The sequence below is a fragment of the Macaca thibetana genome, chromosome 11 (genome assembly GCF_024542745.1).
Source record: "Macaca thibetana thibetana isolate TM-01 chromosome 11, ASM2454274v1, whole genome shotgun sequence".
NCBI lineage: Eukaryota > Metazoa > Chordata > Mammalia > Primates > Cercopithecidae > Macaca > Macaca thibetana.
The window spans coordinates 78,436,578-78,724,935 of record NC_065588.1 but is presented as its reverse complement, the minus strand read 5'-3'; the positions used below and the strand labels follow the sequence as shown (position 1 = coordinate 78,724,935).

The 288,358-nt window shown below is 36.3% G+C and overlaps 1 protein-coding gene across 10 annotated transcripts; it reads right to left on the bottom strand.

The window, feature by feature from the left end:
* Positions 1-75,003: 75,003 nt before the first annotated feature.
* METTL25 (methyltransferase like 25) lies at positions 75,004-201,069 on the bottom strand. Of its 10 annotated transcripts, XR_007717793.1 has the most exons (13): positions 200,421-201,067; positions 165,516-165,680; positions 162,281-162,387; positions 148,670-149,269; positions 145,329-145,476; positions 122,224-122,318; positions 118,240-118,269; positions 114,190-114,263; positions 96,284-96,377; positions 80,370-80,444; positions 79,727-79,798; positions 77,960-78,122; positions 75,004-75,382 (listed from the first exon to the last, which is right to left on the bottom strand). XR_007717793.1 is itself a non-coding variant. In XM_050749248.1 (12 exons), the coding sequence occupies exons 1-12, from the start codon at positions 201,040-201,042 to the stop codon at positions 78,030-78,032; spliced, it is 2,175 nt and encodes a 724-aa protein (XP_050605205.1). In that variant the 5' UTR covers positions 201,043-201,067; the 3' UTR covers positions 77,820-78,029. The 10 variants fall into 10 exon arrangements, 8 of the variants coding, with proteins under 8 accessions (XP_050605205.1, XP_050605207.1, XP_050605208.1 ...); XM_050749248.1 differs by lacking the exon at positions 75,004-75,382 and having other exon boundaries at positions 77,820-78,122; XM_050749251.1 differs by lacking the exons at positions 75,004-75,382; positions 77,960-78,122; positions 79,727-79,798 and adding exons at positions 106,262-106,363; positions 108,088-108,182 and having other exon boundaries at positions 200,421-201,068.
* Between the last annotated feature and the right edge of the window lie 87,289 nt (positions 201,070-288,358).

Here is a 288,358-nt window from a genome sequence, read left to right as displayed (position 1 = left end):
CTGGCCCCTGTTGACCTAGGCTGTAGAACTGCCCTGAGTATCCAGGCTCAAGGACAACTTCTGCAGACTCATGAGCCAGGCATGCCCTCATGGAGTGAGGCAACAGGCCCATCCCATTACCGGGCTAGCTCCCATGTTCTCAGGCTAAAGACCTACCTCAGCACTAGGCTGGCACCTAGACCCTTACTCCAGTTCAGTTACCACAAACACAAGCACCAGACCCATCCCCAGGGACCCAGGCCTCAGGCCCACCCCCATGGACCCAGTCAACAGGTCCACCCCAGTGAACTCCAATACCAGGCTGACCCCCATAAACCCAGGATCCTGGCCCACTGTAGTAGACCTTAAAATCTAGGCTTATTCTAGTGGATCCAGTCTCCATGCCAGGCCCCATGAAACCAGGCTCCTGGCCAGGCACTTTGGACCCAAGTATCAGGTCTGCTCACCTGCTGATCTAAGCACCCACCCAGACTGTCCATGAACTCAAATGTCAAGCCTTCCCATGAACCCAGGCAGTTGACCTGCCCAGAATATGGACTGGCTGACTGGTGAAGGACTTTCTCTACCAAAGCCAGTCGATAAAGACTGGAAATGGTGCTTAATTCTTCAAATGCACATACACCAAGGCATGGCCACATGATACCATGGGTAGAATCAAGGAAATGTGACACCACCAAAGAAATAAAATAAAGCAGTAGTAACTGATCCTAAAGAAACAGAGATTTACAAACTGCTGTACAAAAATTAAAAACAATAATCATAAAGATGCCCAGTGAGCTACAAGAGATACTGATCAGCAACTAAACAAATTCATGAAAACAATATACAAACAAAATTAGAAGTTCAAAAAATATAGAAACCATACAAAAGAACTATATAGAAATTCTGGAGCTAAATAACATAATGACTATACTGAGAAATTTTGTGGAAAGCTTAAGTAGCAAACTCAGTCAAGCAGGAGAAAGAATCAACTAACTTGAAAACAGAGCATTTGAGGTTAACTGGTTGGAGGAACAAAAAGAAAAAAGAAGGAAAAAGAGTAACAAAAGTCTACAGGAATTATGAGACACTATTAAGTGAACTAATATATATATTATGGGAGCAAACCAATATATGGATTATTGGCATAGAGTTTATTTAAAGAAATTATGAATCTTGGTAGCTTTTCTGACCTAATAATAATAATAATAATAATAACAACAATAATAACAGAAAACTCCCTAAATCAGAAAGGGAAATGAACATCCACATCTATGAAGCCCAAACACTGTCAAATGGATTAAAAATAAAAAGATATTCACGAAGACACATTATAATCATATTATCAAAAGTCAGAAACAGAGAATTTTGAAAGCAGCAAGAAAAAAAGCAACTTGCCACATATAAAGCCATGTTTGTAAGTCTACCAGTGGATTTCTTAGTAGGAACTTCGCAGGCAAGATGAGGGTGGGATAATATGTTTTAAATGTTGAAAGAAAAATCTGTCAACTAAGAATACCATATATGGTAAGTCTGTCTTTCAAAGATAATAGAGAGATAAGGGCTTTTCCAGACAAATAAAAGCTGAAGGAGTTCATCACCACTAGACCCGCCTTAAAAAAGGGAATTCTACAAGTGGAAATGAAAGAATGCTAACTAATAGCATGAAAACACGTAAAAATGTGTTATAATGATGAAAATATAGTCAAATTCTGAATACTCAAATACCATAATGGCAGTGCATAAATCACTTTTAACTCTAGTATAAAGGTCAAAAGACAAGCATGTTACAAAGGAATATATCTAAAATAATTTATTAATGGATGCATGATATGTAAAAAATGTAATTTGTGGTAGCAATAACATAAAGTATGGGGAAAGAAGAAGCTAAAATGTAGAGTTTTTGTATGCTATTTAAATTAAGTTTCTATCAGGCTAAAATATACTGCTATAAGAATTTTTCTTTTGTAAATTTCATGGTAACCCCAAAGCAAAAACCAGTAGTAAATACACAAAGATAAAAAGAAATAAAAGAGAGGACCGATTCCAAGAAGATGGCTGAATAGGAGCAGCTCCACTCTGCAGCTCCCAGTGTGATTGACGCAGAAGATGGGTGATTTCTGCATTTCCAACTAAGGGACCTGGTTCATCTCGCTGGGACTGGTTGGACATTGGGGGCAGCTCATGGAGGGTGAGCTGAAGCAGGGTGGTACATCGCCTCACCTGGGAAGCACAAGGGGTCGGGGGATTTCCCTTTCCTAGCCAAGGGACGCTGTGACAGACTGTAGCTGGAAATCGGGACACTGCCACCCAAATACTGTGCTTTTCCAATGGTATTAGCAAACGGCACACCAGGAGATTATATCCCGCGCCTGGATCAGTGGGTCCCATGTCCAGGGAGCCTGGCTCACTTCTAGTGCAGCAGTCTGAAATCAAGCTGCGATTTGGCAGCGTGACTGGAGGAGGGGCATCCGCCATTGCTGAGGCTTGACTAGGTAAACAAAGGAGCCAGGAAGCTTGAACTGGGTGGAGCCCACTGCAGCTCAAGGAGGCCTGCCTGCCTCTGTAGACTCCACCTCTGGGGGCAGGGCATAGCTGAACAAAAGGCAGCAGAAACTTCTGCAGACTTAAACATCCCTGTCTGACAGCTCTGAAGAGAGCAGTGGTTCTCCCAGCATGGTGTTCGAGCTCTGAGAACGACAGACTGCTTCCTCAAGTGGGTCCCTGACTCCCTTGTAGCCTAAGTGGGAGACACCTCCCAGTAGGGGCCAACTGACACCTCATACAGCCGGGTACACCTCTGAGACGAAGCTTCCAGAGGAAGGATCAGGCATCAATAATTGCTGTTCTGAAATATTTGCTATTCTGCAGCCTCCACTGGTGATACCCAGGCAAACAGGGTCTGGAGTGAACCTCCAGCAAACTACAACAGACCTGCAGCTGAGGGACCTTACTGTTAGAAGGAAAACTAACCAACAGAAAGGAATAGCATCAACAACAACAAAAAGGACATCTACACCAAAATCTCATCTGTAGGTCACCAACATCAAAGACCAAAGGTAGATAAAACCACAAAGATGGGGAGAAACCAGAGCAGAAAAGCTGAAAATTCTAAAAATTGGAGCACCTCTTCTCCTCCAAAGGATCAAACCTCCTCCCCAGCAACAGAACAAAGCTGGATAGAGAATGACTTTGATGAGTTGACTGAAGTAGACTTCAGAAGGTCAGTAATAAGAAACTTCTCCGAGCTAAAGGAGGATGTTCAAACCCATGGCAAGGAAGCTAAAAACCTTGAAAAAAGATTAGATGAATGGCTAACTAGAATAAACAGTGTAGAGAAGATCTTAAATGACCTGATAGAACTGAAAACCATGGCACAAGAACTATGTGATGCATGCACAAGCTTCAGTAGCTAATTCTATCAAGTGGAAGAAAGCGAATAAGTGATTGAAGATCAAATTAATGAAATGAAGTGAAAAGAGAAGTTTAGAGAAAAAAGAGTGAAAAGAAACAAACAAAGCCTCCAAGAAATATAGGACTATGTGAAAAGACCAAATCTACGTTTGACTGGTGTACCTGAAAGTGATGGGGAAAATGGAACCAAGCAGGAAAACACTCTTTAGGTTATTATGCAGGAGAACTTCCCCAATCTAGCAAGGCAGGCCAACATTCAAATTCAGGAAATACAGAGAACACCACAAAGATACTCCTAAAAAAGAGCAACCCCAAGACACATAATTGTCAGATTCACCAAGGTTGAAATGAAGTAAAAATTTTAAGGGCAGCCAGAGAGAAAGGTTGGTTTACTCATGAAGGGAAACCCATCAGACTAACAATGGATCTCTCAGCTGAAACTCTACAAGCCAGAAGAGAGTGGGGGCCAATATTCAGCATTCTTAAAGAAAAGAATTTTCAACCCAGAATTTCATATCCAGTCAAACTAAGCTTCATAAGTGAAGGATAAATAAAATCCTTTACAGACAAGCAAATGCTGAGAGACACTGTCACCACCAGACCTGCCTTACAAGAGCTCCTGAAGGAAGCACTAAATATGGAAAGAAATAACTGGTACCAGCCACTGCAAAAACATGCCAAATTGTAAAGACCATCAATGCTAGGAAGAAACTACATCAACTAACGGGCAAAATAACCAGCTAACATCATAATGACAGGATCTAATTCACACATAACAATATTAACCTTAAATGTAAATGGGCTAAATGCCCCAATTAAAAGACACAAACTGGCAAATTGGATAAAGAGTCGAGACCCATCAGTGTGCTGTATTCAGGAGACCCATCTCACATGCAGAGACACACATAGACTCAAAATAAAGGGATGGAGGAAGATCTACCAAGCAAATGGAAAACAAAACAAAACAAAAAGGCAGGGGTTGCAATCCTAGTCTCTGATAAAACAGACTTTAAACCAACAAAGATCAAAAGAGACAAAGAAGGCCGTTACATAATGGTAAAGGATTCAATTCAATAAGAAGAACTAACTATCCTAAATATATATGCACCCAATACAGGAGCACCCAGATTCATAAAGCAAGTCCTTAGAGACCTACAAAGAGACTTAGACTCCCACACAATAATAATGGGAGACTTTAACACCCCACTGTCAATATTAGACAAATCAACAAGACCGAAGGTTAACAAGGATATCCAGGAATTGAACTCATCTCTGCACCAAGCAGACCTAATAGACATCTACAGAACTCTCCACCCCAAATCAACAGAATATACATTTTTCTCAGCACCACATCACACTTATTCCAAAATTGACCACATAGTTGGAAGTAAAGCACCCCTCAGCAAATGTAAAACAACAGAAATCACAACAAACAGTCTCTCAAACCACAGGGCAATCAAATTAGAACTCAGAACTAAGGAACTCACTCAAAACTGCACAACTACATGGAAACTGAACAACCTGCTCCTGAATGATTATTGGGTAAATAACGAAATGAAGGCAGAAATAAAGATGTTCTTTGAAACAAATGAGAACAAAGACACAACATCCCAGAATCTGTGTGACACATTTAAAGCAGTGTGTAGAGGGAAATTTATAGCATTGAATGCCCACAAGTGAAATCAGGAAAGATCTAAAATTGACACTCTAACATCACAGTTAAAAGAACTAGAGAAGAAAGACCAAACAAATTCAAAAGCTAGGAGAAGGCAAGAAATAACTAAGATCAGAGCAGAACTGAAGGAGATAGAGACACAAAAAACCCTTCAAAAAAATCAGTGAATCCAGGAGCCGTGTTTTATGAAAAGATTAGCAAAATTGATAGACCATGAGCAAGACTAATAAAGAAGAAAAGAGAGAATAATCAAATAGATGCAATAAAACATGATAAAGGGGATATCACCACTGATCCCACAGAAATACCAACTACCATCAGAAAATACTATAAACACCTCTATGCAAATAAACTAGAAAATCTAGAAGAAATGGATAAATTCCTGGACATGTACAGCCTCTCAAAACTAAACCAGGAAGAAGTTGAATCCCTGAACAGACTAATAACAGACTCTGAAATTGAGGCAGCAATTAATGGCCTACCAACCAAAAAACGTCCAGGACCAAATGGATTCACAGCCAAATTCTATCAGTGATACAAAGAGGAGCTGGAACCATTCCTTTTGAAACTATTCCAATAAATAGAAAAAGAAGGAATCCTCCCTAACTCATTTTATGAGGGCAGCATCATGCTAATACCAAAGCCTTGCAGAGACACACACACACAAAAAAAAGAGAAAATTTTAGACCAATATCCCTGATGAACATCCATGTGAAAATTCTCAATAAAATACTGGCAAACCAAATCCAGCAGCACATCAGAAAGCTTATCCACCAAGATTAAGTTGGCTTCATCCCTGGGATGCAAGGCTGGTTCAACATACACAAATCAATAAACATAATCCATCCCATAAACAGAACCAACGACAAAAACCATATGACTCTCTCAATAGCTGCAGAAAAGGCCTTTGACAAAATTCAACAGCCCTTCATGCTAAAAACTTTCAAAAAACTAAGTATTGATCGGACATATCTCAAAACAATAAGAGCTATTCATGACAGACCCACAGCCAATATCATACTGAGCAGGCAAAAACTGGAAGCATTCCCTCTGAAAACTGGCACAAGACAGGGATGCCCTCTCTCACCACTCCTATTCAACATAGTGTTGGAAGTTCTGGCCAGGGCAATCAGGCAAGAGAAAGAAATAAAGCGTATTCAGTTAGGAAAAGAGGAAGTCAAATTGTCTCTATTTGCAGATGATATGACTGTATATTTAGAAAACCCCATCATCTCATCCAAAAATCTCCTTCAGCTAATAAACGACTTCAGCAAAGTCTCAGGATACAAAATGAATGTACAAAAATCACAGTCATTTCTATACACCAATAACAGGACAACAGAGAGCCAAATAATGAGTGAACTCCCATTCACAGTTGCTACAAAGAGAATAAAATACCTAGGAATCCAACTTACAAGGGATGTGAAGGACCTCTTCAAGGAGAACTATAAACCACTGCTCAACGAAACAAAAGAGGACACAAACAAACGGAAGAACATTCCATGCCATGGATAGGAAGAATCAATATTGTGAAAATGGCCACATTGGCCAAGGTAATTTATAGATTCAATGCCATCCCCATCAAGCTACCAATGATTTTCTTCACAGAATTGGATAAAACTACTTTAAAGATCATATGGAACCAAAAAAGAGCCCAAGTTGCCCAGACAATCCTAAGCCAAAAGAACAAAGCTGGAGGCATCATGCTACCTGAGTTCAAACTATACTTCAAGCCTACAGTAATCAAAACAGCATGGTACTGGTACCAAAACAGAGATATAGACCAATGGAACAGAACAGAGTCCTCAGAGATAACATCACACATCTACAACCATCTGATCTTTGACAAACCTGACAAAAACAAGAAATGGGGAAAGGATTCCCTATTTAATAAATGGTGCTGGGAAAACTGGCTAGCCATATGTAGAAAGCTGAAACTGGATCTCTTCCTTACACCTTATTAATTCAAGATGGATTAAAGACTTAAATGTTAGACCTAAAACCACAAAATTCCTATACGAAAACCTAGGCAATACCATTCAGGACACAAGCATGAGAAAGGACTTCATGACTAAAACACCAAAAGCAACAGCAACAAAAGCCAAAATAGACAAATGGGATCTAATTAAACTAAAGAGCTTCTGCACAGCAAAAGAAAGTACCATCAGAGTGAACAGGCAACCTACAGAATGGGAGAAAATTTTTGCAATCTACCCGTCTGACAAAGGGCTAATATCCAGTATCTACAAGGAACTTAAACAAATTTACAAGAAAAAAAATCAAACAACACCATGAAAAAGTGGGCAAAGTATATAAACAGACCTTCTCAAAAGAAGACATTTATGCAGCCAACAGACACATGAAAAAATGCTCATCATCACTGGTCATCAGAGAAATGCAAATCAAAACCACAATGAGATATCATCTCACACCAGTTGGAATGGCAATCATTAAAAAGTCAGGAAACAAAAGGTGCTGGAGAGGATGTGGGGAAATAGGAACACTTTTACACTGTTAGCGGGATTGGAAACTAGTTCAACCATTGTGGAAGACAGTGTGGCGATTCCTCAAGGATCTAGAAATAGAAATACCATTTGATCCAGTGATCCCACAACTGGGTATATATCCAAAGGATTATAAATCATGCTACTATAAAGACACATGCACATGTATATTTATTGTGGCACTATTCACAATAGCAAAGACTCGGAATCAACCCAAATGTTGATCAATGATAGACTGGATTAAGAAAATATGGCACATATACACCATAGAATACTATGCAGCCATAAAAAAGGATGAGTTCATGTCCTTTGTAGGGACATGGATGCAGCTGGAAACCATCATTCTGAGCAAACTATTGCAAGGACAGAAAACCAAACACCGCATGTTCTCACTCAGAGGTGGGAATTAAACAATGAGGACACTTGGACACAGGGTGGGGAACACCACACACTGGAGCCTGTCATGGGGTGGGGGGACGGGGGAGGGATAGCATTAGGAGAGATACCTAATGTAAATGACGAGTTAATGCATGCAGCAAATCAACATGGCACATGTTTACATACGTAAGAAACCTGCATGTTGTGTACATGTACCCTAGAACTTAAAGTATAATAATAATAAAAAGAAATAAAAGAATAGCTTTACAGAAAATCATCAAATCACAAAAGACAGCAAAAGTGTAATAAAGAAATAAAAAAACCCAGAAAATAAAAAATAAATTTACATGACAGTAGTCCTATCCTTCTTATAATTACTTTAAATGTAAATGGGCTAAATTCTCTAATCAAAAGCCATATAGCAGAAGAATAGGTAAAATCAGACAAACGAAAACACTATATACTACTTAAGGAGACTTACTTTTACTTTAAGAATACACACACAGGCATGGGAGCTCATGTCTGTAATCCCAGGACTTTGGGAAGCCGGGGGGGAGTGGATTGCTTGAGCCCAGGAGTTCAAGTCCAGGCTGGGCAACATGGCAAAACCCGGTCTCAAAAAAACAAAAACAAACAACAAAAAAAAATTAGCTGGGTGTGGTGGTGCATGCCTGTAGTACCAACTACTCAGGAAGCTGAGGTGGGAGGATCGCTTGAGTCCAGGAGGTTGAGGCTGCAGTGAGTTGTGACTGCATCATTGTCCTCCACCCTGGATGACAGAGGGAGACTCTGTCACAAAAAGGAAGAAAGAAGGAAAGAAATAGACAGAGAGAGAGAGAGAGAGAGATAGAAGGAAGGAAGGAAAGAAAGAAGGAAGGAAGGAAAGAAAGGAAGGAAGGAAGGAAGGCAAGAAAGAAAGAAAGAGAGAGAAAGAAAGAAAGAAAGAGAGAAAAGGAAGGAAACGAAGGAAAGAAAAGAAGGAAAGAAAATGAAGAAAAGGACTACACATAGGCTGAAAGTGAAGGAATGAAAACAGCTATTTTATGCAAATGGTAACCAAAATAGAGCAAGAGTGATTACACTTATCAGATAAAACAGACTTTAAGTAAACAAACTATCACAAGAGACAAAGAAAGTTATTATATGATAATAGAGGAGTGAATATATTAAGAGAATATAACAAAAAAATTTATATGCACCCAACATTGGAACATCTAAATATATAAAGCATATATATATATGTGTGTGTGTGTGTGTGTATATATATATATATAAAATAACTGAAGGGAGAAATAGATAGCAGGAGAATAATAGTAGGGGACTTTAATGTCCCACTTTCAATAATGGCAATATCATCCAGACAGAAAATCAATAAGGAAACAGTAGAATTAAACAATGGTATAGACCAAATGGATGTAATAGACATATACAGAACATTCCATCCAAAATCAGCAGAACACACATTTTTGTTTCAAGTGCACGTGGAACATTCTTCAGAATAGACCATGTGTTAGGCCACAAAACAAATCTTAACAAATTTAAGAAGACTGAAATCATAGTAAGTATATTCTCAAACCACAGTAGTATAAAACTAGAAATAAACAAGAGAAGAAATTTCAGAAAATTTACACACATGTGGAAATTAAAGAACACACTCTTGAACAACCAGTTGGTCAAATAAGAAATCAAGAGGGAAATAAAAATATTTTGAGACAAATAAAGATGGAAAGACAACATACAAAAAGTTATGAGATGCAGCAGAAGCAGTTATAAGAGGGCAGTTTACAATGGTAAATGCCTACATTAAGAAAGAAAGATCTCAAATGAACAATCTAATTCTACGCCTCAAGGAACTAGAAAAAAGCAGAATGTACCAAGCTCATGGTCAGCAAAAGGAAGAAAATGACAATGAGCACAGCAGAAGTAAATGAAACAGAGACTAGAAAAACAATAGAAAATAATTAATAACCAAAAATTGCTTTATTTAAAAGATAAACAATATTGATAAACCTTTAGGTAGACTAAGAAAAAAAAGAGAAGACTCAAATAAAAAAGGTATAAATAAAACAGGAGAAATCACAGCTGATACCACAGAAATACAAAAGATAAGAGACTAAGTGGATAATTCTATGCCAACAAAAAATGGATAACTTAAAAGAAATGCAGAAATTCCTAAAAATATACAGCCTGCTAAGATTGAATCATGAAGAAATATAAAATCTGAACAGATAAATCAGGAGCCCGAATCAATAGCCAAAAACTTCCAACAACAACAAAAAAAAGCTCACAACATGAAGGCTTCACTGGTGAATTCTACCAAATATTTAAAGAAACATTAATGCCAATCCTTTTCAAACTCTTGAAAAATTGAAAAGGAGGCAACACTTCAGAATTCATTTTACAAGTTCAGCATTATCCTAATAAGGATTATGTCTGATCCAAAGACAGCAAAATACTCCACAAGAAGATAAATATATAAGCCAATATCCCTGATGAACACCAATGCAACAATCCTCAACAAAATTTACACACTGAATTCAACAGCACACTAAAAGGATCAGAGCTAGGTGTGGTGGTATGTGCCTATATCTCAGCTACTCAGGGAGGCTGATCAGGAGAATCAATTGAGCCCAGGAGTTCAAGTCAAGCCTTGGCAACATAGCAAATTTCCATCTCTAAAATAATAATTAAATAAACAAACAAAAATAATAGTATCAAACACCATTATCAAATAAGTTATATCCCTGGGATGCCAGGGTGATTCAACACATGCAAATCAATGACACGATACAGCACATTAACAAAGAGAAGGATAAAATTAGATGATCATCTCAACAGATGCAGTAAAAGCATTTGACAAAATTAACATATTTTATAATAAATATTTCAATAAATTATGTATAGAAAGAATGTACCTCAACATAATGAAGTCCATATATGACAATCTCATACTCAATGTGAAAAGCTGAAAGCTTTTCCTCGAAAATCTGGAACAAGACAAGGATACCCACTCTCATTTATTTTCTGAAGAATGAAAAGTACTTCCACTTCTAGTACTAGAAGTCCTAGTCAAAGCAATTAATCAAGAAAAATATATTAAAATGCTTTCAAATTGAAATGGAAGTAGTAAAATGATCTCCGTTTACAGATGGCATGACATATATAGAAAACCTTAAAGACTCCATCAAAAAACAGTAATAATTAATAAACAAATTCACTAAAATTGGAGGATATAAAATTAACATATAAAAATGAGTGGCATTTCTATATAACAATAAACTATCCAAAACAAATAAATCAAAAAACATCTCACAACATCATGAAAAAATGCATAGAAATAAATTTAACCCAGAAGGTGAAACACCTGAACACTGAAAACTATAAAACGTTACTGAAAAATAATTGAAGAGGACACAAATACATAAAATAATAGCAAGTCCATGAACATGGACTGGAAGAATATTATCAACACATTCATACTACACAAGCTATCTATGCATTCAAGCAACTCCTATGAAAAACCAAATGATATTTATCATAGAAATAGAAAAAAATCCTAAAATTTGTACAGAATCATAAGAAATATTGAATTGCTGAAGCAATCTTGAGCAAAAAGAACAACACTAAAGGCATCAAACTCCCTGATTTTAAAGTATACTACATAGCTGTAGTAATTAAACCAGCATGGTATTGGCATAAAAACAGACACACAGAGCAATAGAACAGAATAGAGAGCCCCGGCATAAATCCACACATATACAGTCAAGTGATCTTCCAAAAGGATACCAAGAATATACATACACAATGGGGAAAGAATAGTCTCTTCAATAAATGATGTTGGGAAAACAGGATATATACAACTATAATAATGAAACTGGATCCTGATCTCACATCACAAATAAATAAACTCAAAATGGATTAAAATACTTAAATGTAACACCTGAAACTGAAACCTCAATAATAGGTTTAGGGGACACTAGAACAGAACATAGGAAAAAAGCTTTTTGACAATGGCTTGGGCAATAATTTTTCGAGTATTAACCCAAAAAGGTCAGGCAACAAAAGCAAAAATAGACAAATGGAATTACATCAAACTAAAAAGCTTATGCACAGGAGAGGACACAATTAACAGATTGAAGACACAGCTTATGAAATGGGAGAAAACATTTGCAAACCACACATCTGATAAAAGAGTAATATCCAAATATATAAAGAACTCAATAGCAACAAAAACTATTTAATTAAAAATGGGTAAAGAATATCAATAGACATTTCTCAAAAGAAATGGCCAAGAGGTAAATGAAAAAAAAAGAAAAAGCTCAACATCACTAACCATCAGTAAAATGCAAACTAAAACCAAAATGATTGGGAGGCTGAGGCGGGCAAATCACCTGAGGTTGGGAATTTGAGATCGGCCTGACCAACATGACGAAACCCCATCTCTACTAAAAATACAAAAATTAGCCGGGTGTGGTGTAGCTGTAGTAATCCCAGCTACTTAGGATGATGAGACAGGAGAATCACTTGAACCTGGGAGGCAGAGGTTGCCGTAAGCCGAGATCGCGCTATTGCACTCCAGCCTGGGCAACAAGAGCGAAACTCTGTTTCAAAACCAAACCAAAACAACAAAACAAAACAAAACAAAACAAAAAAACCAAAATGAATATCACTTCACTCCTTTTAGAATAGTTATTATCAAAATGACAAAATACAACAAGTGTTAGTGAGGATATGGAGAAAAGAGAACGCTTATACACGGTCAGTGGGAAGGTAAATTCGTATGGCCATTATGGAAAACAGTATGAAGACTCCTCAAAAAATTAAACATAGAACTACTACGTGATACAGCAATCCCACCTCTGGGTATATATATTTAAAAACTTAAATCAGCATGTCAGGGAGATATCTGCACTCCCACGTTCACTGAAACAGTCACAAAGGCCAAAATATGGAATCCACCTAAATGTCCATAAATGGAAAAATAGATAAGGAAAATGTTATATATATACAGTTGCCCCTTGAACAACATGGTTTGAATGCATGGGTTAACTTATACATGGATTTCCTTCTTATACTGCAACCTCTGAGACAGCAAGACTGCTCCTCTTCGTCCTCCCTCTCAGTCTACTCAATGTGAAGATGATGGGCATGAAGATCTTTATGATAACGTACTTCTACTTAAAATAATAGTAAATTTATTTTCTCTTCTTTATGACCTTCTTAATAACATTTTCTTTACCCTAGCTTACTTTATTGTGAGAATAGAGTATACAATACATACAACACATAACATATATGTTAATCAACTGTTTATGTTGTCAGAAAGGCTTCCAGTCAATAGTAGGATATTAATAGTTAGGTTTTTAGGGAGTTAAAACTTATATGCATATTTTTTATTACATGGGTGTCAGTGGCCCTAACACCTACACTGTTCAAGGACCAACGGTATTCACAATGAAATACTATTCAGTCTTAAAATCTTATCATTTGTGACATTATGAATGAACATGTAGGACATTATGTTAAGTGAAATAAGGCAGGCCCAGAAAGGGAAATTCTGCATGATTTCACCTACAGGTGGGATCTAAAAAAGTCAAAATCATAGAAGCAGGGTAAAATGGTGGTTATCAGCTGAGGGGTGCCTGGGGAGAAAGAGGTTGGGGAAGGAGAGATGTTGGTTAAAAGGTACAAAATTTCACTTACACAGGATGGATAACTTCTAGAGATTTATTGTATAACATGGTCACTGTAATTCATAATAATGACTTGTATACTTGAAATTTGTTTAGACAGTAGGTTTTAAATATTCTCACCATAACAAATAAGAATGTGATGTGATATAGATATTAATTAGCTCAATGTAATTCTTTCACAAAATCTATACATATCAAAACATCATGTTATACATCATAATGCGCGTTATGAGTCCCATCTTGATTACCTGCTATTTGATCTTTACCAAGTCATTTGGTCTCTCTTAAATTCTGTTTATCAACCTATAAAATGATGTTAAGGATTAATAGAAGTATAATAATAATACCTACTTCAAATGGATCTTTTGATGATTAAACCAAGTGATATATGTTGAAGTTCTTTGTAACCTGTGATGCATGATAAACCATCAAGTGGTATATCTATGTAAAATTGGTCATGTTAAACAGTCTCTGGCCATAAGGTTGTCAATTGCCAAATCTCCCACAAATCCTGGATTCACCAGAATAATATGATGATAGAGCAAAGCTGGGTTATTACTAACTGCTATTATTATCTTATTGTATTCTTACTGTTAGAAACAATATCCCTTTAATAGAGTCTTAATAGTGCTTCTGAAGAAAGAAAATCAAGGGTAGATATTGATATGATTTTGGGGGTGGGGTTCTAGTAATTTAATCCTGGTCTTGCTTGCAATGTAGGGATCTGTTCAAGAGTGGGAGAAGCTGTAAACCCAGGACTTTGGGAGGCAAAGGCAGGTGGATCACCTGAGGTCAGGAGTTCGAGACCAGCCTGGCCAACATAGTGAAACCCCACTTCTACTAAAAATACAAAACATTAGCTGGGTGTGGTGGCGGATGCCTGTAGTCCCAGCTATTCGGGAGGCTGAGGTAGCAGAATCACTTGAACCTGGGAGGCAGAGGGTGCAGTGAGCCAAGATTGTGCCACTGCACTCCAGCCTGGACAACAAGAGCTGAATTCCATCTCACAAAGAAAAAAAAAAAAAAATAAAAATAAAATAAAATAAAAAAATAAAAAAGAGTGGGAGAAGTTTGCAACATAAATAATTCTATACTGGTGCTTACAGACAGATGAGGGTCTTGATGTGATTCTTGATAAGTAAACAATTGTTTTATCAGCAAGCAGCTTGCCCAGATGAGTAACCCATTGCCTTGAGAAGGGGATCATTGGTTTATTTTCAGGAAGTTGCTGAAGAAAGCAATCAAGTAATTTACTGGCTTATTGGCTTATCTTCCAAAAAAAAAAAAAAAAAAAAAAAAAGTAAAGTCAAGTTGATGTAGGCAACCTCAGTTCTTAGTTTTGAAAGTAAAGCTGTGTGGCTGCATGTAGTCTTACTCTTCAGGGATATATAAAGATATTTGGTGAGAAAGTCTTGTGCTGTAGACCAAACTAGGACTTTGGAGTTACAGAGTTCTAGATATAATTCTTAGAAAATTACTTTCTTACAATGTCAATTTCTTTATTTTTGAAATTTGAGACCAATGTGACAAAATGACAACTGTTTATTTCAGTGTCTTAGCTCATTTTGGGATTCTATAACAAAATATCCAAGACTGGGTAATTTATAATTAAAATAAATTTATTTCTCACAGTTTTGGATGCTGGGAAGTCCAATATCACTGCACTAGCATCTGGCAATCACCTTCTTGCTGTTTTATTCCATGGCAGAAGGTGGAAGAGTAAAGAGAGCTCGTGCATATGAAACAGGGTGAAAAGATCAAACACTCAAAGCCTCAAGACCTTTTATAATCAGCATCATATTATTCATGAGGGTGGATCTCCCATGACCCGAGCACCTCAAATTAGGCCCCACCTCTCAATATTGTTACACTAGGGACTAAATTTTCAACGTATGCTTTTGTGGGGAATATGTTCAAACCATAGCATTCTGGTAATTTTTGTCTGGGAAGAGAAGAATGTAAACTAATACATAATTTTACTTCTAGCTTGATAAAATTCTTGGAAACTAATTTTTCTGAGCAAACAGTTTGCTCATTTTGGCCAAGAGCACTTCTTTTAGAACAACAGATTACTCATCTGGGAAAACAGCTCACTTACCAGAAAGCTTTACTTATCAAGACTCCTTTAAAACCCTTACCTTGCTGTGTCTTACAACTTTGAATTATTATGTCACGTATTTTCCCAATCCCAGTAAGTTTCCTGCCAGGAAAGACTACATTGACCACTTAATCTCGGATTCCAAGCCCTATAAATATCCTTTTCTGACTCCTTCCCCACGCTCTTCAGATGGCACTAAGACCACATTAAGGTCTTTCTACAGCAAGTCTACTCAATTTACCTTGCTTGATCAATAAGGTTTTATGGAAGTCTTTTTTGACAGTCAATAATAGACATTTTAAGAAAAGGGAATAGAAATAATTACCTTCCAAGATAGTTATAAAGATTAGAATATGTCCACATAAAAGTACCAAGCATTGCTTCTGGCATATGGTAGGGACTTCTTGACTGGTACTCATTATTAGTATAGGTAAGTTTCAGAAAGATTATATTTCATTAAGACATCTAAGACTAGCAAAGGTGTCTTTCCCCAAATACAAGGGTTATATTTAGGAAAACCCCTCTGCTAGAATGAAAGGGTTTAAGAATACAGACATTAATAAAAGGAGGGTGCAGCCTTGGGAGATGACATGTGAACATATGAAGGTCCTTAAAAATGCTTGTTTACATTGCCATGATAAAACAATGATAACATATGATACATGTACTAAATTGAGACAGTAATACTTACATTTGTACATTCCAAACAAAATTAATTTCCAATTACCATTCCCAGCTGACTAGAAGTAAAACCAGATTTTCTGTCTTAGTTTCAAGGAGGTAATATTCACTTTACTTGGTTGGATATAATATGCTATGCAGAATTAGCCAAACTTGAGGTTAAGGGCACAGTCTTTTAGACTGCCAAGTCTGCCCAAGATTTCAGACACCAACTACAAGTTTGGGGGTTTCCCAAACCCACCATCAGTTTTGATAATCCACTAGAATGAGTCACAGAATTCAGGAAAGGGCTATACTTAACGATTATAGTTTGCTTATAGCAAAAGGATAACAATTAGAACGAGCCAAAGAAAAAGATGCATAGAGCAAAATCTGGGACCCTGGGGGCTCTAAACACAAAGCTTCTGTGTCCTCAGGGACACAGTACCCTGTTGGCATCTGCACATGACAATGTATGCATGAAGTATTGCCACCCAGGAAGCTCACCTGAGCTTCAATTTCCAGAGTTTTTATTGAAACTTCATTTCATAGGCATGATTGATTGAGTTGCTGCCCACATGGTTGAACTCAAAGTCCAGCCCCACTCCTCTCCAGAGGTCAGGGTAATATAATGTGACTCAAAGCCCTCTATTCACATAATGATCTTTCTGACATGGCCAGCCCCTATCCTGAGTTATCTTGTTAGCATAAACTATCTAGGGGCTCACCCTGAGTCACCTCATTACCATAAATTACAAATCTAGGGGATCCACTGTGAAAAACAAAGACATTCCTATCACTTAAGAACTTCCAGTTCAGATGTTATCTTTCAAGAGTCAAGTGGAAACAAAGTTTAGCCTTCTCTTTAGGTAAAGTTAATTTATTTACTACTTACATGTATAATGATAGTGTCTATAAATTATTGAGCATCTACAACATGGCCAGTACTTCACATATTATCTCTAATTCTCATTAGAACTGGTATGAAAAATGCTATATATATCATTTTAAGATTAAAAAATAGTGATTTTCCTAAGGCCATAAGGTAGTAAATAGCTGACCTAGAATTAGCACCCTGATCTGTCTAACTTCAAATATTTTATGCTCTTTCTACTATTTTTCGCTTCTTTTTCCATCAACAAATATGAACAAATACTAAATATTCCACCACTATCCCCACTCAGGCACCTCCTATGACTGTTCACTTATCCAAATGTTCAGTATCTTTTTGATTTTTTAAAAGTAAGAATATTTAATTACATTCCTCAGATAAGAACTTAGAGTAACAGTAACATAGGCTGCAAATTTTTGCAAGTGAGGAAAAATAAATATGCAGTAAAGTGCAAGGGATATATATTTTATTGTTCTCTGATTGTAAGGATGGAAAACATTTCCGTTTGCTGGGTGAGGTGTCAGAGCCCCGGTATCAGGAAGTGGTCGACTTGCTGGTTCAGAAGAATTTGAATAGTATAGATTCAAATTGAATAGTGTAGACCAACAATAGTATAGATTTGAAAAAGGAATGTTTAATAGGAAGAAAGAGTGCTGCAAAGGGTGAAGCGGTGTACCTCAGTTACAACCTCACCAACCTACCCCATAAGATGGTCCTGCAGAACAAAGAAGAGGACAAGGGCAAAGGCAAGGACAAGCACCTCTAACTTTATTCCTGAAAAGAAGGAGGGGCAATTTCCTATAGAAAAATCAAAGTGCTGCTATTATAAGAAGGATGAATGTATAACTGATAGAAGAGAAAAGGGGAGAGAGGGAGAGAGACCGAGAGAGATTTCATACCAGCCCATTCACCAAATGGGACAATAACTCAAGATAAAGCACTGGAGTAAGTCATATGTTCCTGTACCTCCTCGCCCCTCTTGCATTCCCTTCATATGAAGTCTCCCTTTTTAAATACTAGAGTTCTGCCCCCAAGTTCGAAATGATTTCTTTAAGGCAGGAAGCCTAGACCATTTCCCCACTGCTAGCTTGGGAAGTAAAGTCACTTTCCTTCTGCCGCATCTCCTCCTCGTTACTCAGTTTTACAAGCAGAGAGTAGTAGAAACTGCATGTGGTCACACAAGGAGGATTAGTAATAGGGGGTGCATATATACAAATAAGACAAATAGGGACATTAATTATAATCTCCATGGAAAACTTGTTTACAATTCCTCGTTTTAATGTACACAGAACAAATCGAAGGGAGGATTTCACGGCATTAGGATAGTGGTAAGTGGAGACACCTACTGAGGTAAATGAAGTTCTAAACCATTAAACTATACCAAAAACTTGAACTGGTTTATCTGATATTTCCACTGTGCTTTATGATACCAGATAGTGTCAACTGTGATAGCACTAAAAAGATAGCATCACAACTCTATTCATATATGTACAATCTAAATAAAAGCAGAGTGCTTGCTGTGCAAAATGCAGCTTTAAGATATAGTCCCCCACAAAGATTGTTTGCCTAAGTTCTATATGGTGGACTGATTGCAAAAATATCCTAATTTCCAACCCTCTCTATATCTACCCACTTTGAGATGTGACATTTCAGTTCCTCCCATTAAGATCTGGAGTGTGTTTCCCAGCCTTTAACTCTCTCTGGGCTACCCTATGACTTGTTTTGAACAAAAGAATATGTCACAAATAAAAGAATTTCAGTTCTGATTCTAGACCTCAAATGGTCTTATGCACTTATAACTTGTTCTCTTGGATTCTTGCCACCACCATGAAAACAAGTCTGGTTAGCCTGTTAAAGAGAAATGAGGAAAACTTGGTGGTGGGCAGAGTTTTCCCTGATGGGACCATCCTAGATCATTTTACTTAGTTGGATGTAATATGCTATGCAGAAGCAGAGCTGACCTTCTATTTGGCTATAGAAGCATAAGTGACCCAGTTGAGATCATCTGAACCCAGCTCAGATCTTCAGAACCAACCAATCTGTGTACTCATAAGTACATGTTTATTATTGTATGTTCCACTGAAGTGCTGTGTTTTTTATGTGGCATTATTGTGACAATGGATAACTGATTTGCCTTCCTTCTGTATAACAGCCAATGAGAGAAAGGAATCAGAGACCTCTTCCTGATACATCTTCCATATATTTATCTTGCAAATATCTATGGGTAAATAAGGAATGAGCATAAATGTACAATATTTGGCCATTCTGTTTTCATGAAGCATTAAGAGGTCTTAGACCAGAACCAGAATTTGCATTCTGGTTTTGTATTTGCAGAGGAAAGTGGTTACAAAACCACAACCAGAACCTAAATTCACTTGATAACCATCAACCTATCGCTTCGCTTTGTGTTTTCCTAGATTCAGACACTATGTTCAGTATAAATACAAATACTCACTGGTAGTTATCTTTACAACATACAGCTATGAACACATTTTTAAAAAGAAGCCTTCGCTAAAAATAATTTGTTTATATGCTAAGTATAAAAATGGCTCCTTTCCAATAGAGACAACAAGCCAAAAGTATCAGCTCAAGCTTGGGAATTACTTTTCCTGAAATCAAGCAACCATATGAAGTACATAACTTGAAATCAGAGTTGAGAATGAACACTTTAAACTTTACAGATGATATTTATTAACACATATTACATGCTAATGGAATATTCAGAACTTCACACACAAAAAAAACCCATGCCCTTATGCCTCATTTTCATAGATCTTGGAGTACTCACCTCCTTTTTCAGACACCTGCTAGAGTAAAAGTTGCTCAACACCTGGGTCTATGGCAGAATCAAATTGCATCCACACTTATAATCCTTTTCTGGTTATATTTGCACAACAAAATCTCAGCAGAGATTTTTAGTCTCTTCCGTTCCCAAATCTCCTCTACCTCTAACTTATTCTTAAATAAGTTAATTCCCAAAGCAAATGAATAATCATTGCTCAAGTAAGTGAAAAGAATACACAGTTTCAAAATGCCTTTTACCTATGTACTTTATAGGATGCTATTTTTTTTCCTCTTTACTCAAAAGAATAGCAATTCTTTACCACGGGTTAATACATAATCATTTGAAATCAGATTATATTCTTGATGTACTGAAATGAAAGAAGTCAGGTTCCTGAAGACAAATAGATGGTGTTTGTCTCTTTGAATACTGTGATAGGAAGCTTCTTAATGATAGGCTTTTTATTGTAGTTTGGCATCCTTATCAAATAATTTTTTTCTACCAATTTCATAAAGCAACATGCCTAGAGGACTGAATTTATTAATCTATATTTTGATGGGGAGCTATTTAGTATTGTCCACTTACTTGTTTTAAAGATGGGAAAGTGGTAGCAAAACACACCCTGTGTCCCAAAACGATGATGAAACTGGGGGGTTACTCCAGGTAAGGAGTGAGAATAAAAGACTGGCATGCTGAAACATAACATTTAGGCAATTTTATAATAGAGCAATGGATACTTTACTTCCAAGAAGAAACTGATCATTGCTCTTTTAAAGGTATAAATATGCTGGGCATGGTGGCTCATGCCTATAATCCTAACACTTTAGGATGCCAAGGGTGGTTGATCACTTGAGGTCAGGAGTTTGAGACCAGCCTGGCCAACATGCTGAAATTCATTTCTACTAAAAATACAAAAATTAGCCAGGCGTGGTGGCACATGCCTGTATTCCCAGCTACTCAGGAGGCTGAGGCAGGAGAATCACTGGAACACAGGAAGTGGAGGCTGCAGTGAGCTGAGACTGCACCACTGCACTCCAGCCTGGGTGACAGATCGAGATTCTGTCATAAAATAAAATAAAAGTATGAATATGACTCATGAGTACATAAATAAAAATCTGGGAAGAAGGCAATAATGAAAAGTAGATACACCCATTCTGTGTTGAAAAGGACCTCTTGGGTTGAGTAAGATTTGCCTTCAGACAACTGGTATCTAAAGGACTAGAATTATTGAATGGTAAAGGATGTTTTTAAGGAAGGCCTAAAAGAATAAAAGGACAAAAAGAATATTTAGGCTAGGTCAAAGAAATCAGAGCCTTGAGAACAGTTGAGAGTTGGACCTTAAAGTGTCAGCCAGAAAGACGAGATAAAGAGAAAAGACTGCACCAGGGCCTGGCCTGGGGGATAATAGTAAAGATAGCCAGGTTTGTGGGCAACTTGAAGAGACAGAGAAGATAAGTCAGGTAAGGATATGTGTGTGGCATTACCTGGGTAAGATGAGGCTTCTATAGAAACCCAAAAGCAGGCTACTAAGTCAATACTTGGACCTAGAACAGGAATTAGAAGTTGCACAGTCTATCCAAAGTCCCTTAATTTTATTTGCAGAGTAAAAGGGAACAGATAAATAAAATATAAAATAATTCAATTGTGTGTCAAAAGACACAGTATTAACCAGTTTTGTAGCCTTGAATAACTGTTTGGGTGTAGTTTTCCTCCTTATAAAATGAAAATAAAAATATAAAATTTTATAAACTAAAAAGTTTGCACAAACTGATTCCTTATGTTCAGCTCTCATCTTCTAGGAATCTGACACTCATGCAAAATCCTAGTTGCATTTAATTTTCCCCATGTTTCTTAATGGAAGAGGGGACAAATGTCACTCTAGGGAATGATCATTGGCAATGTCCAGAGACATTTTTGTTTGCCACAACTGGGACAATGTTACTGGAATCTAGTGGGTACAAGTCAGGGATGCTACTGAATATAAACAGGTAAGACTCACAGCAAGAATTATCTAACCCAAACTTCAATAGTGCTGAGGCTGTGAAACTCTACTACAGGTAAAAATTTCTTTACATTCAATTCTTGTTTACTGATCAGTTCTACAGATCCTTTAGTAGAAAATATTGGGGAAAGTATTTCATTAGCGAGAATAGGCATAAGCAGGTATCAGAGATTTCTGGAGTAAAGCTTACCCTTGAAAATATCCAGTAATGAGGTAAGAGTGTTATGACCATGTTTATCATACAATAGCTATGGAAAAACTGTTATCTCCTTACTTCTCTAATGAGGGCCTATTCAGCAATGGGAGTACATTCTGGAAGTCAGGAGAGATGGATTCCAGTGTGTTTGATCTTGTTCTGTCATTAACCAGTTGTAATTGGGGTAGTAACTTAGCCACTGAGATTTGGTAGTTAGGAATACAGGAATAGAGGAATCTATTTTGCCTTCTATGAAGGTTGCTGTGAAAATCAAGTGAAAGGACATCTGAAAGTGGTTTGAAAAGTTAAAAGTGCTATAAAGACATAAAAATTAATTCATGCTTGTGTTTCACAATATTTACAACATTTTATCTAGCTCAACCTTGCTACATATTAAAATGAACTCAACAAAGTTTGCATTCCAGTATGAGAAAGCATAGCAATATATTTTATGTAGAAAATGAAACCAAGTAAATTTCTGCTAAGAGTTGAGAGTCTAGTTTGGTAAATGTATCAGTTATCTATGACCACAATAAGCCTGCATAATAAACAATTACAAAACCCTAAGTGTCATACAACATTAAGCATTTATTGCTCACATGTCTAGAATCAGCTGGGGTTTAGCCAGGCAGCTCTGTCTTGGCTTAGATCACTCATCTATCTGGAGGTTGGCTGGCTGTCAACTAACCGAGGATGCTTTGGCTGAGGCAACTGGCTCTGCTTCGTGTGTCTTTCATCCTTCTGTAGACTAGACATGGGTATGTTCTCATGTTGAAAGTAGAGGGCAAGCTTCTGCTTACATCTTATCTGCTAATATTCCTTGGATCAAAGCAAGTCACCTGGCTGAGACCAGAGTAAAAGGCTGAGGGAACACTGCTATATGCCTAGGGAGTGGACACTGAGTTACATGGCAAAGAATGTGGATACAAGGAGTGATTAAGATTCCAGCCACTTGGTGCAGTGTACTTTAGGAAATAGTCACAAGATTATAAGGTGTCACACCCAGACCTCATGGAGAGGATATGTATCACCCAGATTTTCTGGACTTTTAGTTGGATCAAGTTACTAAATATAACTGAGTTGACTCCTTTGTAGAGATAACACATATATAAGAAGAAGGATGTGCACACATGTTCAGTTGTCAGAGGGAGGACAGTGGTAAAGACAGCAACTGTGTATTAATATTTGTGCTTTCCTTTCTCTTTGAATCCATGTGGGGTCATCTAACTAGCTTTCTGCAATGGAATATAGGCAGAAGTAAATGTGTTGTTTCCAGTTTAAGAATTAGATGTTCATTCTCTTTTGTTTCTTTCCCTTTCTGCTGGGTGGAAGCAAAGTACTTCAATGGCCTAGGAGATGGCAGAGCCACAAAACCAGGGTCCCTGAATCTCCATATAAAGGAGAGTCATCCACCAACCATTAATAACAGCTAGGAATAGCACATGAGTTTGAAATAAACAGTTGTGTTAATCCACTATAATGTTTAGATGTATTTGTCACATAATGTAGCATTATCCTAATGCAGCATAATTTTATCAATAACACTGTTATCAGTTTAAAACAAAAAAAACCCTAAAAATTACACATGGTCTTTCTTAGAAATTCAGTAAAGCTTCCCCCTCAAACCTGAGTATTCAAATTCCTAACACATTCTTACCAAGATCTCACCACATCTCACTAATTATCCATCCATGCGAACATTTCTAGTGATGGTAAGCTTACCATCTGAACTTCTGAAATAACCATTTCTATTTTTAAAAACATTCTGTTTATTGGAAAAGCCTTCCCTAGTTCCCTAGTTTGAAGTACCGATCCCTATCCATTTGCACATTCTAAATTATCAAGCATACGTTTATTCCCTCTTCTGAAGGGAAGATATTTTCTTATGTCAAGATATCTATAGATTCTACCTCCAAACTATAAAAAAAGAAGTCTTTTCTTAGTTTAATTATGACTTAAAGAAAATAAGTTAAACTTTAAACTTCTTTTGGGAAACCCAATAGCAGTAATTATATACTAAAGCTTCAGTATACTTTGTAAATTGTGATAACCACAGGCCACCTTAACACTATGACAGGTTAATTTTCCCCATGTAGTTGATACAACTAATAAATTAAGAAAAATTAAAACAAAGAATGAAAGTCACAGAATATGTGAGGTCAAAACCAAAAATTTGAGATGCTTAGGTGTTCCAAACATATACTAGTAGAAAGAGACCACAATGCCATTTTACAAATATATGCATTTTATTATGTTCGGATTTGATAACATTTTGAGATTTTCTTTCCAATGTTTTGACATGAAGAATAATTTGTATTAACTAAGTCAACTAGAAGAATTTTTATGTAATTTCTAAGAAATTCTGTTTTTTGAAGTTCTGTAACATCAGCATCTTGGATCCATTATTTTTATTTATTCTTTTTCCCTCTCACTTGAATATTGGTTCAATTATGCAAAGCTTTCAAGAGGAAAGCTTCATATTGAAAACTTCTGACCTCTGTGAGTTTTCACTAACCGAACATTCATCATTTTTTTCCTCTCTGACCTGCTAGAATGTGGTAGGCGGCGACCTCTACTGGTTATCAGATAATGTAGTCAAAGCCACATTGACAATTTCAGCAAATAACTTCTCTAAGATGCGTAGGAGAAAATATCCAGAATGCACTGAAAATTAAATGTTTAAGACAAATAACAGACTGCTGATTTTAATATGGTTTGAAGGTCTATATGTAATAATTTCTTTAGTTCAAGAAATGTGTTTTGGTTTTTACCCTCATCTGTATTTTATTTGTATTTTGAGAATAAAAGCATGGTTGCTATAGAGTCATCAGAACACATATTTCAGATTTCAAAAGCAATGACTGAAGTTGCAGTTATGCAAAATAAATGAATTCTAGAGATCTTCGGTATGTCATGGTGTGTATAGTTAACAATACGGTATTGTGTACTTAAAAATCTAAGAGGTACATCTCATATTAAGTATTCATTTCACAGCAAAATTAAAATAAACAATATTTGGTAGGATTTTACTTATTAAAAAAGAAACACAAGCCCGTTGTAAAACATTCAAATACTCCAGAAGTGATATCAGTTTAAAAAAAAAAAAGTGATTTTCTCCATCAGCACTTCTCCTAGTCTAACTTTCTAGGATTCAGATTAATTTAATCTGGGTAAATTTATTTTGATGTGTGTTTTACCTGCTTTAGGTCCTAGGCTAAGTTCAGGTGGATGGAATTTAAGCATGCATTGAGTTTCAGAGTAACAGGGTAAGGAGTAAAAAAAAATTAAAGACACCTCCTTCCATGCCCTTAAGGAATTGAATGCTGGAGAAGATTGCCTGATAGTTTTGCCAGAGGGAAGACTTAACTGATTCTTTCTCCTAAAAATGTTAGAGTACTAATATTAATTTTCAAAAGGATAGGAAAAAGAACAAAGTGTGCTTGAATGTAGGTATCCTAAGTCTAGGTTTTCCAAGTTCAGTACAGGGAAAAACTCAATTTTCAGCCTTTCATTTTCAGTGGAAAGCTGCTCAACCAGCATAAATAAAATTAAGTTCTTTTTTCATAATAGACCAATCTCTTTTTAAAATATCAAAATCACTGAATAAAAGGATTCTTAAGTGTCTGCTCAATGACCATTTATTATTAGACATTTAACTCAAGGTGATGCCAACAAAACAAGGAATCTTAGTAGTTTCATGGAGTTTATGGTTTGATTTAACCTGTAAAAAAAAATCTGCTACTTAAGAGGTTTTCTTATTCAGGATGAAAAACAGAAAGCTGGAATTAAGAATGTTCTCCATGTGTAAATTAGAAGTCTTGCTAACATTCAAAACATATTAATAGTTACGATACAAACTACTCAAAGCTTGGTTAAAATCCTAGCTATGTCAGGTCTTTGAAAATAGGAAAAAAAATGAAATTTTCTTCCAAGGAATTTATTGAATGGGTACAAAATAAAACACCATTTTCCAACAAATGTAAATATTCACTGAAAGATTTTAATAACTTTGTCCTAAATTACAGGTATTTGCTCTTTAGTTAGACACTGGAAGCTTTTGAGTTAGATTTTAATGGCTGCTTAGGGTAGAGAACTAGCTCATGTTAACAAAGTGAATCAGGCTAGAGGTTTTCAGTTGTGGTTCTGCAGCCCAGCGCTGCTGTGCCACAATATTTTCACTGGTCCACAGTGAAATTAGAACACTATGATAAATGAAGATAATTTTTCATGAAGCTAAATACATTAAATTTAAAGACCTGCACTTTAAACTTCAAACATTTGTACTGTCAATTATCTTTATGAAAAAATAATAGAGTAATATTAAAATTGATTTAAAAATTAAAATTAAAACTGATCTTATTCAGCAAAAGAAAAACTTGACAAGACTTGCAGTCCCACCTCTCATACTTTTGAAATTTTACTTATTTTTAAAATCCTAAAGCCCATAGGCACTGCATTTCAGTCTTCCACTCTTCTTTCAGAACAGAGATCTTACTCTAATATGTAAGGGATGAATCTTCTGATCTCAGCTTACTCAGGCTGTAAGTACAGTTGGCACAGTACTTAGAAAATTCCTCATTTAACCTGAGGAAAACTGCAAAAAGAACATGTGACTTATCATAAATCCAAAATAGTTATAGAACTGCATTTTGTGGAAAGGATTTTTTCCCTATAGTTTTTGAGAAACCCTGTGAAATCCACATGTATATCAGTGGGATTTATCTTTCAGAATTGGGAAGATATGTTTTGTCAGTCATAAATGAACTGTAATCCCCATAGATTCAAGTTTAATTCAAAAACACTCTCTCTAGAGCTGCTAAATTTGGCAACTCACATTCTCCCCTCCATATGCTATCCTTAGAGAATTCTACATACATTGTCCATAATGGTTTCTACTTAGGATGTCTGGAAAAGTAGATATTATGGTCACAGAAGGGCCATTAAAGGGAATTTGAAAACAGATCCATTAAGTTGAAGTATTCAATTGTAAGAGTCTTCAACTTGGATGGACTATGCTAATTGATATTCAAGGAATAGCTCCATCTGCCCGCTGCTTATATCATAGCTTCTAACTACTCATGCTTGTATCAGTTACTAACCTGGTTTGGTATTCTCCCTGGAGAGAGAATTAGCAGAACACGGTGTGCATAAAAAATACAGCAGATAAATAATGAATTGCCCCTAAATGTGGACTTTATTTCCATTCCATTCTGTTGTTCAGAGCCTTCACTATTTCAAATAGCCATCTTTTTTTCATTAATTACATCAGCTCTGCTTTTGTTATGTCTTGTTGGAAAAGAGAAAAGAAAGTTTCCATTATTTCTCTTTTGACTGTGGAATGAAGCAGATGGGGCATTTTGCAAACATTCAATCATATCTTGAAATCTCTGGTCAGTTTTTGAGTGGATTTAAAAAATACTTTTCTGTATTCTTACGCTAGCTTTCCCCAAATTCGTGTTTTTTTCTCTCTCTGCTCATCTGTTGTAGCCTTATCCTTTTTCCCCCACCTGGCTCTCATTTTCAAACCTAACAGTTTTCAAAAGAAACAAAAGTTTCCCAAAGGTTCCCCAAGTTGGCTCTGTCTCAGCAATACAGCACTATTTTTGAGTTTCTCTTTTTTAATTCTAAAGTTGCTTTTCTTCTGTTTAAATGATCTTTAGGAAACAGCCTCTCCTCTGGAGTGTTTACTAGCTGCTCTCTGTTGGACAGCATTTCTGAGGTCCTTGTCATGTGGCACTCAGCTAAAGATTAACTTGTAGTTTTAGCTACTGAGCTACCTTTCATGGGATGGTAGTCTCAGGAATAACACAGTGATAATATTTGCTTGAATATGGGCAGTACATACCCATTTGTTGTCTCATTTGACTCTCACAAGGATCCTGCAAAGCAAAGAAGACAGTTATTATTTTTCCCATTTTACAGATGAGGAAAATATGGCCCTAAGGAGTTATGTGACTGGTCTAGCAAACTCTGTGTACTAGTAAATGGTGGAACAGAAAGAGGAATGCTGCTCTTCTGTCCTTGGTGTTTTCTCCCAATGTTTTTCCTGGAAACTCTTTCTTTAAGATGAGAAAACAACAACACAAACTGTCTTACTGTTGTTAAGAGGAAAGAGTGAAAGAATTTGGATAAAACACTTAGATTAATGCATGGCAAGAATAATGCATGGCACTTAGTGAATGCTCAACAAATGTTAATTATGTGTCATATAAATGTAACAGATAAATTGGCAGAATGGCATACAAATGTAGCTGCTTTCCCTCTGCTCACAAAAGGATATAACAATCTACAAGGGAAACCTTTAACGTAGCCATTGACTAAAACCCAAGGATTGTAATTTGATGTTTGGTTCCAGTTGAACAGTAGCAACAGCCTCCCCACCCTGGTTTTACCCTCCCTTTCCTCAAGGAAAAGTAATGTATAGATTGATTCTTCTATACAATGAAACCAGCTAATCCAAACAACATGATGCACAGCCTGGAGAAAAGATTCTGGATTCATATCATGTCTCACAATTTACAAGTTGTATGGTCCAGTTTGGGCAAATATTTAATCTCTCTGTGCCTCAGTTTTCCTATCTGTAAAATGTGACTATTAAGGCCTGTCAAATAGGGGGTTAAGAGGAATATAATAGGAATCAATATGAGTATAAATGATGTTTAATTGGAATTCGTGACCATGGCACCAAGATGTGATGGATATTGGATATGACAGATGCTCAAAATGAAATTTACAAAGAAAATATTTGGGTCCATTGGTCCCATGAGCCCCATTCCCAGCTATCTTTTACACAGAGCAGGGATATGAAAGGACCAGAAGAGTGGGATTTGGGGAGGATTTATCAAAAGACTTTCTTAGTTGACAGCTGGAGGGGTGTAGTGGTGCTGTCTCCCAGTGCTAGGTCAGGTGAGAGGGGCTTGGCAAGAGCACTGAGAGTATAACAGGTGTTCCCGGACCTGTGGACTGAGCCCTACCTCAGTATTGAACAAGCAAAACAGCTGATAACAACAGAGCCGAGGGCTGCTCCTGAGAAGTGACTGCACCTGTCTTGTCCAATAGTAGGTTCAAGGTAATTGGATCTCAGGAGCTAGAACTGGTTGTGATGTCAACCTGGAGTTGTTCTTAAAGGGATCCCCTCAAGTACATGGTCCACCAGGGAAAGGAGACTGCAGATACAGCAACTATACCAGCCAGGGCAGGAATGCTGGGGAGGACGATGGAGACGCACCAATGCTAAAGGCCTGCCCATGAAAGGGGGGTTGCAGTTGGAAGATCGTGAGGGAGTTCCCAGAAATTTAAAGGAGCCCATGAGAGAACACATCAGCATCAAATAACTGCTCCACTCCTTCAGTAGCTCCCTGAAGAATATATCACCATCTTACAAAAGTACCCATCAGGGAGAAATATCCTTTGTACCTTATCTCTTTCCATGACTCTTCCTTCCTTTGCGGCTCTATCCCGCTGCAAACAGCTTACCAAAGACAGGCTCTGGCCAATGGAAGTGAGGAGGCAGGAGTGTTTCCACTTTAAATCAGGCTCAAACTTTTGATTATAACACAATCATGGATGTTTTACATTATAAATTAGCTTGTGTTTGTGATTTAAAGTGACTGCAGGACTACCATCTAAATGTAATCAGTGATGTTATAAGCTGGCTCAAGATTTCATCCAAATAGGGAAAAGAATAGCTCCATTGCGCTTTACTAAAGAGAAAAAGAAACAAAAATAAGGCTATTTTGTAATAGTTTTCTGTAATGTGTGTTATCTCATAGATTTGTGGGCAACTCGGACCCCTGAAGTTATTTTCATAGGAAGTATCCTCACAAGTCAGGTCTTCCTCATCCTGCAGTTACTTGTACAGGATGGGATAATTTTTTTTGTTTTTTTATTTTTTATTTTATTTATTTTTTGTGTGTGTGAGACGAAGTCTTGCTCTGTCTCCCAGGCTGGAGTGCAGTGGCGCGATCTCGGCTCACTGCAAGTTCTGCCTTCTGGGTTGACGCCATTCTTCTGCCTCAGTCTCCTGAGTAGCTGGTTCTACAGGCGCCCGCCACCAAGCCTGGCTAATTTTTTGTATTTTTAGTAGAGACGGGGTTTCACCATGTTAGTCAGGATAGTCTCGATCTCCTGACCTCGTGATCTGCCCACCTGTGCCTCCCAAAGTGCTGGGATTACAGGCGTGAGCCACCGTACCTGGCCAGGATGAGATAAAATTTTTAAATAACCATATTTTTATCTCTCTCTTCACCTTTAGTACTTCTCAGTGGGGATATTCCTTTTGCTTTGTCCCATGGTTTCTGAATAAGATTAGTTAGATAAAGAACCTTGAATATAGTATTTTCTCAAAGCTGTTAGTATTCTTTCTTCTTTAATCTGCAGGCCTATTTTCTTACCTACAAAATAAAAATTTTGAATAAAAAAATTAAGAAAATTTAAAATATTTAAAATCTCTCACCCAATATAGAATAGACAGCCATTAAGTTTCTTCTTGACAACTTCAAGTGGTAACTTACTACTTCTCTAAACTATTGGAAACCTACAGATGCCAGAAAGTTATTTCTTAAACTAAAACAAAATCCATATTCATTTAATTTTTATCAGTTTGTTCATCTTTTACTCCCCAGAGGAATACATTTCATGCTTAACTGACATTCTATGCTTTTCAGTGTTTTCTCTCTTCTACGTGGTATTGGAAGACAGTCACATCTTCCTTAGTTGGACACAAGGCCCAGGTGTAACCTAAGAGTTGAGCCCATTCAGCTGTCATAACACGTATATTAGGTTTGTGGTCAACTCAAACCTATCAAGTTATTTTTATAAGAAAAATCCCACAAGTCAAGTCTTGCTCATCCTGTACTTGTGCAGTTGGTTATTGAAAAAAAAAGAAAAAATATCATTTTTGACTCTATTTTGTTGATTTTACACTACTGTTCCAGGCTTTTACAAACATTTGGAATCCCCTTTCTGAGGCAGAAGAACTGATTTTTATTTTTATTATTCTTTTTTTAAATTTGAGACGGAGTCTCACTCTGTCCCCCAGGCTGGAGTGCAGTGGCGCCATCTCAGCTCACTGCAAGCTCTGCCTCCCGGGTTCACGCCATTCTCCTGCTTGAGCCTCCCAAGTAGCTGTACTGGCGCCCGCCGCCACGCCTGGCTGATGTTTTGCGTTTTTAATAGAGACGGGGTTTCACCATGTTAGCCAGGATGGTCTCGATCTCCTGACCTCGTGATCTGCCCACCTCGGCCTTCCAAAGTGCTGGGATTACAGGCGTGAGCCACCGCGCCCGGCAGAAGAACTGATTTTTATTTATGTATTTATGTATTATTCACTTTTTATTTTAGAGACAGGATCTTGCTCTGTCACCTAGGTTACAGTGCAGTGGTATGATCTCAGCTCATTGAAGCCTCAACCTTCTGGGCTCAAGCAATCGTCTCACCTCAGCCTCCCGAATAACTGAGACTACAGATACATGCTACCACATCTGGCTAGTTTAAAACAAAATTGTAGAGACATGGTCTCACTATGTTGCCCAGGATGGTCTCAAACTCTTGGGCTCAGTCCTTCACCTTGGACTCCCAAAGTGCTGAGATTACAGGCACTCAGCCTAATTTTTATAAAGTTATTTTTTTCTCTATCCCATCTTTTACCTTTAATAGTTTGTAAGAATTATTTTAATTCCTCTTTTAAGCCACTGATAAAAGATTTGAACAGGAAAATTATTCTTCAATGAACATTCTTGGATATGTTGATCCTTGTGTATTCTGAATGGATTTCACCAAGGCATATACCCCCAAAAGGAATTACTGTATAAGTTGTGAACATTTTAATTTTTATTATATATTGATAAATTACACATTCTTTAAATAAGTTAAATATAAGCAATATGGTTGCAACTGACTTTTCTTATATGAAGGAGTTTTTGTTCTAGAAATTACTGTCTGTACTGAATGTGCATAATGTGGGCCATGGAATGCATGTGACAATGGCCCATAATGTCCATTGTGGGAGGAGCAGACTTCAAGGCCCAGATTCCCATGGTGAACCAGTGGTGTCATCATCAGACTGGCTTGTGGCATGATTTTGGCTCTGGTCTAACCTTGTTTCTTTTCACATTCTAAGCCTGGTGTTTCTATCATAAGGTCCTTCTATGAGCTAGTCTTTATTCTTTTAATAAACTCAATTTCTGTTTAAACATGAGGACAGAATTATTTTCTGTTACTTCCAGTTAAGAGAATATTGTAACTATTTTCCCATCACTACTTACCCTCTCATTTCCATTTTTTCTCCTGACAGTTTCAAGGCAAGATTAACACCTCTGTTAATACCCATATTCATAGATGTTTAGACACTCCTATGAGCTGAAGACCACTGTCCCAAATAAAATACACTCAGTTCCCTTTTCTTTGAAGGCCCCTGCAGTTTCTTCAGCTAGGAACTTAGCAGTGATGAAAAATGGGGTTTCACAGCTCTTCTGAGGTCTACCTTCTTTCTTTTTCTTGTTTCTTACTTCTTGTTTCAGTTAGATTTTTTCCCCATGTTTATTGCTTACACAAGCAAAAAACCAGAAATATAGAAATAAGATATCAATGGCAGTACTAAAATTAGTGAATTTGGCAGTGACCAATGGTTGGAGGAGAGAAGGCTGCACTGTAGCTCTTTTCCTGTTGGGAGTGCACATTATTGGCACCAAAGCTGACCATGACTTCATGCTAATTGACAAAATATAGTGGTAAGAACGCATTGTGTGCTTGTTGTCCTGCTGGCCTTAAACTCCTTTCTGGCTCCTTTAGGTTGCTTTGCATATTTATACTGTAATCCATTGATTATAGATCTTATAATTTGCTTCTCAAAGAACACTTTTCTTCTACTCCCTAATTTTTATGGAAAGGAATATTATCATTTTTGCTACATGGGTGCATTTGAGGAGTATTTTAAACAAATTTAAAAAGTGGTTGAATTGGGACTCTTTCATTAGTTCCTAATAACCTATACCTGAAAAGGCTGAACCTCAGCATTAAGCTACTAAAAAAAAAACCAAAAAAAAAACCCCAGTATTTTAGAGTCTTCAGTTTCTGTAGAAAGAGTTCTGAGAAAAGCATCTAATCAGAATATCTGAAGGTAAGCCTTTGGCATAGAATTTTTTTTTTTTTTTTTTCAAACTCCTGGAACATTTCAGCACATAGCTGTGATTGGGAATTAATGGCCTAGTAGGTTTGCAACACTGGTGGATTTGAGTGATATTGCCTTCTTGGCATTCCTTTCTCTCTCTCTCCTGGTGCAGGCATTCTGATTTCCTTTTGGGAAGCCTCCCCTCCCCATCCTCAGCTTGTTGTTCAGATGGGGCTGACCAAAGGCTAGGGGTTGCAGGGGTAGATAAGTAGCCCAGGCTTAGCCAATCACTGCATACATTGCCTTTGCCATAGTAATTGGTTGAAGGATACATTTCTGACCTAAGCTAGGCCAGTAAGGCTCAACTGCAACCTTTTTGTTAGAACTATGGGGAAAGAAGCATTCTTCCCCCTGAAATTTCACTATAATTATGCACTAGGATCCCATGTTAATGGGAGGTGTTTAACCCCAGGACTTTTCAGAGACATGATATTTATATGGACGGGAGCCAGGGAAATACTGGGTAGAAGAGGGCAGTCTCTGGAGAGGGCCACACCTTCAAGCCTGGGACTGTGGTCCAGAGTGAAAACATGTATTCCTGTTTTTCCACTCAAATGTTGCCTTATGGCCTTCCCCATGCCCCATCCTGTATCCATAAAAACCCCAGGCTTCAGTGGCAGAGCTGCAGTGTGGCAGAGTGGCAGAGAGGGAGAGATGAGGCAGGCGGACATCAGAGAGAAGCAGCTTGACTTCAAAGGGACAGCTTGATGGCAGGACTTTGGAGAAGAGTTTGGCTTGGGACGGAGGAACTCCAGGGGAAGACTACGTTCCCACTCGATCCCCTTTCCAGCTCCCCATCCTGCTGAGAGCCACTTCCACCACTCAATAAAATCCTCCACATTCACCACACTTCAATTTGTTTGTACAACCTGATTCTTCCTGGATACCAGACAAGAACTCAGGTACCAAGAGGGTATGTGCAAAAGGATATCACCGTGACCCTCCACTGAGCTGTTAAACATTTAAGTCATCTGTGGATGGCAAAGCTAAAAGAGCACACTGTAACACACCCGCTCTGGGGCTCAACGGGTTACAGGTACCCCACAAGATGCTGCCATGGGACCACGCAGAGTTCTACTCCTGTTGGCACCCAGGAGCACTCATCCTGCCCTCTGCACCCACTCACCTGCATACTCTCCCTCCTGTGAGGGGTTGAGAGCTGCAGGCTGAGTAAATGAGCCAACCCCTTCTTGAGTCCTGTGAAGAGATCAAGGGAACTATCTCGTTTCAATGAGTCTTTGTCTATTCAGGCTGCCATAACAAAATACCATAGACTGGATGGTTTAAACAACAGAAATTTATTTCTCAATGTAATGGAGGCTGGAAATTTCCTATCATGATGTTGGGAAGGTAGGTTTCATTCTGAGGCCTCTTCTCTTGCCTTGTGGGAAGCTGCCATCTTACTGTGTGCTCACATGCCATCTTCTTTGTGCATGCTGAGACAGTGAAAGACAGAGTGAACCAAAGTGCAAGCACTTAAGTGAGACTCTGGTGTCAGTTCTTATAAGATCACTAATCCCATCATATTGGATCTCTACACTTATGACCTCATTTAACCTTAATTACCTGTTTATAAGCCTTATCTACAAATACTGTCTCATTAGGGGTTAGGGCTTCAACATATACATTTGGAGGGGATACCATTCAATCCATAGCATGATAATTGCTTCCCCTCTTTTGTTCCTCAAAGCATTGCACTGAATTTTCATCACTAAATGTGACAGAGGTCCAAATGCTATAGCCACAGCTGTTGACCTCAGCACTCAATTCATTCTATTCTTTCCTCATGTGTCTGTTTGCCTTCCTAAGCAGACCAGTGCAATGGGAGCAACAAGCTGTTAGGATGGAAAAGGCCATCTAGTGGTGGTTCAAAGCAAGGCCTCTGGAGTCTGGCTGCCTGGGTTTGAATTCCAGCTCTGCCATTTACTTACTCTCCCTCTGTGGGAATGAACTCACCTGCAAAACGGTATGTACACAAGTCTCTACCTTGGGAATCATTATGAAGATCTGATGCATTAATATTTATAAATTACCTGGAATAATTGCTGGCACTGTGCTGTAATAATTTTCCTCCACAGATCTGAGTTAAATCTCTACTTGTGCACTTATTAGTATATGACTACATGTAAGCCAACTTTTCCAAGCTTCTTTTTTCTACTGAGTAAAAAGAGGATGAATAATCATTTTGGGCAATAGTACATATAAATTTACTAGCACACGTCCTGCCATAGTATACACTCAATAAATGATATATGAACAAATGAACAAATTGCAGTTAGAGAATGAAGTTCTCCTTTTTGTCTAAAAATTTTTACTTTAAATTTAAGCATATTTAATTTTGGGTGCTTAATAGATTTATTAAATTGATCTATTTTCTTTACTTTAGAAAGCGTAAGTCACCTAATGCTCATATGTAGTTACATAGAAATGACAAGCGTGCCCAAATGAGACAGAATAATTTAGTTGAGCATTTGATAATCGTGCTCTCCACAACTCTTATGAAATCTGTTGCTGAAAAGTATGAGGGAAAAGTGGAAGCCTAACATGAGCTGTGTAATTAGCAATTATTTGGACGGATTAGTTTTCTGAGAAACTTTCTGTAATGGAACAAATCATAGCCTATGACAATTATACTCTGTGTATTGAAAATAAAGACCAAAATAGCAGAATGGATTGCCTCTTTCTGACTTATTTAGTCAAAGCAAGGCTTATTCAAAGTCAGGACTCTACTTGACTTTAGATGAGCTTTATATAAATGTAACTCCCCTTTGGCAAAAAAAATCTGATGATGATGCTATTTTGCAGGTGAATTCACATCATAAGTAAGTTAAATCTTTGCACTTTGCCTGAGTCTGTGAGTGTTAGAAGCTGAGTTCTCTTGGCAGGGAAATGGAATTGTGTACCAAATAGACTATAAAGGTTGAGGTTTTGTACCCATAGACTATAAAGGCTGAGGTTTTGTTCCCAATTGCACTTAAAATTTTTCTATTTAAAAATAATTACTATAAAAGTTAATAAAGATGTGTTTAAAGAAAAAATTAAATGCTTCTTTTTCCCCTACCACTTCCCTATTTGGTCTTAACTGCCTGAGGTAACCAATATTATCCATGTATTTTCTTTTTTCATGAAAATGAAATTGTATTGTAAACTTTATTCTGCATTTTGCTTTTTTGTTGTTGTTATCAGTATGTGAGGGACATCCTTCCCTCAGGGCAGTACATGTAGCTAAACACATTCTTTTGCGTATAGACATCATAATTTAAGTAAGTATGCACTAGAATTTATTCACCAGGACAAAGTTCTTTTCAGAGTTTATTTTACTTTTTGTCACCACAAAGAATGCCAATAAACATGCACATATTCCTACATTAATGAAAACATGAAATAGGATTTCTCTAATGTACAATGATTTTAGGGTAAGTTAAATTCCTTAAACATAGCAGAAGAAAATAATGACCTTTGTCTACAAGAAATTTTGATAAGAAAAATAAGAGAACGTGAAGAGTAAATTTACGTAATTTAAGTCAAAAGTGATCATATTCATATTTGCAATGTGGTGCTTGTTACAATTAACCTTAATAAATCATTTCTAGATCTGTGAGGAGGGCCATAAAGTCTCCACACTCATTTGAAGGCCTTTGGTAGTTTCTTAAAGCGTGGTCCCTGGAGCCACACTGGTAGGGATCACACGCATGTTCACAGCACAGATTCCATTGCCTCAACACCCAGCGACTTTTATTCAATGGGTTTGGAGTGGGGCCCAGGTAGCTTCACTGTTCAACAAAAATTTCCCAGGTGGAATTCCTGGGTGAAACCTTCCACCTGTTTTTTATGGTCCAGAGCTAAGTATGGTTTTTATATTTTTAAAAGGTTGAAAAAAAATCAAAAGAAGAATAATATTTAATGACATGTGAAAATTATATGCAATTCAAATTTCAGTGTCTATAAATAAAGTGTTATTGGAATCCAGCCACACCTATTCATTCCATATAGCCTATGGCTGCTTTTGCACTGCACCAGCAGAGTTGAGTAGTTGCCACAGAGACAATATGGCCACAAAGCCAAAATATTTACAATCTGGCCCTTTACAGAAAAAGCTTGCCAACTCCTGGACTAGATGATCTCTAAGGTTGCGGTCCTGAATTTCTGAATGTTATCTTATTCACTGTAGTTATTTACCTCCTTCAATATGCAAATACATTTCCAGGCCTTAAAACTGATGCAGACTGATGGAGGTGCAAAGTGAGGGTGAAGGTCAGATACCCTTGGGACAAGTTTCTTTTTACCAGTCACTTACAAATTAGGAGGTGACATGAGGTGAACACACAATAAGTGAAACATTAGTATAATCAGAAAATAAATGAGGACTGCAACAGTGAACACTTACATGGTACATTGTATTTACCAGGCACTATCTTCAGTGCTTTCCACACATTAACTCATGTAATCCTTTTGACAACTCTGATGTAGGTACTATTTTTATCCCCTATTTATGGTTGAGGAATGTGAGGCATAGAGAGGTCATAGCGAGGCAAGAAGTTTGGCCCAGGTCAGCTACTTAGAAGTAGCATAATTATAATTGTAGGTAATCATGAAGAATTTAAACTGAGGCAGTTTAGCTGTAGAGTTTGTGCTTAAAACTACTAAGATGTTACTATGAGCAATAAGGTAAGAGCAATTTAAGGGTAAAAATTGTATCTGAATTCCATTTGAAAGTCAGGGGAGGAGGACACCACCCTTCAATAAACATGTATCACCTTATTACACATGGTCACAAGGTCAGATACCTTCAGGGCCCATTAGGAGCATCAATGGGTTAAGAACACAGCCTCTCAAACTATAGTTCCTTTTCCTACTTTTGATAGCACCATGGAAACAGAACTTCTACACTGTAAGAAAATAGCTGCCTAAGGAGTGATGATAACTGGTAGTTGCCAGGTAGGGAAACTCTCTGGTGTGGTGGATGCTGTGTGTGTAGTTGGGGAGCACATGCCCCAGGGAAAAGGGGCCTGCTACTCATCTCTACTTTTTTTAATGACATGCAGAAATGAGAGTTATTTAGACTCCTGTAGAACCATCTGCCAATATTCAAGAATTCTTAATTCAAATATGAAAAACAAAGAAAATCCATTGTCTCTGTCTAACAAAATAGGACTACAGGCCACCAGTGTGTAACCCATGGTTTAGCAATTTTCTCTAGGCTAAATCATCTCTATTCCAAACCTTTCCATACAGCTCTCTAGGCCCAGACTTTAATCAGAATCATGGCTGCCTCCATGAACTGGTGCCAAGCTCTACAGTCATCTTCAGTTGCAGAGCATTACAAAATTACTTTCAGAAGCTGGAGTCCTACCTGGAAGACAGTTATGCTATGATCAAGGCTAATATCCTCTTCATGTTTATTATAAAAAATATCTGCTTTACATTATATTAGAGTCGACAATCTTTACCAGGACTGGCAGCATTGATAAGTGCTTCCCCTTAACTGAAAAGCATATTTTCATAGCTTTTTCAGGAATATCTTAGTGTTTTTGTTTTGTTTTTTTGTTTGTTTTGAGATGGAGTCTTGCTCTTGTTGCCCAGAATGGAGTACAATGGCATGATCTCGGCTCACTGGAACTTCCTGCTCCTAGGTTCAGGCTATTCTCCTGCCTCAGCCTCCCAAGTAGCTGGGACTACAGATGCCTGCCACCATGCTCAGCTAATTTCTGTATTTTTAGTAGAGACAGGGTTTCCCCACGTTAGCCAGGCTGGTCTCGAACTCAGGTAATCCGCCTGCCTCAGCCTCCCAAAGTGCTGGGATTACAGGCATAAACCACTGCATCCCGCCCTTTTTGCTGTTTTTAATTGCACCATAATCCATTTTCTTAGTTAATCTTCAATCATATAATGCTCATTTCATTGATTATAATAGCTCATGCACATTCACTAATGGCCCTAGAATACAATACTGTTTTATTTTTTTAATTTGAAAGTACTTCAGAGCAGAGTATACAACAAGGAAAAGAACATAACAGAAAAACGCCAGTTGTTTAGGTGAAGCGAAAAAATATTTCAGGTACTGTAAACTGGAGTGATAAATCATTATGAAAACAATTAAAAAACATTCATCATTCTGACAGTCTGAAATAGCATTTAAATTGTTCAAACATTTTACTAAAAGTCTACCTAAAGAACTTTTCAGATTCTATAGGAAACAATTTTTTAATAAAACAATATTTTAAAATATTTTCCATGGGCATCTATTCAGAAAAGTAGTGCCTCAAATGGAATTTTAAAATCAATCAAAATATATTGCTCAAATTTGACATTTATGTGTTTTGGTTAGAGTTCATGGACTCTGCACAAAGTAAGCATTATTTTGCATATTTTCAGTTACTTTAAATATATAGTATCATAAATAAGGGACAAGTTATCTTCAGAAGCCTGCCTAAGAGTTTGGAGTGTGAAAAACATGGTATTTTGGCATTCAAAAGCAATACTCAGATGAACACTGTTGCATTAAATGCTTATATAGAAGCACAAACAAGACACTGAATAAAAAATGTGGAACTTTATAAAACATCCACTTTTTCAAAAAAATCACAAAACACTAAATACAATGCGGTATTCTGGATTAGGCCATGAAAGAGAAAGAAGACATTAATGGAAAACTGTTGAAATCCAGATAAAGTCTGGAGTTAAGTTAATATGGTAATATTCCAATATTTCTTTTTCACTTTTGACACATCCGCTGTGGGAATGTAAGATGCGACATTAGAGAAAACTGGGGTAAGAGGTATATGAGAACTCTTTCTCCTACTTTTCTGTAAGTCTAAAATTATCTTGAAGTAAAAAGTATATTTAAAAATTAGAAAACAATTTGTAAGAATATTAATCTGTGCCTCAAAGCATTCAACAGAATAGAGTAGGTTGATAAAATTCATATGCCATTAAGTATCATTTGTGTATATACTTGTAGGTTGTGTGTGTATTGTCGGGGTATAAATGACGGTGTATGAGCAGACTTAACACGCTTAGACGTTTTCCTCAGTTGTTAGTCCTGATGCTCAAAAGTTAAAAGCACAGAAATGAGGGTGGGAAGTGAGTTCCTAAACATTTTATTAATAGAATGCATTTGAATAGTTCTGTCTAAAATAAGAAGGTAAATAGATGCACAATAAATACATATATACACACATACATATATATACACACATACGTATTTATTGTGTGTATGTGTGTGTGTATATATATATTCCCAGGAATTCCTTTCTTTAGCATTTTTTAAAAAGATAGGTTACAAGTGAACTACTTTCAACTTTTGTTTCTTTGTGTGTGCTCGATTTTTTTAAAAACAGTTTTGTGTCTCTGTGGTATCTTCAAACATATACCAATACAAATGATGATAATTTGTTTCCAAACTGTAAAGAATACAACTGTGTGCTAAGTTCTATCTCTTAACCGAATCAAATACATTGTGGTAGGTTTTCCTTTTGCTGTGCAGAACAGAGGCATTGATGGGTACAGTAGACATACGTCAGCATGTTGAAATGAAATTAGTAGGTCTGTTGTCAGGCACGTCACCACAGGCCAACACACTGCAACAACCAGCAAAAGCCAAATAAACCACAAATAAACATATTTGTAAAGATATCAGAGTAAGAAAATAGAATGAACAAAAATTCCAAGGGAAGGAGAACCACTCTGAAATAAGCTGGCAATTTTTGGTTGTCATTTTCCCTAGTGGCTGAGGATTGATCTTAACCCAGCGGAGAGCTTCTGCTGGGGGAAAAGAGATGCTGGCAAAATTTTGAGCTTTCCTGTGGGGTTGATAGACTCAGTGAGAAAACTGAGGGGCCTCAATGACATAAGATAATGGTGGAAACGCAAGTAGAAACTGTGCCAAACAACATTTGGATATGGTGAGACCTCAAGAATCAGCATTAGGACATACTGATCCAACTGACGAAGATTCCATGTAGAAACAAAGGGTGGAGCAGGTCCTAGACAGCCTAATGCATCTATATTATCACCTCTTATGGCCTCAGCAGCAGACTGTGTCCCTCTTCCACCTCTGCACCAACACCAATTCCTGTGTCAAGTTTCCAACAAATGGAAATCATTGGAAGAGTACCTCCAAGTTCAGTGGTGATGGTATTGTGTGAGCGAGTTGGAGCCTAGCTCCTTCCTGAAGATGAAGGAAGCAGATGGAGGAAGCACAGGAAAAATAATCTACGAATTTATTATCAGGTGTTTAGATGTTCCATGCTCCACAAGGAAAATGTACACCAGCGGTCAAAATCCCTTATGACCTCTCCCCAGATGACAGCAAGACTTGATTACTGTGGAAGGGCTTCAATCCTGTAAATTAAATGGCTATCACTCTTTTTTTTTTTTTTTTTTTTTTTTTCTCTAAATAAAGATAAACTGAGGACATTTACCTTGAGGGCACCAGAAGCTAATTTATATGTAAAAAGCTGTGTTAAAGAAAAATAGTAGCAGCTCTATGCTACGAATTGTGCAAAAGGGATCAAAAAGCAGTGCTGCAGCTAGCAATTCAGAGGCAGACACTTTTTTTCTTCATGGACTCAGTCATTACTTTTTTTATTTGGTTTTAAATTCCAATATTCTTGGCATCATTCCAACATGCATTGTTCTAAGAAAATATGAAGGGAGTGTCAAATTATAATTTCTTGGAACACTTAATTTGTCACCAGGAAAGAACAATGTAACTCCGAGACAGTTGAAGGATTTACTTCTGGGACTGTTAATTTTAGTGAAACTGAAGAATAAAAATTCAATGTTATGACCTTGGGAAATATTTCACTCTCTTTATTTCATCCTCATCTCGATATATAAACAGCCATAATTAACAGTTTGGGGTTTATTTATTGCAACAAAGCAGATATGTGGCGCATGATTTAATCTCTAAAAGCAATTTCAATTTGGCCTATTTGTCTGTCATTTAGGGTGTGTGCTCAATTTAAAATGGTTTTTGCTTGCTCAAGTCTCTCTTACACAAACACTCGCAGTGATCAAATATTTAGATTAAATAAAGTTCTTGACACTAACAATAAAAAGGCAGCATTTAAATAAACTGCAAAATGCCAGAAAGGCCTAAGAAAATCAAATACAATATTAATGAACATTGCTAGTATAGGGAAAGAGAGTGGAGAATATGTTTTTATTTTGCTTTGCTGATGATATATACTGAGTTTTCACAAATAAAAGGAAGTCATGTGTCCTAAAAAAAGTCTGTCAAAGTTGGCTGGTTTTATGTGCATCATAATATTTTGTTTAATGAAGAACTCATTTGAATTTTGATTAAAGCAATTAATAGAAAATATAGGCCCTTTTAGGAGTAATCTGTGGCAAGTTTTTCTGATTACAAGGAAACATTCAATTCATATATTTTTATTCTTACAAAAGATTCTAGATAAAGAAAAGTAAAAGAAAATTATAAATATCAACAAATATTTTTTCAAACATACTTTTTATCATTAGATGTACCATTATTTCAGATTTATAGAACAGATGATTTATGAGAACATTATACATCTGAATATAAATCCATTAAAAATATTAGCTAGATTCATTAATGTATACAACATCTTTTTCACATAGATCAGTTGGAAAGTTTAAAATAAACAGCACTTGCCACATATTAAAACATAGTATTAGTTGCAGATGATTTTTAGAGTCAAGTTAACTTTTAGGCTGCTTTGGTTTTCCCTGTACATCTTCTACATTTTCTTCATTGTACTTGTCAAATTATAACAATTGAATAATTGTCTAATTTTTGACATGTCTTTTCTGTTATGTTTTGAACCCCAGGAGAGTTGGAACTATGTTTCCCTGTTCACTACTCTAAGCTTAATATTTAGGCCACTGCTTATAACATAGAGGCGCTCAATAAAGATGTGCTTTATGAATATAGGGTTGAATGATCTATACCACGAGTAGGCAAATTATGGCTCAAATCTAGCCTATTGTCTGTTTTTTACAGCCTTCTTGTGAAGAATGGTTTTTCCATGTTTAAATGGGCTGATTTTTTCACATGGTTAAATAATCATCTAAATGATAGATCTAATTCTGCCTCTTGTCCCATAAATCCTAAACTATTTACTATCTAATGCTTTAAGAAAAGGTTTTCTGACCCTGGACTAGACAAGCAATGTGTCATACGACTGTTGTGATGATAAAAATGTTCTATATCTGTGCTGAGCAGTAGAATGGCCACAAACCACTGTGGCTATTGAGCACATGAAATTTATCTAGGATGACCACACTTTTAATTTTATTCTAATTAATATCAATAATTCTATGTGGCCAGTAGCTAGTGTGTCAGACATCAGCAGATCTAGATATATAAAAGAAGAGACTTCATGTAAAGACATTGCACAATTACCTGAAGCCCAACTCTATACAAGGAAAAATGTAAAAATATGTGCTAACTTGGCAGTTAGTTGGTCTTTCTCGCAATTAAAAAAAAAAATTGGAAATAATTAAATTATCTACCACCAGTTCATTAAAACAACTAATGTTATGCCAAAACGTTGAAAACGCCTAAAGGTAAGAATTAGTGTATTTAATTTGATAGTTACACAGGAACCCATTTAAAATAAGCAGTAACTCTTCATTCCATAAACTGTAGATGAGAATTGTTTTGGATAAGGAAGATAATGTTAATGTTCTATTTACAAATAAATGAAAGAAATTGCCTTTATGAAGATTTTAACATTTTTCTTTGCATTATTGGTTTAAATATCAATGATTTGCAAGGAAATTCTTAAAACACATAGAGTACTGTTAAAACAAATGTGATACAATGCAGTAGGCAAATATTAGAGCACATAAACATGCTAAAACAGTGCTATAATCTGGTAGTCTTCCCAGATCGTTAGAATTAATGCAGGTATTAACGTGAACTGAGAGGTAAAGATTCAAACTGAAGACTGAAGTTTACAACACACACATCCACATATGATTTCAAGTCTTTAAGATGACAAGCACTTAAAGGGAATTCTGAAGTATGTGCTATTTAGGATTGAAATTGTTTGGTGCTATTATTTATAACCCTTAAAGTAAGTAAAAAAGGGAACATTAGAATATATTTCCTTTTCATGCTTACACTGTTTCTGACATGTCTACGTATGAAATAATATCTTCCCAAGTAAAACTACTTTGGCTGCACTCTTTTACTTCAAATGATTTTATCATTAGGGAAAAATTAGAAATCATGGCGGATGAATAATCCCTTAATGCTCTTCCTGGCTAGCAAGTAATTTATCAAAGCAATCCAATTTCCAAATAGCATACAAACTCAGTAAGATGCTGAGCCAATGCATCTGTTCCTCTCAGTATTTAGAGCATGAACAAATGCCTTTCCTCTGAGCTTGAATTCTCTAAAAGGGCAGTTCAGCTTTAGTAGCACTAATAACTAGTAACTCATAATTTCTCTCTGATAAAACTTTAAGATTAAAAAATTCATGTTTTATTGAAAAATAATTTACATGCAGTAATACTGACCCCTTTTAAGTATACAGTTTAGTAAGTTTTAACAAACATACAAGTTGTATATCTACAACCAAAATGAAGATTTGGGATATTTTCAATCACTGCAGGAAGTTCCCACGTTTCTTTGTAGACAATGCCTCTCTTCCCTCACAGTTCACAGGCAACCAGTGATATGTTTTTTGTTTCCACAGTTTTTCTAGAATGTCATATAAATGAACCATATAACACGTAGTCTGTTGTGCTTGGCTTATTTGACTTAGCCACTTAGTATAATGGGATTTGGAAATACACACATGTTGTTGCATATATTGGTAGTTTGGCCCTCTTTGCTGCTCAGCTGTATTCCATTGTATGAATATACCACAATATTTTTAGCCATTCTCCTGTTAATGGAATTTTGGCTACTGTGAATAAAACAGCTATTAACATTTGCTGTGTGAACATATGTTTTCATTCCTCTTGAGTAAATATCTATGACTGGAATTGTTGGGTCATAGGGTAAGTATATGTTTAACTTTATAAAAGCCTGCCACATTGTTCTCCAAAATAACTCTATTGTTCATATTCTCATCCACAACATATTAGTGCTCTGGTTGTTCTGTATTGTGTCCAGTGATTAATGTTATAAATTCTTTTAACTTTAGCCATTCTATTGGTAGTATAGTGATATCTCACTTTTGATTTGTGTTTCCCCTAATGACTAATGATATTGTGTATTTTTCCATTTGTTTATTGACCATCTGTACATCTTCTTTGGTGAACATTTGTTCCAACTCTTTGCCTTTCTTTTTACTGAGTTGAATGTTTTGTTATTTATGTATTCTGTATGCAAGTTATCAGGTGTGTGCTTTGCAGTTTTTCTTTTATCAATGTGTGGCCTGTATTTTATTTTCTTAACAGTTCTTTTGAAGAGCAGACATTTAAATTTTTGACTAAGTCCAATTCGTCAATTTTTTTTGCTTATGGCTTGTGCTTTTTGTGTCCTGAGAAAGGTTTTCTTAACCAAATGTCACAAAGATTTTCTACATTTTCGTCAAAAAATACTTTAGTTTGTCATATTATGTATTTTACTATATATTTGAAATATTGTCAGAGAAGTATAAAGGCATTTCCAGACTGTCAAAAGTTCCATGGTCTAGAAATAGTTTAGCTATGCCATTTTTATTCCCATTTCCCAGGCCTACTACTCCTTAGGTTGTCCTTTACCCTGGGAAGTACATTACAATGTCTTTAATGCTTCCATTTTGAATACTGCATTATAACCAGCTTTACCTTATCTTACACAGTTTAGTTCAATAAATCTTAATTGAATGAGACTGGACAATGCTCCATGTCAGAACCTGGAGATTCAAAGATGAATCAGATGATTCCTATCTGTGAAGAATTCACATCCAATATCGTAGGTAGATACATAAATAGGCCATGGCACTATAATGTTTATGTGCTCCAATAATCACATACGAGAGTGACCTAGATGACGTTCTTACCCCTCTCTTGCGTGGTGGTAGAGGTGTGGGCAGAATATCAGGAAATGCTTCCCACAGGAATTAATGTGCATGAGGAATCCTGGAGAGTAAGAAGGCATTAAGTGGAGATGAAAGAGAATGTTTCACACAAAGGAAATATGTGCAAGCATCAAAGTCAACTCTATGCCTACAGTTCTGGGGCAGAAGAACTGCCAAGGGAGAAATAAAGAATGCATTGCCTGTCCCCAGTTCCCTCAGCATACATTACATTAAGGAAGAAATCATCCTCAAAATGTGGAAGCCAAAGCACGTTCCCATTCTTGACTAGAATATTCAGTTTGCCCTTTACCATTCCATTCTGGGAGGCAAAAGTTCTTTCTCTCAGTCCTTTTTCCCCAGAAACCGTGAGAAGGTGCAGAGCTGTTGAATGAAGAAGGCTGTTCATCAGGGCCTCCTCCCTGTTTCCTATGCTCTTTCTCAACCCACACTCAGTGTGCCTCCTCGGCCTTAGCAATTTCCTTAACTCCTGGACTGAAGGGTGGCACACGATTGTGCACTTAAATACCACAGTACAAATGGGAGGAACACCTGGCTACTAACTCACAGCCCCAATTTCTCATTAAGTACCTTAGCCCATGTAACCCAGACTAGCTAGAGCAGTGAAGGTCCTCTCTCATCCTTGATTACATGCATCATTTATTACATCCTAAACAGAGATGATTACGTTCCAATTTCAACTGTCCTTAAAACCTTTCTTTAGGCTCACAGAAACAGCAGCAGCAGCTTTTCCTCAGCTAATTAGAGACTAATTGACTCTTTAGCACTGTTATCGACTGTGACAGAGCCCTTCCTGCCTCCTGTCTGCTAGTGTACTTGGGACCATGCCTCTGTGAAGGACTCCAATTTCTCTTTGCGAGTATCAACGTGGAGCAAATTCCAGTTGCCTATTCCCTAGTATTCTTGCTAAGATACATATGTAAATAAAAAGTCTTTATATACCTGAGAATTTATCTATGTAGTTCAAGAATTGTCTTCTTTGCTTAGTTATCCTACCTTTGAAGGTTTCTGCTTCCAATTGTTGAGGTGATGTTACAGCTTTCTGAGGAAGAAGACGATACCCTTTTTTGTCCTCCGTAAAAGAGCTTTGTATGGTGTGGGGTGTGTGTGTATCTGTGTGAGCATTTTGAATTATGACCACTGCATTTCATGACTTCGCTTACCTTGAATTATTCTTTTCTCTCAGAGGATGAACTAATTTATTTTTTCCATAGAGGATCAGTGCGTTAATTTCCTTCCTTTCCTCCAAAGCATATTCTGAATGTTTTCACTGCTAGGCATAGGACAAACAGTTAAATTGATATATTTTCTGCTCCTCCAGGTCAAATAGAGGGATGCAAAAGTTTTAAAATTAAGTGTAATAAAGTGCTATCGATGTTGTCATAGGCATCTGTACAGCGTATAGTTGGGACATAATAAAAAGAGAGCGATTTCCTGTGGAGGCAGGATCATAAATATTAAAGGACAACATAGGAAAGTGTTGACAGGAAGAGAAAGGGAAGTTAGCTTTCCTGGAAGGGAGACCAGGGAGAGCAAAGTCCAGATGGAGGGAACAACTTGAGAGGTTGTGGGAGTCACAGAAAGTCTGGATAACTTGAAACCTGGGGTTAGATGGAGTGCAGCAAAATATCATGTTGATGAAGTAGCCAGGGGAAGCCTCATGGAGGATTTGAATGCCATGCGAAAATGTTGAGGGTTTCCTGTAAGAACATGGGATGGCCACAGAAGAGTTATGAGCAGGGTTAGGAGATGGATGCCAGGAAACTAAAAGGGCAGCTCAGAGGCCCTGAGTTTAGACAGTAGCAGTGGGACTGGAAGAAGAGGGAGTCAAAAGAAATGAAAAAGGTATAATGAATATAACAATGTTTAAGTGAATTAAAAGGACAGAGATTTCTAGGATGATTCTTGGTTTTCAGCTGAGGGTTTTCTTTACCAAAAAGTATTAGAAAAAGGGAAGATTTGACAGGAAAGTTCCATTTTAGATAATTTCATTTTGAGGGCTAGTAAAATGTATTTGGGGAGCGGCAATGTTCACCAGGCAGCTGGATAAGCAGGACTCGAACTCAGGAGAGAGATCCTAGAAATTAATATCTGGGCCTCATCTGTATATAGGCAGTATGGGAAGCCATGGCCATGCCCCTTGGAAAGCGAATACGCTGAAGAAAGCCCAAGGTCAGAGCCCTCAATGAAGAAGACTAATATTTAAAGGAAAAATAGAGAAGAGTCTGCAAAGAAGACTGGGAGACAACAGATAGTGAATGGAAAGGAAAAACCATAGGAATAGTGGTTCTTTGGCTTCCAGAAAGCAACTCAGGTATCAGGTGTTCCCTCTACCTCCTTGGATCTTATGACCTTTCTGTCTGTATTGCCTTAATCTCTCCTCTCTCGTGATCTCTTCATATATAGTTGTTAATTCCCCATAACATTGGCTTCACATGGTCAAACATTGTCTCTGGAGTTTCTTTATACACTGTGACCTTTCAGTTTCTACCCCACGTTGTGTCTCGCCCCGCCTCTCCTCGCCTGGCCTCGCCCCGCCCTGTCCCGCCCCGCCCCGCCCCTCCCCGCCCAGCCCCGCCTCTCCCCGCCCCACCCCGCCCCGCCTCCGCTCACCTCCCCTCACTTCCCCTCGCCTCCCTCTTCTTTAGATGGAATCTCGCTCATGGTGCTCCACACCTGTAATCCAAGCACTTTGGGAGGCCGAGGTGGGCGGATCACCTGAGTTCAGGAGTTGGAGACCAGCCTGGCCAACATGGTGAAGCCCCGTCTCTATTAAAAATACAAAAGTTAGCCAGATGTGTTGGTGCGCGCCTGTAATCCCAGCTACTTAGGAGGCTGAGGCAGGAGAATCGCTGGAACACGGGAGGCATAGGTTGCAGTGAGCTGAGATTGCGCCACTACACTGCAGCCTGGACGACAGAGCGAGACTCCGGCTCAAACAACAACAACAACAACAACAACAAAATAAAACAAACCCTAAAAATAGAATAACAATATGATTCAGCAATCCTATTTCTGAATATATATCCAAAAGAAATGAAATCAGTATGTAGAAGAGATACCTGAATTCCCATGTTCATTGCATCATTACAAATAGCCAAGATAAGAGAAGCCACCTAAATGTCCATCAGTGGATGAATAGATAAAGAAAATGTGGCGCATATACACAATGGAATACCATGTAGGCTTAAAAAAGGAGGAAATTCTGTCATTTTCTGTAACATGGATGAACCTGGAAAACATTATGTTGAGTGAAATGACAGGCGCAGAGGTGCAAGTACAGCATTATCTCACTTGTATGTGAAATCTAAAAAAGTTGAGCCCATAGAGTAGAGTAGAATGGTTGCTACCAGAGGCGTGAGCAATGGGAGGGTGAGGAAAGGGGAAATGCTTGTCAAAATGTACAAAGTTTCATTTATAAAAAGTAAGTTTTAGTGGTCTATTGCACAGCATGGTAACCACGGTTAATAATGTATATTTCAAAATTAATAAAAGAGTAGATTTTAAATGTTTTTACCCCAAAATATAGTTGAGGTGATAAATGTTAATTAGTTTGATTTAATCATTCCACAGTACATACATATATAAAAACTTCACATTGTACTCCATAAATTTTATATACGCTTATTATTCGTAAAGTAAAAATTAAAACAAAACAAAAGGCATTGTAGGGACTAAACAAAGATGTTGTGATGTTTTGAAAATGGCAAGTCATTTTATCCAAAGAATGGATTGTCTGACAGAGACATATCTTTCAAATCATGGAATTTGTAAGCATTTCACATATGCCAAATGCCCACTTGATAGTTTTGTTACCTGAGCAGTGGTACATTCTTGAGTCCCTTTCCATGAGGGACATGTTCTCTGCATTCTTCCTACGTGTCAGAAGCAAGGCAACATGCCCGCTGTGCTGGAGCAAAAGCAAAGACTAGCTATCCTGGCAAACATGGTGCTATTTTCTATAAATCTAGAAGATTATTAGAATTTGGTACCTTTCTCTTTTTAAAAGACTAAGCCACCAGTGAGTGGCCTCATACGTGTCTACATGTAACAAAACAAAACGAAACAAAGAACACTGGTCTTGGAGTCAGAAAATCTTGGGCAAGTCATGTACATCTTTTTGACTTCCACTGTAGAGTGGGAATGTTTTACTTACAATGTACACCATTGCCAGTAAACAATGGTGTACTTACAAGGTGTACTTACAAGGTACACCAAAAGCCATGGAAGCTTAGAGGAAGGAAAAATTATGCCTGCTAAGGTTAGTTGGGGAGGATTTCTAGAGAGAATGACATTTAAGGTGGGTCTGGAAATGTGAGTACAGCATGCCAGGAAGAAGGTAAGGAAAAGGGTTTCACTTGGGATAAGTATGCAACAGCTACTACTTCGGCTGAGGAATTATCATACCCCTTACCACAGGGACAGAAAGTGACCACCTGAGGTCTCTCAGCAGCTTTGTTTGAATAACAAAAAACTCAGAAATACATGTCTTCATCTTGTTGTCCTTCCCCAATGGACAAAACATGCCCCTCCAATCATCTAGCTTTCTTTATGCTCTGACTGTACTGCTGGGTTCTTCCTTCTCACTCACTCCCTTACTGCTACCATCCTTTCCACTGAGGTCCTGTGGAAGTCCCCATTTAGAGAAAACCATCTACCCTACACCATATACCTTTTTACCATATATTTGCTTCCCTGAAGTGTGGCTAGCTCTCCAGGCACTTCTTCCCCTGCCACTCTCTCCAATGCACGATGCTTATTTTTCTCACATAACCTGGACCACAGGGAGAGGCTGGGAGGCTGAGGAGAAGAGAGAGGGGCTAGGCTTCTTGGTCCTCATTGTTATTCCTCATCCTTAATATCTACTGTTGAATAAAAGAACCTCATTTGAGGATGTTAGGCAGCTATAGAACTTGCCATTATTTGTCTTCTTCTAAATTCTCCATAAGATTCGGCATTTGTCTATTGTCAACTGCCATCATTTACCCAAAATAACTTCTGAATAACATTTTTTTTCAAGCATGTTTTCCTCTCTAGTCTTTCTCAGTAATCATTTGAACCTTCATGACAGAAACAATAATTATAAATCTTGAGCTCAAATTTTCCTATGGGTTCTAAGTCATGTATCTTCATTTGGTGCCCCATGTCCCATAGATACCACATATCCAAAACTGAGCATTCATCCTCCCAATTCCCAAGCAACCCCTTAGCCCTTTGTCCCTCCTGGATTTTCTGCTCCAGTAAATGGCTGCATTACCCAGCTAGCAGCCACTCAACTTGGTGTGTATCCTAGACTTCATTTTGTCCCTCTTCTGCAATATCAATCAGTAATCAAGTCATAATAATTGTACCTCTTTGACTTTTCTCACAATTTAAAAACATTCTTTTCTGCTTCCTCTGTCTTAATCCATGCATTACCACTTTTCCTTTAGGTTTCTGGAATAGGCTACTAATTGCTGTCCTAGCCACCACATCAGTTCTACTCCAATCCATCATGTAGCTGACAGTCAGTGTGATTTTTCTAAAATAGAAATATAATCATAGCTCTCCTTTCTTAAACTCCTTAAATGAATCTTATGGCTTGAGAGGAGATCTACCTCATTAACGTGGCATTCAAGATCCTCTATGTCCACAACCCTGTCAATTTCTCCGGTCTTAGCACTACACCCACCATTCACGTTGATCTATTTTCAAGCCCCTATGGGTGTCAGGCTGTTTCATGTTTTTGTAATAATTGTTGCCTAATATTCATTGAGAAATTTCTACATTCAGGACTCTCTATTAATTGACCGATTCCTTCTCACAACCCCATGTGGTCAGTTACTGTTTTGCCCCCAGTTGACAAATGAAGAAACTGAGGCACAAATAAGTTAAATAATTGACCAAGGTCACACAGCTAGTAAGAGACAAATTTGGAATTTGAACTCTATCAGTCTCTAGGAGTCTACACATTTAACCACTACTTATAGTACTATCATGCTGTCCCCTTTTCTGGATGATCCTTCCTTCTTTCTTCACTTAGCTTGCCTCATACTTACTCCTCTTTCATGTAATCTGGCTTCTGTTTCCATCACAACTCTGAAAAAAATCTCTCACAAAAATACCAATGATGAACTCTGTATTAAATCAGGGTTCTCTAGAGGGACAGAATTAATAGATGTATATGTAAAGGGGAGTTTATTAAGGAGTATTGACTCACACATCAGAAGGTGAAGTCCCATGACAGGCCTTTTGCAAGCTAAGGAGCAAGGGAAACCAGTCTGAGTCCCAAAACTTCAGAAGTAGGGAAGCAGACCGTCTGTAGCAAAAAAACCCCCAAGAACCCCTGGCAAACCACCGGTTTAAGTCCAAGAGTCCACAAGCTGAATAACTTGGAGTCTGGTGTTCCAGGGTGGGACACATCCAGCACAGGAGAAAGGTGAAGGCCAGAAGACTCAGCAAGTCAGCTTCTCCCACCTTCTTCTGCTACCACTCACAGCTTATTAGATGGTGGCCACCCACATTGAGTGTGGGTCTGCCTCTCCCAGTCTACTGACTCAAATGTTAATCTCCTTTGGCAACACCTTCACAGACACACCCAGAAACAGTACTTTGCATACTTCAATGCAATGAAGTTGACACTTAATCTCACACACTCCAAAGGGCATTTTTCAATTGTCTTCTTACTTGGTCTCTAAAATGTTTTCAAACACTGGTCACTCCATAGGCCCTGACATATTCTTTTCTTTGGTTTACGTGATGATATGCTCTTGGTTTTTATACTTGAATTTTGGATGAACTTTCTCAGCCTTTCTTGTTTGTCCTTCTCTACAGAACCTTCATACTGGAGTTATTCCAGATTCAATGATAGTTTCCCATTCTTCCTTTCCTATGCTTTTTACTCTGAGTGATACTATCTATACCCTGACTTCCATTTCCATTTATATGTTGGTAATTTCTAAAGTGGCATCCAAGCTTCCCCTTTGTGATATCACTTCTTTAACAATGTTTGAATGTCTCAAAAGCATCCTAAACTCAACATATACAAAATAGGAAATTTGAAGTTTTTTCCCAAATATTACTTTTTAATATACCTTAGCACCACCTTGTATGTAGCCAAACAATCGAGAAACTATTATAGGCCATCAACCAAAGAGCTCTAAGAACGTACCTGTAAGTCCATGTTAGATTTATTTAGCTTACTGCTGCCAGTAAGAATGCACTCAAAGAGAAACCATGGGTTGTCCTAGTAAAAGAGAGTTTGCAGGAACTTCTTATATGATTTGGCCTTGAATTGCATGGTTGAAGGTTGGATTTTAAAACATGGAGTCCAGTTCTGTACTGGATGTTCTTAAGAAGCTGGGATAAGTCAATAACTGGCCTTAATTATTATTGTTATTATTATTTTAGTCTAGGAGGCAGGAGAATTAAAGTAGACCCAGAGTAGTTACTAGTAAAAAAGTAGCAATCGCTCATGTTAATCAGAAGAGAGGATGTTGAGAATGACCTTGTCTGTCTTGTTTCAGACATGTCATTAAGTGGCCTTGTCTGAACATTGTCCATAATTGTTATTTATTTTGAGTTTTAGCATCTTCAAGTTTTAGCTAGGTAATTTTGGGGAAAAATGACTTTAACTTTCAGCTTTAACTTTCCAATATAAAAACTAAAGCAAATATCTATTATTATATCAAACAGAAAATCCAAAATCAACTTATATATGATTTTAGTTGTACACATATTTTCCTAGTAAGACCTTTTTTAGGTTTCTATCTAAGAAAAATCAAATATTATTTTACCCATTTGTAAAATCCATTATATTCCTTGGCAGATTATGAGACCTATCTATTCAGAGGCAGGGAAACCAAGGTATCATCAAGTGCTTGATGTCTGTAGGGCTATATGTCCAGTAATATCTTGCTTTTCTCAAGAGGAAATGGAAAAAATAGAAGACCAACACAGAAGACCCTTAATTAAGTGGTAAGGGAGTGTCTGTAGCGGTTACGTGGTTAAACTCTCAAGACAGAATGCCTGAATTTAAACCTTGATTTTACCATTCAATTGTTCTCTTTAGCTACTCCTACTTGGAACAAGGTGCCTGACCTTCTCTGTATCTCAATTTCCTGCAGCAGAAATAAAATCACCCCTTCCTCTTAAGATTGTTGTGAGGATTAAATAAATTAATAAATATAAAGTGCTTAGAACAGCACCTAGCACAGAATAGGCACTCAATAAATATTTAGTTGACATTATTATTATAATCCATCATGCCATTTGGAGTTTAAAGAACCTTTTAAAAATTGAGTAGTTGCCAAGGACACTGTGTATGAATGGTATGTATGTGTATAAGAGGAATATAAAGTTGGAGTCACCTCTAAAATTTTTAAAACAGATCTGGCCACTCAAGAAGACTCCTTCAGAGAAGGCTGCTCAGTTGCCAGCACACTTGAGAATAGTGAATCTGGAATTATGTTAACATACTGGAACTTTCCATGGAGTCTGAAATGGTGAAACAGCAATTTAAATTGTAGACTTTCAAAACTGTCAAAAAAAATTGATGATGTACTCCTGCTTGCCAGGAAGGGGCTTATGCAACACCTTTGGGTTGCATATAAGAGGCCAATAAAAATGGAAATTCTGAGGGGAATTCCATGAAATCTGTAACTGAAGTGGTCCCATTCTTCTATTGCTGTCAAGCTGGCCATTTTGACATCTATTAACTAATATAGGTAAGTGGTGTACTTTTTTTTATTATGACATTTAAAATTGAGCTTCTGTGTCTGTTCATGGTTTCACTTAATCTATATGCTTTTTGCATTTACTAGATTAGAGGTGGATCCTTTGGGGCAGAGAAAACAGTTTGCAACACAGATTAAGTTATAGGGTGTTTAAAAAATTATAGTATATGGGGTACATAGAAAATGCTATGTATGTGTTTGGTTACTGGTCATTTGTGCATTTTGGGTAATATTTTTGAATTAAGTTTATTGGCACATTTATATAGAAGACTTCATTTATCTGAATAAATTTCTGTCAAATCATTAGTAGATTGCTTGTCTATGTTTTCTGGTATTTTTATGTACAAATATCTAAGCAGTAGAATATTCAAAGCTTGCATTTCATTGTCATGAAGCTGTCCTTGAATCCTGTGTTTAACCATCAATAATTTCCCAAGCTGGCAGCTGTTATGAAGAACAATGTAATTACATATTTTAAATATATATATTTTAAAATGGAAAATTTCTGGGAATATATGCTCTGAGACAGGAAATAATCGAAGAAAGGGAATAATGCTTTAAGCTCAAGGCATTCACAGCAGTCTTAGCATTCAACAGCAAGAAATCAGAAACAACCTAGAGACCTAACAATAAAATTATGGTAAATAGTGTATGTCTCATTAGGATGGAGTCTTAAAAATAATTATCATGAGGGTGATGTAGAATCATAAGAAAATGCTTTTTATATAATATTAAGTAAAAGATGCAGAATATTAAATGATATGTTCATTATTAAGGCAAATATAAATAATGAATACATTTGAATCAAATGAAAAATATGTATACTTGTGGTGGGACTATGAGTATTTCAAATATATTTTCTTCATTCTTTTAACAAAAAGAGAAAAAACAACAGCTTAAAGTGGCATGACCATATTATTCAAGAACCAATTTCCTTACTCATTTTTCATGGATTTGTAAAAATGACAGCTTGTATGTTAAGGCAATTTGAGCTTTGGACCAATAACCTGACTTCTTTGCCTCAGTGAATTCACTGTATCCTGATTTTCTTAAAATTCTGTGTAAATTCCAATGCCAATTGCTTTGCTACCTTTATTAATGTAAAAAGAACCTATGGGTGAAAAGACAGCCATAATCAGAGAGAAACAGAAAAAGCACAGAATTTGGTGTGCAGAGTCTACCAAAAAATTATAAAGACTTTTTAAAGAGCTATGTTTTTAAAACTGCAATATATATTTATAGAAGCTAGAGTTTTTGATATATAGATAATATAAAATTTTTTTAATTAATTTTTTTAAATGACAGATGAAATTGTGTGTATTTACTGCATGCAACATGATGATTTAAAGTATATAAACATTGTAAAGTGACTAACTACAGCAAATTAAAATATGCATTATGTCACATAGGTGTCCATTTTTGTGGAACGAACACCTAAATCCACTGTCAGCATTTTTCAAGAATACAGTATCATGTTAATTATATATCTCTTAAACATATTACACTTGACTTGTGCAATAGATGTCTTAAGCTTATAACTCCTACCTTCCTGAAGTTTTGTGTCCTTTGACCAACATCTCCCCAACCAGCCTGCTCTCCCCACCAACCACCCGAGCCCTGGTAGCCACCACTGTACTTTCTACTCCTATGAGATCAGTCTTTTTAAGATTCCACCTATGGAAGAAACCACGTGGTGTTTGTTTTTTTGTATCTGTCTTATTTCACTTAACATAATGTCCTCTAGGCTCATCCATGTTGTTGCAAATGATTAACTTTTTCATGGCCGAAGAGTATTCCATTATGTGTATTTACCACATTTTCTTTATTCATTCATCCATTGATGGACACTTAGGTTGATTCTATATCTTGGTTATTGTGGAAAGTGCTGGAATAAACATGGAAGTGCAGATATCTCTTCAACACACTGATTTCTATTCCTTAGGATATATACCCAGTAGTGGGATAGTTGGATCATATGGTAGTTCTACTTTTAATTTTTTTGAGAAAACTCCGTATTGCTTTTCATAATGGCTGTACTAATTTACATTCCTGCTCACTGTGAGAGTTCCTTTTTTCCACATCCTACTCGATACTTGTTATCATTTTTAATAACCTTTCTAATAGGTGTAAGGTAATATCTCATTGTGGTTTTGATTTGTATTTCCATGATAATATGTGAAGTTGAGCATTTTTTCATATACCTCTTGACTATTTGTATGTTTTCTTTTAAGAAAACGTCTACTCAGGTCCTTTGCCCACTTTTATATTGGGTTATTTGTTTTCTTGTTATTAAATTGAACTCTTTAGTTAATCCTTTATCAAAAGGATAGTCTGCAAATTTCTGTACGTGGTCTCTTCACTCTGTTGATTGTTTCCTTTACTGTGCAGAAGCTTTTTACTGTGACATTTCCATGTGTCTATTTTTGCTTTTATTACCTCTTGAGATCATATCCAAATTATCATTGGGCAGACCAATGTCATGGAGCTTTCGCCTCACATTTTCTTCTATTAGTTTCATAGATTTGGATCTTACATTTAAGTATCTAACCCATTTTCAGTTGATTTCTATATATAATGTGAGATAAGGGTCTAATTTCATTCTTTTGCATGTAAATATCCAATTTCCCCAGCACCATTTATTAAAGAAACTGTCCTTTCCTTATTCGGTGTTCTTTGCAACTTTGTTGAATATGGGTTGGCTGTAAATGTGCAGATTTATTTCTGGGCTCTGTTTTCTGTTCCATTGGTCTGTGTGTCTATTTTTATGCAGCACCATGATGTTTCGGTTACTGTAGCTTTGTAGTATATTTTGAAGTTGGGTTGTGTATTGCCTCTTGTTTATGCATTTCTCTTAGGCTTATATGATCCCATGTATTTTATTTTACTTGTAATGCCTTTTTCATTTCTGAGCTTGTTTTTTTGAGTTTTCTCTCTTTTTACTAAGTCTAGCCAAAGGATTGTTGATTTTATTTATCTTCTTCTTTTAATTCAAGATACTTTGGCTCTACAGGGTTTCTTGTGGTTCCATAGACATTGTAGGATTGCTATTCTCTATTTCTGTGGAAATGTCATTGGCATTGTAACAGAGATTGCCTTAAATCTGTAGGACGCTTTGGGTAGTATGGGTATATTAACAATATTAATTCTACTCATCCATGAACACAGAGTATCTTTCCATTAATGTGTGTCTCCTTCAATTTATTTCATCAATGGCTTATGCTTTTTAGTGTAAGGGTCTTTTACCTCCTTGGTTACATTTATTCTCAAGTATTTGATTTTATTTTGCGTCTATTGTAAATGGGATTGTTTTCTGGATTTCTTCATCATATAGTTCTAATTATATAGAAATAATACTGATTTTTGTATGTTAATTTTGTATACTACAACTTTATTGAATTTATTTTATTTGTTCTAATAGTTTTTTTGCAGAGTCTTTAGCGTTTTCTATATATAAGATCATGCTGTCTGGAAAGTGGGATAATTTAACTTCTTCCTTTCCAATTTATATGCCTTTTATTTATTTTTCTCTTGCCTAATTGCTTTGGGTGGGACCTCCAGTATTATAATAAATAGAAGTGTTGAGACTGAACATCCTTGTCTTGTTTTGGATCTTAGAAAAAAGCTTTCAATTTTTTTCCACTGAGTATGTTAGTTGTGAATTTGTCATACACAACCTTTATTGTATTGATGTACATTCCTTTTATACCTAATTTTGAGAGTTTTTATGATTAAAGGGTGTTGAATTTTGTCAAATGTCTTATCCGCATCTATTAAAACGATTGTATGGATTTTGTCCTTTGTTCTGTTAATGTGATGTATCACATTTATTAATTTACATATATGGAATGATCCTTGCACCCCTGGGATACATACCACTTGATCATGATGAATGATCTTTTTAATGTGATGTTGAATTTTGTTTGCTAGCACTTTGTTGAGGATTTTTTGCATCTATATTCATTAGAGATATTGATTTCTAGTTTTCCTTTTTATAGTGTCCTTACCTGGCTTTGGTATCAGAGTGATACTGGCCTTGTAAAACAAGTTTGAAAGCATTCCTTCCCCTTGATTTTTTTTTCCAAGAAATTGAGAAGGATTTTATTAATTCTTCTTCATATGTTTGATAGAATTCAGCTGTGAAACCATCACATTCTGGAATTTCTTTGATGGGAGACTTCTTACTGATTGAATCTCCTTACTCATGATTGCCCTATTTATATTTTCTATTTCTTCATAATTCAGTCTTGGCAGTTGTATGTGAAAAGGAACTTATGCATTTCTCTTAGGTTTATATGATCCCATGTATTTTATTTCACTTGTAATGCCTTTTTCATTTCTGAGCTTTTTTATTTGAGTCTTCTCTCTTTTTACTAAGTCTAGCCAAAGGATTGTTGATTTTATTTATCTTCTGAACTCTTAGTTTCATTGATATTTTCTACTGTTTTTCTAGTTTCTATTGCATTTATTTCTGCTCTGATCTTTATTATTTTCTTCCTTTTACTAATTTTGGACTTAGTTTGTTCTTGTTTTTCTAGTATATTGAAGTATCAAATTAGGTTATTTATTTGACATATTTCTATTAATGTAGGACTTTGTCACTATAAACTACCCTTGTAGAAATTTTCTGCATCCCATAAGTTTTGGTATGTTGTGTTTCAATTTTCATTTGTCTCAAGGCATTTTTTAAAAAATTCCCTTTTGATTTCTTTTTTAACTCACTGATTATTCAAGATTATTTAATAAATATTTACTATTAAATTAAATTTTGATTATTTGATTTCCACATATTTGTGGATTTTCTCAGGTTCCTCCTTTACTAATTCTAGTTTTATACCATTGTGGTCAGAAAAGATACTTGATATGATTTCAATTCCTTTGTAACTTAACATATGCACTATCCTGGAGAATGTTCCGTGTATGATTGGGAAGAATGTATATTCTGCACCTCTTGGAAAGAATGTTCTGTATATGTCTGTTAGATTCACTTGATCTAAAGTGCAGTTTAAGTCCAATATCCCCTTATTCATTCTATGTCTGGATGACCCGTTCATTGCTGAAAGTGAGGTAATGAAGTCCCCCGCTATTTTTTGTGCTGTGGTCTCTCTTTTCAGATGTATTAATATTTGCTTTATATACTTCAGTGTCCTGATGTTAGGTTTATATATATTTACAAATTGTTATATCTTCTTGCTGAATTGACTCATATCATTGTATAATTACTTTCTTTGTCAGTTTTTAGTTTTGGACATAAAGTCTACATTTTTGATATAAGTATAGCTACTTCTGCTCTATTATGGTTTCATTTGCATGGGATATCTTTTTCACTTTTGGGCTATGTGTGTTCTTTTAGATAAAGTATGTCTAAAGGCAGTGTACACTTGAGTCTTTTTTTTTTTTAATCTATTTAGCCACTCTATGTCTTCTGATTGGAGAATTTAGTCCATTTATATTCAAAGTAATTACTGATAGGTAAGGACTTACTACTAGCAGTTTGTTAATTGTTTTCTATTTGTTTTGCAGAGGCTTTGTTCCTTACTTCCTTTCATGTTACCTTACTTTGTAGTTAAGTAGTGTTCTCTAGTGGTATGTTCTGATTCTGTTTTACTTTTTGTGTATCTACTATAAGTTTTTTTGCTTTATGGGGTAACATGAGACTTACCAAAAAATCTTATGACTATGAAAGGTTATTTTAAGCTAACAACTTAACTTTGATCACAAAATACCTCTACATTTTTACCCCTCTCTCCGCCACCCATTTTGAAGTTTTAATGTCAAAATTTATAACTTTTCAGATTGTATATTTAGCATCCTTTTCATTTAGCTTGAAGAACTCACTTCAGTATTTCCTATAAGACAGATCTGTGGTAACACACTCCCTCAGTTTTTGTTTTTCTAGGAAAGTCTTTATCTCACCTTCATTCCTGAAGGACAGCTTTGCTAGGTACTCTTGGTTCAGTTTTTTGTATTGTCCCTTTGGCACTTTGAATATATCATCATACTTTGTCATGGCCTATAATGTTTCTGCTGAGAAGTCTGTTGATAGGCATATTGGAACTCCCTTATATGTTACTCATTTCTTTTCTCTTGATACTCTTTTTGTCTTTGATTTTTGATAGTGTGGATATGTCTTGTGGTAGTCTTATTTGGATTGGATCTGATTGGAGACTTCTGGTCTCCCAGTACCTGGATGTTTACATCTTTCTCTAGGTTTGGAAAGTGTTCCATTACTATGTCTCTAAATAAGCTTTCTACCCCATTTATCTTTTCTTCTGCTTTTATACTTCTATGACTTGAAGCTTGGTTCTTTTGGGGTTGTTTACAAGTTCCGTTAAGTTTTCTTCATTCCCTTTTCTTTAAATATGCAAAACTGTCTTTATTTGGAAACAACATAATCATGTGTATAGAACGGCCCATGAAATCTATCATTATGCTTTAGAAAAAACAAAACCCTAGAGGGAATGAATAAAATAAAGTATTACTGCTCTTTCCCTAGGTGTAAATGAATGTTTTGATATTAATGATCTATAACACTAATTTAATAATTAGTTTATTGTTCTGAGGGTGGAGATAAGTGTAAAATCACCTAGTACAGTGTCCAGCTCATAGATGTTCAATGAAGTTTTGTTGGGATTGAAAATGTTACTTGATCCGAAATACACGCACACACACCAATTGTTGAAAAGCTGTAGAGACTGAGTCTCCTGTTTCCTGTCTTTCAGAGGTGGCATTTTTGTTTTGGTCCCAACAAACAGCTATCCTATACACCTTATTAATTTACATTTTATAGAGAAGTTAGAATCTAAAAATCAGGACATACATTAAATGTGTATATGATGGGACTTCATTAGTCTACTATAATCTTCAGAAGTTCTACAATGACAGTATATTTACCTAACTTTAAACAAAGCTTAAGGGACTTAATTTTTTTTAATAATAAAAGAAAGTTAAGGAAATTTATGTTGATTTACCCCTACTTTGTTAAAGTTAGAAGCTATGTTATTAATAGCAACAATATTAATTCTTCTCCAAGCATTTACTACCAATGTATTAGAATGAAAACACATTGCCAATAACCACATTTAAAAAGTAGATATTAAAACTGTGCTAGACATCTAAAAGTATGTATCATATTTTTAAGAACTTCAAACCTGAGTGGGCGCGGTGGCTCACGCCTGCAATCCCAGCACTTTGGAAGGCCGAGGCGGGTGGATCACCTGAGGTCAGGAGTTCTAGACCAGCCTGGCCAACATGGTGAAAGCCCATCTCTACTAAAAATACAAAAATTAGCCAGGCGTGGTGGCAGGTGCTTGTAATGCCAGCTACTCAGGTTGGGGGGGCCCGGGCTGGAGAATTGCTTGAACCCGGGAGGCGGAGGCTGCAGTGAGCCGAGATCACAGCATTGCACTCCAGACAAGAGCGAGACTTCGTCTCAAAGAAAAAAAAAAAAAAAAAAGACCTGTTTATCTGAAGCTAAACAACTGTGCTTGCTATTAATGAGACAAAAGTTACCCGTGAAATAATTTATCTTGCAAAAGCCTTCAGTTCTTAAACTCTAAGTACTGATCCTCAAAATCTTTAAAAATCATTCTTTAGTTCAGTATAACATGCTGTTAAGGATGGCTTCTTAAACTTTCTAAATTAAGTATAAGCTAATAATGTGAATGCAAATGTGGACTCTTTAAGGCATTACTTGTATACACAGAACAATGTCTAACATCCTACAACATTAAAACTGAACCGTCCTCTGATTTCTATTTTATTTTTTAGTTCAATCCTTTTAAGTTAGTTTAAGTGGAAGTAGAGCAATAATACTTTTTTCTTTATGATTTAAAGTCTGTCTCTTTTTCCTTTATTCAGTGGTCTACCTACACAGAATTATATTATCTACTAAAATTAGAAATATTCGGAAGCCACCAAAACACTAAATATGTCTGTTGTTATAATCCAGTGGTATCTGGAATTGTTTTATCTTGCTCTTGAGAGACACTATTTGAATATACTTTGCTTGATCGAAAAACCACCATTCAGATGAAGTGTTTTTCTTAGAAAAGTTGAAGCAATATTAGAAGATTTTGCCTTTCCTGAGAAGGCAGCTAAATCACAATATATGTGCAGTTACTTCAACATCATCGGATGCACACAAAATCCCATGTTGACCAAATGGAAGGCAATGTGGTATATTTTAGGCTGGAACTTGCATAATTTCTCTATTTTTCTAAAATTGACTATGTTCGATCATAACTTAATGCAAGGTAAGGGCTTTTCCTCCCATGAGATTTAAATACATGCTACTTTGTTCTATGCTGACATGTGTTAACTCTTTTTTGCTGGACTGTGCATCTGAAAATTCTAATGAAAACAGTATATATTTTTTAAAAAGGCCTTCCAATGACAAAATATTTGCAAACTGAATAAGGCAAACTACTGAAATAAATACATCAATAAATTACGATATACATATAGCCAGTAGCCAAGTACAAGCCATCCACGAAGGTGTGGGAGCTTGGAGTTCCTTTGGTCACAGGTTAACCACAGCACATATTTCATATAGTAGATTATTTCTTAAACAGTCCTTCTCCATGAAAATAAGCCACTGTACTGAGCACACTGAAAAACAACATGAAGGAAACTATGAGTAATGCACCATACTCACAGTTGGCAACAGAAGTGAACAATACTAGGACATAGTTCATTGTAAAAGATTGTGTGTTCATGTAGCAACTTATTTTTTTCTCTTCTCAAAGTCATTATCTAAACCTTAACTCTTCCATATACCTCTCATATATGTTTCAATGTCTAGATTATAAACTCTTGAAATTAGGAACTGTCAAAGTTCTAAAATCTTTCTCCCCACCTTTAGTGTCTAGCATGGTCTTAGTCACAGGGCAGCTAACTAAGAGATGGTAATCAATTAAATTACATGCAACATCAACAAAGTACTATCATTGAAAATACTTAATGAAGAATTAATTGCAGATTCAATTAAACAGTCATGTTATTTGTGATTTACTTTCCTTCTTGAGGTAGTTTTGCTATATTGCATTTCTTTTAGAAATGTTTTCCATTTCATACAAATTTATACATCTACCATCATAGGGTTGCTCTAATTTCTGTAGGATCTATAGTGATGTTCCCTTTTCAATTCCTGATATTGGTTAAATGTTCTATTAAAAAAAAAAGTGTAAGTTTTGACAGAATTGTTTCAATTTTGTTAGTTATCTAAGAAGTGATTTTTGAATGCATTCATCACCCCTGATGTGTTTTTCTTTCATTATAATCAAATCATTATAATCAAATTCTTTTCTTTCATTATAATCAAATTCATTACAATCAAAGTACATGTCAGTACTTTTGTCATATTTGTGGCCTAAGTAGTACTGTAATTATAGCATGACTTTAGCTCAGAATATTGGTTTTCATGCATAATTTTCCACTATGTTTCCATTCAATTATTTTCATTATTATTCACTTCAAAATATTTTGTGATGTCTACTGTGATTTCCTTTACTCCCAAATTATTTCACTGTACGATTTTAAAATTCAAAGCAAATGAAGATTTTCTACTCATTTTAAAGCATTGTTTTTTCAGCTTCAATACATTGTGATCAAAGATTATACTGTATATGATGTCAATCTTTGAAATTTATTGAAATTGGCTTTAAAGCCCAGCCCATAGTTAAATTCCTAAAAGTTCCATATGTGCTTAAAAAAATTATGTAATCTGTACTGATTGGGTACAGTGTACTGTATTGGTCCATTAGGCTAGTTTTACTTATTTCATTGTTCAAATCTTATATCCTTATAATTTTGTTTGCTTTTTCCATACAATAGATAGGAACATAAAGATACTTCTGGAATGACTGCAGATTTATCTATTTCCCCTTGTAGTTGTGTTAATGTTTGCTTCATATATTTTGAGATTATGTTAACTGAATATGTTAACTAAATTTAGAATTATTATATCTTCCTGAAAAATTGAAACTGTTTTCATTACAAAGGCTGTCTCTTTAAGAGTTGCTTAAAGGGGAGAAGGCCTGCAACAGTTTGTAATCAGGACTAGGGCTGTGAGGGCTGCCCTGCCCAGATGGCACTGTAAAGCCAGATGGTCCCATGCACCAGAGAGGACTCCAATGTTCAAGGACCTTTGATGTGTGGGGCTTAGAACAGGTTGCCCTGCTTGCCTACATGTAAGTGTAATAATGATTCTCTGTCTCTCAAGAAAAAAAAAAGGCCATAAAAGACAAAAATAAACAGAACAGGCAGTACATATAGAAAGCAAATAATAGAATGGCAGACTTAAATTCACATATATCAGCAATTCTACTGAGTGTAAATCAAATCCTTCAGTTAAAACACAAAGACTGACCTGCAAAACTAAGGTCCAACAATATGCTGTTTAGACAAGACATATATAAAACATGTAAGTACAAAAAATTCAAAATTAATAGAAAGGAAAAAGGCATATTTGCAAATGTTCATGAAAAGGAAGTTACATCAAAATCAAAGTAGATTTTAATATTTTAATTAATATTGGACAAAAGTATCCTTTTTTGTATTTCTTTTTAAAAATAATTTCAACTTCTGTTTTAGATTCACATTATAATTAGATTCATTATAATGTACAGATTTGTTACATGGGTTTAATGCCTAACACTGAGGTTTGGAGTGTGAGTGAGCCTGTCACCAAGGTAATGAGCATAGTATCCAATAGGTAGTTTTTCAGCCCCCGCCCCCACCCTTTCTCACCCCTCTTGTAGTCCCCAGTGTCTGTGGTTCCCATCTTTATGTCATGCATATCCAATGTTTAGCTCCCAATTATAAGAACATGTGGTATTTGGTTTTCTGTTCCTGCATTCATTTGCTTAGGATAATGGCCTCTGGTTTTATCCATGTTGCTGCAAAGGACATGATTTTATTCTTTTTTATGGCTGTGTAGTATTTCACGGTGTTTTATGTACCATATTTTCCTTATGCAATCCACCATTGATGGGCACCGAAGTTGATTCCATGTCTCTACTATTATGAATAATATTATGATGAACATATGAGTACAGCTGTCCTTTTGGTAGAACAATTTACTTTCCTTTGGGTGTATACCCAGTAATGGGATTGCTGGGTCAAATGGTAGTTCCAAGTTCTTTGAGAAATTTCCAAACTACATTCCATAGTGGTTAAACTAACTTAAAGTCCCACCAGCAATGTATAAATGTTCTCTTTTTTTCTGTATCCTCACAAGCATCTGCTACTTTTTGACTTTTTAGTAATAGCCATTCTGACTGGTGTGAGATGGTATTTAATTGTGGCTTTGATGTACATTTCTCTGAGGATCAGTTATGTTGAGCATTTTAAAATATGTTGGTTGGCCACTTGTAAATCTTTTGAAAAGTGTCCATTCATGTGCTTTGCCCACTTTTTATATGGTTGTTTGTTTTTTGCTTGTTGCATTACGTTCCTTATAGATTTTGGATATTAGACCTTTGTCAGATGCATAGTTTGCAAATATTTTCTACCATTCTGTAGGCTGCCTGTTTATTGATAGTTTCTTTTGTTGTGCAGAAGCAGTTTAGTGCAGTTAGGTTCCACCCATCAAATTTTTTGTTGAAATTGCTTTTGAGGGCATAGTCATTAATTCTTTCCCCAAACCAAAGTCTAGAATGGTATTTCCTGGGTTTTCTTATAGTATTCTTATAATTTGACGTCTTATATTTAAATATTTAATCCATTTTGAGTTCATTTTTATGGTGAAAATTAGGGGTCTAGTCTCATTCTTCTGCATATGGTTAGCCAGTTATCCCAGCACTACTTATTGAATATGGAGTCTTTTCCTCATTGCTTGTTTTTGACCACTTTCTCAAAGATCAGATAGTTATTGGTGTGTGGCTTTATTTCTGATTCTCTATTCTGTTCCATTGGTCTACGTGTCTGTTTTTGAACTGGTATCATGCTCTTTTGGCGATTGTACCTTATAGTATAGTTTGAAGTCAGGTAGTGTGATGACTCTGGTTTTGTTCCTTTTGCTTTGTCTATTCAGGCCCCCTTTTTGGTTCCATATAAATTTTAGAATACATTTTTCTAATCCTGTGAAAAATGACATTGGTCATTTCATAAGGATAACATTGAATCTGTCGACAGCTTTGGGCAGTACAGCTTTTTTAATGATATGGATTCTTCCCATCCATGAGCATGGGATGTTTTTCCATTTGTTTGTCATCTACGATTTCTTTCTTACAAACGATTTGTTTGTAGTTCTCCTTGTAGTGATATTTTATTTCCTTGGTTAGACGTATTCCTAGGTGTTTTTAATTTATTTATTTAGGTGCCTATTGTAAATGGGATTGCCCTCTTGATTTGGCTGTCAGTCAGCTTGAACATTTTTGGTGTACAGAAATGCTACGGATTTTTGTACACTGATTATGTACACTGAAACTTTCCTGAAGTCGTTTATCAATTCTAGGCACCTTTTTGCATATCATATCATATCATCAGTGAACACAGCTAACTTGACTTGTTCTTTTCCTATTTGGATACCTTTTCTTTCTTTCTCTTGACTGATTGCTCTTGCCAAGCCTTTCAATACTATTTTCAACAGGAGTGGTGAAAGTGGCCATCCTTGTCTTGTTCCTGTTCTTAAGGGAATGTTTCCAGCATTTGACCATTCAGTATGATGTTGGCTGTGCAATTTCACTTTTAAATATGAAGAATTCTTGAGCTTTTAAATGGGGATACGAAAAATCCATTTGTAAGTTGTTTAGTCAGAATTTATAACACTTTTCTTATGAAATCGATGTTATAAATATGGTTAAGTTCACATTTTAGTCTCTCTAGAAAATTTAGCAAACACAACTATTTTATACTATGCATTATGTAGAATTAAGTGCTTTACATTGAGACCTGTAAACATCTGCATCAGCATGACAGAGATACTAGGTTTAAGAACTGAAATCACCTGTGTTAACATGATTTATTTATTTTTTATTTTACAGGAAAACTTTGCATAGGAATAAGACTGTACCTCAATAAATAATTTCATTGCTTCAGAAAATCCCTATACATTAATTTATCTCAATCCTTTCCACTTCTCAAAGAATTCATGTATCAAGCAACAATTGACTTATCAACACTTGCTTCGAGACCCTTCAAGACCCTATGCTAATCCTAATCTCTTATGTCATAAACTTTTTCAAATCCCAGTTTGTTCTCTACCTTTGGGCCCAGACCTCCAAATCCTATAAATATCTTCCCCTAATCTCCCCCTTCAGATGCACTGTGAAGACTGTCAAGGCAATGGCCTCTTTTACTGCAGTGAGTTATAAAAAAACTTAGTTTTACTTCATTAGCAGCTTGTTTTGGAGGCATTTTCAGGTAGTTCAATAACATAGTCACACACTTAATCTTCCTAACAACCTTAAGCGTGAGTTCTATTCTTATGCTCTTTTTACAGATAAGAAAACTGGGGCACACTAAACACTTAAGTGACTTACTCAATGATACAAAACAATTTAGCTCACATGAGTCAAAACTGTACTACTAATATTACTGAGTCCCTGTTCCCTTTAGCTACTCCTCTGAAGACACCCTTAAGAATCCTATATCCTGAACCCTTCAGTTCTGATCTTGACTGTTGTAACTATGGTAATTAATACTTTTATTGTTTACCTTTCTCACTGGACTATAGGCTCTTTGAAGACAGTGGCATATTGTTTGTCTCCATACTGTCAATGCCTAGCGTAATCTCTGACAAATGGTAGACATTCAATAAATGTTTATAAAATGAAAGTAAATAAAACCCCATTTTACAAATAAGGCTGCAAGATGTTAAGCACTGTCATGATTTAGTTCACTCAGAATTTAATTGTCAGAATTTGTGCTCATGCCCAGGCACCACATTCTTTGGCTAAACTGTAAACTAGTTCTCAAAGTGCAGTTTTTATAAAATGGGAGTCTACAACCATTGCAAAGGGATTCATGTGTACAAAGCTGCAGTCTTTTTTTTTTTTTTTTTAAATTTATTTATTATTATTATACTTTAAGTTGTAGGGTACATGTGCATAACGTGCAGGTTTGTTACATATGTATACTTGTGCCATGTTGCTGTGCTGCACCCATCAACTCGTCATTTACATCAGGTATAACTCTCAATGCAATCCCTCCCCCTCCCCCCTCCCCAGGATAGGCCCTGGTGTGTGATGTTCCCCTTCCTGAGTCTGAGTGATCTCATTGTTCAGTTCCCACCTATGAGTGAGAACATGCGGTGTTTGGTTTTCTGTTCTTGTGATAGTTTGCTAAGAATGATGGTTTCCAGCTGCATCCAAGTCCCTACAAAGGACTCAAACTCATCCTTTTTTATGGCTGCATAGTATTCCATGGTGTATATGTGCCACATTTTCTTAATCCAATCTGTCACTGATGGACATTTGGGTTGATTCCAAGTCTTTGCTATTGTGAATAGTGCTGCAATAAACATACGTGTGCATGTGTCTTTATAGCAGCATAATTTATAATCCTTTGGGTATATACCCAGTAATGGGATGGCTGGGTCATATGGTACATCTAGTTCTAGATCCTTGAGGAATCGCCATACTGTTTTCCATAATGGTTGAACTAGTTTACAATCCCACCAACAATGTAAAAGTGTTCCTATTTCTCCACATCCTCTCCAGCACCTGTTGTTTCCTGACTTTTTAATGATTGCCATTCTAACTGGTGTGAGATGGTATCTCATTGTGGTTTTGATTTGCATTTCTCTGACGGCCAGTGATGATGAGCATTTTTTCATGTGTCTGTTGGCTGTATGAATGTCTTCTTTTGAGAAATGTCTGTTCATATCCTTTGCCCACTTTTTGATGGGGTTGTTTGTTTTTTTCTTGTAAATTTGTTTGAGTTCTTTGTAGGTTCTGGATATTAGCCCTTTGTCAGATGAGTAGATTGCAAAAATTTTCTCCCATTCTGTAGGTTGCCTGTTCACTCTGATGGTACTTTCTTTTGCTGTGCAGAAGCTCTTTAGTTTAATGAGATCCCATTTGTCAATTTTGGCTTTTGCTGCCGTTGCTTTTGGTGTTTTAGACATGAAGTTTTTGCCCATGCCTATGTCCTGAATGGTACTACCTAGGTTTTCCTCTAGGATTTTTATGGTATTAGGTCTAACATTTAAGTCTCTAATCCATCTTGAATTAATTCTCGTATAAGGAGTAAGGAAAGGATCCAGTTTCAGCTTTCTACTTATGGCTAGCCAATTTTCCCAGCACCATTTATTAAATAGGGAATCCTTTCCCCATTTTTTGTTTCTCTCAGGTTTGTCAAAGATCAAATGGCTGTAGATGTGTGGTATTATTTCTGAGGACTCTGTTCTGTTCCATTGGTCTATATCTCTGTTTTGGTACCAGTACCATGCTGTTTTGGTTACTGTAGCCTTGTAGTATAGTTTGAAGTCAGGTAGCGTGATGCCTCCAGCTTTGTTCTTTTGACTTAGGATTGTCTTGGAGATGCGGGCTCTTTTTTGGTTCCATATGAACTTTAAAGCAGTTTTTTCCAATTCTGTGAAGAAACTCATTGGTAGCTTGATGGGGATGGCATCGAATCTATAAATTACCTTGGGCAGTATGGCCATTTTCACGATATTGATTCTTCCTATCCATGAGCATGGTATGTTCTTCCATTTGTTTGTGTCCTCTTTTATTTCACTGAGCAGTGGTTTGTAGTTCTCCTTGAAGAGGTCCTTTACATCCCTTGTAAGTTGGATTCCTAGGTATTTGATTCTCTTTGAAGCAATTGTGAATGGAAGTTCATTCCTGATTTGGCTCTCTGTTTGTCTGTTACTGGTGTATATGAATGCTTGTGATTTTTGCACATTAATTTTGTATCCTGAGACTTTGCTGAAGTTGCTTATCAGCTTGAGGAGATTTTGGGCTGAGACAATGGGGTTTTCTAAATATACAATCATGTCATCTGCAAACAGGGACAATTTGACTTCTTCTTTTCCTAACTGAATACCCTTGATTTCTTTCTCTTGCCTGATTGCCCTAGCCAGAACTTCCAACACTATGTTGAATAGGAGTGGTGAGAGAGGGCATCCTTGTCTTGTGCCAGTTTTCAAAGGGAATTTTTCCAGTTTTTGCCCATTCAGTATGATATTGGCTGTGGGTTTGTCATAAATAGCTCTTATTATTTTGAGGTACGTTCCATCAATACCGAATTTATTGAGCGTTTTTAGCATGAAGGGCTGTTGAATTTTGTCAAAAGCCTCTTCTGCATCTATTGAGATAATCATGTGGTTCTTGTCTTTGGTTCTGTTTATATGCTGGATTATGTTTATTGATTTGCGAATGTTGAACCAGCCTTGCATCCCAGGGATGAAGCCCACTTGATCATGGTGGATAAGCTTTTTGATGTGTTGCTGAATCCGGTTTGCCAGTATTTTATTGAGGATTTTTGCATCGATGTTCATCAGGGATATTGGTCTAAAATTCTCTTTTTTTGTTGTGTCTCTGCCAGGCTTTGGTATCAGGATGATGTTGGCCTCATAAAATGAGTTAGAGAGGAGTCCCTCTTTTTCTATTGATTGGAATAGTTTCAGAAGGAATGGTACCAACTCCTCCTTGTACCTCTAGTAGAATTCAGCGGTGAATCCATCTGGTCCTGGACTTTTTTTGGTTGGTAGGCTATTAATTGTTGCCTCAATTTCAGAGCCTGCTATTGGTCTATTCAGGGATTCAACTTCTTCCTGGTTTAGTCTTGGAAGAGTGTAAGTGTCCAGGAAATTATCCATTTCTTCTAGATTTTCCAGTTTATTTGCGTAGAGGTGTTTATAGTATTCTCTGATGGTAGTTTGTATTTCTGTGGGGTCGGTGGTGATATCCCCTTTATCATTTTTAATTGCGTCGATTTGATTCTTCTCTCTTTTTTTCTTTATTAGTCTGGCTAGTGGTCTGTCAATTTTGTTGATCTTTTCAAAAAACCAACTCCTGGATTCATTGATTTTTTGGAGGGTTTTTTGTGTCTCTATCAACTTCAGTTCTGCTCTGATCTTAGTTATTTCTTGCCTTCTGCTAGCTTTCGAATGTGTTTGCTCTTGCTTCTCTAGTTCTTTTAATTGCGATGTTAGAGTGTCAATTTTAGATCTTTCCTGCTTTCTCTTGTGGGCATTTAGTGCTATAAATTTCCCTCTACACACTGCTTTAAATGTGTCCCAGAGATTCTGGTATGTTGTATCTTTGTTCTCATTGGTTTCAAAGAACATCTTTATTTCTGCCTTCATTTCGTTATGTACCCAGTAGTCATTCAGGAGCAGGTTGTTCAGTTTCCATGTAGTTGAGCGGTTTTGATTGAGTTTCTTAGTCCTGAGTTCTAGTTTGATTGCACTGTGGTCTGAGAGACAGTTTGTTATAATTTCTGTTCTTGTACATTTGCTGAGGAGTGCTTTACTTCCAATTACGTGGTCAATTTTGGAGTAAGTACGATGTGGTGCTGAGAAGAATGTATATTCTGTTGATTTGGGGTGGAGAGTTCTATAGATGTCTATTAGGTCTGCTTGCTGCAGAGATGAGTTCAATTCCTGGATATCCTTGTTAACTTTCTGTCTCGTTGATCTGTCTAATGTTGACAGTGGAGTGTTGAAGTCTCCCATTATTATTGTATGGGAGTCTAAGTCTCTTTGTAAGTCTCTAAGGACTTGCTTTATGAATCTGGGTGCTCCTGTATTGGGTGCATATATATTTAGGTTAGCTCTTCCTGTTGAATTGATCCCTTTACCATTATGTAATGGTCTTCTTTGTCTCTTTTGATCTTTGATGGTTTAAAGTCTGTTTTATCAGAGACTAGTATTGCAACCCCCACTTTTTTTTGTTCTCCATTTGCTTGGTAAATCTTCCTCCATCCCTTTATTTTGAGCCTATGTATGTCTCTGCGTGTGAGATGGGTCTCCTGAATACAGCAGACTGATGGGTCTTGACTCTTTATCCAGTTTGCCAGTCTGTGTCTTTTAATTGGAGCATTTAGTCCATTTACATTTAAGGTTAAGATTGTTATGTGTGAACTTGATCCTGCCATTATGATATTAACTGGTTATTTTGCTCGTTAGTTGATGCAGTTTCTTCCTAGCCTCGATGGTCTTTACATTTTGGCATGTTTTTGCAATGGCTGGTACCGCTTGTTCTTTTCCATGTTTAGTGCTTCCTTCAGGGTCTCTTGTAAGGCAGGCCTAGTGGTGACAAAATCTCTAAGCATTTGCTTATCTGTAAAGGATTTTATTTCTCCTTCACTTATGAAACTTAGTTTGGCTGGATATGAAATTCTGGGTTTAAAATTCTTTTCTTTAAGAATGTTGAATATTGGCCCCCACTCTCTTCTGGCTTGTAGAGTTTCTGCTGAGAGATCTGCTGTTAGTCTGATGGGCTTCCCTTTGTGGGTAACCCGACCTTTCTCTCTGGCTGCCCTTAAGATTTTTTCCTTCATTTCAACTTTGGTGAATCTGACAATTATGTGTCTTGGAGTTGCTCTTCTCGAGGAGTATCTTTGTGGCATTCTCTGTATTTCCTGGATTTGAATGTTGGCCTGCCCTAGTAGGTTGGGGAAGTTCTCCTGGATGATATCCTGAAGAGTGTTTTCCAACTTGGTTCCATTTTCCCCCTCACTTTCAGGCACCCCAATCAGACGTAGATTTGGTCTTTTTACATAATCCCATACTTCTTGCAGGCTTTGTTCATTTCTTTTTCTTCTTTTTTCTTTTGGTTTCTCTTCTCGCTTCATTTCATTCATTTGATCCTCAATCGCTGATACTCTTTCTTCCAGTTGATCGAGTCGGTTACTGAAGCTTGTGCATTTGTCACGTATTTCTCGTGTCATGGTTTTCATCTCTTTCATTTCGTTTAGGACCTTCTCTGCATTAATTACTCTAGCCATCAATTCTTCCACTTTTTTTTCAAGATTTTTAGTTTCTTTGCGCTGGGTACGTAATTCCTCCTTTAGCTCTGAGAAATTTGATGGACTGAAGCCTTCTTCTCTCATCTCGTCAAAGTCATTCTCCGTCCAGCTTTGATCCGTTGCTGGCGATGAGCTGCGCTCCTTTGCTGGGGGAGATGCGCTCTTATTTTTTGAATTTCCAGCTTTTCTGCCCTGCTTTTTCCCCATCTTTGTGGTTTTATCTGCCTCTGGTCTTTGATGATGGTGATGTACTGATGGGGTTTTGGTGTAGGTGTCCTTCCTGTTTGATAGTTTTCCTTCTAACAGTCAGGACCCTCAGCTGTAGGTCTGTTGGAGATTGCTTGAGGTCCACTCCAGACCCTGTTTGCCTGGGTGTCAGCAGCAGAGGCTGCAGAAGATAGAATATTTCTGAACAGCGAGTGTACCTGTCTGATTCTTGCTTTGGAAGCTTCCTCTCAGTGGTGTACTCCTCCCTGTGAGGTGTGGGGTGTCAGACTGCCCCTAGTGGGGGATGTCTCCCAGTTAGGCTACTCAGGGGTCAGGGACCCACTTGAGCAGGGGGTCTGTCCCTTCTCAGATCTCAACCTCCGTGTTGGGAGATCCACTGCTCTCTTCAAAGCTGTCAGACAGAGTTGTTTGCGTCTGCAGAGGTGTCTGCTGCATTTGTTTAGTTTACTGTGCCCTGTCCCCAGAGGTGGAGTCTACAGAGACAGGCAGGTTTCCTTGAGCTGCTGTGAGCTCCACCCAGTTCGAGCTTCCCAGCAGCTTTGTTTACCTACTTAAGCCTCAGCAATGGCGGGCGCCCCTCCCCCAGCCTCGCTGCTGCCTTGCCGGTAGATCACAGACTGCTGCGCTAGCAATGAGGGAGGCTCCCTGGGTGTGGGACCCTCCCGGCCAGGTGTGGGATATGATCTCCTGGTGTGCCTGTTTGCTTAAAGCGCAGTATTGGGGTGGGAGTTACCCGATTTTCCAGGTGTTGTGTGTCTCAGTTCCCCTGGCTAGGAAAAGGCACTCCCTTCCCCCTTGCGCTTCCCAGGTGAGGCAATGCCTCGCCCTGCTTCAGCTCTGGCTGGTCGGGCTGCAGCAGCTGACCAGCACCGATCGTCCGGCACTCCCCAGTGAGATGAACCCAGTACCTCAGTTGAAAATGCAGAAATCACCGGTCTTCTGTGTCGCTGGCGCTGGGAGTTGGAGACTGGAGCTGCTCCTATTCGGCCATCTTGCTCCGCCCCCCCCCCCAGGAAAAGGTAAAGCTGCAGTCTTAAATACTCTGTTTCTTTGCTTTCTGTAGAAAGAAATTCTACATCTCAGTGTGATGAATGCAGGTTATCTCATGTTTATTTGATGCTTGCATCACACATTTAACTGATTAATAAAAATGGAAACCATTAATGGATACACGTAATTTCTGACAATTGTTTAAAACATAGGGAAATTATTATCAAGTTGCCTTGCTAATGAAACTGTTGTAATTTACTTTTTTTTTTTTTTTTTTTGTGACAGAATTTCACTCTTGTCGCACAGGCTGGAGTGCAATGACGCGATCTCGGCTCACTGCAACCTTCGCCTCCTCAGTTCGGGTGATTCTCCTGCCTCAGACTCCCGAACACCTGGGATTACAGGCATGTGCCAGCATGCCGGGCTAATTTTGTATTGTTAGTAGAGACGGGGTTTCACCATGTTGGTCAGGCTGGTCTGGAACTCCTGACCTTAGGTGATCTGCCCGCGTCGGTCTCCCAAAGTGCTGGGATTACAGGCATGAGCCACCGCACCCGACCTGTTGTAATTTACTTCTCTATACTAAAAGGTGTTTTACATATATAAAGTATTTTTCTTTATTATAATGAGAAATAGATGTTATAAAAATATTTGGGTACCAGGAAAGGATTTTAAATTTTAATACAGAAAGTAAAATTATAAAAGAAAAAAGTTGGCTGAAAAGGTTTTATGCTCCTGAAATAGTTACTCTTATAGTCAACAATATGAGCAAATCACAGCATGCTGAACCAAGAAGGCTATTTAGAAGAATGCAATTGATGAACTGAAACTGAGAAGGATTCTTAGGCAGTCAGTATGAATACCACAAATGAACTCATAGTCTGGTTCTTTTCTTTTTTCCTGTTTTCTATCATTGCCATTGACTGCTAAAATCATTCAGAGGAAGGTTAATGGGAAAACTTTATACTGAATAAATAAAACAACTGAAGCTGCTGATCAATCTTAGTATCACTAACTATGGAACAGCCAAACAAGACGTGTCTCCTGATGTGATGCAATAGAAAGTACATAACACTAACTATGAAGTATTTGTGCCAAAAGAAAAAATAAACACACACATAATAACTTAACTCTCATAAGTTTCTAGATATAACAGCTTTTAGGAACTACTTGGGATGGGTGTATTAAATGGCTCTCTGAGGGTATAATCTGATAAATATAGAAATTTATCCTAGAGAATCTATCTGTATTTTATAGGATAAATTACCTGGTTTCTTAAATAAATAAACATGATATGAAGTTTTAAAAAATGGAGGGGAAACACTTATATATTTAAAACAACCTGAGACACATCAAGCAAATGCAAATGTGTTAAATTTGTTTAGATTCTGAATTGAAGAAACTGATATAAAGACTTTTTCAGCCAATTGCAGATATGTGAATAGGACAATTATAGATGTTATTTTGAAAAAACAAAACAAAACAAAACCCCATAACTGTTAGAAATAATAAACTGCCTGGAATTTGCTTTAAAATTCTCCAGCTAGGTATGTGTGGATGGGTGTGCATGTTCATGTTTATGTGTGTATAGGTGAAACAAAATTGGTAAAATGTTGATAATTATTGCACTTTTTGATGAGTACATGGGGATTCCTTATACTCTACTCTCCACTTCTAGATATGTTTGAAATTTTGCAGGAAAAAAGCTTAAAAATGGCTTATTTTCTAAGTATCATACTATCTGTACAAAGAACCTGATTATCCATATATATATATATATATAGGCTGTAAACTCAATATTTATATTACAATACAAATACATATAATTATTCTTCTTAATTGTGGAACAATGCCAACATTTAAAAAAGCAGTTTTTGCTTTGGAAAATTTTATAAAATCTCTCTAGTTGAGGATCAAGGAAGCTTTATCCCAGCTGTTCATCTCTTTGGTAGGCATTAGAATCCTCAAGTTTTCTGCTAACGAAAGGAACTTGTTTCACAATGGGCAGAGTGTTGGCCTCATTCCATTGACTCTTGGTTTACTCAGATTGGCTTTTACAGAGCATAAGGTAGTTATATTAAGTGCCAACTCATCACTTTATTTTAGCAAGATGAATTGCCTCACGAATCCCTAAAGAAAATATCTTACTTATAAGATACAACTTTCTTTAAGGGAATTATCCCATGTACTTAGATGAAAACCCAGTGTAAAATGTGCTTTAAATGAGGCACTTTTAAATTTCTGACCTTGTTCCTGGGTATTTCTTCCCTATAAGTGCAGAATTTTCCCCTCCTGGTAAAACAGAAAAACTCTTCTAAAATGTGGAAGAAATTGCAAATGATCTTCAGCACCAGGTACCTTTACTTCTTATCGGTATTTAATTCAATAAATCAAAATGTGATTTGTAGCAAATATAAGGGGTCTTAAATATTGAACAGGAAGTAAGACATAGATTACAATGTTCTACTGATGTACTAACTCAGGAATGTAGGTCAAGCGTTTTATATTATTATCACAGGTTCTTATTTTATTAATGCATGCTTTGACAATGGAAAAAGGGATTATAACCTTCTATTGTTAGTCATTATTTTATTATTTAAAATATATAGCAATCATTTAAACATTTTTATATAACAGGACATACATGTTTAGAAAAGCAATCTCAGCAACAGGTCTCATAGAGAAATACATCTAATAATTTGGTTCAATGGAAATCATTGCTGCTTCTTCAGAGCAATAACAGCGTAACATCTGGGAGATTTCACAGGATCAAACAACTTCACAAGAGCAGACCACACAATATCTTCCTGCAAATTGATAAGTGATTTAGAAATACAACCATTTGTTAAAGAAAAAAATGAGAGATGAGTCGGATTATATATTGTAATATAAAAAATACATAAAAACAAAGAAATCTACCATGTGTTCTCTTCTGTGAAGGTGCTTCACAGAAAATTCTTATTCTTTGTTAAAATTAACATTCACAATTACACCTTCAAGAAAATTTATGCTGAGGAAACAAGGATGTACATAGAGAGTGAACTCCAAGTTTATTCTTTGCTATGGTTGTGAAAAACTGGAAGTGGCCAATCACAAATGAATATTAGTTAAATAAATTATTTTATGATTAAATGTTCACTTTCTAGTACATTTAATATGGTGGGAAATTCTGAATAAAATAAAATAAATTAGATGTAAAACTGCATTTATAATTTTATTGTAAATTTAATTGAAGTACAAATAATGTGCACGTATATATATATACATATATATACATAACCACATATATTTGAGAGATTCCTTAAATGTATTAAAAATTTAATAGTTGGAGCTATTAAATAAAAGGTAGGATTATGACTACTCTTAATTTTCTTTATTATATACCCTGTATTTTAAATTTTTTAACATAAATGTGCATTATTTTATAAGATATTGATTGAAATATTAAATATAACATTTCTATAATTTCTATAATTTCATAACAACCTATTAATCTTTGTGCATATTGTTTTGCTTACCTCTTGTACATAGGTCATTGGAGATTGTTTTGAAAAGGGATGTGAGAATCTAGTAAAATAGGTACTGATTTTATCACCCACTAACTTAGGAACCAAAGCTTTCCTGTGATTTGAAGTTAGCTGGCAGCTTAGGAAAGTACATCATTATTTACATATTTAAAAATTGCCTTTCTCCATAAAAATACAAATTAGAACAAAGCAAACATTTTAAAATATCCATTTGTTCCAATCAGCATTTGTTCCAATTATCAAAATAGGAAAGTAAAGCTTCCCATACGACAAAATAAAACTGTTAAAGAGTCTACAGCAGAAACACTCGGTGAATCCATGAATGGGTTAAATTTAAAAAGTTCACGAAACTGTTTTGACCATAGCTCATAGTAGAATCTGCAAAAAATATTTTCCTTAAAGACAACCCGAAAGACAGTATTTTTGTCATTTACCATAGACAAATTGTGAAAAAACAGAAGGAATCTTCCTTGATCAGAAAGAAGTTTCTATTCTGCAGAATCCATATGGCCAACACTCCAAAAGTGAATTAAAAGACAAATTCGTACAAAATGAAATGTATTTACAATATCTTTTATGTCAGGCCTTTATTAATTTCAGCTATACAATATTTCATATATAGTGGTTTATGTTCACTGCCTATGTATAGTAATTACCATACAATTAAAAGAATGTAAGCTTTATTATAGCAGCCTTGCTGAAAACATCTGTTGTACATATGTTTATATGTTTAAAAAGAGATGGAATGAACATTTAAACTATGAAAATGTAATGAGAAAACTTTTCTTACTAGTTTTATGTGACTCTTATCCTAGATATAAGTGGCTCTATATTACTGTATTTAATAAAATATTTGTTATGTATTTTAAAAGAACATAATTTACCTGCTCTTTCAGGTAACAAAGTCGATCCAGAAGAATCAAAGTCTCTATACAGGGAGCCAGAACAACTTTCAACTATAATAAAAAAATTAGATAGGTAGGTTGGTGGTACTTAAAAAAAAGAAAAAGAAAAGACTAGTTTATTTCCTTAAACCTATGTTTAAGTAAATGCATCTACAGAAGTTTATATAGGCTGAATCTCCAATACCCATGCACAACTTCAGAAAATGAATATTTCAGAGATCAAAAGTTTTTCTTTAATAATAGGAAAAGAATGTCCTTTAAGCGACTGTGAAGTAGACTCCAACAAGCAATCATACGTGATAGAAAGCTTTTAAAGGGGTACTAAGAATGAAATTCATTAAAAGGAATGCTTGTGAAATAACTGCATTGGGACCAATATGTGTTCAAAGAACTCTGAAACTTTTTGTGCATTTATAATACTTTTTAAAGAGAAATCTACCATGTGTTCTCTTTATTACATTACTGACACCTAATATAGTCCTGAAATAGGAAATGATCCAAAACAGTTTTTCTACAGTAAGAGAAAAACACCATAGATTGCTTGGCCCACAATAAAATTTAATAGGACCCTATTCAAGTCTAGCAATATATCCAATTCAATATGCTTAACTCTGAGATTTACCATATTAAAAGCTTCCAGCTCATTCATTCGAGGCTTATACTTCTCGTAGTAGTTCATTATAATTTTTTCTGGCAGCTTCAAGATAAAAAACAACAATAAATTTAACAATAGTTTAAAAATATTTTTCCTTGTCAAACATATCCTAAAGTAAAATCAACATGACATCAATTTAATACAACTTAGGTGTCTGAAGAACTTGCTCTAAGGATATTCATGAAGCAAGTCAAGATAACTCTAAATTACTTAAAACTTTTACACTGATAGAGGTTATGCAGCACATCATAAATAAAACCACCAGTAACATTCCATTAATATTGTTTAATTTCAACAACTAATAAGGAAATGTTTACTTTCATTTGTTATTATGCTTCGGGCATACAGGAGGAGCTCAAACATTTTTTGACTAAAATTAAATTTTACAACACTCTATCTAAAACAAGACATCTTTGAGCAAAATTCAAAGGCGAGAGAAACACAATGGCATATGTTCATACTTAAGGTAGTTTCTTCTAACATCCACTTGACAAGTCCATCAGAGAGAATTACTTTTCTTTCTTTTTCTTTTTTTTCTAAAACAAATACGTACAGTATGTTGAACTCTTGTATTCAGCAGGCCACTCTCTAGTTCAATTGTGCTTTTGCTACTGCTAGATCAGCTTTGTTACTGAGTCAATTGTATTTATTTCTAAACTTGCTATGCCAGTTACATTATTGTCATAACATACAGGTTGAGTATCCTTAATCCAAAATCTGAAATGCTCCAAAATCTGAAGCTTTTTGGGTGACAACATGACTTTCAAAGGAAATGATCACTGGAGCACTTCAGATTAGGGATGCTCAAATGGTAAGTATATAAGGTAAATATTTAAAAAAAAAAAATCTGAAATCTGAAACACTTCTGGTCCCAAGCGTTTTAGATAAGGAATACTCAACCTATCATGTAAATAAGTATTACATAACAAATGAAATATGAAAGCAGCAGGAAAAATTGATTCTATAAGTTGAATGCCTTTGTGAAAGGCCTGATAAAGCAGAGTTACCAAAAGAAATTGTCAATTAGATGTGGTTAGCACAAATGAAAGGCTGGATAAAACGAGTGAAAATCTGAAAAGACTTGTAGTCAGGTTTATTTGCAAATGGTTAAATAAATTTATTATTTTTTCAAATTCCTTTTTTTTTTTTTTTTTTTTTTTTTTTTTTTACTATTGTACTAAATTTCTTTTGAATTTAAAAAACTATAAAGGGTAGTGGAAAGTAAGGCTTTGTCTCATTCAATTTCTTGTGAAGCCTTCCAGAAAAACTCTCCCCCTTTGTACAGAACCCATGCAGATTACACACTCCCCATCCTTTTCAAAAGTTTGCCATTTTCTGAATCAAATGAGTCCCTGCTGGAGCAAACTTTTGCAGAAGAATATGTTGGACTAAACTCAGGCCTGAACTTCAAGGCAGCAAAAACTCTCATCTCACAAAATTGTGTGTGTTGACTTACACTCTTTAGTTCTCTCCTCTATCATCTGAAGATCAGCAGTTGTAAGGTAACTCAGAACTCATAATCTTCCCTAACTTGCTCCCTAAAAACGTATTTCTTCAATATGATTTTTTGGGTGCTCCATTTTCTTTGTTTTCTTTTGTGCTAAATTGGGAAGCACCATGCTGGTCATCAGTTATGTTTGTTTCAAACTAGAGATTGTTGATTTTGTTCCTCAGGATAAGACATTTTAGAGAAATATGTTCTGTTGATTTTGTCTGAGATCTGTAACCGTGGGCATTTCCTCTTGACATCTTTCTGCATCCCTCTTTTACCTTCATTATACTTTGTAATATACATAGTTTAAGATTTCAAATTATTTCTGATATTGACAAAGAGAGTTTTGTTTCTCTTTCTCATTCTGTTTGCTGCTTTTGAGTGTATTCTGGAGAGAAAAGGTGAGAACACCTTTTTACTCTAATGTTTAAAAAAAAGTTTGTTGTTTTAGGAGATCCAAAACTAGATATTATAGACTAGGCATTGTAAGTATGTTTGATGCAAAAAAGCCAAGGGAGAACTCCAAACAGTGAAACCATATGCAAACCTGTGTGCAAAAAAACCCAAACCAAATCAAACCAAAAATGGCCTTGTTCTTACAAGTGCATAAGAAGTATACAGTTGGCCTTCTCTAACTGCAGGTTCTGTACCCAGACTCAATCATCTGCAGATCAGAAATATCCACACACACACATACACAAAATAACAATGCAAAGTGACATCAGCACGACAACTGACTACAGATGCCTGATGCCAGTCACCCCATACAATAAAGACACAAGGCAATGAATATACAGATGAGATTTGACTGGAGTGTTGAATGGAGAGCACTGGAGTACAGCAGGGAAGTGGAGATGCACCTGTGGTGATTAGAAGTCCAGGTGGGCAGTTTGGACACACCTAGCCTCTATAGCTCCATCTTCTCTGATTGGATGAGATCTGCCCCAAATCAGCAGAAACTTCCTGTTACAGGGAAAAAGTAAGCAGAAGAATGCTACCAGCCCCTACTGCCATAACAAACACTTACCATCCTTTCTACAGGAGAATCTCATAGTCCTCGTAAGTAGTGAGCCCAGTTTGGGAGCTTCCAGGAACCCTCACAGCTGCATTGTCCCAGATGAGGAGTACAATGCGTGCACTCCCCACCCCCACTTAGCCTTGTATGCCAAGCTTCTACAGCACAGACCCATCTTAAGACCAGAGTAACATCAGGAGTGCACCCTGCTCTGAAAGTCAGTGACACTACCTCTACACCACTGGGGCTCTATCTTCATTCCACCAAGCCCATATGGGTGGCTGACTGCCACAACCTAAGCTGCATGGGGCCTGGGTCCAGGATTGGCTGTCACTCTGGTCCTACACAGCAGAGAAACCACTCACTTCTAGACACAAAAACAGTCTGGCAGTCCTGTCTAGTGTAAACCTACCCTTGAACTGGCAAAATTGCTGCACGCCCTCTCCTGAGGGGAGAGGCCGTGAAGCCTCCAAACAACTGACATGCTCTGGGGCCAGGTGAAGTACTACACACCCACACCCAAGGATGTACAAACAGCCCTGTGGTGCCACACCCCCTGAGCTACCCAAAGGTCCAATGCACTCAATCAGGGTCTGAGAAAGACAGTCCCACAGTCTGCCCCTAGAGGGCAACCACCCAGGCTCACTGAGCAGCTGTGGGCCTATGACACAGGCCTGAGAAATAGCTCTGGGGACCATCCCCATTATACAAGCTTCCAAGCAAGCCGAGTAGCTGTGTGCCTACATTCCAGGCTTGAGAAGCAGCCCTCCCCAGGACAGACCTGGCCGACATGCCCTAGGGTCAGTTGAACAGCCTTGCACCCCTGTCCCAGGCCTTGAGAAACAGCCCTGCGGGCAGCTCTTTGCAGTCCCACCCCAAGCTGACTGAACAACTGTGTATATGCGCTCCCAGCCAGAGTAACTCCCCAGAACCCCAGTGCCAGCTCCAAGCTGGCTGACCCATCATATGCAGGCATGCACCCCCAACCTGAGAAACAGTGCAGTGAGGCCACCCCTAGCAAAGCTGCCCCACCACTGTCCACAAACTCTCTCAGCCTAGGCCACTGAGACACTCATGAGTGCCACTAGCATGAACTGCATCTGAACAATCTATGTGGACACTGCACTTCTGCATCCACCTAGGACCACAGCCAATGTACCCCACCCTACTAATATCCCCAAACCCATTCATATGAGTAAGCCTTTCCTTATGAAACCTACTCTATAAAATTGGATGATGTGACTTTTCCACCAAGTGCATAGAAACCAATGCAGGGAAACATCAAACATGAAAAAGCAAGGAAACATGACACCTCCAAAGGAACACAATAATCTTCTAGTAGTGGAACTAAACTATAAGGAAAGACACAAAATGCCAGAGAAAATAATTCAAAAATAATAATCTTAAGAAGACTCAGTACAAATAGATAAGTCAATGAAATCCAGAATGATAAATTAAAGAGATAGATATAAAAAAGAACCAAATTGAAATCCCACAGCTAAATAATTCAAGGAATGAAATAAAAAATACAATTGAGAGCTTCAATAACAGAATAGACCTAGCAGAACAATTTTTTTCAAAATGAAAAAGACAAAACATTTTACTGATGAGTGCACAAATGAACCTAGACAACCACTAAGAGTTCCTCACACTTTCATGTACTCACAAAATTATTTCATCTTTATAGACATAAGTGAACAACTGGCTCTGCTACTTCTTAAAGATGTGAAAAATTTCTTAAGTTTAAATATACAGTCTTAATTACTCCAATGTCCCAATGTCCCAAGACAGATTGTAGGTAATGGAATCTCAACTGCATCTCAAAGAATCAAAAACAAAAAACAAAACTCAATGCAATCTATAAGATTAATATATTTATAGGAAAAATTCATATTAAGTAAATTCTACCCCTTTCTCCCTCTTATCTGTTATCTCTCTCAGTTACTGACAAATTTTTTATAGTATAAGAGGGCAGCAAAATTTCTCATCAACTTTTTCAAAAATAAACTATTAAAAAGATACCCAAGAGACTTATGAATATAACACCATTGAAATTATTTACTGAGAAAATACTTTGCATTTCTATAGTATTTTTAAGTAAGTTCTCCAAACTGCTTCAGAATCTGTAGTGTTTTCACAAGTAACATTTTATTGGAGTTATCATCATATGACATAGTTGGTATGGAAATGATTACATCTAATAGATGAAAAAGATTTAGACATAAAGAACATCATGCCCTAATGTCATATGATGTTACTGCTAAGAGTTAGGATTAGAACTCTCACCCTATTCTTAATCCAGTTTGGTATCCTAAGACCCTATATATTCTGTTTCACAGAATGCTACTAGTCACTGTGCTCATGTGTTCAAACAAGTTTGGGCAATGCTGTGTTAAACAAAGCCAACCATATTCCCAGAGGCTTTACCATGCATAATAAATATCCAGGAAGGGTATGGAGAATAGGGCAGGTGCCATAAACTGAAAGCCCTGTAGGCACCAGATAGGTAACAAAAGTGAGGAGGCAGGGGTAGAGAATGTGGCCCCATCTAGTGGGGCCCTGACCACACAGGAATGCAGTCTAAGCTAGCCTAGTCTTTTCAGAGAAGCTACAAATCTGAGTTTTAATTTCAAATTCCAAGGTATTTATGCATGTTGCATCAATTTAAGAAAAAGAAAACACTGTAGTATGAAAAAAACATTTAGGTCAGATCAGGCTGGTCTCATTTAGAAAATCTGAAATACCATGAGTCACAATTTTATTTTCCCATAGGACCTTCATTCAAAGGATCTATTAATTTCTTAGACCTCTGCAGAACAGTGTTGAAAATGTGCCCTTTGAAAGCAAGCCTTTTGTCCTCCTAGACCATTATGGTGGGAGCACCTCTAAACCCCAAGCATGAATTATTCAGGGTTTACTTAAATTGAAGTCAAAATTAATACCCAGCCTTAACTGTTCATGTAGAAATGTTTCTTTTCTGACAAATCTAGCCCTTGCAAATCTATATTTCTCAACTTCTCAACAATTATACTGATAACTGAAGATATCTTTACAATAAGCCTCACAATTGAATTGTGAAAAATAATACCATAATTGATTTGATATGAAAAAGACCCTTCAACTTTCTGAAACAATTTTAAATATATAAGTGGTTTGAAGGCATTTACAAGTTTAGAATTTGGGTTGAAACTAGTGAGAGTTTCAAACACTATAATACTTGCAATGTAACTTTTCTAAGGCAGAAAGTCTTTTTTTTTTCTTTTCCTATTCTTTCCTCTTTTCCCTTTCATTTCTGCCCTGTCTTCTTCACTTCTGCCCGGTAAAAATTAGTTCAGAGAGCCTGATGGTTGTTTACCGTAGTGCCTAGCATTGTTTACTGTAGTGCCTAGCAGTTTAGTAGAAACAGCATAAAAGTGTTTAATCACGTGGCAAATGATTTTCTCTTTGTAGTGTCTACTTGGTCCATACTCACTTCTTTTGACAGGTAAAATACTCAGCTTCTTTTGACTGGTAAAATAGCTACCCTGATCCAGGGATCAAGTACTGAATGCATCATATTTCCAGAGCCATGAGAAAATAAACACACCTGTTATAGTCAAATGAGACTAACTCCTATTTTATTTCCATGGATGAAATAAAAACCTGGGTTCATTGGGAACCCTTGGAGGAACCTAAGAAATGTAACATTTGGAGTTATAATATAGAAATAAGAAATAATCATGAATTTCTTTCAAATAGTCTCAAATCAGTTTTTTTAAGTCCTATTTCTTTCTTCTCAACAGCTTTGGTGGCCAAGATAGAATTTCATTTCCTGCATTGTCAGTGATTATTCTCCTTGATGGACACAGGATTTGTGGAGTCTAAAGAGAACATACAATTCTAAAGTGTTCATGTTGGAAAGGGAACTCTGCAATGATCAGAAGGATTGAGTCAGTTTTAGTATAAAAAATGAGAACTATATTAACAATGAGGCTGACTACACAGAGTTTTGAGCTAGAGACTCACTCTACCCGATACCACTGACATGTTGAAATGCTAGATGAAACTGACATAGAAAAATAATCCTGGAGTTTAAAATATGTCTGACATGGTAGTATCTGGTCACTGTCTTCTGCAGTCATGGGCATAAACCTCAAAGAGCACCACTTTAATCCATGACATAAAGATTAACCTCAATAATATAGATATCTTCTGCATGCACTTGTCTTTCACCTGCACTCCGCAAAGCTCCAATTAGAAGGTGGTATGGTTTGGCTGTGTCCCCATCCAAATCTCATTTTGAATTGCAGTTCCCATAATCCCCACATGTCCTGGGAGGGACCTGGTGGGAGGTAATTGAATCATGGGGGCAGTTTCTCCCATGCTATTTTCATGATAGTAAGTTCTCATGAGATCTGATGGTTTTATAAGGGGCTCCCCTCTTTGCTCAGCTCTCATTCTTCTCCTTCCTATTGGGGTGTGAAGAAGGATGTGTTTGTTTCCCCTTCTGCAATGGATCTTAAGTTTCCTGAAGACTCCCCAGCCCTGAGGAAATGTGAGTCAATTAAACCTTTTTCCTTTATAAATTACCCAGTCTTGGGCAGTTCTTTATAGCAGGGTGAGAACAGACTAATACAGAAGGTCTCTCAACAAAACCATATGCAGTTGCAGCATCTTCCTTATGATGTAGAAATACTTTATGTTAATGTTGACATCCAAAAAAGTGAGAAACACCAAGACAGAAATACAGATTTAAAAAATTAAAGTGTAGGGAATTCTTACCAACTCATTATACGAGGCCGGCATAACACTGATACCAAAAGCAGATAAGGACACAACAATAAAAACATAAAACTACAGGTCAAAACCTCTGACAAACATTAAACACAAAAATAATCAACAAAATACTAGCAAACTGAATCCAACAGAATATCAAAGATAACACACTATGATCAAGTGAGATATATCTCAGGAATGCATGGCTGGTTCAACATACACAAAGCAATAAATGTGACATGACATCAACAGAATGAAGGATAAAAACTGTAGTATTATCTCAATAGATGTAGAAAAAGCATTTTATAAAATTCAACATCCATCCATGATAAAAGCTTTCAACAATCTTGACATGGAAGAAACATGCCTCAACATAATAAAGGCCATATATGACAATTCCATAGCTAACATCATACTGAAAGGGGGAAAACTGAAAGTTTTTCCTCTAAGAACTTTAACAAGGCAAAGATGCCCAGTCTTACCACACGCATGCAACAAAGTACTGGAAGTTCTAATCAGAGCAATTAGGCAAGAAAAAGAAATAAAGGACATCCAAGTTGGAAAGGAGAAAGTAAAATTATCCCTGTTTCCAGATGATATGATCTTATATATAGAAAAACCTAAAGATTCTACCAAAAAAAAAGTCTTAGAATTAATAAACAAATTTAGTAAAATTGCAGAACATAAAATCAACATACAACAATTATTGCATTTCCATACAAAATGAACTGGATTACAAAATTAAGAAGTCAATTCCATTTACAATAGTCATAAAGGAAATAAAATATATATGAATAAATTTAACCAAGGAGGTAAAAGACCTCTACAAGGAAAACAACAAAACACTGAAGAAACTGAAGTGGATAGAAACAAATGGAGAAACATCCCATGCTCATGGATCCAAAGCATTAATAATATTAAAATGACCATACTACCCAAAGCAATGTACAGGTTCAATGCAATCCCTATTGAAATACCAATGACATTCTACACAGAATTAGAAAAAAAAAAGTATTAAAATCTGTATGGAGTTACAAAAGATCCAGAATAGCCAAAGCAATCTTGAGCCACAAGAACAAAGCTGGAAGCATCACACTACTAGACATCAAAATGTTCTACAAAGCTGTAATAACCAACACAACATGATACTGGCATAAAAACAGAAACACAGACAAATGCAATAGAACAGAGAACCCAGAAATAAATCCATGTGTCCACCAAAATCAGCTAATTTTTGACAAAGATGTCAAGAATATACATTGGGGAAAGAATAATCACTTCCATAAATGTTGCTGGGAAAACTGAATATCCATATGCTGAGGAATTAAACTAGACACCTCACCTCTCATCCTATACAAAAATCAACTCAGAATGGATCCCAAGACCTAAATATAAGACCCAAAACAACAAAACTACTAGGAGAAAACACAGGGCATTGAAATGCTTCAGGATATTGCTCTGGGAAAATATTTTTGAGTAAGACCTCAAAAGCACAGGCAACTAAAGCAAAAATAAGCAAAGAGGATTATATGAAACTAAAAAAGCTTCTGCAGAGCAAACAAAACAATCATCAGAGGGAACAAGACAATCTACAGACTAGGAGAAAATATCTGTAAACTCTTCATCCAACCTAGAATTAATATCCAGAATATACAAGGAACTCAAATATCTCAACAGCAAAACAACAACAACAACAAACCCAAACATCCAAGGAAAAAAAGGCCAAATAATCTGAGCTGACATTTCTCAAAAGAAAACATACAAATGGCCAAAAAATATAGAAAAAAAATGCTCAACATCACTAATCATCGGGGAAATGCAAATCAGAACCACAATGAGGTATCATCTCACCCAGTTAGGATGGCTATTATGAAAAAGATAAAAAATGACAAACGTTGGCAAGGATGCAGAGAAAAAGGAACTCCCATACTCTGTTGGTGAGAATGTAAACTAGTATAGCCACTATGGAGAAGAGGATAGAGGTTCCTGAAAGAACTATAAATGGAACTATCATATGATCCAGCAATCCCACTACTGGACATTTACCCAAAGGAAAAGAAATCAATGTATCAAAGAGACATCTGCATCCCTATGTTTACTTAACACTATCTATGACAGCCAAGATATAGAATCAACCTAGGTGTCCATCAACAGATTAACAGGGACAAAGAAAATGTGGTACGTATAAATGAAATATGTGGTATGAAACAATGAAATATGATTTGGCCATAAATAACATTGAAATCCTTAATTCCTGGCAACATGTGTAGAACTGTAGAACATTAGGTTAAGTGAAATAACCCAGGATCAGAATGTTAAAAACATAGTATCTTCTCACTCAGATGCAGAAGCTGGGGGAAAAAAAAAAAGCTAATCTCGTGGAAGTAAAATGTAGTACAGAGGATTCCAGAGGCTTGGAAGGGTAGGGGGAAGTGCATTATAGAGAGTGATTTGTTAAAGAATATAAAATTATGACTAGATAAGAGGATTAAGTTCTAGTGGTCTATAGCATTGTAGGATGACTATAGTTAACAATAATATGCTATGTAGTTTCAAATAGCTAGAAGGAGGATCCTGAATGTCCCCAAAACAAAGGAATGATAAATGTTTGAGATGATGGATATGCTAATCATCCTGGTCTAATCACTATACACAATATATATTGCAACATCACTATGTATATCATAAATATGTACAATTATTATTTGTCCATTTAAAAAATAAAAAACAATACAGTATAACTACTTACATAGCATTTACACTGTATTAGGTATTATATGTAGTCTAGAGATTATCTAAAGTATACAGAAGGATATGCATAGGTTCTATACAAATACTGTGACACTAGGGACTGGAGCATCCACGGATTTGGATATCCATGGGAGTTCTGGAACCAATCCCTTGAGGACAGCAAGGAATGACTGTATTCATGTGTTTTTAAGTGAAAAATTCAGTGCTTAAAAAGTGATTTCATGCTTTAATCAACTTTTTAAATTAAATGCTTAAAAATTAGGCTCATTAGATTACAGAGATTATATACCTGATGTAAATGACGAGTTGATGGGTGCTGACGAGTTGATGGGTGCAGCACACCAACATGGCACAAGTATACATATGTAACAAACCTGCACGTTATGCACATGTACCCTAGAACTTAAAGTATAATAATAATAATAATAAAAGAAAATTTTAAAATGAAGAGAGTATCTCATTTAAGCTGTATATATACACCTTAAAGACAGATGTCAGAAGTATATTCATAGTCTCATGTTATAGACATGTATATTTATGTATATACATTATGTTAAATGAAATAAGCCAGAATCAGAACGTTAAACATAATATGTTCTCACTCATATGCAGAAGCTGGAAAAAACATTAATCTCATAGAAATAAAATATAGTACAGAGGATTCCAGAGGCTTGGAAGGGTAGGGTGAAGTGGGGTATAGGGAAAGATTTGTTAAAGAATACGAAATTATAGCTAGATAAGAGAATTAAGTTCTAGCAGTCTATAGCACTGTATATTCATGGTCTCATATCATAGACATCATTACTAAGTGTTAAAGCCAATGAGAGCCTCTTCAACTTCCTGAAGATAAAAGGAAGGCATTCGAATGGAAGCACTGCCTGGTATAGATCATCCTTACACAAGAACAAACATGCAAACTTAAAAACTGAGTGCGCACACTGAATGGCAGCTGAAAGTACTGGTCATGAATGCCATTGCTCCATACTGCTCAACTCTTAGTCTCTAGAAAAAGGAACTAGCATGAGTTAAGTTGTGCAGTAGGGCCCTAGTAGGGCTACTTAGTGAGCTCTGAATCACCTAGAGGAAGATATCCAGTCCTAAAGAGAAACTGGAGTGGGAGACAGTATATAAGAAATCATGCTCAGGTGCTTTAGAGTTTTTTTTTCTTTTTTCTTCCCACTTTCCTTGTAGTTTGTTGACAGTGATTTTAACTCTAATATATTCTATGCATTAGACAGTACATGTCTTAGTATCCAAAATGTTTCATACATTTGACCAGTTTCATCCTATCAGCCAGACTTTCACGACTTAAAGTCCTGGATACAAGCAAATCTTCTTTAACTCTTTAGTACAATTCATCATTCCTTGATTTTCTTCTGCTTTTATTTCAAACTTTAATTCCTTAATCTGTTTTAGAAATACATTTATTTTGTCTGTTGACAAGCATGAATTTTCTCTTTATTTTTTTCTTGTAGGTTTATTGTTTGCCTGATGATTGCTAATTTTGGAAAAATGCCAAACAAGCATTCTTGTGCTCAGTGCCTGTTAATAAGTTATGACAAACAGAAGCATGAGTTCTAGAGTTAAACAGCCTGGATTAGAATCCTTCCTCCCCAGTTTCCTAGATTTTGGGCTAAAGAAATCCACTTAACCTGTGTCTCAATTTCCTCATCTACAAAACAATAATAATATCACTTATTTCATATGGCCATCCGTAGTATTCAATGAGATAATATAAACAAAACTTTTAGCACAGTGCCTGGCAAAAGCAAAGGTTTGGTAAACATTAATTATCTCATGTTGTTTCTAAAAAATAAATATATTTTATAACAGTTTTGTATTACAGAAATTTTGAAAATAGGACAGAGAATTTCCATATACTATATACTATTTTCTCCTATTGTTAACATTTTACAATATGGTATATTTGTTATAATTAGTGAACCAGTATTGATACATTATTATTAACTAAAGTCCACATTATATTCAAATTTCCTGAGTTTTTATTTAATGTCCTTTTCCAGGTCTAGAATCCCATCCAGGGAACCCACACTGCAATTAGTCCTCTTGGCTTTGACAGTTTCTCAAACTTGTCTTGATTTGCAGACCTTGACAGTTTTGAGAAGTACTGGTCAGGTATTTTGTAGAATGTTTCTCCACCAGGGTTTGTCAGATACTTTTCTCATAAATAGAGTGGGGATAGGCTTTTGAAAGAACCATCATAAGAATAAAGTACCATATTCCTCACCTTATAACAAGAGTACGTACTATCAACATGAATTATCACTGTTCATGTTGACCTTGATTACTTGGCTGAGATTCTGTTTGTCAGGTTCTTCACTGGAAAGTTCCTCTTTTTCCCCCCTTCACATTTTCCCCCCTTCACGTTTTTTCTTTGGAAAAAAGTCACTATGCACAGGCCACACTTAAAGAATGGGGAGTTTTGCTGTATCTCCTTGAGGAGGAAATATCTACATAAATTATTTGGAACTCTTTTCCATAGGACATTTGTCTCTTCTCCTCCATGTATTTATTCATTCAATTTGTTTTTTAAAGTAAATCTATATAAGGGGGGTCTAGATAAGCAAAGGAGGACCATATACTGTAACTTTTAGAGTGTGGGTTGGATGAGTGGATTACAGACACAGTTGTTCAGAGACCCTCCCCACATCATATGTGATGAGAAGATGGGTTAGTAACTGAGGTAGTTCTCACCACCTGATGGTGGGACTGAAGGTTCTTGGTTAGGACATAATTGACTTAAGAACTAAAGTAAGTGGATGTGAAGGTGAAGGCATCAGCAGATCCTGTCAAAAAAGTCAAGGAAGACAAAGCCAGTGGCAAGGAAGCTGAAGTGTTCCTGATATTCTCAGGTTGATAGAGGAAGTTATCCAAAGATTAGTATCACTGTGATCTTCTGGAATAAATAGAGCAAAGGTCACTCAGTATGTTTATTACTTTTAGGTATGATGTCATTTTGTACATAACTGATCTTCCTAAGCTTGAAACATATGGGCTTTTTGCTTTTTAGTTTTCAAGTTTTCTATTGATAGATCCTCAAATTCAGCAATTCTTTCCTCAGGTGTGTTCAGCCTAATAATAAGCCCATCAAAAACATTCTTCATTTCTATACCAGTATTTTTTTGTTGTTGTTTTTCTTTTCTTGGAGACAGAGTCTTGCTCTGTTATCCAGGCTGAAGTGTAGTGGCACAAGCATAGCTCACTGCAGCCTCCAACTCCTGGGCTCAAGCAATCCACCTGCCTCAGCTGCCCAAGTAGCTGGAACTAGAGGTGCATGCCACCACACTAGCTAATTTCTGAATGTTTTGCTGAGATGGAATCATACCATGTTGCTCAGGCTAGTCTCAAACTCCTGGGCTCAAATAATCCTCCTGTCTTGGCCATACAAAGTGTTGGGATTACAGGTGTAAGCCACCATGGCTGGCTACTGTGACAGTATTTTTGATCTTTAGCATTTCCTTTTAGTTCTTTTTAAAAATTTCAATCTATTTCCTTACATTTTCACTTTGTTCTTGCAGGCTATCTACTTTGTCCATTAGAACTCATTATTGTTTTAAATTCCTGGTCTGACAATTCTAACATCTTTGCCATATCTGAATTTGGTTCTGATGTTTGCTCTGTCTCTTCATTCTGTGTTGTCTTCTAGTATGCTTTGTAATTTTCTAGATAGCCAGATATAAAGTACTGGGTAAAAGCAGCTGCTGTAAATAAGCCCTTAGTGATATGATAGCAACGTGTGAGGGGAGGGGAAATGATTTTCAATGGTTTGTAGTCCTATAATTATGTCTCAGTCTTTTAGTGAGCCTGTGTCTCTGTACTACAAACTTTATCAGTGCTTCTCAGTATTTTTACCCTTTCTTGGGTGGCACAGGATGGCTAGAGTAGGCTGGAGTTGGATATTTTCTTTCTCCCCCATGGAATGTTAGAGTTGGCTGAAGCTAGGTATTCTCCTTCCCTCAGGTGAGTTAGGCTCTGATAAAACACTAGCAGGTTAAGTTCTGATTATATAGTTTCTTCTGAGAAACTATTCATAAGAAAGTATTCAGAAGAGTAGAATGCTCTGGTGTATTTCAAAAATATTTTTCTTCTCCCCTTGATGGAAGCAAGAGGGAATTTTTTTCTCTATTATTCTCTAAAACCAGGTTGAGCTCATTAAGGTAAAACTCACAAAGGTGTGGGTGGTCCCTTACGAGTGGTTCCCTCTGTAGTTTTTAATTCCTAAAGTTGTCCACACTGAGCCTCCAACAATTTGTCAATTACAGTTCAGGTTTTCCTACCCTGGCACCGGTTTCTGTGGAGGTTTCTGTTCCTATAAGTTGTAAATCTCTGTATTTGCCTGTCTTTCCAGTTTGAGAGGTAGCAATTTGCCCTGTGACCTCACTTCTCTTAAGATTTGTGGACTTTTCTGGTTTTTTTTTTTAGCTTTTACTTGCTAAGACTGAGCGGCAGTTTCCAAGCTTTTATATGCTGGACTGGAAGCTATCCACTGTAAATGTTTTTGTGAAAAGTAAATAAGGTAATGATTGTGGTGTCCATAGCATAATATCTATCACAGAGTAAGTGTTTAGTAAATATTAACTATTATTAATTTCTTATTACTAATATACTAATAAATATATTAAGAAACATTTGCTGTGGTTATTATTAAAGACAAACTGGGAAAACAAAGCAGAAAGAATGATAATAAATTTTTAAATGTATTAAGTAAATCTATAGCTCTTAATTTGTGACAATAACGCTTAGGTTTGTGTTCTTGATATTAAATACAAGACATGAAATGAGATATGCACTAAAGGTTTGCACTAGGTAAGACTAATTGGAAGGAAGATCAGTCAGATGAATGAAAAATATTTTTTTAAAATAACCTAATAAATTAATTAGTGTAACCTTGTCTATTCTCCTTCATTTATGCAAAAAGTAGGAGAGTCTTCATTTTAGTGACTAAATTAAAATATTTATAAGCATCATGTTGATTGTGTTATTACTCATAGTACATATAAAAAGATTACAATAATTAAAAGGAGTATTATATAGTTAGCATTTACTATATATATTGTGTTAAGAACTTTACATAGTCTCACTTCAACTGCTTTAAGTAATAAAGCAACTGGGGACTAAATGAATAATTGATTTAATAAATAATAATACCTTTTAGCTTTGATATAACATTGTTATGTCCTTGTAACATTTTCAAGAAAACTATTTCATTCCTTTGACCACCTACTCTATTGTTTGTTTCAATTTATAGTCAATTCAAAATACCGGAGTTATCCAAGTTCATTTAATATTTTAGTTAATAGCTTGTCTGAATAACGTTGAAAGCTTTTTTTTTTTTCTCAGCGGTAGAATATTTATTACTATCAGTCAACAAGTTTATCTTTCTGCTTTCAATAATATGTTATCAATTATTAACTTGGGCCTCCTATGATATTACAACTTTTCAAGATTCTCCTATTTGAAGGCTTTTGAATTTAAGATTTTTAATTTTAATTAGTTATATAAGCTGTAAATAGATGCATTTCAAAATTAAAACCATTCTCTCTTGCTTTACTTCTAGTTCTCACTTGTACTGTTGTCCTGCTTTTTAATTCTATTTTGATTTGTAAATTGGCACATTTTTAACTCAAACTAAAAGAGGGAAACTCTCAGAGATACATGACAGTAAACTTTCTACAATGACAAGTAGGATAAACCGGAAAAAAGACGATGGAGGTCTGGTTTCAATATAATTTGGGCCTCTTCACAAATGAGAGAAAAGTAGAAAGGAAACTATTTTGTATTCTCTCAATTCATTACAAAATAGAAGTCCTTCTGTCTTCTGAAAATAATGAGTCATCATATACTGACCTTGGACTCATCTAATCCAAGCTTCTTTAGAGACCGTCTGACATAATCCAGAAATGAAGAACATTTGGAATAAATTTTACCAACATGCCGATCACTGTAAAACAAAATTGAATAATTTTTTAGTTTCTCCAATGTAAATTTTAGATGATTTTAAATTCAATCATGAAATATTTTAAAATATTTTCTGTGGATATAGCACAAGATCCAAATGTGATCAAAATATAGTAATACTTTTAAGGACATTTTAAAGTTACATGTTATAAAGTATTCAGGATCTGCTTCTGATAATTCTTATAACATATAGCAGTGAAGGCTGTGAGAAAGAAGTTTTAAACACAGTATTAAAAAGCCTCATTTTTAACAGGAACTATTGGTCTTTCAAAAGTTTCCATTGTTATATGAAACACATTTGAGATTTACTGGCTCAATATTACAATGCACATCTCATGACAACACCTGTTAGTAGAGGCAATAATTCAACAGCTATGCAAAGAGAACTTCTTCAATACCACCCATTGAGTAAGCCCCATATAATGAGATGGATCTGACTTGATCTCATTTATGCCGTGCAAATTCTTATTAATAATTTAAACAAAGTATCATGGGATGGTTTTGAATTTAAACAATACAATGTTAGAGTACCACATTTCACATTGTAATTTGGTTACAATTTAGGTGTAATGTAAAAATCAAGAGGATAAAAAAATTACGAATTATCAAAAACAAGGAATAAAGCCTCATTTACTCTTGGCAATATAAATATTAACACCTCTAATATTAATTAGACATAATGTTCTATCAATTCTTCCTTTAAAATATGTTTAAAACATATTCCTTCAGATCAATTTCAAGACAACATCTCAATTCCACTTTTTATTACATCTTGTCCTTATTATTCCAACTATTTCCTAATTAAGACCTCTAAAACTAAGTCTCTCTTCTTTACTTCTTCCTACATGTTATTTTCTAAGAGCCTTTTTATTTTGTCACTTTTCTGCTCCAAAAGCTTTCAATACCTCTCCCATTTATTGGGATAAATTTAAAACTCCTTAAACAATAAGGGCCCACTATAACCACATTTCTCAAACGCATATCCCATTACATTCCAGTATTTAGTTTTTTCTCCTTATATCAGTCTACTAATTGTTTCAGACTGTCTTCCACATTTCTGCCTTGGTACATTTGCTCATGCAGTTACCTCTTAATGGATTACACAGTTCCCCACGCTCTTCTACAGCTTGGTTGAACTGAAGTATTACTTTATGATAAAGTGTAAATGTACATGTTCTTTTTGGTAACATGACTAATAATCTTTTCTAATTTTGAATTTCTATAGCCCCTATGATTCTTCCATTCATTTGTTATTTATCACTGCCTTGATTTAATATTCACTTGAATAGGTATAGGTTCCAGAAGGCAGAAAATGTATTTTTGTAGGTTTCTGTATCATTCTCAGATCCTACACATACAGAATCCTACATATACACATCATTCTCAGATCTTATACATCTTAGGTGTAACAGATACCATATAATAGATATATATCTTATGTATCACAAAATAATTGATTTCACTGTGTAGTCACGAAAATACGCCATTTAATATTAACTCCCTGCTGCTCAGCTTTAAAAAGTTGTTAAGCTTTGATTTTTTTTTTTTAATCCAAAAGGACAAGAACTTAAGTCTTTCCCATAAGCCAGTTATTCTGGCTCCAATTTTATACCATTCTTCACTGTCTTATGGAGTAGCTCTTGAGAAAAAGCATAGAATAGTACATATGAGGGTGACTTCCAGTCAGACTGACTGTATCATCTATGAGTTTCTTGTTAATTAAAATGGGATATCAATAGCATTTACTTCACAGAGTCACTATGAGGATTAAATTTCATAACACATATAAGGTGCTCAGAACTGAGCCATGATGTACACTGTTGTTGTTACTTTCATTAATATTGCTTTCATAATTACTGGAATTATAGTCTAGATTTTCCTTTTATTATACAGTTAAAAGACCCTGAGTAAAATGTTTCCAAATAAGTATTAAACATTATAAGTGTAAGAGAGAATATAGTGTAAGTGTAGGTGGTATTGATTTGTTTCCTGGGTGTTGTCCTTCAGACTACTTGAAAATAAGAGAAACATTTTCAATTTTAATTTGGCCTTGTTTTAGTTTTCCTTTTCAAAATACACTACTTTTTACTGTTGCAAAATATCACAGTATGTTTATTATAAAATTGCTTTTAGTGTGTCAAGCAGTAATTTGCTATATAAGACTTTTCCTTAAGTCCTTTGTTAATCTGTATTATTTCAGACTTGTTTTTAGCAATAACAGGAAAAAAATCACTCAACCAGTACTAGAAAGTTGATGATGTGATCATGTTACTTCATCTCTTTATGACATTGCCTCCTCAACAGCACTGGCATTCTCTTAGTTTCTTGAACACACAATGCTTTTAGCTACAAACACTATTCCTGGAATGCTATACTCTCAATTCCTTTGCTTTGGAAACACCAAACTCCTTCTTTCAGATCCTATCTCAGATATTGCTGCTTTAGTTAAGCCTTTTCTGGCTCTCCAGAAGTTGGGCTCCTAACACAGAGAACTTTTCCTTCACATACTCTCTCTTGTTTCTCTGATAATCTCCCCTTTGATATTTTAAGCCAGTGAATTCTCCAAAGGGGGTGAACACATCCAAAGGGAAAGAGAATATTAGATTTTTTATTTCTATGTTGTCTCTTTTAAATTTCAATTTCTGAGTTTACTGTAAAATCTATACAATATGCTAGTGGAGAGACATGTATACCACTTATAAATAAATATTCATTTTTGCATGCATGCTTAGAAATGTTTCTTGACAGAGGTGTGAAGCGTAAAAGTATGTTTGAGACTAGTCTAATTAGCTGGAACACAGCTGTCTTGCTCGTGACAATATCCCCAGAACCTAGCATAATATCTCACACAGCAGGATCTCCATAAATGAATTAAATAATCTCTCAGTTAGTGGAAACAAATACATCTAGTTACACAATAAGAGAAAAATGCATTAATATAATAAATAGGTCTATCTATTATATTCAAGTATAATAGATAAGCATATAGGTAGGCTTAGTTATACAAATAAGTGTGACTTAAAATAGAGAGCTACTGAAGAAAGATGTAAGAAAAAGTGCAAAGTAAACAATACAAATAACAGTTAGTATTCATTTTGTTTACTATGTACCAGTAATTCTTATGTCCTTTGCTGCATTTACTTAATCAGTACAACAACCCCATGTGGTAGGTCCCATTATTATCCCCATTTTAAAGATTTTAAAGTAGACAGAGGTTAAACTTTCCAACATCTGACTTCATAATCTGGGATATTAACTATTAGTCTATATTATCTCCAGCATACTACTTGAATTGGATTCATACTCAATACTGTTAAACCGCAGATGAGGAATGGCCACGTCTGTGTTACAGGTAAACAGCAAAACAGATTCCATCCCACCCCAACCAAAGTGTGTGTATATATTCTTATAGAAAATCTATGCAGACCCTCCTGCTATAATCAAGGAAACAGAATTTTAGTGTTTTAGTGCAACTATGGGATACTAAATAATTCTAACAATTAAAAAATTATATGAGGGAATAGATGTCATAGGAAGAGATTTGTTTTTCCCAAGTCATTTATTGTTAGACTTATTGCCCAAACTCATCAGCAGTTAGGACCAGTCAGAAGTATGTTTATGATTTCTAAATGTTATACATGTTAATTAGGTTGCTTATTCATTCATTTTAAAAACATTTATTTAAATGTTGTATACGCATGATAGTGTAGTGGTTGGTACAGGTTTTGAACTAAAGACTGAAACAAGCTTGAATCCTCATTCTACCACTTATTCTACCACCTCTTTGCCTCTTCTTCATCATCAGTAGAATGGTGTTGTTAAATCTATCTCATAAGACTGAGGATAAAATAAAATATTCAATATACAGTGCATGGCTCAAGAAAAAAAGGATATTTTTCAGAAAACAGAAATGTCAGGTATAGCATTATTACCTCTATTAAGTATAATGAATCAGACTTCGGAACTTTTGGAAGTTAAAGGTTACTGTTGCATGATATGAGACCAATTTCTAGAAGTCTTGGTGTTTCATAAAGTGATCTTAAAAATAGTATCTGCAAAGTGAGTTTATGATATGGAATGCAATCTGCTCTTTTGTAGGTACAAGGAAAGGGAAATATTTCATTCATTAGTGTTTAGAAGGATCTATAGTTTCAAGGATAAATATTGTGATTAAAAATTATTTATTCATTCATTTAATTTAGAAACAGGGTCTTGCTCTGTTGGCTAGGCAGGCGTGCAGTGGAATGATCATAGGTCACTCTAGCCACGAACTCCTTGGCTCAAGCAATTCTCCTGCTTCAGCTTTCTGAGTAGCTGAGACTATAGGTGTGAGCCACTGTACCTGGCTAAATACTGCAATTGTATTAGTTAAGCAACAGAAGAAAAAGAGGTAGGCCAAAGAATCTTTAAATGGAAAATAAAAGGGCAGAATAGGGTTATTCACAAAAGGAATATGGGGTGTGTTATATTTTTCAGTAGTGGCAGTCTTATTTATAAGACAGCATGCTACAAAAGAAAATTCACAAAAATCTTTACAGTTTCTTGAGAGTATCATTTATGGCATTATGGTCCAATAAAGTTTTACTCTTCATATTTAATAATTTAAAATAAAAACTTATAATTTCTTTATGTTGCCTCCATGTAGAAGTATTAATGTAACAACAGCTCAGACTAGAAGAAATTTTTTTTGTAACACATAGAGCCTTATGGGCACAGAAACTTCTGTCATTAAACGGACATGATAGAAAAGAATAAAAGGAGAGCAAAAATCATTCACCAAAGAGAAAAGGTGTCACGCTGTGTTCCTAAGATAAACTGTTTACTGTAGTTAAAAGAAAATATTAACATTTAAACATACTAATATTTCAGAGGAATTCTCCAAAATATTTTATAGTTCCATATCAATATTTGTGATATTAAAGAAAATTATGACAAAATATTTATTTTGTTATTATCATTTCCTTTGGAGTTGATAGGCAAAAACCACTTAAATCCCAAATGAGACCCTAGAAATCAGAAAAATTATTTTCATGATTTTCCTGTGTTTTTCAGAGTGGGCTCCACAAAACAGTGTTTAATTAAGTGGCTGTATATAATTGGGAGAAGAAAGATTGTATGAACAAGTAAGCATAGGTTTCAACAGAGTTAAAGAGATTTCTTTTAATAATAATAAAATATCACTCAGTATGTTCCAGGCATTGTTATAAGTACTTTATAGATTTTAACTTCATTTTCAAAACACCCTTTTGAGGTAGGTACTGTTATTAATCCCAATTTACAGATGTGAAAACTTAGGCAAAAAGATATAAAATAATATGCCAAGGACCATACTGCTATGATGCAGTGGGGATGCTGGGATTAAAAACCAGGCAGTAGAGGTCCTGTGCTTAGGTTCTTAATGGTGACACGCTGCTGTCTCTCACCAAACTGTTAGGAGTCTTTAAAATATAAATATGCACTTAAGTCTTTAAGAGGAGGATACTGCATGAAGCATTCGCTTTTAAGAAATTCTTTTCTTCCTACATATTTTCACAGAATCATTGCACTTTAGGACAACAATCTGGAGAACAGTTACAGAATAATCAAAATCTGATTTATCCTCTTTCAAAAGTTTTTCTAGAATACTCTGGAGTCGGGTTCTTTGGTTCTATTACTTGAAGTGAATGAAAGGAAACAAAAAATCATTTGAGATGGGAGATGATCAACAACACAAATAAATAAAATATGTACTATTAATATATTAGATAGTAGGAATAGCTGATGAAAAGTTTCAGGCAGAGAATGTGGCATAATCAAAGGCCCTGAGTACGGTAGTGTTTCTGTTATTTTCAAGGAACGTTAAAGAAATTAGTGTATCTGGCACAGACATGAACAAAGGGAAGAAGAGTAGAAATGAGGTCAGAGAAAAAATGAGGAGCCAGACGACATAAGGCTTTGCAGGTCACAAGAAAAACATTAGCTTTACTTCTGAGGTAAACAGAAGCCACTGGAAGATTGTGAGCAAGAGTCCACTTAAAAATATCAATGGGATCACTCTAGTTATTGTGTAGAGAATAGGCTATAGAGAGCAAAAGTAGAAGAGAGAGACCAACTAAGAAGTTATTACAACAATCTGGGTGAAAGATGATGGTGGCTTGGACCAGAGTGATGGTCCTGAGGATGGTGAAAAGTGATAAAAAAAAAAAAAATAGATATATTCTGAAAGGAGAGGTTATAAAGCTGCTGAAGGATTGAACCTAGGCAAAGAGAGAGAGAAGAGTCAAGGATGCCTTAACGATTTCTGGTCTGAGTACCTGGAAGAATATGATTGTCATTAACAGGTGAATTTGGGATTCATCAGTATAGATGATACTTAAAGCCACCAGATGGGATGAAATAATGTATGTAGTAGGTATACACAGAAAAAAAAAAAAAAAGCCACCTCAACAATTAGAGGTTTGAAAATGAGAAATCAGCAAGAAAACTAAAAACAGAACAAGAGAAAAACGTGAGTATATTGTGAGTCTTTCCCTAGCATATGAGAGAAAGAAGTGTTTCAATAAAGAGTGGAAAATTGGGTGCAATACTAACAGCAGGCACTGAGAAAGGATCATGCAATTTAACAACATAGGGTCATTCATGTTCCAGAAAAGGGTGATTTGCTGGAGTGATGGAAATAAAATCTTACTGAAATATGTTTAAGGGAAATGGGAAAGAAATTGTCAGTACTTTCAAGGAATTTTGCTGTAAAGGAAAGAACCAACATAGGACAGTGTGGTTAGAGGGGAAAATTGGGTACAAAGAGGATTTTTAGCATTTGTGCTCTTAACCACTATGATACACCATTTCATTTACTAAAACTGAAAACTGGTCATCAAAGAGCTCAGAAGGCAGTAGAGGAGTAGAAATACAATTAATTGTATTATTCAGGTTCAGTAAGAACAGTGAATCACAGCTTAAGTATTATAGGAGAACAGAAAAAGAAGAAAAGGAGAAAAGAAAGCTATCACAGACATATCTTCTGAACTGGATTAAAAAAAAAAAAAAAAAAAAACAGAATTTCACCTTCCAGAGGTCCTGGAATGAAAGGATGGCAGAAATAGGGGGGAGAATATTCCAGGTAGAGAGAACAACTCCAAGAAAACCTACAAAATGTAAAAATAATGGCATGGGAAATGATGAATAATCTGGCGTGCCAGGACAGTGTGCATGGACAACTGCTCATGGTGCACAGGAAGAATGTGATAATGGATTAGGCTGGAATGAAAATTAATAACAGATTTGAAATGGCCTTGAATGCCACCATAATAGTTTAGGTTTGGGCATAAAGAATTATTAGCAAAGATTTGAAAGTTAGAAAAGTGGCATGACTATTTGGGAAAGATAAATGATGAGAAGTTAAGAACAGATTAAAAAGGGCCCCTCTGTCAGAATAAAGCATGGTCAGCATGCTAAAAAGGGATCAGTATACTTTCTTTTAATAAAAGTGAATGCACTGGATCTAATTAAAATTCTACTCAAGTGAATCCAACAACACCCACATGCTTCTCCAAAAATGCAATTGTAAGAACATGGTTTACTTGTAACACTTTCCAAGGAAGCAACATTTTTGTGGGAGATTTTAGAGAAAGGTGAAGCGGAGGTATACTAAATAAATGAAAGCAAACACATGCAGGACAGATTGTACCAAAATTCAGTTTCTCCATAATCACAAAATATTTAAGAAATTATTGTAACATTATTATTATTTTGTGCCTTTTGTATGCTAATACATATTGAAAGACTTAAAAGATCAACAACATAAAATTTTGCTGTAAATAGCTATCATTTAAGGGAGCTCCAAAAAATCTTCAAGTTATTTTTCAGTTTAAAAGATACTTTCTAATTTCAGCTGAACCACACATTATAGATTAAATTACTATCTTTAATTTTGTGAGATAGTTTTTAAGATCTGAGTTTTCACTTTCCTATTTGATTATAGCAAAATCACAATTAAAATTAAATTAAGTAACATAATTATAGGTAGCAAAATACTATACATTTTTTTGTATAGCTGTATACATTTCTTATTATGCAAGAGAATAATAAAGTGAAAAAAGTGTAAAAATTGGATTTTCCCTGTTTTCTTTCCAAGTGTTTTAAAAGAGATTTTTAATCCCTGAAAATCCTTCCTTGGCATTTTATTACCCTTAGAAAGTTTCTATTATAGATAAGAACTAATTATAAATAAATTTTCTATAAATTATTGAGTTTTAGCATAAATGGGCTAAATCACAATTATAAATAATAAAGTTAAAATGTTATCTTTAAATCCCTGAAAAATGTTTACTTCTAACCTTAGGCTATATAAACAATTATACTTAAAGAACTTTCAGGATAATGTTTCAATTACTCTAAAACAGTATTATTACTGGAAGATGATTTATTTTAGCTAGCAAGAAAAATAAACAAAATGCGGAAGTAATTAAGTGACCTTATTTTCTGTCTTTATTACTATTGCTGACCAGTAATTCCAATTAAGTTAACCTTGATTTACAATGCTAATACAAAGAGCCTTGCAAATCAACTCATATTAAAAATATCTCAAAGGGAATTTACCATTAAAAGTAAGAATGGGATGGTGAAAACCTTTCTGGACTATGAATTTGGTCCTGATCCTGGTTCTTTCAGGCTATATGACTTTAGACAAGCTTTTAACCACTTATTTTAATTTTTCTTATTATAATAAGGTGCCTATACTAGATACTGGGAGTATAATATGTGGCTCAACTGACTGTGGGGTATAGCCTGATAAAAGATTAATATTTTAGTGATACTAAACAAAAGCAATAAGTATTTACAAAATATCTGTAAGGCATAAAGAATATAAATAAAACAAACTCTTGCACCCAACACCAAACTTGAGAAATACATTACTAGAATTAAATACCTTGATTTCTATATGTACTTCTCCTCTTCCCTACCTTATCACTCTGCCTAATAATCCACTGTTCCCCTCAACTCCCACAGGAAACTATGATAATGAATCTTGTGTTTACCATACTTATGTTGTTTTTGCTTGTTTACCACATATTTATACTCCTAAATTATTCAGTTTTGCTCTTTTATGAATTATGTAAGTGGAACCATTTTACAGGAGTTTTTCTGAGATGTCAGTTAAAATTATATTCACAAGATTCAATCATATTGATGAATCTAGTTGTAATTCATACATTTTCATTGTGACATATAAAATACTTCTATATACATGAATATAAAACAATTTATCCATTCTTCTATTAATGAGCTTTTTCTTTCTGGATTCTTGCTCTTATAAATATTGCTGCTATTGATCATTCTTGTAAAACTTTCCAGAAGCAGACATATAAGATTTTGTCTAATATATATACTTAGGTGTAAAACTGCTGAGACATGTATATATATTTTCCATTTTATTAGATAATGCTAACTGGTTTTCATTTCATTGATCTTCCATGGTTTTTTCCAGTCTCGATTTTATTTATTTATGCTCTGATCTTTACTATTTCTTTCTTTAGAATTTTGGATTTGGTTTTTGCTTTTCTAGTTCCTTGAGGTATACTATTAAGTCATTTATTTCAAGTTTTTCTACTTTTTTGATGTAGGTGTTTATTGCTATATACTCTGCTTTTAATATTTCTTTTGCTGAATCCTAAACAGTCTGGTATGTTGTCTTCATTTGTTTCAAGAAATTTTAAGGTCAGCATGGTGGCTCATGCCTGTAATCCCAGCACTTTGGGAGGCCAAGGCAGGCAGATCACCTGAGGTCAGGAGCTCGAGACCAGCCTGGCCAACATAGTGAAACCCCATCTCTACTAAAAATACAAATATTAGCTGGGCGTGGTGGCGTACACCTGTAATCCCAGTTACCAGGGAGGCTGAGGCAGGAGAATAGCTTGAACCCGGGAAGCGGAGGTTGCAGTGAGTTGAGACTGTGCCATTGCACTCCAGCCTGGGCGACAGAGGCAGACTCTGTTTCAAAAAGAAAAAAAAAATTAAAATTTCCTTTTTAATTTCTTAATTGACCCACTGGTCATTCAGGGTCATGTTGTTTAATTTCCATGTATTTGTACAGTTTCCAAAGATTCTCATTATTGATTTCTGGGTTTATTCTACTGCAGTCAGAAATGTACTTCATATGATTTCTACTTTTTTGAATTGGTTGAGACTTGTTTTGTGGCTAACATATGATCCTGGGTAATGATCCATGTGCTGATGAAAAGAATATATATGCTGCAGCAATCGGATGAAATGGCCTGTAAATGTCAGTTAGGTCCAGTTGTTCTACAGTGTAGTTTAACACAAAGTTTCTTTGTTATATTTCTGTCTGGTTAATCGGTACATTACTAAAATTGGGGTGTTCAAGTCCCCCATTATTACTGTATTGCAATCTATCTCTCCCTTTAGATCTATTAATATTTGCTTTATATACTTTCATGCTCTGGTGCTGAGTGCATATATATTTACAATTGTTATATCCTGCTGAACTTATCTGATTATCACTATATAATGACCCCCTTTGTTTCTTTTGGCTTGAAGTCTATTTTATGTGATGCAAGCACAGTTGACCCTTAAACAACACAGGGATTATGGGTGCCAACACCCTGTGCAGCAAAAAATTTGCATGTAACTGTTGACTACTCCAAAACTTAACTACTACTAGCCTACTTTTGACTGGAAGCTTTACCGATATCATAGTCAATTAAAACATATTTGTATTTTACAGGAAGTTCAAGTTTTTTGCACAAGCTGTTATAGCTGCAGCAAAGGTGTCAGGAATTTCTTTTTCACTTTTTACAGTAGTCCTTATGCTGGATTCATTTATCTTGAAATGGTGGGCAACTACAGCTGCAGACCTCAATCTATGGTACATATCAAGCAATTCAACTTTTTCTTGTAATGTCCTGACTTTTCTCTGCATATTGGGAGCACTTCCAGGATCACTAGTGGCACTTAATATGGATATCATGGTGGTGTTATTCAAGGTTTATGATACTGCCCTTAAGACAATGAAAAATAGACAAGAACTGTGAGAGATCACTTTTTACTGTGATACACAATCCATTGGAGAAACAAACTGATCACACAGAGATTTGCAACACACAGTGTTTTAAACGAATACTCGCAACACTTGAGCTCACTACAATGCCAATAAGAGGTGGCTACAAAATTATTACACTATATACTATAGCTAATTTAATGTGGCTATGATTTAATATTTCATATTTACATTAGTTTACATTTCTCTTGACTGTGAATAGTGCCACATATGGTCTGTGTTTGTGTGCATAAGTTTTTATATACATTCTGACTTTTATAATAGATTTGTATATATTGTATGGTAGTAAATGATAAACAATATGCATATATTTTGTTCATTCAAGATAGACCTCATTTTCTTTATTTTTTGATATTTTTAGGCTACTTGGTTTGTGTGCAAGTTTATTCAATTGTCACAAGTCTCAAATATATTTTCCAATATACTTATTAAAAAAATACTGCATATAAGTAGACCTGCACTTGGGTTTTGCTTTTCTAATTCCTGGAGGTATACTATTAGGTCATTTATCTCAAGTTTTTCTACTTTTCTTGATGTAGGTGTTATATACTTTGCTCTTAATATTTCTTTTGCTGAATTCTATAGAATATTGGTATATTCAAATTTGTGTTGTTCAAGGGTAACTGTATAGAAATACCTGTTCTTCTTTGGTTTCCATTTGAATGGAGTATCTTTCTTCCATCTCTGTACTTTTGGTCTATGTGTGTTGTATTTACAGGTGCAGTGAGCTTCCTGTAGGTAGCATATAAAAATAATTGGGTCTTGTTTTTTTGATCCATTTAGCTACTCTATATCTTTTAATAATTTTGTCAATTTACTTTCAATGCTATTGATAGGTAAGGAACTACTACTGCCATTTTGTTACTATAAAAAAGTTAAAAAAACCTCTACACTTTAACTCCATCACCCCCACATTTTGACTTTTTGATGTCTGTTTACTTTCTTATGCCTATCTCTTAATAAAGAGATTGATTAATAATCATAACAAATGTTATGATTATTTTTGATATATTTTTGTCTTTATACCAGGGATATGAACTGCATGCATACCACATTTACAGTATTGAGTCTTCTGAATTTTTTTCTGTGTACTTACTTTTACCAATGAGTTTTATACCTTCAGCTGATTTTCTTGTTGCATGTTAGCATCCTTTTCTTTCAGATTGAAGAACTCCCTTTAGCATGTCTTGTAAGACACCTCTGGTGGTAATAAATTTCTTCAGCTTCTGTTTATCTGGGAAAATATCTCCCTTCATATTTGAAAGATAGCTTTGCTGGCCACCATATTATCGGCTGACAGTTTCTTTGGCACTTTGAATGTCCTCCCACTTCCTCCTGGCCTGAATTTTCCACTGAGAAGTCTGTTGTCAGATGAATTAGAGCTGCTTTTTTCCCTTGCTGCTTTTTTTATCCTTCCTCTTTTACTTTTGAGGTTTTTATTATTATATGTGTCAGAGTAGTCTGATTTGGGTTGAGTTAAAAAGTCTTTAACCTTCCTACATTGAAGTATTTGTATCATTTTCTGAGTCTAAAAAGTTTTCTGTATTATTTCCTTGAATAAGCTCCCTATCCTTTGCACTTTTTCAACTCCGTTTTGAAGGCTGCTATAGTCTGAATATTTGGCCCTTCCAAACCTCATGTTGAAATTTGATCCCCAATGTTGGAGGTGGGGTCTAATGGGAAAAGTTTAGGTCATAGGGGCAGATCTTTCATGAATAAGTTATTGCCCTCCCGGGTTGGGGGATAGTGAGTGAGTTCTTGCTCTATTAGATTCCACAAGACCTGGTTGTTAAAAAGAGCCTTGGCACCTTGCCTCTCTTTTGCTTCTTCTCTTGCCATGCGGTTTCTGCACATGCTGTCTACACTTTGCCTTCTGTCATGAATGAAAGCAGCTGAGGCCCTCTCCATAAGCCAAGGCGATGTTGGGACCATTCTTCTTGTATAGTCTGCACAACTGTGAGCCAAATAAACCTCTTCTCTTTATAAATTACTCAGCCTTAGTTATTCCTTTATAGCCGCATAGAAATGGACTAATGCCATGACTTAAATTTACTCTTTTGAGGTTATTTTCTAGGCATATTTCATTCTTTTCTTTCTCTCTCTCTCTTTTTCTGTCTCCTCTAACAGTGTATTTTCTAATAGGCTCTGTAGGCTGTAGGATAGTCTCTTTCAGCACTTTGAAGATATCACTGACTTCTGGCTTCCATTGTTTATGCTGAGAATTCAACTGGTAGACTAATTTAGTTCCTTTGGGGGTATTCTGCTTCCCTCCTTCACTCCTCTCACCTCTGGCTGGTTTAAGAATTGTCCCTTTGTCTTTATTTTCAGCAATTTTACTCTTATGTGTCTAGAACTTGTTTTCTTTTTACTTCACCATAAGATTTGTGTACTTCCCAAATCTTATGATTGATATATTTTTGTCAGGATTGAAAAATTCTTACTATTGCTATTGCCCCATTCACTGTCTCATCTTCTTCTCAGACTGCAGTTAACATGTACGTGAAACCTATTCCCTGTATTCCGCATAGCTCTTAGTCTTTGTTTTCTATTCTCTAGCTTTTTTTTTTTTTTGATGCCTCATTGTAGATATTTTGTTCTGCCTGCTTTCAGTTCATTCATTATTTCTTTAGCTGTGTCTAAAGTTCTGTTAAGACTATCCATAGATTTCTTGATTTTAGTCATTTTACTGTTCAGTTCTAGAATTTTCATTTAGATTTTTTTAAGGTTTTGGTTCTCTTAAAATAAAATAAATAAAATGCACATTTTACTTCAATGTGCATATTGAGCATAGCTCTTTAAATTAAACTTTTAATTTTAAGATAATTATAAAATCACATGCAGTTTTAGGAAAGAATAAGGATTGGCGTACTCTTCATCTGGATTTCCACAATGTCTCATGACGGTAATATTCAGGATACTGATGTGGATGCAGCCAAGATACAGAACACTTCCATCACCACAAGGATCACTCATGTTGCTGTTTTACAGCCATATACACTTCCTGCCTACTCCACCCTCAATTCCTACCTCAGCAACCACTAATATCTTGCCATTCTATACTTTTGTCATTTCAAGAATGTATATAAATAGAATCACACAGTGTATAACCTTTTGGGATTGGCTTCTATTCATTCAGTATAATTCTCTGGAGATTCACTCAGGTTGTTGTGTGTATCCACAATACTTTTGTTTTATTGCTTAGTATTTCATGGTATGGATTATTACAGTTTGCTTAAATACTCACTCACTGAAGGACATGTGGGTAGTTTTCAGTTTGGGTGACCAGGAATAAAGTTGCTATAAACATTTCTGTACAGGTTTTTGTGTAAAGGTAAGTCAGCTTCTATTGATTATTAAAGGTCTTTGTTATTGCTGGGACTTCCATATTCCCATGTGATCTCCACTGACACCATGATAGGGGTTACCTTGTTACTGCTGAGTGATGATGAAAGTCCTGACTCTCTACTAGGCCTTCCTTGATACCAGCCACCCCAGTGGGGAAAATGAGGGGTGTCATATTATGGCTGGGTGGGTAGGAAGTACAGGCCTCTCACATGGTCTCTATGACATTGTGGTAGTGGTATTGTGTTAATTGTTGGATAAAAGTCCTAGTTTCCTACTCAGCCTTATCTAATACCACTCCACAAAGGGGTTATAAGGGACTTTCATTACAGCCTGGCGAGGATGGAAGTGTAGGCTCTTTACTTGGCCTTTGTTGGCATAGGTGAGAGTGGAGTCACAGGTATTTCTGTTTTGTTTTGTTTTGTTTTTTGCTACAGTATGGCAGTTATGCATAAAAGTTTTTCTAGGCCTGCCCGCTTCCTGGTCTTTCAGTTTTCATCTGAAATTTCTTTTTTTTCTGTGCCTACGGTGGTTCTGGATTACCACCTTTTTCAACTCCAATCCTGGGCTGTATGAAACAAAAAGAAAACCCGGGGGACTCATACTGTGTTGTTCCTTCAGTCCAGAAACCGTAGCCAGTCTGCTCTATTCTCTTTACCTTTTGTCTTTTTGTATTCATTTTATATATAATGTTCAGGGGATTTAGTTGTACTTAGCAGGAAAAATAGAGAAAAGTATATCTATTCAATATTTCCAGAGTTGAACTCTCTCAAGTATAATTATTTTAAGTCTTTCTCTGGCTTTCCTAAAGGTATATTTCTGTTGACTGTAGTTTATCTTGGATTTCGGTCATGTTGTCTTGTTTCATCACATACCTGGTTATTTTGGATTGGTTTTGTAAGGTACTCTATATATATATATGACATTAGTGATCATTTGAGGCTTAGATTTACATCATTTTGTCCAGAGGCAATTTATTTCCTGTACGCAGCTAGCAGAAGCAATTTGAAATACTTTAATCATAGCTTGAGATAATTCAAAATGGGGCTTTAGTCATCTCAGGACTGTTCTAGTTCACTCTTATTCTTACAGTATGAATCTTTAGGGACCTAACTTTAGGGACCTAAGTATGAGTGGTTTACTTAGCTTGCTCCTGAGTCCTCACCAGACCATGAACTCTAACTTTTGTTTCACTAGAACTATCTTTCTGTTGAAAGCTGTGCTCACCCTCTCTGCTGATGGGTGGACAGTTGTCTATTCCAGAACTGACAGATGCAGTCATAAAAGTGCAGCCATAAAAGCTGGGCTTACTTCTCTTGAAATCCCATTTCCTCTTTGATTTTTGTCCTATAATTCTTAACTACTTCAATAGGTCTCTGATGTTCTCAAATCAATTAAAAACAAATTTAAACACACACACACATGCATGTGCACACACATCTCCAGCATTGTTTTGTTTCCTCAGAAGTAAGTTATTCCTAATTATTTAGTCTATCATTGAAAGCAGGCTTCAATCATTCTGTTTGGTTTTCACATAAGCCATCCTGACTAGAATATAAATTGCTCCTGTGTGGAAACCATTACCTATGCATCCAGAATTCTCAGTACCTAACATGTTGTCTGACACACAATAAATAATTGCTGTATTAAAAAAAAAAAGAACATGTACAAATCTTGATAACTAATTATGTGGTCTGATGATAAAAGTAGAATCAAATATCATTTCTAGACTCTAATGTTTGATAATGGTCATGCCATTTCCAGAAATAACACCTGTTTGATAGAAGTCAAGAGAAAGAAGAAAAGAATAGAATTGGTGGGAAGAGAACATTGGTTTTGGATGTAGCTGACCGATGTATTTGTGAGGTACTTAACTGACGTTATTCTGATGAAAATGAGAAAGTGGATGTGGACTTCTGAAAAAGAGGTGGAAGCTAGTTACATATTTCCAGAGTCATTTGTAGTAAGAATCCTAAGAGAAAAAGGAAATATAAAGAGACAGGAGTTGCACATATAACATTAAAGAATGGCTAGATATACCTAGGGGATGGAATAATAATTAAGAAACTGTAAAGAAAATAGATGAGTGTTCAGAGTAGAAAAATGAAACCCAGAGAATATAGGATAATGGAAGATAATGAGGAAGAGATTTTAGAGAAAAAACAATTACCGACTTGGTCAAATGTGACTGAAGGGTCAATGGGGCTCAGGAATTGAAAGTCTTCTAATAAATACGAGCTATCTTCTGAGTATTAAAGGAAAGCAGGAATGTAAAGCGTTGGAAAGTGTTGTTTTTAAATGAGAAGAAAGGTTTAGAAAGGAACAGAAACAAATTTAAGAAGTCATAAAGGAAATAATAAACACATGAACAGATCTGAGGTCTTTAAAGAAGGCAGGTAGTAAATATTTGAGTTGACACGAATTTGCACAATTTTATGGCTTTTTTTCCAACAAGGTTAGCATCTTGGGGTAAATATAAGAGAAGGAACTAGTTTTCAGGAGTACATGAAAAACTCAGTTTTAGACATTTTGTTGACAAGGAGAGAGAGAATGGAGACTGAGATACAGATCTGGGAGTTATCTACATAGAAATGACAGTTGAAAACAGTCTGTGTAGGTACTTGTATGTAGCAACTTCTATCGGTAAAAAGTTGATATTTTTTCTTACAGAGAAATAATAGCTAATCTAAAAATCCCTTTTACATCTTTTAATAAATATGAATTGACTTTTAAGAAGCTGAAAATTGCCTTATTTTAATTTGTAGAATAATCCTGTTATACCAAATAACTATCAGAATCCTAAAATTGTAATTAGCAAGACAACATTCATAAAACCTGCCAGACTTACAAATGTATGCTTGAATACAACAGTTGTTGAACCAATATTATGAAAAAAATTCTCCCACCCTTCCCTTCTCTGTAAAAAGAGTGCATTATTTAGGGGCAACAGGAACAAAACAAAACATATGCAGTGCTAGTATTCTACTGGCAGAGACCTGAAGGGCTATAATAGTTGCTTATGATCAATATCTGTTCTGATTAGAGTTAAGCGTTTATGCTGTACCGGATGTGAAACATTCTAAATATAACTCTTGTCCATATAATATCATCACTGAACTACTTAACATTTTAAAACTTCAAAAATTCTAAAATACATTTTACATAGACTATTTTATCATTACAACAAGCTTTCAGGACAAGAAGAAATCATTAGAGCCTCCACTTTAATGATAATTAACCTAAGATACAGTTGTTGCATACTTGTTACTGACATTATGCCCAAATTCAAAGTTGCTTCTACTAATAACAGTGACCCTGCATAAATTCACCTGAAGACTAAAAGTCACTTTACTTACAATATAACATAGTTATTCTTATTAAAATAAAATCCTCATACCATTTGGTGATGCCATAACAATCTTTAATAATATCCTGAAGAACAGCACGATAGAAGAGTGATTCAGTAGGCAGCTGAAAAAAATGTAGACATATATAAGCACAAGAAACAAAAAAACAGAAATAAAATAAATACTAGAATGTTGGAACCAAAGTGAATGTCAGAAACCTTTGTTGCTAAACACAGAGGATGACTTTATAATTTGTCCATTACAAGTGAAAGTGTTACCCTGAGGCTAATTCTCATTGTGAAAGTAATTCTGAGGAAAAAAAAAAGAAATCATAAAAGAAACAGTAGTGAATAAGAAAGAAAAGTTACAATCAATGAACAATAAGCTAATGTCCAAATGAAGTCCTTATCAGTTAAAAATGAGAAATACTTTCAAGACCAACCAAGTCAGCTCTAGAGCATTTAAGAGTCAGGAAGGATATATGTGAAAAGGAAGAGAATGTAGATTTGTCTTAATGGAGGTGGAATAAAGATAATAACAGCTAGGAGTCACACCAACAAAGAAAGATACTACCCTAAGTAGAGAAATATAAAGATATGTCTGACGTCTGAAAGACAATATTGGTTACTACAGAGTTGAAAAGTAGAGCCTTAGAAAGAACATAGGATAAGAGATTGCACTCTTGGCAATGCTTCACTTCTTGCAGAAAGAGATATGGGAGATGTCCCAAAGGTTCAAAGGTTTTTGAATGGAAAGAGGCAGTAGCTGAAGAGAAGGGCTCCAATGAAGTATGATAGTTTCAAAAGAGCAGAAAGTAAAACATTACTATTTATAAAAGAGCATTTCACTGCAGCAACAGAATTACTTGAACTAAGAAACTACAAAAGTCACCAAAACGCTATGCACATCCCCACAGATCTTGATATAGATAGTACAGGAGCATCCAACACAAAATAATGTCAACAACAACAACCCAGCTTGCATGCAGTTATTATTTTTTTTAAAAATGAGTAAGAATAGAAGGACGTCAACAATACTGAATGCTTTTAAGAAGTCAAATAAGGTAAAACTGAAAACTGTCCAATGACTGGTAAAGTTTTAAAGATAAAATTCAGTGAACTGCATATATCCATGGAGCCACGCTTTTGTAACTTTTATTATCCTGTGGAGTCTAAAACTGTTATTTTCACATGTTTGCAACTAGAACAAATATGTTTGAATTCAGATGGAGTTTATAGCAAAATAAATTTTTCACGCTCAGGCAGAAAACCTACTTTACTGCCCCTCTCCCTCATCTAACATTAACTTCCCATACTGTGCTGCTGAGACTACAAAAACTAAAAGTTGGGAGCTGAGGGTCAATCATTTTTCTTACATCTTCCCCTGATGGCATTGCCCTCCGAAGTCACTAGAGAAAAATCACACTTGTAGACTCTTAGAGCATTGTGAAAGAATACGGGTTCTACTACTGGAAAGTAGGAATAGTGGGGATAGTGTTACAAATATCACAGTCCCCAAATAACTACTAAAATAATTCACTGAAGGTAGACTCATATACATGTTTGAGTATCCACACTAAAATTTGTAACTTTTCAAAGGCAAAATTCTTCTATAAAATCTCTTTCCAAATTTGTCACAAATGCCTTCACTTGAGAAGAAAACTATTGATTTCAAAACTTAACTTTCCTCAAAAATTATACCAAAATATTTCATTTAGAATTTCTTAATCTCTGGATATATTTTCCGTTTTAGATTTTCTCATCTTGAGTAACTATTTTCTACAACACCAAAATCTCTATTTTGTCATTTGTCCCCCACTTCCTTAAAAATCCTTTCATTTATCTCACAAAAATGCTGAAGTACATTTTCATATATTAATCCCTATTCTTATAACATTTTATTGAAATTCAAAGTCACTTCGGCAAATCTAGTATTGCATGAATTGAAATATTAGTACTATAAATGGCTTACAAAGTTCTTAACTTTTTGTTTGACTGGCTATAATAGGTAAGTTTAATTTTATATGAAACTCTTAAAATAGTTAAAATCTCTTCTTCCTCATGCCTTTGAACAAATTACATTAAATGGTATCAAGGTAACTTTGAAATAAATATGTATTTATATTGTTATTAAAATCATTGTAAAATACGACACAAAAGAACATGAAGTTCATTTTAAACAAGAACATAAATAATGGAATGCACAGAAAAATACAGCAGAACAGAATAAGTCATCATTCTCAAGTTACTCTGAGTAAGAGCTTTACAGCTGTTTCCTAAGAGAAAGGGAAGAGGTTATAAAATGCCTTCAAATGTGCATTCCTGAAATAACTAAGTTGGACTATCTATCCTGGTAAATACAGATGGGTAAGGGGAAAGGGAATCAATATCTCCTGAACAGTCTGTGCCTGACTATTCCAAGAATAAACTGGATGTGGCTCAGAGTTTACTTTATTTCTCTTAAGTGATACATTAACTTAACATTTTAATGTATTTTTAAAATTGGAGGGAACACAAAGTGTATACCCTTAAAGCATGTGTATCAGACATGCATTTTACAGGTCTAGTGGAAAGAGCACTAAGTTGGAAGTCTGGGCTCTGCAATTAATTAAGGGAACTAGAACAAGCTATTAAACTTTTGCTATATATCATCTTCATGTAGGTTTAGGATAAACCAACTGATAAGATTGAGTGTAAGAATGAGCAAATACTTGTAAAATTAAAAAACACCACACAAATGCATTGGAGTATTAGGATAAAAGCTCTTTTTCCCCGGACCCCTAGAAAACTGTTAAGTTGATATGTAGTATAGTAGTTAAGAGCTTGAATTCCAGACTCAGAGATTCAAGTCTCTCAGTCTTTGCTACCTTACAGTCTCTTCATGTGTATCATAGGATAACAAGAGTACATACTGTATAGTACTATGTACTTATTATCTCAATTGATGAGAAGATCTTTAAATAGTACTTTGGTAAGCTCTGTGTCAAAATTAGCTATTATTTTCATGATCATCATTATTAATTATCTATAACAGCAACAACAGTTGAAATTTATTGAGCACTTACTATGTGCTAGACATTGTTTTAAGCATTGTACATTTTTCATTCATTTCATCCTAACGACCCTATAGGAAAGTATTACTATTACTCCTATTTCTTCCCTATTTTACAGAAAAAGAAATTAAGCTACAGAGAAATTATGACATGTGTTCAGGCTCATTAACTAGTAAGTGGTAAAGACATGATGCAAACCAGCAGTTTGTAACAAAAGTCCCACTCACTTAAAGTTCCCAAACTCAAATGATATGCTGTAATACCAATGCCTTCAAAAGAATCAGATTTTATCAATTTTAAGATAGGCACAGTGAATATATTAAAAATATAATTACATACAAAATGCTTAACAATGTTCCTGGCCCAGAGTAATCACTCAGTAAATGATACTTGCTATTAAAATTTTTTTTAATTATTATTTTTAACAATTCAAATTGACACATTAATGTTCCTTGAACAAAAGCAAAATAAAGATTTGTAAACTTTAGGTTAAATTTTAAAAATTTATGAAAGGGTCCAAAAACTCTTTAAAAAATCCTGAATACAAGGTAAAGAATAAGACAATTACATGGATATTTGGGGGATTATATTTAACTTCTATTTCTAAGTGCAAACTCATTTGGCTACTGCAACTAATGGCTAATCAAGTCAGTAAAGAAAAAATTTATCAAACAATCAACTGAAGTATGTGTTTTGGACTACAGTTAAAACAATGTACTGAATAATATAGGTTATCTTTGCTTGAACTAAGCACAAAAAAGCCCAATTTTCAACAATAGCATTCTTCAGAAATATTTATAGACTGTTTAGCATAATACCAAGAAATTAGTATAAGAGCATAATGCAGAAATTTTCCTAAAAGCTTGAAAGTTCTGAAAAGTTCATTTTGCTTTTAAAGTAAACTTACAGAAAATGCACAAATTTGAATATGCATCTGGGACAAGATATTTATTAAATTCCATTAGGTTTTAAGTTCATCAGCAGGTCAAGTATGAAGAGTGCTTGAGAGAAAAACTGTCCTGTTCATCAGTGAAACACTCTTACTTACCCCTTGGCCAGCTGCAACCCGCTCCAATGCCTTAAAGGGGGGGGGGGAAACAAGACAGATTGCTGATATATTGAGTCTTATCTTATAAGATTTATAAACACACTGTATAAGAGTTTGTAAAACTGACATTTAGAAAGATTAATTATGTGATAATATCTAGGTTTATGCACTTAACAGTATTAATATCATTAAAGAATGTTAACTAGTATGCTTGTGTAGTTTAGAGCTAATTTATAATCGATGTGTGTCATATACACAAACACATATCCTTGAATGTCAATTCTAATTATATACAGTCCTTGAATTTCAGAAGGAATTAGAAAACAGGAAAGAAATGAAATGACATAGTCTTGGCTCATTTTTAGTGTAGCTAAAACAATCAAATAAATCCGACACTATTATTATGCACATATACAGACATAGATACATATTTTAACATATTTTCTCATAATTTTAATAAACATATGATTTCATCTTTTAGTGAACAAAAAAATCCAGATTATAATTAAAAACTTATTTTGGAAAACTATATGTAGTTTTGGTCTGTATGATCTACAAATTCAAATCAAATTCACATATGATCAAGTGCCAGGTAGAAGAGAAAGTAACACATATTTTTACAATTTTATATATACTGGTTTTTACATTTATATTTATTTAAAGTCCAAAACACTTTTTACAAAATATTTCCCAACATTTGTAATAAATACTCATAATCCAAAATATATGAAAGATTTGTCGTAATTTAAATATGGAATAGAGTCTTCTGAAACTGAGTTTTTAGATATATTTCCAAATATATATAATTTTTAAACTATATTTTATTTTTAAAATTTAAAATTTTATTTAAAAAATTTAAATTAGGAAACATTTCAAACACAGAAAAGTAATAAATGTGTAAGAGATGTGCATGTACTTGCTACTCAAATTTAAAATACCCATATTTGCCTCAGGTCTTTTTATTTTCATAAATGAAACTGTTTACATATAGCTAATCATACACTTTTAAAATGAAAAGATAATTTACAATTATATTTTTATAAGTATAAGAGCAATTTTTGTAGATACACAAGATCACTGACAAGATAAGTAACTTTTCTCAAGTTGCTTAGCTAGTTAGCAAAAAACAGAGCAAGAACTAAAAACTTGCTATTAGAATCCTGGTTTATCATGCTCTCACACCATGTGGAGTTAGTGGGAAAAAGAGTTCATTGCATGAAAACTGGCTTCACAGAAATGGTTTGAAGAAAAAAAATGTAATTTTCCCATTTACTTGAATGATACTTTCACTGAACATCTACAGCCAAGTAGAATGTTATGAATACAGAAGACAGCTATTATATAATTTTCATATTCTGTTAAACAGCAACAGGTCCAGATGAGTTTTCATTTATGGTACTCCTTGTGCTAATTTCAGATTAGATTTTTATTATAAATTTTCCTAAAGGCCAAACTGAATTAAAAAAAAAAAAAAGAGTATTTAAAAAGAGGCGATTTGGTATATGATAAAAATATCGGATATGCCAGGACTGCTTTTGTTATGTGTTGCCGATGAGCTTAATTTAGAAATAGAAATAATAAATTGTGATTACATAATAAAAGATAATCAGGTAGGTGGTTAAAAAGTGTTTTGCAAACATTAATACTATTCTTGAACAACGAACAAAGAGGATGAAGAAAACATACCAACCAGTCATTTCATACTAGTCTGGAATAATTTAGAAGTTTTATCAGGCTTAATGTACGTTAATGAGATTGCTCTAATTTAATTAATATTTTGTGTCTGGTTGGTATTCTTAACTGTTTATCTGAAATCATTTCCCAGAAAAGTATCTATTCTTTTTTTTTTAAAGAAGACCACTTAAGCTTTGAATATTTGTCAAAAATGTCAGTTATGGAGTAAAAGGCAATAAAATAAGATATATTAAAAGAATTGTTCCTTAGATTTTCCAACATTACTTTGGAATCAAAAAAATAAGTCAAGGTGGACATGGGTTGGGATGGAGCTAAGGAGAACGGCATTCCATGGGCAGCTGACATTGGTCACAGCAAGGTAAGGCCAGCATGGTCTGCTAATTCTATATTTATAGAATTTATTTTCCAAAGTCTTCGTTTTGGTTCTCTGAATGTTTATTTTGATAGAAATAATTCTTTTTTTTATGGATACAACATATTCTTTTGTCTTTCTAAGGGATATTACATAGTTCTTTTCTTTTAGATAATCTACATTTCTTCCCAGTTGCTTTTTCTTTAAATATCTCCATTTTTTTGGTTAGTCTTCCTTTAGATATGTATTGACTCTTGTCTTTCTGTTAATAATGAAAATGAGGATAATATAAATCTGATTAAAACTGTTTTGCTTATGAGTGAGGACTATTAGTTGTGGTTCTCACCACAGAGGGATAGATCTACCTTGTTACATTGTGAAATCCCTGATGCCAATATCTTGAGGTCTTTTCTCTGAGGCTAGGTTCACTTAAAAAAGACTATTTCAATTTCTTGCGTCAAGGGTATAACACTGGGTATGAGCATTCTGATACTTAAGTTATCCCAAGAAGAACCTGTCATTCTAACAAGATCTTGAACAAGTACCATTTACTAAAGAGTGAGAGAACAAGACAAATTTCCAGAAAAGTAGTTTAAGTGGGGCTACCAAAGGAAGTTATTATGTTAGCATAAATACATTTCTAAGATAATTCTAGTATATATAACTTAGAACACTGGCACACTATTTCTTATGTTGCTATGTAATAGGCATAGAAATAATGGTCCCTGAAAGAATTAGTTTACCTTGCGGTTGGACATTAAACGTATTATCTAATCAACTGTATTTTACTTTGTTAAATTTTTTATTGCATAAATTTAAAGTGTACAACGTGATGTTTATATATACATATGAATAGTTCCCAACTTTCAACTTTGCAATAGTGCAAAAGTGATATGCATTCAGTAGATACTATACTTTGACTACTCACACAACCATTCAATTTTTCACTTTCCATATAGTTTTCAATAAATTGCATGAGATTTAACACTTTACTATAATTCAATTTTACTATAATTCAACACTTTACTATAAAACAGGCTTTGTGTTAGATGAATTTGCCCAACTGTAGGTTAATGTTTAAGTGTTCTGACCACATTTAAAGTAGGCTAAGTTAAGCTATGATATTTGGTAACTTAGGTGTATTAAGTGCATTTTTGTCTGTAATTTCAACATATGAAGGGTTTATTGGGACATAACCCCATCATAAGCTGAGCAGCATCTATATCTAGTGAAATGATTATAATAGGTAAGCAATTTATTAATAACATATCCACCATCTCACATAATTACCTTTTGTGTGTGTGTGCAGTAAGAGCACCTAAAATCTATTCTCAGAAGATTTCCAGTATATAATACCATATTAACTATAGTCTTTATGTTGCACTTCAGATCTCTAAATTTATTAATTCTACATAACTGCAGCATTTTAATTTTCTGATAACACAAAAATCACTTACGTTATTTAACTCATTTCTTTGTAAACTGACATAGTGCCATGAACAGAGAACATTACGGGCTAGAGCGTTCTAGGTCTGAGGGCACTAGTCAAATGCAGCACAATAAATGTTTTATTTAATTAGATAGTTACTTCATATCTCAATTAGCTTAATATTTTTCCCATTCTATAAAAATTTAGGAAACCAAATGATCTACTAGAAAGAAACACAAACCACAGAGCTTTGGATAAAGTATTGAACACTTTACATTATATTTTATATAATAATTAAAATAATTATATATAATTTTGTCATGACACTGCATGTAGAGTGGATATTGTTTAAAGGGAAAATCATTTTTTTCTTATACTTTCCAATGCACAAAAGCATTAATGAGGATGTTCTGCAAAATTTGGCACTGAGTCCATGATACTAGCCAAAAACAATAAATTCTACAACATCTGGATAAAGCTGTTACTCCAGGAAAAAATATAACCATACCAAACATGCTGACATTCTGGCATTACGACCACAGCACCATCTCTCTTCCTTTAAATAGTGGCACATTGGAAATCCCCACTTTTCCTGAGTACGTTCTGCAGATGGGGGAAAAATACGGATTATTTAAATAAAATTCTTCCTTTTTCAGTTAAAATAAATAATCTACTGAGAAAGCAAATCAGTCATCGAGAAAGTAAAAACAGTAGTTTAACATGGAAATGGTGATGTTTAACAGTTCATTCCAGTTTGTTAATTGAAAGCATACTAATGTTATGAAAGTGGTATTTGCTCAACACAGCTGCTTTGTGTTTAAGTTCCAAGTCTGGTACCAACCAATTTGCCAAAACAATTTCTCTAAGATTTAGCAATTTAAAATGCAAATACTCTTGATATTCATTATAACTATAGGAGGTAAGTAATGAGATATTGAAAATTTATTGCTGACCTGACTTTTTAAAAGTGACTTATTAAATATGACATTTGGCAATTTATGATAGAATAATATAAAGTCATTCCTAACAATGTTGAAGCATCAGATTTTTTTTTTAAGCCACTACGTTCCCCCTTCAGAAAAAGAACAGCTCTACAGGCTCTTATTTCTTCCTTATATTAAGAGACTGTAATATTTTCAACTCTGACCCAATTTAGCTCAAATGCACCTATGTTTTACAACAAAAACAAAAATCAATGTTCATTACTTAATCACATTTCTACTGCTCAACTTAATAGAGTTACACATGCAACTTGGTGATGTTAAAATTTCTGATGTAGAACTGTTAGTTCCACAGGGTTTTTGGAAAGGAAAAGAAAGCAATTTATATTTTAAATTAAGACCTGGAAAATTTTATTAAAAACAAAACCAGTGATAATTAAAAGCAAGTTGAGATAAACATAAATATTAATTTCTATTATATTATAAAAAGTAAAATAAAATAAAAACAAAAAGGTGCTTTATAAGAAAATGCAGTTGGGATAGATTCCAGTAAGTAAACTTCTGTACCGTGAGGGACCAGATGACTTTTGATTGAAAGAGAACAAGTTTAAATTTTACAATCATAGCCTATGAAAGATGTTACAATCATAGCCTATCCAGATGTTCAGTTATTAAATTAAAATTTATAATAGACCCTACTGATAATCAGATGGAAGATATGGACCATCCCCCCAGGAATACAAATTATAATACAAATAAACAACTCAATAGCAAAACAACTAATCCAATTAAAATGTAGCCAAAGGATCTGAATAGACATTTCTAAAAAGTTGGCATACAAATGGCCAACAGCTATATGAAAAAATGCTGAACATCACTAATCATCAGGTAAATGCAAATCATGTAGCCATATGAAAAACAACATGGAGGTTTCTCAAAAAATCAAAAACAGAACTACCATACATACAATCCAGAAATCCCATTACTGGATATTTATCCAAAGGAAAATTATCAATATCTCAAAAGGATATCTACAACCTCATCTTTATTGCAGCACTATTCACAGCAGCAAAGATATGAAATCATTCTAAGTATCCATCAACAGATGAATAGATACAGATAAGGAAAATGTGGTGTATATATATACAATAGAGTATTATTTGGTCAAAAAAAAAAACCCTGCATTTGCAGAAATATGGGTAGAAATGGAAGTCACTGTGTTAAGTGAAATAAGCGAGGCACAGAAAGGCAAATATCACACATTGTCACTCATATGTGAGAGCTAAAAATATTATCTCATGCAGATAGGGAGTAGAATGACAGTTACCAGAGGCTGGGAGGGGTATGTGTGTTGTGGGGAGAGGTAGATGAAGAGAGGTAGATTAATTGGTACAAACATACAATTGGATAGAAGAAATAAGTTTTAATATTCGATAACACAGTAAGGTGGCTATAGTTAACAAGAATATATTGTATATTTAAAAACACCTAGAAGAGATCTGAAATGTTCTCAATACACAGAAATGATAAATGCTTGAGGTGGTGGATATCCTGAATACTCTGTCTTGATCATTACACAGTCTGTGCATTTATCAAAATATCACACATACCCTGTAAATATGTACAAATATTATATATCAATAAAAATGCCAGTATTTACACAGCACTTAACATCAAGACACTATTGTAAGTCCTTTAAATGTATTAACTAGCTTCAGTTCCTAGAACAATTCTGTGAAGTAGGTATACTATTATTCTCATGTTCCAGATAGGGAAACTGAGCACAGACAGACAGCTTAAGTCAACTGCCTTACTTACAAATCTAGCACAGAACATCACACACCGGGGCCTATCATGGGGAGGGGGGAGGGGGGAGGGATTGCATTGGGAGTTATACCTGATGTAAATGACGAGTTGATGGGTGCAGCACAGCAACATGGCACAAGTATACATATGTAACAAACCTGCACGTTATGCACATGTACCCTACAACTTAAAGTATAATAATAATAAATAAATTAAAAAAAAAAAATCTAGCACAAGGCAGAGGTGGAATTTAAACTCAGGCAATCTGACTCCAGAACTCATGCTCTTAACCACCAAGCTATATAAATGTATATTAACAAACAATTTTACTTACAATTGGATAGGACTCATAGAGCCCTTGTAGCCTATCCAGGTCCTAGGGACTCTGGGCTACTTCTATTTCCAAGATGACTTCAAAGAGTGGTTTGGGTTTTATTGAAGCTTTTATGATTTAACTGAGACATGATTATTGCAAAGTGAAAGGGTTACGATAAGTTTTTTTTTTTTTTTGACAAATAAGAGAAATACAGATCTCGCTGTAAAAAGTAAAGGGCTAGAGAGATGGGGTTGTGCTATTATATTCAAACTGGTTCATTACTAACCAATAAAACAGCTACTCCTCCCTTTACCCATCCATTCTCTCCTTGTTCCTTGTAGTAACAGAGAACTCAGCTGTTGAGATTAAAGGCTGCAAATCTCAGATTTCTATGCAACTACTAGGATAGCTACAAGACTGAGTTGTGGCCAATTGAATGTGGGCAGAAACCATATGTGTAAATTCCAGGTCATGTACTTAAAAGGGATGGGAGGGTGTATGTTCTTTCACCCACACTTTCTACCTCTACTTGCTTCATTTCTTTTCTGTCTGGAATGTGTTCATGGTACCAAGTGAACTAAGACCATGAAAACAAGAGCAGTAGAGAGTAGAGCAACAAAATAGAAGACCCTTCGGTTCCTATAAGACTTTTTTGTACACAGCTTCTAGAGCAGCTGTACTTGTTGACCTCTGGATTGAAATATAAATGTCCCTGTGTCTTGTTTAAGTCACTGTTACTTTGGTCCTAAATCTATTTTACATTTACATCTTCATCTTAATGCTTGTCAAACTTTTTATAGCTCAGCACTCTTGGAATATAGCAAAATTTGTATGTCACATTAGAATAAACAGAGGATGATGATGTGGTCACAGGCAAACCCCAGGGAACAAGGGAAACAATATCTCAGGCATACCCATAAAACATCCATGGCACAGTAGTTAAATAACTCTGTTCTAATTAACACAGAAGTCTTTTTCTGAGGGTGTGCTATTTGAGCAGAGATTTCAACCTAATAAAGAAGCATGACATAAGGATGAGAGGAAGATTTAATGAAATATGAAACAAAAATTTAAAAACTGAGCTTCCAGTAGGATATACTCTCCAAAACCAAAATAGAGAATATCTTACAACTTAAAATAAGTGACTAGCAATTTTTAAACTTCTTCTAATATCCTAACCAAATACCTACAAACAGATTTGTAACACTGGAAGAAAAAGAGATGAAAGTCAACATAGCGCAGAATATGAAAATAATCCAAAAAACAATTGATTTGTAATGAAAGGTATAATTATTGGATTATCACTGCTCTGCAATTTACCTTAGGCTGCCGGGAAAAAAGCTTGTTCCTGAAAACAGGCAGAGAGGTCTTCCCTCAGTGACAATCTAAAGAAAACTTGGACTGGAAAAAATATTACTTAATATTAGGTTGAAAGGGGTACAGCACATATGAAAAATACACTATACCAGAAAGGGTATATTATTAGAAGGAAAAATCTAATATAAGAAACCCATAGCCAAGTATACTCCCAAATTCTTGACTCACAGAAACTATAAGAGATACTAAATAATTATTGTGGCTATAAGCCATTGAGTTTTGGGGTGGTTTTTTACACAGCATTAGATAACACACATAGTCTACAATTAGCAATGAGAAGGAGGCTTACTCCATACAAGGAATGTGGGGAAAAAATCCACTGCTTGAGGAGTATGGGCAGTGTGCTTCGTTACAGCTAGGTTTTGATCGGTTACGAAAATAAAGAAACTTTCAGAGAAGAGGCAATATATATATAGGCAATTTTCATAATGACTGACTGTGAATTCCAGAAAATGGGACACTTAGTCAAAACCAAGGGCTTATGGAGATACCTGTGATTAGGGTTCTAGAAATAAGAAACGAGCTGTGAGTCCTTGGGCTCTGGTGGTAGCTAATATGAACAGGGATAAAAGACACGATGGGATTAGTCCTCAGAGTTCTAGAGACAAAGTGGTGAAGCTGTAAGTGTTGTGGTAGAGGGAAGATGGCGTGAAAATTTTTCCATGGGAACAGAGTTCTGGGCTTCCCAATTGACTTCTGGTGATAAAGGGAAGATATGGACAGAGAAATAGGATTCCTGGGATCTCCCTTGTTTCCAGGTGACACAGATGGAAGCCAGCAAGGGAGCCATCATACATGGAGCCCATGGGGCTGTCACTGGAGAAGTGGAGCATAATAAAAGATGGTCTTACTTCAAATATGTTTCCTGACTTGTACTGATGAAGATTATGCAGATTATGAAGGAGGGTTATGGTCTTCCTTAGAATTCATAAAGCTACTATTTACTACAACAAAGGCTGACAGAGGGTACTCAACCTGTGTGTAAGAGAGCTCCCTCTTAAATATTTAACAACGTATGAAGGACAGAAGGTCAGTCTTACTTGATGGACCTGGATCCCTGAATTCCTATCCAAAACACCTAGGAACCTTAAGATACGAGTGCAGTTTACATGAACTGCCAGCCTTGGCTCAAAGCTATATGAAAACACATCACTCCTCTGGACGCCACGCGGTTACATAAACATCTTGAAGTTTTCTGAATCTGTGTTTAACAGTTTCCTCTGTGGTTGAGATCACAGTGGCCTCACACCTTTGCTCTTTATCTAATGGAGTTAAGTGCAAACAACTGATAAGAAGGCAGCAAACCCTCAAAGTCAAACAAAGCCTTTTATGTAGATCTTCAATATTATCTTCAGAATTTGGTTGATTAGTTTCATTCTGACTGCAGTGAAGACTGAAGTTCCCTCATATGACCTGAATCAAAGTTATAGTTCACCATTTCTACTTTTATGTATCAGTCTTCTCTTTGTGCTCATATACCCATATTCAAATCTAATCAAACTGAGCATTAATCACCCTTTATCAGTGAATCAAATTGCTTTCCCCTAGCCTCACTTCCATAATTGTGGAATAGATGAAGTCTCTTGTTTTCTATCCTATTTCTTAGTATTTCTTGCAAGCTTTAGAAACAATAATCTCTTAAATTTAGAGATTGTACTAGTTATTCCTTCTTGTGTTAATATCATTATCCACCTAATTAAACAAGCTTGAACTTTAGAACCATTTTCCATTATGCTAAGTTCTTATATATACATCCTCTTAATTATACTTCTTTTTCATATTCAGTCTTCATTAGCTACTAACTTGGTAATGCAATACCTACTCATTAAATCTTTTGTCGCTTTGTTTTGGTCTTCCTGCCCATCCTTTATACTAAGAGCAATATTATCTTTCTAAAACACACACATTAACCATGTCAACAGCAGCTCTTGTTTCCCTCAACAGTGTAATCTATGAGAACAAATCCAATGGATTAAAAAACACTCACTGTAGATTTTCGGAAACTTTTGATACCCCATTCCTTAAACAATCTCTTCATCTGTCTTCCATAATACCATTCTCTCTTATTTGTAGCCTTAATTCTCTTTATACTCCCTTGCTGACTCATTATTTTCTATCTGCCTATGAAATGTTTCTGTGGTTTAGTCTTGCCACTCCCCACATCCCTTTAATACTTTATTTGAACAAAGGCTCACAAACTGAAATGCCTGCAGTGGTTAAACACATGTATAAAGTGGTAGGTAGGATCTAATAGGTATAAAGCTATTTGTATGGTAACCAAGTATCACATCTGCTGGGTCCTACTGCTTTTTAAAGCACAAGGTGGGCATAATAAAGCTGACCAAATTGCCCAAAATTAGTTTGTGAGCACCCTCTGTCAGTGATAGCCAATTTCTAACCCTTGCACTACCTATACTCTTCCCCTTACTATACTCTTTCTCTAGGATATCTTATCTATACCACAATACACAACAATAATTCTTGTATTAGTTTTCTCAGGCTGCAGTAACAAATTAACCACAAACTGGGTGGCTTAAGACAACAGAAATTTATTCTCCACAAATCTGGATGCCACGAGTCCAAAATCAAGCTGTTGGCTAGGCCACAGACCCTCTGAAGGCTCTGGGAAAGAATACTTCATTGTTTCTTCCATTACCAGTTTCTGGTGATTATTAGTAATCCTTGTCATTTTCTACCTGTCTACGTGGCAGTTTTTTCTGTGTCTCTCTGTGTGCACTCTCCTAGGATTTAGGGCCCACCCGATCCAGTATGATGACTCCATCTTAACCAATTAAATTTGCAAAGACCCAGTTTTCAAATAAGGTCATATTCTGAAGTTCTTCATGAACATGACTTTTTGGGAGGCATTAATCAACCCACTACCATTCCTAAATTATATCTGGAATCCTATACTCTTCTGTGAGATCTAGTTTTGAATTATCAATATCCTAACCACCATTTCCAAATGGATATTTCATTGGCACCTCAAAATCAACATGTCTAAAATTAAACTAACTTCAAAATACAAATCTAGATCTTATGAAGTTTCAGAATTTAATAACTGGCACTAATATTTATTCATTTACACAAGTCAAAACATTCAGTAAACATCTTTGACACTTTCTCGTTCAGTTTGTTTTAGAAATTCCTATTTATTTATCTCCTAAATTTTCCTCAAATCTAAAAATTCTTTATTTCCACCATCCTAAACTACCCGGACTGGTACAACAGTCTCTTGATTGGTGTGCCAGTATCCACTCTTGCTCCCTTTTATTCCAATCTCAATTCTGCAACCATGATGATCTTTTAAAATTTAAACCTCATCAGGGATGGGCATGGTGGCTCATGCCTTTAATTCCAGCACTTTGGGAGGCCAAGGTGGGCGGATCACCTGAGGTCAGGAGTTCGAGACCAGCCTGGACAACGTGGTGAAACCCCGTCTCTACTAAAAATCCAAAAATTAGCCAGGCATGGTGATGGCTGCCTGTAATCCCAGCTACTTGGGAGGCTGAGGCAGGAGAATCGCTCGAACCTGGGAGGCGGAGGTTTTACTGAGCCAAGATTGCACCACTGCACTCCAGCCTGGGCGACAGAATGAGACTCCATCTCAAAAAAAATATATATATATATCAAACCTCACCAGTTCACTTTCCTGTTTAACAAATCCTTCTTCTCCTTAAAAAAATCCCTTTTCTCCTTTTAATATTAAGACCCCAATCCTTAGTATGACTGACAAAATCCTACATGATCTGCTTGTGCCTAGTTTGCTAGCTTCATTTCACACTTCATTTGCTGTTTCAACTTTTTACAATTTGGATTTTTAATCTTATATATATTTATTGAGTACTTAACATGGGCCAGTCACTCAATTAATGGCTAAAAATTCTTTAGTTTCAATGAACATTCATACCTGATATGTATTTTTCCCCTCCCTTTCTTTTCTTAAAACGGCTTTATTGAGGTATGGTTGACATATAAAAAGCTGTAGATATGTAATGTATACAACTTTTTGTGTTCAGAAATAAGTCAACACCTGTAAAGCCATCAAGCCATCATCATTAGCAATGCCAAAAATGTATTCATTACCTTTAAAAGTTGTCTCCTTCCTGTTTTTTTCTCCATTTGTAGTAAAGGAACTTAATATAAGACATACCCTTTTAGCAATTTTTTAGTATACAATACAGTACCGTGAATCATAGGCCCTATATTATACATACAATATATCTCCAAATTTTATTTTATATAATCAAAACTTTGTATGCTTTGATCAATACTTCCCTGTTTCTCTCCCACCCAGCCCCTGCTCTTGCTTCTGTGTTCGACTGGTTTAGATTTCACATACAAGTGAGATCATGCAGTATTTTTCTCTGCCTGGCTTAATTCACTTAAGATAATTTTCTACAGGTCCATCCATATTGTAGAAAACGGCAGGACTTGCTTCTTTTTAAAGGCTAATATTCCATTGTATGTGTGTACCACATTTTCTTTATCCATTTATTCATTAATGGAGATGAAATTATTCCATATCTTAGGTTACTGTGAATAATGCTGTCATACATACAGGAGTACAGATATCTCTTTGAGATCCCAATTTCAATTCCTTTAGATACATACTCAAAAGTCAGAATGCTGAATCAAATGGTAATTCTACTTTTAATTTTCTGAGGAACTTCTATATCATTTTCCACGGCAATTGCACCAATTTACATTCCTTCCAACAATGTAACAGGGTTCCCTTTATATCCTTGTCAAGACTTGTTGTCCCATGGGATTTTCTGTTATAACAGTCATTTTAACAGGTATGATGTGATATTTCATTGTGGTTTTAATTTGCCTTTCCCTGATGATCAGTAATGTTGACCACTTTTCCATATACTTGTTAGCTGTCTGTACATCTTCTTTAAAGCAGTGTTGAACGTATGGGGTTCTGGGTGGCCAGCCACATTGTTCAGTATCATAGCAAAAGAACTTTAAAAGCAGCTCCTTATGGACAAGATACTTCATGACTTCATATACAGCATTGATGAAATCAATCCAGAAAAAGGATTCTTGTCCAGACCTCCACGTTGTACAACTGAAAAGGAGCCAACCGATGTTTATCTTTTCCTTTAAGGCCCAGGAGTTAGTAGTTTTAGAGATAAGGACATTTCTGTTGATAAACTTGATTGAATTTGCACAAAACAGTAGACTTAGCCTATTGCTTCCTGCCTTCAATCTTGGTGCTTGCTTCTCTTCCTTATTAATAAGTGTTCTTTGCAGCAGTTATTTTTATCCAGAATGGGGCATTTTTATCTGCATTGAAAATTTATTCAGGAAGATACCCTTACATTCCAATAATTTTCTTAATGGCATCTGGGAACTTGTCTGCTGCCTCTTGATCAGCATCTGCTGCTTCTCCTATTATCTTGACAATTTGTTTTAAGCCAAATCTCTTTCTAAAATAATCACACCATCCTTGTTGACATTACATTCTCCAGCTTTAAATCTTTTACTGAGGTAGATTTAGATCCTTTTGCTTTAACTTGTCATAAAATGACTTCACTTTTTCTCAAATCATATTAATGTTTATAGATAGGCTTTTCTTTTCGCAATCACGTACCCACATAAAACTGCATTTTCAAAAACCTTGCACAAGAAGTGTTTAACCATCTCTTCCAAAGTTCCCCTCTGATCTGCGCTATCCATCTTCCATCTGGATTCCAGCAATAGTTCCCTAAGAAATTTCCCTGCTTTTTGTCACAACACTGTTTTAGCCATGCTGGTCTTTGTTCTTTTTTGAAAGGGCCAACAGGTTCCTGTCTTAGGGTATTTTACTTGCTGCTCCCTCTGTCTGGAACATTATGTCTCCAAGATAGCTGCATGGCTTGCTCCCTCATCCTTCAACTGTCTGCTCAACGTCATCTTAACAACAAAGCTTCTCCTGGCTACCCTATATAAAACAGCATGCCTCCAAACTCACATTACTTTATTTTTCTCCATAGTATTTATCACCATCTGATGTACTAGTTATCTATCTGCTTGTTGCTCTGCAGTCTCTACCTACTAGGAGGTAAATGACATGGGTGCAGGGACTTTTTTTCCACTTCTCATTCAAAAGTATCTGGCACGTTGTAGACACTCAATAAATATTTTTGAAAGAATATATAAATGTATGAATGAATGAAAAGGATTCAGTTTGAATCCTTTTGTTAGAAAAGAGGTATTTGTACATGTACACATTTGTATATGTACATGCATAGCAAGAAATATGTGAAGGAAGTGTCACATGTGATGCCAAACAAACTTTTACTTTTTAACATATATGTTTGCATACTTTCAAACTCGTTTTATAATGTGAATATATTTATTACTTATGTTGAAAGGTAAATATAGAAATAAATGTTTAATATTTTGAGTTCATTCATAGTTCAAAGTCCTTTATTAAAGCTTCCTTTTTGTGTGTCACATGCATCTATGTCACTTTTATAATGCTTTGAAACAATAAAGTAAAATTTAGGTTGATAGGCATCTTACAATCTCCCACAAAACATAGTTTTTTTTTTTTAGAAAAAAAAAAAGTCAAGTATTTGTCATTTACCAGCCATTTTACCTTGATTTTAAACTTAAGTCTCTGTTCCATGTTATTCTGACATGTTATTCTGACTGACAAAGACTCCTTAGGTTTCCTGAAAAATATCCTTCAAGGGTATCTGAAGAATTGCCATGTAGATTGACACATTCTCAAGTAAAGATGACTTCTCAGTTTAGTTGCAAGTTTAGAAACTCATTTCCCACCTTAGAATTTTATAGTTTTATAATTTGCATCAGTTATAGGAGAATTCTATAAAATTTTCTTGATTTTCATTTCAGGTTTTAAATAAGGCCAAGTATATATGATATTCAAAATATTGCCTAAGGATAAAAGGTGTATTAAACATTATATTGAACTATCAAGATTTGTGAAGTACTTACATGCTACTGGTTTCTAAAATATATTAAAACTAAGAGGATAGGCCTGGCATGGTGCTCACACCTGTAATCCCAACATTTTGGGAGGCAGAGGTGGGCAGAGTGCTTGAGTCCATGAGTTCAAGACCAGCAAAAGCAACATGGTGAAACCCTGTCTTTATGACAACAAACAAACAAACAAACAAAAAACAAAAAAAAAAGCCAAGAATTGGCCAGGTGTGGTGTCACGCACTAGTAGTCCCAACTAGTTGGGAAGCTGGGGAGGGAGGATTGCCTGAACCCAGGTTGAGGCTACTGTGTGCCATGATCATGATACCGCACTCCAGCCTGGACAACAGAGTGAGACCCTGTCTCAAACAACAAAACAACAACAGCAACAACAAAAACAAACCCTAAAAGATAAATATAATTAATTATTTAAACCAGACCTACTCTTCAGCATTAATAAAATAATGAAGAATAACTTAAAATAGTATAACCATAAGAATAATAATACAGAAGGCGATTCAAAAGCAGGCAAGTTCTAGAAATTGCTCTGCTCTTAAATGATCAGAAAAAATGTGGGTGTAAAAAGTAACTTAAAAAGATAATGTTTATGTGCAGTTGTCAACAATGATTCAAGATGTAAAGGAGATACTTAAAGATTCTAGAATTCAAGACATTTAAAGAAAATCACAGCACAATGATTATATGTTCATGGCAATTAACTAATTCATTCCATAAATATGGACTGAGCCCCTATGGTTCCTTTCTTTCGGCCTTCACCAGACTGTATCTTCAATTTAAATCACTGAGATATAGACTTTATGTATGAAGTTTTGTTTCCCAGAAAATACAAATGGAGAGAGTTGGTAATAGTAAAATGGTAACGATTACAATAAAATGATTAAATTTATTATCTCTGATTTGTTTCCTACTGGGCCATGCCGAGTGTGAGGGTTAATTTCATGTGTCAACTTGATTGAGCCATGGGATGCCCAGATATCTGGTTAAACATTATTTCTGGATGGCCCATGAGGGAGTTTTGGGAAGAAATGAGTGTTTGAATTGATGGTCTGAATAAAGCAGACTGCCCTCCCTAATATGGGTGGGTATCATCAAACCCATTGAGAGTCTGAGTAGGGCAAAAAGTTAGGGAAAGGCTGAATTCTCTCCCTCACTACCTCACTGCACAAGCTGAGACATCTGTCTTCTCTTGCTTTTGGACTGGGACTTACACCATCGGCATTCCTGATTCTCAGGCGTTTAGTCTCATATAGGAATGTACACCACTGGCTTTCCTGGGTCTCCAGCCTGTAGAGAGCATATCGTGGAACTTGTCAGCCTCCATAATTGTGTCAGCCCATTCTTAATAAATCTAATTACATGTGTGTGTATGAGCACCCTGCCTAATACACGAGGTATACATAACCCGATTCACAATATCCTTTTTTTCTACTTCTCATCTCCACTGTTAATTCCATTATATGATCAATGTACCAGTATTTCACTTATCCTTTGGTTAAAAATGCAGGCTGGAAATGTAATCTCAAGGTATATGTATATAAAGTGTGATGTATATAAAAAAGAAAATAAACACCGAGTTTTAAAAGACATGTATATTACTTTAAAGGCATCATATCTGCATTAAAACATTTATTATTAATGAATCAGTCCAGATACAACTGTCCTGGTATTTTTATGCATGACTATACAATGGCAAAACCCAGGTGCTGAGAGAAAACATTGTGCTGGTTTGGCAAACACTGTGATAGCAGCTTCCCAGTGGAATTTCTCATTGTGTATGGCAGGTTCCCCTGCTGTAAAACTCTATACTTGATAAAATAATTTATAACGAGACACATATGGAACACCTCAGATAATTTTTATACTAATATTACAGATGATGATGTAACTTCATACCAATAAAAATTTCACACATTGTGTCAGATGGATGATAATGAAGAAAATTTAGACAACTTTCTGGTAATTTATTTACCCCAGGAAAAAGAAATGAGAACATTACAGCAAAATATTTTTCAAGGTTATTTGCTCTACAGCATCAAAATCTAGATTCATATATAAAATGAGGAGATTGTAATCTAGTTTTTGTAAAACCTGTTTTATATTAATTTGACTGTCAACTCTCTGACAAGAATTTCTGTCAACTTTGCTTTCATATTACTTTATATACAAAGTATAAACTCTTCCACTTTACTACTTCTTTTAAGTGGACATACTCAATTTCTATTTTGGATTTAAACACTTTCTTGGCTTCTTTTACTTACCATGAACACAAGGAGAATTTTTTTATGCTGAAAAAATCCAGTCTGCCTGAGCTTCAAAAACCACTTTCTATTAATCACAAAAAATAACGAGGTGCAAATTAAAGAAAGAAATAAGCAAAATATATTAAAGTTCCATTTCTAACTACTTATAGGCAGCAAGAAGATGCCCCATGGCAAAAATAAAATCAGTGCCAGTATTCTAGAAAACATACAGCTGACGGAAGATCATATACAGCTGTCAGAGTGAGGTAATTGTGCACAAAATGCCAAGTACATCTAGAAATCTCTGTATTCATCCCATATTAATTGGCAATAATGTTTCTGAGACATAGGTCCAGCTGAACAGTGAGGAGTAATGTGATATTGTAACAAAAGCTTATAAACAGCTGAATCTACAAGGCTGGTAGTAAAGTCTACTCATCTGCTATATGGTTGCAAAGAACAATACCTATACTAGTCACACCAGAAACTTAATTCAAGCTGAGATAGATCCTGATAGTTCCTCACTGAATTACTGAACAAACTAATACACTATTAATATCAATATAGTTAAGAAAATAAATATATATACATTTGCTATAAATTATTGCTAGTTTTACTTCTTAAAACCCAAACATATAAAACTGGGAGAAACAACATTTATGGCCATTATTATACAGGTATAAATGTAAAAGTAAAATTTTCAAAAATGTCTTATTATCATCCAAATGCAGACTAGTAGCAGGAAAGTATTTATTTATGCAAATCCAATATAATTAAGAAAAAAAGATACTAAAAATAAATGTCTTGATAAATACAAATAATGTTAAATTTAAATAATATGCATGTTTTGGAAAGCTACATTCAAGTAATAGAATGATATCATTAGAGCCAGAAGGGACAGATCGTCTAATTTAACCCCTCTCTTGCTTCACTAATTTACAGATGATCCACAAAAGCTAACTGATTCATCCAGGTCACAATATTAGAGAGACAGAGGAGAATGCTAGTCAGTCAAAGCATGTTTTCTTCTATGCAGTGTTTCTGCACTCCCTTGGACATCTAGAAATCACTCTCTCTATACTTGGCATGTAACTTATACATAACTCTAATACAGTACCTATCAAACTATATTACAATTGTCTTATCGGTAAAAAAAAAAACCCTATTTATTACATTAGATATTACTTTAAAATGTTTCATTTAGATATCCTCGGTATCTAGCAAAGTGGGCAGTGGATGCATACTTAGTTTGCTGAATATCTCCTAAATTTCAGCATATTCTATGTTGAATATTTATTGATATTTATGGCCCAATGTTGTTGTTACTAAATTGGCTCTTATGTTCTCATAATTTCAAAGTCTTCATTTTAGTTTCATGGTTTAAATTAGGAGTTGCTAAAAAAAGATCCATGCCTTAATCTCCGGATTCTTGACAAAATACTAATGATTTATAGGAAGGCCAAAAGAGAGTAATTGAAAAGAATTAATTTAAAATATAATTATTCTGGAGATGTCTCATCAAATACTTTTGTTTCTTCTTTAGGTTTGACCAGTGCTGAATCAGCGCTTTTTTTTTTAACCATTTATAATTTTATTTCATAAGTTATTCCTTTATTGACTGCTTGCTATATACCCCATTTTATGGCAAATGCTAGGAATGAAAGAAAAACATTAAAGAAACATGTTCCACCTTTGCCCCAAAACTTGGTTCCTCCTTAGCGTTTCCTATCATACACGTCGTTCTGTCACTCACTCAGCTGCTCAAAACAGAGACCTGATAATGATCCTTGACAATCCCTTTTCCTTTATCTCCTTTAAACAATCTTAAATGCTTCTTGAATTTTTCAAATTTACTCTCTTCCTACTACTGGTACCCTTATTTTTGTTCCCACCTTTGTGGTTTCAAATCATGAAATTATTAAAGCTCAAGTTTGCTATGGCACACAAATACCCTCAGGAACTTCAGTGTTTCCATTATCTTTGAGGACTTCAGCACTCTTCTGTATATTGACTGGATATATATTTCCATCATTTCAATGCTTCTAGGAAAAATCAATTGTATTCAGGATTTTTAGTTGAATATAATAGAAGGGTCAGCCAAGATATCTAGCCACATGTATCTTAGGATTTAGTTGGGATTTTCTAAGATTTTAGCTCATATTTAATAGATTTTAATCTGTTGAAATTTCAAGAGCCTGAATTTAAGAAGTAGTTCCCTAAAAGGATTTGAATTTGCTTATGCATGAGATAGACTGAAGACTGCTTTGTCTCAGTCAAGGGTGTGGCTTAGTATGGATATTTCAGGATCAGCTTCCCCATTAGTTGGGGACCATTATTAGTCTTTAGATGTCAATGAGACTAGCATTTATCTCAGAACAACACTATCTATCACTTTATGGCTTATAGTTCCCTCCTTTGGTCTCAACTCCTCTTCCTCCCTCTGTCCATTCTCTCCTTTTAAACATTTTGTTTGTAATTTTTCTTGATCCATAGAGATTTCCCTTATTTTTTGTGGACTCAGCAATGCCTAAAAAAATACATGTTCTAATTTAGCCAGTATCTAGCTGAACTGTAGCAGGAGGAACCCTCAGAAAAATCTCATCTCTTACACTGCTGGAAATGGAAGTCAAATTCATGCTGTTTTGAAAAGAGAAATGATGCTTTATTCCTCAATATCCTCCAAACTTCCAGCATTAAAAGCCCACAGCAGTAAACAGCCTTGTTTAAGAAAATACATATTGTATGAGATAGAAAATATTATCAGATCTTTACTGAAAAGACAGCAATTGTTTGCACTGTTGCAATGATAGGATTAATTCATTGCCATTAACGGGACTAAGACATTAGTCATACATTTCTCTATGATATAATACATGATTTAGTGCTGATATTAACTGGTTAATGTTATGTTAGCAGTTTTAGTATCATATATAGAATATTTGAGAAATCTGGAAATGTAAGATAAGCTTATTTAAACAGTATGTTATATATTCAAACAATGTGCTCAACACGTTTTTCTTCAACCTCTAGAAACCTTTTCAGATGAAGTACCTCTAAATTTAAAGCAAAGGAACAATTTTTAAACCTCAACAACAGTAAAGATAAAGCCTCCTCCCTCACAATTCCTAGAGATGATACAACTTGAGAAACAGTCTATACTAGGATAGGTATCATGCACTTTTGACAAATTTGTTTGATACAGAAATGGCAGCATCAGATTAAAAGACACCATTAAAAGATGATTTGTGACCCGCTACTGTGTTTTTTTTGTTTTTTTTTTTGTTTTTGAAGTAAATGGAGGAATCTATGGGAGAATCACCTCATTAACCCATATCATATTAAGGCTGGGGGTAAACATGAAGCTAAGCCTGCAGGCTTTCGAGGGTTACACTACTGATATTTGACTATGCAAATGTGGAGTGCACTAACAATACTAGAAGACGCCCTGGTACTAGGCTGGGAGGAGGCAGGGAAGGAGCAGATCAGTCACAGATTTGTGCCCTGGAAAGGGTTGCTCCCAGTAGCAACTGATGATTCCTTAACAAAATCATAGTTCAGTTAGCAAAGAAGAAAAAATGCGTAGATCTGAATTGGTAACTAGTAGTGCTTCCTCTGTTTGTATCTTTATCAGGAAAACAACCAAGTTATCTTGATATTTACCCAAAAAAGTTCTCTCTACAACTTCTAGAAGAAGAACTAATGTAAACACTTCAAATTAATTATTATAATAATCAATATTCAAAATACTGAAACATTAGTCAAGCTTGACCAAACAGATACTCTATAAAGGACTGCAATAAAAATGTTTCTGGTATTTCTTATTCTCCTAGGGACGACTGGCTTATAATGTAAAAATATTTAAAAGTAGTTTTAAAACATATGGTATAAATTCAGTATTCACAATGGCTCATACAGCTTTGTGGTATTTTTGAAAACTGACATTCATGACAAACTACCTCTATGGTCTACCACATTGTATTGGGTAAACACACTCATGGAAAACACATATTGTTTACATAGTAAATATCATCATAAAAAGTAGCAATGTACATACCAGAATTTTCTACTGTATTATATTAGACTATTAATAACTCAAATTTACATCCCAAAGGGCAACACTGCCCCAATTCAAACTTAAAAACAGCTGTGCAAATAAAGTGAGGGTGAAGGTGTGTAAAATATTAAAAGAAGGACACATGACATATTTAACCATTCAGAGATGTAACTCCATGGAATCCAGTGCTTGATATATTACAGGAAATATGCTAACTTTGTGCACATAAACCCCTTTCTCTGTAAGTCAGATATTTTAGCATAATGATCAAACTATATAGTGGTAGATTTGTATTTTAGTATGGAATAGTAGGACTCCATAGTATATATTGTATAAACAAAATAAGGCTATGTCCGTATTCCATCTATCAAAACAGTATCTGCTAAATAGCCCAGAACAAACTCTGTCATTGTCTGTCTTCATACACACACACACACACACACACACACACACAGTCACATCTGTTCATTGATAAAGGTAAGCTATCAAAAATCTAGGGATACCCATAATAATTATCCCAAACATACTTTGCTTGTTCTAGATTTTTCTCCTTCAATTTGTCTAGCTTCTAACCACTTAACTTCATTCCCTATTTATGACCCAGTTTCCTGCCCTCTTGCATCTGTGTTTGTTTTCCCCAGGTTTTTACTCTGAGCTCTATACTTCAAGGATTTTGTTTTGGTCTAGTTACTTCAGGTCTCTGCATTTTGGACTTTGATACACACTCCTAGGCCCTTTTGAATTTAACCTGTCATATGAATTTGCAAACTGGCACTTGACTAGGACCCATCTAAGTCTCTGCATAGAAGAACAATAACTATACATAATATTGAACATATATCTGTAAGTCATCCTGTAGAATTCTTCATGTCTTCTTATATAATCATAATACATACCTTGTTTTCAACCATGCTGTTCATCAGAATTACCTATAGAACTTCTTAATCATAGTTATATTCAAGTCCTATGCCTAGAGATTATTATTCAGATGTTAAGAGGCAGGCCTAGGCATCTATACACTAAAAGTGTCAAATTCGACTCGGCAAGGCAGCTAGAATTGAGAAATACTGTTATAAAAATTTCATGGGATGGTTCACATCTTCTCTGTTTTACTACAGCAAAGATACAGTGAGAAAAATGGAGATGGAGTGTTGGAAAGAGAAAAGGGAGTATGTTACCTTTGCCATCTGGTTTTTGAGATGAGAAAGTGTTTCAGTCCAAGGCTAGGCAAAACTGTAATATAAACCAAGTTTACTTTCATTATTCCTATCACTTTTTTTTCCACATTTTTCTCTTATCTCTTGGCTTTCCAACTGTTTTCTTGACCTCCAAAGTATTTGAGGGTACTCACGTTGCATACATCCCCACCCATTTCATCATATCACTCAGTCCTGTTTCCTCCTGCTTATTCTTTGCTTTCCCGACAAGCAAAACTCCCAATCATCTATTCATTCAAGTATGCATCAGGAAATTAAGTAACATTAAGATATTACTATTACCTTTCCCTACTGAAGCCTAGCATTGTTTGCCTTATCATATCAATGATTCTTAATGGGTAAGATATTTTTGACAGGAAGGCCTTTCCAGTTTACTATCCCTATAGAGTGGGAAATTCAGAGTTTAGAGCTGCTGGTCACAGTTCTCACAAACCTTTCCAACACTTTTTCTTATTTAAATCCTGTGGCCTAAATGTCCTGCAAACCCACAGTGAACAACAGCAACTTCAGAAGAGAAGACAAAACTGCCTTTACCCAGGCAGGATACAAGACTAATGCTTGAGAATCTGTTACCTGAGAGGCTTCCATTTCTAGTGTGCAAAAATGTGGAGGTATTCTCTTCAACTAATTTTCTTAGAAAACTCAAAGATGATTTTATGAATGACCAAGTACTAAAGAAAGAAACTAAGAGATCAAGAAGAGACTTTGGGAAAATAGATTAGGGAGTAATCTTAAATGTGAAAGGAGGTCAATAAAAATCATGCCTTTTTGCTGACTGAAATGGACATTAGGATTATTATTATAATTGCTTCTATGAAAAACATGAACAAGAATAAGACGTGGGAAAGACAATTACAATGAGAAAGAGTGACTATGAAGTCAAAGAGGAAAAAAAACTTGATTTTAAACATCTATCACTGCATGCCTTTGTTTATTCTGCCTGCAATACCCTTCTTACTTCCTTGTCTGATTAACTTCTACTGAATCTTTCAAGACACAGCGGGTGTCACTACACGGGAACATACCCTCAACCCCTCACAGACAGAGTTACATGCTACTCTGCTGTAAGATAACAGATGTAATACAGTAGTTGTCTTATGGCAGCTATTATACTATTTTGAAACTAATGTTTGATGATAAAGAAAATAAAGATGAACACTAGTGCCATATTTTACATTCTCTAAACTCTACATTGAACTGCTCAACAGTTCACTAAATTTTGGTTTATTAAAAGAAGAATACCACTGCCTTAAGCAAGTATTAACTATTTAGTACTGAATAAATAAAATACAATATATTAAATACCTTGCAAAATGAAAAAGACTAAAGCAACATTCTCTGTGCTGATATAGAAAGACTATCAAAAATACATTATGTGAAAAGAGGTGATGAACAGTTTCTACATTTGCTTGCCCACAATAGATAAGAATATAGAATGTGTATATGTAATTTTTTTTCTTTTCTGGAAAGATACATAAAAAAACAATATAGGTATGGGGACTTACTTTGTATTTTCTTTTCCTATGTAATTTTGAATTTTCTATTCTAAATGGTTTTTACAAAAAAAGAATGTTTTTTAAAAATTACTAATAAGGATTATCTGGTTGCTAGGATTGAGGGCTTTTTAAAGAAATTATTTAAGGGTGAAGATGATGTCTCATTTTTGTATCTCTACCCCTAAGCACAGAGTGGAACACAGTTGGCACTGATGATATTGAACTGAACTCTGCTTGTCATCTATTTTTCCTATCTCTTTCCATAACTATTGACTTTTTATGAGCCTCTCCCCCATTTCCCATTATTTTACATAAAGTACCAAGTACAGTGCCTTGAAAAATAGTAGTTGCTCAATAAATGTTTGTTCAGTGCAATCACATACTCTCTGAGGTGTGTAAAACTCAGCTGCCAAGGCAGGAAAGCAGTGATTTTTTTTTCTATTCCTAGTTACTTGATTTTAACACACATTACACAAACATTCATCTATTCAATCATGTTTGAGTGAATGTGCTTAGTACTGAAGATACAAAAGTGAATGGAATCTGTGCCGCTCAAGACTAATCAATCTACCAATTTTTTATTTGCAGGAAAGAAATGGCAATGACAATATGTGGATACACAATCTTGCTTCTGTCTTCCTTTAGGTTTTTCAAAGCCCTCTCTAACATGCCCTATTCAAATTCATTTTAGTTAGAATACATGACCAATGAATATTTGCTAACAGTTTAAAGCAACAATCTATTAGAAAAAGTACTGGAAAAACGATTTAAAATGGATGACCAAGGAGTAACTAAATTTCTTTTTTCAATCCTGGCAAGTAACTTCTGCTACTTTTTTTAAGTACGAGATTGAAGAATCAAACATTAGATAAAAAAGGCACTAATGACACCTTCTGGTTACCAAAAAATAATCAAAGTCACCTAAATCTGAATCTATTTACGTATTTTACAAAAAGCAGACAAAAGAGAGATAAAATTGCTCACAATCCACGGCAACACAACAAATTTTAATTTAAATATGTTAGGAAAGACACTCTCCTAAACCAGCGGAATGAGCTCCGGGGATCACTCCGGAGAAAGAGTAAGGTGCAACTGTGCAGAAAAGAGTGTGTGAGAGAGTAGAGTATGCTGCCAAAAAAGACAGGATCCATCTTTGGTGGGAAAATCCTGAGACTTCACAGTACAGAGCGATGGCTGCTAAGGTCCAGACCAGAGATGAGAGTCTTAAAAAAGTACTGTGAAGAGCAGAGGGAGGCCCCTTGGAATGGGAAGGCATCCTTGGGGGCAATGATGATGAAGTGAAAGAAGGAAGCAGGCAACTGAAATTAAAGATCTTAAAATGTAGGTAAGGATAGTGACTCTAATTTTCTTTTTTTTTTTTTTTTTTTTTTTTTTTTCTTTTTGAGATGGAGTTTTGCTCTTGTTGCCCAGGCTGTAGTGCAATGGCTCCATCTCGGCTCACTGCAACCTCTGCCTCCTGGGTTAAAGAGATTCTCCTGCCTCAGCCTCCAGGGTAGCTGTGATTATAGGCACCCACCACCACGGCCAGCTAATGTTTTTGTATTTTTAGTAGAAATGGAGTTTCACCATGTTGGCCAGGCCGGTCTTGAACTCCTGACCTCAAGTGGTCTGCCTGCCTCGGCCTCCCAAATTGCTGGGATTAGTGTCTCTAAATTTAATGACACACCAAGTGTCTACACCTGTCCCCAAATTGAGCCATTTATTAATGGAATTTCATTGTACCTACAGAACAGGAAACTCTTGAACTAACAACCAAATAATAAACCCCAAAAGTAAGCACTTACCTACATAAATCTTACCCTATTGCCAATTAAGGAAAATATTATACATGTAATATTTAAAAAGCTGTAGAACTGTGATTGCATTAAAGTATTTTTTCATTTATTTCAGAAAAGATACATAAAAATTCTATAACATAATGTAAATACATAGGCATATAGTTTAGTAGGAATAGTTTTCTTTTTTTTCTATTTTTAAGTTTATTTTTTACCCTAATTTTTGGTCTTGAAAATTAGAAAAAAATGAGTTGGTAATAATAGCCTGACAATCATATACTCTCCATCTAAATTAAACTAGTGCTAAATTTTTGCCAATTTGCTTTCTTTCATTCTATCTCTATATATTCATAATTTCACTATTTCATACTTTTCCTAAAATAAAAATTTCAAAACACTGACATAAAATAATTATAATTTGATTAACTCTATTTCATAAAAATTTTTGCCAATTCTAAACATGGCTTCTGTTTCACCTTGTCACATTTCAATAAAATTAAACAATTACAATGTTTACCTCCTGGGCATGACTAAATAAGAAATAATTAAAATACATTAATCTGGGTTTTAAAACGAAGAAAAGATCAACCAATACCATCTTAATGCGCACAAAAGTTGGTAACCTAAAAATTCCCGATCTAAAACTCTTAGCTAGGACACAGATAAAGATACCATCAAACTAACATAAAAACGAACTGCTAATATTAGTATACTAAATAGCCATCTAATCTGAACCAGCAGTTTTGAAATCATACCTTACAAAATCTTATGGAAAGATTTAACATGCAAAATGGAGCAAACAGAGGTATTTCAGGAGCTGCTCTGAATGAATACATGGGGTGCTTCAAATCTTGCAAACCTACTCCATACTTTGCTCATCAGGTACCTTCTAAGTACAAGTAGCATAGTTTGACTACTATTATTTTAATGCAATCACACAGTTTTACAGTTTTCTAAAATTTTGGTATGCTGACTCTTCAAAACAGAGTAAAGAACTTTTTCTTTTTTAAATATCAGTATTCCTTCAGAAATGAAAAAGGCTTTGGAAACAAAAGCAAACTTTGAAATTCAATATTCATAACAAAATAACTCAGTTTTACTATCTCAATAAATGTATACTTCACAAATATTTTGAAACAGAAGTTCTCTAAAATATGTATCACAAAAAATTTTCAAATATTTTCAAAGGCTTCAGCACTCATTAAGCCCATTTTATGACCAGATAAACTATAACAAATATACAGGTGGTGATGCATTAAATTTCAATAACACTGTAACACTAAAAGTGCAAGAAAGTCAGATGTTATCTTAAATGCTGATCTAAATCACGGTAATGATGAAAAAATGGGGAGAAATAGAAAACAGTCATTATGCTCAAATGAATACAAATTGTGATACATAGGGAACTTGTACCTTTATGCTGGTTTTCAAATTCTTCAGATAAGAGGTGGTAGCAACAACCCACACTGCAAACTCCCTTGATTTCAGACTTGGAGGTAAATATTCTCAAAGTATTTGGAGCCAGATCACCGCAAGTGTGTAGACCTACCATCAAACAATCCTTTAAAAACACAAGAAGAAAAATAAAATTTGATAATTGAAAAGAGGGTTGTTCAAACTTTTTATTTATTTTATTTTTACATATGGGATCTTGCAATGCTGCCCAGGCTGCACTGTGGTGGCTATTCACAGGCATGAATATCACGTGCTACTGACTCAAATTACTGGCCTCAAATGATCCTCCTGCTTCAGCCTCCCAAGTAGCTGGGACTACAAGCACATTGTACTGCCCCCAGCATGAGGTGAAGATTTTAAATGTCCATTAAAATATGTAAATGTGTTAATAATTATCAAATTCTACCTAGAAAGTATTCCATGTTTTTATTTTCATAACTAATTATTTCTTTACAGGCAAAATAACTATGATCTCTTTTCACAACTTTTTTTTTTCAGGATTTTGCTTATTTATCTGTTTATATTTTCTCTCATTTTACAACTAATATTTGTTTAACAACTAGACAAAGCAAAAATTGGACTAATCAAATGTAACATGTATTACTAGACGAAATCTGTGCTTTGTTATATATTTACGTCACACTTTGACCATAATATTAATTTTCTAAATTAATTTCACTTCTCAGATTGCCCATCAAAACCTTATAAAATATTGTTATAAAAAATAAAGAACTGTTGTAAACTTGGTATTTCTACTTTAACAACAAAAAGCTTAGTTTATGTACCGCATCAAGTATGACAATATAAAATTTAATTAAAAATTTTTTTTCCAAATTTTATAACATATATTGTATTTAAAATTCTCCTATGAAATATTTATTCTAATTATCCAAAGCCTAATTTAAATGTATACACACACATACACAATGGGTACAAATGTATACATGCACAGAATCTTGTTCAATATAACAATCATTTTGAGGTTGAATTTACTAATAATACCTTTCTGTCTTTGACATGACTCATAAAAATTTAGTTAAAGTAGTACTAAAAAGATACTTGTACAGAAAAAAAATTTTATACAGAAAACCTGCACCCTATTAGAATCACATACTTATACCATTTGGAACTAAAAAATTTCTAATATTAACCTCTCAGTTTTCCAGATGACACTCTTAAACCCTGATAATGTAAAGGTCATGTTTTAGTGTAAATCTGTGAATACAGATATATTAATTTCTAGTTTTTTTAAATTAAAGCATCATGTCTCTCAAAGTGTTCTCTAAAGTTATTACTCATCAGCTAATTTTAGTTGGTACTTTACAATACCAACTAAAATTTATTTTAAAGCTGTAAATTAATTAAAGATACATGTGTTTACTTAAGGGATGTTAAAGAAAGAGTTATTAATGAACTAATTACATAAGCTGTAGTACAGTCATTAAGAGCACAGTCTTGGGAAACAGTCTGTTTAAATTCAAGTTCTATCACAGTGTGATTTGGAAAGCATTCAGTTTCCTCAACTGTAAGATGGAGATAATAACAGTTCTTCATCTCAATGGGTTCTTTCAAAACTTAAGTAAACTAATCCCTGTAAATGACTTAGTACACTACCATATAATAAAATTCAGAAAACATTGTCCATTTTTATCATTACAATTTACTTTAAATTACAAATTCAAAATAACATAAGCATTAATTTGTGTCTCAAGTACATTTTTATAACTATCGTCAGCATATAATTGTTTCACTAAAATTTTTAAAAATTTCACTGAAATGTTATTTTAGCCTATGTCCTAGACATAAAAGAGAGCTGTAATCAAACTTACTAAAGAAAAAAATTATGCCTGTAAGTCGTTTTGAGCTGATAGAACACTCAGTTTCTTCAGGCAATATCCATTTCAAAGCAAAGTTTTTAGAAGATTATACAGCTACTCTGCTTTTCTTGATGATTAGTTTAGATAGGTTTTATTTAGAGATTATGATGTCATCAGTAAAATTAATTCAGACAAGAAAGATTTATCACTAATTAAGGGTAGAGTAACAAAGCTACAAATTTCTCTCTTTAAGCTTAATTTAGCTCTCACTAAAGAAAATACAAGAACATTTAACCTCATTCTTTATTGTATTTATCATACAGGATTAGTTAATATTAGCAAGTAGCAGCTAGGAGACAAAAATATGCAATCACCGTATTATCCTACCAGTAAAATATTTAAGTATTGTGAGAGGGTGAGGAGAATAGAGGGTGGTAGTTAATTATGTTATTAAATTGTGATTTGCTACAGGATCCAAGAACATTCTTCCTGTATATCTTATTTTAGATGGTTCTTACAAGAGTTTGTATATAGTTTTCATTATATATTTTCAGAAAGATTTTGAGAAAATTAGAAGGTGACAAAATGTACTAGAAATTTACATTTTTTAAGTTAAACCAAAGTAATTGGGATTGTTTAACCCTAAGAGAAAGTCTAAAATAGCTTAATTACTAATTTCATGTATAAGAAAAAGAATTAATGAAGGTACACTAGATTTCCTTAAATCCAAAAATATCTGGGAAAAAGAAAAATTTCCCATTGAAAAAACAGTAAAACAATGGTCAGCTATCAAACAAGGATTTAAATTCATAAAGAACTCTAGTATCTTTTAGTTACACATTTCTTTGGGGAAAAATTTCTATAAAAAAAAAATTACAAGGGTAATACAACTCCAAAAGCTACCTTTTTTTTTTTTTTCTTTTTTGAGACAATGAGTTAGGCCAAACGATTTCTAGAATCTCCTCTGTAATACTGTTTTAACATGCAACATTGCCTTTGTTTAAGATCTGCTGTCTTTCAATTACACAAATTGACATACTCGTAATTTAGAAAAAGTTCAAGCTTTGAAGAACACTTGGAAGCTACTGTTGCTCAAGGAAATTCCATATTGGCAAGTGCAACATTGAACATTACTTTGTTCTAGATGCCCCTTTACTTCAAATTTAAGTTAAAATTTAATTACTTGTTTAGAATTTTAACAATTCCTAAATGGTACAATGAGAACTTAGTTTACTTACTAGTTTTGGGCTAGGACTTCTATTTGATTTAAGAGGTTCGAAATGAGTGGAGGATACTCTATTCTGAATAGGCTCATGGCAGATTTTGATGGGTGTGGGAATAACGAAAGCCTACTTATGCTTTTATTTTCTTGGTCTGTTAGATTAATGTGATCAAGTAAGATATGTATGTTAAGTAAGCTACTATTAAAATTGAATACAATGTTTTTGTATATCAAATTAAATAATTCAAAAGTAAAGTCACCTCCAAATCTTTAATAATGTCATGGAGTTCTGAATCAGCAGTGATAAAAGAGGTTAAAGGTGAATACACATTTGATTCACTTGACTTTGATGTCATTTTTCTTCTCTCTTTATTGGCTTCAGATGTTTCTCTGTTGGGTATTTGCTGTGAAGAAGTAGGCTCTACGGCATTAATAGACAAAAGGTTTATAAGAGAAAAGGAATTTTCAAAACACAAATTTTCTTCTTGATGTGGTTGAGAATGAAGGGTTTGCATTTGGTTTCTGATATTTGAAATTACAGAGCCAGAAAAATCAGGCGAAATGTCTGAGGTAGACATCTTTTCTTGATTTGTAAGACTGCTGTTAAACGCTTCCTCAATATCAGCTTTATTTTTAACTTCTTTTTGCACTTTCCTTTCTTTTGCCATTTTTAATGCTAGTCCATTGACATCTAATCTTGACTGAGCATGACAGAGTTTCCAATGTTTCTTCAGTTTTCTGTTTCTCTCCTCAGCTCCATGAGTATTAGTATTTGAGGAATCAATTCCATAAACTTTAAAGCCATACTTCAAGGACAAAAAGGAACTTAGATAGCCTTTACCGGAACCCAAGTCAATCACCTAAAGTTAGAAAAAAAGAATAAATTAAAGAATTTTAGGCAAACGGTAATAGAAATGATTTTAGATTTTTTAAACAAATGAGTTATGTAACTTAAATATTACTTTAAATTTTATTTGTTTTATTCCTATGAAAAACCAACCACTCATCATTTTTATTCAACATTTTACTGGAGGTTATAGCTAGTATAATAAGTCAAGGAAAAGAAGCAAAAGAAATAAATAATATAAGGGAAAAAATAAAACTGTCTTTTTTTATACATAGATGACAAAATCATGTCTGCAGAATATCTTAAAGAATATACAAAAAGCTAACAGAATAGTAAGTGAATTTAGCAATGTGTCAGGGAACAAAGTCAACAGAATTAACAATGAATCATCAGAACATATATAATATTGTAGCAAAAAACAATTAGGAGTCAAGCTTGGTGGCTCAAACCTATAATCCCAGCACTTAGGGAGGCTGAGGAAGGAGGACTGCTTGAGGCCAAGCATTTGAGACTGCCCTGGCCAATATAGCAAGATCCTGTCTCTATAAAAAAAATAATAAAAACTAGGAAGTAAAATTTTAAAACAATTAAAATAGTATAAAAATAGAATATATAGGAAAAAATTTAACAAAGGATGTACAAAACCTATACACTGAAAACTATAAAACATTGCATAAAAATCTAAAAAATTGATATAAAGAGATATACCATGTTCATGAAATGGCAGACTCAGTACTAAGATGGCAATTTTTTCTTCACATTTCAACACAATCCTGATTGAAATCCTAGCTAAGCTTTGTAAAGAAATTGATAAGTAGATACTATAATTTATAAAGTAAGGCAAAAATGCCTAGAATAATGAAAACAATTTTGAAAAAGAATAAGGTTGAAGAATTTTACTAATTCAAAAATATAAAACTAAATCAGTGTAGTATAGCTACAGCTGGTATAAAATTAGACACACAAATCAATGGAAAAATGGAAAGAAACAGCTGATATACAAATAGAAATATAAATCAATGAGAAAAACACAGTACAGAAATAGATCCACACTTATATGATCAACTGATTTTTGACAAAGTACCCAAGATAATTTAATGAAGAAGATAGGTTTTCCAACAAATGGTGCTGGTATAACTGGATGTTGATATAAAAAAAAGAAACAAAATTTGCCTGCTATAAACCAAACACAAAAGCTAATTAAAGGTAGATCACAGATCTAAATATAATTGAAAAAAATGTCATCTTATGGAATAAAGCATGAGAAAAATTGTGACATTTGGATAGGCAAACATTTATTACGTAGGACATAAAAATCAGGAATAACAGAAGAATTTTAAAAATGGACTTTATTAATATGAAAACTTCTATTCAAAAAGATAAAAATGAAAAGAAATACTTGTAAAACCTTCATCTGAGAAAGGACATATCTAGAATAAAGAACTCTTACAACTCAGTAAGAAGACAAGCAACCCAGTTAGAAAACAGGCAAAATATTCAAACGTACACGTCACAAAACAAGATATACACATTGCCAATGTGAAAAGATGACTAATATCACTAGAGAAATACAAACAACCACCACAGTGAGATACACGCAGATGTAAAATGGTATGGCCACTTTCGAAAATATTGAGTTTACCATAAAGTTAAATACACACTTTACATATGACCCATCCATCTCACTCCGATTTATCCAAGAGAAATGAAAACATGTCCACACAAAGGCTTATATGTGAATATTCAGAGAAGTCTTACTCACAGAAGGAAAAAAACAGAAACAACTCAAATGTCCATCAACTGGTAAATAAAAAAAAAAATAGCATATCTGGACTATAGCATATGGCATACTACTCAGCAATAAAATGGAACAAGGCATTAATACACAAAAAGATATCAATAGCTCTCAAATGCTATGTGCTGAGTGGAAGAACTGAAATGAAAAGTCTACATACTATGATTCCATTTGTACAATGTTCTAGAAAAGTCAAGATTAAAAGTAGATCAGTGATTCTCTGAGAATGAAAGAGAAAATATCCTACAAAAGCACACAAGAAAAGTTTTTAGGAGGATAGGAATATTCTTAATTATGCTAGTGGTTACATTAACTGTTACAATTACCAAAATTTATCAAAGCTAGAGTTGGTGAATATCTAAATTACAAATTCAATAAAACAAAAATAAGAATAAAAAGTTACAAACATTATTATTGCCATGCCACTTCATAAAATAAATGGAGAATTATAGAAATACTACCATAACAAATCATTACCTACTCTTATACATATCTTTAATTCCTAAAGTCAATGAAATCCTGACATAAGTACGAGTCACTTAAGGAAACATTCCTATACTTACAGTAATGCATATCCTTAATTAAATCCTCAAAATGTTTCAAGGTCTTACAATGAGACCAGTTCATAGGAAAAATTCTAGTAAATAATGTCTCATAAATACAAAATAAACTTAGTAATAATTCCCTATACTTCCATTTTATGTTATTATTCTAGGATAGGTATTGCAGGGAAACACAGAAGAATTATATACAGTCATGCATCACTTAATGATGGGAATATGTTCTGAGAAATATATTAAAAAATTCTGTTGTTGTGCAAACATCTTTGAGTGTACTTATGCAAACCTACATGGTACAGCCTACTATACAACTAGCCTAAAAACCTGTATAGCATACTACTGTACTGAATACATAACAAAATAAGTACTTGTGTATCTAAGCATATAAAAGGTACAATAAAAATACAATATTATATGTTATGGCACTACCATCTTATATGTGGTCTGTTGTTGACTGAAATGTCCTTATGCAGCATACAACTGTAAATTCTTGACTTTGAGAAACTACAGTCTAACTGCAGATACCATATCATACTCTTGCAAGGGTTATATAGTAGAAACTCTATTATTTAATTAGTTTTGTCTTCAAACTATCTGATCAGAATCGGAAAATCCCCACCATCCTCATCTCCTGCCCCTTCCCCACAACAGACTTCCCTGCTAGATGATATGCCATACATCATAGGTTTGAAGACAGAGTAGCCTCTAGTCCCGTATCTGGTGGGAGGGATCTTCTGAATCTCCCAACATTGTTTAGGAGACTTTCCCATAAAAACATTGTTACAGGTAGTGGTTAAATCTTGTAATAACATTGGTATGGTACTATACTTTAGATAGAAAAGATACATTTTGGTGACAGACCTAGAGATCTAACTACCATTCCAACTAATGACTCTCAAATTTGTAACTCTAGTTTGGAATTCTTCCATTAACTGATACTCATATATCTAACAGCAAACCTAACATTTTCATTTCAATAGATGCTTAATAAGCAACTAAAATTTAATATGCTTGAAACTGAGCTTTTGATATTCTTTTTAAACCTGCCCCTCCTAAAATTTCCTCCATCACAGTAAGTGATATCTACATACCTCCAGGTAGAGAACAGGACTCCTGTCTCTCATAAGCTACATCTGAACTGTGAGCAAATTCATGATCTCATCACTTCCCAGAGCTACTTCATACCAACTCCATCCTGAGTCTGATGAACTGCAATGGCTTTCTCAGTGATCTCTCTGCTCTCACCTTTCCCCTATCACTGCATTTTCAACAGAGAAAAACAAAGTCCAATCATATCACTACTCTTAGCAAATCCCTCATTGCTTCTTTGGCTTTATCTCATACTCTTAACTCCTATGGTTGCTGAGTCTTTTTGCTTCAACTCTGGAAGCTCCTGCTCGGATAGGAGCTAATTTTGCAAAGTAACCAGCTTGAATGTCCACAAAGACTTTGGTAAAGAAAAGAGGCAAATATAGTGGAAATATGTGTTTCGTAATACAACTCAACAGAGTAGAAAGAATGATTCAGTGGCTACAATGGCTTCCAATCTCATTCAGGATAAAAAACCCAAATTATCACAATGACTTCCAAGACACTGCAACTTAATGTCCTGTCCTCTTCCACCACAACCTCAGCTCCTACTACTTTCTGCTTGTTCAATCCAACTTCCTGGATGTTTCAGAAACAAAGTAGGCATGTTCAGGGCCACTGAACCTGTTGTTCCCTCTCTAAGAAAAATTATTCCTCTAGATCATCTAATGGATAGCTTACCTACTGAAGAATTTAACTCTATTACCGTCACAATAAGGTCTTACTTGTCCTTCCCCTCTGTATCAAAAACTTTATCCCCAGATAAGCTCCTCCCTTTTGTTTTAAGTTTTCTTCTTTAAAATGTATCAACATACACATTAAAATACACTTATAACCATTTTATTGTCAATCTCTCCTAATTAGAACATAAATGCCACCAGGGCAAAAGTATTTCTTGTTTGTTTTGTTCACTGATGCACCCTCAGTATAGAAAATAATGCCTGGAACATGATTAAGAGCTAAGAAATATTTGCTAAATGAATGAATGCATGCAAGTATGAATGAGTGAACATGTTTTAGAAATAAAAATTAAGAAGCTTTGGTAATGTGAATGAGAGAGACAAAGGTGTTCAGCATGTAGACAGCAATATGGTTGAGATAAAAATGATATTTTTTCTTGTTTAATTTTCTGTGGTCACCAATAAGGTTATGTATTTCAGAATCTGGGTTTCTACTTACCTCATGAAATTTGTATTTACTAAATCTACATTTTAAAAATAATAATAGTTGGGGACTTCAACACTTCTGTTCAGTATTGGACAGATCATCCAGACAGAAAGTCAGCAAAGAAACAGCAGACATAATCTGCATTATGGACCAAATGGATGTAACAGACATTTGCAGAACATTTTACTCAACAGCTGCATGCTGTTCTTCTCAGCACATAGACCATTCCCAAAGATAGACCATATGTTAAGACACAAAATAGGTCTCAAAAATTGAAATTATATCAAATATCAATAACAACAGAAACTTTGAAGAGTATAAAAACACATGGAAATGAAACAACATGCCCCTGAATGACCGATGTGTCAATGAAGAAGTTACAATACAAATTTTTAAATGTATTGAAACTAATAAAAATGGAAACACAACATACCAAAACCCATGGGATACAGCAAAAGTACTAATAAGAGAGAAGTTGACAGCATTAAATGCATGTAAAGTAGAAAATGTTCAAATAAACATCCTAACAATATATCTTAAAAAAAAACTAGAAAAGCAAGAGCAAACCAAACCTAAAATTAACAGAGGAATAGAAATAAAGAAACCCACATCTAGCATCATACTGATTAGAGAAAAAGTGAAAGCCTTTCCACCAAGATCTGGAACAGGACAAGAACGCCCACATTCACCGTTTCTAATCAACATAGTATGGGAGGTCCTAGCCAGAGCAATTAGGCAAGAGAAATATATAAAGGGCATCCAAATTTGAAAGGAAAAAGTCAAATGATCTTTGTTTTCAGATGATATTATCTTATACCTAGAAAAACTGAAAGACTCCTTCAAAAAACTATTAGAACTGATAAAGAAATTCAGTAAAGTTGTAGGAGACAAAAATCAATAACAAAAACTAGTAGAATTTCTATATGACAACAGAGAACAATCTGAGATGGAAAACAGGAAAGTAATCTCATTTACAATATCTACAAAATAATATCCCTAGGAATAAATGCCACCAAAGAAGTTAAAGATCTCAACAGTGAAAATTACAAAACACTGATGAAATAAATTGATGAGGACACTACAAAAGGGAGAGATATTTCATATTCATATATTAGAAGAATCAATATTGTTAAAATGTGCATACTACCCAAAGAAATCTAGAGATTCAATGCAATTCCTATTATAACATCAATGACATTCTGCGCAGAAATAGAAAAAAAAAAAAGTCCTAAAATTTATGTGGAACCACAAGAGACCCAGAACAGCCAAAGCAATCTTGAGCAAAAAGAACAAAGCTGGAGGCATCACACTACTTAACTTCTAATTATATTACAAAGCTATACTAACCAAAACAGTATGACACTGGCATAAAAACACACACATAGACCAATAAAACATTAGAGAACCCAGAATTAAATCCATGCATTTACAGCCAACTAATTTTCAACAAAGGTGCTAAGAAGATATACTAGGGCAAGCACAGTCTCTTCAATAAATGGTAAAACTGGATATCCATAAGCAGAAGAATGAAACTAGACCCCTATCTTTCACCATATACAAAAATCAAATCAAAATGGATTAAAGACTTAAATCTAAGACCTGAATCTATGAAACTACTAGAAGAAAACATTGGGGAAACACTTTAGGACATTGGTCTAGGCAAAGATTTCTTTAGTAGGACCTCAAAAGTACAGGCAACCACAGCAAAAATGGGCAATGGACACAAATGGGATCACATCAAGCTGAGAACCTTCTGCACAGCAAAGTAAATAATCAGAGTGAAGAGATATACATACACTGGGAGAAGACATGTGCAAACTACCCACTCGACAAGGGATCAAAAACCAGAATACATAAGGGACACAAACAACTCAATGGAATAAAAGCAAAATCTGTTTTAAAAATGGCCAAAAGATCTGAATAGACGTTTTTCAAATGAAGACATACAAATGGCCAATAGGTATATGAAAAAATGTTCAACATCACTAAGCATCAGAGAAATGCAAATAAAAACTATAAGGAGATATCATCTCATCCCAGTTACAATGGCTATTATCAAAAAGCGTTAAGATAGGTGTTGGCAAGAATGTAGAGAAAGGATAACTCATATACTGTTGGTGGGAATGTAAATTAGTACAGTCATTATGGAAAACAGTATAGAGGTTCTTCAAAAAACTAAAAATAGAACTACCATATGATCTAGCAATTCCACTACTGGGTATATATCAAAAAAAAAAAAAAAAAAAAAAGGAAATCAGTATATTGAAGAGATAACTGCATGCACATGTTTACTGTAGCCATATTCATAATGGCCAAAATATGGAAACAACCTAAGTGCCCATCAATGAATTTATGGATAAAGAAAATGTGGTATATATGCATGATGAAATGTTATATATGTTTTATTTGGGAGGTTAAAGGAACACTGGCAATAAAGTAGAAGAGAGAATAAACAAAAGCAGCCCAATAAAATATGTGCTATTAGCAAGACACCACATTAAGCCAACCTGGGTTTAATACTACTCAGAAATGCTGAGACTGAAGTGTAGAATACATACCATCCCTCAGAATCATCCCACCTGAAATGCTGCATCAATTACCGCTTCAGAGCTGCTCACTGGGAGGAATTAATTCCCAGACCTTGTATGCAGGCAGTGCTTGCTTCACAGTTACAGAAAACACACAGGGAAGAAATGCAGACACTGCCAGGTAGAAATCAATCTGGCATACCATGAAACAAAAGGCCTGAAAGTACTTAGATCAGGCACCCTACAGCATCTGCTATGTCCATAAACCCAACATCCATCTTAATACCTAGAATATTAATATTTCTACTGCATATAACTATGTTTTCCTTCCATATTCTGTCTCCCTGCTTCTCCAACCAGAGGCAACAATTATCAAATTATTGTTTATAATTTTCTTAATAGTTTTTTGCATATAATTTTTGTATTAAACATACCATTGTTTCACTTAATAACTACTTAAAAATGGTACCATAAAATGTGTAATCTTCTGTAACTTGCTTTTTCCTATTCAGTTTTATGTTTCTAATATTCATCCATATATGTACTGCAGTAGTTTAAGCTTTACTGATGTATTATGTTCCAATATGTAAATATACCAGTTTATCCAATCTGCTGTGGATAAGCATTTGGTTTATTACTAGTTTTCTGCTTTTAGGAACATTCCTATACGATATATAACTCCTGATGCTTGTGTAGAAAGTTTTTCTAGGCGGAGGTATATACCTAAAGTCGAACTGATGAGTCATAGGGTATATGATTGTTCAAGTTTACAAAATAGTGTCAAACTGTTTTTGAAAGTGGTTATGCCAATATACACTCTAGCATAGAGTGTGTAAGAATGCCCTCGGCAGTTGGACGGTTCAGAGATGGATGAATAGGAACAGCTCCAGTATACAGCTCCCAGCATGAGCGATGCAGAAGACGGGAGATTTCTGCATTTCCAACTGAAGTACCAGGTCATAAGGACTGGTTGGATAGTGGGTGCAGCCCAGGAACTGTGAGCTGAAGCAGGGCGGGGCATTGTCTCACCCAGGAAGCACAAGGGGTCAGGGAATTCCCTTTCCTAGCCAAGGTAAGCCATGACAAAGGTACTTGTAAAACTGGGACACTCCCACCCTAATACTGCGCTTTTCCAACAATCTTAGCAAACTGCACAACAGAAGATTATATTCTGCGCCTGGTTCAGCAGGTCCCACGCCCACGGAGCCTTGCTCACTGCTAGCACAGCAGTCCCAGATCCAACTGCAAGGCAGCAGCCAGGCTGGAGAAGGGGCATCCGCCATTGCTGAGGCTTGACTAGGTAAACAAAGTCGGGGGAGAAGCTCCAACTGGGTGGAGCCCTCCATAGCCCAATGAGGCCTGCCTGCCTCTGTAGACTCCACCTCTGGAGGCAGGGCATAGCTGAAAACAGGCAACAGAAACTTCTGCAGACTTAAATGTCCCAGTCTAACAGCTTTGAAGAGAGCAGTGGTTCTCCCAGTACAGAGTTTGAGATCTGAGAAGGGACAGATTGCCTCCTCAGGTGGGTCCCTGACCCCTGAATAGCCTAACTGGGAGACACCTCCCATTAGGGGCCGACTGACATCTCATACAGCCAGGTGGCCCTCTGACACGAAGCTTCCAGAGGAAGGATCAGGCAGCAACATTTCCTGTTCTGCAAAAATCCCCAACAAAATACTGGCAAACAGATTCCAACAGTACATCAAAAAGTTTATCCACCATGATCAAGTTGGTTTCATCCCTGGGATGCAAGGCTGCTTCCACATACTCAAATCAATAAACACAATACATTACATAAACAGAACCAAAGACAAAAGCCACATGATTATCTCAATAGATGCAGAAAAGGCCTTCAACAAAATTCAACAGCCCTTCATGCTAAAAACTCTCAATAAACTAGGTATTGATGGGACATATCTCAAAATAATAAGAGCTATTTATGACAAACCCACAGCCAGTATCATACTGAATGGGCAAAAACTGGAAGCATTCCCTTTGAAAACTGGCACAACACAGGGATGCCCTCTCTCACCACTCCTATTCAACATAGTGTTGGAAGTTCTGGCCAGGGCAATCAGGCAGGAGAAAGAAATAAAGGGTATTCAGTTAGGAAAAGAGGAATTCAAATTGTCCCTGTTTGCAGATGACATGATTGTATATTTAGAAAACCCCATCGTCTCAGCTCAAAATCTCCTTAAGCTGATAAGCAACTTCAGCAAAGTCTCAGGATACAAAATCAATGTGCAAAATTCACAAACATTCCTATACATCAATAACAGACAAACCCAGAGCCAAATAATGAGTGAACTCCCATTCACAATTGCTTCAAAGAGAATAAAATACCTAGGAATCCAACTTACAAGGGATGTGAAGGACCTCTTCAAGGAGAACTACAAACCACTGTTCAATGAAAAAAAAGAGGACACAAACAAATGGAAGAACATTCCATGCTCATGGATAGGAAGAATCAGTATCATGAAAATGGCCATACTGCCCAAGGTAAATTATAGATTCAATGCCATCCCTATCAAGCTACCAATGACTTTCTTTACAGAATTGGAAAAAAACTACTTTAAAGTTAATATGGAGCCAAAAAAGGACCCACATTGTCAAGACAATACTAAGCCAAAACAACAAAGCTGGAGGAATCATGCTACATGACTTCAAACTATACTACAAGGCTACAATAACCAAAACAGCATGGTACTGGTACCAAAACAGAGATACTGACCAATGGAACAGAACAGAGCCCTCAGAAATACCATACATCTACAACCATCTGATCTTTGACAAACCCGACAAAAACAAGAAATGGGGAACGGATTCCCTATTTAATAAATGGTGCTGGGAAAACTGGCTAGCCATATGCAGAAAGCTGAAACTGCATCCTTTCCTTACACCTTATACAAAAATTAATTCACAATGGATTAAAGACTTGAATGTTAGACCTAATACCATAAAAATCCTAGAAGAAAACCTAGGCAATACCATTTAGGACATAGGCATGGGCAAGGACTTCATCACTAAAACACCAAAAGCAATGGCAACAAAAGCCAAAATAGACAAATGGGATCTAATTAAACTAAAGAGCACAGCACAGGAAACTACCTGTGTTTCCTGCACAGCAAAGGAAACTACCATCAGAGTGAACAGGCAACCTACAGAATGGGAGAAAAGTTTTGCAATCTACCCATCTGACAAAGGGCTAATATCCAGAATCTACAAAGAGCTTAAACAAATTGACAAGAAAAATCAAACAACCCCATCAAAAACTGGGCAAAGGATGTGAACACTTCTCAAAAGAAGACATTTATGCATCTAATAGACACATGAAAAAATGCTCATCATCACTCGCCATCAGAGAAAGGCAAATCAAAACCACAATGAGATACCATCTCATACCAGTTAGAATGGCAATCATTAAAAAGTCAGGAAACAACAAGTACTGGAGAGGATGTGGAGAAATAGGAACACTTTTACACTGTTAGTGGGAGTGTAAGCTAGTTCAACCATTGTGGAAGACAGTATGGCGATTCCTCAAGGATCTAGAACTAGAAATACCATTTGACCCCATCATCCCATTACTGGGTATATACCCAAAGGATTATAAATCATGCTACTATAAAGACACATGCACACATATGTTTACTGCAGCACTATTCACAATAGCAAATACTTGGAACCGACCCAAATGTCCATCAATGATAGAATGGATTAAAAAATTGTGGCACATATATACCACGGAATACTATGCAGCCATAAAAAAGGATGAGATCATGTCCTTAGTAGGGACATGGATAAAGCTGGAAACCATCATTCTGAGCAAACTACCGCAAGGACAGAAAACCAAACACCACATGTTCTCACTTATAGGTGGGAATTGAACAATAAGAACACTTGGACATAGGGTGAACATCACACACCAAGGCCTGTCATGGGATGGGGGAGAGGGGAGGGATAGCATTAGGAGAAATAGCTAATGTAAATGGCAAGTTAATGGGTGCAGCACACCAACATGGCACATGTATACGTACATAACACACCTGCATGTTGTGCACATGTACCCTAGAACTTAAAGTATAAAAAAGAAAAAAAAAAAAAAAAAGAATGCCCTTTGCAAAAAGACATGAGGAGATTTTCTGGGGTGATGGAAACATCATGTATCATGATTATAGAGGTTACATGAGTGTGTGTTTATGTGGTGTGTGTATATACATATATATACACACACTCATGTAACCTCTATAATCAAGATACATATACATATGTATATACACACACCCACATACTAACAAAACATCATACTGTACAATTAACATGAGTTCATTTATATCTCAATAGAGTTAGGATTATGTACAAATTTTGCATATTGGCTAGAAAGTGATTAAGACTGAATTATATTTAAAGTGTAAATAAATCTTACACAGTGATACATCATTATATTTTTAAGAAAAAGAAAAACCTGTAAAGTTAACCCCATAGGAATCCTGACTAAAATCCCTTTCATATAGTACACATTATCTTTTGGCCACTTCTATATTTTCCTGCTTCTGGTTTGTATTTCCGAACTAAACGACTGGGTCTTTGCCTTGTATTCCATATAAAATCTGAGTCCAGTTCTTGTTGTTCTGCCTCATTCAGACCATATTTCCCCTCAAGACTGGACCTTTACTCCATTCTCCTACTCTGTAACTGGATTCATACCATCCATGTACAGAACCTCCATCTGGCTTACCTGAATTTTCTGTCTTTAGGGCTCTGTCGTCTCCAGCGGACTTGCTGTTATTAACTGATGCCTTAAGCCTCAGCTTGTTATGCCCTTTTTAATTCTAACTAAATTATGCATTTGTTCCTCTAGAGACCATTCCCCTTATTACTGTTCTTAATAGATGTTGGCTGCCACCTGAAGGATATCTGGAAACAGTACTCGCTCCCCAAGATTCTGATATGGCACCATGGGGAAGGGCTTGCCTCTTCGACTCCAGCTGAGTATCATTGGTGAGCCTGTTACTATTACTGATAGATATTGCTTAGGTATGATAATCTGGAGAAAAAGTTAAAAACTAGTATTACCTTAGCTCTTACCCTATACCCCACCCTAGAGATTCATGTTGCCACAAGTGGCTCTGCACGCCTAAGCCAGACTTTCATAGTTTTATACTCATCCTCAAACTCTCAAGTTTTGGTGAATCCATGGAAAGGTTTTAATACCTAATAAAAATTACAGGAAGGAAAATCTCCATCACCACCACCGACCTTCTCTAGAGAATAGAAAAAACTTACTATTTTTATAAACCAGGAATAAGAAAAATAACTTACTATTTTTATAGGTCAATGTGTACAATCATTAATCTTATTTTAACATCTACTGTCCAACATCACTACATACCATAATAACGATTTTTCAAAACAGAAATGCACTGTGAATTAAACACTATGAAATAACCCAAGTTTTAAAAACATAACTACTTTGTGTTAATATAATGATGCAGGTATCCCAGACCACAGCTTGGTAACCCATATCCTGAAAATATCTAGCAGCACACAGTTTTGCAGGATGTCATCTTCATAATGCTGCCTCAGACCGGAGTGACAGTTTATCAAAGAGAATTAACCTTAACTTCTGTCCACTCTGAAAAGAATGAAATGTGTGGCAAAACATTAACAGTCATGTCTTGATTTTACTATAAATTTTCTATAATTACAATATACTAGGAAATAACAGTGCATGCTTAAAGAATCTGATATTTAAAGGATCTGATGTTTAAATGATGCTATTATTTAATAACATTTTAAAGGCTAGTTGACAGTAAAAATGTGAAATTTGAATAATACCAAAAAGTGGCAATAATTTAACACCTAAAAACACAGAGAAATATTCTTACCTGTTTTATTCCATAGTAGTCAGCAATACTGCTGATCAGCTCTGACATTGCCTGAACTTCATGAGATTTCTTCATATTCATAAACTCAACTGCCTTCTGAGTTTCACCTAATAAAAATAAAGTAAAATATTGCTATTAAAGAATCAAAATTTAGTAGGAATTATCAGTTGATGTTCATATTTTTCGAAATTAAGTAGGAAAATAATATGGAGATTCTACTGTGGTTTCTGAATAGATCTCTACTAGCTTAGCCACTATAAATAAAATTTAAATTAATAAATGCAAAAATCCATAGACTATTAAAACTATTCCTTAACAATTAACTACAATGGAAAAGACTGGTAAAGTGGACTACGAAAGAAATTTTTCATCAAAAGACAACATTATGAGGTAAAAAGGCAAGCCCCAAATGAAAGAAGATAATTCCAACACATATATCTACAGAGAATTTGTATCTAAGAATAAAATAAAACAAACTCCTACAAATCAATATGAAAAGAATCACCCAATAGAAAAGTGGGGAAAAAAACTTAAACAGTCATTTCATTACTTGTGCTGTCTAATATAGTAGCTGCTAACCACATGTGATTATTGCAATTTATACTGAAATCAAATATAATTGAAAAATTAAGATTCTGTGCTGCACTAGCCAATGGTGAAGTTCTCAACAGCCACATGTGGCTAGTTTCCACTGTACTGAGCAGTAAAAGCACAGGACATTCCCATCACTGCAGAACTATAGGACTGTACGAATATACACTGTCTGCTACACATTATAAAGTACATTAAAATGGCCAAAGAGAATATGACGAGGTAGTCAACATTGTCAGTTACGTGGGAGCTGGGTGCTGGGAAACTGAAATGTAGGGTTGGAATGGTTATTATGGCATGACAGTGTTCACATTTGTGAATGCATTGGTATAGGCTTAACCTGGGATTACCACATTGGGATACTGGGTTTTAATGAGGTCTTTCCAGGTGTAAGTGCTGGTTACTCATGGTACTGTAGATGGAAGGTAGCACCTTCTTGGTAACATTCTGAGGGCACTTTAGGACACGATCTCTATCAGAGAGGTCTGAATTCCACAATGTCATTCTGCTGGCAGATACTAACCTAGTAAAGAAACATGCTGATTACTCCAGGATGGGGAATATAGCCCCTCCACTCTCACCTATCACCAGCATGCATCTCTCTACATGGCTAAGTCAACTGTTTCTTGTACCAGACACAACAGAGTCCATCGAGACCTTGAATGGTGGTTTTGCTGTTTGTTCTTGCCTACAATATCTTTACTCACTTTGATGCCAACCTGTGGCCCTTCAACTTTATGAATTGGGGGAGGGGCCAAGGATGATACCCTTGATGCAGAGGTACACTCATTTATTGCAGCAGCACCTGGGATAGGGGTGTTCTCCTTAGAGTTTTCATTATCAGTCAACTAGAGCCCCCATAGTAATATTGCTGGTGAACCCATCTGCAGCTATAATGGTTCCTACCAAGAGCCATAATTCACCAACCAGCCCCTCTCTTTCTCCAGGGGGAACATTATGAAATGATTTTGCTTAAATTGGTGAGAGAGATTAAAAAATGAAAATAATAATAAAAGAATTGGACTCAAAGATAAAGGAGTCCTTTTACAATGGAGAACTCCAGTAGACCCACCTTTACCAAGTGAGTAAACTTAGTGTTACCAATAATGGGACAAAATTCTATGTGCTTCCTAATTTGATAAGTACAAAAGGAATCACCTAGGCCGGGCGCGGTGGCTCAAGCCTGTAATCCTAGCACTTTGGGAGGCTGAGACGGGCGGATCACGAGGTCAGGAGATCGAGACCATCCTGGCGAACACGGTGAAACCCCGTCTCTACTAAAAAAATACAAAAAACTAGCCAGGCGAGGTGGCGGGTGCCTGTAGTCCCAGCTACTCGGGAGGCTGAGGCAGGAGAATGGCGTGAACCCGGGAGGCGGAGCTTGCAGTGAGCTGAGATCCGGCCACTGCACTCCAGCCTGGGCGACAGAGCCAGACTCCGTCTCAAAAAAAAAAGGAATCACCTAAGTAGTACTCCTATCAAAAATGTATAACCTGAATCTAATCATGGGGAAACAATAAAATAACCTGCCTATAGATATCAAAAGTATCAGGGTCAGGAAAAACAAATGCCAAGGTAATAAACAATTTAAGATTGAAGAGACGAAACAGACATAACAACTAAATGTCAGATATGAGCCTAGACTAATTCCTGTATGAAGAAAAAAAAATGGCTCCAAAAGATATTCTTGGAAAAAGTAAAGAAACTTGAATAGAGACTGCTTATTAGACAATATTGCTGTATCAGCGTTAAACTCCTGAGTGTGCCAATAAACTATGGGATGTGTAGGAAAATGTCCTTGATATTTTGAGATACAGAGTGAAGCATTTGAGAGTAAAGTGCTACAATATCTACAACTTACGTTCAACAGATTCAGAAAAAGGAGTGTGCGTGTGAGTGTGTGTGTGTGTGTGTGTGTGTAGAAGAGAACTACAACAAATGTGGCAAAATGTGAACACATGGTGAATCTAGGTGAAAAGCATACAGGGCCTATTGTACTATTCTTGTAACTTTTCTGTAGGTTTGGAGGTTTTCAAAATAAAAAGGTGGGGAAACAATGAGGATCAAATAAGAGATACGAAAGAGGTGTATGTAAGATAAAAGAATCTGAGAATTTTTTTTAACCAGAGCCTTCTGATCTCTGCCTTTTAGTTGGCATGTAGAATCAATTACATTGAATATAATTATTGATAAAGCTAAGTTTTAATCTACTACATTACCATATTTTTTTTTAATTTGTACCATCTCCACTTTCTTACACTCACGCTTCTCCCCACATCCCCAAATGTCCCCTTCCACTCTTCCCACCCTCTTCCCATAGAGAACATTAGCCTGTGGCAACAAAAATGATGTAGATTTTAGAAATTGTAGTAGCTCACTGTGATCTGTGTTTGAGGGGCAGGAGCTATCTGAAGTAAAGGTTACAAGAATTAATGTAGAAAAAAATTGTGGAGATCTATAAGTTGTTCTGTTTAATATAGTACAAGGGAAAACCTACTCTTCTAAACAAAAGCTAATTTGTCAGGGCTTATATGTTAAGGTCTAACAATAAATTAATAATATTTTGGAAAGATACACATATATGAACAAAATATTGCTTCTAAGTACCTAAAAAGCACATATACACACACATAAATAGACATACCAATTCTCTGGTTTTGATTTCCTCGAAGGGCTACAAGCAACTGTTCAAAAGGAGTACATATTCCCAAGTTTTGTATGGAATAGTATTTCGCAGCCAGAGCAAAGGCTTCCACACTCACCAACTTCTGAGACGTTTCACAAAATATTTTGGGAAAATCAGTCACACCTAAAAAAGTAAAGATAGAAAAAGTCTTCAGCAATAATTAATGGTTAATTTGTGTGATACTAATAAACAAATGAACACTTAATTTTAATAACAAATTCCAATATTTACATTTTGTTGTGAATTTTGGCAATATATCTAATGGCTCCATTTATATTTACTATTTAAATGATTAGCTATAAGGAACACCCAGTTTTCTCTTAACATTTTATGCAATTAAAAATTTAAACTCCAAATTACAATCAGGCCTTTTTTTATGGAAAGAAAGAGACAGAGGCAGAGAGAGAGAGAAGGGAGGAAGGGAGGAAGGGAGGAAGGGAGGAAGGGAGGAAGGGAGGGAAGAAGGGAGGGAGGGAAGAAGGGAGGGAGGGAAGAAGGGAGGGAGGGAGGGAGGGAGGAAGGGAAGGAAGGAAGGAAGGAAGGAAGGAAGGAAGGAAGGAAGGAAGGAAGGAGGGAAGGAGGGAAGGAGGGAAGGAGGGAAGGAGGGAAGGAGGAAGGAAGGAAGGAAGGAAGGAAGGAAGGAAGGAAGGAAGGAAGGAAGGAAGGAAGGAAGGAAGGAAGGAAGGAAAGGAGGGAAGGAGGGAAGGAGGGAAGGAGGGAAGGAGGGAAGGAAGGAAGGAAGGAAGGAAGGAAGGAAGGAAGGTTAAAATCTGAATAGTAGTGTATTAAATTTACAAACTGTCCTGGCTGGCCTATAACTGTGCATTTAAAGGTAGTCAGCCAGGGCAACACTGTTACTCCCTGTCCACACTGCATGAGGAACAATGGTAATATCCCCAGTGGTATATAAATGTCCCTGCCAAACAGTTCCTGCATCATTTGGGTAATGCAGACTTGTGGCAGGGGGGTGGGGTGCATGTGTTCAATGCACTGTCAATATGAGTTCCAAAACAAATCAGGTTATAACCTGGTGAAAATAACTCATTTTCTGCCCATGGCCAGTTTTAAACCACACATTCTATAAGCTTAGTGTGTAACTGTCAGCAGTTTCCAAATACTCACTAATTTAGACTAGAATGACAAACTGTTGTGCTGTTTGCAAATATCTAGTGCCCTTCTCTGTAGGAGGCTCATGAACCTTGTTGAACTCAGGTGTGGCTGTTATCTTGCCAAGGCGAACCAAACCATTTTCAGGCAGAAGTTTTAAGGGTGTCAGAAGATTCAGAACTCTTTTTTGTCTCAGCTCTGTAATCGAAGCATGTGTCAAAACGAAACATTCCTCAGCCTGAATCCTTAAGTGACTACGGCAAGGACGGCATTACTATCAAACTACAATGAACACAGAGCATATATAAAAATTAAATTTCATTGCTTTCAGTAAGTGAGTTTTAAGCTTATTACTGCAGCACAGCTCTGCTTATTGTGATGGATGCACACAGGCACACTGACAGATTAGCTCCATCTCATTGTTCTATGGCTATTTTTAAGGCAAGTTAATTTATTTAAGAGCTAAAAGACAGCCTTCCAATGTGTCTGTAGTGGTTCAAAGGAACTCATTAGACGGGAAAGTCCAATCAGGCGCATTCATTGAAAACTAATTTTGAATAATTCAAAAAAACACACATCTTAAAGGCCTATATGAAGTATGCAAAATGTTCACCTCATGAAACCATACGGCAATCTAGGGAAGAAGTTCAGTTCTACAAAAAAAATCCACACTATAGGCTATGAAATCTTCTCTAGCATAGCTAATCTTCTGTAGTTACTTATTAAATTATAAAAATATTCTTAAACACAAAAAATAGTGATGTTACCTGACAAAACCTAAAGCAAGATAAGTAAGATAAGTGATGAGGGTTTGTAGAATTCTAAATAAAAACTACATATTAAACTAATATCTGTTAAGCTGGTGGTGGTAATGTTTACCAAATTCATTAATATGAATAAAATCAGCAGAGATATATACCTTCCATTTCTGAATCAACTAAACATAAATTAAAATTACTAGAGGAAATTAAGTCAAGATATATATTGTGTATGATGTAAATTTCTGTGGATATTTTATAAACTGAATTTACTAACTCAGCCAAAAGTAATAAAATCCACATCAAAATATTTAGCCATGATACAAAGTGGAAAACTCAGTCAACTATTAAGTGAAATTCTCAGGTTTAAGGGGAGTCTCAACATCCCCAGGTTCCAGGGCAGCAATTTCGTAGAGTGTGATAGAATAAGAGTATTAAATCTCCAAGTGCAGAGGGACCATTATAATAGTTAGCTATTGGACAATGTTGCCAAAAGAAAGAATTGTGATGTTTCTGTTGGAAATGTAAACGTTAAAATCGACTTAACTATCCTACCGAAAAAAACTTGAAAAAAATCCAATCTAACATGAATTAAATGCTGTTAATTTTCTTTAAGTACAGGTCTCAGCAATTTCAGAAATTTAAAGACCTGAGTTACAATATTATCTTTAAAACAATATTTTTTCTTTTAAAAAAAGGATAGTGTTCTAATTCATTCCGACAGTTTATGGTATTTAGGGCTAACCCTAGTTTACTCAGATAGTCTAGAACTCCATGAAAAAATATTTTTGAATTATGGAAATATAGCTGCTGTACTTTCTTTGTTTTCCAGTTATCCAGCCTGTAACTTCCATTACTTGCTGTTTTTAAAGATTCAGAGAGAGGGAGAGAGACAGACAGAGAGAGAGAGAGAGAGAGAGAGAGAGAGGTGTTTATGATCTAGTCTTGACTCCATCTCTGAAACAGTTATGTGAGAAAGTTATGGGACAATGGCAATACATAATATATAGTCCTCACAGTTCTTCCCTAGGTACTTGCATAATCGCTTTGGATTTGGCAACTAGCAAAACAGAAATTCCAGTGTTACTTAACTTATATTTAGCAAATTAATTACTACTTAGATTTTTTATGCAGGGAAAACTTTAAATTTGCTGCCTATCGCACCTGCATATTATGTGGCTTGATTGTTTGGCCTACATCGCCCTCTACTGGAAGTCCCTGTTCTGCTTTATATATGCTTTACTTATCACCTTTACTTACTCTTACTTTTTATGTACCCTATATCACTATTCCACAGAGGTTTCTGATAAGATAGGTTATAAGATGTGTTCTTAAAAGATAGTCTAATTGGTCATGAGAGAAGAAGGGAAGGAAAGAGACAGGGGAGATTATTTTCTACGAATATGAGACCAGATTATATCTGTTTATTTTTTTCAATTGTTTGTTTGTATACAAGGGACCAATGTACAAGGACAAAGATAGATGAGTCATATATATACATCTTGGATTATAAAAATCTCAAGGCAGAAAAATGTATAAAATGTTAAAAATAAAAATAAAGTAAAACAATCACTGAATGTATAATATTTATAATTAGTAAATACAAATAAATGTCTGTTGTCCTACTTGAATGTTATACAGCACTTTAAGGAAAACAGAGTACTGTTAGGTCTTACAATAATTCATCACTATTATTTTAACATTTACTGCATGTATACTATGTGCCAGGCACTGTGCTAAGCACATTACCTTTCATGTGACAGTTTTATAAGTGAGTTATATAATGCTCTTATCCTCATTAACAGAGGAAACAACTGAGATGCAGGAATGCTGTAACGTATCCAAGTTTGTACAGACACAAACTTGGTGGATGAATCCAAGGCAGTATGAATTAAGACCTTGGTCTTAATTCCCACATTCCGTTAGCATGCCACATTTGTAAGTACAGTGGACAAACAAAGGAAATCAAGCAGGACAGCAGTAAAGAAAAGCATTGTCCCAGCTACTTGGGAGGCTGAAGCAGGAGAATTGCTTGAACCCGGGAAGCAGAGGTTGCAGTGAGCTGAGATCGCGCCACTGCACTCCAGTCTGGGTGACAGTACAAGACTCCGTCTCAAAAAGAAAGAAAAGCATTAGGGAGACCTGACTCTCAGAATCAAGTCTGGCAAGCATTCCCTCTGGCAGACATCAATATACAGTGACATCCTAAGATATTATATTTTATTAATTATATAACTTTCTTCACTCCCCTCTACACCTCCCTCTCCACCAAAAGTAATTTTAAGGTTGCAAGAAATTAGCTGGGCATAGTGGCTCATGCCTGTAATCTCAGCACTTTGGAAGGCTGAGACACGAGGATTGCCTGAGCTCAGGAGTTTGAGAAGAGCCTGGGCAACACAGCAAGACCTCATCTCTACTAAAATTTTAAAAATGGCACACACATGTAGTCCCAGCTACTTGAGGAGTTGAGTTTGGAGGATTGCTTGAGCCTGCAAAGTTGAAGTTGCAGTGAACCCTCATCATGCCATTGCACTCCAGCCTGGGCAACAGAGCAAGACCCTGCCTCAAAAAAACAAAACGTTTTAAGAAATTAAAAAGTTATTTTTACATATAAAATAATAAGTCTTGGAAAAAGAAGTATTTTTGTAAAATCTTATTATGATATCTATTTGCAGAAACAAAGTAACCCTATGCTTTATGCCGAGTTGCAGAGCAACAATACTTTACACACGGCATGAATGAATGCATGAATGACAGCAATCCCTCAGTACACTTACTATTGTAGCATCATCAACTATACAAGGAAAATAAATTCTCCTAAGGCTCTATGGTAATAGCAATCACTGAGGCTACTACAAGGACTTCAATAGCACCAGTGAATGTTTATAATCTCAGGATGAGAAAAAGGTGATTTAAAACATTAAAATGTGACATAAAGCAAAATGAAATTATGTACTAAATTTGAGATTTTCTGTTATGGGGTTGGGGAAAGGTCACTATCATTATCACACAGCTTAGATCTGTCTTATAGCCCAGAATTTCAAGAAGAAATCAACAGTGTCCTCTTACTCATAATCTTCACAATGATATACAAGTATTTTGTATTCATTCCTGCATAAATGTCCTACAGATGTCTTCAATTCGAAAGGTTCAAAACTCAGCTGAACACTTTTATGCTCCCAAAACCTTTCCCTTCTTCTATTTTCTAACTTGTTTAATAGCCTTATCACTCACCCAGTGGCAAAGCTAAAAAGCCTTTACATTATCTGAAATGCTTGTGTCCTCAATTCACATGCTAAGCCACCCATCAACTCTGATGTAAAAATGTCCTTCATTTGAAAACCCCCTCCCCCACCACTACTATATTTCAAACCTTGTTAATGCTCTCCAATACTACTTCAATAGCTTTATAGTTAATTTTTCTCCCTTATCAAAAAACTCCGATAGACAATGCTCAATAGGTTGAGTTGAACTGAACATGTTTTCTAGAATGGAAATCTACTTTTATTCAATGCAAATTTAAACATTTTAAGGCTTTGCCTTCCACAGCAGTTGACTTTTGACTTAAATCTTTGATAATTGTTTAATACAGCTTAACCAAAAGCTAAAGTCTGTCTTACTGAACTTTGAAAATTAAATATGGGATGAGTTAAGTTTTACGAATGTTTTAAGTCTGTTCATAATCCTATAATCTACCAAGGGAAGAAAATAGAATATATACTATTGCTTTCAAAAGAAATAAATTTATATCATCCAATTATGTGCTAGAAAACATTTTGTCTAAGCTATTTCAGCTCACTTTATAGTTGCATATGCAGTGAAAAAATGTTATATAAACATGCAAACCATGCTCTTAGAAGGAAAAAAATTAACAAGAAATTGACATGCATGTCCTTATTGTACCAATATTAACATCACATTGAATGTATAAAGTGCATTTAACCATTCCTAAAGCAGTTTCACACTTAACTACATTACTTATAAAAATGAAATTAAATGTAAAAATAGAAAAATGTAACCACAGTATTTTAACTCTAGCAGACTCTTTTCATAATTTAATTTGAGGGAAAACAAAACTATGCAAAGAAACAGAAATTTAGAAATTGATTTGCTAAATAAAAAATAATTCAGGGTTACCTACTACGTATCAGGTAAAAACTAAACTTGAATAAAGCTACTTTGTTACAATTTATGATTGTCTATGAGACTTAGTGTTTTACTATTTATAGTATATGCAGACAACAAACGTTCATATGGATTGAAGGAGCTTCAGCAACTCCCAGTTAGAATTCTACTGGATGTCACATGGAATGAGCTTACTCAAGCCTTTGCACTTGTTTTTACCTCTGTCTGAGACCACCTTCCCTCATGATTTTCATGGCTCACTCTTACTTCTTTCAGGTGTTTGTTCAAATGCTACCATTTTGGTGAAAACTTCTCTGACAGTCTTGTTTAAAATTGCAATCCCACTGAACTCTCATCACCCTCTGATCCTTTCTTAATTTTTTTAAAGCACTTATCACCACCTGGTATAGTACGCAAGATCCAAGAGGACAAGAATTTTTATGCACTGCTGTATCCTCAGAACCTAGAATACTGTACAGCACATAGAAGGTATTCAGTGAATGAATGAGGAAGAACTAGGGTTTGAATTCTGGTTCTCAGAATGTCTATTCCTGTGGCCACGAGCAATTTATTTACCTGCTCTAAGACTCAATTTCTTCAACTATAAAATGGGGAATAAAATCTATTTTAAAGGATTGTTTTATGTAATTCACACACATAAACAAATACATATATACACGTATATATATGTACATTCATATACACATATACAATTATGTACTTAACTATATATATATAAAAAAATAAACTTTTAAGGTCGGGATACATGTGCAGGTTTGTTACATACATAAACTTGTGTCATGGGGGTTTATTGTACAGATTACATACACCATGGAATACTATGCAACCATAAAAATAACGAGGTCATATCCTTTGCAGGGACATGGATGGAGCTGGAGGTCATTTTCCTTAGCAAACTAATGCAAGAACAGAAAAACAAATACCAAACGTTCTCACTCATAAGTGGGAAATAATGATGACAACACCATGGAAATGTAGAGGAGAATAATTAACTATATTTTAATATATATTCCTAACACACAGCCTAGACCATAAATAGGCAACCCTCAAACCATTAAGTCCAAATTAAGTTAATGAGTATCTCAACACTTGGATCAATTTTCCAAATTTATTGGAATACAGAATTTTTAAAACCTCAAATATTTAAGGCCAGAACATCTTATAGGCTACTAGAGAAGAAATTGAGAGAAAGATCAATATGCACACTTAGCTTTTAAATGTGGGACCTGCTGAGAGAAAGGAGATTTGGGCTCTGAAACCTGAGTGCAAGATCTCCATCTGTAGAATGAAGGCATGACTAAGGATGGATGAACTGCACCTTGAGAACCAACATGGAGGTCCAATAGTTAACACTGAGTACTACACTCTAGGTAGGATGAAAGCAAGAATTACTCATTGTCTGCTAACCCACTGGTTAGCACTGGGCATCATGTCCCAGGATCAACTTCCAAGTGCAGGAGAGTTTTAGTATTAATGATACTTCTTACTAAATTTGATGTGAAATATGGTAGATACAATCTCAGCAATGCCTTAAATACCTGGAATAAAGTTTCAAGTTTGCTTCACCAGAATGTTTTAATTTCCCATAATCTCAAACTGTTTCAAAAAAAAACAAAAAACAAACAAGAGATACTAAATTCCCAGAAATCCAATAAATGTTAAACTTCATTTAAAATGAGAAGCATTTAAGAATAAATTAAATATGTATAAATATTTTCTGAATAATAATTCAAATTTGATAAATCAAATATAATTTTGTTAGCAAAATACAAAATAAATTCCAAATTATAAAATGCTAAAAAGCGATGCAAAGTATATTAAAAAATGTATTTATTTCAGTGCAGTAAATGCTCTGAATTGATATCAACCTCCGTTCTTCTCTTTTTCTGACCAAAGATACATCATTTTTTACTGAGGTTGTCATTTCTGAACACCACTGTAGGCTCCACTGCCCCACAGCACCTGAAAATATCACTACCTTAGTCACTGCCACTGCCACTGTCCATTTACAGAGAAGACCAATACCTCTCTTTATATCTTGATCTGGGCCTAGACTTTTGGGCTTCCAAAAATAATAAAGACTTGTAAATTCGTTTATTATTGTTGTTGTTTTTATCTTTTGAGAAAAGGTCTCACTCTGTCGCCCAGGCTAGAGTGTAGCAGTGTGATAATAGCTCACTGCAGCCTTGATCTCTGGGGCTCAAGTGATCCTCTCACCTCAGCCTCCCAAGTAGCTGGGATAAGGGCATGCACCACTGTGCCCAGCTAATTTTTTAAATTTATTTTTTCTAGAGACAGGGTCTCACTATGTTACTTAGGCTTGTCTCAAACTCCTGGGCTCAAGCAATCCTCCCACCTCAGCCTTCCCAAATTCTGGAATTATAAGTGTAAGCTACTGCACCTGGCCAGTTTATTTATTATTGAGACAAGGCACATGAAGGACTCTTTGTCTCAGGAAAACTGTAACTTTAAACGTAACCGAATTACTAATAAGGGATTTTGAGGGAGTAGAATTAAGTCATACCCCTCTCTTAATAATGTATTTTCTTTCCCATTGTGCATTTCATTAATTTGAGTTCAGTTTCATCTTCTATTCTTATTCTAAGTTCCATTTCAACATTAATGCAAAATAGATGTGTTTGTTCTACTCTCTCAACTGAACTAAATTATAATCATTTGCCAAGTAAAAGGAATAAGCAAAAGGTCTTTGCAGTAAATACATACTTTTTTTCTATCTAGCTCCTACCCTATCTCCACCATCTTGTTCTTTACTACTTCCTTAGTTTTTGTAATGATGTGTATAGTTCATAAAAGTTAGGTGAATTTTATTCTTTACAGGCCATTATTCAAGGTAATTGCTGTACAGAAAATAAACAAGTAAAGTACCCAACCTAAATGTTAAATTTAAATTCCCCATTTGATTGCAATCATTATGTAAAAGGGAAGAATTAAGCTTCAGTGACTGTCATTGGTATCAGCCTAGAGACACTGGTCTGATACTCTGTGGCTGAACCTGAAATGCAGTGTTTACTCAGGAGAAAGAACAGTTTTCGGCACTTGATAAAAATTAGTTAAATAAATGTTTGAAAATGGAATATTTCTTAACAAGAAATCAGAAGTTACAAGAAAAAAAAATAAAGAGGCAGCACAAGTGTTGATCTAAATCAAGATGAATTCAAACAATTTGTAATACGAATAATGTTTTCAACCAGCAGTTCTTATCCTGATGTCTAAGAGTTTACGAGGGCTATGATTCACCTAAAACTGTATGTAAAGTTTTGCGAATATTTGTGCATACTTAAGCCTTTTTTGAGGCAGAGGTTCTATAGCATTCATTTAAATTAGCTATTAAATGGGATTTGTGACCTAAGATACTAACATTGCTATCTTTCACAGTTTCCTTACTTTTCATGTTACACATTGTTAAATTACGATAAACAATCAATTAACTGTTTTTCCTCTTGATTCTAGAGATTATTTTAAATATTCAAAGCAGAAAAACTAAGTAGTTTTTCACATCCTAAACAATCAGGGATTATTCTTTTTTCACTGGTAGAATAAATTTCATATTTCTAAAATTAGTCTAACTTTAAAAAAACTAAACATTACTCTCCAGTATTTTCATTCTTAAACAGACCCTCTTTCATTCTTCACAATTTTAATTACTAAGCTGAGTGTTTTAGATAACACCCAGCTAACAAAAAACTAGAAATAATTTAAGATGCCAAACATACAGGTCAGCGTATTCCATTTGACAAAATATGTTAATAACAGTAAATGGCTATAACAAATTTGCATGATCCAGGTTTAAATCTATAATAAAGGCAAGTTTATTGTCTTTTTGCAGAATCCTGGAGATATGCTAGGTGATGCATGCAACCACTTGATCCAGAGAAGAATCAGCCACATGAGATATTTACGTTTTTGACTAAATTTTTTTTAAATTCATATACTAGATGAACAGAAAAAAAGACTGAAAACAAATAAAAGTAGAAATAAATTACAATATTTTCTCTTTCTTTCTTTTTTTTTTTTTTTTTTTGAGAAACAGTCTTGCTCTTGTCGCCCAGGCTGCCGTGCAATGGCATGATCTCGACTCAGTGCAACCTCCTCCTCCCAGGTTCAAGAGATTCTCCTGCCTCAGCCTCTCAAGTAGCTGGGATTACAGGTGTCGGTCACCACGCCCGGCTAATTTTTGTATTTTTAGTAGAGACAGGGTTTCGCCACACTGGGCAGGCTGATCTCAAACTCCTGATCTCATGATCTGCCCACCTCGGCCTCCCAAAGCGCTGGGATTACAGGCGTGGGCCACAGCACTCGGCCAATAAATTATAATATTAAAGTTTGCAAAGAAGATTAAAAATGACTCATATTAAAGTTTGCAAAGAAGATTAAAAATGACTCTCCCCCTCCAAAAAGTAATTATTTAAAGATAATTTAACAATAAAATTATGCTTCCACATTTGTCTTTTGCAGGAAATATGATAAAGTATTAAGCAGTATTAAAAGTTTATAAATGAAAGTGTTCCAGACAAAAGGATAGGTTCACTGTGTTTGATAATGTTTTTATAGTCAATAGATACAAAGATAGTAAACGAAGATAAATTTTGAGAAATAACTGTTGTCAAAGATAGAGCCATTTGTGGTGAAACTTTGAATAAATTATAAAAATATTGTTATGATTTAAATTAAAAATAATTGTCAGAGAAGATTACTTCAGTTCCCAATAAAATGGCATTGAAATTTTTAAGAAACACATGGAGAAGAATAAAATTACAAATGAAGAACAGCTTGACTTGCAGAAGCAGGGGGACTAGAATTTCTTGCAGAGAAGTATCAAAACTAACTCAGGAAAGCAATACAATGATTGAGAGATGTACATGTATTTAATTTAGAAGATAAAAAAGGTTGAAAAAGAGGGATGAATGTATGAGTTTAAAAACTAGTAGTTTATGGGTTGAAAAACTTATCTGGACAATGAAATCAACTAGTTTTCGATAAACGTACTATCATGTAGTTGGAAATTCAATAATTTAAAAAATATAAAGATTGAAAAACATTTCTTGGGCAATGCTCAGAGCATGAACTTTCAAATATTACTTAATCTAGAAAAAGTATAATTCTCAGACCACATTAAATGGGAAGAAACTGAATAAAATTCTACTTAGAAAGGTATAATCCATTCATCTTCCATTTTGTTTTGTACTACAATTATTGATATCTGTTATCTTCCTTATTGAGATGTACATTTTTGAAGGCAGAGATTATACCTGTTGTATTGGTCACACTACAATGTTATACTGATAAAATGCTAAGTAATTTTTGCAAACCTAAATTGGGATATAAGGGTAACAATGCATTCTGAGGTCGTAAGGGATAAATTACACTGATCTATTCTTAATTCCATTAATGACCACAGTATTGACGAATACTGATAATCCTCTTTATAAAGATCATAAAAGAGATGCTCAAAGGTTGCCTATTCCTTCTTCTCAAACATCGGTTGTTATGCCCAGACCTTCTATTCCTCAAAGAAGACTACCAGAGTCTAGAGTCAAAGCCAAGCGGCAAGGATCTTTATGACAAGTTCGAACTTGGTCCTTCCATTACACATCATACAAGAGGGCCCCGAACAATGCGAGTGTTTGCTTTTTATAGCCTGAAAGTTACAGGGGAACAAAGGAATTCTTTTGGCTCCTGCGCTTTCAGTAAAACTTTGAACGGCTGCCTCCTTATCGGAGACTTTTCCAGGTGGTGTTTGTACTGGGCTCAGGAAGTTTGAGAGATATATGGCGATATGTGGTGGGATGGGAGGATGGGATGTGTTTGTACTGGGCTCAGGAAGTTTGAGAGATATATGGCGATATGTGGTGGGATGGGAGGATGGGATGTGTTTGTATTGGGCTTGTTTGTTTTGAGCCCGGGGCTGAGGAATGTGCCCGGCTCCTCTCATTCCCCCCTTCTTTTCAGGTATCTCTAGAGCCAATCTTGGGTCTTACAAGTCTGATTCTGTTTCAGCGTCTACAGGTTGGTATTGGGCTCTGAGGATCATGAGTTGCACAGTGTCAAATCTTTCTCTAACGAACCGCAAAATTCTGTTAACAACACAAGGTCCTACGGTAAGCAGAAATAGAAGACTTAGCAGGGGTCCAAGGAAGGGGGCTAACAGAGAAAACATAGATGAGTTCTACCATTGGTCTGCAGCTGAAGCAAACTGCCGTGTTCTTACTTCTGTGCTTAACTTGCGTAACTGTTGGACCTGGTCCTCCACAAGTCCTGATTTATTTATGTAGAAACAACAGTCTTCCTTTAGGAACATACACGTACCTTCTTTTTCAGCAGTGAGTAGGTCTAAGGCCCTCCGGTTCTGCAAGGTTACCTGTGCTAGGGACGTGAGCTGCCGCTGGAGGGAGGCAAGGGACTTAGCTGACTCCTCCATAGCAATGGCAAATTGTTGGTACAGCTTGTTACTTTCTATGAGGGTGTGACCTAAGGCTCCTCCTGCCAGTCCGGCTGCCATGAAGGATGCGGTGAGGGAGATTCTTGCAATGAGGGGGAAAAATATGGCTCGTGCAGGTCTCGGTCTAGGGACTGGGTGAATAACAGCACTAGTCCAGTTACCGGTATACCTTAGGAACTCTCCGGCAGTAAGTAGAGTCAACCGGGGAACTAATGTGACAGGAAGACACAGTAGGTTGGTAACAGAGGGGCTTGATAGGTTTTTAGATAATGTTCCATTACACCAGAAGAATATGCCTGACGGAGCCTTTAAGGTGATATTAGGGGGCGTTGCAGTGATGCTGCAGAGGCTGGAATTAGTTCCTGAGAAACAGTAGGGAAACTTTTCTTGACTGGGGTTTAGGTATAGTGGCACGTTAGGGATAGGGGCATATGAGAGGTTTCGGTGGTTGTTAGCTTGGGGAGAGGCACAGGATCCTCACGGCAGGGGGACAGCGGTTAGCGGTGGACGCCTTAGAGTGGCACACAGAAAGCAGCCAGACAGGCTGTGAAGTCCTGTAAGGTTAGCAAGTTCTAATCCTTCTTGCAATAATTTTAACCAGGAAAAAGGACGTAAATCTTGTGTCAGGCGGTTTTCTTGTCGCTGGATATTTCTATGGACCAGGGGCCGTACCTGCACTAGACCCCGCCACAGATAGAGGTGACTGCTAGGCCATTTGGAGGCAGAGGAGTAGTATACAGCCCCGTGTTGAGGCGTGGTCCAGCGGGAGTTCCTGGGGTCTCTAACTATCCATGTATATGAAAGGTCTCTATCTCGTCTACGATGGAAGGGCCATCTGGGATCTATCTGTTCTTTTCCACCTCACTATTGGTATTTATGGACGATACAATAGTTATAAGGGCAGCCGGCACTTTGGCACTTTGGTGCCACCAATAGTGCTTACAATTGTATTGAGTCTGATCATACTCGAAGCATATCATTGGTGCCACTGGTTTGGCTATTGGGAAATCGGTAAAATTTAGTAAAATTGGGCTATTGCACCTTGAGGAGGGGCAATCTGCACTGGCTACTAATTTCCTGGGCTTATGAGGTTGCCTAGGGTGGGTTTGGTTTTCATAAAGCCAGAATCTTCAGACAAAGGGATTAGGAGCTGGCTTTATGTTTTCTTCAGCGGCCACTAGGGCGACTAACGTTAGAGTCAGACTACTTAACTGCATGTTTGCAGTGAGCTATGCTGTCGGCGCAGGGTGAGTTTTAAGGGGTTGTTCTTAGCTCTGTCCACAGTCCACGTGTCCGGTGCTTCAGCCGCCGCCGTGATTGGTCTTAGGAGGTCGGAGGTTGGGTCCACCGGCTTGACGTGGGTGTAGTGGATCCACGACACGATGCCTTCTACCTTTAGGGCGGTGGGTGTGGTTAGGAGTACCTGGAGTGGTCCTTTCTACCTGGGTTTTAGGGTCTCTTGTCGGTGTCGCTTGACCAGGACCTAGTCTCCTGGCTGGTACGGATGGGGTGTCAGCGGGGGACTGGTCTCATATAGTTCCTTCAGCTTGGGCCAGATTTCTTGATGAATTTTCTGCAAGGCTTGTAGGGAAAATAAGAGTTCAGAGACATTTTCTGTTTCAGACTTGAGCAGATCATCTTTTAGGCTGGGAACTAGGGGTGGGGGTCTACTATACATGATTTCATAAGGGGTAAGGCCTAGTCTGTAAGGGGTATTACGGGCCCGGAACAGAGCGTAGGGGAGAAGGACTACCTAATTAGCGCCAGTCTCCATAGTCAATTTAGTTAAGGTCTCTTTTAAGGTCCGATTCATCCTTTCTATCTGTCCTGAACTCTGGGGCCTGTAAGCGCAATGGAGTTTCCAATTTGCCTTAAGGATGGAAGCCAAATCCTGACTTACCTTAGTGATGAAAGCGGGCCTATTATCTGACCTTATCTGGACGGGGAAGCCATACCTGGGAAGGATATCTTCCAGAATTTTCTTTGCTACGACCTGAGCAGTTTCTCTTTTGGTTGGGAATGCTTCAGTCCACCTTGAAAAAGTATCTACAAAGACAAGTAAGTACCGGTACCCGTACTTTCTTGGCTTTATTTCAGTAAAATCTACTTCCTAGTAGATACCGGGCCTGGTTCCTCTGAGCCTTGTTCCTGTTGCAGCTTGAGATTGGGGGTATGCGTTGTTAAGCTGGCAGACTTTGCAACTTGTCACGATACTGCTGGCCGTCTCAGCTATATGTCTGATTTTGAGCTTGGAGCGTCTGATCAGGTCTATCATCCGCCGGGCCCCTAGGTGGGTGGTTCGGTGGATGTGTTCTAACACCTGTTGTCCTAATTTTTCTGGTAGGATGGTTTGGTCATTAGTATCAGTCTACTACCTATTCTGGACTTGTTTCAGGGGAAGTTTGTCAATCCACTGGAGATCTTGTTCTGAATATTCAGGGAAATTTGGCAAGTCCTGGGGGCCTGGGTCAGGGAGCTGGAGTGTAAGGAGTTGGCTGGGAGCCTTTGCCACATTCCTTGCAGTTTGGTCTGCCAGAAAGTTGCCTTGAGCAGTTGGAGTAGTTGGTTTCTGATGCCCTGGGCAATGCACAATGGCTAACTTTTCTGGCCTCCATAGGGCTGTTAGCAGGGCTAGGATCTCTTGCTTGTTTTTTATCTCTTTTCTTTTAGCCGTCAGTAACCTTCGCTCTTTGTAAATGGCCCTATGTATATGCGCCGTTGCAAAAGCATATCGGCTGTCTGTATATACTGTCAGCTTCTTCCCCGCCTTTAAGGTAAGAGCTTGGGTGAGCGCAATCAGTTCGGCCTTCTGGGCCTATGTCCCCGGGGGCAGGGGTTCCGCCTAGATTACCTCAGTCTCTGAAGTCACTGCCGCTCCAGCGTACCTCTGGCCTTGATGCATGAAGCTGCTCCTATCAGTGAACCAGACGAGGTCGGCGTCAGGAAGTGGGCGGTCCTGCAGGTCTTCTCAAACTCTGTGCACCTGAGCTAGTATCTCGGTGCAGTCATGGAGTGGGGCGTCCAGGTCCGGGTTGGGCAGCAGCAAGGCAGGGTTTAAGGTCGTTGGGGGCAGGAAAGTTATCCTGAGAGGATTTAGTAGTAGTCCTTGGTAGTGGGTGAGCCGGGCGTTACTCATCTGTCGATTAGGTGGCTGTTTGAGTACACCTTCGATGGCATGTGGAGTAACGAACCGCAATTCTTGTCCTATGACAAGTTTATCAGCATCTTGCACCATCAGAGCCGTGGCCGCAATCATTCGGAGACAAGGGGGCCACCTGGCAGCTACTGGGTCTAACTTCTTTGACAGGTAGGCAACTGGCCTCCGCCAGGGGCCTAAGTTCTGAGTTATTACCGCCTTGGCAACACCCGTATTCTCGTCCACATATAGGTGGAAGGGCTTGGTAACATCAGGTAGCCTTAGTGCAGGCGCAGAGAGTAAGGCGGTTTTAATCTGTTGGAAAGCCGACTAGGCTTCGTCTGTCCAATTAAATGGCTGCTGCCCCTGGGTTGCCTGATACAAGGGTTTAGCCAGTTCTGCGAACCTAGGTATCCATAGTCTGCAAAATCCCGCCGACCCTAGGAATTCCCTCACTTGTCGGGTGGATTGTGGCCTGGGGATCTGCAGAACAGTTTGTTTCCGGGCGTCTGCTAACCAGCGCTGCCCTTCTTTAAGCAGGTACCTTAGATATGTTACCTCTGGCTTACAGATTTGAGCTTTCTTTGCCGAGGCTTGGTAGCCTAGATTCCCTAGAGCTTGTAAGAGACCTTTGGTCCTTTGGATGCAAGCTTCTTGGGTCTCAGCAGCAATTAGGAGGTCATCAACATACTGTAGTAAAGTTATTTCAGGGTGTTTGCGTCGGTACTCACCTAGGTCTTCATGGAGGGCCTCATCGAACAGGGTAGGAGAGTTTTTAAATCCTTGCGGCAGCCTGGTCTATGTCAATTGGCCACTTATGCCTTTATCAGGGTCATTCCACTCGAAGGCGAAGAGCTTTTGGCTCTGAGGGGCTAAAGGCAAACTGAAGAAAGCATCTTTCAAATCTAAAACAGTGTACTATTGATGTTTAGGGTTTAAGGTACTCAGGAGGGTATACGGGTTAGGCACAGTTGGATGTATGTCCACAACCTTCTTATTGATTTCTCTTAAGTCTTGTACAGGTCTGTATTCTCTACTATTAGGTTTTCTTACCGGCAACAATGGAGTATTCCAGGGCGAGTGACATGGGCGAAGGACCTTTCGGTCAAGGAGCCGGCGGATATGCGGGGCAATTCCTTTCTTGGCCTCTAGGGGCATCGGGTATTGGCGTACCTGCACAGGGTCTGTCCTAGGCTTAAGTTCAACAAACAAGGCAGGACGGTGTTTTGCTAGTCCTAAGCCTCCCGTTTCCGCCTAAGCTTCTGGATATTGCTGGAGCCAAGTTGCTATGTCCTGGTCAGGGGCCGCTCGCTCCTGGTGGAGCCGGTACTCATCTTCTAGGGTTATAGTCAGGACGGACACGGGTCGATTGTGGGAGTTGGTCACAACCGGCCCTTCAGGGAGGAAATGGATCTGTGCTCTTATTTTAGTTAGCAGGTCTCTCCTTAATAGGGGACAGGGGCTCTCAGGGATGACCAGGAAAGAATGGGTTACATTCTTGGCTCCAAGGTTTACTGTCCTTTGTGTTGTCCATGGGTATTTTTTAACTCCTGTGGCCTCTTGTACCTACGAGGACTTGGAGGACAATTTCCTATTAGTTTTAACTAAGACTGAGTGCTGTGCTCCTGTATCGACTAAGAACTGGACTGGGGACCCCTCCACTTGCAAAGTTACTTTAGGTTCGGGGAGGGGATTCGAACCCCGTCTTCCTTAGTCTTCATCTTGAGTGACTAGTACGGGTGTAGACCTAGGGGGTCCCTGTCCTCGTTGCTTCTTTTTGGGGCAGTCTCTTACCTAGTGGCCAGCCTCCTTGCAGTAGGCACATTGGTCTTTTCTCAGGTTATCATGCCTGGGGGGCCGCCTAGGTTGGGTGTACTCTGGCTGTAGATGCTCTTTCTGTACCACTGCTGCCCAGACCTTGGTCATTTTTTCAGTGGCCTTAAATTGCCTTTCCTCTGGAGTATCTCTGTTATTGTAAACCCGCTGGGCTATCTGAAGGAGGTCTTGAATCCGCTTTCCTTCTAAGTCTTCTAATTTCTGGAGTTTTTTTTTTAATATCTGGGGCTGCCTGATTTACGAAAGACATTACAACAGCTGCCTGACTTCCTGGAGCCTCTGGATCTATGGGGGTGTACTGTCTAAAAGCTTCTATTAATCTTTCTAAGTAGGTGGCTGGGCTCTCTGTCTTTCCTTGCAGAATAGAATATACTTTAGCCAAATTAGTGGGCTTGCGAGCAGCTGCCCGGAGACCTGCCATTAGAGTCTGGCGATAAAGGTGTAGCCGTCCCCTACCTTCTGCCGTGTTGTAGTTCCACGCTGGCCTGGTCAGAGGAAAGGTCGCGTTTATGAGGTCGGGGTTGGCAGTCGGTTGACCGTCGTCCCCCGGGACCAGCTTTCTAGCTTCTACCTGTATTCTCTCTCGCTCTTCCGTGGTAAACAAGATTCGCAGGAGCTGCTGGCAATCATCCTAAGTGGGCTGGTGGGTGAACATGACACTATCCAGTAAAGCCAGTAAATCTTTGGGGTTGTCTGAAAACCGAGCACTCTGAGTCTTCCAGTTATACAGATCACTGGTGGAGAATGGCCAGTACTGGAGCCTGGGGATTCCTGTGTCATCTGGGGGTCCTATTTCCCGAAGGGGTAAAGCCACCGTGGAGTCAGGCGGCTGGGGGGGGCTAGCCCGCGAAGTGCGCCCTTGCGTCCGCCCTGCTGGCCCTTCAAAGTTACCTTCCTTGTCACCGGGCCTGTGTGTGCCGGCCGCCTCCCCTCCGCCTGCTCCTTCCCGCGACTCAGCCTGGGGGGTCGGGGCCTGGGGCCCGGAGGGGTACGGAGGGGGTTCTGTGAACAGTGGGTCCCCGCTATCAGGTAGAACAGGATGGGGGGGGCAGTTGGTTGCTTGGATTTTAGTGGTCGAGCAACCAGTGTCTTACAGGGTTCAGAGGCTAATTGGAAAGGGGACAGCCAAGGAGGCGGGTTCTCAACAAGGTCCTGCCATATAAGGATATATGGGATTTGATCTAAGTGGCCCGCACGCCCAGGTAGGAAAATCTTGGACTTTACCTTAGTGATGACCGCAAGTCGGAAGGTCCCTTCGGGTGGCCACCCTACATCAAAGGCAGGCCATTCGGAGTGACACAGAGTAATTAGCTTTCCTTTCCTGATTTCCATACCAAGATCATGGCCTCTTGCTCTTACTTCTTTGAAATTATTTGTAAAGAGAGATAGAGGAGTGCTCTGGGTATTACCTATCCCGTAATAATTTGTAGTCCCTTCCTGTAAAGGAATGTGGGTTTGAATCTTTGCAAAGGAAATCTGATCTGACTTATTAATGATATTTAGTCGCGATCGTGCTCCGACAGCCCAGATCAGAGACAGTTACTGCCCAAACCGCAGACCGGCGCTCGGGGCAGTGCAGATCAGAGACAGCTACTGCCCAAACCCCAAACCGGCGCTCGGGGCAGTTCAGATCAGAGACAGCTACTGCCCAAACCCCAAACCGGCGGTCGGGGCAGTTCAGATCAGAGACAGCTACTGCCCAAACCTTAAACCGGCGCTCGGGGCAGTGCAGATCAGAGACAGCTACTGCCCAAACCCCAAACCGGCTGTCGGGGCAGTGCAGATCAGAGACAGCTACTGCCCAAACCCCAAACCGGCGGTCGGGGCAGTTCAGATCAGAGACAGCTACTGCCCAAACCCCAAACTGGCGGTCGGGGCAGTTCAGATCAGAGACAGCTACTGCCCAAACCCCAAACCGGCGGTCGGGGCAGTTCAGATCAGAGACAGCTACTGCCCAAACCCCAAACCGGCGGTCGGGGCAGTTCAGATCAGAGACAGCTACTGCCTAAACCCTAAACCAGTGCTCGGGGCAGTTCAGATCAGAGACAGCTACTGCCTAAACCTCAAACCGGCGCTCGGGGCAGTTCAGATCAGAGACAGCTACTGCCCAAACCCCAAACCGGCGGTCGGGGCAGTGCAGATCAGAGACAGCTACTGCCTAAACCGCAAACGTGCTCGGGGCAGTTCAGATCAGAAACAGCTACTGCCCAAACCCCAAACCGGCGCTCGGGGCAGTTCAGATCAGAAACAGCTACTGCCCAAACCCTAAACCGGCGGTCGGGGCAGTTCAGATCAGAGACAGCTACTGCCTAAACCCCAAACCGGCGCTCGGGGCAGTTCAGATCAGAAACAGCTACTGCCCAAACCTCAAACCGGCGGTCGCGGCAGTTCAGATCAGAAACAGCCACTGCCCAAACCCTAAACCGGCGGTTGGGGCAGTGCAGATCAGAGACAGTTACTGCCCAAACCCCAAACTGGCGGTCGGGGCAGTTCAGATCGTAAGCTAGATCAGACGAGCGCCAGGGGACGTCTCCTACCGGTCTCCGCTGGCCGTCCTATAGCGCGTCTGCCAGGACTGTGCCAGCTCCAGTTTCAGACCTCGCGAGTCACAGATTCAGATTCAGAACAGACACAGACAGACAAACGGAGACGAGCCGGCTCACCTATCAGTAGATCGATCCTAGTAGATCCGTTGACCAGGGGTCTGGTGGGCTTGGGGGAATCCCGGACGAGCCCCCAGATGTTATGCCCAGACCTTCTATTCCTCAAAGAAGACCACCAGAGTCCAGAGTCAAAGCCAAGCGGCAAGGATCTTTATGACAAGTTCGAACTTGGTCCCTCCATTACACATCATACAAGAGGGCCCCGAACAATGCGAGTGTTTGCTTTTTATAGCCTGAAAGTTACAGGGGAACAAAGGAATTCTTTTGGCTCCTGCGCTTTCAGTAAAACTTTGAACGGCTGCCTCCTTATCGGAGACTTTTCCAGGTGGTGTTTGTACTGGGCTCAGGAAGTTTGAGAGATATATGGCGATATGTGGTGGGATGGGAGGATGGGATGTGTTTGTACTGGGCTCAGGAAGTTTGAGAGATATATGGTGATATGTGGTGGGATGGGAGGATGGGATGTGTTTGTATTGGGCTTGTTTGTTTTGAGCCCGGGGCTGAGGAATGTGCCCGGCTCCTCTCACGGTAGGTTTAAATTCATTTCAATCACTTCTGGACCTCACTAATTCAGCCTACTGCCCAGAGTAGTGATAGTTTACACTTGAAATATCTCAATCATTTCTAAAAACTGAAGGAAGTAGGTGAGGGATTGGGAGGCACTGAATGGGACTTCTTAAATATCTCTACATGGAAGACCTCAAATACAACTGTTTCAACCCTTTTCTGCTATAACAAAATACTTGAGACTGGGTAATTTATAAAGAACATATTTTTTTTCCTCCCAGTTCTAGAGGCTGGGAAGTCCAAGATCAAACCAATTGCCAGCATAGTTGGTGTATAGTGAGGGTTGCTCTCTGCTTCCAAGATGGTGCCCCTTGCTACATCTTCACATGCAGCAGGGGTGGTCAGTTTCCTTGTACCTCTTTTATATGGGCACTAATCTCATTCATGAGGGCTCCTCTCTCACGAATTTAGCTTTGATTCTTCCTTTTCTCTAAACTTTATATAAATCAGTCACCAAGAACTACCAACTTTCTCTGTACAGCATCTTTCAAAACTATTGCTTTCTTTCTATTCTACTGCCATCACTTTGTCTCAGCACACATCCTTCATCTCTAGACTACTATCATTGTCCCCATGGAAGGATGATTTCAAACAGTTTAACAGCCTAGCCTCCAAAACTTATCTGCAATATTTTTCTCTGACCTTATTTTTAGCTACTTAAAAATATATTAATACTTTGCTCCATGTTCTATAACTGTTCTGAAATATGTTTTATAATTTTCTAGCTTCAGTCTTTTGCTTACACTGTTCTATGCACTTGGAATGCCCACCTACTCTCAGTGTAACCATATTAAATTCAGCAAACTGAGAGGTGAAGCCAGCTGGGCTTCTGGGTCAGGTGGGGATTTGGAGAACTTTTCTGTCTAGCTAGAGGATTATAAATGCACCAATCAGCACTCTGTAAAAACACACCAATCAGCACTCTGTGTCTAGCTAAAGGATTGTAAACGCACCAATCAGCACTCTGTAAAATGGACCAATCAGTGCTCTGTAAAATGGACCAATCAGCAGGACATGGGTGGGGCCAAATAATGAATAAAAGCTGGCCACTCCAGCCAGCAGTGGCAACTCGCTTGGGTCCCCTTCCACACTGTGGAAGCTTTGTTCTTTCACTCTTCACAGTAAATCTTGATGCTGCTCACTCTTTGGGTCCGCACCACCTTCAAGAGCTGTAACACTCCCCACGAAGGTCCACAGCTTCATTCTTGAAGTCAGCAAGACCACGAACCCACCAGAAGGAATAAACTCTGGACACATCTGAAGGAACAAACTCTGGACACACCATCTGTAACACTCACCACAAAGGTCCGCGGCTTCATTCTTGAAGTCAGCGAAACCAAGAACCCACCGGGAGGAACAAACAATTCCGGACACATTTTGGCACAAAGGGACTATCACCAAGTGGTGAGTACCATTGGACCCCTTTTGCTTGCTATTCTGTCCTGTTTTTCCTTAGAATTTGGGGGCTAAATACTGGGCACCTGTCGGCCAGTTAAAAGAGACTAGCGTGAGTGGCTGCTGGACTAAAGACATGGTGGTCAGGCTTTCTGGTAAAGGAATCTCTAACAACCCCCAACTCTTCAGAGTTGGGAGTCCCAGTTTGCCTGGAACCAGCTTCCGCTTTTCCTGTACTTCTGGGTTGAGCCGAGGACGACAAAGAGGAAAGTCATTCAGCTCCGGGATCCCAACAACTGGTTGACCCTGCGGCCATGAGCAGAACTCTCAATGTTATGTCGCCCAAGCGAGACTCATTCATCTAACCTATCTATCTTGACTCTTGCCTCCTGGGTCCTAACGCCTGTCAGACAAACATCCTCTGGCCTCTCTTCTCCAAGGATAGTCCCGCTTCTAAAAACCACTCCCTGGTGCTCTTCTAGTTTCTCCTATAAGAATGATTTCTAGTATAAACCCCAGGACTCTATTTCCTTCTTTGGGCATCTGGGCTCACCATTCAGAAAGACATAATTTTTGCCCAAAGCCCCTTTGTAGCAGGGACTATCTGGAATTTTAGGATCCCTCCTCAGACAAACAGGCCTAACAAAAGCAATTCCTGAAGCTAGGATATGGGGAGCTTCAAAAATGATATCCTTCCTATTCAAGTGAGGACAAAAGGTGTGACTCTTCCAACCCTGGAGATCCCTTCCCTCCCTCAGGTTATGGCCCTCCACTTTGTTTTTGGGGCATAACATCTTTATAGGACAGTGGTAAGGTCCCAATACTAACAGGAGAATGCTTATAACTCTAACAGGTTTTTGAGAATGCATCAGTAAGGGCCACTAAATCCGATTTTTCTCAGTACTCTTTGTGTTCCAGGAGGACAAGCAAGGGTGCAGGTTTTCGAGAATGCGTTGGTAAGGGCCACTAAATCTGACCTTCCTCGGTCCTCCTTGTGGTCTAGGAGGAAAACTAGTGTTTCTGCTGCTGCATCGGTGAGCGCAACTATTCCCATCAGCAGTGTCCAGGGACTGTTGCAGGTTCTTGGGCAAGAGATATTTCTGCTGCATCAGTGAGTGCAACTATTCCAATCAGCAGGGTCCAGGGACTGTTTTGGGTTCTTGGGTGGGGGAGAAACAAACAAACCAAAATTGCGAGCGGTTTTGTCTTTCAAATGGGAAACACTCAGGCACCAACAGGCTCACCTTTGAAATGCATCCTAAGCCATCTGGACCAATTTGACCCACAAAACCCTGAAAAAGAAGTGTCTCATTTTTTTTTTCTGCACTATGGCCTGGCCCCAATATTCTCTCTCTGGGAAAAATGGCCACTTGAGGGAAGTATAAATTACAATACTATCCCGCAGCTTGACCTTTGCTGTAAAAGGGAAGGCAAATGGAGTGAAATACCTTAGGTCCAATCTCTCTTTTCATTGAAGGAGAATACACAACTATGCAAAGCTTGCAATTTACATCCCACAGGAGGACCTCTTAGCTTACCTCCATATCCTAGCCTCCCTATAGCTCCCCTTCCTATTAATGATAAGCCTCCTTTAACCTCCCCCGCCCAGAAGGAAACAGCAAAGAACTCTCCAAAGGACCACAAAAACCTCCCGGGCTATCGGTTATGACACCTTCAAGCTGTACGGGGAAGAGAATTTGGCCCAACCCAGGTACATGTCGCCTTCTCCCTCTCTGATTTAAAGCAGATCAAGGCAGACCTGGGGAAGCTTTCAGATTATCCTGATAGGTATATAGATGTCCTACATGGTCTAAGGCAAACCTTCGATCTCACTTGGAGAGATGTCATGCTATTGTTATATCAAACCCTGGCCTTTAATGAAAAGAATGCAGCTTTAGCTGCAGCCTGAGAGTTTGGAAATACCTGGTATTTTAGTCAAGCAAATGATAGAATGACAGCTGAAGAAAGGGACAAATTTCCTACTGGTCAGCAAGCTGTTGCCAGTATGGATCTCCACTGGGACCTAGACTCAGATCATGGGAAATGGAGTCGTAAACATCTGCTGACCTGTGTTCTAGAAGGACTAAGGAGAATTAGGAAACAGCTCATGAATTATTCAACGATGTCCACCATAACTCAGGGAAAGGAAGAAAATCCTTCTGCCTTCCTCGAGTGGCTACAGGAGGCCTTAAGAAAATATATTCCCCTGTCACCTGACTCACTCGAGGGTCAATTGATCTTAAAAGATAAGTTTATTACCCAATCAGCCGCAGATATCAGGAGAAAGCTCCAAAAGTGAGCCCTGGGCCCTGAACAAAATCTAGAGACATTATTAAACCTGGCAATCTCGGTGTTCTATAATAGGCACCAAGAGGAATAGGCTGAAAAGGAAAAGTGAGATCAGAGAAAGGCCATAGCCTTAGTCACGGCCCTCAGACAAACAAACCTTGGTGGTTCAGGGAGGACAGAAAATGGAGCAGGCCAATCACCCGGTACGGCTTGTTATCAGTGTGGTTTACAAAGACACTTTAAAAAAAGATTGTCCAATGAGAAACAAGCCGCCCCCTCGTCCATGTCCACTATGCCAAGGCAATCACTAGAAGGCGCACTGCCTAAGAGGGCAAAGATTCTCTGGGCCAGAAGTTCCCAACCAGATGATCTAACAACAGAATTGAGGGTGCCCAGGGCAAGCACCAGCTCATGTCATCACACTTACTGAGTCTCGGGTTCACTTAACCATTGAGGGCCAGGAAATTGACTTCCTCCTGGACACTGGTGCAGCCTTCTCAGTGTTAATCTCCTGTCCCAGACGACTGTCCTCAAGGTCCGTTACCATCTGAGAAATCCTGGGACAGCCTGTAACCCAGGTATTTCTCCCACCTCCTCAGTTGTAATTGGAAGACTTTGCTACAGAAGGTAAGTATGCTTATCTAATCCTACCTGCCCATGTTGCAATATGGAAAGAAAGGGAGTTCCTAATCTCTGGGGAACACCCATTAAATACCACAAGGAAATCATGATATTATTGCCCACAGTGCAAAAACCCAAGGAGATGGCAGTCTTATACCACTGAAGTCATCAAAAAGGGGAAGCAGAGGGGAGAACAGCAGCATAAGCAGCTGGCAGAGGCAGGGAAAGACCAGCAAAAAGGAAAGAGAGAAAAAGACAGAAAGTCAGAGAGAGACAGGAAGAGACAGAGACAAAGAGGGAGTCAGAGAGAGAGAGAGAAAGAGAGAGACAAAGAAGGAGTCAAAAAGAGAAAGAGATAGAAGTAGTAAAGAAAAAACACTATACCCTATTGCTTTAAAAGTCATGGTAAATGTAAAATCTATAATTGATAATTGAAAGTCTTCTCTTTACAATCCCAAATAGACTCTTTGGTAGCAGTGACTCTCCAAAATCGCTGAGGCCTAGACCTCCTCACTGCTGAGAAAGGAGGATTCTGCACCTTCTTAGGGGAAGAGTACTCTTTTTACACTAACCAATCAGGGATGGTATGAGATGCTGCCCAGCGTTTACAGGAAAAGGCTTCTGAAATCAGACACCACCTTTCAAACTCTTACACCAATATCTGGAGTTGGGTGACATGGCTTCTCCCCTTTCTAGGTCCCGTGGCAGCCATCTTTCTATTACTCGCCTTCATGCCCTGCATTTTAAACTCCTTTTTAAATCCGTTTCCTCTAGGATTGAGGCCATCAAGCTACAGATGGTCTTACAAATGGAACCCCAAAGGAGCTCAACTAACAACTTCTACCGAGGACCCCTGGACTGACCCGCTAGCCCTTTCACTGGCCTAAAGAGCTCCCTCTGGAGGACACTACAACTGCAGGGCCCCTTCTTTGCTCCTATCCAGCAGGAAGTACCTAGAGCAGTCACCACCCAATTCCCAACAGCAGTTGGGGTGTCCTGTTTAGAGGGGGGATTGAGAGGTGAAGCCAGCTGGGCTTCTGGGTCAGGTGGGGACTTGGAGAACTTTTCTGTCTAGCTAGATTATAAATGCATCAATCAGCATTCTGTGTCTGGCTAAAGGATTGTAAATTTACCAATCGGCAATCTGTAAAAATGCCCCAATCAGCACTCTGTCTCTAGCTAAAGGATTGTAAACGCACCAATCAGCACTCTGTAAAATGGACCAATCAGCAGGATGTGGGCAGGCCAAATAAGGAAATAAAAGCTGGCCACCCCAGCCAGCAGGGGCAACCCACTCAGGTCCCCTTCCATGCTGTGGAAGCTTTGTTCCTTTGCTCTTCACAATAAATCTTGATGCTGCTCACTCTTTGGGTCCGCACCACCTTTAAGAGTTGTAACACTCGCTGTGAAGGTCCGCAGCTTCATTCTTGAAGTCAGCAAGACCACGAACCCACCAAAAGGAACTCTGGACAAATCTGAAGGAACAAACTACGACATCTTTAAGAGCTGTAACACTCACCACAAAGGTCCATTGCTTCATTCTTGAAGTCAGCAAGACCAAGAACCCACTGGGAGGAACAAATAATTCCGGACACAAAACACTGAATTTGTGCCACTATGTGTCACTTACTATGTTCTACACACCAGGACACACTGGAGAGTTAAAGAAAACTGGAGAGTTAAAGAAAACAAATCACCATAACACAGTGAACTGAGTGTTCTAATGAAAATATGAATAAAATACAACGAGTAGTTTCATTACTAATTTAGTGTCATCTGACCTGGGCTTTGAAAGAAGATGTGAAATAAATGAAAATTTATTATATAAATGGGAGTAGGAAGCTCTTAAGCAAACAGGATAGCATGAACAAAATTAGACAAAAAATACATGGTACATTCAGAGAACAAGGCAGCTAAAGTATACAGTTTAAGGACAGAGGGAAAATTCCAAGAGAAGTATTGATAATACTAATACATTTCCTCACACCTCCTCCCTCCTGCTTTGGCTGAAGATATATCTTAAAAATTAAGAACATCAAATTATTTCAGCCATCTTCATAATCAAAGTTAATTTCGGGGGCCAGATCATGTAGGAAGTTGAATCACTTATTATCTAGGTGACCCACTAATGACTGGTTATATAGACTTTTTCATTTCAAGATCCAGATTGACCCAGTCCTTCAACATGACCATGGTGTTAATAACAGGGACTAATAAGGTCTGAAGATAAAATATTTAAATCATTTTATTTCCCTAGGATTTGAGAACTGGAAGAAACCCTAGGTATCTTTTACTCAATTGACTTACAACTATTTTTAGTAATCAGTCTCGTTTGAGAAGGTGAAACAAATTCCTGAATTCATTTTCAGGGGGTACGAGGGAATTGATTGGAGCCTGCAACCCAAGAGCTGAACCTATGGTACCTTTGGGGGCCAGGATGATTACTTCTATTCATGAAGCTAGCTAGAGGGAACGGATATACCCCCAAAAGGAAGCTGGCTGCCACGGAGAGATATGCAACAAAATGGCCAGATCTAAATTTTTCCACAGAAGCTACAATTCCAGGGCTGTGTGTCTGTGTGTATGTGTGTGTATTAAATCTGAACTCTGTCAATCTTGAAATGTAGACTAAAAAAAAAAAAATGTAGGCACCATATTGGTTAAATGAGAGGTGTTTCTAAGCCACATGAGTCAGGCAGTGGCTATTTTTCTACCTCTGCCATAGGTGAACAACTTATGCAGTTACTTCTTGGATGAGAAAATTGAGCCCTACAGTTAAATGTCCTGTGTGAGATAACAGTTAATCAGAGTTAGAGATGGATTAGAATCAGGTCTTCTGACTCTGCATCTAATCTGCCTCCATCTGAGGGAATCAGAGTAGGAAGAAGGTGGCTATTTTTTATTAGATGACTACTCATTTGTATGCTACATTTTAACATATATCTCATTTACTTTTATGGAGACCTTTCAGACAAGAATTAGGATTCCCATTTTTCAAAAGAGGAAATTGAGCTGCAAAAGCTTAACTAAATTGCACAAGATTATGCAGCACTAAAGTATCAGAGCCAGGATTCAAAACTATGTGTGACTGGCACTAAAATCCATATTCTTTCCATCCTGTCTCCGATTTGTTTATATTAGTAGCCAAGTTTCAGCTGAAGAGCAGATACAAGATAAGGCCAAAGGTGAAGAACTTTATTGTGTAGGTAATGAAGACCTACTGATGGGTTTTGAGTGGAAGAATGACAAGATCAGAACTATGATTTTGGACAATAAATCTGAAAGTCGCTGAGTGGCAACACAAATGAAATATAGTCTAAAGGCAAGAACATCAGGTTGAAAGTCATTACAAAAATTCTGTTGTAAGATTTAAAAAGGAGAAGTGACATTGAACTATTTTCTATGGGAATGAAAAATAGCAAATGTAAGAGTAATGGAGGAAGAGGAATTGGCAGATTATGAACTTAGGTAACAGGAAGAATAATAACGTTTTTTATAGAAGGAATGCTTAAACCACTGAGGTGATGAATAAATACAGACTCCAGAAGACATGAAGTCATGTAGGCAAGTTTTTTTTAAAACCAAAGAAAGAATTTAAATTATGATAAATGATGATAACAGGTAACCATAACTATAAACTTACAAGGAAAGTTTAATGATTTGATATAAAATTTTAAAAATCTAAACTAACACAGGCAACCAAATATATGATGATTGGCTAAACACAGGAAAACAGTATAAGTAGAATGAGGAAAAATGCAACAGATGAAAGGAATCTCCACGAACTCTGTTTTACTGAACTTCTAAAAATTGAAGATATGGGGAAAGGGGGAAGTAGTGGAGGAGATACCATTAAAATTAGAATATAAATTTAAGTTCTAAATAGTTTTATAAATAAAAGGAAAATCTGAAAACACTTTCTATACATCAAAGAGATAAAAAGAAAAACTGTCCTTGGTTCTCGAAGATTTGTTTGCATTGCAGCTCTCTTTTACTTATGATTACGAAGTTCCCCAGGAATGGGGCTGACGCTGGCCACTATCTTGTTATAACATAATATTATTTTTACACTTGAAATCTAAAATGACTCACAAAAACTGAAAAGGAAAAAACAGAATTCAGAAAAATACATAAGTGAATGAATAAAAGTTACATACAGCAGAGTAAAACAGAACACAGTAATTATTTTTCTCCATTGTGCTCTTTGTTTCCAACAACATGCTTTCTGCCTTATTGTGTTTCAAATTAAATATGAGTGCAATTTCAATACATTCGAATTACTACCACCACCAACACTAAAAACAGGATGGCCAAGAAAAAATTTAACCTATTAAGATGCAGAAAAAAAAAAAAAAAAAAAAAAAAGACAAGCTTGATAAAAGAATAATCTATCAGGGACATACACTTTCTGTGTTGTTCAATTAAAGTGGTAGTAAAATAATTATACCAGATAATCACCAAAAGGAACTGATTCTATAGACATTTACTGAGCACCCAATCATCGTAGGATCATTTGAGTAATAATATGAAACAGGAGAAGCAGCATATGGCCTCAAGAAGCTGAAAGAAAAGTCAAGAGAGAGTCCCTGGAGGCTCAGTGCCTTAGAGGATCCCTGTGTTTTGGCAGGCACAGAAACTGGAATTCCTGAGAGCTCATTAGGCTTTCCACAGCTAATTATAAATAACATTGTAAGATATTGACTTTGAAATACAAATTTATTAATTTCCATTGAGAAATATACCTATAACAATAATTTGTAACACTCATTTGTTAGGACAGTCTCCTAATTTTAGAATTACAAGGAGAACAAATGAGGTCAGATATTCTTAAAATTTTCAGCAAGCTAAGTAAGCTGCTTAAGTTGCTTCTGTTGTATTGATCTAGATTCTGTTTCATAAAATATTTTGGCTATCCTGACTTAGACTATCTGTCCCCTCTTGCTTTTCAGAAGAATTTTCTAGATTCCATTAAACAACAATTAATTTCTGAAGATCAATGATGATTCTGCTGAGAATGTTACAGATTTACACATGCAGTCATTACTGCCTAAGGACGCAGTCTGGTTTCCTTGAAGGAGTTATAACAAAATCTTAATCTCCAAAATAAGATATGGGTCATATTTATCCTATATCAGCAAAATATTTAGAAGCTATCTCTACTGGCTTTTTTGCTGCAAATGGCTAATCTCATCTACATTATATACTAACTTTTAGACATTGTAACGTGAAGTGTCACTTGTTCTGATTTTATCTCCAAATTCCCAGGGTATTTTATTGTAATCCGTAATGTACTGAATGTACTGTATTTCCAAATAGGGAAAGAACAGTTATTGATTTGCGTCTCTTCAAATAAATTTAAAAATCTATTAGTTGCATCATATAACTAATATTTATCATACACAATGATAATAAATGTAACTTAGGGATGAACCAGAAATAATACATGTCTAGTTGAGTACTAGACATGTGCAAGGAGTGCCTTCATTAAGACTCTTTATTAGATCTATGTTCAACTTCATTCTTTCTTCAAGAATTATTTAAACATGATGTTGTACATAATAAACATACATAATTTTTATTTGTCAATTTAAATAATTTTAATGTAAGAATCATTTAATTTACTCAGCTATAAACAGAAACTTTATGATGCTGAAAATAGTGAAAAAGACAAACATGGTACATTTGTTTTTTGATAGTTTATAATTTAGTTGCAGATACAGACAAGTCAACAGACAATAACAATAGTATGTTATTTGTTAATATGGCAAAAAATATATTTGTTTAGAACATAAACTTCCAGGAGCTCTTGACAATTTATTTCTTGCAAGTAAAGACCTAATTATACCATCACTAGCAATCATCATCATCACAATCGTCATAACCATTTATTAAACCCATGCTATATTCTCAGTTCTATGCTGGGTGCTATGTACGCATCATCTTTAATCTTTGCTGTCCTACAATGTAGGTAATATTATCCTCACTTTTAAAAAAGGGAAGAAAGAAAACCCAAATGTAACAGACAGATGTCAGCTCATAGCTGACTTTGAACTAACACGTAGGCCACAGTCTTTCCTACTAAACATGAACAATTTCTCAGTACACCAATATCAGACAAGATTTGTGACCATGTCAACTTCATAATCATGTCTGAGTGCAGACAAAAGCAGAATGTCATGCAAGCACAAAAGCTTCCACAAAAGCAGCCCCATAGGAAAAGTTCACATGGTATGAAACGGAGACCTCATGCCAACAGCCTGCACCAACTAGCCACCTCTGTGAATGAGGTATTATGGCCACCTATGCGAATGAAATATTATGGCCATCTATGTGAATGAGATAATCATAGAGGCAAATATTTCAGCCTCGATCAAGCCTTCAGCAATTATAGCCCCAGCTAGCATCCTGACTGTGATCTCATAAGATCCCAAACCAGATCCACCCAGTTAATCTGCTCCTGAATTCCTGGCCCACAGAAACTGATGAAATAGTATATGTTTAAGCCACTTGTTATGCAGCAATAGATAATACGTAACATTAATACAATTGTGTGTCAGTGAGTGTGTATTTTTCAATTTCAAAGGGGCATAAACTTTGAGCTCTTTGAACTTATTTATAGCAGCCACTGAAATCCAACATCTTAGCCCAATTAGGATCAGCACTTATTGACTTACTCTTTTTTCCCTAAATATGGGTCACACTATCCTTAATTCTTTCATCATAGGTACTAAAATCCAGCATTAGGGCTTACTTGGAATCAGTTTCCTAAGTTAGAGTCACATTTTCCTTTTTTTTTTGAGCACATTTAGTTTGTTTTTAGTTGAAAAGTGGAATGGCAGATAATTTATTGTAGTAAATCTATTTTGTTTTCCTAAGGATTTGTGGTGGTGGTTGTTCTATTAATAGTGGGAAGTCAACTTGCTTTGACTCAAACTGTGAAAACCATCCCCCTTCAGAGTGCAGCTGCTGATGTCTCTGCTAAGTGGCTTTTTATTTACCCACTGTCTGGTGGTACACCTGAGCCTGCAGAGTTTAGCAGTCAGATAAAGATTTGGGTAGATTTTCTAGTCAGATTTTGAGGCTCATTCTTTCTGTGGTTCCTCTGTTTACAATTTGAAGACTCCCTAGTCTAAATTTCCAGTTGCTCTGCCAAACTTGAATTTTGCCCTTTCATACAAGAATTCAGTAAGGCTTCTGATATTTACCACCCAAGTTGTGTGTACTTTAGGGAATACACTCTGTTGAACGTGCAGCAAACTTGCAGATCTCTAGCCATGGGAAGCTCTGCCTCTCAAAAGTTTTTTGCCAGTGTTTCTGCTAGGATCTCCAGGTCTCCCAGACATGTGTAGATAAGAGACCATTCAGGGATTCAGGCAGAGTTCATACTCAGATCTTAGATCTCAGACCTTTTGTATCTCTCCTGTTTCCAGAATGTACCTCTTAAATCCGCACCTGCTCTGATTTCCGAATTTTGGCATCACCACCTTGACCTGGTAAGGATGTGGTATTCCACTGTTAGATCTACAGGGGCTAGGAGCATCCCTAGCGAGAAAGCCATAAACTCTGACTTCCTACCCAATCAGTAACAGTCTTTCAATAGTAATCTCTTCTTATATTTCTGCCTTTGGTCATTTCCCAGAATCTTACAGTTGTTTTTAATAATCTGGCCAGTTTTCCTGATTGTTATTTGCAGGAGAATCTGACTTCTTCAAGCTACTGTTCCGTGAAATATCCCTGGACTATTTTAATAGCCTCTTATATTGTATTCCTGTTTCTTCCCTTACCTTTCTTCACCTTTCTTACCTTCTCTTCTCCACACAGAAACCAGACTTTGAAACAGAAATCACCCTGTATCACATCAACACACAAAATTCTCAGAGCTTTGCATTTCACTCAGAATAAAAGCCAAGTACTGAGTGTAGCCTACAAGTTTTATGTGAGGATGTCCTGGGCCACCTCCAAATGCCATCTCTCACCAGTCTCACCAAGACTGCTCTGCTGTGTTTAAAATGCACCAAGCGTGCTCCAGCCTGGGCATGTGCTGTTCTATATACCCTTTCTATATATTAGCTGAATTACCTTTCACAGTATCCCATCAGGTAGGTACTAAAGTTACCCCCTTTCTCCAGATGAGGAACTAACGCAAAACGACTTGAAGCAAATTGCCCAAGTTAGCACAGCTGATAAGTGTTGGGGTCAAGATTTGAACCCAGGTAGTCTGTCTGAAAAGCCGTAATTTATGCCCTGAAAAGACAGTTATTTCTAACATATTTCCTTTTTATTTTGGAGAATTAAATTTTTTATTCTAGTTCTTTTTTATATGAACAACAAAGAAGAAACTGTTAGGACTCTAACCAGACAAGATCACCTGCCACATGAAACGTACTGAAATGCATACACTGAGGACTTTTACAAACAAATTTCTTCCATAAAACACCAAATGATTGTGCTGAACACCTGTTAGTGTGCTTTTCCAAACTGTGCATGCAGCTCTGGGAATTATGTTTACTTGTAACTCCTCATACAATATTAGCAGAAGATCATACGCCTTGTGAGTCCCTAGTGGAAATCTGTTTCAGTCATCCAGTATCTAAGGTATGCCAAGTATTTTACCAAGTGCTGGGAATACATCAATTGACAAGTCAGACATAGACTCTGCTCTTTTGGAGTTTAAGTAAAACTGTCATGTTATCATAAGTGCCATACATTTATTATGAGATCAAACTGAAGAAGTGCCTAACTTTTCAATAACAATGACATTAGAAAAAAAAACAAAAACAAAACAGTATTTACCAAGTGCTAGTATAAGAGGTCCCTCTAGGGATGCTTTGCACGCAGAGAATGCTTAGTGAATAAAGTTCACTAGTGAGGGTAAGTTTAGGAAGCCTAGAAGAAAAGTAAAAATCCCAGGAGCCTGTTCGTGTCCATCATTCTGCTTTCAAAATATGCTTGCCTTAGAATAATCTACATTTCTTGAGAGTAGGAAAACCTCGAGCCTACAAACATTCATGACACACATTAGGTACTTTCAAATAGTTTTTAAATGAAATAGTGAATATTCGAATATCATCCTAGTCCAAGATACAATCATCTTTTGTACTACTGAGATAGTCTCCTAACTGGACTCTCAGCTTAAGCTTTTGCCCCACCAGTCTATTATTCAAATAATTCACAGTTATCTTTTCAAATGTGAATTAGGTCACTATGTTCCCTAAACAACCCCAAAGGTTTCCCATCACACTTAAAATCCAAAATCCTTCCAAGGCCTAGAAAGGCCTGCGCCATCTGGCCTCTGCTTGCCTCAGGTCCTGCACCTGCAGACCCTCACCTGGCTAGAGCCAAGCGCAGCCTGCGGTTTCCGCCGCCCACAGCCCCTTCCTGTAGCTCTGCAGGCTGAAGCCTTCTCATGTTCCTGACCTCCTAACTTGGGGCAGCCTCCTTACACAATCCCTACCACATTACACTGTTTTTATTTTCTACTTCATTACCACCATTTGAAATTATCTTTATTAACTGTTGAGTAATCTTCCACCACATGCTGGAAGATTCCACCTCGAATTTGTAAAACCTGTGAGAGCACCGCTCCCCTAGTTTCCCTCGCGTCAATTATTATGGAATTACTAGATGAAGGAACTCCCCCGCCCTGTTTCCTGCTTTCTTTATATTGTGGAAATATACAAGCACCCAAAGAAAGAGTGATCCTGATGATTCCAAAGAACATCCCCGCCCCACCCCTCAACGAATCCGACCCCTCCTCGAGGGCCGCCCCGCCCCCGGCCGCGGTCGCGCCTGGTTCTACCGGCTTCCACCAGGTGGCTCGCTTCGCGGCTAGGACCTTCTCCTCCGCCTCCCTTCCCGCCCCGCCCCGCCTACTCCACCACCCACCTGCTTCCCCCTCTGCTTCCACTAGGCGGCGCGTCTCTGAGGGCCGGGCCTCCACCTCCCACGCCGACTTCCTCAGTGCAGTCAGCACCGTCTCTGGGGTCAAATCGACCAGCTCCTCCCACACGGATTCTGTGTAGAAATCCACAGTATGTGCATTGGAAATGGACAAGGCATCCCTCAGGAACTGCAGAAGTCCCTGCAACTTGGCACGCAGCGTGGGCAGGTCCGGGGTCACCGGGAGAGGGCAAGAAGCCGCCATGACGCTCACCCTCCCAGGCTGTAGGTGGCGCAAACATGGCCGTGAGTCGCCTACTCGGCCCAAATTAGTACAGGCAGACTCAGTAGACCTCCGAGCCAGATTCCTTCTGAGCGATTGATTGCTTCGGCTTGGTGACGTATTTTGTGGGCGTCCGTTGTGGTGGTCTGGTGACGCGTTTGGTGGGCTGCAATGGCGCCGGTGAGGCGGGCAGGGAAGTGGTGGCCTGGTGGTTTTGAGGCGCGTGGTGAAGCGGTTTCCGCGGTCGAGTACAGGAATAAGACTGTGAAACAGAAGACGTGGCGGCCTAACCATCCGCAAGCCTTCGTGGGGAGCGTTCGCGAGGGTATGTAAGAAGGCAACCATTTACCGGTCCTCGAGCTTGCTAAGTCTTAAGATACAAGACCCGCTGAAGCTTGGAAGAAGGATTTAGGAACCAGACCCGGTCCTACTTGGGGCAGGGGAAATCATTCCTGAGCCCGCTAAAGCTGTGAGCTTCGCAGAGCTCTAGATCGGAAGATGGAGCAGTGTTGCTAACTTTAATTATTTAAACGTCTTTCCTGACGTAACCCTGTATTTCATCAGAACTTTTTTCCTGAGAAACTGAGCAGAGTCTATGGCCCTGTGAACTTTTGCGCATGTAGTAAGGTAAAGGGTAGAGAGGAGGTCGGGCAGAAACATACTGCTCGGAATCCATACCCGAGGCCCTCCAACCTTCGCTTTAATTTGTGTTTGTCTTTTTGTATTACTGTCTGTAAGGTCCCTCCGATCCCACTTGGAATATATAAATGTTAAAGTCAGTCTTCTGATAATTGCTAGCTTTTCAGATAACCATACACTGTCTTTTTCTTTCGTGTTGAAATATTTTCGAGAACGTATATAATAGTTTGTCCAAGATAAGACACTAGATGGGGCATTTTCTTTTCTATTTTTTAAGTATTTATTGAAGGCCCAGATTAGGTGTTTTAGATGAAGTAAGGAATTTGTTTTGATTTGTGAATACAGCTATAAACTCAATTTGTGCAACAGTCGGAACTGGTCAGTTTTTCTTTGAGATTCTTACTTGGATTTGTGCACGACTGTTGGCCTGGTCTTTTTGCAAAGGGCCAACTTGCTATGCAATCCATCAGCTTAAATTTGTTGCTTGAAATAATGTTTTAAAGCAAAACATAATGCTAGAATCTGAATGTGATGACGTAAAAAAGATTTTCATTTGTAATTAACAGCTTCATTCTTTGCTCAAGAACTTCTTTTCTCTGCAAGTAATTTCCGATGATATTCCTCAATGTAGGACAAGGCTTTGCCTTTCGAAGAAAACTGAGAATACAGCAAAGTTACAAGAAATTGCTGCGGAAGGAAAAGAAGGTTAAAACGTCACTGGAATCTCAATTCACAGATCGATACCCAGATAATCTGAAACATCTCTATTTAGCTGAAGAGGAAAGACTTAGGAAGCAGCCAAGAAAAGTTGACCATCTTTTGTCAGAACAAGTTCACCAGCCTTTGCTTGAAGAACAGTGTAGCATTGACCAGGCTTGCTTTGAAGATCAGTGTAGCTTTGACCTGCCTCAGCCAGAGGAACAATGTAGTAAAACAGTAAAGTATGTATTTTCTTCATTTGAAATCCTTTAAGTGGTGTTTTATTATTTAAAAGTGCTATAGGATAATTTATATAGGAATTGGATTTTTTTATTTAACACATTTTAGAAGTCACAGTTTAATTAGGGAAACATTTTCATGGAGGCTCGATTTTTAGCTTCGATAACTGAATTAGGCTGGTTTAGCTTAATTGACAAAGTAATGTAATGGGAATTAAGAGGTCTGGAATTTGGGTTTCTTCCTCTCAAGTACAGGTGGTAACTTGTACTTGATTATATTTTTGAAAAATAACTTGTGAAAGGTGTTACAATTTTAGTCATTAGCAGTGTGGGTTCTAGAGCCGGACTTAACTTGTTAGTGCCCCAGTGACCTATTCTCTAAAATGGGGAAAACAACACTATGTCCTCTTTAAATTGGGAAAGATAATACTGCAATGAATATATACTTCAGAGCTGCCATGTTGCACAGCTCCAGAATGGCTTACTCACTTAAACTCAGGTGTCCCTAAGGTGTTTCATGACATTGTTGTGAAGACTCTGTGAGTTAATGTGTATGTGAGGATCTTAAAAGGTATATGTGATACGTGGTTAGTGCTCTTGAGTGTTAGCTACTACTGTTAATCTGGATATTCTGCAGAGGACCAGAAATGGGTTGCAATTACACATGCACAGCTCCATGACACTTTGGTTTTATAAGAGTTAATTTATGAAAAAACTAACACTGCACATAGTTAAAAAACAATGCTAAAATCTAAAATTGCAAGAAGCTGGGTGTTAACTTGGGAGTATGATTTTTTACTTCATTAAAACCGTATCTTTTAAAGTTGTGAGCTATTTCCAGTAAAAATAACAGGAAATGGGACCACGAGGGGAAAATGTAATTGGGGATGAAGGCAGAGACACAAGAAGTTTACTTCTTTTGGTAGGCTTAATCATTATATTGTTAAATAATCAGTATAAAGCTCAGGGAAAAGATTAGCACTAGAAATGTAGATTTGACTTATTTTCTGATAATTTAAGGAAGTTTAAATCCTGAGAAAGGAAGGTAAAAAATCATGCTTTTAAATATTACAGTTTATTTTGAGGTGGAAACAGGGAAAATGTCATTGAAGAAGTTAAGCTTTTTGGGACTGTAGAAAGAGAGAAATACAGTGACAGCTAAGTCCACAGAGAAAAGTTGTGATATGTAGTTGTCAAATATTGTGGTCCTCTGTTACCTGTTTGGAAGATGTTCCAAGACCCCCAGTGGATGCCCTGAAACTGCAAATGGAACCAAACCCAGTTTCTGTCAATTGGAATATATTTCTGTCTTTTACTTGGGAATTTAATGTGTTTTCCATCTTAAATCATGCACTGTGGCTATAACTTTTGCAGTTTGAAGTGTGACAGGAAAACTAGCATGAATTTCTTTTTCCTTCACAATTTGATGTATAGAAATTTTTTGTTTTGTTTTTTAAATCACAGGTCTTAGCAACTTCAGCATATGATTTTTTTCTTTCCTTATTAAGTCAAGAACTTTTTCACTTTAAGCAAACACCCAGAATGGTTTACAATTTAAAACATATGAATTGTTTTATTTCTGGAATTTTTCAATTTAATATTTTTGGACCTCTGTTGACTACGGGTAACTGAACCCGTGGCATGGGGAAACCATGGATAAGGGTTGTACTACTGTACTATGAAGTTTAAGGTGAATAGGTCTGAGAACAGGTCTCTGGATTTGTGAACTAGGCAGTCACCTGTGACTGTGGAGAGACTTTCAGTAGATAGCCCTGATTAAGCTCTCAGCCATACATACATGTCGCATCTGAAGTCGTGGTCATAGATCTGACAGCCTAAGCACAAATAGAGTATGGAGACTAAGAAGAGAAACACGTTGGGGGAAAAAACTCTACAGTGAGGAGGACAAAAGAGGCTCTAGCTTGACAGAGTAAGAAGGAACAATTAGAAAGGATCAGGAGAAAACAATGTGCTCACACTAAGGGAGTGGAATTTAGGAGTAAAGTTAGTAGCCCATTAAAAAAGACTGAAGAGTTTCCATTGATCATCATATTTAGCTAGAAGGTCATCACTGTCTTGGCGTGGGCAGTTTGATTAGAGTGATGAGAAGCAGAAATCAGATATCAAAAAATCAAGGAGTGAATGGGAAGTGACAATCATAGTCTAATCACTATTCTTTCTGGAAACTTGACTACGAAAGGTCAGGAAACAAAATTGGTAGTTAGAAGGGAACATAAAGTGTGATAATGTGTAATTTATTTGTTTAAGGGGGTAGCTATTAAAATATTGTAGTTACAGAGTATAGTGAAAAGTTGAATGACAGAGGAAAAGAAAGTTATTACTGAATCAAGGATACTGAGGAAATGGATGGAATTCTAAGTAGCTGCATTAGCCTTGGCAAAAGGGACACCTTCAGAGAGGTGAGAAGTACTTAAAGATAGAACAGTTCAAAATGGTGTCTATGTCCAAGATATGGTGATTCATGACTAAGTAGATGGAATAGAGAGGAGGAGGTCAGAAAACTTCGAGATTAAAGTTCATATGTACACATAATTTTCTTAACATCCTTAAACAACAAGTTTAATTCTTTTTTCAGTCTGGCATTTCTGTCATTCATACACTGGTTTGTTTTAAAAGCTTTTTTTTTTTTTTTTTTTTTTTTTTTTAAGATTTTAGGATCTTTCTGTAGTTTTTCCTAGTTGAAATATTTCTCTAAGAATCCCCATTTGTGCCTTTTAATGTATAAGCTCCAGCTGTGGTTTTAAAACCTTTTCAGACATTTTACTAATAAAGTCCTGTTTTTTCATCCCCCAATTAAAAGCTACTTTATAATTCCAAAGAAAAATAAAAAGAAAACATCGAATCAAAAAGCACAAGAAGAATATGAACAGGTACAAGCTAAACGTGCTGCTAAGAAACAAGTAAGTTTCTACTTTAAAAATATTTAGTATAGTTCTTCTTATTTATCCTAAATATGCATGCTATACCTGTTTTCTTCTTGGTGCTGGGCACACAGTATTATCTCTGTAAATATTTGTTGAATGAATGAGTGGTCTGAGCAAAGGTGGAGGATTGCATCTTATTCCAATTCCTTGCTTGTATTGTCTCAAGCAATGCTAGTAGGTCAAAAACAGGATTTTGAACACATTGTTTATAGGTTAATATTGTGAACATCAGGGACAAAGTTTCTCTGAATATGGTGCAGGAACTTGCACCTGTTAACAAGCACCTCAAAAGATTTTTTTTTATGTATAATAAAACTTGAAAACCACTGACCTAAGAAAAATACAGATGATTTTCATAACATTACATTGAAGCAAGTGAAAGCAAAAGGGGAGGTGTTAGAATAAAATACTTCTTTACTATAAAGAGTTGTTCTTGCCTGTAAAAACAAAGAACTACTATTTTAGCTTAGCAAAAGTTCACACTCTGTTATCATTTAGAAAACCAGAATTGTAGACCAGAATTAGACTTTTTTTCAAATGAATACAAAATTACCCACAGCCTGAACAAGATTGTCATTTTGTTGCAACTGTGGTGGTTCTTGTTTTTGCATTGAAGTTTTATTAATCTGTAGCTTTTAAAAGGGTAATGTGTGGGTCAAAAGTACCTCAAAGATGATATGTAATTTTGCTTCTTTTTGCTTTAGAATATCTGTAATTAAGAGTTCTTAACATCTAAAATGTTTTCATTGTTCTTAAGCTGGTGGCAGATTAGGAGAAAACAGGAGAATTTCTCCATGGGAATACTGGACCAGTATTAACTAGCACAGCTTTATGCTTTTTTCTAACCATCTGCCACCTTTGGGAATAGTATATCAGATGAAGTGCAGTAATGATCATTATGCTGTAAAACATTTAGTGTCCTTTTAAAATTTTCTTTATATAAAGTTGGGACTTTGTGATCATGAAAATTCTCTGTTATACCATGTGTCGTTATAATATGAAGGCAAAGAGGGTACTTTGCTTCAATTAGGAGAAACAGTACCCATCTTGTAAAATAGACAAACCTTAAGAGTGTTTGCTTAGTAGTAGCTATTTCAAAACAATTTCTGAACTGTATCTACTATTTGTAGCTAATGAAAGTTACGTATGTTAATAATTTTAGGAATTCGAGAGGAGAAAACAGGAGAGAGAAGAAGCCCAAAGGCAGTACAAAAAAAAGAAAATGGAAGTGTTTAAAATATTGAACAAAAAGACTAAAAAGGGCCAACCAAACTTGAATGTACAAATGGAGTACCTTCTTCAAAAAATACAGGAAAAAAGTTAAACATTTTGTTCTTACAGGTTAAAATATCTGCTGCCTGTTAGGTTCTTCTATGACAAGTGCCTCCCTGCAGTGAACTAAATTTGTCAACATAAACTGGATTGCTAAACTATGCTAAATATAAAATGTTCACATATTTTTATTATGGTAAAAAGTTTTCTAAATATGTTCTACATATGTTTCTTATTTATTTGCCTCTGAAGGAAGGTTGGCCTGAAGAACTGAAAGAACCTCCTGTTTGCAAGACAGGCCGAAGCATGTAATACTTTTGTACCATATGAGACTTATATGAAATAAAATTTTTAAAAAATAAGGAATCAGAGCTATCAATGAAGTATTTCAATGAAATGTTTCAATTTAATAAACAGTTATGTTGTTTTAAAGTTTATTTTAATGATGAGGGAGGCAAAGACTCCCCTTGGACTTTTTATTTATTTTAAATTAAGTACATGTTATAGGATGATGGGTGCTGAAATAAACTGCCCTCACCATATAACAAAGCGACCTTGATAAAGCAGTGAACTCAGAGTCTGATATTTATAAGCATTCCCTTAAATGGAAGTACATGGCTTGTTAGTGTAAGGTCTTTTAAATAATGGTGGAAACCCCACAGTGTCACAGCAAGAATTAAGCCTTCCATTTCCTAAGGACCCCATACTTTAAGTTGAACATTATCTGTGTCTCCCTTGTTGGTACCCTTGTGAGCTGAGGTAAACCACTGGGATAACTGCTGCTCGTGCTTTGCGAATTGCAGCAGAATGAGAAAGCCTTGACTATATATATAGTCATTGTAAGCAAAAAGGACTGACCAATACTACTTGCCAAATATTGAATAATAAAATTTTATAAATGATACCAAATACAGTCTGAAATTGCATTAAGATTTTAGGGAGCTCTTGCAGTCTACTAATTTATTCTGCATTTAAAGATCAGTAGAAAGTGCTTAGGCCGGGCGCGGTGGCTCAAGCCTGTAATCCCAGCACTTTGGGAGGCCGAGATGGGCGGATCACGAGGTCAGGAGATCGAGACCATCCTGGCTAACATGGTGAAACCCCGTCTCTACTAAAAAATACAAAAAAAAAAAAAACTAGCCGGGCGCGGTGGCGGGCGCCTGTAGTCCCAGCTACTCCGGAGGCTGAGGCAGGAGAATGGCGTGAACCCAGGAGGCGGAGCTTGCAGTGAGCTGAGATCCGGCCACTGCACTCCAGCCTGGGCGGCAGAGCGAGACTCCGTCTCAAAAAAAAAAAAAAAAAAAAAAAAGTGCTTAGATAACACTGAACTTACTCTTCATTGCATAGAAAAGCAATGCTTTAGAAATTTGCATTGCACTATATTGCATTTAAAATAAGCAGCCCAGAAAGCCTAAATTTGGCTACAGTGGTGAAGACAGTACATCATGATGCAGGATAAATTATTTCAGTAAATTGCTTTATAATTTTTGCGCATTTTCACTTCTAGACACTTAATCATGACAAAACACGGAAGGAGATCTAGTCCTTTTGAGAGACAAGTAAAAGTCAAGTTATGTTCATTTTAACAACTTTGTTAAACAGGTACTTTATACAAGGCTTATGTTAAGGAGTTACTCTTAAAAAAAAAAATTCCAAAGTTCTTGTAGAGAAATAAATGCCAAGTAATGATATAATAGGGGAAAAAGTAATCAGTGACAATCAGATAAAGCAAAAGGTTCAGATTTTAGTGTATCAATGAAGCACCTAGGAAGCTTTTTTTTTTCCTTTTGGTGGGGGACAGTCTCTTGCCCAGGCTGGAGTGCAGTGCTGTGATCATGGCTCACTGCAGCCTCGAACTCCTGGGCTCAAGTGATCCTGCTCAGCCTCACGAGTAGCTGGGACTACGTGTGTGCCTATACCTGGCTAACATTTTCTGTAGAGGTGAGGTCTTGCCATGTTCAGCCTTGCCTGGACTGGTTTTGAACTGGCCTCAGGGATCCTCCTGGCTCAACCGTGGCCACACAAAGTGCTGAGATTATAGGTGTGAGCCACTGTGCCTGGCCTATAGGCTTCTTAAGAGGCATGTTTGAGAACCCTACACTAAGGAATTTGGATACTGTAGATGGGCCTAGTAATGGATGTTTTAACAGGCAACCCCAGTGATTCTGCTGTGGTTGCTCCTCGCCACACTTCAAAAATGTTGGACTAGGGCCGCACAGAAAAAAGAGGTTTTGTTTGGTTTAAGAAATTAGAGAAAGTTTTATGTGTGCAATAGCATTTGAGGAAAGCCTTCAAGACTAAAAGGATTAGAAGTGAAATAGCATGAGGAAAGTTACAAAGGGAAGCAAGCTTGGTATTATTTAAATATCTAATAAATAGTTACAAAGAATGTGTATATTATTATTGATGGGGGGTAATACTTCCTCTCAGTTCCTTATTGTTTCCTTCCACGTGGAGAAGACAACATCATCCTAACACTCATGGTATCTTTACTTCTTGTCCCACTTGTTCCACCTAGGGGAGGTAAAGTAATAAATGGTGTCTGGGAGGAGGACCTGGGCTGTCAGCAGAGTGCATGTACACTTAATTACTATTCTCATACCATAAGTGAGGAAAATGCTCTATTGATGAACATTAGAAGGGGGATGGACATAGCAGGGAAGAGGCCTGTTTTGGAAAATATATCTAGAAATTTGTGCTGTATGGGTTAGTACGTCAAGAAATAAAACAAAATTTGAAGGAGCACAACATAGAAGTAGAGAGGCTTAATTGTGGTCATAGCTTATGGTTTCTGGTTTCAGACCTTAATGTATACATAGGGAGCTTTGATCTTGGTAGTTTGTAGAGGCTTCTATTAGGGCTATTAATTTGATTTTGTAAGTGTGAAGTAGGCTTTTAATTGCTGCAGTTTGGGCAAGAGGCTTTAAGACTCAAGGCACATGGGATTTTGACCTAAAAGTTTAGGGTATCTTTGTCCAGAGAAATTGGTAATTTCTATAGAGACAACGTGCAATACTGGGCTTTAAACACATATGCCTAGGCCTCAATGAAGCAGAGTTTGAGTAAGGCTGATGGAGAGACACATTGGCTTCAGCAAAGACAGAGAATATGGAAGCGGGGCTCACCCGAACGCTGGCCTCATGGATGTCCTCACCAGGTGCCAGCCCAAGGTGAGGCTTAGCAAGCTGCTCTAGTGATGCTGGCATCAACAAAGGCACTAGCATGTGCAAGTGGGCTCATGCAGGCTACCGCAGCTTGACCTTGGCCTACATTAAATACGCATGTATGAGCAGCAAGGGCCTCATCAGATGCTGATAAGACAGCAGAAAACAATTTCATTTGAGGCAAGGATTTAATGATATAACAAGAAATATTCATAACTATGATAGATGTTAATGACTATATAAGTATTTGCTACTTTTAAACTTAAAGGCAGATTGCCTTGGTTGCAATATAGAGTTCTAGAAAAGCTCAAGGTCTAAATTGTTCCGAGAGTCATTGAAATGCAGTGTAAAAAAGAAAATTTTGAATCTGAAGATATTTGAACATACTGGGAAAAGATCAGGTCTCCTTTGACTTGTTGATTGGGACTGCACCACACCAAATTCTATACTTTGTAAGATAGCATCAGTGTTTCAAATGTCACTTTCTGAAAGAGAAGATACAGAGTGCCATGCTAAATGCATGGTGAAAAGGTTAACTTCTTGCTGACAAATTTCTTCAAACTTAGTTTAAGTGTGCAGCTCATGTGACTGGCATTCTAATGAGGCTAAAGCCATCACCGGTTATCCTCCTTCCTACAGATTCATGAGTTCCTGCTATAGAGTTTCTGCTACATGTAGTCTTGGGCAATAAATACTACTGGATTCTGGGAGCATAATTTTGTACAGGATAACTGCCTTTTAAATTTGGTGGGTATAAGGCAAGTATTGTAATTATCTTGGGTATTTTATTAACTCTCCAGACCTTTTGTAAGTTGAGGCACACCACAGAGTTGTTGAATTAATTTAACTTTTGAAGTGCCGAATGAATGTGTTGTATCCATATCCAAAAAGAGACCCCCAGGCTGCAGCTGCTGAAGGAATCCTCAAAGGCATTAAGAACATTTCTGCCTGTGAGTGAACACAATAAGAAACTGGGAAGGACTTTCATTTTATTATACTTTTACCTTATTACAGTGAGAGAATTGGATTCTGGGTTTTGATTATCTTGGTCTTTGGACATTAACGTGAAAGGTAACTTAATATATAGACTTAATTTTCTCCCCAGGAGTTTGATAAGAGGAAAGATTTATACTGAAATGTGGGACATCTGCATTTTGCTGGCATTTTAACATTGGGCGCTCTTTATATATTTGGATACTTCCCATTGAGAACACTTGATTGAGTCACCCATGGAGCTGATAGAGAGCCCTGTGGTGGAAATGCTACTTATGGGCCTGATGACCTTGGGTTTTACAAAAAGATTTATTGAGGTATAATTGACTGAGCATACATAAAATGCTCAATTTGGTGACTTTTGACACATGTATATACTCATGAAACCGTCACGGTAGTGACCTACCTATCACCATCACTTCCTGACGTTTCCTCATGGCCTGTTGTAATCAATCCATCTGTCACTAGTATGCATTTTCAAAAATTTTATATAATCAGGATCATATACTGTAAACTTCTGTCTGGGCTTCTTTAAGTCAGCATAATTATTGGGAGATTCATCCATATTGTTGGATTTATCAAAGGTTTGCTCCTTTATTGCTGAGTGTTCTATTGTATGGATATTGTATGGACATACACAATTTGTTGATCCATTCACCTGTTGATAGGCATGACAAGCATTCATGTTGTTTCCAGGTGTTGGCCTTTTTTTTTTTTTTTTTTTTTTTTTTTGAGACCAAGTCTCACTCTGTTGCTCAGGCTGGAGTGCACCAGTGCAATCTCAGCTCACTGCAACCTCCGCCGCCTAGGTTCACGCGATTCTCCTTCCTCAGCCTCTGAAGTAGCTGAGATTACAGATGCATGCAACCACACCTGACTAATTTTTATATTTTTAGTGGAGACTGGGTTTTATGATGTTGACCAGGCTGGTCCCGAACTCCTGACCTCAAGTGATTAGCCCTCCTTGGCCTCCCAAAGTACTAGAATTACAGGTGTGAGTCACCACGCCTGGCCTGGCTCTTAAAAATAAGGCTACTATGAACATTTGTATATAAGTCTTGTATGGGCATATACTTTAATTTCTCTTAGGTTACTACCTAGGCGTAGAATGACTGAGACACATGGTAGTTAGGTATTTAACTTTTGGGGAAATATGACATCTGTAAAACGACTGGGTACTAGAAAAGGAGCTTCCTGGTAAAACGGATAAGGAGCCTGTGAAGTCAAATTAGTGGTCCAAAAATGACACTCCTCTAAGGACCTCAGTAACACCCCATTGTCTGCTCTATCTTACCTATTTGCAGGGTTGGCCTTCCAGTTCCTAGAAGTATGCATGCTGTATTTTCTACCTTAAATTTCACCACTTCATCTCAGTCTGTTCTTCAGAGAATCAATAAAATAACTGGGGAGGGTGTCTACAGCAAACACTGATAGGCTATGATTTTACCAGACTTGTAACTTTTCCCAATTTCAGTTGTGTGAAACTAACTCCAGTTAGTTTCTAGTTCTAACAACTAACTCCAACTAACTTATTGCTTCAACTACCTTATTGAGACTTACTCTGTAATGGCGTTATGAAATTAAAGTACACCAGAAGGCAGCACATTGGAACAACCCAAATTACAGCAGATCCTTTGCATCTACTGGACTCTCCTGGTACACTGTTACATCGGACTGCTTCTAGTCTTCAGGCTAATGATTCTACTGATGAGAGGAATATTTGCAATATTTACCTACTAAGGTTCAAATAAATCCTTATAACCCCCCCATCAATGTCATTCCAATATCTACATAAACCTGAAGAAATCACAGGAATAAAACCTATCATTGAGTCTTTATAAGAATAAGGACAGCCATATGTCAGTCCTTGCAATCTTCCCATATAGCCATTTAAAAAGCCTATCAGGAAAGGATACCCATTTATTCAAGAACTCAGAGTAAGCAATAAAATTATGATTTCTAGATTCCTGGTAGTTTCCAATATGAATCTGTCTTGTCATCCAATTGCTGAAGAAGTAAATATTTCACAGTGGTAGATGTATGTGCATCATTCTTTAGTAGACTTGTAGATAAATACAGTTAACATTTGTTCACTAATTTTCGTGGGAAAAATAAATTAACAGCATATGTGGATAGTTGTACCATAATTGTTCCACCCCCCTGCCCAACCCTCTGCATCTCCGGTTTTGCTTTTCAAAGTTTCAGTTATGTGTGGCCAACTGCAATCCAAAAATATTAAATGGAAAATTCCAGATTCCTAAGTTTTAAATTGTGTGTTGTTGTGAGTAGCATGATGAAATCTCACACCATCTCATTCTGTCCTCCCTGAAATGTGAATCATATCCAGCATATCCCAGCAGTGTATGCTATTTGTCTTAGTCACTTAGTAGCCATCTGGGTTATCAGATTAAAAAAAAACCATAATATGTATATAGAGTTTAGTACTATCCATGGTTTTATGGATTCTCTAGGGGTCTTGAAACATATGTCCCACTGATAAGAGGGGACTACTATACCACATATTGGATTTATGGACTCCTCATCAATTTTTTTTTCAATCTAAACAAAATGACTTTTCTTTGAGGGTCCATTCTCATACAATATGTAGATGATATTTTGCAGTGCGCTCTTGATCTAAGTACTTCACAGAGACTCCATATTTCTTTTCGAGATTAGCTGAAAAGGGGCATAAGGAATCTAGAGAAAAGTGATTTTGCCAAGAAACTGAATTATTTGAGTTATGATCTGTCAGTACATGGGTATTTTATTTCGTACACCAAAACAAGAAAATTCCATTTTACTAAAGCTCTAAATTAAAAAACAATGAAAAAATTTTTAGGATTGACTGGTTATTGCAAGCAATAAATACCTATTTTTTTAAAAGTTGCTCAGTCCTCTTATGAACTTACTGTGACAACAATTCGTGAGCCTTTCTCATGTGATATAAAAGTAGAAGCAGCTTTCTCATCTTTGAATTCTTCTCTTTAACAATATCCCACTTTGGGTATCCCTAATCATCTAAAAACCTTCTCTCTTTAGTTCAAGAAAGGCAAGACGGTGCATTGGGAATATTAACTCAAGAGAAACCTGTTTATTGTCTCTCTTAGCATATCCCTTGGTTTGGTAACTAAGACCTAACCCAATTTTAATGTTTGCAGGAGGTGGCAGCAGCTGCCAAACTGGTGAAAGCTTCTGCCAATGTGGCAATTGCTTTTCACTAACTCTATAGTTTGCACGTACTGGGCAATCACTGTTACTTCTAAGCAACACTCAACATTTCTCTACCAAAAACTTTTACATTTATGAAGCCCTTTTATTCTTTGTGCATCACTATTTACCATTGTTCAAATTGTACTCTTATAACTTGAATTACAAACTCGAATTCCCTACATCTTGAATAACAAGATGAAGGGAAAACATGACTATAGCAATAACTCAGGAATTAAGCATACCAAGGACAGACCTTACAAGCACCTTTTTAGTTAATTCTGATTTAATATATTTATGGATGGTTTTTATACTTTAAAAAAATGACACTGGCATCCCCTTTTTTCTGTATCTACTGAAAATGCAGCCATTAAAGCAGCTCATTACATTGTATTCTCTCTTCCCAGGTAGCTGAATTAATAGCTCTGACGAAAGCTTGTATTGTGGCAAAATATAAAAGAGAATAGATTTGCTTTTAAGAATTGTACATGATTTTGGAATGTTATGAAAACCGGAAGGATTTATGACCTCTTCAGATATTTTGATGACTGGTGGAAAAACATTAATGTCTTAGTGGAAGTGATTAAAAACTCACAAGGAGATCCTGGTTATTAAGATAGAAGTGCATACACAGATCAAAATATGAGGGCAATGCTCTTGCAAGGTGACATGCTAAATGAGCTGCTTTTCACATCCCAGCTAAAAGGGATGCTTTAAATTGGACATCTCTCTCTACCAAACTTTCAGAAGAATTGTCTCAATTTAAACTGGCTATGGTTGACTTACAGTGATTAGTTCAACCTTCTGAAAGGCAAAGTTGGTCAGCACAGGGATCCCCTTTACATAAAGATAGATTTAGGGCAATTTTGGGATTTAGTGCCCGATAGCACCACAATCCCACCAATGAACCAATGAACCTAGGTCAAACTATTTTATGATTGTTCACATTATAGAATTTAAAAAACTACCTTTTGCATTAAATAAGTAATGGTAGATAACAAGCATAACCCAGGTACATCTGTTAAGGTGAGGCATGGTTCAGTTCCTCTACTCAAGACTCTTGAGGATTTACAAATGGGCTTTATACAACTGACTATATCTTTAGCTATGTATACACATTAGTTATTGTTGGTAAAAATTTCTGGCTGGATAGATGCTTTTCCTTGCCAAAGAGCTAACACTATCACAGTTGTTAAAATATTAAATCATACGTTCCCAAATGGAAATACTCATTTCATGAGAATAAGCATGAAGAAACTCTATTAGATCTTTCCACTAACCCAGAAAACTCACTTCTAGCATTACCCCAGTCTTAAAGAGAAGTAGAATGAGTAAAAGAGACACTGAAGATGACGACACTGTCCAAATTTTCATAAACATTTAATTTTTCCTGGTCTACATTTTGCCACTATCATTAATAACCATGTAGTCTTCTCCTCAGAGCTCCCACGGACTTTCTATAAGATCATTACAAGACACCTTCTACCACTAGGAAAAACTTTATTGATGCATGCAGACCTACCTGGATGCTGTCAGAAACTAACTTCCTTTACTCAGTCTTATGCACAGCAGGGACAAGCTACCTCTTCAAAGGAAACCACTCTTAAAATTTTGCATGACCTCTAACCCAGGAAGTGTGTCGTTTAGAAGACATATTGTATTAGTTTCCTAGGGCTACAGTAACAAGGAACTACAAAGTAAGTGTCTTAGAACACAAAAATGTATTGTCTTACTCTTCTGGAGGCCAAAAGTCTGAAACCCCAAATCAAGGTATAAGGAGGGCCATGCTCCCTTTGAAGATGCATCACAGGGAAAGATTGGTTCCAGGTTTCTCTTCTAGCTGCTGGTAATTCCCTTGGTTTATGGCATCATAACTCCAGTCTTCACATGTTATTCTTCCTGTATGTATGTCTCTGTGCCCAAATTTTCTTTTTTATTAGGACACAAGTCATTGAATTAGGGTCTACCCTAATTACTGCATTTTAATTCAATTTCATATGTAAAGATTATGTATCTCCAAATGAAGTAACATTCTGAGGTCCTGGAGGTTTTAACGCCAATGTATTTTTTTTTTTTTTTTTGAGGATACACAATGCATAACACATCAATATAAAAATGCTTTAAAACATTGGTGGGACACTATTTTTGTTTCTTCTGGGGATGCATGTGTCACTGTGGAAGCAACTGCCAACCCAAATCGGTAGGTTTCTTTCACATGAGATTTTAAACTGAGGCTACATCGAAAGTCTTCAGAAGCAGACTTTAAGAGACAGTCATCCTGCCCAATAACCCTCAACCTGAACCAAGGAGATGACAGTGGTATCATCTTTGTCCCTAAGACAACAAAATAAAACACAGCAGAATGAATTCCTTAGAAAACCTTTCCATTTTTATAATTATTATTCTGGCATTCTTTGGTGATTTAGCCTAAATATCATGAGATCATTCTTTTTTTTCTCAGCACTTAACCACATTCAGTTCTTAATACTGTATATCCAAAATACATAGTGACAGCCTGTGCATTTGTATTGCAAAAATGATGGTGTGTATGAGAACTTTCTTTTTCAAACACAGAATATCTCCATACTACCAGTCCCTTGTAATTCCAGTTATTCCACATCTGTGATTGCTCTAGTCCCCAGTGGTCATAATCCATTTGAGGTTTGTGGAACCTTTCTTGTGATTTTCTGAAGAGGCCCAATTTACCTGATTAAAAATTACACAAGTCATGTGGTCTGAATGGGGACAACCTTTGTTATAACTCAGTTTCATGGGCTAAAAACAATAATAGTTCTCATCACAAATATGTCAGTTTCAGCAATATTTGAGAAGTGAAAAATATCAAAGTAATAAAGGGAAATAAGACAAAAGGTCTTTAGTGCTAGTCCTAAAGATTGACTTGTAAGTAACTCCTTCCTCCCTATTCCAATTTGGTTTGTGGAACTAGAGCTTATTGCCTATTACCTGCTAACTGATTAGGCTTAGACATTTAGCCTTCCTTATGTCAATCTTGCAGATTGACGGGATCTATTAGAGATGGCAAAGAAATATTTCACTCATCAAAAATAGTTCATCACTGGCCAGGTGGGTTCGTTAGTTCAAGGAAAATTTCAACTTGTATTTATAGCAATACAATGCCGATGTATACGTTTCAGAAAATTATTATCTTAATGAAACAACTCCATGGCTGAACTTCTGATATATGATGATATTTAAATGATGATATATCCTAGAGTTAACTGAATTCTTAATGGTCAAATCTTCTCCTCTGGGATACAGGAAAAACTATAAGAAGGAACTGATGAAGTGTGACCCCTTGGACACATCACCTACAAAGCAGAGTCAGCCAAAGGCTATAATCCCAAATTAGGGAACTCACACAGCAGAGGAGCTTAGATAGTCTAATACACCAAACAAACAATCCAACAAGCTCAGTATTTACTTAATCAACAAACTCAGATATAGCCAACAAACTCAGATATTACTTTCCTAATACAGAACAGAGATGGTTCAGGATCTTGGGGATATAGAGGATCTACTCTATTTCTCCTTCTCCAGGTTTCTTTTGTGGGAAGCCTCTATGCATACATATACATATACATACATATACATTATATACATATGCATACATATATATGTATATATGTGTATACGTGTGTATGTATATATGTTTTATGTATTATGTATAAAATTTTACAACAGGAATAGAAAAACTGGTAGAGGAACCTTGCTTGGATTAAAAAGTGTTGAGTTTGTTCGATTTACATCTGAGTAGGCCTCAAATTATCTGTTCACAGCAGTGGAGAAAGTCAAGTGCATCTTTAATACCATTCATTCCCTTTGCCATCCTTAACAAAAAATTTTTTGGAAATTCTGCTTGAGTCACTGTGGCTACGCATTTTGAAAGTTAATTTGTATGCTTTTAAATGTAGATTAAAAAGTGAATTTATTTAAAAAGCGTTGGCATTTTTGTGTGACTAGCATTTTATGCTTGCATGTTGAAAATGGTATTTTGGATTTCTTTTGTCCTCATTTATGTACAATTTGGCACTAATGTATCATCTTCAGTTAAAAACATTCACAATAACTGTTTTCCCTAGTAAAATATGATAAACTACTGGTAAATTCATTCATTACATTCTTACTCCCAAACAACATTTCTAGTCAAATTTATTTTTCGTATGCTTAATAGAGTAAGAAGAAAATCAAAGTTTTGAATCAGAGAAGAGAGGCTTACAATTTACAATAACCTATGGCTAGCCCCTTAAATGAAATTTGTTCTGCAATATGAATAATCTATAATTATGGACATTCATCTGTTCTTTAAAGGGTGTGTGCTCTGTCATCAACTCTGAAGTCTTATCTGCATTATTCAGTTTTATAGGGATGTTTTTACATTAGTGGCCTGAAAAGTGGACCACTCACATGAGCATGCCTACAACCTTTTTGTATACATAGAAATATTACCAGTAATGATGTATGTACTGTTCTAGGAAATTAGAAACCACTAATCTAATATGAAAAGTGAGAATTGGTCTTTGCTGTTGGTTGAAATAATTTATCAGTATGCAGTATTCTGCTGTTCCAATAATTACTGAAATTGAGAAACATTATTAATGATTTATGTAGAGTGTGATAGGAACAAATGTGTTTGAATTATTAACTTACATATTCACAGTTTGGCTAAGGATAGAATCTATGTTTAGAGTTTGATTACAAAATTATTCAGTTGTCACTTTAAAAAAAGCTATTAAAGACTTTGAGAACTAGCTTAAATGTTTTATCTTGGAATACACTGCAGAAATGACAAATCTGAGTTTGGCTTCTGACACAGTGAAACTGGGACATAGAGCTTCAAGATTAGACACTGAAGTAATAATAAATACTACTCGAAGGCCTTCCTAAAAATGGCTCTATTAACTAAATTCATATATATTTCTTTCATTTAGAATTCATGGTAGCAGAATTCTAAATGTAATTTAGAATTTATAAATGGAAAGAGATGAAGTAAAACACTTCTTAGTTATTTATTCAAGGTCACATAATAATCTGGTGTCTGAGCTAGAAACAGAAACTCAGTTTCCTAACACCCACCCCAAGCTGCTATATAGATATCTCTAGAAATTCTGTCTGTGAAATTTCAATCAAGACAGACATCTTTAAGTCAGTTCAAGACTTTGCTTGTTCTGTAATTCCACGTTTCAGACTGATTATTATACAGCAATTCACAGTGGGGTTTTTGAACAGTAAAACTGGCACAGCACTTGGCACCCTGTCGGTGCAACCGTGACACACATACACATTCAAATAATTAATGTCCCAGCCTCAGTCGACTCATCTGAGTTGATCAATATGATCTTCTCAAGATAAATGACTTTTTTTTTTTTTTTAAGCTATCGATATTGGGAACAATAAGCTGTTCCTTTTTTTTTTTTTTTAACTTTTAGGTTCAGGGATACGCGGGTAAGTTTGTTATATAGCTATTGAGTCATGGGGGTTTGGTATATAGATTATTTTGTCACCTAGTTAGTAAGTATAGTACCCTATCGGTAGTTTTTCCTTCTTAAAATGACATTCATCTACAGTTGTGCATCTAGCATTCCATTTCTGAGATTTTGTTGTAAAGGAAAAAGGAAGGCGGATGGAAGAAACAATTAAAACTATATTAGATGTCTACATGGAAATGAATCACATTTTAACTGCTTACTGGTAGTACAATTTTGCAAAATCATTTACCTTCTCTGTGCCTCAGTTTACCCATCTGTAAAATGAGCATGATATAGGTTCATAGTATTTTTTCCCAAAACTCTGGAGTCTGGGGGTGTTTCAGAATTCTGGATATTTAGGATTTAAAACAAGAGTTCAGTGGATACCATACATTTATATAACAGTTACAGCAGAGCCTCAGGCATATTAAAATTGCTGCAGCAAAATAAATAAATATTCAAACTAAGAGACATAATTCAAGAATATAAATAGCTTCATATCAATCCAAGTCAGATTTCTACCTGTGTGAGAATAAATGAAACAAAGTTTTCAGAGGTTTTTGGCTTTCAAAATAATAGGTAAAAAATTGTAGACCTAAAATAATATGTACATCGTAAGAACTTAAGTGGTTAAATACAGTATTTCATGCAATGCACTTAGAATAGCAACTGGCACATAGTAAATGCTCATATATGTTAGCTATTATTGTTTATTATATTAACTCTGATATGTTATACATCAATTTTATATTGTTTGCAATGAAGTACAGTTAGAAAACGTTTTCCACCAAATGTGTCATGGATGGATTTGGCAGGTTTGCTGATAAAATTTGTGTTGGATTAAAGGCCAAAAATAATAACTACTTTAGAAAAAAGCCTATATGTGTCAACATAAAGCACCTGTAATTACCTGTAATTGCAATTATTTCTCTGTAATATTATAGATCTTAATTACATTATATTTCATATCAATAATATTTTCTTCATACCCCAGAGAGGCAACAGTAATAATCTTTAATATCATTTTTATATTGCCAAATTGAAAATCATGCAGTGTTGTCATTGTCACAGGATATAAACTTGCCAATCAATGGCAATTAAAACCCTTAAAGGAGGATACAAAAGTTCTCCAATGACTCTTAAGAGTGCTGAATACCTTACAAACAATATCTGTCAAAAATTTAATTACTTACCCTTTTCTCCTTATTCCTGAAAACTTTTTAGACACTTAATGTTACTTAAAAAATAATATTTTGCTGGGCGCAGTGGCTCACGCCTGTAATCCCAGCACTTTGGGAGGCTGAGGTGGGCGGATCACAAGGTCAGGAGATCGAGACCATCCTGGCGAACACAGTGAAACCCCGTCTTTACTAAAAATACAAACAAATTAGCCGGGCGTGGTGGCGGGCGCCTGTAGTCCCAGCTTCTAGGGAGGCTAAGGCAGGAGAATGGCGTGAACCCAGGAGGCGATGGCGCTTGCAGTGAGCGGAGATCACGCCACTGCACTCCAACCTGGGCGACAAAGCGAGACTCCGACTCAAAATAATAATAATAATAATAATAATAATAATAATAACAATAACAATAATAATAGTATTTTGCCTGGCCACGGTGGTTCATGCCTATAATCCCAGCACTTTCGGAGGTGGAGGCGGGAGGATCAGTTGCTCAAAGCCCGGGAGTTTGAGACCAGCCTGGGCAACAAAAGTGAGATCCCACCTCTAAAATCAATCAATCAATTAATCAATCAGCAAGCAAGTCAGGTTTGGTGGCATGTGCCTATGGTCCCACCTACATGAGAGATGGCAGGCAGGAGAATCACCTGAGCCCAGGAGTTCAAGGCTGCAGTGAGCCATGTTAGTGCCAGTGCACTCCAGCAAGGGCGACAGAGCAAGACCAAGTCTCAAAATAATAATAATTATTATTATCTTAAGTATATGATACAAATTAAACTTTATATTCCTCTCAATTTAATTGCAGATACTTCTTTAAGTAGACTAATGCAGGCACCACAAAAAGGATAATGGTATTTTTCACTGAAAAAGCCCATTTTCAGAAGTAGATTTCTAAACATGTTTTCATATTAATATAAGCTAAGAGTTTGGACATTCTGGACTTTGGAAGTACTTTACTGAATGTTAAGCATATTATTTTCCCTCTGACAACACAATTACCAAATATTTCCACATGAAAGATAGGTAGGCATTTTGAGGCCAATTAATAGCAAATTAGTAATTTGGAATCATGAAATAAATAAATGTTAGAGGAATCTGTAGATATTGAGACACCATTAATCCAGTACTATACATATTTAGGGAATAAATTACTATTTTTATTTTTATTCATATAAATACCTGGCACTGTGTAAGAGATTTGTGAATATTATCTCATTTAATCTCACAATGAACCCTATGATTCCACTTAATCCTATGATTGGCAGAATAATAACAGGAAAATTATAAAATAGTAATATTAAAATTGTTCAATACTGCATTGTCTCATTTAATCCTCTTAACAATTCTCTGATAGATACTATTATTGCTGTCATTTTTCAGTTGAGAAAATTATGCTTTGTGTCCCTTCACCATATTTTATAAATTAATTTATGTGCAATCCAGGATCCACACACTTCATACATAGAATAGTATGCATCCAAATTAAATTATTCAATATTTGTTTTTTGTTTACAGAATTTTCCAACTTAGCACCCTACTTGATTCAAGCATTTTGTTTCCAAATAGGAATGATATTCATTATCTATTAATAAAAGTTTCTTTTAAGCCAGTGATTCATTTCACAATTGCAAAAATGAACAAAAGATATTCAAAACTTACCAAACTGGTGTATGTTTCCAAAGAAACTGTAACTAAAACACAGCTATACATACTTATCTTGTTTTCTAGTATCAAACCTATATGCAAAATGATTTAGTTATCTGATGACCAAGAAATTTTTATACAATATTCATTCTGCTAATGAATAAACTGAATAGCAGTATATTTTTTGGATGCATATGTATATCAATATTATATTTAGAAAAACATAAATGTTAGTGTCACTGAAATGGAGTTTTTTTAAAAAGAAAAATGATTTAGAATTATGAATGATTAATGCATTGGTATACATATTCCCAATAGTATAGTGTTTCTTATTCTTCTTTCTTCCTTTTTTTTTTTTTTTTTTTTTTTTGAGGAGGAGGAGTCTCATTTTTGTTACCCAGGCTGGAGTGCAATGGTGCAATCTCGGCTCACTGCAACCTCCACCTCCTGGATTCAAGCTGTTGTCCTGCCTTAGCCTCCCAAGTAGTTGAGATTATAGGTGCCTGCCACCACACCTGGCTAATTTTTTTTTGTATTTTTAGTAGAGACGGGGTTTCACCATTTTGGCCAGGCTGGTCTTGAACTCCTGACCTCAGGTGATCCACCTGCCTCGGCCTCCCAAAGTGCTGGGATTATAGGTGTAAGCCACCATGCCCAGCCGTTATTCTTATTATATTAAAAACATCTTTTTACATCTTCAAGTACTCTAAATCAGCATTCTAGAGATTCACAGTTGAATAAAACTTTATTATACTTTTGTGCCATAATCTTTTAATTAATTCCAAATTTTGAGTTTTAAATTATGACTATCCTAAAATAAAAGATAATGTAATGAAATTTGCGTATATAAATCTTTAAACATTTTTCTAATGAGTTTTCCTTTTAAATTTTCTGTTTTGTATTAAATATTTCTAAATAAATTTACATCACATGTGTATTTGGGAAGCTTAAGCATATTAACTGTCATCATAAATATATATCAAGTGTATGTTGCAAAGTATTCCATTTTGAGTTTTTTAAATACTCCCCTGGATAGCCCAAGTAATCGGTTTTACTGAAAAGGAAATGTAGAAAAACAGTATTGCATAGTTCTGAAAGAGAATGAGAGAAAAATGATTATTTTTCCAATCCCTTATTTAGATGTATTTAAATATAAAAGCGCCTAATTAAGTTATCAAAAAGTTCCAACAATTTCCATTATTTTTAAGAGAAAGCATATTTTACTTTCCTGATTAACTTGAAGCAAAATAGCTGCCACATTTCTTTTCAATAATATCTGATATATTGTAGTATGCTTTTAGAAACTTTTAGTTCTCTAGAGGGTTTCGTTTTGTTCAGATCTTTCAGGAAGGAAATATGCTTTCATAAAATAATTTTTTTTTTACTTAAAGAGATTAGCATTATATATTAACATTTTGAGTTATGTTCTTATCCCTTAAAAAACAAAACAAAACAAAACATGGAAACCCATATTGAGGAACCCAAGAATGTGGGTTTGATAAACAGAGGTTATAGGGAGATTGGGGTCCTGGACTATGCATTTGTTAATTCTGCTCTTCCCCACATCCTGTGCACATAAAGAACCATTAACATTGCAATGATTAATTTCAGAATAGCAGAAAACTCGAACTATTACCCTGACATTTATAAAGGAATCCTTTCCTTGGAACACATGACATTTGTTCTTTCCTTCTATTAGATATATATTCTTTGAACCAAAGCGAAACAGTTATTAAAGCCTGTCTGGCCTGAAGAATTCTTTATAGGCTTTAGAAAAGAAAGACAAATTGATCTTTCCACCTAGCATTTATTCTTATTTTACAAATGTCTTCTTCTGTACTGCTTTATAAAAACTCAAGATTCCGCGGTCTATTTTTTTTTCTAGCAAATGAAGAGTGTTTAACATGGTGAAGTTGTTTCAAGTGTTCAGAGAGTTGTCTGTTCTATCCTATAGTGAAAATCATTCTTCAGAAATAAGTATGTCTTACATTTTTGGATTAAAATGGGCCAGAGAGATGTTGTTGAGTGAAGGAAAATGGGATAAATAAATACAGGAGTGGGACATCATGCACTTAGACATTACTTAGTTTTTCTCATAGAGGTCTCATAGAAGGTTACTTCTTTATCATATTTTATCTTTAAAAATGAATTATAATGAAATGATACCTTCTAGATCTTTCTAGATGACCAAAAAAAGACTAAGATCCATGAGTTCAAGTTACACTTAATTTGCAAGTAATGCAGCCACCCACACTTCATATTAATAAATATTATCACAACACGGATTATGTGGGTAATACAAAATAAGCAGAGAGAACTATAGACATGCTTTGTCTTGACACTTATTGTCAATAAGTGGTGCAGTAGCTGGGTGCAGTGGCTCATGCTTGTCATTTCAGCACTCTGGGAGGCCAAGATAGGAGGATCACTTGAGGCAGGGAGTTCGAGGCTAGCCTGGGCAACATAGCGAGACTGAGACTGTGTCTCTACCAAAAAAAAAAAAAAAAAAAATCAATCAAATTAGACAGGGGTGGTGGTGCACCCCTGTAGTCCTAGAGGTGAGAGGATGGCTTGAACACAGGAGTTTGAGGCTGAGGCAAGCTATGATCATACCACTGCATTCCAGCTTGGGTGGCAGAGTAAAACCCTGTCTCGGCCAGGCACAGTGGCACATGCCTGTAATCCCAGCACTTTGGGAGGTTGAGGCGGGCAGATCACCTGAGGTCAGGAGTTCGAGACCAGCCTTAACATGGAGAAACCCCATCTCTACTTAAAATACAAAATTAGCCGAGTGTGGTGGTGCATGCCTGTAATCGCAGCTACTCGGGAGGCTGAGGCAGGAGAATTGCTTGAACCTGGGAGGCGGAGGTTGCAGTGAGCCGAGATTTATGCCATTGCACTCCAGCCTGGGCAACAAGAGCGAAACTCCGTCTCAAAAAAATAAAAATAAAAATAAATAATTAAAAAATAAAATAGGCCGGGCGCGGTGGCTCAAGCCTGTAATGCCAGCACTTTGGGAGGCCGAGACGGGCGGATCTCGAGGTCAGGAGATCGCGACCATCCTGGCGAACACGGTGAAACCCCGTCTCTACTAAAAAAATACAAAAAACTAGCCGGGCGAGGTGGCGGGTGCCTGTAGTCCCAGCTACACAGGAGGCTGAGGCAGGAGAATGGCGTAAACCCGGGAGGCGGAGCTTGCAGTGAGCTGAGATCCGGCCACTGCGCTCCAGCCCCGGCGACAGAGCGAGACTCCGTCTCAAAAAAAAAAAAAAAAAAAATAAAATAAAATAAAATAAAACCCTGTCTCTTAAAAAAAAAAAAAAAAAAAACGTGCAGTAGTTGAGGTAGGGACACCTTTGTATGTGTTGACGCTATCTATCTCATGTAACGTAGTTTAACATTTATTCAGTGATACTAATAAAAATGAAGAATTCAGTAAGTCTATACATTGTCTAAATTGTGTTAAACTTAATAATTCCCAGGTTGTAACATAAATTAGGCTTTAATATAATGCATTCCGGTTTCTAAAATGAGATGAGAACATATTGCACTCTGTAGTCACAGCATGAGACTGCTTAAACTCTGCAGCTGGATGTTTATACTTACTTCTTTCCGAATTCTCTTTGCAGTGCTATAACTGAATGTGCTACATATTAAAATCCATGTCTTTCGTGCCGATGTATTAATGCTTTTTTTAAAGCTGAGTATTTAACTGCAAAACCAAAAATATTATGGACATATAAAGGGCTCTGTTACCTCTAATTTTTCCTATTGCTGTAATTTAAAGAAAAATGAACTTCTTATTATGACATAGAAGAATCTATGCAACTTAATTCCTTATTACACAACTTCTTCTGTGGCTCCGGTGTATACATTATACAATGAATGTTATACTAAAATTCTCATCACTCAGTAAGCATTGAACCATGATGCCACACTGCATTGTCACTGTGTTTAGAAGATATGTTGCTTGTATATTTAGGAGGTGAAATGGATGGGACTTGGTCTTTAATTAACTAAAGTGGGATGCAGTAGCAAGGGAGAATCTTGGATTACCTCCCAATTTATTTTTTTTTGGGAGAAATAGTAAAATAAAGTCATAGGAAGAGTCTGTGTGTGTATAGGGAAGTGGGGAGTAAGAATCTGGAAATGTTACTGTATTCAGGTTTCTGCACAATCCTTGTGATTTCCCTATACCTTGTCTGTACCTGTGTAAACAGTTTCTTTATGAACCTCATCTCTAGTTGATTTGTGTCATCTGCTTTCTGCCAGGAACCTGATTGGTACAATAATTGTTATCAGAAGCAGCCCCAGGAAACAGAACTTCAAATTTAGGAAATGAATTGCTTACATGTTTGAGGAGTATTGGGAAGAAATGAGATATGGATAATTCATTATGTGTAGTGACATTACTGTTACTCAAATGATTACAGCTTTTGTCATGGGATGAAATACATGAGCAGGCCCAGGGACTGGGATATCAAGTGATTATGAAACTTAGTCGCAATGGCTAACAGAGTACTTATGAACTTTTTGGTATCACCAAAAAGTACTTATGAACTTTTTGGCTTCTTCTGATAACAACAAAGAGTATAGATGTAGAAACCGTGCTATTGAAAATTTAAAATATCTGGCATGGATGATCAGAAAGCCTAAAGAGCAGATTTGAATGAGCCTCTCATTTCCTATGGCCAGAGGGAAGATAGAAAAGAGAATTAAGTCAAAGGTTTGATTGTGACACTTGCGGAGTTTTAATTCAAATAAATTCTCAACATCTCTAGGTCTCTTATACTGATAGAAAAGTATCAGTGGAAAAGGGGTGAAGTTTTAAACCACAAGACAGAGACATTTGAGCAGCATAGATAAAGCTGAGAATTTTCATGTTCTTCCCAGTCCCAGCATCAATTTCATCAAATAGAAGATAGGTAGTAAAAAAAAAAAACACACACACAAACAAAAACAAATCTCTTCTGTATAAATAAACCTTTGAACAAACACACTTGCCTCACAAACTCATTCTTCTCACAGTGCACCCATGATTTCTTTCAGACCTAGAATGGATGAAAAGTAGTGCAGGAATTTCAGCACTTCACCAATCTGTATTCACAAGAGAATGTGTGTGGGAATGGATTTTTAAGGGATTATACCAAGGAAGATAAAATGTAAGGTGCAACTGTGTTGAACTCATTGTCATGGATGCATTCACCCATAATATGGAATTTAGTATTTTGACTAAAGCACGTAAAAAGACATTAATAATCTGATAAGTTGACTAATTGAAGTGTGGACTTACCAATAACCCATGTTTTAAAAAGTGAAATGCCTGAACTTTGCTGGCATTCTTTAAAGAATGAAGTCCAAACACCCAAAACAATAGAAATGTTGGAATGAATATGCCCAGCCGCTTTTTACTTTACCCTAAAGTGGGGCAATTGAGGATACTTCCTTCTCAAGGCACTAAGAATGTGTTATTGAGGAAGGTGTGAGCCTGGTAAGCATGGAATTTTGCAAACTGGCTGCTAAACACAGCTATCATTAAAAACTAGACTAATTAACTGAAAAGGCTATTGTAAAAATAATTATTGTTTCCCCAACTACATATCTATGTGAAACAGGGACTTCTTCAAATACTTCAACCATAAGAACATATTGCGACAGATTGAATGCAGATGCATATATGGTGGCCTGCACCTGTAGTCCCAGCTATTCAGGAGACTGAGGCAGGAGGACTGCTTAAGCCTAGGAGTCTGAGGATGTAGCACGCCATGATCATGCCTGTGGGTAGCTGTTATACTCCAGCATACTTCTTGACAACATTATAAGACTCTAACTCTTAAATATATATATTTTATATATATATATAATTATCATAAAATATCAAATGAACACCTGTCAAAATTTATTCAACTCATTAATGAGATAACTATCAGGAAGACTAAGCTGGTTCAAATAAACAGGAATTATATTCTCACTGGAAAAATAATACTGAGTGAGCTTGCCAGTGAGACACAAAACTTGCTAATATCCTATAAATCAATAAAACCATAATTTCTGGGATTATATTTTCTACTAAAAGAAAATACCAGACAAAATTACCCAAGTTAAAATGTAAAATTACATAATCAATAGTAGATAATTCTTTAAACATAGCAATAGAATTATTGATTTCCCTAGATAAAGGACAATTTCTTGAATTGATCAATGCTCAAATTTGACATTAAAAGGATATGCTGCTCTCCCTTTGCCTTATTTCCAAACTTTGGATAATTTTTCTTAAGTGTCCCCTTATAATGATCGTAAGTAATTTCTAAAGGTTGTTCCAAATCACAAAGCTGGCTGGTTTCATAATATTTTAACCTGATTATTTACATAGGTACATTGAGAAGTGTTAATTAATATAAGCCTCATAGGGCATACAGGGTTGAACAAATTGTGGTTAGAAAACTAACTTTGGTCTGAATATTTCAGAAGGAAAACAGGATTAGACTTTTAAATTTCTCTTTTTTTGCTCTTTTATTTTGAGTCTAGAAAACAAAAAACAGAAGTCTTTTTATACAAGATTTATTGCAGTGCCTATAAATCTGAGTGAATTTTCTCTCTTTGCAATCACCCAAATATTCTTAGATTCCTGGCTAGGAAGTGACTTTCCTTATCATTTGCAAGACTGGGACTTCGTAAGTCATATCATAGGTGACAGTCCAGTTTGGTGTGAGGATGCTCTGGGTATTTGCTCCATATGTGAAGTGAAGTACTTGTCTTTTTAATGATGAGCTCTAGAGAGCTATGATCAAGTGTAATTCTATAATATGACCTGAGTGGTACTGTCAATTTGTCAAATGTATCCCGGTAAAAGGAAGGATAGATTCTTACTGAACCTATGAGATAAATGCATTGCCATGAATAAAAAGGCTCAGTACAGTCATCTGTTTCTGAATTTGGAGAGGTCACTGAGAATCAGATATCATTTTTAAAAAGTTTCATTTCAAATGGCAAAAGTATAATCTACTGAATTAAGGGTTAGAGGTAAATTAATCATAAAGGGAAAGATTTCCTTTAAAATGCATCATAATATAGATTTATAAAAATAATACCAATAGCATGCCAAAAGAAATAACCACAATTAAATATGCTTTGCTAATGTATTTGATTCTATGTAATTAATTTCTGTTCTTCTGGATATGTTTTCCTGAACCTTGCATCTGGACTAAAATGATTCCTGGAAATCATAATCCAGTCCTTTGGTGGAGTCTAAGTTGTCTGGGCAATGTTCATATTAACTCCCAAACCTGTAACCATGAGTTACCGTTACAGGTTATTTTTGGAAAGATTACCTGGTACAGTCCTTCCAACGAATCTCTGAGACTGACTCAATCTTTTGCATGTATTATATAACAGAACCTTCAAGAAAATGTAAAAGAAGAAATTATCAGTTGTTGATAAGACCAAATGACAATAGTTAATTTACTAGAGCAACCAAAAATATCAGAATGAAGAGAGGACATGAAATGGTCAGACCACAAAACCAGATTCCCATTAATTGATACCACAAATGGAAAATAACTTACTGACCCTGTGCAAACCAGATTTATATACACATGTTCCCCATCTTAATGTCCAACAAACTCTATGACTTCTCATTTTGTTCAGCCCTTTTGAACATCATTCATACTTTAACTCCAACCTGCCATCCTGAACAGGCCTAACATAACAGTGTGCAAAGGACCTAGAACATGCAAAACAATTTTGAAAAAGAAGAAAAAAGATTGAAAATTTAGTTATTTGATTTCAAAACTTGTCACAAAGTTACATTGATCAAGACAGTGTTCAAATAGCATAAAAGTAAATATAAAGATGAATAAAACACCACTGAGTCCAGAATAAACCCATCTACAGTCAATCAATTTTTTTTCATTGTTAAGAAGGTAATTCAAGAGGAAAAGCATTATCCTTTCAATGCATGATGGTTAATCAATGTTCATATGAAATATTTAATTCTGCAATATTCATATGCAGAAATAAAAGAACTTTGGCCTGTATAAAACTTAAAATGATTCATAATTCTAAATATAAAAGCTAAAAATACATTTCTAGAAGAATTTTTGTGATTTTGACTTAGGAAAAGTTACTTAGATAAAAGTATGATACATAGGCTGGGCCCAGTGGCTCACACCTGTAATCCAAGCACTTTGGGAGGCCAAGGTGAGCAGATCACGAGGTCAAGACATCGAGACCACCTTGGCCAACATGGTGAAACCCCCATCTCTACTAAGAATACAAAAATTAGCTGGGTGTGGTAGCACGTGCCTGTAGTCCCAGCTACTCAGGAGGCTGAGGCAAGAGAATCACTTGAACCTGGGAGGTGGAGGTTGCAGTGAACAGAGATCACACCACTGCACTCCAGCCTGGCAAAAGAGCAAGACTCCGTCAAAATAATAATAAAAAAAAAGTATGATGCACAAAGTAAAACATTGATAACTATGACTTCATCAACATAAAAATACTTCTGTTCTTTGAAAGGCATCATTAAGAAAATGGAAACACAAGCCACAGACTGGGAGAGAAAGTATTTGCATATTATGTATCTGACAAAGGACTTGATTCCAAAATATATAAATCTTACAACTCAATAATAAGAAAACAATCCATTGTAAAATGGGGCCAACGATCTGAAGATACACATCACCAAAGAAAACATATAGATGGCAATAAGCACAGGAAAATATGCCTTGTATCATTAGTTATTAGGGAAATGTGTATTAAAACCATATCTCTTAGAATGGCCGAGATGATATGAAGGGTAGATGCGGTTATGGAGAAACTGGAACTTTCTGTCAAAAACTGCAAAGGGTGTGAGATTTTACCCAACTTGCAAGCTAACAAATTAGCCTCCACATTTTATGAGTGCTGGCAGAAGAGACAAAATTTTTGAGTCAGAGACAGAGAACAGTTTATTATTTACAACAATAGCAGTAATCAGAGTATTATCATTTTTTTTGCACTAGTTCCCTGAAACCTGATTCCCACAGGGTTCTTCAATAAAGGCCAGGTGGATGCTATAAATGCAGTGGGCTTTTATCACAGCAGGGGAACTCTGAGCTTAGAAAATCTGTATCTTTTTGTGATTTGCCCAACCTTTGACCCAGAGGGAGGCATTGTCTTTATTATATTAGGCAGTAAGCAAACCTACTCTCAGCTCTCTCAACGCTGTTCACTATACAAATAGTCCTTAAAAAAAAGGTAGTCTGAACTAAAAGAGCAGTTAATCCCTCTGCTCTTCAAGTTTCCAAATGGGCGGAAACTTGAAAAAATAGATTCCAATTACCACCTTAGCACCAGGCTTGAGGCCCTTACCCTATTAATGGTTCTCAACACTCACTGTGATTCTGAATACCTGAAGAGCTTTAAAAAACAAACAAACAAACAAACAAACAAAAAAAGCCTATCTCCAAGATTTTGATTCAATCAACTTGAGCACAATATTTTTTCTTTGTTTATTCTCTAATTGATTCTAAGGTGCAGTCAAGGTTGAGGAAAAAACACTGCACTACTTTTCTGGTATAATTTTGAAGCTATGTTGGGAATCAGTATTGCTGTCACAGGTGATCACAGCCAGCCCCCAAAGAAACCCGTGGAAAACAAGTGGGGAGAAAGTTTTATCATTTACCTAATTTATAAAGCTGTTGCTCTGAGCACAGGGTGGGCTTTGGAGAGGCGGTTTTCAACATCCCTTGGGGAGTCTTCCGGAATATGAGTGCCGGAAAATTCCTCTGCTGCCTCTCCCTTCTCCTCACCTGAATTTCATGGACGAGCCTGCTGGAAGGTTAGCATTTATTTTATCTTTTGGGGGTCATAAATGAAAAAGAGGAATTATGATAGAGCCTATGACTGAAAATATGCAGAACAAAACTTATGTCCTGAAAGATATATATGAATACTTCGTTTTAGCCGTCTTTCTTTGAATTTTAATTTTTATTAAGATGCTAAATTATAAAAAATATTAACACCCATTTTAATTAGTAAAAACGTTCAAAAATATATACAAAAAAAGTTATAATTTCCCCCCACCCTCTCCATTCCTGCCTCGTTGATAGCTGCTATAAAGGGCCTAGTCCTTTACTTCCACAACTTCTTTTATGCTCACCCAAACATGAAAAATCATATACAAATGCCGTAGTGTTGTGACTGCTTTTTAAAATTATTTATCATGGTTCATCTTAATGATTCATCATTAGCAATACATCTTTCTGATAAATATATATATAATTATATATTCTATCTAAGTAATTGTATAATAAAATGTACTAAAATGTATTCAAGTATTTTACATTTGATTAATATTAGAATGTTTCCTGGTTTTTGCCATTACAAACATATTACATTACTTGTCACCAGATGCATGTCCTTTGGTGTTGGTACTTTGTTTTATTGGAGAGATTCTCCAAGTGAAATTACTTTGGCAAAAGTTGTGTGCCTGTGTGTGTGTGTGTGTGTGTGTGTGTGTGTCTTTGATTTATTGATATTGCCAAAATATTTTTAAAATTATTGCGGCAGCTTGCACTGGATGTTGTTATATTTTGAATTTTTGCTAATTAGCCCAAGCCTTAAGTATCCCATCAATGACTTGTAATCCTCACTGTGCATTTTACTTTATTCTCCTTGACCATTAGTGAGGACAAGCAGGATTTTGCGTGTTTATTGACTATTTAGATTACTTCGGTGAATTTCCTTAGTGTAAGTCTTTGCTTATTTTTCTATTGAGTTCCTTTTCTATTTCTCACCAACTTATAGAAGCTTTTTGTGTATTAGGGAATTTCTGTCATATCTGTTGCAATATTTGCCCCAATCATTTGCCTTTGATGTTGTTTATGGTGTTTTCCTTTCATGAAAATATGTGAGTAGTTAAATGTGACTATTTTTTCCCTTATCACTGCTAAGCTTCCTGTTTTGTTTAGAAAGACATTTCCCATCTAAAGATAGGAAATTCTTTAAAATATTGTTGCAATGATTATATTAATTTAATGTTTATATTTAAATTTTTAAAATTCCATCTGGAATTTATTTTGGTTTAGAGTATGAAGTAGATGTATATCTTTGTTTTATTTTTGAAATATGACCAACTATTTAAGTATGCATTGATTAAGTATACATCGATGCTCTACTCTTTACACTGATCTTTTTCTTTCCTTTTTATTTTTTCCTGTGCCTGCCTCAAATTGTTTTTTTTTTTTTTTTTTCCAGTTTTAATTTTGGTGGGTATATAGGTGTATGTGGTAATGGGGTATATGATATATTTTGATGCAGATATACGATGTGTATAATCCCAGCACTTTGGAGTGCCAAGGTGGAAGGATTGCTTGAGGCTAGGAGTTCCAGCCCTCAAACTATTTTGTTACTGTGATTTTATATTATAGTAATATCCTTTCAGTATAACTTTTTATGATATAAACTGTATTTTTAGGGTTGAAAGAGGATAAGTATATTTTAACTTGAATTTTTATTATACTTGAAGTCATTATGCAACATATAAAGTGTTTCTGTTTTTCTCTGCTAGATTATTATACAAATATGTGAATGACTTTTTAAAGTTAAACTACCCTTATAAGGCCAGCAGAGGGAGTTCAAGGCACTGTTTTACTAGTGAGGAATTACAAATAATTTAAGAATGTATTCTTCTACTGATTTATGGAATAAAGTTAAGAATTCAAAATATTCACTCAAATATCTTGATTGGTCAAAGTTTATATGTACATAATCAAAATGTGCCTATATATTTATAGACCTCCAAAAGTCAAATAATTTAGGAATGAATCTAAATTTCCTTTTGAAGGAGAGAAATTTTTGGCATACATTTAGTTTATGTACGCAATGCAGATAACATAAAATTGAAATGAGCACATTAAATGTGATTTCTACTTGCCTTTAATGATCAAAGTCAGAAAAAAATCAGAAGACTGCAAAATAGTTAATATATATAAATATGTATTGTTTTGTCCTATTTGATCACAGGAGCAGAGTTTTCAAATGTAATAATATACATAGAAACAGAAGAAAACCTTGAATGAATAACACCTCTAAATATTTTTAAGTGCTTTTCCCCTACAAGTGTAGGAAATTAGAAAATGATGAAAACATGATCAGCTAAAAGGGGATTGACTATCTAGCAGGAACTTATACATGAGCGAATCTTGGGTATGTTATTCCAATGGAAGTTTTTGTTGGCAGCCTGCTGCTCTTTGCTATTTATAAATATTAGAATGATGGAGACTGCTAGGAAGCAGAAAATGCTTCACTGAACCTCTCAGTGACAGTAATTCAATCAAGCAAAGGTTACAAAAGCCCTGTGGGCTGCTTGTTATGTGATAGCAGAGGTAGACCTGATTTTGTTGTATCAGATATTCTTTAAGTCAGGAAGCTTAGTGTTAAATTTAATGCTCTATCAAAGTAACTCTATTATTCGGAGTTTGATATATCCATTTCATTTTTGTTCTAGATTTTGTTTTGTTTGTTTTCTATATATATTATCGGCTGTGTGTGTATGTATGTGTATATATACAGGCATACCTCACTTTATTGCCCTTCGCTTTATTGTGCTTCTACTGTGGATAGAATGATATCAAACAGCATTGCATGCTACAGGCTACAGAGAAATCTTTTCTGAAGAGAAAAATTGGTTGATGAGGCAAACTTCATTGTTATTGTCTTATTTAGAGAAATTGCCACAGCCTTCCCAACCTTTAGCGACCACCACCTTGATTAGCCAGCAGTCATCAACATTGAGGCAATACTCTCCATTGACAAAAAGATTATGACTTCCTGAAAGCTCAGATGATCACTAGCATTTTTTCAGCAATAGAGTATTTTTAAATTAAGGTATATACATTGGGTTTTTAAAGACATAATGCTTTTGTACAGTTAATAGACTATAGTATAGTGTAAACATAATTTTTATATGCACTGGGAAACCAAAAGATTCATGTGACTCACTTTATTACCATATATAATTTATTGTGGTGATCTGGCACTGAACCTACAGTATCTTTGAAATAAGCCGATATAGATCTATTTAAATATATAATATTGTGATGTGCAATTTATTTTAGGGACAATATATTATAAATAAAATCGAATATTTAAAAGTACAATAATGTGTTGATAAAGGTTTTAAAGTTTATTTTAAAACTAAAATTTCTCAACTATATGCTCTAATAGTACAGCCATAATTAAATTTTGAAAAAATATTCAGAATGATATATTTAAACTCTTATCATTATTGAATTTTCCATGCTTCCATTTTAAATATTTTACATAAAATGAGCATTTAAGTTTTGAATTTTGCTAGGAAACACAAATACAACGACTTTTAAATTTCTAGTCATATTTCACAAAAAGTTGTTGTATTCTTGTAAAATACACTCCTTTTAAAACAGGCTTAGAAAACAATTGGAAATAATATATTTGATTATCCATCTTTTCTTGGAGATAAGAAATAATAGAGTATTACCCTAAAGTGCATCACAAGGCAAAAAGTTGTACACATTTTAGTATATAAACTTAAAAATATTTCTGTATATTTAAGTAAATATAAGCAGTTAAAAGGCCAGCTTCTAACTGGGAAAAGACATTTATACAATATGTTAAAGACCACAGATCACAGAATAAACTTTTCTGATTCACAGAATAAAGTTTCCCAATTCAGTATTTTTTTAAAAGCATGCGTTTCCAAGTATAGGTATTTCTTAAAAGAAAAAAATAAAAATGATTACTAGATACATTCTCACCAGAATAAGCAACTTTGAACAATGAAGTTTTTCATCTATGTTTTTTTGCCTTTCAATTTGGCTAATAAACACAATGATAATATACAGGATTAAAATTTGGGGAAGCAGTAACTCAAGAGCATTTTCAGAGTGTCTAATTTGATGCAATTTTCCAGACAATTTCTTGACATTTATCAAGAGGTTAAAAAATATCCACACACTTTGACCTGATAATTACATTTCTGATAATTTATCCTAAAGATATAATCTTTGGCATTTTACATTGACTCTCCCTTTTTCCTGGAAGCTCTTCCTCAGATAGCTGCATGGCTAACTCCCCACTGTCTTCTCATCTATCTTTACTCATATGTCACCTATTCATTAAGGTCTTCCGTAACTAGCCTGCTTAAAATGCAAATCCAATCCTTCCAACTCAAACTCCCTTATCTGCTTTTTTTTCTTTATTCCATAGCACAGTACGTCTTCCAATGTACTTATAATTTGTGTACTTATCGTGTGTATTGGTTATTATGTCTTCCCTCAGTTGAATTTAGGCTCAACAAGGACTGAAACCCTCGCCTTTCTCCATGATGTCTCAATTCCCCAATTTTCTGGAAGAGTATCCAGCATTAGTAGGTGTCTATAATAAATATTTGTTGAATGAATGAATGTCAAGGATATTAATTTTAGCATCAATAATGATAGCAAAATTTTTTTAAAAAGAAAAAGATTCATCTTAAAAATTCCTCTGGGAATGGTTAAGTAAATCATGATCTATCCATGTGTATTATTTTCCTAGGGCTGTCATAACAAATTACCACAACCTGGTTGGTTTATGACAACAAAAAATGCATTGTGTCACAGTTTTGTGGGCCAGTGTCTACAATCAAAGTGTTGGTTCCATCTGGAATCTCTGAAGAAGAATTGGTTCCATGCCTCCTAACTTCTAGTGGTCACTGGAATCTTTGGTGTATCACTGCAATCTATGCCTCAATCTTCACAACACCTCTCTGTCTTTTGCCACTTCTATGCTCTCCTAAGGTCATGTATCATTGGATTTAAGGCCCACCCTAACCTGGGATTATCTTATTTTAAGATCCTTAACTTAATTACATTTGCAAAGATTCTTTTCCCAAATAAGGTCACAGATTCATGTAGACATAGTTTGGAGGGCCACCATTCAACCCACTATAATATGTGACATTGTTACAGCACTATTTAAAAATCTTAGTTTGGTTACTGTTTAAAATCTTTAAAAATGTTCCTGATATAATGTTTAATTAAGAAAGTAGGCTAAGCCCAGTGGCTCATGCTTGTAATCCCAGCACTTTGGGAGAGAGGGGCCAGAGGATCACATGAGGCTGGGCATTCAAGAGCAGCCTGGACAACAGAGAGAGATTTCATCTCTGCAAAAGATAAAAAATTAGCTGGGTATGGTGGTATGTGCATGTAGTCCTAGCTACTGAGGAGACTGAGGTGGGAGGGTAACTTGAACTCAGAAGTCTGAGGCTGCAGTGAATTGTGATTGTGCCAATACACTCCAGCCTGGGCTAGACAGGTCCAGCAAGACCCTGTCTCTAAGAAAGAAAAAGAATAAAAGGAGGATACAAAACTTTATTTCCATGTGCATATGTGTGTATACACACACACACACACACACACACATATGTATTTTCACACAGAGAAAATAATCCAAATTTTGACTTTTTTTTTTTTTTTGAGATAGAGTCTTGCTCTGTTGCCCAGGCTGTATGGCAGTGGTGTGATCTCGGCTCACTGCAACCTCTGCCTTTTGAGTTCAAGCAATTCTCATACCTCAGCTTCCCAAGTAGCTGAGATTACAGGTGTGCACCACCACCACCAGCGAATTTTAGTATTTTTAGTAGAGATGGGGTTTCATCGTGTTGGCCAGGTTGATCTCGAACTCCTGACCTCAGGTGAGCTGCCCACCTTGGCCTCCCAAAGTGCTGGGATTACAGGCATGAGCCACGGCGCCTGGCCAAATTTTTGAATTAATAATGTGAAGGAGGGGCCAGGCACGGTGGCTCATGCCTGTAATTCCAGCACTTTGGGAGGCCGAGGTGGGCAGATCACCTGAGGTCAGGGGTTCAAGGTCAACCTGACCAACATGACAAAATCCTGTACCTACTAAAAATACAAAAATTAGCCCGGTGTGGTGGTGGGCACCCATAATCCCAGCTACTTGGGAGGCTGAGACATGAGAACAGCTTGACCTCGGGAGGCGGAGGTTGCAGTGGACCGGGATTGTGCCGTTGCACTCCAGCCTGGACAATAGAGTGAGACTCTGTCTCAAAAAAAAAATAAAAAAAAAAATAATCATAATAATAAAAATGTGAAGGAGGAAATATACCAAAGAAATTAAAGAAAGTCTAATGCTGGGATGCTGGTTGGTAGGAATATGAGTGGTTAATTTTTCTATTCATAATTTCTAGCATTTTCCAAAATTTCTATTACAAAGCTGATTTAAATTTTTATATTTACAATTCCCTTACTATGAAAAAAAAACCTAAATTAAAAGAGACCTCATAAAATGATTTATTGGAAAACTAGAAAAAATTAAGTTTCAAAATGGCACAGTAATTAACCATTTCTTTTATATCTAACACCATTAGGTTTACCATCATGAAATTTTTATGTCAATCTGTTCAGGAGGCTATGAAGTCATTTGTCCCTAGGGTTTTTCAGGAAAAGATGAGAGAACCATTTGGTTGAGAAGTTTAGAAATTCACCTTTCAGAGAACAAGAAGTGAAGCTAACACACTCTCCGACTCCCTTGTAGTGTTACGATTTAGTCAGTTTTAGCATAGTATACATTTTATGATTTACCAAAAGCGTATTAACTAGATTAAAAGTTCTCATCTTGTCTTTAAACTTGTCTTCTTTGGCCTGTTTTTTACATTGGACCTTATTATGCTCACTTTCTTCAATTCCTCTACTTTCCTAATTGATTAATTAATGTCATAAGTGTCACCATTCTGTGTTCTCTCTCTCTCTATTTCTCGTCCTTTTCCTCTTTTTTGAGGAAAAGGATACCCAGTAAACTTGAATTTGTATTTGGGAGCATTATCAGTCATGAATATGGGAGCAGGTGCTTACACAGGAGGCTTGCATTTGGGCTGTCTGAAGAACTAGTCTCCCCTATCTACCTGCTTAATAGCACATACGAGGTTACTTCCGCAAAGCACAATAGGCACCACACAGGGGTCTGGTCTGTGCCAGGACTGGATGGAAGCCATGGAAGGAATTGTGAATATAAATGTCACAGGGATTCCTGGGGTTTTGTTCTCATTTATTTGAACCTTGATTGACCCAATTATTATGTGAAAAAAAAAAAAAAACTGTAGAAGTAGATTCTCCAAGATAATTGGGTATATAAGCTGGATGATCCTGGTAAGAAGGTAAAGATAGGGAAGGAAAATAAATAATTAGTACCATTTTAATATTTTAATGATTAAATTATTTAATGCAATGTGCAATGTTTTTTTCCTAGTGATAGGTATGTGGGAGATCTCTCAAATGTATATATAGTGTACAATAAAGTCAAATATACTTAATCTGTTCATATTTATTAATAAACATGAATTCATTGAAGCAGGGAAGAATTGATTTGCAAACATTTCCTATATTATTGGAGGCATAAATGAGAGCAATTTCCTAAATTTGCTAATTGTTCTGTCCTGCTGTGGACATTAGCCAGTATTAGGCCTTTTAGCTCCAACATGAACACTTCCATTTTGACTCTGGTTCAAAAGATGATACCTCCAGGAATTCAGCAACCCTTTACTTTGAAAATCTATCCAGAGTACCTCTAGGGAAATCTACTGGATTGTCTCTTAATTAGCCGGCTAAGTCCAATTCTCTGAAAGCCATTTAGCACCACATCAGTGATCCGGAGAAGCTACATTTTATCAGATTGCATTTAAACTGGTGAAGAGAGTCACTTCCCCTATTTTGTACATGATACTGAATACACTCTGGTGATGACCACTGGGGCTATGGGGAGCTCACTCCTCAGCCTTCAAATGTGAGCATGTCAGTTACACGTGAGGAAAGTAACCAAGTCCCTGCCAATGGTCTTTCTTGATCTTATTCTTTGGTTCTTCTATGTACCTTAGATAACATTTGTAAAATGGAAGGGGTGGTTACATTTTAAGCTAGGTGATCTAAATATTTTGTACCCAACCTCTGATGGCTTCTGGAGGTGAGGGTCATCAAACCAGAAGAAAGACTGACACTAAACCTCAGACCTTCTTCTGGTGTCACGTGTCTTCTGAGAATTATGTTTTCCTTGGTTATTTTTAGAAGAAACATGATTGCTGCTGCCCAGGGATTAAGAACAGCAAACCACGTTCTCTATGAAACATTTTCAAGTCAGGACGGTGCCATATTCATTTTTATAATATTTGTGATGTGCCTAAGATCATCGAATTCCAATAAACTTTTCTTCAATGCACCTAGGTGCAAGTCTCTGCTGGGCCACATAAACATGAGCCAGTTGTTTAAGTTCCCTGAGGCTTATTGTCTCCATCTATAAAATGAATGTTTTAAGATGCTGCTATTGTCCATTTTGAGGAAAATACAGGCTAATGTTAATAAATATGTTTTTAAGATATGGCATTTTATGGGAAAATAATTACCATTTTCACATGCTGAAAGTGCTTATAAATAAATAAATGCTCTATTGTTGAGGTTATAAGGTTAAAAGAAGTTGTTGGAATGCCCAGTTTGAATCTTGACAAGGAACATTGATATACAATTTTTTTTGTCATAATACCCTAGTTAATTTTTATCCATAGAACTTTAGTCACATATTTGTTTGTTTTAAATATTTTCTCACTTGTTATTAACATTTTCTGAGGAAGAGACTTTGGCCTACCATGTTCCCAGCTGAATCCTGAGCACTTAAAAATAACGTCTGGCACCCAGTAGACTCTCAACTATTTTTAAAATAGATCAATACTACTTCATTGCAGAGAACCACTCACCACTGGATCTCAGTCTGCTAATGTTTATGTCTGTTCAATATTTTTGAAACTTCTTGAGCCTGGAGAATAGGAATGATTCTTAAGATCACAATTTTACATCTTATGTAAATTGAAAAGAAAAACATTTAAAAGCCTGTGTTTGGAGAAATATGTTTTGCCACTAACAATTATAGGATTATGCAGGGAGACAAATTATTAAACCGTAGTCGTATGGCAGGCAATATATGTTTTACTTTAGATCATTAAATTTAACCTTTTGTGATTAATATCATACTCTTATGTGACATTTTCTAGGAAACAGATTTCAGCATTTGTTTTATGTTAAAAGCATTATTGGCTTTCCCACTAACAAAAACCATTTTTGATTGGAATCTTATAATCCATAACACAATCTTGTCTTTAATCAGCATATACAAATATTGTTTCATGTTTATTCAAGCATGCACTAAAGTGACTGGCATATTTTTGGCAGTTCTGGTCAAAGTATTTCCTCTGTTCAGAAATGTTCAAACCAAACTGACAGTTTGGATTATCTGACAGCCTTCATCCGCAATTGTCTAATTTTTTCACAATGTGAGCCAAATTATTTTCTTGTATATAGAGTACAAAAAACGTTGAAAGGTTGTTTCCTACGATTGTTGCTTTGCAATTTGAGAATTTATGGAAACATTATAGCTACATGCAAATACATGTATAGTTGATATGAAATATTCCTGAAAGAATCATGTTAAGGATTTTAGAAACTTTTTCTTTTATATTCCACTTTCTCTGGGGGAGGTAATTTAAATTTTATTCTGAATTTGAACATTGTATTTTTGCTTTTTTCACTTGAACACTTTTTAAAGATATCCGTCTTTCATTTCTCTCTGAATATCATTAATATTTAAATAATTCTTCTCTGACTGATAATGAAATTTATTTTAGCATTTTAAATTCTAGATGAGAGTTGCTGGGTCAACTGGCACTTTCTCCATTCTTAAAAAAATTCCCTTATATTTTTTTTCTGTTTTGGCAAAAAAAAAGAAAAAAAAACTTTAAAAAATTCACAACTTATTTTAATTGGTGTTCACTTAATCTAACGATATTCAGTATTTTAACCTAGAGGAAAATATCCAAATTCCTTATCACTGTCTTCCTTTATCTAATATTGTGATAGTAATTCCAATTTAAAAATAATTCTTATCAGTAGGTAATATGCAAGGAAAATACAATAAGGCCCACTAATTTTGAGAGAAACTACTTTAATATACCATGTTAGAACCTATACTGTATTTCACTTGATAGAGAAATATTACAGAATTAATTAGTACCATTACCTTAATTAAAACTCCATTGACTGCAAACAATAAAAACTAATATGAATGATTTTAAGAGAAACAGGAAATTTAATAATAGATGTTGAGTTATCCAAGGAACTGAAGGGCAGAAGAGCCTCTCTTGAGTAGAGTCAAGATCAAGAAGATTATTAGGATTCCTAGCTATAATCATCTATCTCTGTGCTGTGTTTTTCTCTGAACCGCTGCCTCACTACAAAGAAGTTTGTAGATAGACTCCTTTTGCTTCTTTATATCCATGATGGAAAATAATTACTAACAAATACCAAGCTTATTATCAACATTGTTTCATCTATTCAAATTAGCTATCTCTGACCCTCAGTTTCAAGTTCTTGATACATTTCTTTTGTTCTCCTTTTTTTTTTTTTTTTTTTTCCTAATTTGACTTTGACACTGTGGTAATCATCAGTAATACCATTCACCAAATATTTCTGTCTTTGTTTCCACCTTGCAAGCATATGGCAGGATTTTACTTCCTAGCTCCATTGTAGTTGGGTGAGTCCATGTGACTTATTCTGGTCAATGAGCTGTGAGCATTAGTGATGTGTGTCATTTAAATATCAGGGAGGGACTGTCTAGAGGGTGATTTCCCTCTGTTTTGATGATCAGTAATGTTACAGTTAATGGTTGCTTTATCCGCCTGAGTTCATGAATAAAGAGAAGGCAAATTAAGGTCCCCATCCATCTCTCAGTGGCATCAGAAAAACAAAAATATACTTTACTGTTTTAAGTCACTGGGATTTGGGGATTGCTTTTTTTTCTTTTTTTCTTTCTTTCTTTTTTTCTTTCTTTCTTTTTTTTGTTTTTTTTAAGACATAGCCAAGCTGTTTGGACTAATATATACATTGAATTGTGTTAGATATGAAATATTAGAATTTGGATTTGATGTGTTATTTTAAACCCTGGGCCACTGTTTTGTTCCTCTGTTTACTCTGCATTCACACTATTTTCCTGCCTTTGGCTCAGTACCCATTTTCTTCTGTCATGCCCTGTTGCTGTTGTAAGAATTCTCAGAGGATATATAGACAAAGGCATTACAGTGTATTGGAACAAGCATCGACCTATGAGTTAGGGTACATACATTTTTTTATGCATCTATCAGCCATGTGACCATGTGGCATTTTATATTTTGGGAATTCAGTTTCTTCATATAAAAGTAGATTATACTCTGCCTACCTCAATCAGAGTGTATAAAGAATAACATACTATATTATACAAATATATGTTCTATTGTCTATCAATCTAGGTATCTGTCATCTATTTTTCTTTATATAAATTGCTTAGGTGTATTTTCCCAAGGTGTAGCTGGGAATTATTTCATTTGCTTGGTTTAGCCAATAAACATGCAAGCACATAAATTCATAAATAATGACAATGATATGTAACAAATCGGTAGTCATTACTTTAAAATATTGTAATTGCTTCTAAACTTTTGTTTCCTTACTACTATTTCTGAAATTATGCTTGAATATAGTGATGAAATCAAATAATTCACATGGATCATGTCTAGGTGGAGATTTAACTGTGTTGCCCATTGCTTGTCAATAGATAGCACTAAGTTTATACCATTGCCTCTATGTTTCTGATTGCACACTGTGATCTATCAATCAAGAGCAGTGGCATGAGATTTGGAAGACAGGAGCAGTCTTTCTGTCCTCTTTGAGTGTCATTCTGTGAGAAACAAAGTCCTGGAGAAGTGAAGTCTGTCTGCAGCTGCTTCTCAGCCTTCATTCCTCAGCTTCTGGTATTGAGAGGGACATATCTGGCATAAATAATAATAGCTTTTTAACTTCAGCATCCTGACACCTTGCAGTTGTAGTTTATGTTCTTGAACCCAGTTGTTCCAGTAGTAGATAAGGAGGGGGTAACTTTAGCAGGTCAGTTCTTTTTCTGTTCTTTATTTTTGGAGGCACAGTTCAGAGGTTGCTCTTGTAGCTTTCTCAATGATACTATAAGCACCTAACCTGTATTAAATTTATTCTTACATAAAATACTTAGAGAAGTAGTTCTAAAACTTTGATATGCCTCAGAATGAGGTGGTGGGTTTTTAAAAAATCATATTACCTGGCTCTGCTGCCAAAATTCTGATATATTAGGCATGGAGTAGGACCCAAGAATATGACTATATGAGAAATTCCCAGATGCTGAATCACGGACCACACTTGAAGAACCATCAATTTAGAGTATTTTCTGTTCTTATTCAGAATCTGGAATTAACTAGAACTTGTCCTCATATGTATCAAATAATCTAGGACAGCCACAATTATTTCTCAAATATTCAATAATTGGACTCATTATTAAATGTTGCATCCCAAATGGACACTGTTAATTAAATTTACAACAAAATGTTTATCAACAGGTTTCAATACAGATTTAATAATCATTAAGGAATTCTAGAATTACTTGTGTTGAGTGTATATTTTAATTTTTATTCTTTGCAATAAAACTTGTTTCAGTGATGTCATACAGTAACAGTATCATATAGTGTCATATACTTCTTTTTTTCCCCTATTTCTGCCATCCGAATACAAATTAAGCTCAGACAGGTAATATTTTTGTCACTATGGATATTTTTAATAACTTTTATTTCTAAAATAGAAACTTAAAGAGAGTTACCATTTAAAATTTTGTCATTATTTTATACTGTATATATGGTAAATATTCTCATTTTAGACTTTAGTTTAATCATATTTTAACTTAGTTCAACCCCATACATTTTATATAAGGATTTTAAGATCCAAATATATAAGAACTTGGAGAAAGAGTTGAAGCTAGAAACTAAATCATTTCACACCTAGTCCAGTATTTATAAATTAATAAATGTTATTTTTAGAGCAGTTTTAGAGTCACAGCAGAATTCGGCAGAAAGTACAGAGTTTTCATATACACCAGCCCTTGACACTCCCAGTTTTCCCTACTATCAACATCCCACATCAAAGTTGTGCATTTGTTACAATCGATGAACCTACATCGAAACATCAAAATCATTGTTTCCGTTAGGGCTTGCTCTTGGTGTTGTACACCCTGTGAGTTTAGACAAAAGTTTAATGACATGTATCTACCATTGTGGAATCATACAGAATAATTTCACTGCCCTAAAATCCTCTGCACTCCACCTGTTCATCCCTCCTTTCCCGGTAAATCCTGACAACCCTTGACACTTTACTGCCTCTGTAGTTATGCCTTTTAAGGATATTATGCTGTTGAAATCATATAGTATATAGCCTTTTCAGATAGTTTTCTTTTACTTTGTAATATGCACTCAAGTTTCCTACAGGTTTCTTCATAGGTTGATAGTTCATTTCTTTTTAGAGTTGAATAATATTACATTGTCTGGATGTCCCCTAGTTTATTTGCCCTTTAATTTACTGAAAGACATCTAGAAAGCTTCCATGTTTTGGTAATTGTAAATAAAGCTGCTATAAACATCCACATGGAAATTTCTGTGTGGGCATAAGTTTTCAATTCAGTTGGGTAGATACCTAGGAGATTGATTGGTGGACTATATGGCAAGAGCATGTTTAGTTTCATAAGAAACTCCCAAACTATCTTCGAAAGGGGCTGTACCATTTTGCATTTTCCACCAGCAGTGAATGAGAGTTCCTGTTGCTCCACATCTTCAGCAGCATTTAGTGTTGTCAGTGTTTTGGATTTTGACCATTCTAAGGGGTTCGTAGTGGTATCATATTGTTATTTTAATTTGCAAATCTTTAATGACTTGTGATGCTGAAAATCTTTTCCTGTGCTTACGTACCACCTGTATATCTTCTTTTTGCTATTTACCCATTTTGTAATGAGTTGTTTTCTTATTGTGAAGTTTTAAGAATTCTTTGTATATTTTAGATAATAATGCCTTATCAAATTTGTCTTATGCAGACATTTGCTCCCAGTCTGTGACTTGCTTTCTTATTTTTTTCACATTGTCTTTTGCAGAGTAAAAGTTTTTATTTTTTAAAAAGTTTAGCTTTTCAATTATCTCTTTCATGGATCATGACTTTACAAAGTCATTACCATAACCAAGTTCATCTAAGTTTTCTCTTCTTTTCTCCTCTATTATCTTCTAAAAATTTTATAATTTAATTTTGTCACTTATATTTAGGTCTATGATTCATTTTGCATTAAATTCTGTGAAGAGTGTAAGGACTGTGTCTTACATTATTATTAATTATTATTATTATTTGCATGTTGATATGCAGTTTTTCCAGACCATTTGTTGAGAACACTATATATTTTTTTCCATTGTGTTGCTTTTCCTCCTTGGCCAAAGAGTATTTGATTATATTTATGTGGGTCCTTTTCTGGGTCCTCTATTCAACTTCATTGACCTATTTTCTTATTATTTCACCAAAGCTATGCTCTTGATGACAGTAGCTTTATAGCAAGTCTTGAAGTCAGGTAGTGTCAGTCCTCTAACTTTGTTCTTCTTCAGCACTGTTTTGATTACTCTGGGTTTTCTGCCTTTTCATATAAAGTTCAGAATCAGTTTGTCTATATCATAAAATAACTCTCTGGGATTTGGGTTGGGATTGTATTGAATCTACAGATGAATTTGAAAAGAAACTGACACAGTGTTGAGCCTTCCTATCTAAAATCATGAAATTTGTCTTCATTTATCTTCTCTGATATCTTTCATCAGACTTTTCTAGAGATAGTATACATATTTTGTTAAATTTATATTTAAGTATTTAATTTTTAGTAGTCGTAATGTAAATAATATTGTATTTTCACTTCAAATTTCACTTGGTCATTGCTGGTCTATAGAAAGTATCTGACTTATTAGTCTTGTATTCTGTAACTTTGCTATGATCGCTTTTAAGCTCAAGGAGTACTTTTTTTTTTTTCAATTATTTCAGATTTTCTACATAGACAATCATGTCATCTGCAAACCAAGACAGATATTCATTCTTTATTTCCCAATGTGCCTACCTCTTATTTTGTTTTCTTATTGCATTACCTAGTACTTCCAGCATAATGCTGAAAGATCAGTGGTAAAAGAGACACCCTTACCTTGTTCCTGATTTGACTGAGAAAACTTCATATTTCTTGCCAGAAAATATGGAGGTCGCTGTAGGATTTTTTTGAAGATGTTCTCTATCAAGTTGAAGAAGTTCACCTTTATCCCTAGTTCGCTGAGAATTTTTTCAAGTGCTTTTTCTGCATCTATTGATACAATCATGTGATTTTTCTCTTCTTTCACCTGGTGATACGATCAGCTTATTTTTGAATTTTGAATCAGTCTGCATGTATGAGAAAACTCCCACTTGGTCATGGTGCATAATTCTTTTCATACCTTGATGAATTTCATGTACTAATATTTTGTTTGGGATTTCTGCATCTATGTTTGTGAGAGATAATGGTCTGTAGTTTTCTTTTCTTATAATGTCTTTGTCTAGGTTTGGTATTAGATTAATACTGGCCTTATAGAATAAGTTAGAAGGCATTTCTTCACTTCTATCTTCTGGAAGAGATTGTAGAGAAGTGGTATAATTTCTTCATTAAATGTTTTATAGAATTCAATGGTGAACCCATCTGGGCTGTGTGCTTTCTCTTTTGGAAGGTTATTATTTATGCAATTTCTTTAACAGACATAGCCTTATTCAGATTGTCTATGTCTAATAGAAAAATTATATTTATTTTTGTGTAAATTATTCAGATTGTCTATGTCTAATAGAAAAATTATATTTATTTTTGTGTAAAAATTATATTTATTTTTGTGTAAGAAATTGATGAGGGGGTGTCTGTTCCAAGATGGTCGAATAGGAACAGCTCCATTCTGCAGCTCCCAGCGTGATTGATGCAGAAGACGAGTGATATCCGCGTTTTCAACTGAGGTACCTGGTTCATCACATTGGTACTTGTTAGACAATGGGTGCAGCCCATGGAGGGTGAGCCAAAGCAGGGTGGTGCAATGCCTCATCTGGGAAGTGCAAGGGGTCAGGGGATTTCCCTTTCCTAGCCAAGAGAAGCTGTGACAGATTGTACCTGGAAAAACTGTACAGTCCCACCCAAATATTGAGCTTTCCCCACAGTCTTAGAACCAGCAGACCAGGAGATTCTCTCCTGTGCCTGGCTCAGTGGGTCCCACGCCCACAGAACCTTGCTCCCTGCTAGCACAGCAGTCTGAGATCAACCTGTGAGGCTGCAGCCTGGTGGGAGGAGGGGCGTCTGCCAATGCTGAGGCTTGAGTAGGTAAACAAAGTGACTGGACAGCTCCAACTGGGTAAAGCCCAGCTCAGCTCAGCAAGGCCTACTGCCTCTATAGATTCCACCCCTGTGGGCAGAGCATAGCTGAACAAAAGGCAGCAGAAACTTCTGCAGAGTTAAACATCCCTGTCTGACAGCTCTGAAAAGAGCAGTGGTTCTCCCAGCATGGCATTTGAACTCTGAGCAGACAGAGTGCCTCCTCAAGTGGGTTCTGATCCCCGTGTAATCTAACTGGAAGACACCTCCCAGTAGGAGCTGACAGACACACCTCATACAGATGGATGCCCCTCTGGGACAAAGCTTCCAGAGGAAGGATCAGGCTGCAATATTTGCTGTTCTGCAGCCTCCACTGGTGATACGCAGGAAAACAGGATCTGGAGTGGACCTCCAGCAATCTCCAACAGACTTGCAGCTGAGGGACCTGACTGTTAGAAGGAAAACTAACAAACAGAAAGGCATAGCATCAAAACCAACAAAAAGGACATCCACACCAAAACCCCATCTGTAGGTCACCAACATCAAAGATCAAAGGTAGATAAAACCACAAAGATGGGGAGACACCAGAGCAGGAAAGCTGAAAATTCTAAAAACAAGAGTGCCTCTTCTCCTCCAACAGATCACAGCTCCTCACCAGCAATGGAACAAAGCTGGATGGAGAATGACTTCGACAAGTTGACAGAAGTAGGCTTCAGAATGTCAGTAATAACAAACTTCTCTGAGCTAAAGGAACATGTTCTAACCCATCGCAAAAGCTAAAAACCTTGAAAAAAAAATTAGATGAATGGTTAACTAGAATAAACAGTGTAGAAAAGACCTTAAATGACCTGAGGGAGCTGAAAACCATGGCACGAGAAATTCATGACACATGCACAAGCTTCAATAGCTGATTCAATCAAGTGGAAGAAAGGATATCAGTGATTGAAGATCCAATTAATGAAATAAAGTAAGAAGACTAGATTAGAGAAAAAAGAATAAAAAGAAACAAACAAAGTCTATAACAAATATGGGACTATGTGGAAAGACCAAATCTGTTTAGTGTACCTGAAAGTGACTGGGACAATGGAACCAAGTTGGAAAATATTCTTCAGGATATTATCCAGGAGAACTTTCCCAACCTAGCAAGGCAGGCCAACATTCAAATTCAGGAAATACAGAGAACACCACAAAGATATTCCTCGAGAAGAGCAACCTCAAGACACATAATTGCTAGATTCACTAAGGTTGAAATGAATGAAAAATGTTAAGGGCAGCCAGAGAGAAAGGTCGGGTTACCCACAAAGGGAAGCCCATCAGACTAACAGTGGATCTCTCAGCAGAAACCTTACAAGCCAGAAGAGAGTGGGGGCCAATATTCAAATTCTTAAAGAATTTTCAACCCAGAATTTCATATCCAGCCAAACTAAGCTTCATACGTGAAGGAGAAATAAAATCCTTTATAGACAAGCAAATGCTGAGAGATTTTGTCACCACCAGGCCTGCCTTACAAAAACTCCTGAAGGAAGCACTAAACATGGAAAGGAACAACCAGTACCAGCCACTGCAAAAACATGCCAAATTGTAAAGACCATCAATGCTATGAAGAAACTGCATCAATTAATGGGCAAAATAACCAGCTAACATCATAATGACAGGATCAAATTCACATATAACAATATTAACCTTAAATGTAAGTGGGCTAAATGCCCCAATTAAAAGACACAGACTGGCAAATTGTATAAAGAGTCAAGACTCATCAGTGTGCTGTATTCAGGAGACCCGTCTCATGTGCAGAGACACACATAGGCTCAAAATAAAGGGATGGAGGAGGATCTACCAAGCAAATGGAAAACAAAAAAAAGGCAGGGATTGCAATCCTAGTCTCTGATAAAACAGATTTTAAGCCAACAAAGATCAAAAGAGACAAAGAAGGCCATTACATAATGGGTGAAGGGATCAATTCAACAAGAAGAGCTAACTATCCTAAATATATATGCACCCAATAAAGGAGCACCCAGATTCATAAGCAAGTCCTTAGAGACCTACAAAGAATCTTAGACTCCCACACAATAATAATGGGAGACTTTAACACCCCACTGTCCGTATTAGACAGATCAACGAGACAGAAGATTAACAAGGATATCCAAAACTTGAACTCAGCTCTGGACCAAGTGGACCTAATGGACAACTACAGAACTCTCCACCCCAAATCAACAGAATATACATTCTTCTCAGCATTTATTCTAAAATTGACCAAATAATTGGAAGTAAAACACTTCTCAGCAAATGTAAAAGAACAGAAATCACAACAAACTGTCTCTCAGACCACAGTGCAATCAAATTAGAACTCAGGATTAAGAAGCTCACTTAAACCCACACAACTACATGGACACTGAACAACTGCTCCTGAATGACTACTGGATAAATAATGAAATGAAGGCACAGAAATAAAGATGTCCTTTGAAACCAATGACAACAAAGACACAATGTACCAGCATCTGCGGGACACATTTAAAGAAGTGTGTAGAGGGAAATGTATAACCCTAAATACCCACAAGAAAAAGCAGGAAAGATGTAAAATTGACACCCTAACATCACAGTTAAAAGAACTAGAGAAGCAAGAGCAAACACATTCAAAAACTAGCAGAAGGAAAGAAATAACTAAGATCAGAGCAGAACTGAAGGAGACAGAGACACAAAAATCCTTTCAAAAAATCAGTGAATCCAGGAGCTGGTCTTTTGAAAAGATCAACAAAATTGATAGATCACTAGCAAGACTCATAAATAAGAAAAGAGAGAAGATTCAAATAGGTGCAATAAAAAATGATAAAGAGGATATCAACATCAACCCTACAGAAATACAAACTACCATCAGAGAATACTATAAACACCTCTGTGCAAATAAGCTAGGAAATCTAGAAGAAATGGATATATTCCTGGACACATACACCCTCCCAATACTAAACCAGGAAGAAGTTGAGTCTCTGAAGAGATCAATAATAGGCTTTGAAATTGAGGTGATAATTAATAGCTTACTAACCAAAAAAAAAAGTCCAGGACCAGACAGATTCACAGCCAAATTCTACCAGACGTACAAGCTCCTCTACCAGAGGAGCTGGTACCATTCCTCTTGACACTATTCCAATCAATAGAAAAAGATGGAAGCCTCCCTAACTCATTTTATGGTGCCAGCATCATCCTGATAACAAAGCCTGACAGAGACACTACAAAAATAGAGAATTTTAGGCCAATATCCCTGATGAACATTGATGCAAAAATCCTCAATAAAATACTGGCCAACAGATTCCAACAGCACATCAAAAAGCTTATCCACCACGATCAAGTCAGTTTCATCCCTGGGATGCGAGGCTGGTTCAACATATGCAGATCAATAAATGTAATCCATCACATAAACAGAACCAATGACAAAACCACATGATTATCTCAATAGATGCAGAAAAGGCCTTCAACAAATTTCAACAGCCCTTCATGCTAAAAACTCTCAATAAACTATGTATTGATGGGACATATCTCAAAATAAGAGCTATTTGTGACAAATCTACAACCAATATCCTACTGAATGGGCAAAAACTGGAAGCATTCCCTTTGAAAACTGGCACAAGACAGTGATGCCCTCTCTCACCACTCCTTTTCAACATAGCGTTGGAAGTTCTGGCCAATGCAATAAGACAAGAGAAAGAAATAAAGGGTATTCAATTAGGAAAATAAGAAGTCAAATTGTCCCTGTTTGCAGATGACATGATTGTATATTTAGAAAACCCTATCGTCTCAGCTCAAAATCTCCTTAAGCTAATAAGCAACTTCAATAAAGTCTCAGGATACAAAATCAATGTGCAAAAATCACAAGCATTCCTATACACCAATAACAGACAAACAGCTAAATCATGAGTGAACTCCCATTCACAATTGCTATACAGAGAATCAAATACCTAGAATCCAACTTACAAGGGGCATGAAGGACCTCTTCAAAGAGGACTACAAATCACTGCTCAGTGAAATAAAAGAGGACACAAACAAATGGAAGAACATTCTATGCTCATGGATAGTAAGAATCAATATAGTGAAAATGGCCATACTGCCCAAGGGAATTTATAGATTCAATGCCATCCCCATCAAGCTACAAATGACTTTCTTCACAGAATTGGAAAAAACTACTTTAAAGTTCATATGGAACCAAAAAAGAGCCCACATAGGCAAGACAATCCTAAGCCAAAACAACAAAGCTGGAGGCATCACGCTACCTGACTTCAAACTATACTACAGGACTACAGTAACCAAAACAGCATGGTACTGGTACCAAAACTGATATATAGACCAATGGAACAGAACAGAGGCCTCAGAAATAACACCATACTTGTACAACCATCTGATCTTTGAGAAACCTGACAAAAGCAAGAAATGGGGAAAGGATTCTCTATTTAGTAAACAGTGCTGGGAAAACTGGCTAGCCGTAAGTAGAAAGCTGAAACTGGATCCCTTCCTTACACTTCATACAGCAATTAATTAAAGATGGATTAAAGGCTTAAATGTTAGACCTAAAACCATAAAAACCCTGGAAGGAAACCTAGGCAATACCATTCAGGACATAGGCATGGGCAAGGACTTCATGACTAAAATGCCAAAAGCAATGGCAACAAAAACTAAAATAGACAAATGGGATCTAATTAAACTAAAGAGCTTCTGCACAGCAGAAGAAACTACCATCAGAGTCAACAAGAAACCTACAGAACGGGAGAAAATTTTTGCAATCTACCCATCTGACAAAGGGCTGATATCCAGAATCTACAAAGAACTTAAACAAACTTATAAATAAAAAACAACCCCATCAAAAAGTGGGCAAAGGATATGAACAGACATTTCTCAAAAGAAGACATTTATGCAGCCAACAGACACATGAAAAAATGCTCATCATCACTCGCCATCAGAGAAATGCAAATCAAAACCACAATTAGATACCATCTCATACCAGTTAAAATGGTGATCATTAAAAAGTCAGGAAACTGATGCTGGAGAGGATGTGGGGAAATAGGAATGCTTTTACACTGTTGGTGGGAGTGTAAATTAGTTCAACCATTGTGGAAGACAGCGTGGCAATTCCTCAAGGATCTAGAACTAGAAATAGCATTTGATGCAGTCATCCCATTCCTGGGCATATACCCAAAGGATTATAAATCATGCTATTGTAAAGACATGTGCACACATATGTTTACTGTGGCACTATTCACAATAGCAAAGACTTGGAACCAACCCAAATGTCCATCAATGATAGACTGGATTAAGAAACGTGGCTTGTATACGCCATGGAATACTATGCAGTTATTAAAAAGGATGAGTTCATGTTTTTTGGATGAAGCTGGAAACCATCATTCTCAGCAAACCACCACCAGGACAGAAAACGAAACACCACATGTTCTCACTCATAGGTAGGAATTGAAAATGAGAACACTTGGACACAGGGTGGGGAACATCACACACCGGAGCCTCTCGGGGACTGGGGGGCCTGGGGGAAGGATACCATTAGGAGAAATACCTAAAGTAAGTGACAAGTTGATGAGTGCAGCAAACCAACATGGCACATGTCTATCTATGTAGCAAACCTGCACATTGTGCTCATGTGCCCTAGAACTTAAAGTATAATAATAATAAAAAATAAGTTGATCTATTTCATCTAGGCTATCAAATTTGTGGGCATAGAGTTGTTTATAGTATCCATTATTACCATTTTAATGTCCGTGGAATCTGTGGTGATGTCCCCTTTCAATTCTGATATTAGTAGTTTGTGTCTTCTCTCTCTTCTCTATTTTCTTAGCCTGTGTAGAGGCTTATTGGTTCCATTGATCTTTTGTAAGATCAATTTGAATTAATTAAAAAATCCACCAGTTATTTACATTGTCTATCTCTATCGATTTCCTGTTTCCAATCTTATTGATCTCTGCCCCAATTATTATTATTTTCTTCTGCTTACTTTAGTCTTACTCTTATTTTTGTAGTTTCCTAAGGTAGAAAGCTTTGACTATTGATTTTAGATCACTGTTCTTTTCTGATAGACGCATTCAATGCTATAAATTTCTCTCTATGCACTGCTGTGTCCTTACAAATTTTGATAAGTTTTTTCATTTTTTATTCAGCTTAAAAATGTTTAAATTCCTCCTGAGATTTCTTTTTTTTTTTCTGGAGACGGAGTCTCGCTCTGTCACCCAGGCTGGAGTGCAGTGGCTGATCTCAGCTCACTGCAAGCTCCGCCTCCCGGGTTCACGCCATTCTCCTGCCTCAGCCTCCCGAGTAGCTGGGACTACAAGCGCCCGCCACCTCGCCTGGCTAGTTTTTCATATTTTTTAGTAGAGACAGGGTTTCACCGTGTTAGCCAGAATGGTCTGGATTAACTGACCTCGTGATCCGCCCATCTCGGCCTCCCAAAGTGCTGGGATTACAGGCTTGAGCCACCGCGCCCGGCCGAGATTTATTTTTTATTTCATTTTTTATTTAGAAGTGTTCTGTTTAATTTTTAAGCATTTTGCGATTTTCTGGCTACCTTCTGGTTATTGATTTCTAGTTTAATTCCATTGTGGTATGATGGCAGCCACTGCATAACTTCTAGTTTTTTAGACTTTTAAAGAATTATTTTAAAAATTATTTTAAGTTTGTTATATTTGTTTAAATTTGTTACATTGTGCTTTATGGCCTAGAATTTGTTCCCTCTTTGTGAATGTTCCGTGTGAGCTTGAGAAGAATGTATATTATGCTGTTGTTGCATAAAGTAGTTATGTCAATTATATCCAGGTGATTGATGGTTTTGTTGAGTTTAACTATGTCCTTATTGATTTTCTGCCGGATGCATATGTCCATGTCTAATTAAGGGGTATTAAAGTATTCAATTATGTAATAGTGAATTTGTCTATTTCACTCTGCAAATCTATCATGTATTTTGAGCCTCACATATTTTGATCCTCTGTAGTTAGCTGCATACATATTAAGGGTTGTTATGTCATCCTGGAGTATTAGTCACCCTATCATTATGTAGTGCCATTCTTTATCCCTTCTAATTTATCACTGATAACTTTCCTTGCTCTGAAGACTGCTCTGTCTGAGGTTATTAATGCTACTTCTGCTTTCTTTGATTTGTGTTAGCATGGTATATATTCTTCCATCCCTTTATTCTTAATCTATATGTCTTTATCTTTATAGCTAATTACTTGTATACAGTGTCAAGTTGGGTCTTGTTTTGATCCCCTCTGACAATCAATCTCTGTCTTTTAATTGGTTCATTTAGACCACTGATTTTCAAAGTAATTATTGATATAGTTGGATTAATAATTACCATATATCTGTTACTATTTTCTATTTGATAACCTTGCTCTTTGTTCCTATTTTTGTCTTTCACTTTTTCTCTACCATTCCTTGGTTTTAACAATTATCTCACATTTATTAGCATATCCATTATACTTATTTTTAAACTCTTTTTCTTCTTTTTTGTGATGGAGTCTCACTCTGTCGTCCAGGCTGGAGTGCAGTAGTGGAATCTCAGCTAACTGCAACCTCACCTACTGAGTTCAAGTGATTCTCCTGCCTCAGCCTCCTGAGTAGCTGGAATTACAGGTGTGCACCACCACACCTGGCTATTTTTTTGTATTTTTTTAGTAGAGATGAGATTTCACCATATTGATCAGGCTGGTCTTGAACTCCTGACCTCGTGATCTGCCCGCCTCGGCCTTCCAAAGTGCTGAGATTACATGCATGAGCCACCGTGCGCAGCCTTAAAACCCTTTAAGTGTTTTCCTTGGAGTTTGCACTACACATTTACAAATTATCCAAGTCAATTTTCAACTAATACTGTAGCGCATCACAAATAGTGTGATTACGTTATAATAACAAGATGTTCTTAATTTCTTCTCCCTGTACCTTTTATCATTACTGTCATTTATATCTCAAATATTTATGTATCAGCATACATAAACATATATGTACACATAAAGCATGTACATCAACATACATAATCAAATACGTGGCTGCTATTATCATCTTGAACAAACTGTTATCTGACAGATCAATTAAGAATAAGAAAAATAAAAGTTTTTAATTTAACCTTCACTTAATTCCCTTTCTGATGCTCTTCTTTTCTTTATATAGATCTGAGTTTCTGACCTGTACATTTTCATTATCTCTGAGGAATGTCTTTCAACATTTCTTGCAAGGTAAGTCTATTAGAAACAAATTCCCTCAATTCTTTATTTCTCTTTCACTTTTGATGAAAAATTTTCAGGGTAAGGAATTCTAGGTTGTTGTTTCTTTTTTTCCCCCTCCCAAGACTAAATATTTCACTCTACTCTTCTTACTTGTGTGTTTCCTGGGGAGAAGTTATATATAATTCTTATATTTGCTCCTCTGTATGTAAAGATTGTTTTATTTTTCACCTTTGGCTTTTCTCAAGAATTTTTCTTTGATATTCTGAAATTTAAATATAATATGCCTATGTGTAGTTTTTGTTTTGTTCTGTTTGAATTTATCTGGCTTGATATTTTTTAAGCTTACTGGATCCGTGCTTCAGTATCTGACTTTAATTTTGGGAAATTTCTGTCGTTATTGTTTCAAATATTGTTTCTGTTTCTTTCTTGTTTGCATTTTCATTGCACATATGTCACACCTATGTAGTTTTTTCATAATTCTGGAATATTATGTTCTTTTTTTTATTAATTTTTTTCTTTGTTTTACAGTTTTTGAAGCTTTTGTTGTTATATCTACAGGCTCAGAGATTCTTTCCTTAGCTCTGTCCAGTCTACTGAGGAACCCATCAAAGGCATTATTCATTTCTGTTACAGCTGTTACAGTGTCTTTGACTTCTAACATTTCTTTTTGGTTCTTTCTTAGAATTTCCATTTGTCGGTTTACATTATATGCTGCTTTTCACATGTCAATTTTTCACCCTTAGCATGTTATTAACATATATATATATAGTTTTAATTCCTCATTTGATTATTCCAACACTTTTGCCACATCTTACGCTAGTCTGATGATTGTTAAATCTCTTCAAACTGTATATATATTTTTTTACCTTTTAGTATGGCTTGTAATATTGTGTTGAAAGATGGACATGATGCACTGGGTTAAAGAAACTCTAGTAAATAGGCTTTTAATGGTGTGATGGTATATTTTAAGGGAAGCGGAAGCATTATATACTCTTATGATTATGTCTCAGACTTCTGATGAACATGTATTCCTGCACTTTGAACTTCACCAGTGCTTCTAAGTTTTCTTTCTTGATTAGGTAGGACAGGATGGCTACAGTGGACTGAAGTTGGGTATTTCCTTTCCTCCAGGTATGTTAGGCTGTGATAAAAACTCCAGCATGATAGCCTGTAGTGAAATAGTTTATCATGAGGACAGGCTTTGTTAAGAAGAACAGAATACTCTGTTGTATTTTTTAAATGGTTACCTTTTCCCTCCCTCTTCTGGAAGCATACGGGAATTTTTCTTCAATATTTACTGTGAGAACTTGGTAGAGTTACCAGAGGTAAAACTCACAAAAGGGAGAGGGCACCTCTGTGACTGCGTCCTTCTGGAGCTTTTAACACTCACAGTTGTTCATAGTCAACCTGCAGGTATTTGTCAATTACAGTTCAAGTTCTCCTACCCCAGCACTGGTTCTCATGGACATTTCTTCTCGGTAGTTCCTGCTTAGTAAGTTGTGATTTTCCACTTCTATTTGGCTATCTCTACAATTTTGGGGGCAGTGGTTTGCCCTGTGATCTTACTTCTCTGACAGATCTAAGAAGACCTGTTAATTTTTCAGTTTGTTCAACATTTTACTTACTGTTAGGATGTTGTGCTGACTACCAAGCTCCTTTCCAGTGTCCTTTTCATTATTACTCCAAATCTTTCTGGAGTGTAGACTTCATCATTACCTATTTTATTTATGTGTGTGTGTTCAAATTAGCAATAAAAAAATTTGCTATATTTGGAACAAAAGGGTTTTGTTTTGTTTTGAGACGGAGTCTCGCTCTTTCGCCAGACTGGAGTGCTCCAGTTGCAACCTAAATTTTTAAAGCCCTTCACACCTTCATTAAAGGCTTCACTACATTCCTGGTTCATCATGAGGTAGCCTAGATCACCACGGAAGGATATTTTCCATGGACCAGAGCTGACAACAGAAGCAAGAATGAACCAAACACCGTTCAGTTGCCCAAGAGACTAGACTGTGTTAGAAAGTTCCACATTATTATATGCTTTTTAATTGGATGTGAAAGCATATCAGAAGAGATTGAAAATCATCCCAAGTTGATTTAAAAATAGCAAAGCCTGAAGAATAATCAGCTAATGGCAAGTTGTTTATTCTTTCCAATTGCTTTAATCATTGTAGAAAAGAAAAAGCAATTTTTAAAGAAAAAAATCACGTTTGAGAAATGATAAATATGGGGGGGGGGTGGGAAGAAGAAACTAAAATGTATTTTGTTATCCAAGACCTGGGGAGATAAGCTATTGACTGCTGAGTTCAATTAAGTTTCAGAGAAGAAAGTCAGAATTAGCAAATCCTTAATAGGCCACTCTGGCAGGAAATTAGTTTTTGATTAAATAACATGATTATAGAGTGAGGGAGTTTAATTCATAGGGATATATTGGATGACTTCCAAATATATTACTTCTTCCTAAGAATTAAAGAGTAACTTAAAATGGCATGAAATCATATTTTAAACAGCATAATAATAACAACTTAAAATTGGCAGCAACTAGTAATCTCTGGTTAATACTTAAATACTAGGTTGGGTTTGGCAATGTAATCATACTAGTGATTAAAAAAAAAAAACAAAAACAGAAACTTTTTCTGGTCAGGTGCAGTGGCTCATGCCTGTTATTTCAGCACTTTGGGAGGCTGAGGTGGGCGGATCATGAAGTCAAGAGGTTGAGACCATCCTGGCCAACACAGTGAAACCCCGTCTCTACCAAAAATATAAAAATTAGCTGGGTGTGGTGGCACACTCCTGTAGTCCCAGCTAGTTGGGAGGCTGAGGCAGGAGAATGGCTGGAACCTGGGAGGAGGAGGTTGCAGAGAGCCAAGATTGTGCCACTGCACTCCAGCCTGGCAACAGAGTGAGACTCCTTCTCAGAAAAAAAAAAAAAAAAAAAAAAAAAAATGGTATGTTTAGAGTAGGTATGCATTCTTTCCTCTGGCATTGTCCTTAGTCATACTATTGCTTGTATAATAAATATAAATTTTAAGTCTATTTAAAGTTTTTTTTGTAAATATCTTCTTAAAGTTTAATTAAGTAAAATTGAATTCCAGAAATTAATCCTATCTTAATTCTTTTTGCCAATCAATAATTAGTAATAAAAGTCATATTCCTTATTTAAAATGACAAGTAAGTGTTGTAGGACAAATGAGAGCATCTACACCAAAGTCTGCAAATATGATGTTGTAATTCATAAGTAAGCAGTAGACTTAAACTTTTTTGGGTTAATAGCATGAATCATAACCTCAAAAACTTGGCATAATATAACCCAAACATCATAATATTAAGGTGTTCAGGGAGCATCTCATAGGACTCCATGTTAAGCCCACTTTAATAAAAGCATTTCCACTCTTGTCCTCTAGGACAGGTGACAGAAGTAAGAATATTGGAAATATGTTAAAGACAAAGTGCACCACAAAAATTATAACAGAAATAGAGTCTCAATATCTTTAAAATTTAAAGATAATCAAAATCATAAGATAAAGACTCCAATAGATAAGTGATGACTCTGATTTCATAACAAACAAAAGAAGAAATAGTGAAGTAAAACATGGAAAAATGTTTATTTTTTTTTTGTACCAGGGCTGGGACTAGGGTAAAGCAAGCAAGACACCTAGGACACAACATATAAAGAGGGCCTCTTTCTCTGGGTCATGTATGTTCAGAGTCAGCACACAAGGATGAGCACCTCCTTACATTTTGCCCCTTCGATGCTTCACTTGCCTCACTCTGAGCCCAGCTCTGCTTTAAACTAATCAAAGAAATTCAAATTACAGGTGGGCCAATCAGTCTACCCCCTCATCCTGGTATTCATGGCTTTGTATATGGTATCCATAAACACATGCCATTCCATGACCAGTAGAATATGCCTAAAGCAATGGCATGTGATAATTTGGCTACTGCCTTACTCTCACTTCTTGGGGAAGCTCTCACTCTGAGGGAAGCCAGATGCCATTTCTTAAGGTCACACAAACAGCTCTATGCAGAAGTCCAAGAGATAAGGAAGTGAGGTCTCTTGCCAATAGCCATGAAGGAGCCATTGTGGAAGCAGATATTTTAGCCCCTGTCATGCTTTCAGATAACTGTAGCCTCAGCCAACATCTTCATTACAACCTCATTAAGAAACCCTAAGCCATAATTTTTTTATTTTGGCTGCTTTCGAATTCCTAATGCAAATAAGCTTATAGATAATAAATGCTTATCATATTTAGCATTGGGCCATTTTATCATTTGTACATGAAGAGAAAGAAATTCTGTGTTGGTATTACAGTCTTATCTTAGCACAATGGTTACGAATACAGACACTTGAACCAAACTGTCTCACTTTGAATTTTGGATTTGTTGCTTATTAGCTGTGTGTCCTTCGGAAAGTTTCTTAACTTTTTTGTATTTTACATTCTTCATCTATCTGTGAGTAGGAAAAATAATAGTATCTATACTTCAGGATTGATGGGAAAATTAAGAAAGTGAATGCATAGAAAGTATCTTCCAATTAATATACATTATACATGTGTATTATACAGTTAATTTTTCTGTGCTTATTTCTCATGCAGGCACGTGTATTGTCACCAAAGAATGAAGCACAGCTTTCTTTACGAGCAAATATATTTCACTAATACCTTCTGCACTAATACCTCAGATAGATGTGCATGGCTCTTGAGAAAGTATTTTGTATCCTCAGAGGAGAAGAAGTGGGATTTCTCCCACTTTGATTTTAGGTGGGCAAAATTTTCTAGATTAAGTACAGGAAATTTTTATTTTATGGTTACTTCCTTCTTGCCATATTAGAAATGCTCCCAGTTTTATTGTCCAAATGTTTAATGCCTACAACATTTGCCTTGCACTTCCCTGGAAATGAATCTTTTCTTCTCTCACATTCATTTTTTGTGTGCGGGTGTGTGACCTACATGCATTCTTTTCTCTTTAAAGGAATGTTTTTACTGCTCTGCAGACATCAAGTAGCCTGAGCTGGAGGTTACCATGGTGATGTGGTCATACACGATGACTTCAAGTCTGTATCTTGCTGAGTGGTTTTCAGGGAGAATTGAGGATTGTTGTCTTTTGCTGATAGACTCTACTTGAACTTGACCCCCTCTGCCGTTTCTTCTAAGAATAATTAAATAATCTTGGTGTTAGTGGATGTCCAGGATGGTTGTTTTCAAAAGCATAAAGTAGGTAACATTTATAATCTTTACACTTTCCTTTTTTGTGACCTTTCCCCAGCAACAGTATTATTCATTTTCTCTAGGCATTTGATGACCTGATATTACCTCTGACCTTTTTAACAAGAAATATGTGAATTTATTAATTCCATTTATAATGTGATTTAAAAATGAAAATCATATCACTATATTTGAGTTGCATTATGTAGACTCACTTCAGAAATCATGACTGTACAGTGAGTTACTTTAGAGAAAAAACATTTTGGGGGAAAGTGACACTGGTGGTAGAAATCTCTGCAGTCAAAAGTAGGCAATAAACTGTTTTTAGTTTACAACTACCGTCATGCATTGCTTGATGACAGGTACACAGCCTGAGAAATGTGTTGTTAGGTGATCTAGTCATCATCCTAATAACATAAAGTGCACTTCTAAAAACCTAGATAGTACAGCCTATGCTACACACCTAGGCTATTAGGCATGGCCTATTTCTCCTAGGTTACAAATCTGTACACCACATCCCTCTACTGAATACTGTAGGCAGGTGGAACACAGTGGTAAGTATTTCTGTGTCTAAACATATCTAAACATACAAAAGATCTGGTAAGAATATGGTGTTATAATCTTATGGGGCCACTGTTGTACATGCTATATATATGGTCTGTCATTGATCAAAATGTCATTATGCAGTGCATGATTGTATAAAACATATAACTAGTTTTCAAATAATTCCATATATATATCAGAACAACCAAATATATCCATTTACACTCAAAATAGAACAGTTTTTTCTCTGGCCCAAACACTTACTTGACTTGAAAATGGCTTCAGTTTAGTTATCTTTTCTTAGTAATTATTGTTTACATTAAAACTTTTTTGAATTGTCTAACATAGTTCTTTAGAGTTTCTGAAACTTTTGTTACCAGATTATATATGAAGTTGGGAATCAAAAGTTTTTAAAAATTCAATTACATTTCAATAGTGAAGAAAACAGAAATAAATGTTGCCAATAATTATCTTGTAACATAAATACATTTGAATATTACAATAGTTCTTATTATGTGTATCCGTCATTTTTCTAGCATCTAACATTTACCACCCAGTATTTACTTAGTTTTCATATGTTCAGTTGTGTCCTCATATAAATGAACAAGTTCTTGATTTTAGGAATCATGCCTAATGTTTTGTTGTTTGTTTCCAAATAGCACTTAATGAACAATTTAGTAAACATTAATTGAATGGAAAATTTGTTTAGAAATAATTAACGTATGCAAAATTTCAGGGAAAGCGATTTCTCATCTTTTTTTTTTTTGTTAGTTTGGCACTAGTTCTTCAAGTTTCATTTCTTCTTTGGTAAAGAGGGATAATGTGTTTATTTATGCACTCAACAAATTCTTACTGAGTACTAGGGTGTGTTCTTTGAGATGTGAACCTAGGTCAGAAGAACTCTGCTTTTATGAAGCTTGCAGTAGTGAGAGGAAACAAACAAATAAATAAGCACTTACACAATATATAATTCCAATTAATATAAAGAACTTCATGATACAGTGACTGTGAAGCTATGTTAGTAGACTCATCCTCTCTGAAGAGGTGACAAAGAATCAGGAATAGCTAGGTGCATGCAAACCAGAAGCAGTATTAGTTAGGGCAAACTTAAGTATGTTGAGTTTTAAGATAAAAAGAAGACCAATGTTGCTAAACTATAAAGACTACTAATTAGAGAAGAGGCTAATTAGATAATGTCAAAGAAAGAGACTATGCAGTGTTCTTTGTAAATTGGGGTAAAGAATTTGGATTTTTTTTTTTTAAGTACAATGGGAATCCATTGGAAGGTTTTAAGGGAGAATGAAACAAAATCTAATTTACATTTTTAACAGTTTTTAAAGTACTAGGTTATGAGGTAGGGAGAAGCTGGACAGCTAAGTCTGAAATATTTATTTGACATTCATGTCGAGGTATCAGGTGGAAAGTTGTTGTCTAGGACTCCAGACAGGTTCTAGCTCAGGGTTGGAGCCCTTGATATTTAGTTGGTATTTAAAGCCATGAATTCTACGAGATAAGCTAGAAATATTACCTTGTGAGAATATTGAGAGTGACTTAAAACAGAACCTCAAAGCATACAACATTTAGCAGTTCAGTGGAGAAGAAAAGATCATAAAGGAGCAGTGTAGCAAGACAGAAGCAAAGAATAAGATAAGAGGTAAGAGGAGAGAATAAAGTTAATGTGGTAGGCAGACAAAAGCATAGGTAAGATATAAACAGAAAGGTGAATATGAGATTTGGTTTCATGGAAGTTGTTGGTGGCTTTGACATAAATAGTACCAAATGGAGTAATGAGGACAAAGCCAGACTAGAGTGAGTTTTCCTATGACGATATGAAAACAATGAAAAGATCAAAATGTAATGTGTGTCTCATAACATATGTAGTAGTAATAGGACTGCTAATCGAATAAAAACAGCAATTATGTAATGGGTGTTAGCTTTCCATCTGACATTTTGCTAAGCACTTTTCATGTATTATTTTATTTAATTCTTATAATAGCACTTTAAAATCAACATTATTATGTATCTCCATTTTAGAGATAAGGAAATAGACATCTTTCCGAGGTCACGTTGCTTTGTCACAAGCATGAGAGGTACAGAATCAGTCTTAATCTAAAGAAATGAAAGGAGCAGATAATTATTGTGTATATTTGTTTTTTATAAAATTTTGCTTTTTAGTTAAAGTAGCATTTCACTTATGCTAAGTTCTGTTTTTAGAGTTTATTTGCATAATTGAATCACAGAAAAGTGATAATCTCCTCAGCAAGATAAACAATTGATGGCTACAGAAGGTGATGTTTCTGATTTTAAGTTCTAAAATTCAAACTTGGAGGACTAAAAAATATCTCTAAAATGTATTTGTGTCAAAAGTTACAGACATAAAGAATGTATTTTGGACTGAGAGGAAAAGTATAAATAGCTTCTTACTTAATTCCTTTTTTTCTGAGAGTTACAGTAAAATAGCTAGAATGATCTATATTTAACCAGTTAAGATTCTTGAAATCAACATGAGTGATTTTAAGAATAATCAGGCTAAAAACACTTATAGCTTGTAAAAAGTGTATCTAAAAATGGAAGTGTGCTGTAATAATGTATTGTGTTGTGCTAATTAATGTAAAATAATTGGCTACTTTACTTCTACTAATTTCAGAAAGATTACAGAATGAAACATTAAAACAAACACAAAAGAAAATGTAGTCTTTTAAAAAATAATATAGGATTGAGGGCGACATGAAAGAAAATAAGAAAAGAAGGTTTTGACAAATCTGACTAAACAATTTTCTTTTTAAATCACCATTCAAAAGTTAAAAAACAAGTGAATAACTGGGGAAAATGTATATAGCATATATAAAGGACGAATGGATAATATCTGCATGAATAGCCTTTGCAAATAAATGAAAGAAAAATGAGCAGTTCCAACGAAAAATAGAACACAAATATGAACAGGCAATTCACAGTAGGCATCACGTCCAAAGAACTTATTAAAAGATGTTCAAGCTCAGCAATAATTCAAAGGATATATTTGAAACAATGTTGAATTAGTTGACTCCACTCCGTTTAACAGAAAGAAAGAAAAGGAAATTACTAATAATAACTAGTATTGCCAAGCAGGAGTGGCAAACATTTGTTATAGGGGAATTTTCAGAAAAATATCCAATTAATGAAAGTTGAGTAATTTCTTTTCTTCTAATGAGACTGGAGAAAACGAGTCCTACAGATACCAATTGTAAATGAGGTCTTCCAGTTGTCACTGGAATATAGTGCTTCTTCTCCAAGGTAGAGGTTCTCACTCTGGCTGCACATGAGAAACACATGGGTATCATTTAGACAATACCAGTGCTGGATATCTCCAACCAATCAGCTCAAAAATCTCTGGAACTGGAGCATAGATACTGCTAATTTTTAGCATATTCCCAGGGGATTCTAACAAGCACTAGGTTGAGATCTCTGTCATGATTATCCTCACCTTTCTTATTAGGGAGAGTAAAAAATGTATCTAAAGCCCATTCTTGAGCCTCTAGTGTTCAGCAAACTTGCTGACTAAATTTAATGGAGAGAAAAGTATTTTATTTCTCAGCTGAGCATGTCTAAAGAGATTTTGCTTAAATAGAGGCCTACAGGGAATAATCCTGAGATGGTAGATAGATTTCATTGTTGACATTGATCTCTGTTCAGGGAAAATGATCATGGATCAAAGCATCTGTCCTTCCTTCCTTATTTATTTATTTTTTTTAAATGGAGTCTTGCTCTATCACCAGGCTGGAGTGCAGTGACGCTATCTCAGCTCACTGCAACCTCCACTTCCTGGGCTCCAGCCATTCTCCTGCCTCAGTCTCCCAAGCAGCTGGGACCACAGGCATGTGCCACCCTGCCCAGCTAATTTTGGTATTTTTAGTAGAGATGGGGTTTCACCGTGTTGGCCAGATGGTCTCAATCTCTTGACATCATGATCTGCCTGCCTCAGCCTCCCAAAGTGCTGGGATTACAGGCATGAGCCACTGCGCCCAGCCCCTTCTTTTTCCTTATTTACCTTCTAATGTGTCTGGAATTTAGGACTCTTCAAAGAGTAAACTCTCACCTTCAGGGACAAGACTAAAATCAGAGTGGATAATATTCAAACATTTTAGGTACATTGTGTTTAATCAGGACTAAAAGGCAGATGAAGGCATTTAATTTCATCTTGGTCCTCTGTGCCTTGCAATTTCCTTTTCATTGCAATTAGGAGAATCACAATATGATCCATCCAAGAGAGAGGCTGACTCGATTATGGCAGTCTCCAAAACAATATAGTTACAGCCTATTTGAAGACATTTTGGCAATAACTGCTTTAAAATTTTATATACCCTTTATGCTAGCATTTCCACTTTTAGAAATTTATTCTACAGAACTCTCTCACAATTGAAAAGAATTCTTGTTCAAGGCAATTCACTGAAGCATTGCTTGCAATAGCAGAACTTGGAAAGAAATTATACAGCTATTAAAAATAATGAGGAAGATGTCCATGTATTGATTTTGAAAGATATCCAGGTTATGTTGACCAATGAAAAGAATAAGTATATTTTTGTGATTTCTAAAGTATCAATTTAATTATGTTCTCCCAACTCTTTTAGTGAATGGTTTCAGGTTACAGTTGGTCAAAAGTAATTTCCTTGAGATTTGGAAAGCAGAAGCAAGCAATGGCTTTATTTTCTGAAGGTCATCATGATTATCTGAAATGATAGGCAAATATAGAGGTGCCTGTTGGGTTTTAGCTTTTCCCTATGCATCTCAACTCTGTGTCCAGCTCTTCTTTTGGACTCCTGGCCTTGCTGACCATCAGTCTCAGACCCAGAAAAGAGGTATACAAATGCTGGCAGGTTCCTACTTGGCTTTGCTCCAGTGTCTGTCTAGTTCTTCTCTCCAGTTGCTGGTCCTAGTGACAATCCGTGGCCCCAAGTTCATCAGCAGCTACTTACATGGGAACCCATAAAGATAAAACCTTCCTGTAGGTGTTTACCCCCACTCCTCTTTTATGATCCTTTTTTGGTGGTTGAATCTATGTGGCGTCTCAGATTGACTGTTGATGACACCTCTGATCCTCCAACCTCCCTTTTCAGACTTTAATTTTCAAGCTTCTCCCACAATTGTTTAAGGTCTAATTCCTTCAAAAAAAGTCTTCCTCTGTAACTGTTCTACAGCTTACTCTATAACTGTAATATTAACTATTAGTGATTCACTGATTGTGTCCTGACTGACACAGTTATTGGGACTGGGGTATATAATCTCCATATGTAGCTTTCAATAATTCCTCCCTTTATTGTACATGCACAGACTCCAAGAAATCTTGTCTACTCTCTCTTTCCTTGATCCTGGGCTGGACTTTCACTTGCTTAAACAAATTGAATACAGTGGAAGTAATATTCTTGGATTTCTACACTAGACCTTGGATTTCTACACTAGACGTTATTAAGAGACACTGCAACTTTTATTCCTTCTTCTTGAATCTCAGCAGCCATGGTGTAAAGAAGCCCAGACTAGATAATTCGATAATTAGAAGTAATATAGAAAGATACTCTGATGCATGAGAAATCAATTTAGGACATTTGGTTAGTACATTGGGACCTCCCAGCTAGCTGCAGCTAGCTACATATGAGTGAATCCATCTACAATCATGTATAGTAGAATAACCACTCAACTGAGCATTGCCTGAATTCTTGATCCACAGTGATGAGAAATAACAAATCATTTTTAAATTAATTTTTAAGCCACTACATTTTCAGTTGGTTTGTTACACAACCATAGAAACATCCATCCATACACTTGTTCATCCAGCACCTATAATATCAGGCATCATTGTATACACTGAGCACACAGTGCTGAACAAGATAGATAAGGTCCTTTTGTTTTGGAGATTACATTTTAATGGAGATAAGCAAAGAAAATTATTTCAGGCAGTGAAAACAAATTTAAATTGTTGTTGAGCTAGAGTTGGTGAGTGGAAGAGACCATCTTTGATCAATGCTGAAGGAAGACTTCTCTGAGGAGATGCCCTCTAAGTTGAGATCTGAAGAATAAGGCTTTCATTCTGCAATAAACTGTAAGGTTTCAGACAGAGAAAATTGTAAAATAAATGGGAATTACTTCCTGAACAGAAGTAAAAATTATGTGGCTGATATGCAGTGAGGAAGGGGGAGATGAAGTTCTTTAGCAGTCTCTTTAACATCTTATTATCCATATTAAGATGCTTTGATTTTATTTTAAGTTTAAAACTATTAGGCACACTATAGACTTATTTAAAATATATTCAAGCATATGAATAAAGTGAGTTGGAATATGTAACAAATTCTTGACAATAGTTGTTTCTGAGGAGCAGTTTTAAGAGGAATTTTTACTTTTAAAAACATATTTTCATGATGTTTCAATTTTGTATAAATGTGGAACAGACTTTTTCCTCAAAATTTTATTCTCTCCTTTTATATTAATAGGATTATCATCATGAACATGTTGAGACTATATATTTCTAACTCCCTTGTGGACAAAGTATAGTTATGCGGCTAAATATGTGAATGGAAATAAAATGTGTTATTCTCATCTGAGGCTGTTACAGAGTGAGTAGGTCTCTTCCATGATTTCTTTTCTCTAGTTTTGGCTGCCTGCGGAGGCCGATAAGAATGATAAAGCCATACGATGGAAGGAAATTCAGTTCAGATTTATTGCACGGAGGAGAACCACACTGATATATATGAGCCAAAAATAAATGTTAGTCCCCTGAAATTTTGGAATTTGTTACCATAGCTTAGTCTAACCTAACTAATACAACGAATATATGCATTACTTTTGTAATCTGAAGAAAAAGAGATTAAAAAGATTTCATTTAATGTAATAACTTCTATTGTACTTCAAGTCAAGCCTGAAGCCCTCAAAAGCTTTGCTACAAATAAGTCAAAGAATTAGTTGGAGTACTAGAGCAAGCATTTAAGGGTTTTTGTGAAACAATATTTAATGCTGCTGGTGACTCTGATCTTGTAGTCTATAGTAGATACATAAGGATTCTTGATATTCCTGCTCCGTTACCTTATATGTCAAGAAGCTTCTACTTCTAGGTATCATCAGATTATACCTTTTCAAACCAGATTTCACTCAGTGTGTCACCAAAATGTGGTAAAATATACTTTTGCTACATTGTCAGCTTTTGAGACCACTATTAAACTGAAAGAAATGCTCATTATTCAAATTAAGTAACTTGTGCTCTAAAGATCAAACATTTCTAATTATATTGCTATGAACCTGGTACTATCTCTATTTACAACCTCTTATTAGCATCTGTAGCATCTATGCAGAGAACTTGAAGACATAATCTAAGTCTGCATGCCCATTTAGAAAACAATTTATCTAAGGTCAGGAAAACTGTAAAGATAATTCAAAGACAATTCTAGAAGTCAGGCAAAACTTTAAGTTTATTCTCCCTTTAATTTATATTCTTTCTGTCAGGCTGACCTAAAATGTGAGAGCCTTTTCTAACACCTGTCTGACTGCCTTTGGTAAAGTGCAACAAACTATACCTCTGTGTTCATTGTATAGAATTAAAAAATACATCCCCTTTTGCTAACTTAATATTTCTGAAAATCACCTAATCTAGCTCTGTTACTTGTTAAAAAAATGTAAACTATTAAAGAAAAGTTGTTGTGTTATTACCTCTAGCACTAAAATATTTGTTTTGAAAATCCCGTCAATTTAGCAAATTGTTGTATATCTAGATACGAAAACATAAACACCATGAGAAATGCACAATTTGAACACTCTATAACAACCTAGAAATATTTTATATTAACTTAAAATGACAAATAGACTAAAATTTAAAATTTACATTTGCAATGCTGTGAGTAAAACTATGTATAATATCGTAAGCATGTGGCTAAAGATAAGAAAACATAATTTAAAGGCTTGATTTATTAGGATGGCAAAACTGTGGGTGGACATTTTTTCCTTTTTTATGTTTTATTAATGGTGCTATCATGTTTATGCATTAGGTAATTCATTTACTCAAAGTCATTCTTCATTTAGTCATACATAATTATTAAGGACCTACTTTATCCTAGGTTCCTTTTTGGCAGTTGGGAATATAATAGTTAAGACTAACAAACTCACTGCATTAATAAAACTTGCATTCTATTGAGGGAGACATATAGTCAACAAATATGTGACATAGCTTGCTGTATAATTTGGGTCTTCTAGAAAGAACACACTAAAATGGAGGGTAAAATTTTTAAATTTTGCTGGAGTGCAAACCAGTGAAGGGGAAAAAGAGGCAGTTGGAATGAACAGAGGTCAGTCACAATGCTGTAATTGACAATGTATCTGGCAGTCCACAGAAGCACTCCAGAGCAAAAAATATCCATTAGAAATGGCTAGGTCTCTGTAGTAACACATTTCTCAGCCATTGGCTGATGTCACACAGAACAGAGTGTCACCTATACTCATGGAGTTAATGGCTGAGAACTGTCAGAAAACTCCATTGCTCATTTCTAGGCAGCAGATTATTTCTTGGAAGTGGGTCTGACAGAAACATGTCTTTGTTCACTACATTTGTTATAGATAAAAATAAGGTAAGAAGAGAAAGTGATATGGGAAGTTTGTTTTAAATAAGATGATGCAAAAGGCCATTGATAATCTGATAGTTGAGCAGAGACTTGGAAGTTAGCTTTAGTCCACATGAAAATCTGGGCAAGGTCATTCTGGGAGAGGAGACAGAAAGTCAGAATGGGATAACATGGGAGTAAGCCAAGGCTGAAATGAAGAAAATTAGTAGAAAGAGAAAGGAGATGAGATTGTGAAGATAGGCTAGGAACATAAGGGCTATGATTAGGATATTTTCTGAGTATTATGGATGGCCCATGGAAACTTTGAACTAGAGAGTATCATAATCTGTTTTACATTGTTATAAAATTCACACTGGAGGATTGTGCCTTTCAGTAGAGTGTTAGTGGTTAGTGGTAGGGCCATGAGAAGAGGTAGGAATCAGACGTACATTCAAACCATACCTTTCGATGAGTTGGATATAGAAAATGAGGGAAAGGGAGAAGTAAAGGATGGTTCCAGAGCTTATGACCTGAGGAAACATATAAATACAGATGACATTTATAGCTATGGAATTGGATGAGATCACCTATAAAAGTGAGTATAAATAGAGAAGTATAGCTTTGATTAAGCCCTAAGGTACTCCAAAATCTAAAAGTAGGTATGAAGAGTAGAAGGTCGCAAAGGAGACAGTGAAGGAGCAGTCAGAAAGGTAGGGAGAACATTAGAAGATGTGGTGTCCTGGAAAGCCAATTATTAAAATAAAAGGGGGGAGGGAATAATTACCAATGTCAAATGCTTCTAAGAAGTAATCTAAGATGAGGACCTGGTGTTGAATTTTGGAAATGGTAAAATGGAAGTCAATATTGATAGGAGCAATTTCATTTGAATAGAAGGGATGAAAACCTTGTTGGAAAGCAAAGGTAAGGAAAAGGGAATTCAAGCCTGAGAAAAGAGAGGTAATATAAGTGTGTGTGTGTAAGTGTGAGTGTGTTTACATTTTATCCCTAGGATAGGTTGAATTTTAAAAGGTATAATATATTTTGGTTTTTGTACTATAGTCGTCATATTCATATATCTTACAGATGAGGGATCTCAGTTATAGTTGAGAGAGCTGGTAAAGCTAGTTGAATTTTATGGTGCTATAGTTAGAATATAGATAGTGGTAACCTCTTTATAAACACTGTGTTTTGGAAAAAGAGTTCAAAAAGTTTCAGTAATACAGAAGTTTCTACCTTGGATACCTAGAACTAAATATATCAATAATCAATATAAATTAAAAACATCTTTAGAGTTTGGAGCAACATCCAATTTGCTTTGGATCTTTGCATCTACAATTAAACCAGTAAAGGAGAAATTGATTGGTGGTTATGTTATAGTAATTGCTTTGAGTTCATACATACTATTATTATTAGATGATTTCCATATACATTATCTCACTGTATATTAAAAATGATCCTATGAACGTCCTTTAGAGATGAGAATACTGAAGCTCTGAGCTTTATGTAACTTGCGCAAAATCACATAGCTAATTTCACACATGAAATTTGATTGCAAGTCTGACAGTAAACTCTAGCTTATTCTAGTATGAAATGCGACTCATTGCTTTAAAATTACCAAACAGCTTAAAAGAAGCAATTATTCATGCCCTGTGTGATATCAATCAAAACTTCTATGTACTTCAGAATGGATTCCAATTTAATAATTAAAAATCCAGGAATTATACATGTAAATTGAAGTCAAATTGTTTTTCAAGATAGAAAGTCGTTGGCTAACCAATTATGTAATAGTTGATTTAATTAGTAAAAATGAATATCATGTTAAAAACCTTTTCAGGATTATTTATGTTCTGTATATCTTTGTATGTTTTTAGCATAGAAATGTACTTGATATTTCCTTTTTTGAGGAGGACATTCAATTATATAGCTGTTAACATCTTTAAAACCAATATATGTACAACATACAATTATGAAATTGTATATAATTTTTTATCTTGAGGGGAATAGACAGGGAAGAATAGATTGTAAATTGGTATTTGAAATATTGACAATAATAGAACACGTTAGCATATTTGATGTTGATGGATAATGCAAAGATTAACATATTTATGGCAGTCTATAAAATAGTGATCTGAATCTACACTGTAGGACCTATTACGAATATAATGTTAAACTGATAATGCATTCCAGAGCTATAGCAACTACTACCTAGGTAACCATACAAATATATCATCTTGAATTGAATTTATTAAATGAAAAGTTTTTTTTTTTTTTTTTTTGATTCAGGCTATTGCCATGTGTAAAATAAGAACAAAATTTAAAGTGATTTAGAATTGTGTAAAATAGATTTTAAATTACATTTTTTACATGATTAGAAAAGATAAAATAATTACAACACTTGTTTCAATTAAATATTTCAAACACTATATAGTGATGAGTTACACTTTATTGTATGTTTTCCCATAAAGAATTAAATTTGTTTTACATTCTGAAATTTGTTGTGTGAATTAGCTATTGGTAGATATTTTTATTATACCTACTTTCATTCAGTGAGAAAAAAAGCAACTAGAAAGCTTTTTAAAAATTTCAGGTTAGACAAATATACATCTTAATTTCTATTTCTCCTTTTTATTGGTTATTTTAGCATGATTATGTTGCTTCAATATTGAGGCAAACTCCATCTACGCTCACCTGCCCTGTCTCCTGTACACTGCTAGCCCTGTTTCCAAGTTTTCCAAGTTAAGTGTGGTCATGTGAATAAATTCTGTCTAAAAACTATGTGAATGGAAATAATGTGTACCACTTCTGGACCTACTTCTGGCTATGTTCCATAACACTCTCCTCTGCCTATTAGACAGATGCAACCTTAGTGTGGCAGTGACCCAAAACTCATACAGGTAAAGGGAAGGCACTAAAAAATGGTGAGAGACTGTGAAGGAAGGAACCTGGGTTTTTGAGTGAATGCAAATGAAATAGGCCGCATGAAATAAGGCAGCCTATTAACCCGGACTGCTCACTTTAGACCATCAAATGAGAGGGAAATAAATTTCTGTCTTCTTTAAGCTGCTTAATTATGCTAATTTTCTTTATTACAGCAGTGTAGCCTAAATAATGCACACTGATGAGGCCGGGTTCAATAGGAGAAGAATGTTTTCTCAAATTCACAGGTTCAAGTTAATCCATTTATGCCTGGGTCATATTCTTCCCCATAATGACATCACTTATAGTGATAGGATCTTTTTCACTCTCCCTAGCTCTTTTATCACTGAGACCATATTTGCTCTACCTCTAATCAATGCTTAATTTGTTTGAGGTTTTTTTTTTTTTTTTTTTTTTTTTTTTTTTTTTCTCACTAGAAGTGGGGCTGGGGATGCTGTCTATTTTCAGGATGACCAGCAGGGCAATATGTATATTGCAATTTTGCAAGAAACATTTAACTTGACTTGTGTGGTTTCTTTGTGTGTTCTTGGCTTATTCTTGTGATGAAAAGAATCCAGAATATTACGTAGTATACTTGTTTTCCCTCTTTGTTTTGTTTTTCTATCTCTGGTGAATTCACATTGATTCTGATGAAAACACCAACCTAATGACTTGATGCTTTTTTATATATACAAAATGAATAGTGTATATTTTTCTTATATATATTTATTTATATTACATATTGGTATGATTTGTCTCTGTGTCACCACCCAAATCTCATCTCAAATTGTTGTCCCCACATGTCAAAGGAGGGACCTTGTGGGAGGTGATTGGATCATAGGAGTGGTTTCCCCCATGCTGTTCCCCTGACAGTGAGTGCGTTATCACGTTATCACGTTTTAAAGTGTAGCACTTCTCCTTTTACCCTCTCTCTCTCTCTCACTTTCCTGCTGCCATGCAAGTCATGCTTTGGTTTGCCCTTGACTTCCACATGATTGTAAGTTTCCTGAAGTCTCCCTAGCCATGTGGAACTGTGAGTCAATTAAACCTCTTTTGTTTATAAATTATGCAGTCTCGGGTAGTTCTTCATAGCAGTGTGAAAACAGACTAATACAGAAAATTGGTACAAGGAGTTTGGTTTGGGAGGCTGCTGTAAAGATACCTGAAAATGTGGAAGCAACTTTGGAACTGGGTAATGGACAAAGGCTAGAATAGTTTGGAGGACTCAGAGGAAGACATGAAAATGTGCAAATGTTTGGAACTTCCAAGAGACTTGTTGAACGGTTTTGGCCAAAATTCTGATATTGATGTGGACAATGAAGTGCATACTGAGGTGGTCTCAGATGGAGATGAGGTCACTCTTGCTATGCTTTAGCAGAGACTGGTAGTATTTTGCCTCTGCTCTGGAGATCTGTAGAACTTTGACCTTGAGAGAGATGATTTAGGGTATCTGGCAGAACTTTCTAAACAGCAAAGGATTCAACATGTAACCTATTTCTGAAGGCATATAGTCATATGCATTCACAAGGAGATGATCTGAAATTAGAACTTACGTTTAAAAGTGAAGCAGAGCATAAAAGTTTGGAAAATTTGCAGCTTGACCATGTGGTAGAAAAGAAATATCCATTTTCAGATGTGAGGGCAATCTGGCATACAGGTTATACTGATGCAAAAGGTGGGTTCCCATGGTCTTGGGCAGCTCCACTTCTGTGACGTTACAGGGTACAGCCTCCTTCCTGTCTGCCTTCACAGGTTGGCATTGAGTGTGGCTTTTCTAGGCATACAGTGTAAGCTGCCAGTGGATCTGCCATTCTGGGGCCTGGAGGACAGTGGCTCACTTCTCACAGTTCCACTAGGCGGTGCCCCAGTAGGGACTCTGTTTGGGAGCTCCAATACCACATTTCCCTTTCACACTGTCCTAGCAGGGATTCTTCATGAAAGGCACTCCTGCAGCAAACTTTTGCCTGGGCATCAGGCGTTTCCGTATCTTCTGAAATCTAGGCGAAGGTTCCCAAACCTCAATTCTTGACTTCGATGCACCCACAGGCTCAACACCACGTGGAAGCTGCCAAGGCTTGAGGCTTCCTCCCTCTGAAGCCACAGCCCAAGCTCTATGTTGGCCCCTTTTAGCTATGACTGGAGCAACTGGTACATGGGGCACCAAGTCCCTAAGCTGCACACAGCACAGGGACCATAGACCTGGCACACAAAACCACTTTTTCTTCTTGTACCTCCATGTCTGTGATGTAAGGGACTGCCCTGAAGGTCTCTGACATGGCCTGGAGCTATTTTCCCCACGGTCTTGGGGATTAACATTAGGCTTCTTGCTAATTATGCAAATTTCTGCAACTAGCTTAAATTTCTCCTCAAAAAGTGAGTTTTTCTTTCCTACTGCATCGTCACGCTGCAAATTTTCTGAACTTATATGCTCCGTTTCTCTTTTAAAATGGAATGCTTTGAACAGGTCCCAAGTTACCTCTTGAATGCTTTGCTGCTTAGAAATTTCTTCCACCAAATACCCTAAATCATCTCTCTCAAATTCTAAGTTCTACAAATCTTTAGGACAGGGGCAACATACCACCAGTCATCTTGCTAAAACATAACAAGAGTCACTTTTGCTCCAGTTCCCAACAAGTTCTTCCTCTCTATCTGAGACCACCTCAGCCTGGACCTTATTGTCCACATTGCTATCAGCATTTTGGGCAAAATCATTCAACAAGCCTCTAGGAAGTTTCAAACTTTGCCACATTTTCCTGTCTTCCTGTGAGCCCTCCAAACTGTTTCAACCTCTGCCTCTTACCCAGTTCCAAAGTTGCTTCCACATTTTTGGGTATCCTTTCAGCAACAATCCACTGCTGGTACCAATTTACTGTGTTAGTTCATTTTCACATTGCCGATAAAGACGTTCCTGAAACTGGGAACAAAGAGAGGTTTAACTAGATTTACAGTTCCACATGGCTGGGGAGGCCTCAGAATCATGGTAGGAGGGGAAAGGCACTTCTTACATGATGGCGGCAAGAGAAAAATGAGGAAGAAGCAAAAGCGCAAACCCCTGATAAACCCCCAGATCTTGTGCGACTTATTCACTATCACGAGAATAGCATGGGAAAAACCAGCCCCTACGATTCAATCACCTTGCCCTGGGTACCTCTCACAGAATGTGGGAATTCTGGGAGACACAATTCAAGTTGAGTATGGGGGGCAGTGGGGACACAGCCAAACCATGTCAAGAAACATTAAGAAAAGAAGACTGGGCGCAGTGGCTCTTGCCTGTAATCCAGCACTTTGGGAGGCTGAGGCGGGCAGATCACAAGGTCAGGAGATTGAGACCATCCTGGCTAACATGATGAAACCCCGTCTCCACTAAAAAAAATACAAAAACATTAGTCAGGCATGGTGGCAGGCACCTGTAGTCCCAGCTACTTTGGAGGCTGAGGCACAAGAATTACTTGAATCTGGGAGGCGGAGCTTACAGAGAGCCAAGATTGTGCCACTGCACTCCAGCCTGAGCCACAGAGTGAGACTCTGTCTAAAAAAAAAAAGAAAAGAAAAGAAAAGAAAAGAAAAGAAAAGAAAAGAAAAACAGTTTAGGCTGGGCGCGGTGGCTCATACCTGTTATCCCAGCACTTTGGGAGGGTGAAGTGGGCAGATCATGAGGTCAAGAGATCAAGACCCTCCTGGCCAACATAATGAAACCTTGTCTCTAAAAATACAGAAATTAGCTGGGCATGGTGGCATGTGCCTGTAGTTCCTGCTACTTGGGAGGCTGAGACAGGAGAATCACTTGAACCCAGGAAGCAGAGGTTGCAGTGAGCAGAGATTGCACCATTTCACTCCAGCCTATGAGACAGAGCAAGACTCTGTCTCAAAATAATAATAATAATAATAATAATAATAATAATGAAAAGAAAAACAGCTTAAAAGTCTAAGATATCAAATATTTTAAAAAGTGAAACAAGGTATTTTGTGTTCTTTCAATATCTGTATTAAGAAGTGACAAGAAGAATTTATTGGAATTGTTCTGTCACTAGCAGTGGATAATATTTATAAATGCAGCTATATTAGGTTAATTAAGCTGCTATAACAAAATAGCATATGCTGGGTGGCTCGACCAACAGAACATTTTCAAAAAGATACCTATTATAAACACTGCTAACTTTTAGAAAAGAAAAAGAAGTTAAATGAATCAAGTCAGTTGTGAAACTGCCTTACTCAAAACATGTGAACAATAAAGAAATGATTTATTCTACTCAGACTATGGAAAATGTCTTTCTCTAATCATAAAAATAGCACAAAATGCAGAATAAATTAAAAGACACGTTCAGATAAATTAGCAGCAAAAAATGGCAGAAATTTATTTTTTTTCACAGGTTTAGAGAAGTCTGGGATCAATGGTTGGCAGGACTGGTTTCACTCTGAGGTTTCTTTCCTTGTCTTGCAGATGGCTGCCTTCTCACTGTGTCCTGACATGTTCATCCTGTGTATCTGTGTTGTATGTGTCCTAATCTCCTTTCCTTATAATGACACCAGTCATATTGGATCAGAGTTCACCTTAAGGACTCTGTTTTAATTTAATTACTATTTTAAATATAGTTGCTTTGTATTAGTCCATTCTCATGTTGCTAATAAAGACATACCCAAGACTAGGAAATTTATAAAGGAAAGAGGTTTAATTGACTCACATTTGGGAGTTCCAAACCTTCCCACATCTTCATGTTGGATAGGGAGGCCTTGGAAAACTCACAATCATGGTGGAAAGGGAAGCAAACATGTCCTTCTTCACATAGCAGCAGCAAGAAGTGCTGAGCCAAAGGGAGAAAAGCCTCGTTAAAACCATCAGTTCTCATGGAAACTCACTCACTATCATGAGAACAGCATGATGGTAACTGCCCCTATGAATAAATTACTTCCCATCAGGTTCCTCCCATAACATGTGGGGATTATGGGAACTACAATTCAAGATGAGATTTGGGTGGTGACACAGCCAAACCATATCATTCCACCCCTGACCACTCCCAAATCTCATGCCCTCACATTTCAAAACACAATCATGCCCTTCCAACAGTTCCCCAAAGTCTTAATTTATCCCAGTATTAACTCAAAAGTCCAAGTCCAAAGTCTCATCTGCAACAAGGCAAGTCCCTTCTACCTATGAACCTATAAAATCAAAAGCACGTTAATTACTTCCTAGATACAATGGGGGTACAGGCAGTGGGTAAATACACCCATCCAAAAGAAAGACATTGGCCAAAACAAAGGGATCGCAGGGTCCTTGCAAGTCCAAAATCCAGCAGGGCAGCCAAACCTTAAAGCTTTCAATGATCTCCTTTGACTGCATATTTCACATCCTGGTCATGCTGATGCAAGAGGGAGGCTCCCGTGGCCTTGTTCAGCTACATCCCTGTTGCTTTTCAGGATACAGCCCACCTCCTGGCTGCTTTCACTGCTTGATGTTGAGTGTCTGTGGCTTTTCCAGGTGCAAGGTACAAGACTTTGGTGGATCTACCAGTCTGGGGTCTGAAGGATGGTGGCTCTCTTCTCATAGCTCTACTAGGCAGCACCCTGGTAGGGACTCTGTGTTGGGGCTCTGACCACATTTCCCTTCTGAACTGCCCTAGCAGAGGCTCATCAGGACTACCCCCTTGCAGAAGACTTCTATCTGGACATCCAGACATTTTCATATATCTTCTGAAATCTAGGCATATGTTCCCAAACCTCAGTTCTTGTCTTCTATGTGCCTGCAGGATCAACACCACATGGAAGATGCCAAGGGTTAGGGCTTGCACCCTCTGAAGCAGTGGCCTGAGCTATACCTTGGCCCCTTTTAGACATGGCTGGAGCAGCTGGGACACAGGGCACCAAGTCCCAAGGCTACACACAGCAGGGGGCCCTGGACTTGTCCCGGAAAATCATTTTTCTCTCCTAGGCCTCCAGGCCTGCAATGGGAGGGTCTAATGTGAAGCTCTCTGACATGCCCTGGAGACATCTTCCCCACTATCTTGGTAATTAACATTTGGCTTTTCAATACTTATGCAAATTTCTGCAGCTGGCTTGAATTTCTCCCCAGAAAATGGGTTTTTCTTTTCATTTGTATAATCAGGCTGAAAATTTTTCAAATTTTTATGTCTGCTTCCTATTGAATGCTTTGCCACTTAGAAATTTCTTCCACCAGATACCCTAGATAATCTCTCTCAACATCTCAGTTCCACAGATCTCTAGGGCAAGGGCAAAATGCTGCCAGTCTCTTTTCATAGCAAGAGTAACCTTTATTCCACTTCCCCCAAAGTTCCTCATCTCCATCGGAGACCACCTCAGCCTGGAGTTTATTGTCCATATGACTATCAGCATTTTGGCCAAAGCCATTCAATAAGTCTCTAGGAAGTTCCAAACCTTCCCACATCTTCCTTACTTCTGAGCCCTCCAAGTCTCTAGGAAGTTCCAAGCTTTCTCACGTTTACCTGTCTTCTTCAGAGCCCTCTAAACTGTTCCAGTTTCTTCCTGTTACTCAGTTCTGAAGTAATTTTCACATTTTTGGGTATCTTTATGGCAGCACCCCACTCCTGGTACCAAAATCTGTATTTGAGTTTTCTAGAGGGACAGGACTAATGAGATATATGTATTTATGAAAGGGAATTTACTAAGGAGTATTGACTCACATGATCACAAGGCAAAGTCCCACAATACACCATCTGCAAGTTGTGGAGCAGGGAAGCCAGTCTGAGTCCCAAAACCTCAAAGTCTGGGAAGCTGAAAGTGCAGCTTTCAGTCTGTGACCAAAGGCCTAAGAGCTCCTGGCAAACCACTGGCATAAGTCTAGGAGTCCAAAAGCTGAAGAACTTGGAGTCTGATGTTCCAGGACAGGAAGCATCCAGCATGGGAGACAGATGAAGGCCAGAAGACTCAGCAAGTCTGCTCTTCCATCTTCTTCTGCCTGCTTTATTCTAGCCATGCTAGCAGCTGATTGGATGGTGCTCACCCACACTGACCCACCCACATTGAGGGTGAGTTTGCCTTTCTCAATCCACTGATTCAAATGTTAATCTCCTTTGGCAACATCCTCATAGACATACCCAGGACTAATACTTTGCATCTTTCAATGCAATCAAGTTGACACTCAAAATTAACCATACACACTTTCTGGGGCCCTGGGAGTTAGAACTTCATCATATGAATTTTGAAGGGACACAATTCTCCCACAACAGTAGCCAGCATTTAATAAATGCTAACTATGAGTCTTCATTATCCTAAACATTTTTCATGTGCTGACTTGTTTAATCTGTGAAACAAACTGATGAGCTAGATACTATTAGAAATTCCATTTTACAGATGTGAAAACTGAGGCACAGAGATGGTAAACAATGTTCTAGAAGTCACAAAGGTAGCTAGTGGCAGGGGGGGTATAAATGCAGGTAGCCTGCCCCAGATCTGCTTTCTCAGCCACCATAGTGTTACGTTAATTGGACAAATAAAGCATGAATATATTGAAAGTGAACTCGCAGCTCAGAAGATGACTTCATGCTTTGACTCCACCAGCTATGCCTTTTGGAAAGCTATCTGATCTCTTTGGGTCATCGATAGCCTCCTTTTTTTGTGAGGAAAAACTGACAAAATGATGAAAAGCTCTTATGCAAATAAGAAATACAATATAAATGTCAACAGTTGTGGTAATTTAATCAGTAGGAGTATGTTTGTCACTTATATTTATGGCAGCCTAGCTACTCAGCTGAGATAGGACTGTGTTGAGAAAATAGATCTATGACAATATGGATGAAAGAATATCATATTGTGTGTGGCTCCTTTTTGGCTCCTCTAGTAAATTCCACATGGTACTAAACAGTCTCAAGCCTTGTACATTTGTATATTATAATTTTACAATTAAGTGCAAGACTTATTATTTTAAAACCATTCAAAGGTGAAAAAGAATGAGGAACTGTTGTGCCAAAGCTCTAGGCTCCAGTGTCATTTGAAGCTGGCCTGGCATTTGTAGCTAGTTGTTCGCCTATTGGATGTAAGCAATCTCATCAAACACCAGCATCAAAGTCACTCTGAGACTGTCCCAAAGCAAGACAAAACAAGGCCACTTATTATTTTTTAAAACACAGCAAAAACAAGGTCACTGTGCCATCTGCAAAATAACAAACATCTCCCTTTCATGGCTAACATGAGTGACTTCTACTTCTTTACCAGTTACAGCTTTAGCCTCATTCTCATCTGCCTTACATATAGATGATACTTACTGAGCTATCAGAACACAGAATTTCTCCCTGCTTTTTGTCAGCACTTAGACTGAACTCCTGCTTACTTAGATTCTCCTCAAAAGCACCCAACCAAGGCACAAACCCCATAGTAGATTTTTTTTTTCTAACTGTCTCTATATTATTTGCTAAGGCTGCCATAACAAAGTACCACAGACTGGGTGGCTTAAATGATGGAAATGTATTTTCTCACAATTCTGGAGGCTAGAAGTCCAAGAACATTAAGTGTCAGCAGGTTTGATTTCCTCTGAAGTCTCTCGGTTTGCCCTGTGGATAGCTGCCTTCTTGCTGTGTGCACATATGGTCCTTTCTTTGTATGAAAATATCAATCTTTCAATGTGTCAAAATTTCTTTTTATTAAAAAACTAGTCAGACTGTAATAGAGCCCATCTTAATGGTTTCATTTTAATAATCCCTTTAAAGGCCTTGTCTGCAGATATAATCACATTGTGAGCTGCTATGGTCAGGGCTTCAACAAATGAATTTTGAGAAAATATGATTCAGCGTGTGAAACCTCTTGCTATGATGTCCCACAGTTTCCTATGTGTATTCTTCCTCGCTGCAATAAGTAATAAACTCAACTTGTTCAACTGCAGGTATGTTTCCGGTGATCTTTAGCTGAAGGGAATTGACAAAAGTACTGCAATTACCCAACTAAAATCTAGGTTTTAGTTACTAGCATTTAAAGTACTGTCTTCCAAAGTGATAGACTTATAAAGATCTTTTTGGTTCATAAAGTTTAGGAAGAAAGGACATCCAAAATGGAAGCTATTTCATTACAGACTATTTGAACATCTCCACTTTGCCTTTGGCTTTACAGATCACATAGGCTTGAGGTAATGCTCCATTCACATATATTTCTAGTTTATCCTTATTTTTGTTTGCATAAAAGTGGGAGGTTATGAATATCATGTATCCCATCTTGTCATAAATAGTATCACACATGATTCAGTACAATGCTCTAGTTTTATATATTCTTACGTTCTTCCTACCCACGTGGAGGGGAAAAAAAGAGGTTTATACTGGTGTGAGCTGCCCAATTTAGTTACTAACTGTCCACCCACTGTTCTTTTCTTTGCACCTTATGCTTATTCTGTGGTTCGAATGATCAAATTAAATGGTAGACCTAATTAACTGTAAGAACTTTGTAAGCTTCTAACTAAAAAATCTGCTGCTTCTGATTCACTTTCTTTTTTCCTCACAGAAAAACTGCTTTATACTTATGGCTTATTACTGTCTGATCATTTATACAGTATTTGCCTACACACACATACACATTCAACTAATTTGATTCTAACACCTTAATTCATGTGCCCATATTCTATGGCTTAAAATCTCCCTGTGGTTGCATAGCAACCTCTGCAAGTTGCGAACAACAAAATGACTTGTTGTGGGGTACTAGGAGAGGGAATTTCAAGTAACATTGAGCCAGGATTTCAATAAGGAACTTTTTGTTTCTCATATACTTTGATAGAAGCATGTTTAAAGGGGGAGGATTGGAATCTGAGATTAATCAGAGAAAAACAAGTATTAGACACCAAAGAGAAATGTTTAGACAAGTTGATAAATCAACTGGCTTGATGGGTTCAAAGGTTTTTGTCCTTTGTTGAAATGTGAGTTTCAATCTGTGACTTGAATTTTAAATGGTGTGAGCAAAGAGGTTTATTTTTAACATAATGAGATTAATTCACTAATATCTTGAAGCTAAAGCCAAACTATAAATGATGTCAGGTGCTGGAGGTAAAGCTGTATGAGATACAAACACTATTGCAAAGATGTTTCATAAAATAATTCAGTTCTGTTTTCTACGACAATCAACAATGTTTTCTGGCTTTTGTTTTAGACCTCTGATGTACTAGGGGTAGTGAAGTCAAAAGTCTCAGTGCCTTAGGACCCTATTCTTTCTGAATAAAATCTGTAGTCTTCCTATGGGAGGTCCAAACTGGAGGAATAATTTTTTTTCGTCTTATTTAAGCAGGTTGCTATTTGTAGAATTTGTAGTGTTGACAACTCCACCCTTAATATCCATTGTATGCCTAATGTACCTAATTAAAACATATGCACACAGAGAAAATTTCCCATTTATGATGTAGCACACTAGGGAATGTCTTCTAATACTATACTTTTCATTTGATTGCATTATAGTGTGCCTTTTAAATCCATTCTCTAGTATCTTATTCTTCCCATATCTATTACTTTTTTTCTGTCTGAGCTGCTTATGATCATCTAAGTAGTTTCAGTGTGCCAAAAAGTAGTGGCTACAATAACTATTTTCATCCATTCTGAATTTAGGCCCTGTTAATTAAGTTGTGATTCAGAAAATCATTTTAGTAGTAATGGACTGCTCCTGGTGCTTGGAGACTGCACTCTCAATGAGATCCATATTTTGTATTTTGTAGGCAGAAATATTCAAGAGTAGTACCTTTGCTGACTCTGGATCTGATGTCTATAATAAACCCTAAGATCAATACCATATAAAGTCAATCATCTAGTGGAAGGAAAGCATAACAAATATTTATTGAGCACCAACCATGTCAGTGTCTATTTATATGCTATTCTCAATGTGAACAGTAATAAGGTGGGTATTAATACATGACTTAAGTAATGAGATAACCAAGTCTCAAAGAAATTTAAAAAAAATTAATCATGCCCCACATCTAAGAAGTAACAGGTGTAGCACTCAAACCTATTTGTCTGACCTGTATACTCTTTCCTACCACCCCACTGTGAGATTCAGGGACTTAACATTTATTGACTACTCTTTGTCAGGCACTGGTGGGAGATTTATATGTATTATATGTATAATATATTCTATAAGGTGCTCTGGATCTTTCAAAGACTTCTAATCCATGGCTTCTGAACTCAAACACCTTGTAACATATTTAAGAAGATTAATTTTATGAGGCAACATTAAAGTAACAGAAAAGAGGTGGAGACAATTGCTGCAGGAACTGAGAGACCTCACTAATCCTCAGGTTGTAGCTCGACATTCAGGAAGCCTATCTTCATGTTCTACTTTTCTGCTTTTGTCACAAATTGCAGGAGCTCTATATATTTACGACTTTTTGAATATTGAGTGATTGTGGAACAAATGGGTACAACCCAGCTCTACCACTTACTACAGTGGATTCTAGGCAAGTCAACTACTTTTTTTGTGCCTAAATTTCTCCATATGTAAAATGTACACAAAAATAGCGCCCAGTTTATGATATTGTTGTGATGATTAAATGAGAGCTAGGAATGATGATTAATGATGATTAAATAACAGCTTAGAAAATTTAAAATTCTTATCATTATATAAATGTTGTTTCAAAAATAGACTTTATGATCATAATAACCTAAAGTTAGTTTAGTGTTAACATAGTTAGAACTATAATAATGGAATTTGTGTTTTCATGGGATGTGATTACTCATGTACCCACAAAATCAATGAAATTTGCTTCAGTGAGTATTTAGCATTTACTATGTGCAGGCATTTGGTTAGAAAAATAAAATGGAAAAAAAAAAGACAAAAATCTTTGTCCTTGTTAAAGTTATAGTCCAGTAGGGAGCAGAAGAGACACGCAATAAACAATAAATGTAGTGACTAGGTAAATATTATATATATATCTGGCATCCAAGTGAAAAGAATACTCAATCTTAAAGAGTTATGAGCTGAAAGGAGTTATTGTACTTTAAAAAGTGGTCACAAAAGCAATTGACAGCGTCATGATTGTCCTAACTTTAAGGTATCTTTTCATAACTGCTTACTTCAATGTTAATTAATGGTTAAGCACTTTTATACTTTGTTTTGATAATTCTTACAACTTTGTAAGATAGGTATTTTCAGCCCTGTTTTTTAGGTGAGGAAAAGAAACTTGCATTTGGTGACATATCTGGATGTGGTAGAGTTTGGATATAAATTCAGCTTCATCTGACTTTACAGCCATGTTTCTAACTACTAGGGAATTATGTCTATTCCTGCCTGAGAGCTATTTTTTTCCCTTGGCAGCAAAGATTATTAGGTTCAGGTTACTGGTGTATGATTTTATACAGTATTCCTTTCTTCTTGTCATTAATGATTTCTAGGTACACTTGAAACTGATGGTAAAAAATGTTAGTAAAGGAAAGTAAGAGAGGACATCTAATTCAGTCCATCATTTCAGAAGCAGAGCCATATTAGAAATGTAAATTGTAAAAAATGCCCCAGAAAACAGGAACTGGTTGAAAATTATAATGGGATGCCCTCTCTCACCACTCCTATTCGACACGGTGTTGGAAGTTCTGGTCAGGGCAATCAGGCAAGAGAAAGAAATAAAGGGTATTCAATTAGGAAAAGAGGAAGTCAAATTGTCCCAGTTTTCAGATAACATGATTGTATATTTAGAAAACTCCATCGTCTCAGCCCAAAATCTCCTTAAGCTGATAAACAACTTCAGCGAAGTCTCAGGACACAAAATCAATGTGCAAAAATCACAGCATTCTTATACACCAATAACAGACAGTCATGAGTGAACTCCCATTTACAAATACTGCAAAGAGAATCTAGGAATCCAACTTACAAGGGATGTGAAGGACCTCTTCAAGGAGAACTACAAACCGCTGCTCAACAAAATAAAAGAGGACACAAACAAATGGAAGATCATTCCATGCTCATGGATAGGAAGAATCAATATTACAAAAATGGCCATACTGATCAAGGGAATTTATAGATTCAATGCCATTCCCATCAAGCTACCAATGACTTTCTTCACAGAATTGGAAAAAACTTGTTTGAAGTTCATACGGAACCAAAAACCTGGAACCAAAAAAGAGCCTGCATTGCCAAGACAATTCTAAGCCAAAACAATAAAGCTGGAGGCATCACGCTACCTGACTTCAAACTATACTACAAGGTTACAGTAACCAAAACAGCATGGTACTGACACCAAAACAGAAATATAGACCAATGGAACAGAACAGAGGCCTCAGAAATAACACCACACATCTACAACCATCTGATCTTTGACAAACCTGACAAAAACAAGAAATGGCGAAAGGATTCCCTATTTAATAAATGGTGCTGGGAAAACTGGCTAGCCATATGTAGAAAACTGAAACTGGATCTCTTCCTTACTCTTTATACAAAGAATTAATTCAAGATGGATTAAAGACTTAAATGTTAGACCTAAAACCATAAAAACTCTAGAAGAAAATCTAAGCAATAGCATTCAGGACATAGGCATTTGGAAAGGACTTCAAGACTGAAACACCAAAAACAATGGCAACAAAAGTCAAAATAGACAAATGGGATCTAATTAAACTAAAGTGCTTCTGCACAGCAAAAGAATCTACGATCAGAGTGAACAGGAAACCTACAGAATGGGAGACAATGTTTGCAATCTACCCATCTGACAAAGGGCTAATATCCAGAATCTACAAAGTACTTAAACAAATTTACAAGAAAAAAAATCAAACAACCCCATCAAAAAGTGAGTGAAGGATATGAATAGACACTTTTCAAAAGAAGACATTTATGCAGCCAACAGACACATGAAAAAATGCTCATCATCACTCCCCATCAGAGAAATGTACACCAAAACCACAATTAGATACCATCTTACACCAGTTAGAATGGCAGTCATTAAAAAGTCAGGAAACAACAGGTGCTGGAGAGGATATGGAGAAATAGGAACACTTTTACACTGTTGATGGGACTGTAAACTAGTTCAACCATTGTGGAAGACACTGTGGCAATTCCTCAAGGATCTGGAACTAGAAATACCATTTGATCCGGCCATCCCATTACTGGGTATATACTCAAAGTATTATAAATCATGCTACTTGGAACCAACCCAAATGTCCATCAATGATAGACTGGATTAAGAAAATTGTGGCACATATACACCATGGAATACTATGGAGCCATAAAAAAGGATGAGTTCATGTCCTTTGTAGCAACATGGATGAAGCTGGAAACCATCATTCTGATCAAACTATCACCAGGACAGAAAACCAAACACTGCATGTTCTCACTCATAGGTGGGAATTGAACAATGAGAACACTTGGACACAGAGCAGGGAACACCACACACTGGGGCCTGTCGTGGGGTGGGGAGAGGGGGGAGGGATAGCATTAGGAGAAATACCTAACGTAAATGACGAGTGAATGCATGCAGCAAGCCAACACAGCACATGTATACATACGTAAGAAACCTGAACGTTGTGCACATGTACCCTAGAACTTAAAGTATAATAAATTAAAAAAAAAAAAAAAGAAATCAAGGAT

What these genes read in the sequence shown, in the direction of transcription:
- METTL25 (XM_050749248.1), bottom strand. Translation starts at nt 201,042, where the DNA reads ATGGTTGCCTTCTTACATACCCTCGCGAACGCTCCCCACGAAGGCTTG. An exon ending in ATTTGAAAACCAGCATAAAG is followed by an intron (nt 122,319 to 145,328) that starts GTACAAGTTCCC and finishes CCCCATCTGCAG; the next exon opens with AACGTACTCAGGAAAAGTGG. An exon ending in AGCTGGAAGCTTTTAATATG is followed by an intron (nt 79,799 to 80,369) that starts GTAAATCTCAGA and finishes TTTTTATTATAG; the next exon opens with TTGAAAGTTGTTCTGGCTCC.